A 220,357-nucleotide genomic window follows, 5' to 3' on the forward strand; every position below is an offset into this window, starting at 1 on the left:
ACAGGCCCCTTCTTGGTGCCCTGGATGGGCACAAGCTGCCCACATTCATGTCCCCAGCCTGCCCTGATGCCCTGATGCTTGGCCTCCAGCTCCCCAGCACCTGCTGGACCCCTGTGGTGGCACAAGGCCTGAGGAAGGGCAACGGGGTCGGCGATTTCATTGCTTCCCCTGCAGCGAGCCCTCGGCAGGAGATGTTGACCCTGAAGGGACTAATGGTTGATAGCTGGCCTTTCTGATCCCTCGCTCCCAGACGTCTGGCGGGGCTGCCGGCCGGTATCAGCTCCACGGCCACCTCAGAGGGCAGCAGGACCTGCCAAGGCAGGCAGTGGCTTCGTGCTCCGGGGCTAACTAAGCCTGAGATCCAGCCTGAACCTCCCCTCGGGCAGCTTGGAAGCATTTCCTCTGCTCCTGTGGCTTGGGCAGGTCAGTGGTGCCAAAAGCGCTGCTCCGGGACTGCGCAGCGGACGGGCGCTGGCAGGGAGCTGCCACGCCGAGGGCCACCGGGCAGGGCGGGCACGGCGGAACCAAAGAGCGGCAGAACGGGCGGGCGGAGCTCGCGGAGGCCGCCGGGAGGGCCGGGCGCCGGGCACCGGAATATGGCGCCGCTGAGGGTGCTGGAGCTGTACAGCGGCATCGGGGGAATGCACCAGGCCCTGAAAGGTACCGGCCAGCAGCCGCCGCCGGCGCGTCCCTCGGTGCCCGCTGCCGCCGTGCGCACCCCTCCCTTCCCCCACCTCCGCCCCAGCGGCACCGGCTGCTCGACGGGACCCGGCCCCGGGGTGTGCGGCGGAGGGCACCGCCTCGAGAGGCAGGCGAAGGTCGCCCCTCTCCTCCCGCAGCCTTTCCCCATTGCGGCGTGTTCGCTGCCCTCGCTCTCCTGCACAAGCACCGAGGGGCAGGGAGCTGCGGCAGGCACAGCCTCCCCCCAGCAGGGCGGGAAGGTGGCCTTGTGGCTTGGGGCTGTCCCGCAGCCTGCTGCCGGGGGCTGCGTGGGGCCCCTTGGTACGGGGGGTTGGGCAGTGAGGTGTCTGCATTAGGGACTGTGGTTGGAAACTGAGCAGTGCCTGAAAGCATTCCTGGCCTGCAAGACGGCACCAGGTGCCCAGGAGCAATTGGGAGAGAAGTCCATGTGCCTTCTGACCAGCCAGCTGGCTGCCGCCGGGAGGGCTGTGATACTCCTTTCACTCATACCTGCTCTGCCTTCTGCTCGCCCACCTCTGCTGCAGGTGGGATCGGGATCATGGACATGCACAGGATCATCATCCAAGGCACCAGGGCATCCTGTAGGCATGCACATAGGCTTGGCTTTCACGGGGGGTAGTTAGGTGATGAGTGATACAACATGAGCCTGGCCATATGGGATGGGTAAAACATTTTCTAAGTGTGAAAACTGGGATTTGAATTGGTGTAGAGTTCCTGTTGTGTAAATTTGCATCCTTTGTATGGCTGGACAGGAGCAAATCCTGTATGGACAGAGCACTGAAGAAGCTGCTGTGAGTATCCTGCAGGAAGTGAGTGTTGAGTTTGCTGATAGCCATGCTGATAGCCATGGGCACTTCAGCATAACCATTTCAGCCAGGAGCTGGCAACTTCAAATGGAAATCTTTGCTCTCTGTTTAAGAGGAAACAGGAGCGACAAACATATGACTAATCTTCCCTTTCCCATCAGTGTCCACACACCTGTTAGAGTATTGTTCTGCATGGGGTTTTGCAGTAGGCTGGGAGCTGCTGTGCTCTGCCCTTGTGGCACACTCTGTATTTCATCTGCTCTGCTGCTACTGATGGCTCTTCTGCAGAAGTACAGTTGTGAATATAAACAGATCTATGTTCATTTTGAGGTCTGCTAGAAGCACATGACAAAGTCATTGATTCTGAAGTGGAGAAGGACAGATAAAGTCGTTTCAGAACTTTTATTTCCAAGGTTTGACAATGACACCCTTTGGGTTTGCTCTCCAAATCAGAAGCTCCTGTGTGCTACTACTTCCAAACTGATTCCAGACTATTTCTTTCACTAATTTACTTCCCCTCTCCCCTACCCTTTTTTTTGACTCTTTCTTCTCTCTCTCCACCTTGCCGGGAGAAAAGGAGAGGGGCAGGGGAGAAATCTCAATCTGTTATCATTTGAGCTCCTGAAGTCCAGTCAGAGCTCAGACCACCACACCTCTCTAAGCAATTTCAGTAGCAGCTGAAAACTTTCTGCTGCATGGGTTCTGGTGATTTCAAGAAGGGTGCAAAATAAGGACTTTCCTAGAGGGGTGATTCAGATTTGAGTCCACTGATTTCCTAATAGAATCATAGAATTACAAAATGGTTTGGGGTGGAAGGGACCTCCAGAGGCCATCCAGTCCAATCCCTGTGCACTCAGCAGGGACATCCCCAACTAGATCAGGTTGCCCAGAGCCCTCTCCAGCCTCACCTTGGGTATCTCCAGGGATGGGGCCTCAACCACCTCCCTGGGCAACCTGTTCCAGTGTTCCAGCGTTCCAGCAGCCTCCTGGTGCAGAACTTGTTCCTCACATCCGATCTAAATGTGCTCTGCTCTAGTTTGAAGCCATTGCCCCTGGTCCTGTTACTGCAAGCCTTTGCAAACAGTCTCTCTGCAGCTGCCTTTTAGCCCCTTTCAGGTACTGAAGGCTCTCCTAGCCACCCTTTCAGCCAAGACAGGACTATTACAATCTAGTCTGCCTAAAATAGGTGGTAGCAGCTCCTGTCATAGCTTCCCCATCATTTCTCTGGTGTCCTTTCCAGCTCCAACACCTTTTTGAGGAGAGAGAGGTGTCTGCTCAGGACCTGTGGTGCTGAGCACTATTGCAAAACAAGTGCTCCAGCACAAGTGTTCACAGGGAAATGTGGATTCTTTTTTTCTCTACTCTGCATACACTGAAATGGTTTTCTGTGTAGCTGTAATTCTCTTAAATGACTGTTTTGAAAATTGGGCATATTTATTTGGGGAAAAAATATAAATCTCCAGAGCTGTGTCTGTTACTGTATTGAAATCCAGCCGTGGATTCTGGGGAGCTGATTTAACAGCTCGCTGAGTCAGCAGTTCAGGGGCATTTTCATTTTTCTCAATTGCTGTTGTGGCTTTTGTCAATGAGGGCAATTAAACACAGTTTTGATTATGGTTTGGAGTTTTTTGAGATTCTACTTTCAGTCTTATTTTAGGGTCCATTCCTGCAGTCATCAAATCATAAATGTGATTGCTGTATCCAGAGAGAATAACACAGCGGGACATGGCAGTTCCTGAAATCCCAGGAGCAGAAGTCCTTTGAGAAGGTTTTGGGTTTGCCGTGGTTAAATTTCCACAAGCTTTCTATGTGAGACTGGACGTGTGAGATCTGCCTGCCTGCTCCAGCTCCTTCATTTGTTTCCAGGGTATTTCCACACAAACAACTTAATCAGCTCTTGGAGGGAGGCTGTTCTATCACAGGAACTCCCAAATGAGCCATGGCTTTTGAATGGAAAGGAGGAGAAGCTTTGCAAAAATTATCAGGTCTTTGAATTGGGAAGAGAGGATGTGGGGTGGAATCGTTCAGGAAACATTCTGCTCCTTTTCCATGTGGATTAGCATGAAGGTGGCCTTGCAGGGGGCTCAGTAAATTGCTGTGTGCTGTCTTTCAGTATTTGCATGCCCCTGCAGTCCCTTGACATGCATCCTCAGGGCTCCTGTGTATGCAGGGAGAGGTTGGCTTGGTGTTAGTAAGGAGGATGAGTGAATTGTGAGCTGTGAGGGAAAGCACACTGCTTGTCCTCCCAAGTGTCATTTGAAAGCTCCATGTTAATGTAGGTAACGGTCTGAAGGTCTTGTTTGATTTAGTTTCTTTTGGAGTGCCTGGAACACACAGCAAGGATCAGCTTGTCAGGAGAAGGTGTCTGGAGGACTGGAGGAGTAAATGAGAAGAGCAGTTCCTAACCAGCACTTGAAATTGGTTCCCATGCCTTAGGTGTTACAGCTTTGCTTTGGGAAGGTGAAATTGTTGCTTCTAGAATATGCCTGTAGGCTGGGCCAGGCAAGCTGTGAGGGCAGGCTGCTCTTCACTAGGTGTCAGTGTGTACATACCTGTGCCGTGCCCGCAGGTGCAGCCATTCTCCTCTCCACCAATATTCCTGACTTTACTACTTCCTTACAATCCATGGTCCAAATGTCGACACAGTAACTGCAGATAATGGTTTGTATGTTGACCCTTGATTGCTGGCTGGCTGTAAATCTTTCTCCTCTGCACACCTGTTCTGTTTGCTCTCTGTTGCACCAAGTCAACCCAGGAGAGCCAGGCTGCTCTTTGCTGAGACACCTGCTGTAGTTGTTCCAGCACTGTGGGTTTCTCTTTCATCTCCCCATTTTAATAAGATAGCCTTGAAAACCTGAAAGACAGGAGATGGGTGATAACTACACCACTCCAAATTAGACTCACTGGGGACACCCTAGTTGTTTTTTCACCCTCTTCAACTGTAAATGATTAGCTGGCTAGCAGGAGTTTGTAAGTTCTCATGAAGTCTTTGGTTAATGTGTGGCTTGAGCATGTTGTGAGGCTGCTCAGAGGCATGTGGCTGCTTGCCTTGTTCCTTTTGATTTACAAACAACTCTTCTCAGTCACCTGTGTCGCAGATGCAGCTTTTTTTCTGGGGACTGTGATGTGAGTTTCCTGGTGCTTGAAACTGGCCTCATGTGTCAGGAGCTAGGGGCACTATTTTCTGCCTGCAGTTACAGCAGTGACCACAGCCTGTCCTGGATAAAAAGCCTCAGTGAAGGTGTTGTAGTTAGTAGTGACAATAAATAGGGTAATGTGGTGAGAAGTGGGTTAGATGCTGTGCTTTTGATGTCTTCAGCTTCTGCAGAACCTAGTATCCTGTCACTCTGGAAATTAGCCATTGACTATGGACATTCTTTTTAGTGTCTATTTCTCTCAGGGTTTTAGCTGGCAATGGGTTCGTTACTCTTCTTTTCAGAAACACTTCTATAAGTGTTCAGAAGTGCTTCCTTTGACACCATGAAAAGAGGAGCTGCCAAATACTGTCCTTCAAAGTGTTTGGTAGTTTGGGGACATTGAGCCTCATGGAGGCACCTGTTGGGTTCAAGGCGCAAGGTTTTATTGGGATATAAACACAAACCATAGAATGGCTTGGGTTGGAAGAGACCTTAAAGATCAGCTCGTTCTAACCCTCCTGCCTTGGGCAGAGACAACTCCTAACAGACCAGGTTGGTCAAGATCCCATCTGGCCTGGCCTTGAATGCTGTCAGGATTGGAACTCCACTTCTCTGGGCAACCTGTTCCAGTGCCTCTCCACCCTTATGGAGAAAAATTTCATCTGAATGTCTGATCTAAATTCACTTTATGCCAGTCTGAAGCCATTTCCTCATCCTGTCTCTTCATTCTTCTGTAATAAATTCCTCTCCAGCTCTCATCTGACCACCTTCAAATACTGGAAGGCTGCTCTAAGATCTCTCTGGAGCCTTCTGAGCAACTCCAACTCTCTCAAATGTTTTCAGGAAACTTCTGAAAGCTTTGTTGCAAGAGCAGGCATACCTCAAACAGATTTATTGGTGCCATTTTTTCTCAGTGAGAAGTTGCCCAGAGAGGTGGTTGAGGCCCTGTCCCTGGAGATATTCATGGTCAGGCTCAACAAAGCTCTGGGCAACCTGATCTAGTGGAAGATGTCCTTGCTGAGTGCAGAGGGACTGGACTAGATGACATTTGGAGGTTCCTTCCAACCCAACCAATTCTCTCACAGCCCGTGCAGTCCCTGTAAGCTGTCAGTGGCTGGAGGGACTCAAGCAGTGCCATGGGGGCTCAGCAGGTTGACTCAAGCACTGTTCCCTTAGCTAAGGAACTTCCTAGTTCCTGAGACCAGCTGCCTGCAGGTGAGAACTTCGCAGGGTTGTGGTGTGTTGGGAGTTGGTGTGACTGGATCTCCAGCTGAGGAAGTGTGCAGCTGGCTTCTGTGTTGAGGCAAGTGCTGGTTATTTGTCCCATGAAGTTATAAAGGCAGCAGAGCACAGCTTGTCAGTTCCCTTCCTTTGAAGTGTAGCTGTAGCACAACTGAACAAGAGCAGTAAGGAGAAGCTGCAGCTTTCAGATTCTTTTTTTAATTTTAGAAAGCTGCAGGTGGGCAGAAGTTGTTGCTGCTGTTGATGTCAACACTCTTGCTAATGAGGTCTACAAGCACAACTTCCCTGGCACACCACTGTGGGCAAAGACAATTGAGGTGAGTAATGACCTGTCTTTTTCACTCCAGTCTGGCATGTATAGTAGTGAGTTGTCTTCACTTTCCTTACTAGTAACATGAGAAACGAAAAGACTCCGTTTCTGTGTTATAAATACAGCAGCTGGACAGTAACTTTGGTTTCTTGTGCTACAATTCCTTTTTGAAGTCAGAGGGATACTCGCAGATACAGCCTTTGCCTGCAAGCCTTGACTGCTGCGTCAAGGAAGGTTGCATGAATGTGAAGAAGAATGTTTACCACCCATAAAGGAATGACAAAAATGGTATTTTTAGATTAAAAAAATCTTTTCATGTATTTGAAATAATAGGAATTACTTGGAGGCAAAGCCTTCATTTTGCAGTTAGATTTAGCTCAGAAAAGCACAAGAAAATACCTTGGCTGGGGCAGCCTGGCAGTGTTCTGTGGGTTCAGCATTTCACCCGTTTTAGGAATTCTGTCCCTTTTCCCAGTTATTTGAAGACCTGGGTAAAACTGGGTTCTGTTCTAGCAATGGAAGGGCAGAGCAAGCACGTCATGTTGCCTGCAATTATTTACAAATAACTATAGGCTCTTAATCTTCTTTTACTGTCATGTTGTAAAACTGTAAAAGAGACTGGATTAGTTTGAAGCTGTCAGCCTGAGTAAGGCTGAAGCAGGGGACTGAAGGTTAAGTGCTTATGCAGCACTCAGTAGTGAGCAGCCCCAGGGCAGTGTGCAGTTTTATGTGGACAAGAACAAGCACACTTGCCTGCCTCCTCGCAGCAAAGGAGAACAGGTTGCAGGCAGTCAGATCTGCTTTAAGTATACTGGCAAAGCCCAGCAGCTTTGCTCTGGTTTCTGTGGGTGCTTAGATTGCATTTGCTCTGTAGATATCCCTCAAAATCTGTAAGGCAGTGATTTCTCTGTCCAGCTCATGATCCTTTGCTGTTGGCTCCTTAATATGTTGTCTTTCTAGTGTTGGTTAAAATTTAGTCTAGAGGAACTTCTACTTGTGTCATTAGTTCATGCCACAGACCCAACTCCTTTCTCTCTGAACAGAAATACTTGTGCAGAGTGGAGCTTTCAGCTATAGAATATCTCTGAGAGGGATTTTATTGGGTGGAAACAGGAATGAAGCAAACTTCACAGGACCCTAGAATCCTAGAACGGCTCAGGTTGGAAGGGACCTCAGAGATCATGTACTCCAACCCCCTGCACTGGGCAGGGACACCTCTCAGCTAAACTTTGGTGCTCAAGGCCTTGAACAGCTCCAGAGAGGAGGCATTCACAAACTGCTTGGGCAACCTATTACAGAGTCTTACCACCCTCCTACTGAAGAACTTCCTGAGCTCCAGTCTAAGCCTGCTCTGCTTCAGCTTCAAACTATTCCCCCTTGTCCTGTCTCTGGACATCCATTTATAGTGAGCTCCTAACAGTTATACCCCAGGGTGGGGCCCTGTAAGAATGATCATGCATCACTTCAGCTACTTAGCTGTTCAGATGTTCTGTCTGTTGAGAATAACCAGTAATTTGGCACTTGGTTGGAATACTTAAATGCTGGGTTTGATGTACAAAGGCTTCATATCTGAATAATGATACTGCATTTGGAGGAGAGTTGGGGAGAAATAACTAGTCAGTGTTTTGATGTGAAAGACCCACTCTATACCTCTTCTGAAAGCATGAGCAGACAGAATCACAGAGAACATCTGAATATTTCCTGACATCCAGCCTGAGCCTCCCCTGGGGCAGCTTGGAACCATTTCCTCTGCTCCTGTTGCTTGCCACTAAGGAGCAGAGGCTGCCCTCTGCTCACTGCAACCTCCCTTCAGGGAGCTGTAGAGAGCAATGAGGTCTCCCTCAGCCTCCTCTTCTCCAGCCTCAACACCCCCAGCTTCCTCAGCCCCTCCTCTAGCCCAGGGGCTCCAGGCCCTTCTCCAGCCTCACTGCCCTGCTCTGCACAGGCTCCAGCCCCTCAATGTCCTTCCTGCAGTGAGGGCCCAGAGCTGAACACAGCACTCCAGCTGTGGCCTCCTCAGTGCTGAGCACAGGGGAATGATCACCTCCAGCTGATGGGTAGATGCTGCCATGGTTGGTGGTTTTCATTCTTCTGTAGAGGAATCACTGCATGTCTACACTGTCTGGTTTGCCAAGGCAGAGAGCCTACAATCATTAGGTCCAGTGGGAGGTGGTGTTTTGCTAGGTAGCTGAGCTGGAAGATGACTTGAGGATTTCATGAGGTTTGCAACACTCAATGTTCTTTTATTTATTTATTTATTTTTCCTTATTCAGAGCATAACACTGCAGGAATTTGATAGATTATCTTTTGACATGGTGTTGATGAGTCCTCCCTGTCAGCCATTTACAAGGTAGGTATAGCACATGTTGGGGGAAAGTGCAGACGCCCCAGTGTGGACTGATGAAGGAGAGATGTTTCAAGAGTTTCTCTGGTGCTTCATCTGTGCACCTTTCTCTTCCTAAACACCAATATTGCAGCTCTGTTCATGGTGATGTTTGCTGAAGTGGAAGAAGTGCAGCAGTTTGGATCTCAAGTATTGATCATATTTTGTGTGATATGTGGTTTAATTCAGTTTAATTTTGGTAAGCTGCTTACAGCACTGATTTGCACACTGCTCCTCTAACAGTGACAGTCACAGGTGGTGCTGTTTAGGGGGGCTACCTTTCCCTTTAGGGAAAGGTCTAATCTTTTCCTGGAGCACCTCTAGAAGGAGAGCTGGGATTTCTCACCTCTGCCTAAGAGCATAACCTGGTTTCATTTGGACTTCACACAAGGCACATGCACACCAGGAGTTTGTTCGGAGGAGTAGTTCTAGTTTAACCAAGACTAGGACAGTGATAGCTTTGAAATTGTTTTGTGAATGATCCAGAAAAATCCCTTGCTGATTAGGAGCTGAACTCACTAAGGTGTCATTTGTCAGACTGGTTCCAAGTGCATGGCATGTGACAGCAGTGCCCATGCAGGGAAGATCTTAGGAAGCAGCAGCTTCTTGGAAAAGTCTGTTGATGGTAATGAAATGGCTTTGTGTGATAGAGTATCAGTGAGTGCTCAGAGATTAGAGAGATACACATCCAAAGTGTTGCTGAGCTATGAAAACATATTTGTACAAACCTCTGGTGAATATTGAAATCATCTCTTCAAAAAAGTCTATTCTTTGTAGTAAAACAATGAGAAGAAGCATCTGTGTCTGTGTAATGAGTTCAGAGGCACACTAAAGCTCTTCTAGCAAGGCTTTGTTCTTCCTCTAAGAGCCAGTGCAAGTGTAAGCTAAGGGAACACAGGCCTGCAATCATAATCTTCTGTTACCACTTCTAGAACCTGCAGGAGCTGTCCAGTTTCATGTCACAGAGTTATTCACTCTCAATCTTGCAAAATGGCTTCAATTGCTAGAAATAATTTAATACATGCCCTGTGACATAATGAGGTGTTCCCAGGAACCAGGTGGGGCTTATTCTTTCAGAGCCAAGGGGTACAAGACCAGAATGCCAAACACATTGCAGGTGGGGGAGTGGATTTCATTGCTGAATGCTTCAGGTTAAAACTCACTGCAAGCTGATGGCTTCTAGGGGCAGACTTTAATTCCTTAGAGCATTTCTTAGAATGCTGCCTCATGCCTGTACACAGTGCTCTTGCAGAATCCCTTGTTGAAGCTCAAAGCAGAAGTGTCAGCAGTGAGTAGAACAGTGTAAGGCAAATGTCAGACTGATGGCAGTGATGTGCAGCTGTGTGTTTCTTCTTTCCTAGGACTGGCCTGCAAGGGGATGTCTCTGACCCACGGACAAAGAGCTTTCTCTATATGCTTCATGTTCTCCCAAGGTACAAATGGACCTGGCAGTTACAGACGTGGTTTAGTGTTTACCCTTCAGTGCCAGGTTAAAGGTTGGACTGGATGAACTTGAAGACCTCTTCCAACCAGATGTGTTCTGTGATTCCGAACCAGCCTTCCAGTACCTGAAGGGAGCTACAGAAAAGCAGGGGAGGGACTTTCCTAAGGGCTCGTAGTGCTAGAATGGGGAGCAATTGCTTTGAGCTGGAAGAGGGCAGACTGAGACTGGAGATTAGGAAGAAATTCTGTCCAGTGAGGGTGGGGAGACACTGGAACAGGTTGCCCAGGGAGGTTGTGGCTGCTCCCTCCCTGGAGGTGCTCAAACCCAAGCTGGATGAGGCCTTGAGCAACCTGGGCTGGTGGGAGGTGTCCCTGCCCATGTCAGGGGGTTGGAACTGAATGATCTTTGAGGTCCCTTCCAACTCAAAGCATTCAGTGGTTCTGCTGCAGTTGTTATGCCTGTTGGAACGAAGCAGGATACAAGACATCTGTAATGTTTTACAGGGGCAGTGCTGTGTTGTGTTGTATTACTTGTTTGTTTCACATGATTCTGTGCATGTAACTTACAAATACTTGTACTTTACTAATGCCTTTATCATCTTCTAGTTACTCTCTGTGCTTTTATTGCTTGGTTTTCTTTTTCTTGTGTGTCAGTTTCAACTGTCAGGAATGACAAAAGATGAGGTTCGTTCTTTTCAGTTCAACATCAGGCTTGCACTGACATCCTGCAGGAGCAGGTGATATCATCATGGAACCATGAACGTTTTTTGAAATAGAAGCTTAGTAAGAAAGCTTTGCTTCAGCAGTTAGTCACCATTTGAATAGGTAACCTGTGAAAGTTTGATTAAATGTGCTATTGACTGCACCGCAGGATGCACCTTCTGGCCCCTTCCAGCCTTTCTTCTAGTGTCTGGTTTGTGGTTTTGGTTGTGCTCCAACCTCCTGTTTTGAGTGGTGATTCTAAAGAATTCCACTAGCACTGCATTGTCTGCAGAGCTCTGGTCTGTGCATTGAGCTGCCATTTTTGCCTGTTCAGCCCCAGTTCTTAATAAAATAGCTCTCATTCTTTATATTATTTGTGCCTTAAGTTTTGAGACAGTAAATCCAAACATAGCAAGAGGGTGTTGACCTAAATCGTCCTTACTGACAGCATTAAAAATCAGCTCCAAGTAATGTCTATAGTCCTTGTTGGGGAGAGGTGCATAGCACTGTCAGAACACTTCTGGGGAAGCAGAGCAAGCAGCTGCTCAGGGAGATGGTCCAGCAGAACTGCTTCTGGAGTGAGATGTCCCTTGGGCACCAGCTGGCATGAGTCTTGAGAATTTGCATCAGTTACAGTCCTCTGGACACCATTCCTGGCAGTCCTGCTGCTGCTGGGCACTGGACAGCTGTTTTCTCTGTGTTCCTCCCTTGGTTAATCTTGCTTTTGGAACTGGAGAAGGATGAAGGAAGGTTTGTCTCTTCCCTTCTACAGATAGGGGAACTAGTGCCAGCAGCAGCCTTTCTTTCAAACTGCAGTTAACACTGGGAGAAAAGAGTCTTCATTCTGCTTCTAAAAGCGACCTTTTGGCAACCAGCAGCATATCATGGGACTGTCTCTTTGTCCTTGCCAGCAGCAGACAGGGCACACAGACAGGCTGACTCCTGGCTGAGATCAGCTAAGAAATCTCTGGCAGAGAGCACAAACCAGAACACCATACAGTAAGTTAGACATTAGGTCAAAAGAAAGATGATTATCACTGCCCTGCTCCTACCAGAGACACAAAAATGGGGAAGTACCATGGGTTTGCAAAGGACAAGAAGTGTGACTGACTCAGGCCTCCAGACAGACCTTTCAGAGTGATGAATCAGAAGCCACAGATGGTGTGTATGCTAATTGGTCAGAATGCTAGGGCCTGCCTTATCCCAAAGGGAAACCTGACCTCAGGATTCCTTTCTGTTAAACACAGTCAAGAGGTTGGCTGCTTTTGGGACACTTGTGAATTAACACAGAACTGTTGCTTCCTGCTTGCTGTGGGCTTTAGCTGGATAAAGGGCAGAAGCTTTTCTTTCTCAAAACCAAAGCTCTGGACACTGTGGGATGTATGTTTTTCATCATGACGATGCAAAGGAGCTGGGCTTGGCTGTGGCACTTTATCTCAGCACCCCAGGAGACCCTGCTGCTGGCCCTTATCTCCCTTGGGCAGGTTGTCTGTAATGGGTTCAAGATGGTGGCTTCTGCAGAGTCTCTCAGTTCTAATGGATTTATGTTTTACTGAGATAGTGTTTGTGTAGTTTTTGGATGTCACACATTTGCCAGACTGAGTATGAGTATTTCAGGCCAAAAAAGGGAAATTCTTAATATAGGAATTGTCACTTTGCATTCTAAATTGGTGCGGCATGTGTTCAGTTTATGGAAAGTACAGAATCATTTCTCACTCCTGGCTGTCCATGTTCAGCCTTTTGTAATGAAAGAATAGAATAGAATAGAATAGAATAGAATAGAATAGAATAGAATAGAATAGAATAGAATAGAATAGAATAGAATAGAATAGAATAGAATAGAATAGAATAGAATAGAATAGAATAGAATAGAATAGAATAGAATAGAATAGAATAGAATAGAATCAAGAAGGTTGGAAGAGATCTCAAGGATCATCGAGTCCAACCTGTCACCCTACACCTCATGCCTATCTAAACCATGGCACCAAGTGCCACGTCCAATCCCCTCTTGAACACCTCCAGGGATGGTGACTCCACCACCTCCCTGGGCAGCACATTCCAATGGCCAACCACTCTCTCTGTGAAGAACTTTCTCCTCACCTCCAGCCTAAACCTCCCCTGGCGCAGCTTGAGACTGTGTCCTCTTGTTCTGGTGCTGGTTGTCTGGGAGAAGAGACCAAACCCCTCCTGGCTACAACCTCCCTTCAGGTAGTTGTAGACAGCAATGAGGTCTCCCCTGAGCCTTCTCTTCTCCAGGCTAAACAGTCCCAGCTCCCTCAGCCTCTCCTCATAGGGCTTGTGCTCAAGGCCTCTCACCAGCCTCGTTGCCCTTCTCTGGACATGCTCCAGCAATTCAACATCTTTCCTAAACTGAGGGGCCCAGAACTGGACACAGAAATGAGGCTCAAAGATAGCCTGAAAAGACAAATACTAGAGATATGGAAAGGGCAGTTTCAAGAAGACTGGCAGAGCTACATCAGAGGCCTGTCAGCCCAGCCCTGTGAGGAAGGGCTTAGGGCTGGGTTTTTTCAGCCTTCAGAAGAGAAGGCTCAGGGGAGACCTTATTGCCATGGGCCAGTATATAAAGGGTGGCTGCCAGGAGGATGGAGACTCCCTTTGCACAAGGGGTCCCATGGAACAGACAAGGGCTGATGGTGGCAAGTTACTGCTGGGGAGGTTCCCTTTGGACTGCAGGAGAAAATGTTTCCCCATGAAAACAGTCAGACACTGGATTCATCTCCCCAGGGCAGCAGTGACCCTACATTGGTCAGTTTTAAGACTCAGCTTGCCAGGGTGCTGGGCCAGCTCATTTCAACTGCACCATCACCTGGAAAGGTTGGAGAAGATGAGCTTTGGGGTCTCTTGCAACCTGGTATTCTGTAAGACCTGGAAAATCCTTGGAGCACCCAGCCAGCAAAGTCTGACCCACCTGGTCCTAGCACTGCCTGTGGAGCCCAAGCCATGCCTCGGGAAATGCAGTGCCAGAGCATCACAGTGCTCCTGTGACAGAGGTGTTTGAAAGGTTGATTTCTGCCCAGTGCCCTTTGTCCAGTGATTGCCTGTCCTATGAGCTGCTGTCCTGTGTGAGCCCTTGCACTGCAGGCTGCACTCTGCCTTCAGTACTGTACAAACAAGTTTCATGAGAGAGGATGGTGATGTCGGGTGGGTAAACACGCCAACAGATACAGTCTCCTTTCCTCTGCAGGGGATTGAGTTGTTTGGGGTTTTTTTCATCTCTGTTTTTAGTATTTCGAAATTGGATGTAGCATCTTGTACATTTTCCAGCTTCTTGTGAAATGCTTTAGGTATTTAATTTAGAGATTCACAGAACGGGTTGGGTTGGAAGGGACCTTAAAGTTCATCCAGTTTCAACCCCCTGCCATGGGCAGGGACACCTCCCACCAGCCCAGGTTGCTCAAGGTCTCATCCAGCCTGGCCTTGAACACCACCAGGGAGGGACATCCCCAGCCTCCCTGAGCAACCTGTTCCAGTGTCTCCCCACCCTCACTGGAAAGAATTTCTTTCTCATCCCTAGTCTCAATCTGTCTTCCTCAAGCTTCAGTCCATTGGCCTTTGTACTGTTCTTGTAGCTGAACTCTAATGTAGTTGCATCTTGTTACTCTGATTTGTTGTTTTAACTTTTTTTTCCTTTGTAGGCTCCAGAAGCTTCCAACATACCTACTTCTAGAAAATGTTAAAGGATTTGAATCCTCTTCTGCAAGGTAAACTCTAATTTATGCAGGGTTAATAAAGGACATACTCTACAGAAGGGGAGGGCAGGAGTTTTATTTCCTAGATCTGAAGTTAGGGACAGGGTTAAAAATGGTGTTTAAGAATGGAAATCTTAGGCTGTGAAAGGAACTTGCTAAGTAACTTTTTATTTTTCTAAGCAGATAAAATATGCTCTAGCAGGTTGACTCCACTGATTTAATTTGATGGTCCTGTGGCCTTACAAAGGGTTTAGCACCTGAGAGCTCTTGGAGTTATGTCCATGACAGGAGCTCTTGGTATCTTGTGCTAAGATCACAGAGCAGCAGAGGGGCTTTCTTCACTACCTCTGTTAATAGTAGATCATCACTGCTTCAAATGCTTTGAAGACACCATGTGAAGACTGTGCATTATCTTTGTCTGGGGTCTGGAGGAGGATGGCTGTCCATGAGAGTACCTGGGAGCAGCAGAGACATTCATCTGGTGTGGCAAAGCAGGGGACAGGGGCTTGTGGTCTTCCTTCTCATTGCTTGCTGGAATAGAGCAGGATAGAAACACAGAATGTTTTGGCTTGGGAGGGACCTTAAAGGTCATCCAGTTCCAACCCCCTGCTGTGGCCAGGGACACCTCCTACCAGACCAGGTTGCTCAAGGCCCCATCCAACCTGACTTTTAACACCTCCAGGCTTGAAACTTCCACAACTTCTTTGGGCAACCTGTTCCAGTGGCTCACCACACTCATGGGGATGAGTTTCCTCCTAATGTCTCATCTAAATCCAGCTTCTTCCAGTTTGAAGCTATTGCCTCTGGTCCTGTCACCACAAGTCTTTGTCAAAAGTCTCTCCTCAGCTTGCCTGTACTCCCTGTCAGGTACTGGAAGGCTACTCTAAGGTCACCCAAAGCCTTCTCTTCTCCAGGCTAAACAGCCCCAACTCTTTCAGCCTGTCCCCATAGGGGTGGTTCTCCATCCCTCTGATCATCTTTGTGGCCTTCTCTGGAGCTGCTCTAACACTTTCATGTCCTTCTCGTGTTGGGGGCTCCAGGGCTGGACACAGGACTCCAGGACCTTTCCATTGCATTCCTTAAAGCACCAAGAAAGCCCCATATCATGCCTCTTCCTGCACATGGCCCTGGGAGATGTGCCTAACAGTGTCACTGGAAGTGCAGGCACTGCTGTAGACCCTGTGATTCCCTGGGCTGTGTCTTGCTGCCAGGGCTTGGGAGGAGCTGTAGTTCAGCACACACCCCAGCCAGGGTGCTTGCTTCCTGCTGGGACACTTGGGCTGCAGTGTCCCAGCAGGACAGGTCACAGCTCCTGCTTTGGGTATAGTTCCAACTGTGTGGAGCAGAAAAGCCAAGGCTGTTCAAAACAATTCCCATGTCAGTGACCTTCCAGTGGTATGGGGTACAGCCGTGCCTCCCTGCTGCTGCCAGAGCCACCAACTGTCACCAGCCCTTGTGTCAGCCTTTTGTGAGGCTTAGTTGATGCCATGGCTGTGAACAGAGGGAAGTAGGCAGCTGTTTGTAGTGGTTTAATCTCTTCTTTTATAACTCACAATAAAGAGAATGTCTTACCCCCTGGTTGCTCTCCTCGTTGACATCCTCTTTGCTCTCCTGGAGCTGGATGGGTTTTGCAGGGATGCTTGCAACAAAGCAGGTGTGAGGTGCTGGCAGCGTGCAGTGGCCATTCTGGCTGCCCTGACACTTTAGCTTTGGATCTGCTGTCCCCATGGTCAGACATGGAGGGCTCTGCATCTGTCATTCTCTGTGCAGTCCTTTCTCTGACTGTGCTGAGTGGCAGTATGTCAGGTGCTGCATTTCTTGTGGTTTTATTCAGGGTAAAAAAGGCCTCAGGTCTGTATGAAGGCAGTGATTGCTTCTTTGTCCCTTTCACTGCCAGAAAGGAGCTCTTACAAACACTGGAAACCTGTGAATTTGAATACCAAGAATTTCTCTTGTCTCCAACCTGTGTGAGTATTAAAACTCTTTACCTAACTGCACTGAGCCCAAGTACACTGAAAATCACAGACTGATGGAATGGTTTGGGCTGGAAGAGGCATTAAGGATCATCTCATTATCTCCTGTATCAGATACAATTGTCCCCTACCTTGTTGTAAGACTCAGCTTCCCAGGGTGCTGGGCCAGCTCATTTACTACACCATCAGCTGGAAAGATTGGGCCAGGTGATTCTTGGGGTTCCTTCCAGCCTGGCATTCTGGGATTCTGGGATCCTGTGAAAAGAGTCATGCCCAGAGCTGAAGGTGCTCTGTAGAATGAGAAAGCCTTCTGGCATGGCTTCTGATTGCTCACCAGGAAACTGCTGTTACTGTTCAGAGCCTAGTCCCATATTGTTCTGCCACCCTCTGATGCTTGTTAAGGAGGCAGGGGTTTGCACCCTCGGGGCAGGAGGGTAGTTTTCCCTGCAGGAGCCCCAGTGCTTGAGAAGTGCTGACGCCTGTGGATTTCCCAGCACAGAAAATGTGACTCTGCCGTTTGTGGGGGGAGGGGCCTTGTTTGCAAGTTGCCCTGGCAACTGAAGGGTTGGAGGCATTGCACAAGACTGAATGGAAGGAGTGAAGGGCTGTAGATGACTGAGAGCAGCTGACAGAGGGGAGTTTGCAAACCTCATGTGGTGCATTTCTTTTTTTCTTTGCTAGGTGTCTTAATTCCTTATTCAAAAGGGAAGGAGATGTCGTTTTGCTTTTTTTTCTAATAGAAGACAGGTTTTCCCTATCCCAAGAAGCCATGATGAGTGCCAGTTTTCTTCTTCCCTCCCACAAAAATTTGTTTGCATTGCTGCTCACTGGCAGAGAAAGTGACAGCTGTGAGGTGCAGAGAACAAACTGCCTGCTGGTTTCCTTGGGAGCACCTGGGCATGGATGCATGTGGCTTGGTGCTGTTGCTGTATGTGATGGCAGACAAGCTGTGCCAGGGGCTGTAGGCCACCTTCCCTCCCTGATGACATGCCCTGAGTCTGTGGTCTTACTTACAGCTCGGCATTCCCAACTCCAGGCTGCGGTATTTCCTGCTGGCACGGCGGCACCAGGACCCCTTTCGCTTTTGGGCTCCTGGTCAGGTGAGTCTGGCAGAGAGCACTGGAATCTGCCTTGTTCCACAGAGACTGGGTGCTGCATCTTGAGCTGAGTTGTGTGTGCTGCTGGATGGAGAGAGGTAGAAGTGATACCAGCAGGAAAGCTGAAGGTTTTCAGCCTGGGTAGTGAGCTTTCTAAGCACTGAACTGCATGCCAGTGGCTTAGGCATCCTCAAACACTTGTGGGCCAGAGTGGGCTAGAGAACACTGCATTCTGCTACCTTTCCCACACCCTTGGGAAGGTCCTTTTGCAAAGGCAGTTATTCCTGATACCATTGCTAGGAGGTCAGCAGAACTTGGTGCTAACGTGTTTTGAGATCTCCATGACAATAACTCTGAGTGTTACTTGCTCTACTCTGAGCATCTCTGAAGGAGTTCTCACTGTAGAGTCTGCTGTCGAGGCCCTTATCAAATGGCAGTTCTTTTACTTTTTAATCACATTTTGGTTCTAGATTTTGACAAGATTCCCAGATCAGGATCTAGAAGACTTCCTCAAAGACAAAGCTGCCAGCAAAGAGGGTGAAGTTAGTTCTTCCTTGTCTCCTGAAGAGAAGAGTCTGGGTTCAAACGCTGGTCTGGATGGCAACAGCAAGAGCAGTTTACTGAAAGGGCCTTTTCTTTTTAAGCTTGAAACAGCAGAAGAAATGGAAAGAAAGCAGAGTCAGGACACTGATCCTTCTATTCAAATGCTAGAAGATTTCCTGGAAGAGGAGAATGAAGAGCAAAGTCAGTATTTCTTACCACCAAAGTCCCTACTGCGCTATGCTTCCCTGATGGACATTGTTAAACCCAGCTGCCGGAGATCCACTTGCTTCACCAAAGGGTAAGCTGCAGAGTCGGGCCCTCAAATGTTCAGTGTGCTCTTCCTTGTGTCCTGGGAAAACCAGGAGAGCCATTTCATCAGAAAAGGCACAGGCCCCTGAAAAACATCTGCTGCTATACTGTGCTTCCTGGCCTAGCAGGAGAGGCTGGCTGGCAGCACACTGTGTTCCTGCTTCTGTCCCAGAAGACAGTGCCATTGACTGCTGACCTTCATAGACACTTCATCCCCCCTGCAGAAGCATGGCTGCAGCAGGCACTGTGGCACTGATTCATTAATGAATTGGTTTGTATTGCTCACTGAAGTGACAGGGGCATGCATGACAGATTTGTTGCTCATTACAGCTGTCTCCACTGTACATTTTATTGATCTTGAGTTTTCAGCTGTATAGGTCAGAATAGCTGTGGGTTGGTCATATGTCATCAACCCAGCATGGTGGTTGTGTTTCAAATCATATCTGATGGAGCAGAACATCTCTGCTGTCCTGTCTAGCAGCTTCCTGATTTGTACCTGTTATGGTCGAGGGGAGGAATAGTTATTAATTACCCTCACAACAATAAATAATAAACGATATGGCAAACGGGTATTAGTAAGAATAGTAACCCTTTATTATTTGTTAAAAGGATGGTTGTACGGTTGGAAGATATATTTATAATGGAATTATGCAGTCTTAGGGCAAGTATAAACTATTCTATGCAAATTAGGAGGCAACAACTTGGAAAGAGAAAGTCCCTGAGAGCAGGTAGCACTCAGTTACAGCGAAAGGAGGCTCGGTAAGAACCGTTACACCCAAAGGGCAGTGAATGAGTTTCACCCACACGGGGATGCTGCTGCTGCTGCTGCATGAGCTCTGGGGCGCTCTCGTAAGGCAGGAAAGGTTTACCGCGTGGTCCCAGGCTGGTCTGGCTTCGGCGGCAGGCGGGCAGTTAACGATGCTCTTGGCGACGAGTGCTTGCATGGTTCCTGGGGAAACTGAGGTACGGCACGAGGCTGGTGGCAAGGGGAAGCAGACTAAGGTGGCTCTGGCTTCTAGGCTTCTGGCTTCTCTGGCTTGCATGTGTATGGCTCCTGGCTTTATCCCAGGGTCTGGACTGGGCACTCGAGGCAGGGCAGGGCAACTCGGGGTGGCAAGGCTTGAAGCAAGGCAAGGCTTCAGCAAGCTTGAGCAAGGCAAGGCAAGGCTGACTACCTAGTCACTTGTATATATACAAAATGCCAGAGGTCAGTTGGTCCAACGGGGCACTGAAGCTAACCTGTAGCTGCCCAATGGGAAGGCCTTCTGCCAGGCTATAGCCATAAAAGGCAGAAACAAAGACCTTGTATCTGGGGGAGCAGTGGTCAGCTTATGTGCTCTCACCCAGGTAAACAACTTGTTTACCAGACAGGCAGAGTCCTGTCCCCTTTGTTCCTTTTCCCACGTTGCCCTGTCTTTCTGCAGAAGGAGGGGAGAGAAAGGGAACCTGTCTAGACATCCCAAGGTCTGTCTGGGTTTGTGCTGTGCCATGTCATGGCCCTACCGTAACAGTACCTTGCTATTATCAGTTTGGCTGCTGGAGGTTGTGAAGTGTTCAGACACCACACAGGCAGCCAGAGAGGAGCTTTGCCACTCGGTACCTTTGCTTTGGAAGGCACAAGCTCAGGCCTGGAAGACTGTGTTCAATATCAGTGAGTTATTCAAATTACAGTGGGGGCTTTTTGAATTCTCAGAATGTTTCTGCAAAGGGACACGTAACAAAGGCCTGGAGTGACAGGATGAGGGGCAGTGGCTTCAAACTGGAAGAAGCTGGATTGAGATTAGACATTAGGAGGAATTTTTTCCCCCTGAGTGTGGTGAGACACTGGAACAGGTTGTGGAGAGGTTGTGGAGGCTCCAAGGCTGACAATGTTGACAACCAGGTTGAATGAGGCCTTGAGCAACCTGGGCTAGCAAGTGGTGTCCCTGGACATGACAGGCAGTTGGAACTGGGTGATCTTTAAGGTCCCCTTCCAGCCCTTACTCTTTTGGGTTATGGTGGATTCAGAATCTTTTAGGATCTGTTTCTTAGTGTAGGCAAATAAAAACCTTGGGCCAGAATGATCTCTTGCATTCTTCATGTATGTCTTAAGTGTCACCAAAAATAAACTGGCCACTAGTGTTTGCACTAGAACATGTCTTGGTGGTTTGTGGTTGTTTTGCAACAGCATCCTGGCCTGAAATCAGGAATGGTGTGGCCAGTAGCACCAGGGAAGTGATTGTCTCGCTGTACTCAGCACTGGTGAGACCACACCTTGAGTACTGGGTTCACGTTTGGGCCATTCAGTCAAGGAGGAGATTGAGGGACTGGAGCATGTCCGCAGAAGGGCATCAGAGCTAGGGAAGGGTCTGGAGAACAGGGCTGGGGAGGAGCAGCTGAGGGACCTGGGGGTGTTCAGCCTGGAGAACAGGCTAAAAGGAGGCTGCAGTGAGGTGGGGGTTGGTCTCTCCAGTATTAGGTAATAGAAGGAGAGGAACTGGCCTGAAATTGTACCAGAGGAGGGTTAGGTTGGAGATGAGGAAAAATATCTTTGCTACAAGAGTGGTCAGGGACTGGCACAGGCTGCACAGGGTGATGGTGGAGTCCCCATCCCTGGAAGTATTCAAGAAACCTGTGGCCATGGCACCTGGGGAAGTGGTTTGTTGGCCATGGTGAGGTTGGCTTGCTGGTTGGACTGGATGATCTTAGAGGGCTTTTCCAGCCAGCACAACTCTCTGTTTCTATGCTAATTTACAGCTCCTTGTTAAGAGAAGGATTATAATTGCAGTTTAGGCTTCATCCAGGTCACTTTCTGAGGCCAGGGGAAGATGCTGCTGTCTCTGTTCTAGGAGTTCTGGGTTTGTATTCCTGTGAAGTGTGAGATGTAGGAAGGAGGAGGAGCAGAACAACCTCCCAAGCAGTACAGAGTCCCTCTGCTGAGATGCCAGTCTGGTGCCTGTCTTAGTAGTCATACTGGTTACCAGCTTGGAGACTGCAAGAAGGATTTCCCTCAGCTCTGACTGCTCTTCAGATATTTCCAGCAAGGTTTGAGTGATGAGGCTAATCCAGGTATGTCTTCTCCAGCCCTTGCTAATTCTGGGACCTCTAACACCAGTATTGCAGCAGGGCTCTTTGCCTTTCTGCCTGTCTTCTGAGAGGTTTTGGTGGAGCATAGGGCAAAATGTAATGGCCTGTGATGAGCAGGACACTGAGCAGCTGATCCTGTGTTCCCTCCTGACCTTGGACTCACAGGAAGATGGTTGCTGAGCTCCTTGAGACTGCCAGCAGCATGGTTCCTCTTAGGAGGATGTCTGTAGTGACTGAAGCTGTAAGAAGTTGTACACTGTGAAGAACAGAGCAAGCTCCTGTAGGTGCAGTCATCCTGCTTGTAACCTCCTCAAGCTGTTGAGAAGAGAAGCCAAACCTTCTGAAACTGTAACATGAGCTGCAGAAGCTCTCTCCAGCATTGTGCAAATAACCTTCTTGTTAGTCATAGAACATATGGTACCCAGAAATAATATATTATGTCCAAGACATAAAAAGGTTTTCTTGAAAGCTTACAGAATTAAAGAGGAAGGGTGAGGAACCTTTAGTCAGATAAAAATCGAGGATTTGTGATTTCTTAAGCCACCTTCTTTCATTATAACTGGGAATGAAATGTCACAAAATCAATGGATCATTTTTTTTCCTGTGACAGAAATTACCATCTTTGATTATGTTCTCAGGCAGAAAGGTTCATTTCCCTGTAGTCAGCAGCTGCAATGCTAATTAATAGCAATCCAGCTCACACTGGCCATCTGCCCACAGCTGTCCTAAAGTACCAACACGCTCTCTCCCCAGCCCCCCCAAACCAGCTGGAGGATTTTCTGTGTGAGGAGTACTGTACTCTAGTGGCAGTTACCTAGACTGGGGTATTTTATGCAGCATGGATTCCACCAGCAGATTCTTTCCCCCAGTACAGCTCGCAAACACCATTTTGACATGTCTCCTGGTGTATTTCTTTTGCCACAGTTGTATCCAGCTGCATAGGATCAGCTGCTCTGTGAGATGGGAAGGCTCTCAGTGCTGTATTGCACTGTTGAACTTCTTGCATTCCCAGGATGCAGTTTGCAGCACAGCTCCATTCCACATGCTTTAATCTACCTCTGTTGAGTGCCTTTTGTTCTGATCCTAAAGCAGCCCTCCAAGCCCTTCACGTTCAAGTGAGTCCTGCTCTTGCTGATCCTGGCAGAAAGACTCTGAAGCTGAAGACGCAGCCCTGCAGGCTGAGCTGTGCTGTGTCTGTGCTGGAAGGAGACCATTCCTTCAGTCACTGTAGAAGGCTTGGCATGCAGAGCAGAAGACCTTCATCACTGTCTCTAGAGATGTGCAGGCAGAAGGAGAGGATTGTGTCTGGTGAGGGTTGATGCAGAGCACAGCCCTGCACTGCGGGATTCCTCCAGAGCTTGTCTTCTCTGCAGAAGCCATCTGCTGCTTTGACTCAGACTCTTGCTACCCAGAACATTCAAACACTGCCATGGCTCCACCAGCAGAGCATATTTCTGAGAGCCCATGATGGTATTGAAATGATAACCTGGGAGAGACTGCAGAGCAGCCTCCTTGTGCAGACAGCCACAGAGCATTCCCAAGAGCCAGCACATGGTTTCAGAGTCAAAGATTGCTTACTGCTTAGTTGGGAGTTATTTGTTTTCTTTATTTGGTTCTTCTTCCTCTTCCTTCTACTGCTCTGATGTCAGAAGGGACCTCCAGAGATCATCCAGTCCAACCCCCGTGCCAGAGCAGGATCACCTAGGGCAAGTCACACAGGAACACATCCAAGTGGGTTTTGGAAGTCTCCAGAGAAGGAGACTCCACAACCTCTCTGGGTAGCCTGCTTCAGGTCTCCAGCACCCTCACACCAAAGAACTTTCTCCTCATGCTGAGGTTGAACCTCCTGGGTTCCAGCTTGTCCCTGTTGTTCCTTGTCTTGTCACTGGGCACCACTGAGCAGAGCCTGGCCCCTTCATCTTGACCCCCACCCCTCAGATATTGATAGACATTGATCAGATCCCCTCTCAGCCTTCTCTTCTCCAGACTAAACAGCCCCAGGGCTCTCAGTCTCTTTTGACAGCAGAGATGTTCCTATCCCTTCATCATCCTTGTGGCCTCCTTTAGTCTCTTTCCAGCAGGTTCCTGTCTGTCATGAATATGGGAGCCCAAAACTGGACAGAATATTGCAGGTGTGGTCTCACGAAGGCAGAGTAGAGGGGCAGGAGAACCTCCCTAGACCTGCTAGACATAGTTTTCTTGATGCACCTGGCCATCCCCCATGCCTTGCCTCTGTGGAAAGTCCACCATCACCAAAAGTTAAACCTGACTGAGCCACTTTGTCCTTACCCATTGGTGTGAAGGCTGGAGGCTCACTCTGATGGTCCTCCTTTGAGTATGGAGAGCTAATTCGAGTCTCTGGGACCATCTGGCCTTTATCACACTCTGCCTGAATGTAGGATTGCTTTGTGCAGTGGAGATGGCCTGTTCTGAGGATGCCATGCTTGAACTCCTTGCTCTTGCACGGCTTTCTGGTGGTCTTGGGTAAGGCAGCAGTGTGATAAACCCTCGAGCCTTGGCTGCAGACTCACCACCAGCGAACATCTCCAGAGGCTCCTGCACTCCCGGGGTCAGCACTGTCGTCAACAAGGCCTTTTGCTTTCTCTGTCCAGGAGACTGCTTGTTGAGCAAAAGAACACAAGTCCCCTCCACACTCCTTTGCAGCTGTCAGGGTTGCAGGGTGTGGCACAGTCATTAACTGCAGCTTGCTGTTGTTGTTGCTCAGGTATGGACACTACGTGGAGGGGACAGGCTCAGTGCTGCAGACAGCAGTGGATGTGCAGGTAAGGGTCTGTACAATAACACAGAGGAGTGATTGGTTTTGAAACTTGGGGGTGGGGGGGAACTGTTTTCTGCTTTGTTATTCTGAAATTTACACAAAACACCCTTGTTTTGGTGGCAGTTGAGCTTCCAGTCTATTTACTTTGTGTTCCTAAACAGCAGTTTATTTAAATCAAAACCATCTGTGTGCCTCTCTCTGGGGAGAGTCTGAGCTGCTGCTTCTGCATCATCTGCAGTGTCATGCAGAAGGTTCCCAAGGCTGAGAGAGCAGTCAGAAGGACTCATTCTGTGGGTAACCTACAGTGCAGATTTGTGAAGCAGGGGCAGTTTGCTGTACAGAGCTGATCCACAAATCCTGTCAAATATCTAACATGTTTGAATTCCAAAGCCAGGATTTACCTGGGAAGGGACAGTATTTTGCAAAGCTCTGCTGTGGATACTGAGAGCCCCACAAAGTGGTGTTCTGGTGCTGGGGAAAGTAAAAATGCAGCAATGAAGCATCATTCAGAGGTGATTTACGCAGCTCCTCTTCTGCACTTCTGTGCAGCTCACCAATGTTCTCTGGCATCTCTGAGCATGAGAAAAATGCAGTTTATAATTCCAGGTAATCTCAAAGCAAACAAATTCAACCAAATGCACCCACAGACCTGAATTCCTGTGGATGTGCTGCTGTGGACTTACACTAGGTAACTACCCTGTGACTAATAAGTGCTTATAGTCCTTTAAGTGCCTCATCCATATTGGTATAGCTTGTACCTCAAGGAAGCAAGAATAAGTCTACACCACCTCCTGGAAAGCTTGGACCAGGTGATCCTTGAGTTCCTTCCAACCTGGCATTCTGGGATTCTATGAAAAGGCCTCATGGCAACACTGATTTCTGTCCTGCAGATCTGTTTGTTGAGACACTGGCTGCAAGAGTACAACCTCAGTCATGCTTCCCAGCAGAACAGGCTCTTGGCTTTGATACTGACATAAGCAAAGAAATGTTCTGGTAGGAAGTGTGAAGTTGAAGCTGTGTAGGCTGCACCAGTGATATGTGTTGGTTTGGATATTTTTCATAGCTTGAATCAGTGTTTAAACACATTGAGGAGTTGCCAGAAGAGGAGAAGCTTATGAAGTTGTCAACGCTAAAGCTGAGGTACTTCACCCCAAGAGAAATAGCAAATCTTCATGGATTCCCCCTGGAATTTGGTATGTGCTCCAAAATACTCCTTTCTAATCATTCTTCAGAACTGCCAGTCTGTTCTTTTTACTGGGGACGAAAATCCATGCTTCTTGGTTTGCAGTTCAGTTTGGACCTCTCAGTTCTCATGAGGGATTCTTGTTATTTGTCTGATGCTGAAGTCCCCTGAATTCCCACTAGTTTTTTTCATAAGAGCCAGCTCCTGTGGTTAGGTTATCTCTATGAGCTAAGGAGAAGGCCTTTGCATGAGAAATGTTTCTTTACTGAGTGGTTGTGAAGGGATACTTTTGCTTGAAGTTGAAGCTATTTACTTAGCATGACTCACAGCCATGGTAAGTCAACATCTCCTGCCAGTTTAGGAGGTCTGTTAATGGTCCTTGGTGTTTGAGCTGCTTGCAGTCTCTCTTCCACACATTTGTAGCTGCTGACAGAGATGGGATTTCAGAAGATACAGATGCTTCTTTCTTCAGGAGTGATCAAACTCTTCAGTCCGTGATCCCTTAAGTCATGTCTGTGTTCTAGAAAAGGCAGTGCCAACCCTTGGTCAGGTACTACCTTCTGTGGAGAAGGAGGCAGCCAAGGAACAAGACTCAGCAACACCAGTAGCTGGGACATGGGTCAACCAGAGTTAAGGCTGAAGGCATTCACCAGTTCCCCTTGTGAAGAGAGAGGCAAAAGTGTGGCTGTTACAGAAGTGTGGCCCGCTGAGGAGCTTGGCCTGCTGCCATCACAGCACTTGATTATCCCTCAGTGCACAAGCACCATTGGGCTTGAGTAGTTTGTTACACTGTTCCTGGATGTCCTCAGTGGCTTAGAGTTCTGAGGAGTGCTGATGGCTTTCATATATTCCTTTCTTGTGCAGTTTTCATTGCTTTTCTCATTTACAGTTACATTCAACATTTCTGCATTCACAGAAAGTTACCAAGGTTGAAAAGCCAAACATCAGAGCTGCCAGCACTAAGCTTAGGTGTTTGAGTGCCTGCAGCAGCATTCTGAGCTGCATGCCAACATGCAGGGGTTCTTCATAGGGTCTGGGTTGGAGGGGACCTTAAAGCTCATCCAGTTCCAACCCCCTGCTATAGGCACAGACACCTCCCACCAGCCCAGGTTGCTCAAGACCTGGCCTTGAACACCTCCAGGGAGGGAATATTTTTCTTAGCACAGCTCTGTGTGGTGAATGATGCTTGTGGCCAAGACTACATCCCAGATAGTGCCAAGACATGTCCCTACATGTTCAGCTTGAACCCCCTCTTCCCTCTCCCTTCTGGAGAGGGGGGGAAAGTCTTGGTACCACCTAGTCTGGGTAAACAACCTGCCTGGGCCCGTTGTGGTAAACTTTGTGGTGGCTTTGTTTAAGGGTTATGCTCATACTACATTTGGTAAAACATCATTTCATTGGTTGATGGTTGTGGACAAAAGATGCTCACTGGACCAGTGTTTGTGTGGCAAATGTTAAATCGGGGTTGTTTGGGTAAACAAGTGCTCCGTGCTTGTACCTGTGCCTGCTCCCGTGCATGCCCGTGTTTGCCTTGCGCCCTGCGCTGCCGAAGGATCCACTTTTACCTGGGACTCGAACCGGTGTGTCCAAGTGCATCGCCATGGATCGCCACTGTTGCTGAGCGAGCAAGGGAACTATGGTAACCCGTGTGCACTGCCCATCCTGGACTGCTACAGCCCCGGAGTGGGGACATCGCTTCGGCAGGACCAGCTGCTCCCCAGTTGATCCCCGCAGATCGCGGAAAAGGTCTCCTCATCCTTGCAGAGAAGCCACTTTTGCTGTGACCTGTGACCCCAGAGACAAGGCTTTTCCCTCAGAGCGGGAAGCTCTTCTTACACAGCGCGCTCCATGAACTGAGTTGCAAAAGCCTCCGAGGCTCACTGGAAAATTCCCAGGACCTTTCCATTCTAGGAGAAGCAGCAACCACGCGGCACAGCGCCACATGGTCGGTGCCATTTTCAATTTCTTTATTACGGCACATCCATGCTACAGTTCTGGGAATACAAACGTAGTATCAAGGAAAGATCTTGCAAAGTTCTTTAGTTCGTGAGTCAGCCAAATATTTTCTTCATAGAGTTTCTGTTGTGGTTTGTGCCAAACCGCCTGTTTGTGGGCTTGCAGGTCCCCGACAAGCACTCCCCATCTCTCTCTCTACCTCTTTCTGAATTGGTTTCACTTTCTAAACTTCTAAATCCTCTCCAGCTGTTCAAAGCACCCGTATATATACATTCTGCAGAATTGATTCTTTCCAACTGAATACTAGGACCTGTAAATATCGACTGTAAATAACTTGTAATATAGCATGTAAATAAATACTTATAAAATCTCCATGCATATCTCTGCCGTTCATTTTCACTGCGAATTTACATTTCACATCAGTTATGGCACAGCATAAGGGTTATTCAATAGGTGAACATTTCTGCAGAATGGGATATGTACTGAAAAAATCTAATATAGAATGGGCCACAGAAAATTTGACAAATTTGGACCAAATCATTGAAAAACTGACCGAGTATGTGATCGAGCTATGCATTGAACCAGCAGCAATGGCCGAGGAGAGGGTTCTTGTGATCGGGTCCTGCATAACGCGAGCACAAGACAAATTTTTATAGCATTAGAGGAAAAGATTAAAAAAAACAATTTGGTGGAAAGAGACTTAGTCGGAGGCACAAAACCAGAAACTCCATGATTCATTAACACTGCAAATTAAAGAAAGCAGCACCGCTATTAAAGCATTAGCAGAATCACATACAGACTCTGTTTCAACCTTCCCGGGACTTCCTGACCGTTTAGTTCCGATGATGTTCACATCTGGCATCTGGAGCCAGATCCCCTGTACCTTCTTTTTATGAGCTACCCTCACAGCAACCGCACAAACAGGACTTAAAAGTAGCGAACTCTACTGCAGTGTGAGACCTCGGACTGACAGTCTCCCTGGAGCAGACGAGCCTCCAAATGCGAATGGTGAATTTGAATGCACCCGCTCAGCCCAGCACGTCAGCAGTACCCATGTGAATTGAATCTGCCTGTCAGCAGTGCTCTGAAAGGCAAAGCCCAGAAAAAATCTAAAAGCTCCCAAATGGAGAAAGATCCGACCAACCAGGAGTATACAGATTACAGCTCCGAGGAAGACCTCATACAGGGCAAGCCCGTTCGGTTGCGTCCCGTTCTTAAAGAACACTACATGGATAGCCACCATGGCCGAGGGACAACAACCACCTATACTCACCCGTACAGCGGAACAAAGCTACGTGAGCTGCAAGACACATTTGCACGCACACCGGATGAGATGGTAACAGACTTTTTGTATCACGTTATGGAATTGGGCAGGGATAACAATTATTTTGAATTGCAGTGAAGCAAAAGGTTGCTCATGGGGCCATGCAGTATTTTTGGGTATGGGTCCAGAAGAAAACCACTTGTTAACTTCCTGAATTGCCCACTGGGCTGGAAGTTTAGACTTTATAGACAGAGGCAAACCAAGAGAGATATTTGTGGTTATGAGTTCGGCTGAACTCACTGCTGTGATTAAAAGGTTAGCATGCGTTCAAGCAATATACGATCACAGAGCGCATCCTTCCCCATTGGACGCCCCGGTAGACCCCGTATGACTCAAACTTCTGATCCGTGGGCTACCAGCAGGTTTCAAAAATGTATGTGATGCCAAGAAAGAGGAAATTGAATGAGCGATCAAGATGAACCGTACCTCTACCGGTCCCCAAGTACACCATCCAACTTGGGAGGAGCTTTTAATGACACTATCCCTGAAAGACCGAGATTTGGGCTACTCCAGTCATATGCTAACGCCAAGGCCTTCCAGTGAGAAACAACACACTGGATCTAAAGGCAACCATGCGGTGGCACCGCAGGGGAAGAAGGAGGAAGTGCACCATACCAAGGCCTCTCCGCCTCTCCTGCCACGGCTCCTCCGAGCCCACGCAGCAGCCTGGAGTTAAAGAGTACTCACTCTGGGAGTCCCAGAGGGAGAAATTCCTGCCAACAGAGAGATAAGCTGCGTGTTTTTAAACGCTCCATCTCACCAAGAGAGAAGTGGTACCGAATAGCACTGTCTTTGAATATACCTGAATGTGTCCTAGAGCCAATGCCAACATGGCTAGTGAAGGAAATGGTATTACACATACAGAATAAATCTGGCAGCTGGAAATGGGACAAGTACTGCAAGAGCAGCCACAGCAAAAGGGAAGGTAAAGCCTGTAGCAACAGTCCTAAAACAACTTCTCCCAGCAAGGAAGTTAACTCCTTCACACCGTTAAAGTCCAAATAATTCAAAAAATTAGATACAGCGGTGATTGATCCAGGCCTCACTTATCGCTTCATTAATGCCTGCCAATGGTCTGATGATCCAGAACCTTTCATTTTGATTCCCACTGGACCTACTCAAACTGCTGTGAAATTCCTAATTGACTCAGTGGCACAAATCAGTGTTTTGAATGTGCAACTAGCCAAATGCTTGAGGATCCTACCATCCTGGAAAAGGATAAAAATATAGGGTGTTACAGGAATGCCTCACATTTGCCATCTAGCTAAAACAAGACTGTGGCTTCCTGGTGATAAGTGGAGTACCTTGCCCTGAGTCCTTACCCAGAAAACATCCTAGGATTCGGTGTTTTGGCTGGTAAGCGATGGTATCTCCCTAATGGTACACTGTGGTGTTTTGGCTCTTACGGAATGGGAGCAGGAGGAACCAAAACTGCTCAGACAGGCACCTTACAAGCCGCTCCACCCTTGCCCACATCAAGCATCACATGCGTTGCACAATACCCACTACCAGCAGCAGCCAGACAAGGCATTACTGAAGTGATCGCAGACCTGGAAAAAAGACAAATCATCACCAGAACCCACTCAGCTTTTACAACTCTCCTGTTTGGCCAGTGGCTGACGGATGCTGGAGACTCACCATCAACTATAGGAAGCTCAACAGCAATACACCCCCTCTCACAGCCACAGTCCTGAGCCTGACAGCAATTGTGACAGCGATCCAAGCTGCATCACACACGTGGATGGCTTCATTGGACATCAAGAACATGATTCCTTTGCGTGAGGAGGACAAACCTCAGTTCACTTTCGCATGGCAAGGTTCCCAATTCACTTTTAATCGTCTCCCACAGGGGTACAAACACTCAGGCATTATCGCACACAAATCCTTAGCAGCGTTGCTAAACACTATTGAGATCCCAAAGGATGTAAGTGTCTACCAGTACATAGATGACATCTTTGTCAGGGGAAATGACAAAGATAAGGTGGGCTCGGTAGCTGCAGCCATCTGCGAACTGTTAACCCACAACGGGTTACAAGTTCCACGAGCCAAATGTCAAGGCCCAAGCTGAGAGATCAAATTTCTCAAGTCCTGGTGGGTAGCAGGGGCAATATCGGTACCAGAGGATGCTCTGGAAGTTATTGAGAAGGGCCAAATCCCTAGCAACAAAAGGGCGCTTCAACGGCTCTTGGGTACCTTGGGTTACTGGAGAAAGCACATTCCAGGCTTCTCAGTAGTTGCTCGTCCCCTTTATGACTTGCTTAGAAAGCACAGAATCTAGGACTGGACCCCAAGGCACAGTGAAAGCCTAAATGTCTTGAAAGACGAATTAAAGGCTTATCAGAAACTGGGCCCTCTACACCCACAAGATCCCTTAAGGGCAGAATGGGGCTTTTCTGAACATGCCTCCTATTGTGGGATTTTCCAAAAGGCACCCAAAAGCCCTGGCAGAGCCCTTTTATTCTCTTCAACAGCATTTAAAGATGCTGAAAGGAGGTACTCTGAATGGGAAAAGGGATTGCTGTCCCTGACCCGAGCTGTCAGAGACAGAGAAGCTTCGCATTACACGGGATATGGTAGTGCAAGGCCCCTTCTCTCTGCTCAAAACAATCCTCAAAGGAATGCCTCCACCCGAGGGAATCGCCCAGAAAGCCACCGTGAGAAAGTGGTATGCTTATCTGGAAGGGATTGCACAGCTTATGCCTCTCAGAGAAGGACCCACAAAGCGCAGCTGCATGAGATAGATGCTGCAGCTCCGTGAGATAAATGCCACAGCTCCGTGAGATAGATGCCTCAGCTCCGTGAAATAGATGCTGCAGCACTCCATGAAATAGATGCTGCAGCTATGTGTCTTGGCTTCTGCTGTGGGTCTTGCAGCAACAGCACTGAACAGGATGAAAGCCGCCTTCACCTGCTGCCTGCTTGCAGGAGGCTCCTGTCAGGCTGACTCTGCCATTCTTCCCACATGTATGCCAGCCCAGTGGGAAGCCAGCAGAGTGTGGCAGCACCACAGAACCATCAGTGACACAGCCTCAGTGGCAGGGTGAGAGGCTCTGAACAGCCTACCAAGCTGTTCAGTCTGCCCTTTGATGTTGGCTGCTCTTGAGCTGAGAAGGTAGAAGGTGCAAGATAACATTACAAGGCTTGGGATAAAGGACACGGTAAGCCCTGAAAATAAATTCATGTTTTCAGTTGCCAAGAGGGGGGAGGAATAACTGAACTGTTTAGATGAGCTTTTTGGGCAGTAAGTGCATGTCTCTGTGTGTGCACATTTATCTTTGTGTCCTCTTCAAAATGTGTATTCAGTGATTCCATGTGGAAACTTCAGCTAAGGAGGTGTGGGGGGGAGTGGAAGTGATTGTTCCAAGGAGAGAAGAGTGGTTGCCCAAATGTGAGTGCTGGGAAGCTGAGCAGAGCGGATGGAGCTGGCTCAAGATGTGTTTACCAAAGCAGTCCACATCTGAGGCATTAATATCTGGCAGAGAAAGATGGAACATCTCCTCCCAGGCACCTCCTCCTCAGCTTTCCACCCTTGGCTCAACAACTGTCCAACCATGTTTTGTCCTGAGTGGTCCCTGAAGAGGATTTTTCTGGCATGCCCCTTGGTCTCACTGCCTGCACACACTGTGCTTGTGTGCAGCAGAGCTCAGCTGCCTCTGCTGACCTGGGGCTCTGGTTAGGAATGAGCAACTTTCAGAGGCTTAGCAAATGGGTTTTGGTGGTTGAATCACCACCACTGCTGTTCATCTTTCACTCAGGCTGAATCAGAGCAGCTGGCTGCTGGCAACCTCATGCTCAGAAGCTTGATCACCTTTGTGTGCTCAATGGACAACACAACCCTTTCACATACCTGGAAAGGTATCCCAGCTCTGGAGACCCTAACACAGGAACATGGAGCTGTTAGAGGTCCAGAGGAGGCCACAGAGATGATCAGAGAGCTGGAGAATCTCCAGGTTCTCCAGACTGAGTTGGGGCTGTTCAGCCTGGAGAAGGGAAGGATCTGCAGAGACCTTAGAGCAGCCTTCCAGTACCTGAAGGGAGCTACAGGAGAGCTGGGAAGAGACTTTTGACAAAGACTTGTAGTGACAGGACCCGAGGCACTGGCTTCAAACTGGGTTTAGAGCAGACATTAGGAAGAAATTCCTCATGAGTGTGGTGAGGCACTGAAACAGGTTGCCCAGAGAAGTTATGGAGGCTCCAAGCCTGTTGAAAGCCAGGTTGGATGAGGTCTTGAGCAACCTGGTCTGTTAGGAGGTGTCCCTGGCCATTGTAGAGGGGTTGGAAGTAGATGACCTTGAAGGTCCCTCCCACCCCAAACCATTCTATGATTCTATGACCTGGGCCAGTTTATGTTTTGCTGGACCTCCCCTCTTCCTGCCAGTCTGTGCACTTCCCAGGTGCAGCCATATCAGGTGCTGTACTTGCCTGGATCAGTGTTGGGGGACATGGAGAATGGTGGAGCTGCTGGGTGACTCACTGAGCAAGCCTTGCTCACAGCAAGCCCTGGTAGAAATCTGTGGTACCTGCATATGGTGCCTCTCACTGAAACTCAAAGCAAACCCAGGCTGACCTCCTGCTGTTTTTCTTCCAGGTTTTCCTGAGCAGGTGACAGTAAAGCAGCGCTACCGCCTGCTGGGAAACAGCCTCAACGTGCTTCTGGTGGCCAGACTGATCTCCATTCTCCTTGGATGAACCTGAGGAGTACAGGAATCTTCCACCTTTCAAGAGAAAGCTGATGTCAGATGAACAACACCCACAGCTTCCCAAAGTGCCTGTGCAGGTGTTCTGCTGAGCAGCTCTGCTGTGCTTTTCAGACCTTGCTCTGGTGGTATATTTACACTGTAGAGTTGTTTGATGGACATGGACGTTCCTGGGACTTAATTGCTTCATTTAAATGTCCATCTTAGCTGCCAAAGGACAAGGAGCAGTACTTCCAGATACCTCAGTGAACATGGGCAAGCCTGCTTCCTTTTATCTTAAACCCCAGCTTGTCAGTACAGTACAAAAAGGCTGCAAATGTCAGAGTTGCTTTAATTAAGTTCAGTGACCAAACTCTAGATGTAAAATGTCTCCATCTGTAAAGGTCAATGATCCACTCTTGGAAGAGTTAGAGCACACAGGGACTGCTGGGTTGGGGTGGGGGTTGTAGCTCATCTATTAAATTCAGCATTGCTCTATCATTCTGAGGAGTGCACAGTGTCATCCTGAGCTGGTGGCTTCTCACCCTCGCTGAACACTTGCAGGTTTCCGGAACCCAGCCATCTGTCTGGGATGATTTGTTGAGGTGCAGAGGAATTACAATAATTCAAGGAATTGGCTGATGGAGTTGCCAAGCCACTCTCCATGACACTGGAACAGTCCTGGCAGTCAGGTGCAGTCCCTGGAGACTGGGAAAAGGAAACATCTACCCATTGTTAGAAAGGTGGAAAGGGGACCCCTGGGAACTGCCAAGCTGCCAGCCTCACCTTTGTACCTGGGCAGAGCATGGAACAGATCGTCCTAGGAGCTCTACCAAGATCACAGGGAGGTGATTTGAGACAGCCAGCATGGCGTCACCAAGGGCAAGTCTTGCCTGACCAGCCTCATGACTTCCTATGGTGGTGTGGCTACAGCAGTGGGCAAGGGAAGGGCCATGGATGTCATCTAGCTGGGCTTCTGCAGGGCCTTTGACACAGTCACCCACAACACCCTTCTCTCTAAATTGGAGAGATGGATTTGATGGGTGAACCATCCAGTGAATGAAGAATTGATTGGATGGTTGCATCCAGGGGGTGGATCCAGCTCAATGTCCAGATGAAGATCAGTGTCTCTATTAGGACCAATACTGTCTAATACTTCATCAAAACATAGTGGGATCCAGGCACCCTCCGCAAGTTTGCAGATGACACCCAGGTGAGTGGGTGACACAGCTGAGGGACAGAATGTCATCCAGAGGGACCTGCACAAGATGGAGAAGTGCGCTCAGGTGAAGCTGCTGAGCTTCAACAAGGTCAAGTGCAAAGTCCTGCCCTGGGTCAGAACAACCCCCAGCATCGATCCAGGCTGGGAATGAAGAGCTGGAGAGCAGCCCTGAGTAGAAGCACTTGGGGGTGCTGGGGATACAAAGCTGGACAGGAGCTGGCACCCACGCTGCGAGCCCAGCCTCAGCCTGTCCTGGGCTTATCCCCAGCAGTGTGGGCAGCAGGGGCAGGGAGAGGATTCTGCCCCTCTGGTGTGCTCTGATGAGACCCCCGCCCCTGCAGTGCTGGGGCAGCTCTGGAGTCCTCAGCACAGACAGGGACCTGTTGGAGAGGGGCCAGAGGAGGCTGCAGCAGTGCTGGGAGGGTGTCTCAGTTTAGAGCCAGACAGATGCTCTTTTAGCTCTTCCAGAACCTGCCTTTAAACCAGGCCAGCAAACCCAGGCCTTCACGCTTTCCCCCCATGCCTCTCTGCCCCTCATACCACACCATTGTGGTGCAGTTAAATTCAGCTTGGCAGCTCCAGGCCCCAGTGAGGCTTCTCGAGGCCCAATTGGCAGCATTGCCAAGGCTGACAGCAGGCCTCACTCCCCAGGAAGAGACAACAGCCTGGGCATCCTGCCGGGAGCAGAGAGGGAGGGGAAAGGGTAGAAAACTGCAGCCAGCTTTGTAGGGATGCAGGATTTATGGGAATGAAATACACTTCCCAGTCCGCCTCCTGCACACTCTGAAAGAGAAGTGGAAATGGATTCTCCTGAAAGAGCTCTGGACTAGGCTCTGGAGAAGGATGAGGTTGGCATCTGCCTTTACCTGGTTCTTGTCAAACTGTAAAGTTCAAGACTAATGTGAGACTGTGCCTAGGGTGGAGCTACCAAGGGGAGTTGTGGTTTTGACAGCTGTGAAGCAGAGTTGTCTCTTCCCATAGTGGTTGTTGTGTGCATTTATCATCCAGATCAATAACAGAGAGCTTGGAGCCTTGTTCTGGGGAGAAAGATAGTAACAGGAAGAGCTGTTGCTGTCTAGCATGATCCAAACATGGCTATGAACCAAAGGGGATCAGAGTGGCTTGCTGCCTGCTACACCACGGTCATAGTGCCTCCCTGCCAGCCTCTGGCAGAAGGGCAGCATTCATGGCTGGTTTGCAGCTCCTTGCCCTGTAGAACCTCTGTTCCTGCTGCTGGGGAGCAATACGCATGGGGCAGATGAGCGGCACCTCAAACTGCTGCAGCAATGCAGCCTGCCACATGTTGGCAGGGAGTTGTAAGGCACTGGTTAGGAGGCCTGAACTCTGCTCACTCATCAGAGCTGTTTCTGGAGATCTGCACAAAGAGCTCTCAGAGCTGTAAATGTCCCTTTGCATATTGTGCCCCCTCTCACCCCGTGATAGCAGGCACGGAAGCAGTGAATGCTGCTTACTGCAGCTCTTTGTCATTAATGTTCCCTGAGCTCTGCTCAGCTGCACCTGCCTGACCTCACCCGATGCTCAGCTTGCTTCCTGAGTGCTTGGCAGTGCTGCACTTTACATCTTCAGCTTGAGCATTCTGACAGCCATGGGAAGTGATTACACAAGCAGGTGGAAGGTACATGAGTGGCGTCTGCCAGACAGCTCTGTGAATGGCAGGAGATTCCAGAACCTGATATTGGGGGTTGTAGCTCACTTTGCACCTCTGAAACTCCTTTCATTGTCTGAGTGAGGTGATGTGGATGCATTTCCTGAGACTTGGGAAGCAGCACTGAGGACAAGGATGTCTGTTTGATGGTGTCACATCTGTGCTGTCATAGCCCTGGCTGAGGGCACAGAAGCACTGCCAGAAAGTCTGTTGTTGACACCAAACTGGGAGCCATGGTGACACCCCTCAGGCTCTGCTGGCACCCAGCCAAACCTGGACGTGCTGAGAGTGGGGCAGGAAGAAATTAAATGGAATCCAATAAGGGCAAGAGAAGAGTCCCGCATCTGGGAAAGAACAACCACATGAAGCAGGAGAGGTTGAGGACTGACCTGTTGGACACCAGCACAGAGGGACCTGGGGGTCCTGGTGGATAGAAGGATGCCCTTGAGCCAGCAATGTGGCCTTGTGGCCAAGAAGGCCAACAGCATCCTGGGGTGCATTAGAAGGGCTGTGGGGAGTAGGTCAGAGAGGTTCTCCTGTCCCTCTGCTCTGCCCTGCTAAGGCCACATCTGGAATTTTGTGTCCAGTTCTGGGCCCCTTAGCTCAAGAAGGACCTCAGGGAACTGCTTGAGTGAGTCCAGCACAGAGCCACAAAGCTGCTGCAGGCAGTGGAACATCTCCCTGTGAGGCCAGGCTGAGGGAGCTGGGGCTTGGAGCTTGGAACAGAGGAGCTTGAGGGCTGCCCTCATGGCTTGTGATAAAATGTGCAGGGCTGGAGCCAGGCTCTGCTCAGGGATGTCCAAGGACAGCACAAGAGGCACCGGGGGCAAGCAGGAGCAGAGAAGGTGCCACAGCAATAGAAGGGAAAACTTTTTCCCTGTGAGAGCGCTGGAGCCCTGGAGTAGGCTGCCCAGAGAGGTTGTGGAGTCTCCTTCTCTGGAGACTTTCCAAACCCACCTGGATGTGTTCCTGTGTGACCTGCCCTGGGTGATCCTGCTCTGGCAGGGGGGCTGGACTCAATGATCTCTGAGGTCCCTTCCAACCCCTAACATTCTGTGGTTCTGTGATTTCTGGAGCGTGCTGATTGCCTTACAGAACGTCTTGCTTCCATAATCTTGGCTTTGTCCAAGTTCAGCTAGGGGTTCCCTGTGCTCTTGAAGAAAGTTGTGCAGCACTGAAGCTCCTAAAATACCATTTGTTAATGCAGTGAGTTTGAAGAGGTTTTGAGACATGAAATCAAGGTTTGCCAGCGGAGATGCATCCTCCCCTGCAGTGAGGGCTCCTGCCCACTGGCTTTTTAACCTCAGCTTTTGCTAACCCTCTTAGGATGAGTATAAGGAACATCAGGAATCTAGATATTAGAGGCTGGAAAAACACTGATCTGTGCTAACACATCTTGAATTTAGCCACAGGCAAGCCCACTGAGACACATCTCAATAGGAGTCTGAACAGGCCCAGTCCTTTGCTGACTGCACTGTTCTGGCACAGCAGCTGCTGCAGCTTTCTGAAATAAACAGAAAAGTTAGGAAATACTTCATAGAATCACAAAATCATTTCAGGTGGAGAAGAGCTTTAAGCTCATCCAGTTTAACCATTCTCTAACTCTACCAAGTCTGGTGCTAACCCCTGTCCCTCAGCACTACATCTCTGCCTCTTTGAAACACCTCCAGGGATGGGGATTCAACCACCTCCCTGAGCAGCCTGTGCCAGTGCTTGAGAACCCTTTCAGGGAAGAAGTTTCTTCTAATCTCCAACCCAAACCTCCCCTGGGGTAACTTGAGGCCACTGAGCCCACTTCATAGAGAGGTCTGCTGCCTCCCTGGTGCCCAGGTAAGGGACTTTGTAGGTACAATTCCCAACCTCGTGAGTCCTTCAGACTACTACCTACCTCTGGTCTTTCAGCTGGGTAGTCACGATGCTGCAATGAGAGGCTCACAATCAATTAAAAGAGACTTCAGGACCTTAGGGCAACTGCTAAAGGGATCAGGAGCTCAAGCTCCTCTATCCCTCTAACGTCAGTGATGGACAAGGGAGCATTTAGGAAGAGCTAATTCATGAGGTCAATTCATGGCTCTGGGGCTGGTGTCACCAACAAGGCTTTGGGTTCTACAATCACAGCTCGGTTTATAAGGCACCAGAGCTGCAAACAACTAATGGGATGCACTTGTGCCAGAGGGGGAAAAGGATCCTGGGGCAGGACTTGGCAGGGCTCATTGACAGGGCTTTGAACTGGATTTGAAGGGGGAAGGGGTTAATAGTCTCCTGCTGGCCAGTGACAAACAGAGGGGCAGCTCACCAGAGGCAGAGGGATGGAGAGCTAGTGAGGGCTCTCAAGTTGCTGCCCTGAGGCAAGCCGCAGATGCTGCAGCAGGACACTCTGTGGAAATCAAGGGGAATTGGCACAAGAGGACGGCAGGCCAGCCCAGCTGAAGTGCCTCTGTGCAAATGCACACAGCTTGGGCAACAAACAGGATGAATTAAGGGCCACTGTGCTGCTGGGATGCCATGCCAGAGTGGCTATTACTGACATGACTTGGTGGCATGATTCCCAGGACTGGAATGTAGGGATAGATGGGTACAAGCTCTTCAGGAAGGAGAGGCAGGGAAGGAGAGGAGGAGGTGTTGCCCTCTATGGCAGTGGCCAGCTGGAATCAGTGGAGCTCCACCTGGGGAAGGATGAAGAGCTGGTTGAGAGTGTATGGGTTAAAATGAAAGGCAAGAGAGGGGAAGGAGATGTTACTGTAGGGGTCTGCTACAGGCCACCTGACCAGCAGAGCCAAGCAGATGAGGCCCTCCACAGGCCAATAGAAGTGGCTTCCAGGTCACAAGCCCTGGTCCTCATGGGGGATTTCAACCACCCTGACATCTGCTGGAGGGACAACACAGCAAGGCACCAGCAATCCAGGATGTTCCTGGATTGCAGAGATGACAACTTCCTCCTCCAAATGGTAGAGGAACCAACAAGAAAAGTGCTGTGCTGGACCTTGTTCTCCCCAACAGGGAAGGGCTGGTGACCAATGTGAGGCTCAGAGACAGCCTTGGCTGCAGTGACCATGAAGCAGTTGAATTTAAGATCCTCAGGGCAACCAGAAGGACGTATTCTAAGCTTACGACCCTGGACTTCAGGCGTGCAGACTTTGATGGCTTCAGGGATCTGCTGGCCAAAGGGTCGTGGGACAAAGCCCTAGAGGGAAGAGGGGCCCAGGACAGCTGATAAGTATTCAAGGACCAACTCCTCTGTGTCCAGGAGCAATACCAACAAAGAGGAAAGCAGGGAAGAATGCTAGGAGGCCTGCCTGGATCAGCAAGGAGCTGCTGGACACACTATCACTTAAAAGGAAGCTCTACAAGGAGTGGAGGAAAGGACAGCTGGAATGGGGGCAGGTAAGGAAGCTGCCTGAGCAGCAAGAGACCTGCTTAGGAAAGCCAAAGCACAGCTTGAATTGAATCTAGCCAGGGAGGGCAAAGGGAACACCAAGAATTTCTACAGGTATATGAATGGTAAACAGAAGTCTAGGGAAGGTGTGGGCCCCTCAGAAAGGAAGCAGTGAAATGGTCACAAGGGACCTGGAAAAGGCTGAGGTTCTCAAGGACTTCTTTACCTCAGTCTTCACTGCAAGGGCCTCCAGCCACACTCCTGGAATAGTCATGGAAGCGAATGGCAAGAACCAGAAGGAAGAACTGCCCATCATAAGTGAAGATCAGGTTGGTGATCACCTGAAGAACCTGAAAGTGCTCAAGTCCATGGGACCTGACAGGATACACCCACAGGTACTGAGAGAACTGGCAGAGGAGGTTGCTAAACCTCTCTCTATTATATTCCAAAAGTCCTGGCAGGCTGGGGAAGTCCCCACTGACTGGAAAAGGGCATTACTGAGACAGAGGAATAGTGAAGAGGTGATTGGGTACAGTCAGCATGGCTTCAACAAGGGCAAATCCTGCCTGACAAACCTGGTGGCCTTCTATGACAAAGTCACAACATTAATAGATGAGGGGAGAGCAACTGATGGCATTGACCTGGACCTGAGCAAAGCCTTCCACACTGTCCCACACCACATCCTGGTCTCCAAGCTGGTGACACATGGGTTTGATGGGTGGACCATGAGATGGATAAAGAACTGGCTTGATGGCCACACCCAAAGAGTGGCTGTCAATGGCTCCATGTCCCAGTGGAGGCCAGGGACAAGTGGAGACCCTCAGGGCTCAGTCCTGGGACCAGTCTTGTTCAACATCTTTGTTGGTGCCATGGACAGAGGCACTGAGTGCACCCTCAGCAAGTTTGCTGATGACACCAAGCTGTGTGGTGCAGCAGAGAGGCTGGAGGGAAGGGATCCATCCAGAGGGACCTTGACAGGCTGGAGAGGTGAGACAAGCCAACCTCATGAGGCTCAACGAGACAAGGGCAAGGTCCTGCATCTGGGTTGAGGCAATCCCAAGCACAACTACAGGCTGGGCAGGGACTGGCTGGAGATCAGCCCTGAGGAGAGGGACTTGGGGGTGCTGGTGGAGGAGAAGCTCAACAGGAGCCAGCAGTGAGCACTTGCAGCCCAGAAAGCCAACCAGAGCCTGGGCTGCATCAGGAGAAGTGTGGCCAGCAGGTCAAGGGAGGTGATTCTCCCCCTCTGCTCAGCTCTGCTGAGACCCCACCTGGAGTACTGCGTCCAGTTCTGGAGCCCCTATTACAAGAGGGATATGGACATGCTGGAAGGTGTCCAGAGAAGGGCCACCAGGATGAGCAGAGGGCTGGAGCTGCTCTCCTATGAGAACAGACTGAGAGAGTTGGGGCTGTTCAGTCTGGAGAAGAGAAGGCTCCGAGGTGACCTTCTTGTGGCCTTCCAGTATCTGAAGGGGGCTACAAGAAAGCTGGGGAGGGACTTTTTAGGCTATCAGGTGGTGATAGGACTGGGGGGGATGGAACAAAGCTGGAAGTGGGGAGATTCAGACTGGATGTGAGGAAGAAGTTCTTCCCCATGAGAGTGGTGAGAGCCTGGAATGGGTTGTCCAGAGAGGTGGTTGAGGTCCCATCCCTGGAGGTATTTAAGGCCAGGCTGGATGAGGCTCTGGCCAGCCTGATCCAGTGTGAGGTGTCCCTGCCCATGGCAGGGGGGTTGGAACTGGATGATCCTTGTGGTCCCTTCCAACCCTGACTGATTCTATGATTCTGTGATTTCCTCTCATCCTAACTGTTCCATCTTTCAGGCCAAACCTTTCACTCTCAGCTCGTCTCTTTGACCTCTCTGTCCTAGTTACCTGTTGTTCAGAGTGGAGCCCAACACGCTGTTGACTCATTGTACAAACACTGAAGCACATTTCTTTTCTTTAGCAATTTGATGTATTTTGCTCCAAAGCCACTTTCATGCTGTGTGTACTTTTTTTCTGCATGGTGTTTAAAGGATGTGCCAGAGTAGTAAGAACTTGGAAGAGGCAGTGGAACAGCTGAAGAGTGCTGGGCATATAGAGTGTGCGGAACAGAAATGGGCAAAGAAATGTGTGAGGAAAAATAATGGGAAAGATGGTTGGGAGAGCCCCCAGAGTGAATCCCAGCTTCCTCTTGTCTTGTCTGTTAGTGTGACAGGCTCCTGAGGGGAAGTTTATGGCTGTTTGGTAACAAGACACATAACAGATACCCAAGAGAGCAGGGAAAGCTGAGCACTGAGCAGTGCTGGCATGGCAATTTCAGCGTGGTTGTGTGCAGCATGAGGTCACTTCTGTCTTTATTGGATTACAAGGGTTGGGGAATTGGTGTGGCTGTGGAAGAAAAATGTGTGGCCTTAGATGCCCAGGAAGCCAGCTGACTGAGCTCGCTTTGCCTTTCCCCCACTTGGTGCTTTGGGCAGTGGGAGGAAGCAGAGAGAAGGGATCCTTTGGGAAGAGTTGGAGGGGCTACAACTGAGTGGCAAACACCACTTCTAGTGAGAGAGTTGCTGGGGGGATTCCAGGTGGCCAGCTGGGTACATTGCACTGGGATGCAGAAAACTGCAGCAAAGAAGTCCCCACAGTCTCCTCCCACAGGCAGCCTCTCTGCCTTCAAACACAGGAACACATCCTGGGATCCCAGCTGGCTGTGGGCACTGCTGGGATCTGTGCACAGGGCTGTTGCAAATCAAACCTTAGTACGTTGTCCCCTGGCACTGGGAAGCAAAGCACACTGATGGTGTGAATAGATTTTCTCAGGCCTAGACAGTAACAGAGTTTTGATGATTCCAAACCTTTGCCCTCTATGTATCTTTAAAAAGAAGCTCCTTTCAGCCTTGGAAATGGGATTCTGCTCCATTAGTATTGCCAAGTGGCATTCTGACTGTGTGCTGATTGTACTTACCATGGGGCATTCCTCCTTCACTGTATGTGTTGTAGGGACAAGCATGGGAAAGGGTTCAGAAGACTGGACTAGCTCAAGGAAGAAGAAGCCTTTGAGAGCACTGGATAAATAGATTTGTAACTGCAAATAAATGGAGGCCAAGAGGGACAGTACCTAGGGGAGGTGCTGTGTGTGCTAGCTCCTTGGTGTGCCTTGCCTTTCCTACCTGGCTGCTCTTGGTCACTGTTGCAGACAGGGTACTGGCCTAGCTGCATCTTTTTCTAAACCAGTTATGATCATTCCCTTCTATTTGTCTGGTGACAGAATACCAATATTTGTAATCACAGCATCAATACACAGCAAAGGATTTATGCACTTCCCTCAGATCAAAGCCTCTCGATGAAGCCGACAGTAGGGAGCAGAACAAATCTGAGGGAGGCTGAGCAGTCAGGTCCATCCATGGCTTTAGGGTTATTAGTGGATAAGTGTGACTGTGCAAATAGAAATCCCTAAAAATAACTCCCATGTACATTAAAGTGATTGGAATGTGCGAAGAGGACTGGAATAATCAATGGGAAAGAGCTGAGCCAGTGTGAGGGCTGGAAACTTTTCATGAATTTCATTCCAAATACAGATTAAACAGAAAATAGGAAGTGTCACAGTGGCTGGTGGCTTGTAGGAACAATGTATGTAGGAAGAAAAGAGAGAAGGGGGAACAAAAATGCAAGTGTCATAATGAAGCAAAGAACCTAATCTATGTTATGACTACCTCCATTGAAGTGGGGCAGCAGATCCACTGCATCTGAAGCAGCCAGCTAACCAAAACTCCCCTCTTGTTTATTTGCTGTTAGAAACAGAACCCCTGGCTTTACTGGCCAGTTAGTGCAACTTCAGCAGCAGTTAACTTATTAACTTCTTCAGCTGTGGTGAGGGAGCAAAATCTTCATCAGATGCCAGAGGGCAACATTTTGAGGAGGAAAAGAAACCCTGAAGGAGTGGTGAGGGAAATGGTGCTGCAGCCCCTGGGGAAAGTGCTGTGGCCACAAGACTGTGGACTGTGCAGAGAGCAGAGGAGGAAGGAAGCGATGGTGGGTGGCTGTAGTGAAGGATGGAAAGGGGAACATTGTGTTTCAGGCACTCCAGTTTGATGTAAACCTGGGGGCTGCTGGTCCTGCATGCAGGGCCTGACAGCAGCTCAGGGCTGGGCTGCCTGGGTGCTGCAGGGCCACCAAGTACTGGAGTTGGGCACCTGTGTCACTTTTGAACACTGGGATAGTGGTAGGCAGAGGAAAGATGAAAGAGGACCCAGAGGAGTGAAGCTGGAAGTGCTGGGAGACAGGACCTCAGCTGAGAGAAGGCTCAGGTGAATGTAGATGATGGGAGATGAAACCGGGCACAGGGCTGGATGTGCAGTGATGTGCAAGTATCTGAGCCACGACACTGAAGAGCAGGGGTGGTTTGGCTTCTATAGAATGAATCAGAGGATTACTTGTTAGTCTTCCATGAAAAAGCTGGCTGGGGTGGGATTCACACCGAGAGTTGCCCTCCCCTCTTGGCAAAAGGGTCAGACTCACATGGTGCCTCTGCCTCTGCGCTGACTTCTCAGGTGTGAGCAATGCAGGTGGAAGTTTTCACCATGCCTTGGGGCTTCTCTTGTCTGCTATAGCAGCAGCTCTGCACTGCAGGCACACACTGCTGGAGAGGCAGAGGGTTACCACTGTTCCATTTCACACAGCCACACCAGATGGTGGTAGATTGTCGTCCCTGCTGGTAGGGGTTGAACTTCAGAATTAGCCAGGATGAATGCTCCCTTGCTTCCTGCGAAGTCTGGGCACAACCTTTACTCCTCAGAGGTGTTTCTTCAGCCATGGCAGTGAGGTACTGAAAGATCTGTCCTAGGAGGAGGGGGTTGAGCCAGCTCCCCTTCTTAGGAAGCAGAACCCTCCTTAGGAGGACGAACCCTCCCTATGTCTGGTGCCAGACATTTGCAGGGTTTCCATTCTGTTCTTCCAAAAATGCTGTCTCAGTCCAGTCAAATGAAAAAGTGTGGACTATTTTTTCCCTTAAGATGGTTTCTGAATTCCCCAGCTTACTCAAAGGTGCATGCACTAGGAATAGAGAGTACATGATCTAAAATCTGGCAGGTCTAGTGAAGTGGAAAGGGTGTCTCATGTGCAAGGTTTAGATAGATACAGAGAGCTCACTCCCCATCCTGTCACCAAAGTCATCTGCTCTTCAGCTCTACCATTTCCCAGCTGTGAAGCCTGCACAAAGACAGGGTGAAAAATTACTTCTTCCTCCTCACATTAGCAGCTTTCTCCTCATCCTCTATGCTTGTTGGTTATCTGGTGTATTGGAGGAGTTCATCAGTAGGAAAGGGAAGCTTGAATCAAAGGTGGAGAGGCATCTGAGAGGGGCACTGCATGCTCAGCAGTACAAAACAAGTTAATAAGGGAAGGATTTTGTGGGTCATAGCCAAAGTCCAGACTGAGAGCTGACAGCACATGATGGCCTTTAGGTGAGAAGGTCCCTAAAGCATGCCTACATCTGAGCAGCCTACAGAGCAGTGCAGCTTTGGCTGGCCCATAGATTTTTCACAGAGACCCAACTGACAGTTATAAAAACTCAGAAAACTGTTAAACAAACAAAAAAACAAACCAGAAAGAGCAAAAACCTTCAGAGAGAGCTCAGAGCTGACATGAAGGATGTTAGTGAGCACTGGTTTAATGGACAGTTCCAGGATACCCAGAGGCAGGTGTCCTGTCAGCTGGACAGAGACATTGATCCTTTGTCTGTGCTCCCAGATTTGTGAGCAGAGAACAGAGCAGGACAGGAGGGAGGACAGATGCTCAGAGGGTGTGAAGTGTGGGAACCTGGGACTGAATGGAGCAGTAAGAGTTCCCCAGCACCAAGCATGCAATTCAGCGCTTCCATGTGAACAGGACCCTCTGTGGTGGCCAAGGACCACACATGATTGTTGCTCCTGCTGTTCCCCTGTCCTGGCAGCCACAGTCTGCTGGAGGCCATGGCTGAATATCCAGAGAGCTGAGCTGCTGCTGCTGCACCAGCAGGCATATTGGATGGGCTGTGCCCCGTGGGTTCAGCAGGAGCTCCACCTCTGCCCTTCCAGGCCTCCAGGCAGCAGCAGCTGTGGGGTTACCAGCACCTAAGGCTGTGTGGTCACAAGGAAGGTGGTCAGCAGGCTCAGGCTGTTCTGAGATCAGTCTCCTAACCCTCAGATAATGACATGCAATGACAATCTGGTTTCTGTGCAAAGAAAGAAGGTAGTGATGGATCTCAGTCATTAGAGTTCTTATGGTAAGTATCAGGTCGCTATCTGTGACACCACCACACGCAGCAGCTCTCCTGGCTTCACACTTGTTGTCACAGTCCACCTCTGTCCCTGCTGAGATGACATTCCTGTTGTTTGGTACATCGAATCCAGGGTGCTTTGACCTCGTAATACTTCTGTCATGAAAGCTGCAGAGTTCCTTCAATCTCCAAGCCCAAGGTCGTGTCCTACAGCTTTGTGAGTCATCCATAGGTGATAAGTGCAAACTGAGGCAGGAAGGAAGGCTGGGCAGGGATAGGGAGTGCAGGAGTTGTGTGGCCTCCAGGGAGGTCTGAGGCTTAGAGATGGCTACTGTCACCCTGGAGCAAGAGCAGCTACAGCTGTTGCTAATTCTTATTCTCAGCAAAGTTTGAAAATGTGAGGAACTGAGGAAGTGGTAGACCTGCAGGTTCTGGTAGCTCCTAGCCTGAGGAAGGAAAAGATGCACAAAGCTCCTCTAAGCATGGAGAGGAAAAGACAGGAAGATCTTGAGCAAGGGGAATATGGAAACTCTGACTACAGTAAAGGGGAGGTGGGACATGGACTCTGTCATGGCTTCCAGCAGCCACATGGCTTCCAGCCAGTCTCAGAGACAAGTACCAACAAGACACTTCATTTGAGAAGGCTGCAAGGTACTGCTGGAAGGACCAAGGTTTAACTGTGGCTCCCAGAACATATTTATTTGCCTTTTTAAGCTAATGTTGAGCTTCCATTGAATTTGCCCTTGGTCTTCTGCATTTTGTATTGCTGGCCCTGAACTGTGGAGTCTGGGTGTGTGCAGCGGAGACAGCCTGCACATGCTGCACAAAAGCAATGCCCTTGGTGTGTGACCATCTCCCCAGCATCTGGGGACTGAAATTCTTGAGTCAGAGCAACCATATTTGGTTAAGTTGTGTTTTGCTGTTGTGATCCAGGGGATCCTCTTTGGTGCTGCTCACTGATTTGTGTCAGCTGCCCAAGAAGTCACTGTCTGGAAGCTTCTCTTTCAATACAAATATTCCTTGCCAGCCATTGCAGGTTTTCTGTGTGGAGTTTGGGTTTTGTGGGTCCTTCAGTGCTGCCAAAGAATATTTCCCTCAGCCCTGTGGTGCAGGTTGTGGGGGCAACGATTCCTTCCCACAGCAGCCAGCTGCAGCTCACAAGGTGTGCAGGGTACAGTGGTGCTGCTCAGGTGGGTGAAGGCTAAAGACCTTGATGATGAAATGCAGCAGATTTCAACCAATGACCTTTCAAAGACCCTGAAACTAAAAGACAAAAAGAGGGAAAGGCATTCAGTGTCTAGAGGATTTGTATGCTGTCAATCTTTAGCTAAGAGACCTGAGGTGATCAGGGGCTGGAGCACCTCCCCCATGAGAGAGCTGAGGCTATTCAGCCCTGAGAAGAGAAGGCTCTGGGCAGACCTTAGAGCAGCCTTCCACTGTTTAAAAGGAGTGCAGGAAAGATAGAGAGGAACTTTTTAATCAGGGAGTGTGGTGATAGGATGAGGAGTAGCAGTTTTGAAGTGAAAGAGGGGAGATTTAGATGTTAGGAATAAATTCTTTCTGGTTAGGGCAGGGAGACACTGGAACAGGTTGCTCAGGGAGGTCCTGGTGCCCCTTCCCTGAAAGTGTTCAAAGCCAGGCTGGCTGAGGCCTTGAGCAACCTGGGCTGGTGGGAGGTGTCCCTGCCCATGGCAGGGGGTTGTAACTGTGATCTTCACAGTGCCTTCCAACCTAAACAATCCGTGATGAGATAAAGTTCACTCTTGCAAGACAAGACAGCAGAACGGGCACCTTGTGAATGCAGAGCTGAGTGAGAGCAAAGGGCAGCTGGGCTCACAGCAGCACATCTCAGCACTGCAGGCTTCACAGGACACACAGGACAGCTGCAGGAGAGCAATGCTTTGGGTTGCTCCTGCTCCTGGGCTTTTAGCTGCATTGGTGTTTCTTACTGGATTGAGCTGTGACTCAAACCAAGATGGAGAGAAGAGGCAGAGGAGAAGCATCTCTGAGCAGTGAGTACCATGGCTTGCAAATGCATTTCTTCATGTGGTGGCTTCCAAGTGGCGGTGAGGGGAGCAGGAGGGCTTCACTGCAGCTCTTTTTTGCATACTCCTTGGCAGATACAAATCACTAAATGATCTGTTTGGTTTTCCCATCACACAACAGGCCTCGTCTGTCCTCAGAGCAGGGTAACTTAGTGTTCCACACTGGCTCCAGCAAAAACATTGAATTCAGAACAGGACCACTGGGGAAAATCAAAATTAATGAAGAAGACCTTGCAGAAATTTTTAGTCAGGTGATGGAGTTACTTTTCTTTATAATGTTTTCATTCTCAGCATTGCACATTAATATTGTAATTGTCTTCAGGATTTGGCTTGGCTAATATTTGATGTGTTTTGTATGGTTATTTCATACTACCTCTGTCAGCACTCTAACATGAAAGTAAACTATCACAGACTTGTAATCAAGTGATCAGTGCACAATGGAATGAGAGGTCGCAGTTGTGTGTGACAGCTCTCTACATCTCACTGCACTTCATAATAGAAAGTCAGGCAAGGACAAAGCTTTCCTAAGCTGTTGAAAAGGCAAAGCTTGTCTGCATTTGTAAACTTCTGACACAGCCAGGCTCAGTTCCCATCACCTCTGCTCTTTAAATTCAGGTGAGAGAGAATGGTGCAGAGATCCAAGAACTTCAAAAAGCCAGCGGTGTCTCTCAGAATGTGTCCCAGCAGCTTGCTCTGCTGCTCTCCAAGGTGAGCCATACCCTCCTGCTGCTCTCTATTCCCAGTTTTCTGTTCCTCAGATGAATATTGGTACCTGGTTCATGTCAGTGTTTCTGGAGCCCACGGAACTGGGGCAGAGTCCATCTCTCACCCCAGCTCATGGTGTGTGTTTAACACTGAGGTGTGCAGTAACCCTGGAGGCAATGGGAGTCCTCCTGTCAATCTCACAATATCCAGTTGACAGAATGCTGATTTTGTTCACTGTCAAATCTCTAGGGACTGTATCCTCTGACATCCATGGGAGTGCAATCCCACTGAACCCAGGAAATGGGCCACGACTATTCTTGCAGTTGTTACACAGACAGCCCATTCCGTAGGTGAACTGGGAAAAGAGGCCTGTGCAGTACCTTTGTCTCTTGCCTGCTACTGAAGATTTTTCTCCAGCAGAACCTTTTGGAAGCTTTGTCTAACTCAACTGAAGTCTCTGTTGTTGTGGTGTTGCCACGAGGTCCTTATAGGAAAATACTTCCTGGCCCAGGAGATCCCCTGTTAGGAAAATGGCTGACACAAACCCATCATGTTCCTTGATTCCCCTTCAGCTTCCTGTCTGCTTAGATCCTACTGAGATGTGGTGAACCTTGTCCTGGCTCTTGGTGCACTGTCCCAGACCTCCAGCCTTTGAACATTCAGATGCTCAGTGGGGAGCACCTGAATACATCTTCACAAGACTGAGCCTTGCTTCTTGGAGCCAAACTGGGACATATTTAAGCTGTCACTTTCTGAGCAGCTTAAAACACCAAAATCCCAATGAACTGGGGCCAGCTGTGAACCTGATTGTCACCTGGAGTCACATTGTAGTCTTACCTTTGCTCAGAAGAAAGCATTAGCCTTCCAGCATCCAGCTGGTAGCTCTGGGGTCACTCATACCCAGCACCATATCATTTCCATTTCTCTTGCAGGTCACCAGTCTTGATAACAAACTTCAAAGCTTAGATCAGGTGAGTAAGTGGGGAGCAAATTAGAGATCAAAAAATAACCCCCAAGCCCCAGGTAAGTAAAGTGAGGTTAAGTGATTAAATAGCTAAGTGATTTCTTTCCTCTCATGCACTACTCAGGAAAACCTTTTTTTGGTAGCAGGAGTTAAAAAAGTACCAAGAATTTTGGGGGGGTACAAAATGCTTCCCTAAAGCCATGACCTGTGCAGGAGTGTGCTCCCGAAAGGAAAAGCAGCTGTAGCCTCAACAACAATGAGGTACCAGGGGGAAGTAAACTCTCCCTGCACTGATCTGTCTGGAGGGTTCAAGCTGGATTTTATCCTGTGCTGGAAATGGCTGCTTTCCAACCTGCTTCTCCCCTGAGCTTTTGACAAGCCACAGCTGCAGCTGCCAGTGAAAGCAGTTGTCAGACACATCATCCTTGGAATCAAGGCGACCTCACAGCCTGCTGCTGAGGAACAGCCTCTGTCAGTGCTCCTCACAGGGCTGTTCTGGTCCCAGTGCCTGCAGCCATCCTGTCTGAGGCCAGCCATACAGGCACTGCTTTGGACAGGGCCAGGACTGAGTGATGCAGCTCAGAACCTTTACCTTGCTTGGGTAAAGAAAAAAAAAAAAAAAAGGGGATGGGGAGTGGGGTGTGGGGAAGGGGGATGGGAAGAACCCAATAAATAAATAAATAAATAAATAAATAAAAACTCCTCTTGAAAACAGCTGAACAGCAGACACGCAGGAACCTCATTTTCTGCTCTCTGCCTGGTTTTCAGGTGGTCCAGGGGAAAGCCTGCAGCAGCAGCCCCTGTAGGAACTCAGGCACCTGTGTGAACTTGCTGGATGGTTTCTTCTGCCTCTGTCCCAGCAACTGGCAGGTGAGTCTGCATCCTCCTTCAGCATGGGGCAGGCATCTGAGCTGTAAGCACACACTTCCTGCAGCTTCCTGCCGCACTGCTGAAAGGTAGCCAGTTCAGAGTGCTCAGGACAGTGAGCCATGCTGAGCAGCAGAGCTGCAGGACCTCATTGGTGTCTGGTTGACGGGCAGCACCTCTGCTTCCCAACAGCAACATACCAAGGAGAAACTGAAGTCCAAAGCACTGGGCCAGGCCAGGCACTGCTGCAGGTGGGTGATGGCCATGCAGCCAGTGGTGCCTGGCAGCTCCCACAGCAGTCCCCACAGCAGTCTCTGGATTTTGCTGAACAGTGAACTGGCTGCTGGCCTCATGCAAGGGTGGAGAGAGAGTGGAGGAAGGGAAGGATGTCTATTCAAACCCAAACAGATGAAACAAAGTGAAGTGTAAGCATTCTGAGGTTTTCTAACCCAAAGACTTTTCTGGCAAAGGCTTTAATAGTGCTGTGACATGCACTAGAGATGGAAACGTTTTGTCTTCTTCTCAAAGGCCAATTTAAAAGTTGTCCAGGCCAGACCTGGGTCCAAATGGCTGTGCTTTCAGCCTGTGTAACACAGAAATGGTTTGAAATCAGCTTCTATGAGTCTTCTGCTAGCAAGGTGGGAAGTGAGGAGAGTGATAGCACAGTGCTGTCCATGTGCCTTCTACAAATGTCTGAAGTATTGTACTCCCTGTCTGATATTCAGGGTCACTGAAACACAGCTGAAGGAGAGAGCTTTGTTATTCTGGTTGATAAGGGAAGCAGTACTGATAGCAGCCCATTGTTTGTGTGTCTTTGGAAGCTGCATTAACCACTGGCTGTGTGCTCTGCTTCATGTCTCAGTTATTTGGAAAATAAGCTGGTGTTCCATTTCATGTCAGGGCCTCCTGTGCTCAGAGGACGTTAATGAATGCCAGATTTATGCTGGAACAGCCTTGGGCTGCCAGAATGGAGCCACTTGTGTGAACACCCCAGGCAGATACAGGTAACGTTTCAAACCCAGCCCCCAGGATGCTGTGTGAAGCACCCTGCTGCTGCCGTTCCCTGCAGCACACCTCCTGGGAGTGAGCCTCTCCAGTATCCATCAGTTACGGTCCCTTTTAGTCTGAGACAACATCAGATCCTCCACACACTGTTCATGGAGCCCACTGCAGGCACAGAAGGCCCTCTGAAGCCATTCCTGCTTTGGCAGGAGAAGAGCAGTGGGAGCCATGCTGAGGAAGGAGGCTGCCAGCTGGGGGCTGGCTGCAGGGACCCAGCCCTCCATTGTGGGTGCTTTAAGGGCAACATGCTGCACCCTGGGCCACAGCAGTGAGCTGTGGCACGCTGCTCCCAAACCAGCACTGCCCAGTGTGCCCACTGGCACAGCCACCTTATCCTCCCTCCAGTATCCCCTACCCCTTGAGACTGAAAGCAGCAGGGTGATGAAGGAGGTGAACAGCACTGGCCCAGCAAGACCCTGAGCTGCTGGAACCCTCCCGAGTGTATGGGCACCTTTGCCTGCTGGTGTTCCCAGCACAGTGTGAGACTGGGAGCAATGCCCTCACCCCTGCAGCAGTGCAGGCAGAGCCGGGGCTGCAGCAGAGCAGGCACTGCATGGTGCTGCCAGGCAGGCAGGACAGGCAGTGTCCCCTGCAGCTGCAGGGCCAGGAGGGTGCCTGCGTGCACCCTGTGGACATGAGATCTCTGGAGCATGTCCTGCCCTGGCACTTCCCTGTTCCTCTTGGTTACAGGCTCTGCCAGGCTGAACCTGTGTCTGCTGCTCCACAGTGCCACATAGTCTGGTGAATAAACACCTTCAGACCCCAGGGCAAGCCAGGACTGTGCCAGGGATCCAGCAGGCTGTGGAGCATGCCATGGCCTTCTGCAAAGCATTTGGTCTCCTGCTTCAGCAGGAGCATCTTAGCCCCCACAAGTACTTTCTTGGCCTAAGACTGCCATGTAGTGCTTTGTCAGCTCCTGGGGGAATTCTTCTGCTGTGCTCCTCACACTTCAGCCTCAACCCTTCCCCTGCAGGGGTCATGGGTAGGTGATGCTTCCTGTCAGCTTTGCTTTGATTTTGAAGGCTGTTTCTAGCTTGCCTGCAGCTGACCCCAACACAGACATTTGCCAGGGACCTGGTACCCAAAGCAGGCTTCCTTTGCTTGTTGTGTCTGACTGTCTTCAGAGACGTTACACAGCTGTGTGCCTGAATTGCAGTTTGAGAGGACAAGCCCTCTGCCTTTCCTGCAAGTGCTGTCATTGTGTGAGGACAGTTGGAATTCCTCTAAGTTTCTTCCCCAATGTCATTTTTTCCCTCCTTGGTGCTTGCTGAATCAGTGCTAACTGCAATGGAGACCTCTTCTTAAATCATCCAAATATGAAGGATGAGTGTCAGGACAGAGCCAGGCTCTGCTCAGGGATGTCCAAGGACAGGCCAAGGGGCACTGGGGGCAAGCTGGAGCAGAGGAGGTGCCACAGAAACAGAAAGGAAAACTTTGTCCCTGTGAGGGTGCTGGAGCCCTGGAGCAGGCTGCCCAGAGAGGTTGTGGAGTCTCCTTCTCTGGAAACTTTCCAAACCCATCTGGATGTGTTCCTGTGTGACCTGCCCTGGGTGATCCTGCTCTGACAGGGGGTTGGACTGGCTGATCTCTGAGGTCCCTTCCAACCCAAAATGTTCTGTGATCCTGTGAAATGTTAATATTGCTGCTTTTGCATAATGTCCTCAGGATGATTCAGTGCTTTCCCCAAACCCATTGTCCTCTCTTCACAGCCTCCCATCTCACTTCCATGTGCTTCCCCCCGATGCCAACTCCATTCCCAGGCAGTGCCTACTTGAATCCTGCCCTGGAGCAATTGCATCTTCTAGCAGGGACTGTGTCAAGAGGTGACACCAGGTGAAGGGCAGTGTTGGATTAGCTTTGCGCCACAGAGCACTGTGCAGGCTTTCCTCCCTGTTCAGGGTCTTTACCTGCCTGCTTCAAGCTGTAATTCAGGAAAGCACTAAAGCATGAGGGAAAAGAGCAGGTAGCCAGGCTGTGCCTTATGGAATCAGAACTGTAATGGGACCTTGAGTCCCTTGGGTGAAAGGCTTTGTAAGAGTCCCCAGGCCTATCAGACTTCTGCCAGCACCAAAGCAGGGCTCATCACAACATGCTGTCAGAGGCAGGAGAGAACCAGAGCAGTGCCAAGCAGCAGGGTATCACAACTTGGCTGAAGCTCCTTGCACTATGACCTACTCCTTGAAGCGGTTCTCTGAGCAACCGCAGAAGTGTAGCAGATTAATCTTTGCCAGGCTAGGCAGAAGACAGTGTCATTGTCCCCCTCCTTTGGAGCCAGTCACATTGCCCTGCTGTGTCCTTCGGAGCTGAGCATGAGGCCATTAGCTGTACTTTGAACAGACAGAGGTGATCAGGTTCCCTCTCCTGCTGCCTCTGTGCTTGCCCAGCTGGAGCTGTTGCAGTGGTCAGAAGGTGTTGGTGTGCCTGCCCTCTCTCACAGTAGTGACCACGCTGGCTGGCAGTGCTGCAGAAAGCAGCTGTGGGGTTCTCAAGCCCAGGTTCACCCAGGTTGCTCGCCGTGGGTACAGTGATTAGGTACTTGGCTTATCAGACTCCTGCTCCACTGAGCATGTGACAGGGACAGCAGCAATAAACTGCTCCAAGGGTCATTGGACGTGGTTTATCTTGATCTCAGGAGAGCATTTGGCACCATTTGCTGCAGCATCTTCGCAGCTGAACTGAGCAAGTGTGGGCTGGATGATCAGGGAGTGAGGTGGATGGGAACTGGATGAAGGACAGAAGTCGGAGCTGTGCTCTATGGAATAGAGTCTAGCTTGAGGACTGTGTCTAGTGGAGACCCTCAGGGATCAGTACTGGGACCAGGACTATTCAATATATTCATCAATGACCAGGCTGAGGGTACAGAGACACTGCCAGCAAGTTTGCTGGTGACACCAAATTGGGAGCAGTGGTGACACCCCTTAGGCTGTGCTGGTATCCAGCCGGACCTGAACAGGCTGGAGAAATGGTTGGGAAGAAATGGAATGAAATCCAACAAGGGCAAGGGTAGAGTCCTGAATCTGGGAAAGAACAACCTCATGGAGCAGTAGAGGCTGGGGATTGATCTGTTGGAGAGCAGCACAGAGAGGGACCTGGAGCAGAGGAGGTTCCATGGGAACAAAAGGGAAAACTTTGTCACTGTGAGGGTGCTGGAGGCCTGGAGCAGGCTGTCCAGAGAGGTTGTGGAGTCTCCTTCTCTGGAGACTTTCCAAACCCACCTGGATGTGTTCCTGTCTGACCTGCCCTGGGTGATGCTGTTCTGGCAGGGGGATCGGACTGGATGATCTCTAGAGGAGCCTTCCAGCCCCTGATGTTCTGTGGTTCTGTGATCAGATTCAGAACATGCAGGTAATGCTTTTAGAGTAATTTTCATTTGCCACCTGAAAAATATTTCACAGGGGGATAGACCTGTTCCTGTGAGCAGCAGGTACCAGCAGACATCACAGCAGACAGCCTGCATCCAGATGAGTGTCTCTGTGTGAGTGAAAAGCCAGGGAAGTGGCAGGAGGCTTTCTGTAGGGTGAGGTCCCTCTGAGTGGTATTTCAGAGTCTCAGGCTTGGCCCACGTGGCAATAAAGGGTCAGAGAAAAGAGAAGGATTACCCAATAGCTTAGAAGTTCCCCATTTCAGTTCCACCAAGCCTGCAGGGTGCTGTTATCAAGATGTGCCCTGTAAATAACAGCACAATGCAGCTGGCAGCCTGCAGGCCAGATCCTCTCTGCACAATGCCAGCCTTCAGCCCTCTGCTTTGCTCTTCCCACCCTATAACCCCCAGAGGCACATGGCAGCTGGACTGCTGTGTTGGTTTGGAGGTACCTGCTCCCTGAGCTGGGCCAGGCAGGGCATTTCTGTGTGTCACCAGAGGCAGGGCTTGGGTATCTGACACCCTGTGAGGGTCATCAACTGAAAGGCAAGGCTTGGGTGCTCTCTGGCCCAGGTGGGGGGTTCCAGACTCTGTTCAAGTCTCACGTCAGATGTTTCTCTTTTTTCTGGGTTTACACTTGTGTGTAAAGCAGAAAGCTATGGATTCTTCCACAGGGGCAGCCAGTCATGGATATGCACAAGTCCCACAGGGTTCCTGAGGCTCTGCTGAGGAGGAGCCTTGCTTCTGTGTGGGGCTGTTAATGAGCCTGTCAGCAGAGCTGAACGGACAGGTGTCAGAAGGCACTCTGCACACAAGTGGGGAGGGATCTCTTGCTCTGGCAGTGTGTGATTTTATCAGCTCTACACAGACAACACTGATTTTGCTGTCTGCTTCCCCCATTAGCTGCTCCTGCACTCCAGAGACCTATGGGCCCCACTGTGCCTCCAAGTTTGATGACTGCCACGCAGGGCATGTGGCAGCCTGTGAGCATGGCATCTGCATAGATGGAGACAGGGAGCAGCACAACCAGGTGAGGAGCAGTGTCTGAGTCTCATCATACAGCACAGCACCAAGGAGCAGCGAATGCTGCTGAGCACCACGGAACTGTGGCACACACTCTGCTGCCAGCCAGCAGGAAATGCTTCTGCACAACACAACCTGAGCTCTCTGCTGTCCCAAGGAGAGCAGAGGGGACTGACAAAGCCTTGTGTCTTGTTAAAGGACTTTGGCACAGTGTTAGATTTACTACTACATCCACGGGGAGCTTGGAAATACACTTCTTATAAGTCAAAGTCTTACTTGAAGGGTAATATTCTTACTGCCCATCATTTGGGGAGTTCTGAGTTGCTGAAGTACTTTATTACTTACATGGTTACAAGCATCATTCATCTTGTTTGTCTTGAATGAGGCCTTGAGCAACCTGGTTTAGTTGGAGGTCTCCCTGCCCATAGCAGGGGGTTGGAACTGGATGATCTTCAAGGCTCCTTCCAACCCAAACCATTCCATGAATCTCTGGAAGAAGGCACAGCTGTGGATCATTGTTGTCAGTGGCCTGGGAGCTGCCAGGGCTGGGTGGTGGCTGGGTGGCTGCTACTCATCTTTAGTGCTGCTCACTGTCAGCTGGACTTGATCTCTGACTCCAGGCCCAGGCTCTCCAAGCCTCTGCACAGGATGGGTGCTAGCATAGACCAGAACAGGCTGCTGGAGCAGGCAGCTCCTTCTTTCTGGGGGAGAATCTGAGTGCAGGGCTTTCAGTACAAAGGGACGTATGGAGCACGCCAACTTTGGTTGTTTCTGCTCATAGCAGCCCTTCACAACTGCCCTGCCAAGCCTGTGCTCCTCAGCCTGCTGTACTCCCCTGCACCGTTCCAGGCACACCACACATTCTTGGTGCTATGCTGAAAAACACTTTCTGTGCTCAGTTTGTAGAAGTTTTCGCAACTCATCACTTGTTCTTGTTCTCTGCCTGTGTTTTTTTTTTCTGTTGGGCTGCCCAGGGAGGTGGTGGAGTCACTGTTCCTGGAGGTGCTTAAAAAAAGACTGAATGTTGCACTTAGTGTCATGGCTTAGATGATTAGGTGATGTTAGGTAGTAGGTTGGACTTGATGATCTTAAACAGGTTGGAAACAACCTGTTTAATTCTGTGATTCTGTTTGTTTGTTTGTTTTTTATGGAGAAAGCTTTTCAAAAGGGTTCACTGCTGGCTTAACAGTGTCTGCTCCTGTGACAGCCAACAGTAAATCTCCCACGAGCTTTACCTGCACCAAAGCCAGATAAATGCTGAAATTTGGCCATTAATAAAGTTTACTGGAGAGAAAAAGCATCCTTGCAATTCCATGTCAGTGCTGCACACTGCACAGATTACTGAGCAGTGTGCTCCAAAGCCAGCCAAGCTGATTTCAGGTTGCTCCCATTGATATGTTTGCCCTGCTTACAGGGCAAGTTGATGACTTTTAACTATGTTTATGTTCAGCTCATAACTGCTCTTCATTTTCTCTGGCAGTTTTGGGGTGAAGGACAGATTTCATTTATGAATACAATGAAGAAGCCTGTGGTTGTTTCCATAATCTAAAGAGGTAGATTCAGAGGTAGAAACAGATGGAGAAAGCTACTGAAGTAATTTGCAGACCAGAATGTGCAACTCATGGAATGCTCTTGCTAGGGCTTGGAAGACTCTTGATAAGCTGAATTCCTCCTGCCCTTTTTCTTGACTCTTCTGTCTTCAGTATGTGATGTTTTCTGTGGCAGCCCAAGTACCACTGTGTCTGTGACCCTGGCTGGATGTCCCCTTCTGACAGCCCTGCCTGCAGTGCTGATATTGATGAGTGCAGCCTCCCTAACCCTCCGTGTTCACAGAACCCACTCGTGGAGTGCCACAACACACCAGGCTCCTACTCTTGTGGTTCCTGCCCCACAGGTATCAGCTCCTTCCATGCTCTCAAGTGGGAGGGGGTGGCAGCAGGTATGTCATAAGCACAGAGGATCCAGATTTGTGAAATGCTTTGTTCTGCACTAGAGAATAAATGGCCACAGGTTATCTGTGTAAGGCAGGCAGTGCAGTCTAACTCATGGTTTATCCCACCCTGCACTGAGCATCTGAACAGGTTTGATGTACTCCCACGTCCTCCATGGCCATCGTGTAATAGGTCTTAGGTACTTTCATATCCTTAGGCTCCCTGCCCTCAAGCCACAGAACCTGTGATTCCCCTTCCTGAGCTGGGTAGGCAAGCAGGAATATGTGAACTATTGAACCAGAGCTGTGGTAAAGCTTTGCTGCAAATTGTGCATGTGTGCAGTATGCTAGAACTGCCTCCTCTTCAGGTTAAAGCGTGCTTAATTCTGGAATACCCAGAACACAGCTCAGATGAAACATTCCTGCAGGCACATCTGCACCCTGTTGTGTTTGCAGCCTGTGCTGCAGACCAGCTCTCTTGTGTTAATGAGGTGAGATCTGTGTGTTTCTGTGCTATGAAAAGGTCTACTCAGAGAAGAAGATGAAAATGCCAGGCTTTTCCTAGCTTAATGTCTTTCCTGTGCTTCTTCCCAGGCTGGCAAGGAAATGGCCACAGCTGCCAAGACATTGATGAATGTAGCAGTAACAATGGAGGCTGCTCACCCCTGGTTCAGTGCATCAACACAATGGGATCCTTCCACTGTGGGCTCTGCCCACCAGGTAAAATGCATTTTCTTGTTAATAAAAACATGAAAATGCTTAAAAGGTGAAGATTCAACACATCTGAGCAACCAGGCTGGGGAAGGGCCTGGAGCACCTGGGCTAGAGGAGGGGTTGAGGGAGCTGGGTTAGGGTTAGGGTTGTAAGCTACTGTTCAGGTTGGAGAAGGGGAGGCTGAGGGAGACCTCATTGCTCTCTACAGCTCCCTAAAGGGAGGTTGCAGTGAGCAGGGGGCAGCCTCTGCTCCTTGCTGCCAAGCCACAGGAGCAGACGAAATGGTTCCAAGATGCACTAGGGTGGGTCAGCCTGGGTGTTAGGAAGTATTTCTTCCCTGGAAGGGTTGTCAGCCATTGGAATGGTCTGCTGGAGTCACCATCCCTGGAGGTGTTTCAGCAGTGTGTGGAGCTGGTGCTTAGGAACACAATTTAGTGTTGAGCCTTCAGTGCTGGGTGGAGGGTTGGTCTGGATGAGCTTGGAAGTGTTTTCCAACTGGATGTATTCTGTGTGTCTGTGTTCTGTGGTAGAAGAAGCAGTAGGTGCAGTATAGAATAGCCCAAGTAGAGTCACCTGCTTCAGCTGTCAAAGAACATTTAGTAAATGTTGTCTCTAAAGATGCTCTAGAATGCTCCTGTTGTACCAAGAAGCCCTTTCTGTGTCAGAGCCATGGTTTTGTAAAGTACTTCCTTTGTATGGTCATTACAAGAAAGACCTGGAGATGCTGGAAGGTATCCAGAGAAGGGCCATGAGGATGAGCAGAGGGCTGGAGCTGCTCTGCTCTGGAGACAGATTGAGAGAGTTGGGGTTGTGCAGTCTGGAGAGGAGAAGGTTCTCTCTTATTGAAGCCTTCCAGTATCTGAAGGGACCTACAAGAAAGCTGGGGAGGAACTTTTTAGGGTGTCAGGTAATGATAGGGCTGGTGCGGGGAATGGAGCAAAACTATGTGTGGGTAGATTCAGATTGGATGTTAGGAAGAAGTTCTTCCCCATGAGGGTGGTGAGACACTGGAAGAGGTTGCCCAGGGAGGTGGTGGAAGTCTCATCCCTGGAGGTTTTTGCAGCTAGGATGGATGTGTCTCTGAGCAACCTGATGCAGTGTGAGGTGTCCCTGCCCATGGCAAGGGGGTTGGAACTGAATGATCCTTGAGGTCCCTTCCAACCCTAACAATTCTATGATTCTGTGATTAACAGGAAACAAGGTCTGTGTAATTACACTAATAACTTCATCATCTGTATTAATTGAGAGAGTACCCTCTGTGCCATAAATCAGCTGTATTGTTTGGCTTAAAAAGAGCCTCAATACTTGTCAGGCTCTGCATGCTCTCTCAGAAGGCAGTGTCCATGCACAGGTCAAGCAGTGCATGTTGTGACTCCACACCTTCATGGTTCGTGGTTTATGGTTTAAGACACTCTGTGAAATGCATGCAGGAAAAAGTGTTTCAGACTGGTCTTCAGCTGCTGCTTCAATGGCAACAGAGTGCAGGTAGTGAAGGCTTTCAGTTGTTGAGTGCTGGAAGCATGGCCTCAAATGGGTTTTGGTGTGGTGCAGCAGCCCGCAGCTCTGGCTGTGCAGTTATGCTGCAGTGCTCTGGTCCTGCTGAGCCTCCCAAGAGGTGCTGGATGTTGTGCTTGAGAGCCAAGGGTGGCTCTGGAGTGGGAAGGCTGGAGGTGGTTGGGACTGGCTGGGTGTGGATGCTTAGGGAGGGCAGAGCATGGTGGCTGAGAGAGCTGAGCTTCAATGGGCTCCCTGACCTCACTGCACATGGCTAGCACCAGCACACCTTTTATATAAACTCATGGTAGCGTTTAATGGCAACCAGAATCCATCCCTGCAAAGTAGGAGCCACAGTAAGTGTGCTGGGGTTTACTTCAGCAGCTATCTCAGCCTTGTATTTTTAGTTGCAGAAAGTGATGATCTTACACCATTGATGGGTGCTTTTCTCACCAGATTACTGTTTTGCTGTCTGCTCTCAGAACATAATTACTCGCAGCCTAACTGACATTTACCTTTGAACAGGTTATGAGGGAGATGGACAGACGTGCACCCAGGTTGATATCTGCTCAATAAATAATGGAGGGTGCCATCCCCTGGCTAATTGTACCTCAGCTCCAGGTAGGATGCTCTCTTGAGGACTGTAAGTAACACCAGGAGGGTTTGGTTTGGCTGAATCCATTTTGCAGCAGCATGTTTCGATTGCTGCCCCTTCTGCACAGCCAGGTTTGCCTCACTCGAAGGAGTTCATGGGCAAGTTAGCTAGAGCCAGCAGGTTTTCCCACAAACACTGCCAGAAACAGCTTGAGACTTCACCAGAGAGCAGATCTCACCATAAAAATGTGGAGATCGTCACCATTTCTCTTTGATGCCATTTTCCAGTTTCAGCTGTTTTCACTATTCCTCTCCTTTCCATAAATGCTCTTTAAATACACCCTCACAAAGATGGGCAGGGACCCTCAGATAGCCATAGCAAAGAAACACTTGGCACCTTTCCATGGGCAGGCTGGACACTGCCAGGGAGAGTGCCCGCAGGTCAGACAAGTTAGGACCACGTAGAGGCCCTTTGCTGTCATTGGTGTTTGGCTCACTGTCTGCTTTGCCTCATCTCCCAAGGGCCAGTGCCGTTCTGCTCCTGCCCATCTGGGCACACTGGGAGCGGCTACGGGCCACAGGGCTGCTCTCCTCTCAGTGACATCTGCCAGCTGCAAAACCCCTGTGCCAATGGACAGTGCTTGGTAAGTGCTGGCTGCTCTGCAGCAGGTAACAACAGGCAGACTGGTGACACTGGCAGCTGAGTGCAGCCCTCTAGGGGGCAAGGCCAGGGGAAAGTGGGAGGTCAGCCTGGGGAAACAAATTGAGTTTGGGGGCACACAAGCCATTTCTGGGTCTTGAAAGTAGGTAGGGGCAGCCAACTTGGCATGAATAACCTGAGAGGTTGTAGCTGGTATCCCAGATGAACACTGGAATGCTGGTGCTGGTGGAGGAGAACTGATGAGGGGAAGAGGGAGGTAACCTGCCACCTTGGATCATGGATGAATTACTCATGATATCAAACCCAGTACTTCTGCTGGCCTTCCACTGCTGCTGTCCAGGCCAGATAGTTATGTGTTTCCAGACTGATCTTGTGAGAGCCCTTCTGAAGTCTCAGGCTGTCCATGTGGCTATGGTACTCCATGGGCACTGGTTGTACTCCTGCTGATAGCCAAGGGGGTTGTACCTTTACTGATTGGTGAATGAATTCATTTCCATGCACAACAACAATTTAGTTTCTCCACATGGATCCTGCAAAGCCTGTGAGGTGTGGTGTGCTCAGCAAAGTCTGTGCTGCAGCCCTGGGGATAGTGCTGATTCTGGTTGGAGTGTATTTATGGTGATGAGTTTGCGGAAATGTTCACAAATGACATATTTATCCTTCCATTAGAATCTGATCCCACTTGTCCACATTGGTCTGTGGATATCCTCCTCCTCCTGATGATCCTGGGTGGCAGCGAGGAAAAGGGATGTGTGATATGGACTTGGTAGTGTTATGTTAACAGCTGGATTCAGGGATCTTAAGGCTCTGTCATGAAGGGAGCACACAAAGCAGAGGTCTATAGAGCCACTGATTTATTACAACTGAATCTGCTCTCCTTCCAACACAATCACATTCCAGGTTTCAGTGTCAGTTGGGAAAACACTGTTGCACAACTGATTAAACTATTAAACCATTTGACTGTTCAGAGAGATGACCCAAAACCTGCACGTAACTTACTCCACAAAGGAAAATCTCCCATGGATACCCAGGATACCTACCTACCTATTTATCTTGTCTGTCTGTCACAGAATCAGCCAGGTTGGAAAAGACCTCAGAGATCATCAAGTCCAACCTGTTACCTAACACCTCCTGACAACTAAACCATGGCTCCAAGTGCCACATCCAGGCTTTTTTTTAAATACTTCCAGAGACAGTGACTCCACCACCTCCCTGGGCAGCACATCCCAATGGCAAATTACTCTTTCTGTGAAGAACTTTCTCCTCACCTTGAGCCTAAACTTCCCCTGGCACAGCTTGAGACTGTGTCCTCTTGTTCTGTCACTGCTTGCTGGGAGAAGAGACCAACCCCCACCTGGCTACAACCTCCTTTCAGGTAGTTTTAGAGAGCAATGAGGTCTCCCCTGAGCTTTGCATTCTGACTACTTAGAAACTCTTTTAGTCAGTCTAATAAAAGGTATGACATCTTCCCCAAAATGTATCCTGACATACTGCAGGCAATCGTGGCTGCACACTGCTCCATAAAGAGAATAATGCAGTCAGATACTGCAGGAATGGGACTGCAGAAGCATCTCATAAAATAGGGTGAGACCAGAGCTGTATTTGGCCAGCATAATGACAGTGATGAAACATCAGGAAATGCAGATCAGAAAACACCATTTCACCTTCTAAAGCAGCATCCAGAGCCCTAAATACACATCAAAATCCTCTTCCATCCTACTGAAAATCTCTGTTCAGGACACAGAGGATATGGATGGAGAATGCAGAAGGTAACAGTACAGCATATTGTGTATCATCAAAGTTGGGCAGCATGTACAGCCTGCCTTGCCTGTGAAAATCGTCTCTGTAAACAAAGAGGACATGGGAAATCAGAATGGTGGAGATGTGGAAAGACTCTCTTGTAAGAAGTAGTAAAGGCTGGCACAAAAGACATGGAAAAGAGACATACAGAGTAAGGAAAGATGCAGAGAACGTAATGAAATTGTTGGCATTTGACATCCGTCAGGATGGTAGTTAACAGCTCCCACGACTGCAGTGCAGACTTCCCAGGAAGCAGACAAGAGGAAGGATTTCTGAACTTCTGTTCTCTTGACTTGCTGTTTATAAGGATTAGAGAACATAATGGATTTGTTTCTGGGATGATCAATGCCAAACAAACAGCTTTCTGAGTGGCTGTGACTCTCAAAATGACTTTTAGAGAGTCATTTGAAAGAGCCCTACAAAGAAATAACTGAATAGAAAAAGCAAGGAGCTAGGTAATCTGACTAGGTTTAGGTTTGTTCCGGTATTCACCAGTGACCATCAAGGCCTTTACATCCCAGAGGCTGTTTCCTGACTCTGCTATCTCCACATAAAATGAATGTAATGTCAGTCTCTGCCAGCTGCTTTGACTCCTGGGGTGACCCATGCTCATGAAGCTTGCTCTCTGTGCTTGCATCCCTAGGCAGTGATCTCTGGGTATTTCTGCCTGTGCCAGGCGGGGTGGACAGGCTCTAACTGTACTGAGAACATCGATGAGTGTGTCAGCAACCCGTGCCAGAACGGAGGCACCTGCACTGATGGGGTCAACAGCTACTCCTGTGAGTGCACCAGCGCCTGGACAGGACCACAGTGCCAGACTGCCCAGCAAGGTATGGCCAGGACCTTCTCCCCAAGAGAAACAGCAAGTAGATGCTTGGTGTATATGATTAAGATGTGAATGAGAACCAAGTTATGATGGAGAAAAGCAGCCTTCTCAGTGGGCTACAGAAGTCATCTTGAAGTCAGAGTTTTCCATGAGTTTAGCTTACTGCCGCTTTGTTTAGCATAGGAGCATAACAGTGAGGTTGATCTGCAGGCCCTGACTGGAGGCCAGACATCCTAAAATCAGGCCTTTGTTCCTGAGAACATGGTTTGGTAATCTAGCTGGAAAAAAAGGATCTGATATAATGAGAACAGATTTAGAGGAGACTATATATCTATTAATGGTCCTCTTTTCATAGAATCATAGAACTGGTGAGTTAGGAAGAGACCTTTGAGATCCTCAAGTCCAACTTGCCCAGAGCTCACAATCCCATCACTGCTACTAAGCCACTGCCACAAAACCATGTCCCTCAGCACCACATCCATGCAGCTTGTAACCACCTCCAGGGATGGTAGCTCCACCACCTCCCTGGGCAGCCAGTTCCATGGCAAAATTGTTCCTGATGTCCCCCCTGAAGAGTGTGGAAATTATTTCCTTTGTTGTGAAGCTGAGGGGTCAAGATGAAAAGCCAGGAAAAGTTTTCAAACAGAGCTATAACAAAAGAAATATTATCCATAAAAACAGGGGACGCTGCAAGGTCCTGCCTTTAACTTTTTTTCTCCATATCAAGCTTTCTGCTTGTTTGGGATATTTCCCCATCAATTTTAATTAACAAAGGATATCATTGCAGCAAGTGTCCCTGTGGCAGCTGTCTCTCAGATGCCTCGTACTCATCGAATACAGAATGTAAACCTTTCACTGAGTCCCTGGGAAATCTGCTATGTTTTAGGGCTGCTTCAGGCTCTTTCCTATTTTCCTTACGTAGCTAACCAGTAGTATTTTATTATTGAGCACCTGGGGAAAACCCCTTGGGTTTTAACCATTCATACTAGAAGGGAGAGAAACCTCATTTTTATCCAGTGAGAAATTCTAATGTATCAACTTTTGTTTCATGTGCTGTTCATCGAATGGCTCAGAAGAGACCACAATATGCCATGAGAGGTATTTTCAAGCCCAGAAATACAACTAAAGAGAAAAAAATGGGTCAAGAAAACATCTGAGAAAGACAATTTTATATAATGCAAACTTCCAAATAAAATGTAATTCTGGGTAAACATTTTAAAGATGCTTTCTGGAAACAAGTCAATTCATAGACATTTTCCTGAGACAGAACCAACAGCTTCTGGCAGTACCCACATATTCCAGCTGAAAAGCTTTGCTTTTTTTTTCAGGAACTACTTTTCTCTCAGGGAATAATCTTGCTCATTTTCTGTGATGTCAGCCCACATTAGAGGAACTCCCCAAAAGTCCTTTATAGAAGTATCTCACTCTTGGTTTAGATGTTTAGGAAGCCAAAGCTAGGGAAGGAAGTCAGGTTTGTTGAAGTCTGCACAGGGAGTGGCAGCACCAATGAATCAGTTTCATTTTCTCTCTGCAGTTTGTGGAGGATATCTCTCAGGCCCCAGGGGGACATTCAGTTACCCTAACAACCGAAACAGCCAGCAGTACAACAGTGGGGTCAGCTGTGCTTGGGTTATTCAGACTGATCCCACCAAGGTAAGAGAGAGTTCAGGTAACAGAAACCCTCACTCTGCAGGACCCCTCAACTCATCAGAGCAAATGTGACATCTTCATGCTGCATATTGCAATATCAGGATCCAATCCAATCAGAATAAACAGTTTTTCAAAAAGAGTAAATTTCAGATCACAGATCATAGAGTGGTCTGGGTTGGAAGAAACCTCCAAGGGTCATCCAGTCCAACCCCCTCTGCACTCAGCAAGGACATCCTCAACTAGATCAGGTTGCCCAGAGCCCTCTCCAGCCTCACCTTGAAGATCTTCAGGGATGGAGCTCCAACCATCTCCCTTGTTCCTCAAATCCAATCTAAATCTGCTCTGCTCTAGTTTGAAGCCATTGCCCCTGGTCCTGTCCCTGCAGGCCTTTGCAAACAGTCCCTCTGCAGCCTTCTTGTACCCCCTTCAGGTACTGGAAAGTCATTATTAGGTGTCCCTGGAATCTTCTCTTCTCCAGGCTGCACACCCCCAGCTCCCTCAACCTGTCCTTATAACCCTTGAGCCTCCTTACCCAAAGGATTTGCCTGGGTTATGTTTTCAAGGTTTTTCCTGTGCAGCTGGAGGTTAGAATTTGTTCACCTCCCACCCGCTAGACAAGGGACCTGTTTTACATTGCTTTAGGATGTGCTCTGTGAAGAGCTGCATGAGAAAAGCTCTGCCCTGATGGGCTTCAGATGTGGTTCATGTGTTAATTGACTCCAGAACAATTGCCTGTTTCTGGTTTCTGAGTGCCAGAACTGTGGAATGCTGAACTGATCTTGTCAGCGGGTTTGCATAATAATCATATTTTTTAAAAAAGGATTAATTTAAAAATGTTTCAATCAAAGGTATGTTTCTCAGAATCTTCAACTAACAATTCCACTTGTGTGAGAAGTAACTGTAAAATACGTCACTTTACACTTCAGCATGGGAATTCTTACTTGGGACTGGAACATTTAGTCTGGTTTTGGCATTTCATGAAATTAAATCATAGCTCTATAAAGTGCTTGCCAGGGGTTTAGTCACATTCTATAAATGCATCTGACATATCCTCAGCTCTAAGTCTGAGATCCACTTCTGTCTTCAGCAGAGCTAAACCAAAGCCCATCAGTGAGGAAACTGAACACAGATAAAGCTGTGTGTGTCACTAACTAGCTGGAGTGGGCCATGAGATGCTGATTTTACATGTGCAAAAAATAGATATTTCACTCCCATGACAAGCCCTTAAACTACAGCAAGGATGACAAATGTTCAGTATCTCATGAGAAAACTGCCATGGAAAGCCTGGGACAAAGTATTTTATGCTCTATTTCAGGCCTCTCACATAGCTTGAAATACTTCCGTAGGTATGCTTCCTGGATATAACAGACACAGGCAAATATCTCAGTTACTAGTTTTCAGAAACAGGGTTCTTTCCTCTCCAGATTCTTTCCTATCTACCTTTTCTCTTTTCTTTTGACCCTTAAGATTCTGTATTATCTTCTTCTGTCCTGGACCCTTTCAGGAAATGGTGTAATGGTTCCAAAGAGATTCTCACAGCTGCATGAATAAAACCATCTGCTTTCTGTAGGGTTACTGCATGAGCAGTGTCTCAGCAGACGGAAACAAAGGAATTTCTTATTTTACTGCTTCCTGCTAGATCCTGCGTGTTATTTTCCCACTCTTCCAACTGGAGACAAGCAGTGACTGTAACTCTGGCTTCCTGCAAGTCCACGATGGGCCTTCAGCCTCCATGCATATGCTGGGAAAGTACTGTGGTTCCTCAGCTCCTGCAGAGCTTTTCAGCTCCCACAACTCCCTGTACTTTTGGTTCTACTCAAGCCAGACCATTTCAGCTGGAGCGTTTACTGTTCAGTGGGAATCTCAGGAGCCTGGTAAGTTTGGTGTAGTTCAGCATCTTCCTGTCTATGGAACAAAAGCATTTCCCTGGATTAGGAACCATTGGGAGTGGTAGCATAGCATTTTGGCACAGAGGGAGGCTGCAATCTAGACATAGCAGTCATTTTAGAACATTTAATTTAGGCCTTTGCATGAATAAGCTTCTGCTGGTTGGTGATGCTGGTGAGGAATGCCCCAACGAGCATGTTCCTGGAGATGTTGTTCTGCTTAGTTCTCTTTTCTCACAGGAGTATCTGGTACTTTGAGCAGGCAAGCTGCCCCTTTTTGCCAGTAGCAATTTACAAGAGGATAAAGAGGTTGAACTGTGCTTTCCAAACATGAGAGATTATTGGCATTTCAGTTACCTGTGAGCTTTTTGATATCATTTGCTATACATCTCTTCCTGCAGTCTTGGGAATGCCACTTGTGTGATTCTTCCAGGAGGCCTGGCAGTGCACTTAGAATCATAGAATCATAGAATTGTCAGGGTTGGAAGGGACCTCAAGGATCATCCAGTTCCAACCCCCTTGCCATGGGCAGGGACACCTCACACTACAGCAGGTTGCTCACAGCCACATCCAGCCTGCCCTTAAAAACCTCCACGAATGAGGCTTCTGCCACCTCCCTGGGCAACCTCTTCCAGGCTCTCATTACCCTCATGGGGAAGAACTTCTTCCTAACATCTAATCTGAATCTACCCACACATAGTTTTGCTCCCCTATCCTATCATTCCCTGACACCCTAAAAAGTCCCTCCCCAGCTTTCTTGTAGCCCCTTTCAGATCCTGGAAGGCCACAATGAGGTCTCCTGGGAGCCTTCTCCTCTCCAGATTGCACAACCCCAACTCTCTCAGTCTGTCTCCAGAGCGGAGCAGCTCCAGCCCTCTGATCATCCTCGTGGCCCTTCTCTGGACACCTTCCAGCACCTCCAGAGCCTTCCTGTAACAGAAGCTCCAGAACTGGACACAGAGCTCCAGGTGTGGTCTCAGCAGAGTGGAGCAGAGGGGGAGAATCCCCTCCCTGGCCCTGCTGGCCACACTTCTCTTGCTGCAGCCCAGGCTCTGCTTGGCTCTCTGGGCTGCAAGTGCTCACTGCTGGCTCCTGTTGAGCTTCTCCACCACCAGCACCCCCAAGGCCTTTTCCTCAGGGCTGCTCTCAAGTCAGTCCCTCCCCAGCCTATATCAGTGCCTGGGATTGCCCTGACCCAGCTGCAGGACCTTGCACTTGGTCTTGTTGAACCTCATGAGGTTGTCATGGTTTCAGTTCTGCAGCCTGTCCAGGTCCCTCTGGATGGTATCCCTTCTGAAGCTATCATCTTGTGAGATGTCAAACTCACTTCAGTGTTCTTGGTATTGTCTAGAAACAAAGTGAGGCACTAGATTGGGTCTTGAAAGGGCCATAGAGTATAAAAAGTATGGAAAATTCAGGTCTTGGAAGAACCACAGAGTATAAAAAGTGTAGAAAATTCAGGGAGAAATTATTTCTTTATTTCCAGAAATATTTATTGAAAGGCTTTTGATATGAATTTTGGTGGTTTTTTTTCTTTTGATTGACAATATTAGATAATTGCTAATTGATGAATGTGGATACTGGGAAGTGAAAACAGATGGATTTTTTTGGGGAAAAAAAAACCCCAACCAGCCAACCAACCAAAAAAAGCGAAGAGGGAGGGAGGTAGAGAAGTGACTAAAGCAGCTTACCCTTACCACTCCTAGCTGTTAGGATGAGAGGGATGGGCTTTTCCCTTACAGGCACATGAAATAGTCTTTCCTGTAAGAAACCTTTTCTTCTTCATGTAAATGAAAACAGTCACATGCATGGAGACTGTTTACACAGAACACAAACTCAGACTGATTTTGCAAATCCAATCCAAAACACAGGGCTCTTGATCATTCTCCTACATGTACTTCCATCACCACTGAGAAAGAGTCTTTGGCTGTGCAAATCAGGACATAGCTGAAGGTCTGCTTTTGTCATTGAACTGCAGGATTAATTGTAACAAGAAGGAACTTATTGGTCTGCTTAGCTTGCTCTTTGTTTTTGAGTTCCTTCTGGATCCCATAAGTGGTACCTAGCTCTGACACCTGCAGGAGAATCCATCTTCTGACCTGACAGGTAGTCTGCATGTGACTTGTTCTTTCATGTTTCTTGTCTGCTAGAGTGTGGTGGTGAGCTGACAGGAACTTATGGCTCGATAAGCTCTCCAGGATACCCTGGTAATTATCCTGTAAACAGAGACTGTCTCTGGACCATATCAACCAGTCCTGGCCTCCTTATCACATTTGCTTTTGGCACACTAAGCCTAGAACACCATGAAAATTGCAGTTATGACCATTTAGAGGTAAGGTTTAATTGTGGATTATGACAACATTTTATGGCTTTCTTATTACAAACCAAGATATTTCCAAATAGATTGTTTGAAACTGAAATCCTGGATTGAACACTCAGACACAGTAGGCAGTAGAATGATATTCCACTCCCCTGAAGTCAGTGGAAGTCTTGCAAATAAAGAGGGTGGGATTCAGGCCAAATACCTGGTGAGAAGCCTTTTCTTGCAACATTCAGTCTCCAAACTCTGTCAGATGTTAACCCACAGAGAATTAATCAACCTAAAGAAAGCTATTGGGGAAAATAATCTAAGATTAATAGATTCACATTACATTACAGTCCATGACTTCATGCTTAGGGTTTTTTCTCAAGTGCAAAGCAATGGTTACAGAGCTCACCCAGCCATGGAAATACAGATTGGAGCAGCATGTTCTCCACCACTGTGCAATACAGACATGACATCAGGAAAACAGTTCAATAGGAGAGCTCCTGGTGCTAGCTTTCCCTTTCACAAAACCCTTGATGACTCTCCTAGGAGCTATACTGGTGGGTCTGTTTCATGGTTCCTACATGTTTGGAGCAAATTCCTATGAGCTATCCCTCCACTCACCATCTAACATGTCTCCTGGGGTCCCCAAGGCAATTTTAAGAGTGTTGATACTTTTAACAGTTGGTGCACATCCAATAATCCTAACTGTTGATATATCCTTTGGCTAGATTCGAGATGGTCTTCTTCCACAAGATCCTGTCCTTGCTAAGTACTGTAGCACTGGATCTCCACCCCCGCTCCAAACCACTGGTCCGTATGCATGGATTAAATTTCACTCTGATGATTTAGTTACTGATAAAGGCTTCCACATCCTCTATACAACATCTCCTGGTAAGTAAAATTCAGCATTAAAGGTTGGTCTGTTACATTCCCAAGTTATAGCTGACAGCATGAAAATACATGTAATTAACATTTGCTGTTTAATATACAGAAAGCCCCTTTGATTTGCAGCCATTGTACAGAAGCAGCCTAAGCTGAAATAGTTTCCTTATGTGTGTATCTCAACTAATCTATTTTTCCCTTTTATAGCAGATCGAAGTTGTGGAGGCAATTACACAGGCAGTGAAGGGGTTATCACATCCCCTTTCTGGCCTAACCCTTACATCAACAACCGACAGTGCATCTACATCATCAGGCAGCCAGAGGATGAAAAAATACACCTCAACTTCACCCACATGGAGCTGGAGAGCCACAGTGGCTGTTCATCAAGTTATATCGAGGTGACTTGTCTTATGCAGTTGATCTGGAAGTCTGATTACATGCATCTACCAAACCATGCTGCATGGTTTCTGTCCCACGGGCCACTGCAGGAATCAAAGGACTAAATATCCCAATTTATAGGGGTCCAAAAGCCAGAGCAGCTAGAAGAGCAAATGAAGCAAAGATAAGATAACAAGAAAGTATATTTAGCTTAAAACTTAATTGGCTGTATGTGATTAAGGTGGAGTTTGGACCTTTGGTAAATGCATGACAAAAGGAACAAACCCAGAAATCATTCCTCAGCCACTCTCAGCATTTTCTGGAGGCGTGCTGAAAGCCTTGTTCTGGGGTGAAGATGAAGCATGCCATGTATATATATATATATATATATACATGTATATATATGTATAATATACATGTATATTATATATACATACATCTGGACAGATATCCAGTTTGTTGGTGGTGCAACCACATGCATATTGTTAGTTACACATGGAAGATATAATAATAATATTACTACAATAATAATGTTGATGCTATGTAGAATCCACTTAAGGTTAGTTTCGTTTGCTAAAGTGCTGTTGCACTTAGTTCTTTCTTAACTGGTCTGGAACGTCATGTTACATCCAAATGACTCCTCTCCTGTGCTATGCCTTTTTGTGTATGCTAGGTACCATTTCTTAATTTAGGGATAACAAAGGTTATGTCGGTTTTGTCCAGGTCTGCATTTCTTTAAGTGACTTTGGGTGAGATGTGGAATGGTGCCATGGAGGCCCTGGGGCTCCCCAGAGGGTCTGAGCAGGGCCCTGCACTCAGGGCTGGTCCCACTGCCCCTGGCATCAGCGCCTGGCGATGTGCCAAGGTCAGGCTGGGTGGGCCTGCGGTGGGCCTGGCTCTGGAGGGCCCATGGCCAGCAGGGTAGAGCTGTGGGGAGCTGGAGACCAGCCCTGCCTCTATGTCACTGGGGCAGGGACCAATGGCCCCGGATGGGGGTGGCCTGGGGTCCTGGGCAGTGGGCAGGCTGTGGGGGCTCCAGAGGAGGCCGGGTGCTGCCCTCGGGACCTGACGAGCTCTTTGTGTTGCTGGCCTGCGCCCCTTCTCCTGTCACCCAGGCCTTGCGCTCTGCTCCGTGCCCCAGGCTGCCGTGTCCCAAGGCATCTCCTGTCGTACCTGGCTTGCTGTTTCTCCATAACATAAATGCCTCATCTTGCACAGAATGGCTGCTGGGTGCTGCTGTGTGTACAAAAGTGTGTTTGTAGCAGGCAGAGGTGACCAGCAATGAGAGAAATGGGGTCCAGACCCCCTGAGCTAGCAAAGGAGCTGCCCCAGTGGGAGCAGTTAGGAGAGAGCCCCATGGCCCAGGCACAGAGCTGGGTCCTGCGCTGCCAGCCATGCCCTTGGGTGGCAGAGGGCTTGGCTGGCTTTGTGCTTACTCTCTTCTTGACCAAGAGAGGATCAGGCCCCTGTGAGCTCCATGCAGTTAATCTGTTTTTAAAAGATGTTATTGTGCTGACATCGTTCCCTTCTCTCCTCCTCCAATTCAGAGTGTTTGGCTGGAACGAAATGTAATTAATTTCTGAACTGTGAGGGGAAGTGTGTTTAATGAAAGCAGACAGCTTTTGTTTGTTTGGCCTGCTGCTCCTCTTGCCTAATTGCTGGCAGAACAGCAGCGAAATTCACAGCAGACAGAGAAACAAAACCATTTCTGTTGAATACAATCAGTTTGTATTAGTTCAGCAAGGCATTTACCTCACTGTTTGCTGATCTCTCGTAAGCCATTCATTTCCCTGTGGTTCTGTCCTCCTTCCTGCCCAGAACAGAGCAACAGCCCTGCCATGTTCTGCCCAGTACAGTAAGTACCAGTAAAGTACTGAGCTCTTTCAGCAAGGCCTGATTTTCCACAGCTTTTCTACAACACTGTCTCACTGTGTTTTGAAATGAAGCTCAGTTAGAATCATAGCTTCTGCATGCTTAAGTTAGTTTAAAAGTTGCCCTCTGGCACTTGGTTTGTTGCTTTGAAAAGGCAGAGATTGTTCCCATCCTTGGTGACGCTGGGAAACCTTCAGAGTTCACCCAGGGTCCTGACACAGCTCACAGGCACTTGCTCAGGGAGGGATGTTTAGTCTTTTACTAAGCAAGGAGTAACCTGGGACCAGGGATTTGCAGTAAGAAACTAGAAATAATTAAACTTCTTATTTAAGAAAGACTGTGACATGGTGCTGCAGAGGTAAGGTGTTAACCAAAGCAGCTCCTTCTCCTTGCCGTCCTTTTAACTGGCAATAGGAGATACTAGTCACATGCTCTAGAGAACCTGTTATTTTTATCACTACTCACTGGGTTTGATAAGCCAAAAATGTAAGGAGAATCAGCTCAAGAAAGAATGCAGACTCCGGTAAATGATGCTTCTGGAAACTTACGCTGTTGCCCAAAGATTTTTTAAGTATTCCAGCACAAATTTGGCTCTCAGCTGCTCTGCTGTAAACCCAGAATAGCTCTGATAGTTCTGCTGCTTTAAACTCAACCATTAGTCAGAAAGCCATCTCAGGAGCTGGAGACTGCCAAAGCTGGGCAAACAGGCCAGCCACTGCCTGCTTGTCAGGCCACTGGCAAGAGTTCCCTGCCTTCTTTCCCAGCTCATGGTGGAATGAGCTGGGAGAAGAGCTGATGAGAAGAAAGAAGAGGTGATAAGAGGGGACCTGAAGGCTGGCTGTCCCTGGCTTTGCCAGTGATTTTCACTGGGAAGATTTTTGGGGGTTGACAGCATATAGGTGCATTTTAAAAGCAGCTCCTGTGATACAAGCTGCCGCTCCACTTTGTGATATAAGCTGCTACTCCACTTTTACAGCAGAAAAGAGCTGATTTGTTTTCTTGAGACTCTTTGGGAGAAAGAAATGCTTGGGCAAATAGCAGAGGACAAGGGTATTTTTACCTCAGCTTGGAATGAGATGGGCACCTCACAGGGTGTTCAGAGCTTCTTGGCTATAGCAAAGCTCTGCCTGGTCCTCTGGATGCACCTATGCTTACTCATGGACTTCATGGGTTCAAGGCCTGAGGTTCAGAGGTGCAAATACCTCTTTCCCTTCTAGTCTTCTTGATAATCAGGATTTATAATCAACTTCTGGGAGAACATGTTATCAAATTAAATGAGGGCAGGAGAGTGGCACTGCAGAAGGTAAAAGCTGGAAGTGGTTCCCTAGTACAACTTCATTATCAGACATTGGACCTTCAGACAAAGGTCAGGGTGTTGTGTCTGCTGCTGGTCAGCTAATGTAAGGGTGATGCTTGTTCTGGAAAAGTGCCACTAGAAAAATCACTAGAATCTTCATGACCACAGCAAGAAAATCACAGACACCCCTTTTCATCCCCAGCCCCAGCTGGCAAAATGCCACAACTATCAGTGGTGAGCACCTTATCTACCTCTTTTCTAGTAAAGGTGTCACTTTCAGAAACATAGGCCCATGGAGAAGATCTATGCCCCCCTAATGTCCTGTGGCACTGCCATATGTGTGTCTCCTGCGCTGATCATCTGACCTTTCCTTTGAGCTCGTGTGCTTGTGCCAGTTACTGTAATGACTCTTTGCCCCTCCCATAAATAAATGAAATAGTTAATCTTTTGTTATTTAGCAGCTCTTGTGAAATTGCTGTTTTCTCTGGATAGCAGATCCAAACACTTTCATCAGCTGATGACTTTGTTTTTCTTTTCCATGCCTAGGTTCGAGATGGTGACAGTGAGATGTCTTCTCTTATTAGCAAATTCTGTCACAGTACACTCAAGGCTCCAATCACTTCCACCAGCAACAGTGTCTGGATCAAGTTCAAGTCTGGTGCCTCTGTGCAAAGGGCCAGCTTCAGAGCCATTTATCAAGTTGGTAAGAGGAACTGGTGACTTTCACAGGGAACTGATCTGTGATTTGGACACTTTCAGTCATTTCCCTACTATATTATCCATATAATGGGTGTGAGGCAAAGTTCAAAAGAAAGTAAAGAAAAAAGTAGAGTCAGTTTACTTATTTATTGCTACTTTTAGAAATGCTAAGGTGACACCTGCAGTAGGTCTGTCAGAGGCATTCTTAGCATGCTTGGAAATGCTTCTGTTAATGATATATCACTTCCTGCTAAGATACCAAAGACAATAGAGCTTTAATTCTGCCTAAATATTTTGACTTTCATTCTTCCTGTCGTTTAGTTCTTAAGCACCAACAAATGTACCTGTGTCTGTGAAGCAAGTGAGTCAAATCCATTAGTTTTCATGGGCACAGTTACATTGATCTGCTGCATAAACATATTGCTTTACTTACAGAAATATGATCCTTTGAATCCACTCTCAATGCTACTTGGATTATCTGTAGTAGATACTGTAAGAAGTGGGGGTTTGGGGCTGTTTTTCTTCTAATTTCATAGTAATATTTGATAGACATCACTTTCCTTTGAACCATTTATCACAAGTACTGATTCCTGGTGTCTCTTGGCAGCCTGTGGAGGCTCCTTGTCTGGGGCAGGCACTATCCATTCACCTTATTATCCCAGAATGTCCCCCCACCCAAAGACCTGTGAGTGGATCATCTCCCAGCCAGCTGGCAAAGTGGTGATTCTTAACTTTATCAACTTTGACGTCCGAAATGCAACCACCTGTGACTCAGACTACATTGAGGTAAAGAACACTGCACCTGTGCTGTGAATAGTAGGCAGATCCTTATCTGTACGTTCCTTCTCTTACCCATCTCCACCAAACCAGAACTGCTTGGCAGGTAAGCACGTCTTACAGCAGTTCCTAATGGGACCCCAACTCTTTTCTTGACCCTTCAAAGATGGTATGACCATTCTGATAAGCAGACCTGCGTTTGGAGTTTTATGTGTCACAGTTGAGGGTGTAAGATCTCAGCTCTCCTCCATCTGCCAGGCTCTGAATGGGAGATTGCTTCTCTGGCAGTCACTGTATTGCATACCTTACGTTGTATATGCCTGCAGTAAAAACCATGCTGAAGGCTTTGACTTACCAAGGATCTCTTTTGTATGGTTCTTATGATTTCATTTGTGCTCAAACCTTTAACAACATAGACACTTGTATGGGATATCTGAATATGCTGTTCTTCAGGTCAGAGATGGCTCCAGCACAGACTCTCCTCTTCTGGAGAAATACTGTGGTACAGCTGTACCATCTAGAGTGCAATCTACATGGAACAGTCTCTATATAAAATTCAGAGCTTCCTCTCTTACCAACCTTGGCTTCAGAGCTGAGTACTGGCCATCAGATACAGGTAAGGATTTTTGTGTTGTTTTCTGTGTAGGGGGTGTGGACTTAAACTTTTCTGTACCCTGAAAACAGCTGGCCATTGAGTTTTAAGAAGGTGTGTGCAGGGAGATAAATTCTGAATCAGTTACTGTGTGGTATGCATCAAAGGAAATCTGACTGCAACCCTTGAGAAAGAAAAGTGACCAGTTTTAAAAGTACCCTTTTCACAAATCCATCGTTTCAGCTGATGTTTTATATCTCTGCAGTCTGTGGAGAGACTCTTACTGGACTGGAAGGAACTATTACAAGTCCTGTTCATCCAGATACCTACTCACATGGGATTAACTGCACTTGGGTTATCAACATTCACCCTGGCCACCTCATCCGCCTGACATTCACTTCATTTAACCTGCCCTTTGACTACAGCTGCAGAGAGGATTATCTTGAAATATATGACAACAGCACTCTGCAGCAGCTGGGAAGGTGAGGATGGCCACGAGCCTGCAGAGTGAGCACTGTGCTGTAGATCTCAGTGTGCAGTTTGCCTGCTCAGGTTTTGTCTATAAGTTGATTTGTCTGTATTACAGAAATAACAGCAGCTCATCCTCTGCCTGGGATAGCAAAGGCATCTTGCTTTCTGTGCCCATGAGAAGCACATTTAATAAAGATGATACTGGCAGAAACTAACTTGTGACAAGAGGACAGTTCTGGCATTGTCTAGCTCCATTAATATGTCAACTTATGGGAAATAAGTTCAAAAGTATTCATACTCAACTTGATTTGAAACACTTGCAGAAGTGAAAGAAAGATCACTTAAAAGATTATGCCTCTGAATCTCAGCAAAAGCAAACCCAAAAGCTGTATTTTATAGGATTTTGTATCCACTTTTTCCTTTACATCTGATTTTCTCTTAGGAAAGAATATTTTCTTTTTCCCCCCCTTATCCTGTTTGGTTTTTTTGCCACCCTAGAATTCAAGACTATCTAATATTATTCAAGAACATCTAAAGTACTAAGGGACAGTATGCAGCTCTAGCTCCAGGCTGTAAAGCAGTTGGCTGGCATGGCAGCATTTTGGAAAATAAGGAGCAAATGACTCTCATAATGGAGAGCGTTTTGCAACCTTAGTCTTTGGCCAGCCACTCTGACTCCTCCAAAAGAGCAGAGTATGCTGTAGGTACAGCATGGAATCACTTCACTAAGAATCTGACAACTTGATGAACATTTTCTTCTCTGGTCTTGCCACACCATTTAGATTTGTACCCTTTTACCTGTAGTGTGCAATTGAGTCTGATAATGCAGCCTGCAGGGCTCTGAACTGTGTAATCCAAAGGAGAGATCCTATTCAAACTGCTCTGAAAAAAAAGGCTGAATCTGCTTCCAGTAATACAGAGGCTTCTTAAAGTACTGCCATTCAGTTTGGGGCATCTTTTTGCTGCAGGTACTGTGGAAGATCAATTCCACCCTCTCTCACTAGTGGTGGCAACGTGATGACTTTGTACTTCGTGACTGATCACAGCCTGGCCTCTGTGGGCTTCTCAGCTAATTATATCTCCCTGATTGCATCAAAAGGTAACTTTGTCAGGCTGTCCATTATGTAAATGAAATGTTTTCAGATGTCTGCAAGAAATAGAAACATTTCCTCTGTTAACAGAAGACTGCCCGGTGCCTCTTCTCTGCTTTCTTATTTATGCTGTTTTATGCAATGCAGAAAGCATTTTCTGTAAGCAGCACTGCTGTTTGCTTTTGAAATCCAGTAAGAGCTGACAGGGCAGAACAGCATTAATTATTTAAGGAAAAGTGTCTTCTGAATTTTCTTTGTCCATTCTGTGCTGAGTGTGTGTGATCTAGGAAGATGAGCAGTCACGGACAACTCAATTCTATGGAGACTCAGATGCCGTAAAAATAATGTAGCCTCTATTTAGGTGCATACAATATTGGTAATGGACAGAGGAAGGTCATACAGGATGAAATAAAGCAGCAAAATGAGCTAAAAGCAGAAGCTGCTCATTTCATTATAACAGAGTGTAATGTTTCTCTCTCCAGATGAGTTCAATGACACTGTTATGGCTTAAATCTGGTCTTCAAGTATCTCCTTTTAAGGGTCCTATCCCCATCTGTGGGGCAGGGTAGAGACTGTTGAGGAGAAGAAAGGACCTTTCATTCTTTCAGTTCTCTAAAACCAGAGAAATCACTCCAAATTCCAACTGATTGGAAGATTTTCCATGTGTAGCTGGGTTATTTCTGTATTCATTGGTCACCTTTTGATCTTGCTCCTATCTATATCACTCAAAGGCTTTTTGCAAGAGAGATTTCATCTAAGCAATTGTTATTCTGAAACAAAAGGGCTAATGGCAGCTGTGTTAGAGAGCAGACAAGTCCTGTATTTTCTGTCCATTGCATTTAACATATGCTCTATATCAAACTTGGAGGCATTTTTCGTGGCCCTTAATAAACGATGCTCAAAGATACTCAGTGTATCATTTCCAGGATATGAAGGGTCAGCACTGAGGTTTGTGTCTCTTCGCTGCCTCTCAATAGAACAGTTCAACAAGTGGCATAAAACAGAAGAGATCTTTGTGGCTTTTTCTTATTCCTTGAAGCTCTGCTTCTGGATTTGATACACTCTAAGAGAGTATTCTAAGCATTGCTTTCCCAAACCGGTTTTTTATTTGCTGGCTGAAGAAGAGTGTCAAGGCATTGGACACAGTTTAAAAGCTGTGAGTGCAGGCTAGGAGGGGTATATTAGATGAATACCAGAAGTTCGTCGTACTCCTCTCTGCAGCTATAAACTAACAGAGCCTGCTTGTTGTTTGTTCTTAGTTTTTATTTTTCCTGCTTCCTGAGTTTCTCCAATCTGTTTAAAATCAGCAAATTTTCCAGTCTCTTCCTTGTGAAAAATACAATCACAAAACTTCTGAGGTTGGAAGAAAAGTCATCAAAGAAAAATCATCAAGTCCAACCATTCAGAGCTCACAATCCCACCATTACTGCTAAGGGCCCATGTCCCTCTGCATCACATTCATATGTCTTTGAAACAGCTACAGGGGTGGTGACTCCAGCACCTCCCTGGGCAGCCTCTTCCAGTGCCCAAGAACCCGTTCTGGGGAGAAATTTCTCCTATTGTCCAAGCTGAACCTCCACTGGCAGAACTCGAGGGCTTCTTTGTGACATCTGGGAAAATTCTTTCAGGTCTCAAGCACATATGTAGGTGACACTGGTACAGATTTTGTCATTGTGTTTGTATTCACTCCCAGATGACTTATAAATCCAAAGAATCCGTTTCCTCAGCTGCCTGCTCTGGAGTTATCAGGCATGGAAACAAAAAAGCCAGTAAAAACAATTAGGATTTAATGAAAACTACTCCAGGGAGGAAATTTCTTTTGGTCAGAAAATAACAAGCCAAGCCTTAGTTCTAGTTTAAAAAAAAAACTTTCCAAAAAAGGCTCCTTAGTTTGCAGAGTTCTTAGTAGTGAGAAACTGAACTGATCAGCCATATAAAGACTTTAACGAGCCAGTTTGTGGAGCTGCAAACTGTAACTTCTCTAAATATGATTGTTGCTCATTCAGCTAATCACAGGGTCACAGGTAATATTGTTTGGTTTACTTTATCTCAGATTACTGTTTTGTGGGTGCCTCTGATTCCTTCCTAACTGTAATTACAGCAGACTTTCTTGCAGTTCATCAAGATCAAAATATTCTTTACCCAACGCTGATCTGTTTCCTGGTTTTGTTAGTTATCTCAGTGCTGTCCAGCTTCACTGCTCTGTCTCCTCTCTTCCATCTTCCCCTCCTTTACCACCACCATGGTGATTGGATTTTCTCTGCCATGTGCATTCATGTGAGGCTCAAACTGCATCAACACTGTTCCTGGAACTGTTTCAAACTGTGCTTTTTAAAATGTAAGTTTGCTTTCTTTTCAGTGCTATTAGCACATAAAGGCTGTATAAAATGTTTGTATGAAATTAGAACCACATAATATCCTCACTTCATATCCCTAAACTTCAGGTATGATTTTCTTTTCCCATACCTCTTTTCAGCTAGACTGGGCTAACACTCAATTTATTCTCCCTCAGACCTAGAACATTCTCTGGAATAAATGCTTTTTAATTTTGGCCACTGCAGCCTGTGCAAGTACAGCAAAGTAGCAGAAAACTACTAAGAATGAGAGTTACAAATTTACAGAGCAGTTGCAAGTGATCTGTTTTCTTCACAGAGATTTGTTTCTTTTGGTCCCAGCACACGCATAGCAGAGTTACTATGAACACTGGACTGCTAACATTCATCTTTTATTGAATAAAGTGCTCTGAAACTTCGGTGGCCTGAGGGACGGCAAACAAACATGTGGTTATGGGCTTTGCTCTGAGAAGCAGCTCCCCACTTGCCTGTAATCCTACCCAGTTCAATTTTCCCATTGTGAGATAGTTAGGCCTGATACCATCTTATGTATCTCCAGTTACACTGAGGATGTGCATAACTGCTGAGAGATCTGCCAAAGCTAGGGTGGCTTTTTTCCTTTACATCTGCTCCCTGTTTTCATTTTTCTGCTAAGGAAAATGTGGTTTTAATAATGTTCCTTGTGCAGTAATAGTCTCTCATATTTTTGAGTTCTGTTTTCTTAGCCAGCCAGAGTGTAACCAATATCAGAACTGGTCCACGCTGTTCTGGTTCATATTAGACATTTCAATAGGCATTGGCCTGGAGGTGTTTGACAGAGAATGAGCTATTGAAAAGATGGACAAAATTATTCCAAAATAAAAGCATAAACCAGAGTTACAAAAAAAAAAAAAAAAAGGGCTGCGTAGGAATGAAAAAGATATTTTTATGTAAAACAAATCTAATTTTCTTCCCCATGCATCTTAGCAAAAAATGGGTTTTAGCATGGTTTGTCTGGGATATATTAGTGAGTTGAAAAGAAGCATAGAATTTATATTTCATGTCAAGCAATTTGAATGCCGTGAGATACAGCCATGGCCATGGCTCATAAAATGCAAACAATTGTTTGGGGCTCTGCAGCTGGGAGCTGTGAATAGCTCATGTGTCAACAATACAATTGGGAGTCCTTCAGTCAAACCTGCCTGTGTGACGCTCAGGTGCTTAAAAGGTATAGTGCCCAATTCAACTCTGCACCTTGGCTGCTCAGTTCTTGGCCATCTCTCCACTTTACAAGGGCCAAGTCACATGGAAATCCAGGCAGTATTTCGATTTATTTCCCAGAGTCCAGGTCCCAAACACCAGGCAGGCCTAGCGTCCCAGCAGCCAGGCAAGTGTTAGGATAGACTTGAGGGTTTTCTTTTGCCATCTTGGCTGACAACACCACAAGGAACCCATTTAAATCTCTGAAAGAGCTTGGAAAGGGCTCAGTTTTTCCTGTAGGTGTTTATCAGGGCCTTGACAGCTGCTGGTTACAGGTTTCCAGCAGGGATAGCAGCACAGTCAGGGTAGATATTTTGTTGTCCTCAATTTTTTTCACAGGTAAGTGGGATTTTATTTGTTTTACTTTGATCTGGGAGGAGGGGACAGGGGGGAGATATATTTTTTTTCCTTTTGATTTGCTTGTTTCATTAAAAAGTCTTCATTTCATCCTTTCTGTCGAGAAAAGTTAGCCCTAAGAGGGGTTTTAGCAGATTGCCTTTCTGATGGAATTGTTATTCCTGGTCTTTCTCTGGCTTTGGTGAAAGGCAATCTTTTTCCTCCTTGTCATCCTGAATTGTGAATGCCATTATTTATCAGCAGATGTAACCTGGTTTTAAAGAGCTTCTCTGTTAGCTGACAATGACTGAGCAGAGAAGGCAGAGCTTGAGAGGGATGACGGAAGAAAAAAAATTATGACCCCATGGACCTGAAAGCAACCTATAGATTTGTGTGTCTTCTTTATTGATAGCTGAGTACAAGTTGAGATCTCAGTTCCCATCTTGCTGACTGAAGCCAGTAATTATTAGGAGGATGTTGCCTGGCTTTTCTCTTCAGCTGAACAAGCAAAGACAAGGATGGAAAGAAATATCTGACAAATATGGATGTGCAGAGATATAGATCATGGCTGGACAAGGCTGACCTAAGACAGAAAAAAAAAAAACCTGAAGTCCTCCATGCATTTTGGACATCTGCTCAGCTCACACTGGGTCACATGAAATAGGCTCAGTCATCTGGCAACTGACCACTTGTTAAGGCCACTGTAACTTGGTGAGGCTAGATCAGAGCATCAGTCTGCCTATACACACCTAGATAGTGTGTTCAGCTCTGGAGGGGCTGGCTTTGTGTGTACAGCAACAAGAGAGACTGCAGAGCCTTCCTGAGCAGCTGACCCATGTTTCTAAGGAGTAGGTGTCTGAAATGCTACAAAGGACCTTTGCGTGCCTGCCTGGTAAAAATCAAGGCTGTCAGCATCTGCCAGCAGCAGTTAAGAGAAGGCCATGAAGTGCAGATGTGCTTTCTCAGTGCCTGTGGAGAGGCATTTGCTTCATGTGGTAAAATCTTCCTTTTTTTTTTTTTTTTTTTTTCTAAACATAGAGTATTGCACAAAGATCTGTTTGTTAGGGGTCTCTATTTTCTGCTGGAAAAGTGAGATTGAAAGAAAACTCCCATTTTACATAGGACACTAGAGTTTAATTGTGTATTGATTAGAATTGTGGCTACTCTTTAGGAGCAAACCCGTGGGTATAGTTTTGTGCAGTATGCATGATGAGAGGAGTGAGGGGCACCAAGGCTGGCCTGTTTCTCCAACATTGGCTGTTGCAGTGGGTTACTGCCACTTAGGGCATTTTCTTCAGAGGAGCAAACACATTCAGTACCAACATCAGAAAGCAGATGGAATAGCTTTCAGACCCTGACATGCTGGCAAAGCAAGATGTGCACTCCAGGAAGAGTGTGGCAAGAAAGAGGATTCTGCCCCTTTGCTCTGCTGAGACCCCACCATGAATACTGCATCCAGTTCTGGTGTCCCCAGCAGAAGAAGGACACAGAGCTGCTAGAGTGAGTCCAGAGAAGGCCATAAAGATGATCCAAGGGCTGGAGCATCTCTACTATGAGGACAGGCTGAGGGAGCTGGGGGTGTTCAGTCTGAAGAAGAGAAGACTCCTGCCAGTACCTGAGGGGATCCTACAGAAAGGCTTCAGAGGGACTTTTCCTGAGTGTGTCTAGAGACAGGACAAGGGGGAATGGTTTGAAGCTGAGGGAGAGCAGGGTTAGACTGGATCTTAGGAAGAAGCTCTTCAGTAGGAGGGTGGTGAGACTCTGGAACAGGTTGCTCAGGGAGGCTGTGGATGCCTCCTCCCTGAAGGTGTTGAAGGCCAGGTTGGATGAGGCCTTGAGCAGCTGAGTCTAGTTGAGAGGTGTCCCTGCCCATGGCAGGGGGTTGGAGTAGATGATCTCTGAGGTCCCTTCCAAGCTGTGATTCTAGGACTTAGCCTCCACAATTATCTCCTTCTATTTTTCATAAGCTGTAATGACTGCCTTCAAACTGAATTCATGTTTTTTCCAGGCATATAATAATCACATTATGGTGTCAGACTGCATGCTGAGCTTTGGCCAAGGAGTCCCAGCACTATTCTTCTGCTATCTTTGCTAACAGCTTTCACTGAAGGATCTCTTCCTGCACAAGCACCTCCATAAATGCTCCTTGTTAGTGATGTGAGTGCAAAAGGGGAATGTCAGCACTCCTGCTGAAAGGAGAGCACAAGCAAGGACTCCAGAGGAGAGCTGGCTGTCAAAAAGCATGGCTTCATTTCTGCTTTTCCTAACACTCCTAGCACTGTATGCCCAGCCTACACTGACAGCCAGAAGTGTGACATTTCTAAGGCAGTCATTGCTTCACCTCCTATGCTCATCTCCCTTACCTCATAAAGAAAATCGGTATGTGAAGTGGGGAGCAGCATACAACAGCCAGTGTACAATAGCACCCTTGGGATATCAGTTTCTAGATGGATTACTCCCAAGAAAGCAGACTTTGGTGAGGGAGGGAACCTGGACACTTCAGTGGAAATTGTTCTTAAAGGGCTGATAAAACCATTTGGGCTTCCATGCTGCTAATTTTACCCCAAGGACCCTTTTCAGGCACATCAATTGTAATTTTTCCAGGCTGGCATCCATGGCTTCAGCCTCTGGGTGAATGAGGGATGGCAGCATTGCAGCAGCATTCCACCTGCATCAGTCAGGCACCTGCCCTTCCAAAATCAGGAGAAATCATTAATTAAAAAGAAGTCACCTATTCAGTATACAGCCATTTTCATTTTAGTTCTTTAGTGCTGCTTGTGCAATGAGCTGGTAGGACAAACCTGGGTGCCATTTCTAAGTCAGATTTCTAACCCTGCAGGCAGGGTTCTCAAGGAATCACGTGACTTCAGCATCTGGGGGTTGTTGATAAGCTCTACACATCATTAACCACCCCAGGAGCTGGCAGCACAGCAGGACCATTCTAGGGCTTACAGCTGCACAGGGAAACCAGGACTAACCTGAGAGATATGTGCACACATTAGAGCACATCCGTGACTGAAATGAGGTAAAGACTAATAGATCACAGCTCTAGATAAACCAGTGCAGGAAGAGCAGCCAGGCTGCTGAGGGCTTGGAGGGTGTTGTAGGAAGAGTGGCTGAGGAAGCTGGGGTTGTTCAGTCTGGAGAAGAGAAGGCTGAGGGGAGACCTTATTGCTCTCTACAGCTACCTGAAAGGCAGCTGGAGTGAGGTTGGTGTTGATTTCTTCACCAAAGTAATCAGCAGTAGAACAAGAGGAAATGAGTTTAACTTGTGCCAGGGGAGAGTTAGGATGGAAATTAGGAAAAATTGCTTTGCTGCAAGAGTGGTGAGGTGCCTAGGGAGGAGTGACAATCCTTGAAGGTGTTCAAGAAGCTGTAGATGTGGGGCTTCAGGATGTAGTTTACTAGTCCTTGTAGTTGGGTTATAGGTGGACTTGAGGATCTTAAGGGTCTTTTCCAACTTTAATGATTCTGTGACTCTGTGAAACCTTTTTGACTTGTGATTGCCAAAGTGCAACACAAAGGCAGAAAGTTCTTGGGCTATTTCTGTGTCATATTTTTGTGTTCTTGTGATGAATTAGGAACATGAGTTGGGTAGCAAACTCTGAGGGTATTTATCTTACAGAAAACACTTACAAGTGTTTCCAGGTGACCAAGAATGTAAACAAGCATCGTTTAAAAAAGCACTCTGAAAATAAAAGTGTTTTAGGAGTTAAAATGAAAACAAAACATAGAGGGAAATGACCAACCTTAGCCATGGAGGGTCTGAGCTGTAATTGCATCACAAGTACTACATGGAATGACAGGATGAGGGACAATGGCTTCAAACATGAAGAAGCTGGATTTAGATTAGACATGAGGAGGGAATTCTTCCCCATGAGGGTGGTGAGGCACTGGAACAGGCTGCCTAGGGAGGTTGTGGAGGCTCCAAGGCTGGCAGTGTAAAGTCAGGTTGGACGAGGCCTTGAGCAACGTGGGCTAGTAGGAGGTGTCCCTGCCCGTGGCTGGGGGGTTGGAACTTTAAGGTCCTCCCAACCTAAGCCATTCTAGGATTCTAGGATTTTGCTGTCTCTTTCAGTTTTACTTTAGAATTAATCTAACCCTCCCTATGTTACAGAAAGTATTTTAGAAACCTACTTTCAATTTCTCTGCTTACCTGAGTTTTAGGTCAAAGCCAACTTAGGCAGCTGGAACTACTCTTGTATCGCCTATTTATTGCAGATTGTAGTCTTAGTTTATAGTGATGACACTCAACAGGAAGATGTGTCCAGGAAGAGTGATGCTGCACAGGATGATAGCTGGAAACAGAAACATCCTGTTCATTTAGCAGACACACTCAGGCCATTCATCCTTGTTCCTTCTCTCTTTAAAGCGTGCTCACACAGCTACACTGCTGACACTGGTGTGCTGACGTCTCCAGACTACCCCAACCCCTACCCTGAGGAGCTGGAGTGCATCTACACCATCACCGTGGGGATCAACAGACAGATTGTGCTGCGCTTCACCAACTTCAGCTTGGAGGGGAACAGACGCTGCACGGAGGATTATGTAGAAATCAGGCAAGCCTTCTGCTGTCCTCCTGATAACCCTCCAAGTGTCCAAATCCACTTAGCCATGTTCAGGAGCTATAGTTTTAACTACACACCTGTATTTACCAGAGAAACTTAGAGGCTGCATTTTCCTCTTCCCAGCCTGCTACACTGCCAGCGTTCCCAGTAAATTCCAGTTCTCAGAGCAAGTGGGCTGTGGGCCCTGTCCCAGGCACAGCACTCTGTTCTTAATGCACAGAGTCTTGCTAGCTGTTTTGTAGTGGCTTAGCAGTAGTGGTGGGATTGTGAACTCTAGGTGTATGGTTGGCTTTGGGGATCTCAGGGGTCTTGTCCAACCTCGACAGTTCTATGATTCTATGATTCTGCCTCTCTACTCTGCTCTGGTGAGACCCCCTCTAGAGTTCTGTGTTCAGCTCTGGACTTCTCAGCACAGGAAAAATATCAAGCTGTTGGAACAGGTCCAGAGGAGGCCACAAAATTATCCAAAGGCTGGAACATCTCTCTTATGAAGAAAGGGTGAGAGAGTTGGGATTGTTCAGCCTGGAGAAGGCTCAGGGGAGACATTACTGCAGCCTTTCAGTATTTAAAGGGGCCTATAAGAAAGACAAGGACCAACTCTTAGCAGGGCCTGTTGAAACAGGACAAGGGACAGTGGTATCCTGGGATGCATCAAGAAAGGTGTGCCCAGCAGGTCTAGGGAAGCTCTTTTACGTCTCTGCTCTGCCCTGCTGAGACCACAGCTGCAATATTGTGTCCAGTTTTGGGCTCCCCAGTTCAAGAGAGACAGAGAATTGCTGGAGAGAATCCAACAGAGAGACACAAGGATGCTTAGGGGACTTGAGTATCTCCCTTGTGAAGAGAGACTGAGAGCCCTGGGGCTGTTTAGTCTGGAGAAGAGAAGACTGAGAGGGATCTGATCAATGCCTCTCAATATCTGAGGGGTGGGTGCCAAGTGGAGGGGCCCAGGCTCTTTTTGGTGGTTCACAGTAATAAGCCAAGGAACAATGGGTTCAAACTTGAACACAGAAGATTTCACCTCAACAGGAGGAGAAACTTCTTTACAGTGAGGGTGACAGAGCACTGGAACAGGCTGCCCAGGGGGGTTGTGGAGTCTCCTTCTCTGGAGAATTTCCAAACCTACCTGGATGCATTCCTGTGCAGACTGCCCTAAATGATGCTGCTCTGGCAGGGGGGTGGATCTGATGATCTCCTGATGTCCCTTCCAACCTCTGATATACTGTGATACTGTGAGACTATGATGATGGGTTTAAACTGATTTTTTTCACACTGAGATTGATGAAATGCTGGCCCAGGTTGCCAGGAGAGGTGGTGAGTGCCCCATCCCAGGTCACACTGGTCAGGGCTCTGAAGAAACTGCTCTGTTTGAAGATGTTCTTGTTCAGCAGGGGGTTTGGACTAGATGGGCTTTGAAGGTGGCTTTCAGCCCAAACTGTTCCATGATTCTCTATTGCATTTTCTGTTTATCATCTTTAGGCAGCAGCTGTGCTGTGCTGCAGCACTAAGAACATACTCTGGGATACTACTGTGTCCTGGCACCCTCACTAAGCTGTTGGCTATTGGCATGCTGGGTTCTGGTAACTTTTGCAGGACAGAACCAGGCAGAAGAAAGCAGTGTTTGTAGGAGGGTTAGCTGCATGCTTACAGTCCAGCTGTGCCCAGTGCACATCCTTCCTGCTGTGCTGCTGTTTGGGATTTGCATATTGCTACATCAGTGCCTCCACTGCTGTCTCCATGAGCCAGCTCTCCAGATGAATCACAGAATTAACCAGGTTGAAAAAGACCTTCAATATCATCAAGTCCAACCTATCACCCAGCACCATCTACTCAACTAAATCATGGCACTAAGTTTCTCATCCAGTCTTATTTTAAACACTTCCAGGGATGGTGACTCCACCACCTCCCTGGGCAGCACATCCCAATGGCAAATTACTCTTTCTGTGAAGAATTTCTTCTTCATATGCAGCCCAAACTTCCCCTGGTGCAGCTTCCCCTGGTCCACTCCTTGTGTCACTGCTTGCCTGGGAGAAGAGACCAACCCCCACCTGCCTACAACCTCCCTTCAGGTAGTTGTAGAGAGCAATGAGGTCTGCCTTGAGCCTCCTCTTCTCCAGGCTAAACACATCACAGGGTTGTGCCCCAGACCCCTCCCCAGCCTCGTTGCCCTTCTCTGGACACATTCCAGCATCTCAACATCTTTCTTGAACTGAGGAGCCCAGAACTGGACACAGGACTCAAGGTGTGGCCTAACCAGTGCTGTGTACAGGGCAGGATGACTTCCCTGCTTCTGCTGGCCACACAATTCCTGATCCAGGCCAGGATGCCATTGGCCTTCTTGGCCACCTGGGCACACTGCTGGCTCATGTTCAGCTGCTGTCAGTCAGTACCCCCAGGTCCCTCTCTGCCTGGCTGCTCTCCAGACACTCTGCCCCAGCCTGCAGCACTGCCTGGGGTTGTTGTGGCCAATGTGCAGAACCCAGCGCTTAGATGTGTTCAATCTCATGCCTTTGGACTCTGCCCATCTGTCCAGCCTGGCAAGGTCCCTCTGCAGAGCCTCCTACCCTCTAACAGATAACTCCTGCCCCCAGCTTGGTGTCATCTGCAAACTTACTGATGATGGACTCAGTCCCCTCACCCAGATCATCAATAAAGATATTGAACAGGATGGGGCCCAGCACTGATCCCTGGGGGACGATGAACCACATCTGCAGGACACTAAGGTGTTTGTTCACTCTGACCATGCCCTGAGTATCCAGGACCTCAGTGGATACTGTGATAAAACTTGCTCTGACCATTTGTCCAGATTCTGTGTAGTGTTTATTTCTTGGTCATGCTTCTTAGAACCAAACCAAAAGCTGCTGGCTGAAGCTGTAGTGTTGTGATTCTGAATTCCTTCTGAATTACCTGCTTGCTTGCAGCTGCAAGTACACACTGGAGAAAGTTATGAAAAACTGCAAGGCTTTGTCAATATTTTCTAAGTGTTCATGGTTTTAATTTTAAAACAATGATCTGAGATTGAATTTAATCTAATTTGAGGCAGATCTGAATCAAAACACTGGGATTTTTTCAGTTTTTCTTCTTGAGTACTGAAAACATTAATTTATTACACAAATCTTAACTCTGCTGTCACTGCAAAGGGCTCAGCAGCATTAAACATGTTTGAAGATCTCACCAGAACATTGCTAAGTGCAGCTGAGGACATTGCTTTTGCCATAGCTGGATTTCCAGCTGATGAGTGCCTCATTAGACCAGACACCCTTCTCTGGGGTAGCCTGAGAAGTCTTGGGTGAGGTGCCACCCTGGCTTCTTGTCCTGAAGTGTCTTCTGAGAAATTGCATTCAGTCAGATAAGAAAATTGTTCACCTGACCACAGCTGCGGAGGTCAAGATGCTAGGGAGAGGAGGTTCTGGATGGTTCTTCTCCCAGTAACTTAAGAGGATAGCAAGCAAATTAAGCTAGGAAGATGGCATAGTAGCAAGGTCTAAGTAGGAATTTGTCTCAGAAGAAAGTATAAACCTGTGGAAATGTGATTGCTGTTCACTTCAAATGCATCCTCTCAAGGTCACATACATGCAGAGATATAATGTATTTGTTATTGTCCTACTGCCCTGCAGGGTATTTGTAGTCTGAAAGCACTTAGAGCTAAGGTTAGAAAACAGTTGAGAAGCAGGTTGTCACTGTCCTGTGTATTCCCATGAGACAGCTACAGGCAGCAAACCAGGAGATCAGATGTGCATCCTGATGGCAGTGCTAGAAACTGTGACTGGAAATATTAAATGAAAATACCTGCTTGAAGAAAAATTCTGAAGGCTAAGAAAATATTTCCAAGCATGCATCATATCAGCTCTGGAACATGGGCTCCCATCTCATCTGGTGCTGTGCCAGGCCACAGTGAGCAAGCTGTTATTTCTTCAAACTAAAAGATTATAGAATCATAGAATTGTCAGGGTTGGAAGGGACCTCAAGGATCATCCAGTTCCAACCCCCTTGCCATGGGCAGGGACATCTCATACTAGATCAGGTTGCTCAGAGACACATACAGCCTGGCCTCATCCAGGGACGAGGCTTCCACCACCTCCCTGTGCCAGTGTCTCACTGCCCTCATGGGGAAGAACTTCTTCCTAACATCCAATCTGAATCTACCCATTTCTAGTTTTTTTCCATCCCCCCAGTCCTATCATTCCCTGACACCCTAAAAAGTCCCTCCCCAGCTTTCTTGTAGCCCCCTTCAGATCCTGGAAGGCCACAAGAAGGTCTCCTTGGAGCCTTCTCCTCTCCAGACTGCACAGACTGCCTTTCCCTTCCCTTCCCTTCCCTTCCCTTCCCTTCCCTTCCAACCTTCCCTTCCCTTCCCTTCCCTTCCCTTCCCTTCCCTTCCCTTCCCTTCCCTTCCCAAACCTTCCCTTCCCAAACCTTCCCTTCCCAAACCTTCCCTTCCCTTCCCAAACCTTCCCTTCCCTTCCCAAACCTTCCCAAACCTTCCCTTCCCTTCCCTTCCCTTCCCTTCCCAAACCTTCCCTTCCCTTCCCTTCCCTTCCCTTCCCAAACCTTCCCAAACCTTCCCTTCCCTTCCCCTTCTTTCCTATGCTATTAATTCTATTCATCTCTATTCTAGAGATGGAGGCTATGAAACTTCCCCTCCTCTTGGAAAATACTGTGGTACAGACCTGCCTCCTGTAATAATCTCTCATGGCAACAAGCTGTGGATCAAGTTTGTAAGTGACATATTTGGGACAAGAACAGGATTTTCAGCAGAGTGGGATGGTACCTCAGCAGGTGAGATGACCACACCGAGCATAAAACCATTTGACACATTTTAACTTTCAGGTTTCATTTGTATTTAATTTCTTACCCTTTCCTGCACATATTTTCTGCTTCCCATCTTCTGAAATCTGTTTGCTAATATATAGCAACATGAATTCATGTTGTTAAGATCAAGGATAAACCTTTCCTGCTCCTTGGGCTTTCTTTTCCTCCAGAAGGAGGGATATTCCCTAGATCTGATGCAGCATCAGTTTTGTCACATGTTTAGGAAGCAAGAACCAAAAATACAATGGAGAGAGATTAAGGAGCACTCCCCAAGTCTGAGAGCTATATTGCTAGGTGCTGTGGGCTCTCTTCTGCTTACAACACTGTTGGTTAAATGCAGATTTTTGGGGCATCACTGAAGATTTTCAGAGTTGTGGAGAAGGTCAGCAGTGTGTGTATCACACATTTAATTCTGTGCTCTCCTAGGTGTTAAGTGTTCATTTCAGTTCTTTCCCATTTTCAGGTTGTGGTGGGACTTTGACAACAGCTTCTGGTATCTTCATGTCTCCCAACTACCCTATGCCTTATTACCACAATTCAGAGTGCTACTGGTTGCTCAGAGGAAGCCAAGGAACCCCATTTGAAATCCAGTTTGAACAGTTCCATCTAGAGTACCATCCAAACTGCAACTTGGACTACCTTGCCGTATGTACCCTGTGGCCCTTGGCTCCACAGCAGGCAGCTGAGTATGATGAGCATGTAGGCAAGGAGACACATGGCCCTGGTCTTCAAATGTTTCCATGAGAACAGACCCCCAGTGGGAAAGCTCTGTGCTGACTCACTGCCTTCCTAGCTCAGAACAGGGGGAGATGAGGAAGTCTGTGGCAGCTGCTGGTAGGACAAACATTCATGCCTAGATAGAAAGGCCACTGAAACCAGCAGCTGGCTGCACCTTTTACATGTGGATACAGGTTAGTGGTCATGCTAGCTGGGTTATGGTTGGACTTGATGATCCTAAAGGTCTTTTCCAGCGTTAATGACTCTATGATTCAGTGATTTGCTGTGCTTTGGGGTCCTGATTTGCTCCTTTATGAAATGGCTGTTGGGTTTCCTCTGAGCTGAAATAGAATTTAACTTCTTCAAAGCCAGTAACAATTCTCTAAGCAGACATTTGTCAGGGGGGAACTGGATGTGTAATGCCACCAGCTTTATTTTGTTTTTTCTGGTTTTGGTGAAGGTCTATGATGGCAACAGCAGTAATGCCAAACAGCTGGGGAGGTTCTGTGGGGAGCAGGTGCCACAGCTGATCCGTTCCAGCAGAGACAGAGTGTATGTGAAACTAAGGACAGATCACAGCCAGCAAGGCGGAGGCTTTCTAGCCAAATACAAACAAGGTAAGTCAGCATCTGCCCTTCTACCTCTGATGGAGATTATATCCTCTGCAGAATAAAGCTGGTGAGGTGGCTGTACTTGAATTACCTGCACCAGTGGCACTTAGCACTCCAGATCTACTCAGAACTAGTCCTGGAGGTCCATAACAGGGTATCTTGGCCTGTTCTTGCTCTTTTGCCCACCTAGCCTCCCGACTTTAGCAGAGGAGGCAGACAGAACAAGCTTCTCTTTTATTCTAGCTCCTTGTGAGGCAGGAGGCAAAGGCTGTGAGTTAACCTCAGCCACCCTGGATGGCTGTGTGTAGGATTATTTAACCTTTTTACATCTTGTGGTAAGGGTCCCATTTTTCTTGCAAACACTTTTTTGTTAAACAGTTCTGCCCCAGGAGGATCAGAAGGACAACATTTGTAGAAAATCCCAAGGTCATAACCTGGAACATCGTCCTGGGTTTGCTTTTTTCTACCATACATGCTTAAATGCACACTGGAAGCTGTGGAGTTTCAGCATGCACAAAATGGTTTGCAAGCATCGTGGCATGCCCTAGATGTGACATGCCAAAGTGACAGGGACTGCTGTAGGTTCATAGATACAAAATTGCCCTAGAATCGAAGTGATAAATGGGGCAAACAAACAAAGCTGTTCACCCACATATGGTGTATGCAGTAATTGGAGCAATGAGGAAGCTTTGGTTCCCTAATTCCTTAAAGATATCACAGGTTCACTTACCATGGGCTCTTCAGACTGCAAAGTCAAAACTGAGTGTTAGAAAAGGGTCCCCCCCTTTCACTAAATAAACTGAGAGCACACTTTCAAAGCACTCTTCTGGGAGGTACTGGGATCTACATTTTACATTCATGTTTAATTCCTGAAGATGCATCAGAAAAACCTTCACAGGTGTGCCAAAAGCTACAATGATGTAGGAAGCAGTGATCTAAAATACAGATGCTCAGAGGCCAGACACATTAATGTGCACATGAAAGTAATGCAATGATGAACTGGAAACACTGCAAAGGAAAACCTGGTATCAAGTTAAGGTTCAAAGGCACCTTTGTGTCTGTTTCTGATCAATTCCTAATGGCAGGGGGTAGCTGCTTTTGCGCATCTTGCATTCTTCAGAATTCATCTTGCGCTCTCCATCCTGCCCTTTCAGACAGTTGTATCCCTCAGTATAGCTGTGCAGACAAGTTCTGCTCACCCTGACCCCAGTCTTCAGCTGTATCCTGAGCATGCTGAAGCCCTAAAACCACACACCTTGCTGTTCTGCAAATCATCTGGAAAGAATAAAGAAAAATGTGCAGGAGGCAGGTGTGTCGCTAGGAACAGACAACAGAAGAGGTTCAGCTATTTCTGCTGCTCTGCAGCTTTGCTGTGGAGAGCAAACAGCCTGCTCCTGTCTCCTGCTCCCTTCTCCATGCTCCAGACACACACTGCCTGCTGTCTGCAGACAGGGGCTTGCCTTCATTGATATCTTCTGTCTTTATTGAAAGCTGGACACAGGCAAATGAGACACACTGACCTAATGCCCTAATTGTCATTTCACTCTCAAGCTAATTTAGTCTTTTGTCCCTGCACTTGGAGGAAAGCTCCCATTATTTCACACAGGTGTCAAGTTCTTATGCTAGGATGCTACTGAACGCCTCACAAGGAAAATCATGGCTCCTTTTTAAGGAATTTCATGACCATTTCCAGTTCCTGGAGCTAGAAAATCCAACCCCAGCAGTGTACTTTGCAGTTGTTTGAGCTGGGGATTATAATTTTTTTCCAATTCCGATGAAGCACCTCTGCTGTGAGGCCAGGCTGAGGGAGCTGGGGGTGTTCAGTCTGAAGAAGAGAAGACTCCAAGGGGACCTTAGAGCTGCCTTCCAATAGCTGAAGGGATCCTACAGGAAGGCTGCAGAGGGACTTTTCATGAGGATGTCTAGAGACAGAACAAGAAGGAATGGTTTGAAGCTGAGGCAGAGCAGGGTTAGACTGGAGCTGAGGAAGAAGTTCTTCAGTAGGAGGGTGGTGAGACTCTGCAACACGTTGCCCAGGAAGGATGGCCCCTCCATGGAGATGTTCAAGACCAGGCTGGATGAGGCCTTGGCCAGCCAAGTCTAGTTGAGAGGTGTCCCTGCCCATGGTGGGAGGGGTTGGAGTAGATGACCTCTGAGATCCCTTCCAACATGAGCCATTTTGTGATTATCAGTTTTTGCTGAGTACCCTCCCTGTGTTGTTTCAAAATATGTTTCTATTATTAGGGTGTTTGGGTTTGTGTTAGTTTTATTTAGAAAAAATAGAAAATAAAAAAGATGAAGAGCCATATTAGAGGAAAGCCCATGGATTTAGACTGGAAGGAAAGTACCAAGAGGTACACAGCCCACATACACTGATGTGTCAGAAAATCAGGACATGGCAGAGCTGAAGTATTCAAGCGTGGAAAGCCCAGGGTTTGTTTCACTCCATGTAATATGTTCTTTAACTGGCAAAGTTCTCTCACTGCATGACTTCCCTACCTGTGCATAAAAGTATCTCCCACCTTGTGGTGCTATCAGTGACTCCAGTCAGCCATGTTTGGAGATCCTGGGTGAGGAAGCACTGCACAATTATCATCTGGGATAACTCTGTTTTGCAGTTTGCCAGGAAGTCCTGACTGTGAACCGCAGCCATGGCACCTTGGAAAGTTTGAATTATCCAAGCAATTACCCCCTGAACAAGCACTGCAGCTGGACTCTCCAGGCTACAAAGGGCAACACTCTCAACTACAGCTTCACAGCCTTTGATGTTGAAGCTGGACCTGACTGTGACCGTGACTTCTTGAAGGTATGTACCCAGCTTCTAGGAACAAGAAAAGTCAGGTCTTCACCTGCAGAGAAAAGCAGGAACCATACAAGGGGAACTGTATTGTGTCATGGTGGTGAATGGAGTTAAATGTCCCCCAGGGCTCAGCACTGGGGCCTGTCTTCTTTAATGTCTTTATCAATGATCTGGGTGAGGGCATTGAGGCACCCTCATAAGTTGACAGATGGCACCAAGCTGGGTGGCTGTGTCCATCTGCTAGAGGATAGGGAAGCTTTAGAGGCGGATCTGGACAGGTGAGACCCATGGGCCAGGGCTCATTGGATGAAGTTCAACAAGTGCCAGGTCCTGCACCTGGGTCACAGAAACCCCATGATGACCTACAGACTTGGGACTGTGTGGTTGGAAAGCTGCAGCTTGGAGAGGGACCTGGGGGTGTTGGCTGGCAGTCACTGACCATGAGCCAGCAGTGCCCAGGGGACCAAGAAAGCCAAAGGCATCCTGGCTTGGGTTAGAAGCAGGGTAGGCAGCAGGGCCTACCTGTGCTCAGGACTGGGGAGGCCACAGCTGGAGTGCTGTGTTCAGCTCTGGGCCCTCACTGCAGGAAGGACATTGAGGGGCTGGAGCCTGTGCAGAGCAGGGGCAGTGAGGCTGGAGAAGGGCCTGGAGCCCCTGGGCTAGAGGAGGGGCTGAGGGAGCTGGGGGTGTTGAGGCTGGAGAAGAAGAGGCTGAGGGAGACCTCATTGCTCTCTGCAGCTCCCTGAAGGGAGGTTGCAGTGAGCAGGGAGCAGCCTCTGATCCCTGGTGGCAAGCCACAGGAGCAGAGGAAATGGTTCCAGGCTGCCCCAGGGGAGGTTCAGGTTGGATCTCAGGAAATCTTTCTTCCCTGCAAGGGTTCTCAGCCATTGGAATGTTCTGCCCAGGGCAGCGCTGGAGTCAGCATCCCTGGAGGTGTTTCAGCAGTGTGTGGAGCTGGTGCTTAGGGACATGGTTTGGTGTTGAGCCTGCAGTGCTGGGTGGAGGGTTGGACTGGATGAGCCTGGAGATCTCTTCCAACCAGCTGTGTTCTGTGAGGCTGTGTCTGAAGTTAGCCATTAAAACTCAAGTGTTCCGTCCAAATGGTTTGTCCCTTCTCCCTCTGTGAGGAGAAGTGTTACAGAAGTATTACACAGCGTTTAGGGGTGAAGTGAGGTGCCACGATTCCAGCTTCATGTAAAGGAGAAGAAATCCTGAGAACAGTGAATTGCTGGCCAAAAGGCAATGAGGCAATTATTTCCCCTTGGTTCTGCCTGTGAAGGGAATGAACTTTAAAATGGGTTGGTTTTGCATTTTGAAAGCGAGGGTTGCTGTGCCTCCTGGTTGTGTTTTCTTTTTCCTAGTGAATCTGCTTCTTCAAAGGGACTGAAAGAAACTGAATTTACCCACAGCCAGAATGAGACATTTTTAGCCCAAGAAAACCATCCAGTCAATCTAAAGACAAGTGCCCTTTCTTTTCATTTCTTCCAAAATTTTAGCTCTGTGGCAACTGAGAAGATCTTTTCTCTCAGTTTTGTACTCCATACTGTAGGACATGGAGTGCCCACAACTGCACTGCTTTGCTGAGCTAATCCATCCTTCAGACCTCACCCTTGTACAGGATGCCAGCACAGAGCCCCTGGCTCTGCTTCGGTTTTGCACAAGAGGGACTGACATTTAAAGCAGCACCAGGAGCAGTGCCCACATTTCTGGGGTCTTGTAGAAGATCTAGCAAGAGGTCTGGTGATAGGCTAATCTAATCCCTCTAGACATCCTCTCTCACTCCCTCTGCTTCCTTGCTGTGCCAGCTTTCACAGCTCAGAATTGGCAATAAGCTGGCAAAAGTGGGATTCTTCCAGCTTTCTTCTCTTGCTGGCCAGGAAGGGAAACAAAGAATGGACATATGGAGAAAATAAACAAGGGAGCAGTGTACTGAGAACTGACTATTAAACCCTTGTGCAGCTTTGTGATGAGGCTGAAAAGGAAATACTGGAGCCAAGTGAAGAGGCCAGTGCTAGACTCAAGATGCCTAACCCTTGATCTGTGAAAAGCAGGAGCCCTGCACACAGTAGCCAGCCAGTGAGGAGCAGAGACTTGCCAGGAGACACTATTCTAGGTATAAATCAAGGCTGGTGGGATAGTGCCAGCAGCAAGGACCCCATCCAAATCACTTAAAAGAACAGAAATAAAATATATTGGAAGGAGTGAGGAGACAGGGAGCAGAAAAGTCCTTGCACACAGACTGAAAGAGGTGCAAAGAGGGAAATGCAAGGGAAAAACAGTTGTGGAAGTGTACTAAAGAGGCTGCAATTTGCAATACATGTGACAGTACCTACAAATCTTCCCCCAATGCCATTAGGAAATGCCTTTTGGAACAGATGTTTCATCTGGTTGTTGCATGCTGCACAGATATGGGCCATGGAGCAAAAAAAGAGACCAAGGTTGAACTGGGGAACAAGGAAGTGAGTGCTGTTTGCTTGCACCCTACCTCTTGCACAAGGGAGCATGTTGGCAAGGCTGAGTGCCCTCTGGTGTAGGGCAAAGGGGGAACCATCCTCAACAAGTGTGCAGCTCACTGAGCAGACTGCAGAGATCTGGGACTTCTCTGTCTGATATGCATATGGAGTCTGACACAACTGCCAATGGGAAAAAAGGTTAATTAAAACCAGAAGGCTCACAGCTTCCAGCTAAGGTAAATTGTTCCTCTGCCACCTGCTAGTGGTGATTCTGGTTGTGGTGGTAGTAGGAGTAAAGGGAAGCGACATGTGATGGAGAAAGCCAAGGTAAGGTGTTGCAGAGGTGTGGTGTCAGGGAGCTGACATGCCTGAGCAGAGTAAATCAGGCAAGGGAGTTGCAAAAAATAAAAATAAAAAGTTGAGCAGAGCTGCTTTTCAAAGGCAGCAGGAGGAGCAGCTTTAATGCATGTGGATAGACCTTTCTGCCACTGCAAATGGCTCACACTACAGCTCTGGTTCTTATTAAAGATCCTTTGAATTCTGAAGGAGAAAATCATGGTGGGGTGGGGACAGCTGGCCTGGGCAAGATGTGTACCCCAGTACAGCTGGGCCTGGCCTGCTGGACACTCCCAGTATCCATCCTGGGCAAAGGCCTACTCTTCAGCTTCATGGGTAAGGCTGACTTACAGCCCTGCCCCCAAAGCACAGGAAGCATTTTGCCTCCAGCAGTCTGATGGACACAGAATACCTCAACTTGCTGTTTACTATGGATTATTTTGCTATATCCCTGGATTATGAGTCAGAAATGTTGCATGTACCTGTACATGCAGGTATTGCTGGTGGGTGTCAGTCACTGAAGGTATCATCACCACTCAGCCCAGGTCAGTGTTTCAAATACAGGAGGACAAAGTCAGATGTCCAAGGAGCACAGGAGCACATGGCTGCCCCAGGCTGGGGTGCAGCCCCAGCTGCACAAGCAGTCAGCTGTGCATTGTGTACCCATTTCCTTTTCCCCTTTGATCAAGGGATGTTCCTGGTGAGCCAGGCCCCTGCCAGCAGCAGCTGGTTGGTGTTACTCATAGTAAGCATCGTTCCCTCTCCATGGGCAGCCTTGAGTGACTCTGCCTGGGGCTGGCCTGGGCAGGGCCTGCACCTCTGCTGCTTCAGCTTCTACAGCTATGGATCCCTGTGTCAAGGAGGAAGGAAAACGCTCAGCTCTTTTGACTTGATGACAATCTTCTGCCCCTGTACATGGCTGCCAGAGACTGGGAAGGGGCAGTGTGGGAGGGACACACAACTGCCATTTTAAACCATGTCAGTACCTAGCACAAGTCCTGTGTGAGCACTTCCTCCACAGTCTAGCCCCATGGCCTCTCCAAGGGGCTGGCTCGTCACTAACAACCTTCACAGGGGCCCTGACTCTGTGGAAGGAATCTCACAGTGCATGTGCAAGAGTGTGAGATGAATTGCTTCAGATAAAGTGCAGAAGTGGCGCTGATGTGATGCAAGGCATGCCAGAGGGCAGACTGTTTCCCAGTGATGCTGCATAGCTGTATTTGGATTGGATGGGCTTTGCACTGTACTGCCTGCTGTGGCTTGCCTTAGTAACCAACATTAGCCCTTCCTGAGGAGTCATCAGGCTGCAGGCACTGAGATACTGCAGACAGGGGCATAGAAACGTCCTTCCTGCTACATTCACCCGGCTATCAGCTGAACAAGCTTATCTTTAACTCTTCCCCTTTAATGATGAACTACCTTCTTTAGCATGACAGAACATAAGGTGAGGAGAAAGTTCTTCACAGAGAGAGTGGTTGGCCATTGGAATGGGCTGCCCAGGGAGTCACCATCCCTGGAGGTGTTCAAGAGGGGATTGGACGTGGCACTTGGTGCCATGGTTTAGATAGTCATGAGGTGTAGGGTGACAGGTTGGACTTGACGACCCTTGAGATCTCTTCCAACCTTCTTGATTCTATTCTATGATAATCTCCACAGAGGCAAAGCCATTGGGTAAGTAAGGAGAATGACAAGTTATTGCCCTGAAGAGCAGAGGCTTGCAGGAGGACTGAAATTTACTCCCTTCTTATACAAGAAAACATACCTTTTGCAAACCACTAATGTTTATGACCTTCAGTGACAGCCTCCCTCTATGTTCTTCTGCTCCAAAAGTGCAAGCATCCAGTCTGTCTGCTATCTGCCTTCAATAAGAGAGGTGCCCAGCCTCTTGCAGAATGCAGACAGCAAAGTGTCCCCATGAAGCAAGAGAAGTTTCAGAGCTCTCCGTTTGCGTCTAGGCTGCACATTAGTTTGGCAGGATGGGTTAAGGCAGAGCAGCATCTTGCAGGGGCAAATAACTGACTGATAGCAGCAGCAGCCTTCCTGCTGCAGGGCAGCACAGAGCTCCTCTTTGGAATAGAGAACTCCCTTGCTTGCTTAGTGCCATGCACTTAGGCAGCCCAGTCTCTACCTGCTCCAAGTGGTTCAGACACTGTTGCCCCTGTGTAGGTGAAGTATTATAAGGTTACCACAGTAATTAATAAGGCATCTGCCCCTGAGAGCAGTTTCCTTCTGCTAGTAACAGGATATCTCTTTTTTCCCCCCTTTTTTAAACTACAGTAGCATTCCAGGGATGTGCCATAATATCCTTCTTCTTCATCTGGGAATACTGCATTAGACTGCTGCTTGTTCCCAGCTGGTTTATCCTCTCTTTTTGTTAGCTTGTAATAGCAAAAAAAAAAGCTTACCCTGTTTCTAGATTTGCTTCCTTTTACAATTTTAATTAACAAATCTGCTAAACCACATCAGGAGATGAAGGTTCTTGTTAGGAGTGTATCCTTTAAAGTGCTGCAGGCATTCCCCAAGCACAGGGAGGTGCTTTGCTTATGGCCATGCATTGCCTTACAGGATGTCAGGGGCAGTGCCTCAGCCCAGGGAGCAGATAATAGCTGAACTATTCCCACCCAGGCTCTGCAGGCAGACATCGAATTACAGCCTGCTGGCCAGGCTGCAGTGGTCACCGTTAACACACTCACATGGAGCTGGCACCATGCCAGCCCATTCCTGAACGCCTTCAGACTGTGGCAGGCCTCACCGCTGGAACCCCAGGGAGTCCTAGTTCTTGTGCTGATTTGCAGTCAGAGCTGTGGATCCCCAGGAGAGTGTCAGGCCAAAAGCTGCCCACCCTAGACAAGGCTGGCACTCAGATTTTGGGTTTCCTGCTTTGTCAGGATGGAAGCACAACTTTTTGGCTTTTCTGGTTGAAAGTTAGAAGGAGACTTACAAATGCACACCAAAGTCCTCACCCCTCAAGACAGCCACATTTGTCAGTGATGAAAGGGTTGCCTGGTGCCTGCAGACACCTCAGATGGCAAGAAGCATGAGTGATGTGGGACAGACTCTACCCTTGGACTCACAAAGTGAGTCAGAGCTTCATGCACTCATGTGTTTTCCACATTCTGCCAGCTCACAGCAATGTGACTTCAGGAAGGAGCACAGTGAAGTGCCTGTGAAATGCAGCCATGGGTGGGTGGTTTGCATGCCCCTTGCTGGGGAAGAGGAACTTGGGACTTGTTTGCTTGCAGCTTGATTCTTCTTTTTTCTTCTTTGCATTCTAAATGTTGCTGGAAAGCCTGGCCAGGGCAGTTGCTCAGCACAGGCATCACAGCACAGAGTCACATGTGGCTGGAGAAACCCCATCTGAACTGGTCAAAGCTTCCCTTCATCAGAGAGAAGCCCCCAAATGACTCAGAGAAACCACACTGGACTTTGAGGAGGGTCCTGTCCCTCCCCTTCCCACTGTCCCAGGAGCAAGAAGTTTGCTTTCCTGACAGCCTAAGAGGCAGGGATGCTTCCCTTTTCCCCCTCCTTTGGCTACTGAGACCAAGCTCTCCTCAGTTGCTGTAGTTCTGTGTGATGCAAATCGTCTCAGCTGAGGAGAAAGCCAGAGCAGATCTTGCCCTCTCTGGCCTGTGATGGTGTCAGTGTGGTGTGGCCTGCACTGGCAGTTCAGCTCTGACTGGCAAAGCAGGTGAGGATCTGCACTCAGCCCTACACCCAGGCAGCAGTGCTGCAAACTGCTCAGACTCTTGCACACCTTCTCCTTCCCCCCAGCTGCTGTGTCCTAAGGCACAGCCCTTTGTAAGGACTCTTCCCACAGCAGCAGCTTTCTGCTGAAGAATAGCCTTGGGAAGCTCAGGAGCAGTCCTGCTTCCTCCACAGTGGCTGGATTCTCACCGCAGGGGAACCGCCTCAGCTTCTGAGGCACTGAGGAAAGGAGGCACTGGCAAAACAGCCACAGCCTTGTGGCCAGCCATGTGTGGTCCCACTGTCACAAGGGCAGCCCCTTGGTCAGCAAAAGCTGCAGAAACACTGCAGGGAACCCTTTGGATGCTGACCATGCCAGCAAGCCTTGGCCTGCACCTCAGGGAGAAGCACAGAATCAGGAACAGGACAGTGAGGGAGCCTGGGCTTGGGTGATGGAGCCCTGAGGAGGGGCCAGAGCACCCAGAGTGCCCAGCAGAGCAGCAGGCCTTGCCTTGGAGCACCCAGAGTGCCCAGCAGAGCAGCAGGCTTTGCCTTGGAGCACCCAGAGTGCCCAGCAGAGCAGCAGGCTTTGCCAGCACACTCCTGCACCGGGCTGCCTTGCTGTCAGCTCAGGCTGCTCCGCTAGGTGTGCCTCAGTGAGCCTCCAGCCCCACTGCTGCTGGCTGAGGCCTTCTCCATCCAGGCAGCATGGTGATTAGGGGGAGCTGCTCTCTCATCATAGGCTTGGAGATTTAAAACATGCTAAACAAATAAGGTTTTGATTGCAGGTCTTGGGGTTGACTGACTAGGTGGATGTCTTCCAGGCATTCCTTTCTCAAACTGCAGTTGTTTCCTGGTTCTGGATCATTTTATCCAGAAGACACAGCCTGCCTTGCTGACATTCTTACAATCAACCCAGAGCCTTGCTGAAGACAGTGTCTGGGTTTATAACACTTGGAGAAACAACCCTTTCCTAGAAAGACAGGAATGGGCAGGAGTTGTGTTTTCTTTGAGGAAATAGCAAGTGGTAATGTAAGAGATGGACACTCTTGTGCCTGCAGTCCAGTGTGGAATTCCACGTTGCTTGAGACCTTCAAAGGCCTCTGAGTATTTTAGGCTCAGGCTAAGAGACAAAACATAGACTCAGATACAACCCTTACTAGTAAGAACCTCACCATTCCTACATTTCCATGTGTTGGATGCATCCCAGCATGATTAACCAGTGTGCCTAGATGCCTAGTGATGCACAGTGTCCCACTCCCCTGCACTAGGGAATAAAGTGGTTAAGAAGTGAAGGTGAATCACTGTGTGGAGACCAGAAGGTTGTCTGCAGTGATCAGTGAGGAGACATCTAGGGCAGAAACAGATTTAAATCGGCATCTGGAAATATTACTTAGAACGAGTTCTTAAGGAGGACTTTTTTTCCAATGGTGAACATAACCCTGGTTTGCTCTCCTGCTAGTGCAGAAACAACAAGGCTCCAGCAGCCACTCTGAGTCTTCAGCTGCCCTGGTTTCTGTGACCACTGTTGCTGCAGTGCTCAGCTGGCGCAACATGCCACATCTTACAGCTTTAGTTTGGTTGCTCCTGTGGCTGACACAGGAACCTGAAGGTTCTTAAGCTTGCACTCCTGTTGTTCTAGAAGGAAATGTGTTGCTTGGTAATGTTTATTTGTGTTGATTCTTGCTTTAACAACCAGGAGATCCCTGTTGGGAGTGCATCCTGATGGGATGATGAATGCAATGTCTGGGCTTTGGTAACGTAATTGTTGCGGTGCCATTAGAATCCCCTGTCCAAACCACGACCTGTTGAGTAAGAGCTGTCTAAGCAGCTAGACCAATCCTGTGTCCCCACTTGCAAGAGGAAAGGGAGGCTCCTGTGTGTCAGGGTCACTCTGCAAGGGTGTCCCAGGGCTGTGGCAGTGGTGGGGCACTCACAGCTGTGCTGCTTTGATCCAAGGCACAATCTCCTCTCCTGACTGATGCAAAGACAGCACAGGGCTCTTGCTGCTCCCTGTCCAAAGGCTTTCAGGGTACAAACAATTTGTTTCAAGACTCAAACTGGGGCAATTATTAATATAATTGCTCATAATTATAGAATGGATGAATGAATGACATCTGGTAACAGCATTATTTCCAGTACAGTAACATGAGAAGTGTCAGTATTCATGGACTCTATTTTTCCCCTCATATGAAACTGGAAGTCTGCCTTTGAAGACTCCATTATCTCTGGATTGAGTCTATGTTTTATGTCCAATTAATGTGTTTAAGAAGCTTTTTTTTCCAGGGCAGGTTAGGTTTGGAGTTTCCTTTTATAACGATTTCCCTGATTAAAAAAAAAAAAAAAGGGGGGGGGGAGGGGCAAAAAAGTATTTTCACAAAAATAAAGTTCTGCAAGAGAAAATGAAAAGTTTGCCCTGAAAAACCCCAAACCACCAGGTTTCTGCCAGGAAAGCTAAACAGATGGGGTCCCACTACCTGTCTGGAAGGCTCCTGCCAGTCCCTCTTTTCAAGAAGGAATAAACACGATAAGGTATTGGCTAAAAAAATGTCCCTGCCCCAAATATGCCCCAGATGGAAGCCGTTCAGACTTTCCTTCCTCTCATTTGTTTGAGGTCTTTACCTCTTTCCCTGCAGCAGAAACTCCATTTGGTGGTCAGCTTAGCACATTCTGAGCTTCTCAGTGACACAGATCATGACACTTAGCTTTGCTCCTCCAAAGAGAGGTGAGCAGCTGTGGCACCCAGGCCATCAGTACTGGTGTCAGATACTTATTTCCAGGCTGAAGAGTCAGAAAAGCCAAAATGCAACACTGGTGACCACAGTATCTCCTCTGGGAGAGGAGCAGAGCCACTCCTGCAGCCTTGGCCAGCCCTGCTGCCTCAGCCCCACACCAAATGGACAGCAGATGGGTTTCAGCTGCCACTTTGCTGCAGGGCAGTCCCACAGCTCAGTTCCTTGTACCTCCCCTTCTTACTTGTGTGTCAGCCTAGAGGCTTGCTCCAAGGCAGCCTGGTAAGCAATTTCTCATGCAGTTATTGAGCCCATGCCCAATAACTCATCTGAATGCAAAACCAGCCCCTCCTGGGCCCAGCGCTGGGCTGCAGGCTGGTGAAATGGAGCACTCTGGATGCTGCTGGGGGCCTGGACAGCTGCTGCAGCTGTCTGCAGTTTGGCTGTTGGGTTGTCTGCCAAAACCAGTAGGAAGCCCCTGGATTGCCTGGTGGAGGCTGAACAATAAATAAATGACGAAAGAAGCATCTGCACAAAGGAGAGCAAGCACTGGGAGGGAGACCATCCCCAGATCCTAGACTCTGTATGGTACCAGAGTGCCTAATAAACTGGCCTGAAAATTCAGTTGTCCTGCACTCTCCAAGGGACAGATGCAATGCTGCTTCAGTTTCACTTGCCCGTATCTGCGTTGAGAGCAGAATGTGGTCGGAAACTCCAACGCGCCCTGTGCGAGCACACAGCTGCTCCCTTCAGTCGGAGGTGACAGACAGCTGAAGTTCCAGCAGCGACGGCGGCTTTGCCTCTCTCCAGCAGCTACAGCTGGCCAGGCTCTGCAGCTCCCTGCCGAGCTGTTCGACCCGGACCGCGGGGCAGTGCCGCACCGCGGGGCTGCCATGGAAACCACTCTATGTGTCTCCAGAAACTGACAGGCTGCTTTCAGGGGAGATTACACAGAACTGGGACATTTGCTGGTTTAGACACAAATAACAGTCGATGACTCACAGCTACAGGAGACTCCTGAAGGTCGAGGGGTTTGTGGGATTGGGAAGTTTCCAGAGTGATTTAGTCCACAGTTGGGGGTTTGTTGTTTTCCCTTTGCAATAACTAAAGCCAGCAGCTGACCGTTGGATATGTAACTTAACCTAGGGGTTTGCTCAGATGCCTGGTCTCCACGTTGATTCATTCTTTCTCATTCATATTTTTCTAGTGTAAGATTTCCATGGCTTGAAGCCACAGAAATATGAGCAGTGTATAGCACAGAATGGCTGAAGTAGTGCTATGAAAAAATCTGTCTGGATCTGAGACTGTTTCATTTTGCTGAACTCAATCTGGAGAAGAAGGTATAAAGGCTTCAGCCTGGCATGGAGGAGGGTCGTGGCAGGGAGGACGATCATGGCAGTAATGCTGGGAATGGGACAGCTCAGCTGTCTGTCAGCTGGTGCTGTGCATTTGGAAGGAATGCAGATGGATGTTCAGCTTCTTCACATCTCATCTTCACAACGATTTCAGATATGTTACTGACCACGTCTGATCAAGGCTTTGCAAAATCTACCAGCAATGGAACTCCAAGTAGGAACTTTCCTGATCTGACTTGAGGAAATCACACCAAATTGAATGATTCCTCTCAAGTTCCAATACACTTCTCATGCTCCGAGCCTTTCATTGCAATGCAAGATTGAAACCAAAAGGAATTTATGGCCAGCAGCCATAAAATAGACTATAGAATATCACCACAGAATTAGTCCTGCAGTTTGCCTCTAACTTCTGGCTGAACTGCATCCAACTATTTTTCATTTTAAAAGTCATTCAAACCAGACTGTCTGCATGAGCATTTGAAACCATCTGAGGAGATTTATTGACCCCAACTATGTCTTCAATCAACAATAAGAAGGTTCTGCAAGACTAACCTGTTGAACAGAAAAGCTGAAGGTTTAATTACTCATTCCCATGTGTGTCTGCCAGAAAATGTGTGCAAAAATGAGTAGCCAGAGTGGTTAATCAGCCTACAGTGTAATGCCAGACAGTGATGAGTGCAGGAGAATCCTTAGTGGAATAAGAGATATTCAGAACAGAGATTTGACTGGAGAGCAAAAATAACTAAATGTTGGCTGTTTCTCTAGAAAGCACAGGTTTGAGTCTTTGCATGGAGAGAACTTTGTAGTGCTGGCCTCAGAACGGAGAAGAGTTCCTGCTGAAATTCTGAAAGGAAGCATGCCAGAAAATTCACAATGGGAAAGTTCAATCATGGGTTCTCTGCCAGCTATCTGCTGGGTTGTTAGGAGGATGTGGTCTGTGAGGCAGCTGATCAGATGAACCGTGCAGGGTGGTAGGAAAGCCCAGGGACTGCTGTATTCCTAAACATTAAGAATCATAACAACAGAAGTAGAAATCATAAAGCAACTCCTAACTTGACCCCAGCTGTCAACTGATATCATAAAGCAAAGGCAATTTTACAGTTCTTATCTCAAAACATCTTACCCCAAAAGGACACAGCAGTGGGGTATTTGGTGAGGAGCAGAGCTGGATAATCAGCATGATTTGCTGCAAGAGCCTTTGAACCTATCTGGAGACAACTAACAGAAATGGCCTTAAAAGCTTTAAGCACTCACTGCCCACCCCACCGAACACTGACTGTTTGCAGTTAAATGTCACCATCTGAGCAACTTCACATGTCCAGACTGAAACACACAAATATTTCCTTAGCATTTTATTTGGGATTCTGCCTGAGTTGTTGTTTGTTGTTTTATTTAGAGTGGTGATGTTTTAAGAGTGAAATGGAGGATTTCTGTCTCTCTTTGGCTATGTCTGCCAAGTGTCAAATACCATCATGCAGAGTATGTGATTAGGAGATCAAACACAAAATGTTTCTGAGAACAAAAGTTCAGCAAGGATGGCTCACTCTACCTCTCCTCCAAAGCAGCACGTGTTCATAAGCTGATGAAACACTAAACACAGATGTGTGAGCTTCGAGGATCTGCTTTTGGTTTTCAATTCATTCCTGCTGCTCCAGGAGGCCCTGGTGGTGCTGACTGCTCAGTTTTCTCCATCATGAGTTCAGACAGTCCTGAAATCACCTGAGTGCAGTCTTATAGACAGAGTTGTCACCAAGGGGATTGGAGGCACTGAGTGTTTTAGATGAGCTGTCAAATCAGACTTGTCACATCCCCTTTAACTTTCTATTTCAGATCATTGTCATTTGCCTTTTATCTTCTTCCCCAGCAACCCCCAATACACACCAAAACAGAAGCAGCAAGATCTTCCTGCTGTGTAGAATGTGCAGCCATTTCTGAAGGCATATTGCTCATTTGCTCATCATTTCATCCAGCACTTTCCACACTCCCAGGGCTCAAACTGCTGTGCAAAGGTGGCCAGTGTAGGAATTCTCACTGCTTTTGCATTGCCATCCTGTACAAAACATAAAGGAATAAGAAGCTGCTTTTTTACTCACTGAGATGGTTTTTGTTTCTTTTCAGCTCTATGATGGGCCTGATGTACAGTCCAACCTGATAGGCACTTTCTGTGGACAGTCCCTTCCACTGGCAGGGGGTACCACAGGGACCAGCCTGCACGTGGTGTTTTATTCTGATGGACTGAACGCTAGGAGTGGGTTCCAGATGCTGTGGCACATCAATGGTAAGTTCAGCAGGTGGAAAGGTGTGTTTCCTTCTTCCCTCCAGATGTAATGGAGTCCTAGCTGGTGCCACCTTGTGTCAGCTAGGTAGAAATAACCCAGCAGAATGCTAAATTCCTCCAGTGCTTTCCCGGTGGATATTTCTGCACACATACACCTCAAAGATGAACTCGTGAGAGGCTGAGAGCTGTTAGTGAGATACCCTTTCATTTGCAGGAGCAGGCACAGGCGTGAGGGACAGCTACAGATGTGTGCTGTTGCAGGGCAGTCGTGGGTGACTTAGGCTTTCTGCTGGGGAACACAGCCCTCAGCCTGCCCCATTCCTTGTGCTTACTGTGCAGGCTCCTCTCTAGGTTGCTTTGGTGGTGCTTGTTCCTTAGATCGTGTGTTTGCTTCCACCCTCCTTCTCTGCGTGAAATAACCTTGGCCATGATGTGCTCTGGGTGCTCCTTCTCTTGTTCTTGCACATCATGAAGACTGTCACAGGCTTCATTAAGCAGGCAAGCATGCACACCAATTAAAAAACAACCCGTAATGACTGCACAACTGCAAATGAGGTTTACAGCTTCTTCATGAGTGAGGCCACAGGCACAACCTTTTCACTCTGCTTATTTAACAGCCAGAATAAACTGTGTGCCACTGTGCAGCCCATCAGAAAGGATCCAGTCTTGGGGATAATGAACTGGCCACAGTTGCCCTGCCTGCATGATCAGCTCAGGCCCCTCAGCTCTGGCAGCATGGCACAGCAGCCGACGTGGGCTGCTGAGGCCCTGCTGCAGGCTGCTGAGCTGCAGGGCATGCTGCAGGATGTATGAGTGGGAGCTCCCCTGTGCTACAACAGCCTCATGGCCTTTGCAGGCCCCCACGGGGCTCCTACTGACTAGACAGTGGCAGCTTGTATTCAGCAGAGGTCAAGAAGCATTCCTGGGCAAAGGAGGGACACATGTGGGAGGAGTGAGCAGGAGCCAGGAGGGAAAGTACAAAGGTACCTCCTTGTGCTTTGAGGTGATGTCACTGTGGGACTGCACAAAAGAAGAAGTGGAGGCTTTTACGTGCAGCCAGATGACATCAGCTCCATACAGTAGCCATGGTGCTGGGCTAACTCACTTTTCTAAAGCTCTCAAAGCTCTCCAGAGCCTTCTGTGTAGTAAACACTCTTGTGCTTTCCCTCCACGTCCCCCTCCCAGCATTTCCCGGACACTCAGCTCTCTCCCACCCCCCTGCACTCCTTTTGTGCACTGATGCATTCACTGCTGCCCCTCTCTTCATCCCTGTGCACTGAACTGCAGCCTGGCACTGCACAGGGTCCAGACTGCTAATGTGGGGCAGTGTCTTAAGCAGCAGAGCAAGATCTGTGGATTCAGATGAGGCTGCTTCCTAGGGAATATCATTGCTGGCTGCAGACATCAGAGCTGTGACTCGTGGCTGCCTGCAATGTGAGTGCAGATTCCTCCAGAGCTGATGGCAGTTGTCATCTCTTTGTTTCTTGCAGGCACTTCCTTTATCTGTTCAGGTGGTGTCATGCACTAACAGGGGTGTTCCTCTTATCCTTGCTGGCAGCTTGCTCCAGACAGTCCCTGGGATTTGCCTCTCCCATCTGAATTTTTTCAAATGCACAAAAAAAGACCAGTGGAGAGTTTCTTCCTCTAGGGGAACTCAACAGATATAGAGCCTTTGAGTTGGGTATTTCAGAGTGAGGCATCCAGTTCCCCTCTTCCCTGAGGCCAAATCCCTAGGAGAATCTAAACCTGGATCTGATGTCACCTGACAAGAAAATAAGAAGGCTAAATGTACTGCTGAGAGAGAGCTTTTGCTGCTGGTGGTGACAAATGTGTGCCCTAGAGTTCAGGCTGTTGTGAGCTCTTCCTCAGGCTGTCTGCGTGCTCCTTAACTGGCATCTGTGAAGCATCTCTGAGATGTGCATCAAGGCCATTCACATGCTCTGGTGATACAAGAGCAGCTCTTCTGTTTGCCACCCTGTGCCTGCTACACTTCAGATCAGACACTTTCTGCCAGCTTTGCTTGCAGCTGAGAGGTGATCACAAAACCCAGCAGCCTACCTTGTTGATAAGTGATGGGAGGAGCACCTCCTGCCACACAACACAAGTTTCAAATTTTTGATTTAAACCTTCGCATCCGATTTTTCCACCTGCTAAGCCACTGCTCTGGGTTGCTGAGGAAAATTCAGTCTCCAGTCTTTCTCAAGTCACAATTACTAACTGCTCTTAGCATAAGGCTGTTATTTATGCTTAAAAGCAGCCTGTATAATTTTAACTTGGATGGAAAGCTGTAGTGCAAAGAACTCAGTTTAAAAGTGGTTGTAGTTCTGAGCTCACACTGTTCATCTCGGGGGCTTTTACTGATGTGTCTGCATTTAGAACTGATTTGGCTAAACCACTGATGTTTGCCTCTACAGCCAAGGCCTCCAGAGGGTTATTCACCTCAGGAAAGCTTGGGCCCCACAGTGCTCATTACACTTCTCCTCTTTATTAGAAATCTTAATATAGGCAAATATATTTGGGGGCATGTATTGGCCCTTTGTGAAAGAGCAAACTCTAAGCAACAGTCTGGATGTTGCAAAGATGGGGTGCTAATTGAATTGCTTTCCTTAGGAAAAGTAAGTCAGGAGGCCAAAAGGGCAGAGGTCTCCCAGTGCAAGATGACACCAGTGACAACTGTCACTATCTGAGCAGACATATTCCATGGGGCTGTCACTTACCTTATTAAGCAATGTGCATGTGGGATCTGGCTGCTTTATATATACATCTGCACTTCATTGCAAGCTGCTTGATTCCCAGCAGAGCTTATACATTCAATTGCTCTCCTGAGCACAGTCACAATGCACACCCACGGCTCTGTTCTCTGTGACACATTAATTCCCCCTTGTCAAAAGGAGCAAAGCACACCACTGGGGAGAGGATTGTGTAGCCCCAAAGGATTGTATCGATTTCTTTCCTTCACCATCATCATCCTTCTGTTGCATTTCCGTGTGAAACGATTGATGGACAGTGTGTGGAGAAAGGCACTTGCTTCATAAGAAGTTTTTGTTATGCTGGGTCTGTATTTTCAGGAGCTGACAGTGCCTAACAGGCACACAATAAGTAAGGACTGGGGGGCTCAGTCTGTGTGTCAGGTGAAATGTGAAGTAGTTTGTTAGTTCTTCAGAGAAGCACCACAGAAACAGAGGTTAGGCTAGGATGCAGAAGGCATTCACTGCAAGCATTTGCCAGGCATCCCTTAGGATTACTGGAATGACTGCACTGCAGGTCAGTGAGAGGGCTGGGGCCCAGATTCCCTAAGCCTGAATCACAGCTCCACTGTGGTTTTCTTGTGCAAGCCTTTGACAAATGGCCACTTGCTCAGCGTTCAAAAATGACTGTTCCTTTTCAGAGCCTTTCTGTCACAGTCAGTCTGAGGGTGCACAGGGACTCTTCTGGAGGACTCTGTTGAAGCCCTGAGCAGTTGTTTGGAGCCGTGGGGGGTACCATGTCAGCACTGGCTTTTGGTATTGCAGTCTGCTACTAAAAACTACACTGGTTCTCTGTGGGAGCTCAGGGTGAATTAATTTCTGTTTCTTCAGCATGCCAGACCTTCCCATACCCCCAAACTAGGATATAGGAATAAGGGCCAACATCTTCCTAAAATGCTTGTTGCTGACCTGCTCAATCAATATCTGAGAGCTAGAAAATCAGCTTTTTTTAAACAATGGCAGCTGCCATGGGAACTATGGCCATACCTTGGAAGATTCAGCTCCTGTTTAAATGCCTATATTTGCCTATGTGACTCTGGGTCCTAACAGTCTATCCATATTTATTATCCACCTTACTGATTTCAAATTGGAACAGGTTGAGGAAAATACCAGAACTCAGGAGACTGATAAAAATAGTCAAAGCTATAGCAGTGACTTAACAAGTCAGAAAGAAAAACAAAACAAACCATTTTGTTACTTGAACTTTTACTCTCTTGCACAACCCCCCATCACACAAATGATCCCACTCTCCCCACTGGATAATATTCAAGACCTACTCAAGACAGCAAACTATTTAAGAACAAAATCCAAATGATACCTCATGCAAATATTGGTGTAGTGCAGGCAAATGTTCATACTGCATGGTCCTTGCAGCTAGAGTCAGTTAACCTTCACACTGCATTATTTCACCATGAGCACAAGAAATGGATCAGTTCTGAGTCCTTTCACTTCCCTAACACTAATTTCACAGGAACAGTGCCAGTTTAAACTTTATGGAAGTGTTTTTTCTAGTGTGTAGTAAAACGTAGCCATAAATAAACCTGAAAACCTTGCAGATAATAGAGGTTTCCACAGCTTACTACCTCTCCATTCAGCTGTAATTATTTATGAGAAGAGGGATTCTTCTCTGGTTAGTGAAGGCCATCTGCTAACCAGACAGGCAGTAATATGGAAAGATTACACATCAGCCCTTGCACAACCTTCAATGAGTACTTACATTTTAGCCAGAGCCCTGCAAAGACACAAAATAATATGTTTCCTGAGCTTTCTATTTGTTTTGTGATTTCCTAGCAACTAACATCAGGTTGGGTAGTTGGTTTAAGCATTTTTCAAGGGAACTCCAGGACCTTTGCACTACTAAAAGAGTATCTCCTCTCCCTTTTCTTCCACTTAGTTTTACTGCGGGGCTGAACTTTCCAAAATGACTGCAAGGAGGTCTGTGCAAGGAACTCTGGAGCAAAAGTCTTCCCTGCAGAGCAGCTAACTCTGAGCATGTCCATGCACAGCCAGGCTGTGTATCTGTGCTATGTGTGTCCATGCACAGCCAGGCTGTGTATCTGTGCTGTGTGTCCATGCACAGCCAGGCTGCGTATCTGTGCTGTGTGTCCATGCACAGCCAGGCTGTGTATCTGTGCTGTGTGTCCATGCACAGCCAGGCTGTGTATCTGTACTATGTGTGTCCATGCACAGCCAGGCTGTGTATCTGTGCTATGTGTGTCCATGCACAGCCAGGCTGTGTATCTGTGCTGTGTGTCCATGCACAGCCAGGCTGCGTATCTGTGCTGTGTGTCCATGCACAGCCAGGCTGTTTATCTCTGTGCTGAGAGAAATGTGTAAAGACGTTTCATTGGGAACTGAATGCTTTCAGATTTTTCACTGTTTTTTCTGTGGTTGCTGCAGTCATGCAGCCATTTATAGGTTTTTCTTTCCTCAATTTTATTTGCCCCTAATTACCAAATATTTTTTACTTTGTTGCCATAAGCAGCTCAAATCCTACTTATTTTAGCTGAAGCAAACTGTAATCTCATGTTTGCAGATGAACTGTAAGCATTGGGAGAAGATTTGTACTCATTAAATCATGATGCCAGAGATGCAGGAATTTTAATTAGCTGTGTTGATTACATCATCCTCTAAACTACTCCTGTTTCAATGTCTTCATGAAGTAAGCAGGCTGCTTGTGTATTGAAATTACATTGCAGGTTAAATAAAAAGGTATTTCTTGGCTAGTCCAAAAAGTAGGAAAAGGACACAGTACATACATGTGCATGCTGAAAAATTAGGACTAACAGCTTTCCTGCACTTTTCCTTCTAAATGCCAAATCCATCCGTATATTCACATACATCTGTTTGTGTATGAAAATAAATCTGCATCAGCATCTACATCTTAGGCCCGAAACCATTCATATGAATGAAATTTATTGGAGAACCCTTTTGATGAAATATCTAACAAAGCCCAGTGTAAGCACTTTAAGGCAAGGACTCTCTTCATAGCTATGGCACAAATAATATGAAAAATACTTACAGTTTAGTTTTCTTTGAGGGCTTGTATCTGTGACCCCCTTAAAGAAGGGGATAATGCTACAGGAAAAGTGGAGAAGATACTGAATAAATCAGGGTCCAAATGATAAATTCACTTTTAAAAAAAATATTGAGGACAAAAGTTTTGTGAATAGTAAGGATCCGTCATTTTCCAGGAGCCAAAATATAAGCTGCAAAGCTGACAAATCAAAATTTGCTTCTCATATCAAAACAGTATTTCTAGGCAAGTGTCATTTAGTTAATTAATTAATTAGAATTGTAAGGCTAGGCATATGTAGTGCTCCATTGATGTAGGAAGTTTAAAGGCAGGAAGGGAAGAGTTGTTTCCATCGCTTAAGTATTTCTGCAAATATTTTGTTAAAAATCATCTGGCATCTATATTTAAATAAAACCACAACAGAGCTGATTCTTACCTCACCCATATAAGAGCAGAAACATAATACATGGGACTTCTGCCAGCTGGCCAGAGTCCAGAGGTGATGTCTCTGCTCTGATACAGAGGTTTCTGCTTGCACATGCAGGGCAGCCAAAACAGCTGAGGTGTGAAGTTCACCTGTTTACAAAGGTCAGTCTGTCTCCTTTCCCCAGCTACTGGTCAGTGACTATTTAGGCATAAATTCAAGCATCTGTTTGCAAACAATCAATAGATGATTGGTAACATGAGTTCAGCATATTCATTGTAAAAGATGAACTGCAGAGATCTAAACTTTTCCTCCATTTCACTGGAGCGCTTCAGAAGACTCATTTGCTTTCAACAAAAAGCCTTTTCTGGGAACATTTGTAGCTGGAAGAAAAGAAATGGCACATTAACAACAGCCTGAGGTTCTTATTCATGTGCTTCACATACCTCAGCCAGAGAACATCGATTGAGCTCAGGCAAAATGCAAACCACCCTGGAGGGGGAACGTGAGTAAGGGGAGTGCTGCTGAGGGACTGCAGGGGCCGGGGCTCTGCCTCACAGCGCAGCACAGCACAGCACAGCCTCCCCCTCCTCCCAGCCCCTTTGGCTCTCAATAAAAAACATTTCTTTGTGGCTGGCAGGAACCTCTTAGCAGGAGCAGCTGAGTCATAGCTGCCTGTTTAGTTTTAAAATGTTCCCAGCTTTCTCCAGGCTGAGATAAATAGCCCTTGGCTTTGTTCTGGCCTGCTGAGACTCCCCTGCCTCTGCGTTCCCACCCCCTCAGGACCGAGCCATCGAGTCTGGTTGTGAAGACCTTTCTGTTCCCTAAGCTGGCTGCCGCCTCCCGGAGAGCAAGTGTCCCCTGAGTTATTCAGTGTCTCCTCAGGGGCCCTGCTGTGCCGGGGCTGAGGGTAATCACGGAGTCGCTCTCTCTGCAATCTCAGCCCTGGGGCTCCGGCCCTGCCCACACCTCTTTTTCTCGGCTTGTTTAAACCTCAGAGCTGGATTCTTTTGGGGAAATCAGGACCTCTTCTGATGACTGTGGGGAAACAGAGGGGGTGGTGAGTTACACTGAAGCTTCTTTCCAGGCTCTCTGCTGAAACGCTGGCACGTATCAAAGGTCCAGAGCTTTGATACTTGCCTGCCGTACTGGCAGGCCTCAGGGAAGTAAGTGCCCTTCCTTCTGTTTGCAGGGTACTGAGGGGCGGGGTTGGTTTCAAACACACTGTACTGGTTTTGGGGCCAGACAGATCCTCTCTTGCCCCGAAAGGGACAAAAGAATGACACACAAACGGATTGGACAGTGATGGAGAGTTTAAATGGAAAAACAATTGGTGAAACTACAGAAAACTACAAAGCATGGTGGCAAAGAATATTCCAAAGCATACATAATCCCTTACATAATTGCCAGAGGCTTCCAATCCTTCCCTTCTCCCACCTGAGGGTCTACCCAAACCCCCAGGGCTCTTTCTTCCGCCTCCCACTGCCAGGCTGGTCTCAGGCTGGCCAGGTCTGAGACTGCCCCCCCCCTTCTCCTGGCATTAGGCCTAGACAGACCTAAGAGGCCTTGAGATACTCCCCCACCGTTACCCGATAAGAGAGCATCTCCCACGGGAGCAGAGAGGGAAGAAAGAGGAAGAATATGACTCTGCAGATGGATTTATAGGGCGCAGGATTTATGGGTAGAAATACGCCGAGTCCTGTGTCCACCCCTATTGGGCGGGCACCCAGGACACCAGAGGTGTATCTCATGTAGCAGTGGCAGGGGGCACCCAGCCTAAACTGCCACACACACATAAAAGCCTCTTTTACTCCTCGTCTGAGACATCAGAGAGCCTGGCAGTGCAGCTTTGTGGCTGCAGGGCAAAGCACCGGAGCCATGGAGCATCCTGTGCAGCAAGGTCAGGAGCCAAGGAGAACCAATTCACTTGGGAGGCCAGGCTCAGCTGGGTAAAGGCTTTGCTGCAGCAGAGCTGAGTACTGGCCACTTGGTGCGATTCTTGTGTTTAAAAGGTGGTTTTCCTGTGATGGGCTGGCAGATGTGTGCTGCATTGCTGCTGCGGCTGGAGGCTTCCACACATCTGCATGTAGGTGACTCTTTTTTAGCTTAAAATAGCTTCTTACAGGTTTCTCCCTTTATGACCTGGTGCTCTTTCCTCTCACAGATTTGTATTTTGCAGTCCTCTAGGTCGAGCCAAGTGTGGCAAACACAAACACAAGATTTCAGTGAAGAGCAGAAAGATGTGGTAAAGATGATGGCAAATGCTTCTGGGGCTAACAGCCACCCTTTAATAACTCCAAGTCTGTCACAGGAGGTGTTGTGGGAAGCATTTGTACTGAACTGGAAGTCTTGATTTATAGTTTCCTCAAAGTGTTAAGTAGAGCAATGGCCAGAGATAGCCTTGTGTGAGCTGCAAATTAGTTGAGCAGATCAGAGACATACTTTATTTGTTTTGTGTTATAAAATATCTCCTGTAACTAAAAGCTCTTACCCAGATGCTATTCATCACTTCTGGTATACTGCATTATTTGTCTCTGGGAATACAGAGCTCATGGTTTGTTGGATGGCTTTATTAGCTATTTTGGGGCTTTTTTGCTGTGTGCCTTCCCTCTGGAGATGAAGCCAGAGATTGATGGAGTGTGGGCTTTACTTGCAAAGCTCAAGTGACCCCATAAAAGCTATGCAGGTAAAGATTATTAGCTAGTGCTAAATGAAGCACCTGAAGGTTGTAAAGTAGCAGAGGAAACACTGCTGCAAGGCAGAATGACACACATGTACCATCAGATCCAGCACACCGTGCATGTGGTACACACACAGCCACCCTACTGCCTTGTCTAGAGGTGAGGCTTCACCATGAATGTAGCTGATCTCTTTCTGCCTTGAGGCTGGGAAGGGCTGTGGTGCCTTCCCACCCTGCTGACACCTGCAGCTGGGGACCAGATCAGGGAGAGAGCCTTCAACAAAAGGAGGCAAGGCCAGCAGTTGCCACATAAAGCAATGATAAAGCTGCAGTCTCAATGTTCAGCTGTTTTCTGCTGTCAAACCAAGGCCTGCATTTGATTCAGTGTTTTGCTGAAAAAAAAAATCTAGCCCATAATATGCAAGAACTTAACCACCCAAGGGGCTGGAGATTAGGCCGGTGCATAACTTCTCAATGGTGGCATGTTTTACAGTGGCACTGAAACGGAGCATGAAACCCTCCAAGCATCAGAAGCCACTGGGAGCTGGCAGCTTGCAGTCAGCTCAGCTGGCTGAGGGAAATGCCATTGTGCTGAATTTTATGATTGCTAAAGCAGTGGGAAATGCCATTTGTACAACAATAGGAAGTCTTCCCCATGATAACTTAGTCTATGTATTAGTTGAGGTCAGTAACAGCCTAGGGTGGATCTGATTTGCTTTTCTAGAACTGATCAAAGTTTGAGGCCAATATAAAAAAGTCAATTTTTTTGTTCTGTGTCTCAGTATCTTCAGCTGTCCAGGCAGATGCTGAGGTATGGTGAGAAACACGCCAAAGGAGGAGGTAAAGTGCTCTCTGCATGGGCAGAGCTAGCAGGTCCAGGCTGCCATTCCTGAGCTTCTGTTTCCTGCTGGGCCCTGGTTCCCTGTGAGGGAGCAGACCCTCACAGCAGCACGCATGCCTCTGGATGAGTGCTGATAGCTGTCCTCATTGCAGAGCTGTTGGTGAACTTTCCCAGAGCCCCTCACTGATGAGCTGCTTCGCTGTCTTCTCAGGGTGTGGAGGAGAGTTGTCTGGCCCTTCTGGTTCCTTTCACAGCCCTGGCTACCCCAACAGTTACCCAAGAAATAGGGAATGCATCTGGTACATTCACACAGCACCTGGCAGCAGCATTCAACTCACCATCCAGGATTTTGACATCCAGTATCACCCAAACTGCAACTATGATGTTTTGGAGGTAAGAGCATCAGATTTACTCCCCAAAGACATCCAAGTTGCATGCTTTTCTTTCTGGAACAGATAATCCTGCCACAGAAGAACAACCAGTTCTACTGCAGTTTCCCACTTCTGCTGTGCTTACAGTTATGTTCCACAGGGGCTGTCACAGAAGCCACAGCTCTCCTGTTCTTCTCAGCTCTTAGGCCTTTGGTGCTTGTATGGGCGGTTCAGTAATGGTGCTAGGCACTGTGCTTCCTAAGGAGAGACAAACTGCTCTGCAAAACTCAGTCTTAAAAAGTCCCCTTTTACAAAGGTTGTAGGGTGTTGTACCATGGGGGTAAAAATTCCTGATGAAAAGGGAGATAATGGATTGCTGGAGCAATAACTAAGGCGAGACCTTGTGTAGGACCTTCCAAGGATGTGGGGATCTTTACAATCCTGAGACCTTTGAGATCACCAAGTCCAACTTGCAATCCCATTGCTACTGCTAAGCTACTGCCACTAAGCCACATCCTCAGCACCACATCCATGCATCTTTTAAGCACTTCCAGGGATAGTGATTCCACCCCCTCCCTGGGCAGCCTGTTCCTGTGCCTGTTGGACGAGGTTCCTAATGTCCAATCTGAACCTTCCCTGGCACAACTTGAGGCTGTTGCCTCTTCTCCTGTCACTTGTTCCATGTGGGAAGAGACCAAGCCCTAACCTCCATTCAGGGAGCTGTTAAAGGTGAGGAGGTCTCCCCTCAGCCTCTTCTTCTCCAGACTAAACAACCCCAGCTCCCTCAGCCATTCCTCAGCTTTGCTCAAAGCCCTTTCTCAGCTTTGTTGCCCTTCTCTGGACACCCTCCAGCACCTCAAGGTCTTTCTTGGAATGAGTGACCCAAACTGAACCCAGTACTCAAGGTGTGGCTTCACCAGTGCTGAGCTGAGGGGTGGAAATCACGTCCTTAGACCTGCTGGTTACACCATTCCTGATCCAGGCCAGGATGTGTCCTTCTTGGCCACCTAGGCACATGGTTGTTCATCTACATCCAGCCACCAATCAACCCTGCTGGGTCCTTCTCTCCTCCTTTTTCTCATATTTATTCTCTTGATTTCACTTTTTCTTCATCTCTGAATGAGTTCTATGATTCCTGTTTTCTTTCAAGACCAGTAACTTCCCAGTTGCAATAGGAATTCAGAGTACTAAAGCACCTCTGCACCTTGCTGTCCCTCTTTGTCCTGCTGACCACTGTCTGAAATAAGAAGCTGTCTTTAGAAAGATGCAATAAATTGTGTTCTTTTCTGCTACTTTTCCAAACTCTGTTACCTTGCAATAAAGTTTTCCCAGTAATCACAAAACTTGCTCACCTGGGTGTATTTAGCTTTTCCTTAGAAATGCCCTCACCTCTTCATCTTGGCAGAGAACTGTAGGAAAAGGCTAAGAAATCATTCCCCTAGCAGCACCTTTGCTGCTAACTTCATTTTTATAGCAGAGTTTATTGAATATTTCTCTCTTGCATGTTTTTCTGAAGCAGTGCTGCCACATTTCACCAAGACTGCTATAAAAGTAATGTGAAAATGTTGTCTGTGAGAACCTCAAGTTCTCCCTGTAGTTTCTGCATTCTCCTTTAAGCCTCCTCCTTGTTTCTTTTATGATACTGTTCAGGAGGGCTTGTAGTGATAGGATGAGAGACAATGGTTTGAAACTGGAGCAGGACTGATTTAGGTTGGATATCAGGAAGAAGTTCTGCACAGTGAGGGTGGTGAAATACTGGAACAGGTTGTACAGGGATGTGGCTGAGATCCCATATCCCTGGAGACATTCAAGATCAGACTTGATGTGGCCCTGGGCAGCCTGGTCCAGTTGGAGGTGTCCCTGCTGACTTCAGGGGAGTTGGAGAAGATGCCCTTAGATGGTCCCTGCCAATCCGATGCAATCTCTGAATCTGTGATACTGTTGCACTCTGTCTTTCTCTCTTCCCTATCAGCTCTCATTCAGTCTTCTTACCAGCCTCCAGCAGCAATTTTTTTTTGTCCCTCCTAAAGATGTTCTCTGGAAATGTTTCACGGAAATTGAAGCCATCGTTCTGAGCTTCAACAAGGCCAAGTGCACCTGGGCCACAGCAACGCCATGGTGAACTGCAGGCTTGGGGAAGAATGGCTGGAGAGCTGAGTGGAGGAAAAGGACCTGAGGGTGCTGATTGACAGGAGGATGAACGTGAGCCAGCAGTGTGCCCAGGTGGCCAGGAAGGACAAAGGTATCCTGGCCTCTATCAGAAACAGTATGGCCAGCAGGAGCAGGGAGGGCATCGTCCTCTGCACTCAGCGTTGGTGAGGCTGCCCCTTGAGTGCTGTGTTCAGCACAGGAAGGACATCAAAGCACAGAGGCACTGAGCTGGTGTGTCGGTGTGAGCTGAAATTCCCCCCCCACTGACAATAACCAGGCTAGCCCAGTCTGGAAGCAAATGAAGGCTGTATTTACAAGCAGAGTCTAAAATCTACAATGAAATGCAATGAATGTGTACAAATATACAAAATTCACAACATTCACAAATATATACAATCAACAGAAAAGCACAACCGATCTCCCTTTGCTTCCCCCCAAGGGGACCCTCCCAAAGGGGCCTCTCTCTCTCCCAGGAGCTTCCCCCCAGACCCCCCTGGACAGAGAAGCAGAGTTAGTTAAGCAGAAAGTTGTTAACTTAGCTGCCAAGGTCAGTGTGTGTTATCTTCAGCCAGAAGAGAAGAAGAAACAACAGCCAGACAGCCCAGCAACTGCCCCCACTGCCGAACGCAGAATGTGCAGAATGCCTACTTTGTTTTGGGTAGTAGTTCTTAAACATTTCTATCTATCCAATGGAAGTGTTTAGAACAATCAGTATTCTGCTTTCTTACACCCAATAGTGACTTATTTACATTCTTTCACTTTCTCTGTTCTGAACTTTGAAAGGAAAAATTAAAAAGACAGTTTCAAACCATCACAGCTGGTGAAAGCCTGGAGAACAAGGCCTGTGAGCAGTGGCTGAGGGACCTGGGGCTGTTTGCTCTACAAAGGAGTCTGAGGGGAGAGCTCATTGCTCTCTACAGCTCCCTGAAAGGAGGCTGCAGAGAGGTAGGCATTGGTTTCTTCTCACAAGTAACTCATGATAGAACAAGAGGCCTCAAGCTGCACCAGGGGAGGCTTAGGCTGGACATTAGGAAGCATTTTTTCAGGGTAAGAGTTGTGAGGCACTGGAAGAGCTGCCCAGGGAGGTGGCTGAGTCACCATCCCTGGATGTATTTAAAAGCCATCTGGATCTGGTGCTTGAGGACATGGAGGTGACATGCTTGGTGGAGTGGGCAAAATGCCTGGACCTGGTGATCTTGGAGGTCCTTTCTGGCCTGGATGATTCTATGATTTTGGACAGAAGAAAAGGGATAAAAATATTTGTATATGGCTTCTGCTGAAAAACATAGATAGAGAAAAATGACTGTTCCTGCTTTGTTACACTAGGACGTGGACCAGATTTTTGTAACTGTGAATGTGTTCTGCCACATGCAGCTCTGAGCTGAAAAGGAAGGAGCCCTGCCAATTTCTTGCACTACCAAGTCCTTATTAGATGCTCTGGTCTTCATTTAAATACAAAGAAGCAGCAAGTGTTACCACAACTCTTCACTCCTTGTCAAAGCCAGGCTCTCTGTGCTAACAGCAATATCTGGGCAGGGATCAGATTTATTCCCAGAAAATCTGTGTCACGAGGGTGACCAACCACATCAAAACAACTCTCTGTTGCTCATAACTCTGGAATGCTGACTTTTAGCAATAAATGGAGCTAACAGGGCAGAAGCAAATGATAAGAGCAGATTAAATCATGGCTTTAGGACAGTGCCCTGCAGCCCTGCTGTGCCATCCAGCAGCAGTTTATCTCTGGATCAGGTGCTATGCTCAGACTAAATGTTATGATTATTTTTATCTGTTTGCAGCTCAGACATCCTGTGACTCTTTGTACCACACCCTGAAATTCATTCTTTCCATCCATCCATTCTCTTTTCCCTCTTTTTTCTCATGTGGTAACTATTGGTTTTCCAATTTGTAGCCTAAAGTAACATTTTATTGTTTTTTGTCGTGGAAACACTCTCACTTGTTTTTGTTCCAGCCCTTGTGAAAGCATCTGATTAATTGAATTGGCATCAAGGAGAAAAAGTGCACTTCTAACTGTGAGGAGTATGCCTCTGGCTGTGCTTTGCACTTTGAAACTGCAGAAGGCCATTGCCAGTTAATGTAAAGGAGACTCACAAACCTCAGAATTCCACCAGCATACCTTCCCACCCTTTAATCCTGTTCCAACAGGCCAGCTATAAGGGTTCAGCTTGGGCCAAATTAATTTCTGAGGTAATACTCCAGAAATCAACAGAGTTTGTGTCAGAGCTGGGTTTGGTGTCCTTGCCCATGGCGTGCAGATGGTCCCAGGGAGCAGCAGAGATAGTGTGAGGCACCGATCCATGGTGCTTATTAGATGTGTATTAGAAACTCCTGCTGTTTCCTCTGCCACATAGCTCCTCTGGGCTGGTTTAGATGATGGAGAGCTTGTGCTCCTGCTAGGTCTCATGCTGTGGGTTTGACTCAGGGAGTATAGCAGAAGCAGATTTTCAGATTCACGTTTTGAACAGGCTTCTGACGCAGGCAGCTGTCATTTAGAGCAGGCAAGCAGTAAGACTCTGCTGGAGAACTAAGCTGCCAGCAGACAGATGTGCTTCTTCCCCAGCCTGGGGCTGCTTCATTATAGTTCTTACTCTGAGCTGTGATTTCAGCCATTCTGACCTCCTTTGAATGCCTGGAGTGGCTCCATTGGGTGGAGGAGCCATTGCCCAGTCAAGTCATGCAGCCTCCTTGCAGAAAGTGCTGGCTCAGTCAAACCCAGGTGTCTGAGCTACTAAGCCTCTGTAATCAGCTATTCAGTCTTCTGAACATCTAACAGACTATGATGCCAATACAAAAATGAATTCCTTGTTTCTTCTGCTGATGCAAACTCCATCTGAAGTGTCCCAGTGCAGCTGCTGGCACTAACTCAGTTGTGTGGAACACTTGCTCAGATGCTTAGCTTGGACACAACCCAAACTTCTTATGAGGTTAAAATTATCTGGTAGAGCTAATTACAATACTGAGTTTCCCCTCATCTCAAAGAGTCAGAGGCTAAAGGTGAAGGTTGGGGCTGACAGTACTGCTGATTTCTGAGAGAGGTTCATCAATTGCTTTTTTTGACCTTTATGATGCTTACCAGACTAATAAAATATTGGAGAAGATTTGAGATGTTACTGGTGAGAAATCCTGATGGGATTTTTTGCTTTATCTTCCTACTCTCTAATTTAGCTTCAGGATTTATACATAATAGACGCTGACACAATGAGAATCTCCCTATTGCTAGTTCAGTTGCTGAAGGACAATAGCCCACTCCTTTTTGGTGTGACTCCAACAGTTTTCACTTGGAGGTTTCTGCCAAGTTGAGCTGTCTTACCAGGGACATACCAATGGGAGGTGGGAGATCCTTAATGCCAGGTGGCATTTCATTAGCATGCAAGAGTCTAAGAGAATTCAGTTGTTGAGGGCATTAGGCAGCAAACTCACATCTGTTTTTGACAATTGCAGAGAGCACATGTTTTCCTGAGAGGGAAGCCTCAGGAAAGTGAGCCACTTCCACCAGTTAGAGGTGAGCTCAAACTGAAAGCCCACATCCCCTTTGGAAAACAAGAAACAGGATTAGCAAGCCTTCAGCACTGCCATCTAACTAACTAGAACTGTTTTAAAAATGCATGATAAATGCAGAATACCTCTGCTGAAGTTCAAGAGAGTAGTGGTTTTCTCATTTGTAGCTGCCTGAGGTACACTAATTACTTAAAAGTTAAAGCCTGTCTTCTGTGGCAAAAATATATGTTATACATCCTTGTTTCTGCAGAGCATTTTAAAATGCAGTTTACTTGACCAAAAATCCCATAGTCTGGATGTTGATTCTGCCATCAAAGTCAATAAAATTGCAATGTATTGTGTTTTTTTATCCCCAATTTAAAAAACAGTCTTAAGTGTGCCTTTAAGCATAAAGGTGCAGAAGGTCAGCACAAGTTCTTACAAAGAGTTATAGTTTGTTTGCACTGGGACACACAAAAACTCTGGGTTTATATTTCCACAGAAAAAAGGTATTAACTCTGGAGGGGGTGGGGGAAAGAGAATGTGGCAAAGCCCCCAAAGCACACATTGCTGATTTCATGCAGAGCTGTTGTGAAATCTAGAATCTCATGCTTGCAGCAGGTGGTTCAGATCCCAAGCAAACCTGTAGAGAAGACAACTTTGTTAGCCACTGTGCATTTCAAAACGTGCAATGCTTTTCAGTACTTACCAAAATTTTTTCCTCCTCCAGTTCTTCTGTATTCTTTCACAGTGTTTCTTCCATTTCTAGGTCTATGGGGGTCCTGATTTCCTCTCTCCCAGACTAGCCCAGCTCTGTGTTTCAAGATCAGCACAGAACCCACTGCGAGTCTCTACTACTGGCAATTCGGCTGTTGTCCGTTTCAAGACAGATGCAGTAGGGGCAGGGAAAGGTTTCAATGCCTCCTGGCAGGGAAATCCAGGTGGTGAGTATGATGGTTAATGCCAGGACACATTCAGGAAGCCTGAGAATCACAGATCAGATGTGTAAGCATTTAAAGGAGTCACATGGCACAGCACTGAAAACTGAAGAAGCATTTGAGTGTTACTGGGTTTGGTAACAGAGAAGACAAAAATTGTCTAACTAGCTACAATCTGGCCTTATTTTTGTACTTTATAACAGTCTGGCTTGTTGGCTTTCTTCTCTGCAGAATTAATCAAGATATTTCTGTAATCAGAAAAGAACTTTCACCCAGAGTCCTTTGTGAGCTGAATGATGCTTTTGGCTTCAAACTGTAGAGTATCTGGGAATGTGGCATGGAGAACTCGGCAGACTGCAAAAATATTTGGATTAGTAATACTTTAACTCTCTGAGGTTCATCCACTCCCCATGTGATTATTTGTTCAAAGCCTCCCTGGTAATCAGTGAAAGAGGAGACCAGCCATGGGTCTCTGCGTGGGAGTTCCACTGAACAGGCCAATTATCAGCAGGTCATTGCAATGAGAAGTGAGCAGAGGCAGACTTCAGTGCTTGCAAGTGTTGCTTGGTTAAGCACAGCCATTCATCAGTTTGTCAAGGTTTATACCTCTCCATTCTCACAAGTTTTGGGAGAAAGGCACAGGATTTTCTATTTGTTATAATAAAAGAAGTCTCCAACAGCCCTTAGAATGAATCCCTTTCCAAGATCTAGTGGCTTATTTTGTCTCCTTAGGCCCCCTGAAGCTTTCTGATCCTTTCCAGAATCTTGCCTGTTGTCCTCCATGATTGCCCCTCTATGATTGCCTCTCATCAGCACTCAATGACAGTGAAGTTTTTATTCTTCTAGCAGGCTGCCTCCATCATCCTGTTTTCTCACACCCCATGCTCAGCTAGGCCCAGTCATTGCTTTCTCCCTACCCTGGATTTATGGTGTTCATCTCCATCGTATTTTTGATTGTTTTTACAACCACTAGGCTAGAGGAGTATCAGCAGTGATGCTCCAGCCTTTACAACAGCTAGTACCAGCCTGGGGCTAGAAAGACACACAGCTGCCAAGGGTTGTTGCTGCATGTTCACCAATAATGACAATATTGATACTTTCCTGGTAGCCCTTTCCATTGACTTTGGTTGTGAACCACACTTGAACAGCTGGAGCACTCATCTGACACAAGTTCAGTGTATATTTCTTCCCTGAGTTTAGAAATCTGAGTGTAATCTCACTACACGTGAAAGACCTTGTGATTAAAGCTGATTGTGTCTTTTCCAGGCTGTGGTGGTATTTTCCAAGCTACCAGAGGAGAAATCCATTCTCCAAACTATCCTCGACCTTATAACAGCAACACAGACTGCTCTTGGGTTATCCAAGTTGACTACAGCCACAGGGTCCTCTTGAACTTCACGGATTTTGACATTCAGAATCACCCTTCCTGTGACTCTGACAGCGTTGCAGTAAGTGACAAGAGACATTTCCAAAGCTCCCTTAATGAGTCTCCTGAAATGCTTGCAAAAGGGGAAGCTTACTGTGCAGCCTAGGTTGTAGTTGGCTTCAAGCTGGAAGCTGCACAGTCACATTTATTTACTGATGAGCTAGTTCCCTTTGCTTCACCCTTTCTGTACTCTCCCAGCTTCCCATGTCTATCTGGAAGGATCTTTTCCTGAAAGCAGCATGGTTTTCCTTTTGGTGTGTGCAGTTAGTACTGCAGGAATAACCTCATACCTAGCTGGGTTCTGACACTTCACTTGTGGTGCAGCCAGCCAGAGCTTGTCCCAGGCCATAGGATACACTGCCCACATAGGTAACAGGTCACCCACAAACTGATACCAGCTTGGCAGAGAGTGAGGTCCCCATCCAGAGGGAATTTGTGGCTGGCTGGTTTCTTTGTCTATTCAGGTGCTCCTCAGCTGACTCTTTAATTGCTTCATTAGAGCCACTGCTGTATGAAAAGCTTCCCATTGCTGTTGGTTGGTGAGCTTCTGTTGATGTCACAGAAATTCAAGCTGCTGCTCTGTCAATGCACAGTAACAAAGAAATCTCCACGTCTCTGCTTGGCCTTTTGGGAGCAGACGGATGAAATCCTGACCTTTGATGTCACATTGCACTTCACTCAGTACAAAGGCATGTATGAGCAGCACCAGCTGGATAAAGCACAGTGGCTGTGGCCCAAAATCCAGCTTGATAAATTCTCATTCACGAAGAACTCAATTTGGCACAAAGAGAGACTCTTTTGAAAGCAGCGTCAGTTTAGGCAGCACTGCCTTGTAAAGCTTCCCTGGGCTGAGCCAGAGCAAGGAAAGCATGGCCCCATTCTGCTGAGCAGAACTGAGGACTTCCTTGGGCCACAGATCATCTTTGTACACTGGCTGCCATTTTTGTTCTGGTTCTGAAGCACAGGGAAATAAGACTATGTCTTTTTATTTAAATTAAGTACATCAGGGGGATCACTGAAGTGAAAATGGATTGGAAAGATGTTCAAATCTTCTGTGATATGAGGCAGGAATAGAAAAACAGATTGCCTGACAGAAACATCAGCCATCTGAAATGTTGTTACTGGCTAAAATGTCCCCCAGAACTCCTCAGATGAAAGGCTCAGCTCTGAGTAGCTCTGATAAAAGCTTCTTGCTAAAGCTTGTTGCCAGTGAATGCAATTCCTTGCCCGAACATTGTATGCGGTCTCCATGAGCTCCTTGCCATTGCAGGCACATCTCCATTACCTTTATGGGCACAATTCCATTGCCTTTGTGGGTTTTAGTCACCGAAAGGCATCAGTCCTTCAGCTAGCAAAGGAGGTGGCTGTGGCAGAGTTCTTGGCATGACCGCTGCACTGTAGGGACACCCTTTTCCTCTGTTGTTTGCTTCTGCTTTTTGTGGTTTTGGGAGGTGGTGAAGGAGGAGAAAGTTGCCTGTTGGCCCCAGCTGTGCAAACACAACTGAAGCAGCAATGTGAGCAGGGAGGGGGGATTTAAATCTAATGCAGACATCAATCCCTGCCCACCAAGTGGTCAGTGGCTTGGAAATAGATTGGTTTGAAGCCAAGAGATAATGAAGGGGCCTGAGGCTCTGGTGTATGAGGTAAAGCAGAGCTCTTCAGTGATAATGCAGGTGGACCAGAAGGGAAGACAGGAGTGGATGGGGTTTGTTTCTTTATTTGGTGTGAAAATAGGCAGACAATCCCTTGCTGCCAACATCTGGGTGTGATTTGTGTCCATCTCATTCCAAGGCTTGCTATATGCCTCATGCAGTAATAAGAGAACAGAGTGAAGGGACAGAGAGTGCATGGCAATGTGTAAGTGGCTATCTGAGTGTGAATGGTTTGGGAACTGCATTCCAAAATCTGTGTAAATGGAAACTCTGGGCAGCTGAGGAAGCTGAAGGGCTGTTTTTCTCTCTCCAGTATAGGAACAACTGCTGGCTATGACTCACGCAGCAGGTCTGCCCCTTTCCCGTTCTTACGGTTGTACTTCTCTTTAGGGATTTGCTCTGGGAGTTCTCTTGGGACTCCCCTCCACCCTGGAATGTACCATTGGCCTTTTCCTTCATCCTTCCCCTTCTAGGCCCAGTCATTTTTCCCTGGATTATGACTCGAGATTAATTTTTTAAAAAATATTTCCACTGTAAGTTCCTTTCTATGGAGAACACTGGAAAATGTTGGGGTTTGGGGTTGGTTTGTTTTTTCTTGTGATGTTTTCCATTGCATGTTCACTATGTTTGCCAAATGGAGAGGGAAAAGGCTGTTGTCTGCTGCTGCTTGACTATGCTACACCTCCAGAAAGCCCAGAGAGTTTTCCACTCGTGCTCAGTGATTTGATTCGTGAGTCTGAGTGGAGGTCTAGCTTCAGCCAAACGAACTGAGCCACGGTGTGACTGCTCTGAGCTCCCTCTAGAGTCAGCGGATGCAGCGCACAGGGCGTAGTCCACACCACCAAGCGCACATCCTTCATTCACTGAGCTGCTGAAACGCAGCTAAGCCCTCAGTGTCTGTGCCGTTTAGTCTGCTGCCAGCACAGAAGAACATCTGTTCACCTGCTAAGTGAGGTGTACAGCCTTTGCTTTCTCTCACCTCACCTAACCTATAACTCGGTTCTATTTGTAGAAAGCACAATATCTTTCTTTGAGAGATTTTTTGATGTCACTGACACCATACATGAGGAGTAAAAGTTTAGCTTCTCCTACGTACCAGCCCATTTCCGTCAGGAGAGTGTGCCTTACAACAAACAAATGTGTTGCTCTGGAGGCAGACAGAGGGAAAGAAATAGTGACTGTGCTAATGGCTGTGGGTTTTGCTCCTGTGTGTGGGCAGCATGGTGTCTGGTGCTACACCAGGAGTTTGGAGGAACTGGAGACTGGAGGAGAGTATGCCTCAGAAGGCACTGAAAGGCACTGAAAAGGGGAAGGGGAAAGAGTTTGTTCCTTTCAGTGGCTTTGATGAAGTAAATGTTATTTCTCTTCCCCGTTGCACCACAACAAGTAGTACCCAGGAATTTAGAAATGCATGCCTCTAGGAGCTGGAGGGACAGGATTTCATTTATTCCAGATGCTGGCAGGGAAAATCTTCCACGACAGAACAGCTAGAACTATGTGGAGTTTTTATGGCTCAGGAGACATGAATTGTTTCTTCTTGTCATGTTAATTTGCAAAATGCAGGACACATTTGAACAAGAAAGCCTTGAGTCACTTAGTTCTGTTCACTGCGGAGAGGGAAGAGAAGAGCAAACTGCTGCTGTGCTCAGTGCAAATGAAAACTTGGCTCCAAAGTCAGCAGATGCTTCATTTTCCTTTGCTCCTGCAGCCACAGAAGTGCATTTCTCAGATGTTTTCAGTAAGAAGCTGCAGAGAGACACAACTCTTTCCTGCACTAGTGTGTAAATACTGGGGAACATTTGGGTTTCTGAGCTATAGTCAAGGCTGAAATCCTCCCCATATGATAGTTTAAGCTAATACATAGCAGGTGAGCAAAAATGATGCAGCCATAAAAATATCTGTGTGTCGCTGTCCTGCTTAACCTGCAGCTGCCGTAACTCCTGGGTTGCTGACGTATCTCACTCATGCTGATGATGAACTGTTGCAGGTGTAGAGGCTAGGAGTGATTTCTGCCTTTCTGAAGGAGCAGACAGTGCTTTTCTTCAAGCAAGCATCCCAGGAACAGCAAATACACTTGGTTTAGAAAATGTTCCTCTAACTTCATGCTCTTCTCCCAGTATTACCACAGAAAAACTTCTTTGTTCCAGAAAGCCCTTGGAGTGAAATGCCCACTTAGTCCCTTATGTTACTCACCCCGAGTGTATTCCCAAGTGAGGAAGCTCCACTGCCAGAATCTCACAGCAGTCTGTGTCAACAGCCAAACCCTTAGCTGAGCAGAGCATCACAGATCCACCAACATCAGCAGTACAGGGACTGTAGGCAAGCCCTCTCTCTACTCTCTCTCATTGCAGTGCTTATTCTCAGTTCTAGGAGTGAGATAAAACTCTCTCAGTACTGTCTGGGGAAGGGCAGATCCTGAATCCCTAAGGTTTATTCTGTTAGTCATTACTTTGTTCACATTCTATGGTTTGTTCTTTTGGACTCACGCAGTTGGATTTCTATGCAGAGCACATCTGCAGAGGAAGAATAAACACTGTACACTGTCTGCTAAAGGCTAATTGTAGCAGGATGCCAAGAGGGAAGGAAAGGGTGACTGGGTGGATATCTTGGGTCTCTCTACCATTTTGACAGACACTGCAGTACACTGCCTGCTCTGGGATGAGGTCCCACACAGCTGGCTACTGTCAGAAGCTTGATGCTGTGCCCATGAACACAGCTATGTTGGAGAATTAAGCAGGAGATTTGTCCTTTGTTTCTTATCTCTGAGGTTTGCTTGAGGCAGATAATCTATCAGCTTTTATAGATAGTTTTTCACTAATGTGAATGCCAAAGGCAGAAACATTGCATTGCGTTGTGCAGTCTGGCCAGAAAGGTTTAGTTCCTCTGTGCTGCATTGCACAGACTTCTTGGAATTTGAGGCACTTTGAAATAAAAAGAAACTTTCTCAGTAAGAAGGACTTTTCTTCAAATCCAAAGGCAGCATTTTGCTCAGAGTGAGCTTTTATATAGCTTCTAGCATCCTAGCACCTGAGTATCTTCCAGTGCTCCTATCCATACTATTCTCCCTTCCATTATAAGAAGCTGGGTCTCAGGTTCTATTTGATGACCTCCCTATGGTAATGCAGGGTAATGAATGTTCACTAATGATGAAAGAGGAACTGAATCCAGCAATCCAGCTCTTGTTGCTGGCCAGTAGCTCTTCCTCTGCATGTCATCCAACTGCTGATGGCCCCAGTGCCCACCACTTCTGAAACCAAGCACAAAGACTCTGGGACTGGCCCGTGGCTCTGAGAACAGCAGCAGCAAATCACATCTGCTGGAGTGCTAGGAAAGCTGGGTGGGATATTCTGAGGCAGTCGCCATGCTTCCAGCTCTGTAGTTTCCCTTCTTATAATTCTGACATTTCTTAAGCTAGAAACCCCTTGGTTTTAACATCACTGTCCTTCTCTTCCTGATGATGAAACAGAGGAAGGAAACAAAAATATCAGATGTAAAAGAAAAAAAAATAAAAACCACAAAAAGAGAAGGAAGGCATTCATGGTAAAATTGCAAGTGAAAATTTGTAAAACCAGCTTTGCTTTCTTCTTCCCTTTGTCTACTTTTCTTTATTCATAAATAACAATGAGCATGTGTGCAATTCAGCACCCTAAAGCTATTATAAAGCATAAATATATGGGCTCTGGTCCTTGGCATTGGCTACATGCATCTGAAAACCGTAAGTGTGCTGTCTTTTCTTTTTATACATGGTCATGGCTCCCACTATGGCACTGGTTTCATGTTAGGCCCAGTGTAGAAGACTTTACTGAGGCAAGATGTGGGTTCGAAGGGAATAAAAGCTACCTAGGAACTCATGTTAGCCATGAGCAGACAGCAATACAGGTGTAGGTATGCCTGTGTTGTCAAAGGATGGTTGCTTCTGTGCTGCATACACATAGAGGAAGATGATTCCTTGTTGCATCTTTGCTCTGAAGGCTGCAGTAGCCTCAGCCTGAAATCCACACAGAATCCAGAAAGGCAATGCACAGTTAGTCTGTACTGCCCAAGCCAGGGCTGCACTGGGTTCAGAATCCATGAAACATAAGAGAGGGAATGGAATCAAAGTCTTCTCCATACTCCTATTGAAACTAAATACTTCATTTCCTCTTTTCACACCAGGTATTTGATGGTCCTAGCAGTGAAGCACCTCTTCTGAGGAAGCTGTGTGGAACACAGCAGCCTCCTGCCATAACCTCCACCAAGAACCTGCTGTACATCCACCTGCGCTCCAGCATAGCCACACGGCACCGCGGCTTCAGCGCGCGCTTCGCTGAGGGTGAGCTGCTTGTGTGCAGCAAGGCATTCCCCTAAGCAAGGCATTTCCCTAAGCAAGGCATTCCCCTACGCAAGGCACTTCCCTAAGCAAGGCCTGCTTGTGTGCAGCAAGGCATTCCTCTAAGCAAGGCCTGCTTGTGTGCAGCAAGGCATTTCCCTAAGCAAGGCATGTACCTAAGCAAGCCCTGCTTGTCTGCTGGGCACAGCCTGCTAGCACAGCACAGTCTTCTCTCTATGCCTGCAGCATAGCAGCAGGGATCTTTGACAGGACTGAATTTTTCCAAATGAGAAGGAATTTAAAATTTCAGTATCATCTTAGGGTCTCTGATTGGATAACAAATAAGCACTTTTTATGGCAAGGCTTCTAGCACACATCAGCAGCCTCTGACTCTTCCTCCCTTAAGAGTTAGCTACTCCTAAATGTCCTAAGAAAAATGGAGAGCTGGCAGTTTGCAGAGACCCCGTGACAAAATCACATTTTCTGTGTCCATCCATGTGCATGACTCTACAGAGCTATGAAAGAATCCTGTGTGCTGCTGTTGATGGGGTCCATGGGTTTGGGCCTGCAAGCCCTGCCAAACAGCAACTATCCAATTTGTGGAGGACTAATTGTTTTTTTACAGGGCTTCCTTTTTGTTGAAAGACGGCACCGAGTGTGCAGGATTTTTCCTGCCATGACACACTATTTGATTATTTGTGATTTCTCATAATAACCTTGGAAGCATTTTCTCCCCAAGATACAGTCACAAATCCCTTTCATTTGCTCTTAGGATTCTTTTCACTATACATTTGTGTTTTTCCCAGCAAACTGTTTTTCTTTGGAAATACTGTGAAACAACATGAAGAAAAGGATGGATTTGCACCAGCAAAACTGTGAGGAACCCCAGTTAGATAGATGGCTGCTAGTTAGGGACCTAATCAGGCACTTCTGAATAACAGCTGTGACAGCCCAATCTGTTAAACCTGCTCCAAGCACATTGACTGGCTTAGGCTTTGCACAAGACATGCCTGGTGAGCAAGCACTCCCTACCTGGGATACAGGCAACCCAACTTCCCTCTTCCTGAGAAGACTATGAATCCCACCTCTTGCTGGGTGTTTTAGGCAGCACGGCACAAGGAATGAGTCTCGGTCATTGGTTCCTAACTCCCCACCCTGCTGTTGACAGCAGCTTTGTGTTAAACTCATGTGTGGAGGGGTTTCTGAGGAGCCAGAATGCTTGAAAAAGAGACATGACAGCAGTCAGGACTGTGAGCCAAAGTGAGGCAGCCAACCAAGCTCCTGCACTCGTTCAGCATTCAATGCAGTTGCAGTTTTATTGCTGCAGCTCACAGGAGGATCATCCCAATGCAATCTGATGCTGTCCTTGGCCATTGCAAGCATCTGGAGGGTTTCTCAGGATTTTTTTGTCCTAGTTACCAACACAGGCAAATGATCAGAGAAATGGGTATATGGTTGCACTGTCTTAACAACAAGGGGGTTTGGCACCAGGATTGCTCTTGTAGTCCATAAGGAGGTGATAAAGGTGAGATCAGTTCCCAAGACACTCTTGTTTCTCGCAGGTGGTCAGCTAGGTGCAGCATGGCCTGTGGATCCAAGTGCACTGAGCGCTGGGAGCTATAGCTTAAATCTCTCCTCCTGACAAATCACTGTTGTGAATTTGATCTCATTTCATGTTGATGCAGTGTGCTGTGTTTTATGCCTTCATTTTTCACTGCATAATCTGAGCTCTGTGTTTTGTATTTGTAAACATCTCTGTGTGTTTCGTTCTAAAGCATGTGGAAGTTTCATAGAGTCAGATTCAGTTGGGGCAGCAATTTCCTCTCCTCTGTATCCTGCCAAATACCCAAACAATCAGAACTGCAGCTGGATTATTCAAGCTCAGGAGCCATGTAAGTAAAAACATCTTTTATAGCTAACTGGGATGACTAACATCCTCATCTCCTTTTCTGTAGCAACAATAGAAAATTCCTCCTTTATTTCTTTAGGAAGTTCTGCATCCTGGTAGTTTGAGAATGTGGCTTTCCTAATCTGCCCCAAATCATGTTTCACTGTCAAAGATTTAGTGCATAGTGAGGAAAACAGTTCGCAGCTTTGTCACCTGAGCTGATTTACTGTGATACAAGTGCTGCAGTTACAAATGAGGTGTCAATTGCCATGTGCAGTGGATTAGTCGGTGAGAAACCCCAAGGCTTTCTGTATAATTAAAGCACTTAGTGTTAAGGTGACCTTATTCTGGTCTGGATTTTTCAAGCTATGCTGATAACATTAAAACAAGCATTAAAAACAAACAAACTAATGAATAAAGACATTTTAATTAATTAATGAGAAAAGGCACAGAGGAATTTCAATTCCAAATTCAAACAGAACAAGAAATAATCTGACCTTATCTGCATGTAGGCACTCTTCAGATGTGCCTGTCTATTTTCACACAGATTTATGGCTGGTCATAAACCACCAAATCTTTTCCATCAGACACTGGTATTACCTTTAATACCCAGCATTACCTTTCTGTTGCAAAAGATTCCCCCCAAACATTTACAATTGGGTAACAGTATCCTGGTAACCTCCTTCTAAATGAATGCTTATTTTTGATAGCAACTCCTGGATTTCAGTTCTTCATCCAATATTTATGTTGTAAAAATCACAGAATGCTTCTACCACATTTATAGGTTTATTTTGCTAACTTTTAAAATTAAAATTGATTGGCCAAAGCAAGCACCAGCACAAAGATCAAGGGGAAAGCAATGCATAGACTCTTGTACAAACACCTGAAAAAGGAGATCATGGCAGCTGGTCCTGACCTACACAGCATAAGGACAGCCTTCTCCTGGATCCTTTGTGAAAGCCCACACATGGCTCTCGTTTCCTGCATTACAGCAGCATGAGAGAATAGAAAATGCTGTGTAGGAAGTGTGTGTAGTGACTTCCCCCAGCCAGCAGGAGGACCACCACAGGCCCCATGCTGCAGGGATGGCAGCCACACAGCAGCATGGCAGGGCACAGCCAGAGCCAGTGGAAGTGTCCAGTGGCAAACCACAGCAGAGCTCCTGCTCTGCTTTTGCTAAGAGGTCTCCTGCTCTTGCCACCTGCTGTGGTTTGCCCTTTTGCTTTATGTCCTGGGGACCTGCATCGATGCTGTGATTGATTGCCTGGGCAGGACACAAGCTGCTGAGCATACAGATGGTACAGCTGAGTGCCAGTCACTGGCACCCTGCTGAAGTGCCTGGGTCCATCCCTGTCATTTCAGTTTAGTCTAGCTAATTAATTGTAGCCCAGTGAAAAACACAACATCTGTGTTAAATTCAGGCTTGACCAATGTGGGAGAAAACTTAGTTACCATCTGAATTGTCAGACTCTTCTAACCTGCTCTAGCTGCATGGGAGCTCTAAGGCCAGGGCTTAACTACTGTCACACACTGGTGTTGAGGACACCCTGTCTTCCAGTTGTGACTTCACCTCTGTTCCAGCACCTGAAGGGGGCTACAGGAAGGCTGCAGAGGGACTAGTTATAAGGTCCTGTGGTGACAGGACAAAGGGCAATGGTTTGAAACTAGAGCAGGCTAGAATTAAATTGGACATTAGGAAGAAGTCCTTTACTATGAGGGTGGTGAGACAGAACACAGAGAAGTTGTGGATCCTTGGAAGTGTTTAAGCCCAGGAGGCCTTGAGCAACCTGATGTAGTGAGAGGTGTCCCTGCCCATGGCAGGGGGGTGGAACTGGATGAGCTTTAAGGTCCCTTCCGACCCAATCCATTCTGTGATTTTGTATCACGCAAGCAAGAGTCACAAACACCCTGAGTCAGAAAGCCTTTTTCAGGATGTGGCCTGCAGTTCAAGGGTGTGGAAAATCCAATTCTGTACAAACATAGCTGAGGGTAGTTAATGATCCTTTAACCAGTCCAACTGATGTATGTGGAGTGTTCTAAAATGATGAAGGAAGCAGCTGGAGCAGGGCAGCATCCATTGACATTTTGTCTGGATCTATGGTATGGATTGCAAAGGGACAAGGGGTCAAGCCTGGGCAGAAAGAAGAGTTGTTGCTGAATGTGTGTGCATTCCCCATGCTGCATTTATTGACACCTTCAGGATGGAGTGAAACTGCTTAGGCAGTAGGAAATGGAGATTCCTGTGTCCATGTTAAGCCCTACCCTTCTAATGTCAGTTCTGCTGGAAGGCACCAAACTTTGCAGGTTGATGCACTCCCATCAAACTCACTCTGTGTATCAGGGAATAAACTGCTCAGAAGGGAAGATGGTGCCTTTGTTTACATGGGATGATTTCTGTGTGCAATGCCAAACTCCTTTTAAGGTTTTTCCTCTTGCTTTTGCCAGTCAACCACATCACACTCTCCTTCACTGACTTTGAGATCGACAGCAGCAGACAAAACTGCACTGGGGATTTCCTGGAGATCCTGGATGGCAATAACTACCAGGCCCCTCTTCGAGGTACTGCACCTTCCCCTTGTTGGTTTCCTACACAAAAGGTAGTCAGGAGGAGGTTTTCTGTGAGCATCCTCCTGCTTTATAGATTTTGACTGAGAGAGGAAGCTCCTTGGCCACTCTGGCCAGAGGAAACCAAGAATACATCTTCTGTGTGAATGGCAGAGTCCTCCCAGGCTTGGACAGGATCCCACTGACCTGCAGCTTGGTGTTGTCTCCAGCTGCCTTTTCCTTCCTCCTCTGCTGATGCTGTTGGGAACCAAGCAATCCAGGTTTAACTGAGCTCCCAGTCAGCTGTACAAAGGTTATTGTAACCCACACTCATAGGCACAGTCCACACTAAATACAAGTGAAGAAAGCTACAGGTTCCTGAGAGAAGGAAAGAGGTTTCCCTCAAGCCCTGCAAAACCTGGTGTTCTGCTGAAGTTTGTACAGCTTTCTCCTGACATCTCTGTCCTCAAGTGGCAGGAGCAGTCTGGGGCAGCCAGTGTCAGTGTTTATACTGCCAGGCAACCATGAGAGTGCTCACCACAGCAGGGGCCTGGCTCCCCTCAAATTCCTATCTGGGAAATCTGGAATATCTGCGTTTAATTATGCTCTCCCTGCTCTCCTTTTGTACATGCTCCTTTGTTCGGAGTGGGAGAGCACTCCAATAGTTTGTAGCTAGAAGCAGAATTCATGGTTTGGTCTCCTTCCCTTGGCAAGAGAACCAGTGTATTAGCTGCTATCCTTCCTTCTGCTGTCAGCTGCATCTCTGATTCATATTGCTAACCCCCATGTTACAATCCATGACAGGAGAACTATCCTGTTGTTGTCACTTGGGGTTTTCCATCAGAAACCAACTGAGTGAAATGGAAACTACTGTCTGAGAGATAATTGATGGAAAGTTTTGGGTTGTTTTCTCATTTAAGCTGTGGTTTCTGGCTAGAGTGAACAGAAGGGAGCTCAGTGACAGAATGGCCAGGGACCAGGTTGTCTGGAGGGCAGGAGGTCCTTCCTCTGTTAAAATAAATTGCCAGCAGAGTTGAGTTGTGTTGTGTGCAAGTGAAATGGAGTATTTCAGCTGAGTGTAGGCTGACCTGACAACAGCAGGATTTAAGCAGCAGCTGTTGCTGCTGGCTGCTGTCAGACAGTACCCCCCCCCCCCCCCCCCCCCAATGTCACATTAACAATAGTCACTGCATGCTGAACTCTCCTTTTTTTCTCTCCCTGCCTTGGTCTCTTTCAGGTCGTTATTGTGGCACTGCTATCCCAGATCCTGTCACTTCTTTTGGTAATGCCTTGGTGGTGAACTTCATCTCCAACAGCATCGTTACTGCCAGGGGCTTCCATGCCACTTATGCTACATCATCTTCATGTGAGTCTATGTGACAGACACTGCTACCTCGTGCCTCTGACTGAAGGAAAAGAACAGATCCTGTCTCTGACGTTCCCTCTGTTCTAATCCCGCCTTGGCCTTCCCCTCTTTGGCCGAGGTCTCAGCAAGTACATCAACAAGCTAAAGAGCAAGGAGATAAGGAGAAATTCTCTCTTGACTAGTAAAGGCTCCAGCTCTGTCAAGGTTTGTGGTCTTTATGTCATCCTTCTCAAGGCTCTGCTGTCTCCCTCTTCTTGCAGCCTGTGGGGGATCTTTTCACATGGAGAGAGGAGCTTTCAGCAGCCCTGGCTACCCTGAGCCCTACCCGCTCAACACCGAGTGTGTCTGGACGATCCTCAGCTCCCCTGGCAACCGGCTCCAGCTGTCCTTCATGTAAGGCATGGCCAGGGGGGGTTGTTCAGCCCTTTGACAGGCCTGCAGGAAGGCTGCTCTGTCTTTATGAGGAAATGTAATTACCTGATGACAAAGCTGAAACATCCTTTTAGAGTAACTTGGAAAGAGAGCACAGCAGTGGGTAGCTGCAGCTTGCAATCAGTGTTCTCTCTTAGTCACTGCTACAGCATTGTATAAATAGGTGAGTTATTGTTTGAGCAAGAGGGGGTGCTGAAGAAGCCAGATCTCACTTCTACAGAAGAGGAAATGTAGCATTGCCTTTTCTTTACAAAGGAAACTCTTACTGTTTCCTTTCTGCCAGGTTCATTGTAGTATTTATTGCATAGCTGAGTAATAGAAAGGGCCCAGATCCTCCAAAGATTGTAGAGTTAAAACTGGTAGGAAACTCTTCAACATTTCTCCAACAATTACAGCAGTGGAGGTACAAGAGGGGCCAGGACAGTACCTGAAGGAGTTTTGTTTTTCTTTCAGCAAAGTAACTTTCCTTTGAAGACTTCTGACAGGAAAGTCATGTGTGATCCACCAAACAATGTGGAGTCCTTCAGCAGGGTTGTTCTATACCCATGATCTCTGAGCCTGAGTTTCCTGGCATCACACAGTGGCTGCTGCCAAGGAAGAAAGCACTGACCCTTTGCAAAGCTTATCAGGAATGAGCAGGAAAAGAAAAGCAGCTCTGAAGCCTGCATTTTCAGTTATTTTCAGTTCAGAGGACAAAAGGAGAATGTGCCCTGCAACACGCTGACTGCATAAGGTGCACATTGTTTGGCTACTGCCATAAAAAGCCTGTTCTATTCCTTCTTTACTTGCTGAAGCAGAGAAAAAGTGCTGCAGCCTGAAAAGATTTTCCAGGGCAAACTCGTTAATAACAGCTCCTCAGATCTGAACCACAAATCTCCTGTGAAGCCGAAACTCTTCAGCCATGCAACTCAACACTGGGGACATGCAAACTCTTTCTCCTCAGTGGCACGTAGCTGAGAGGCAAGCTGACACTCCTGGAAAGCATAGCATGATTGTATTAGAAAGCAGCACTGAGTGCATTTGATTTAATAGCAGAGGTTTACAAAGTTTTGCTGGCGTAAGGCATTATTTTCCTTCCGCTCAGTCTAAGCAGAAATGCCTGTCTTGCGCTTTGAGGACTGGCTTTCAGTTAGTCTGTAGGATATCCAGATGAGTGGTTGGAACCATTGCCCAGCATGTGTGCAGTGAACACATGAGGCTGTACTCAGGACTGAAGGGGAGGAGTTGTTACCAGAAAACACAGATATTTGGGGCATTGGCTGTAAGAGGCACCCTGGAGTCTTTATTATATGTTCATAGCTTGCTTCTGAAGAGTATTTTGTATTGAATCAAAGCACTTCACTTAGAACAGCAGATAATGATTTTTGGAATAGGTTTAGCATTCATCCTGGTGCAGTAATTAAGAATTAATAATTTGATTACTAAATATTGTTCCTTTTCTAAGGTAAACATTGGTTTAGAAGAGCTCATAGCAATCCTTAGGAACTTTTTGTACACCCAGCCATGCAGAACTCAGCAAGGCCAGGAAAAACAGCAACCTTCAGAATTCTGGAGGAACTGATGAGGAATTTCTGTGCTCTGAGGTGGTTAACTACCAATGAACCTAGGCCTCTGGCTGGAAGGAAATGATACATATATGAAGGGACTGCAGACTGATCTGTGACTCTGAGAGTCTTCTCTGCACCCAGTGAACAGTCTGACCTGGTTTGTATACCAGGGGCTTTCTGTGTTTCCTGGTTGTTGTAGGAGAACCAAGAAATATAGAGATTTGAGAAATCTGTACAAGTTAGAGGTTTGCAAACTGCAACACAGCTGTAAAGGAAGAGCCTAGAAAAGAGAGAAGCCTGTTGGCAGCAGCCCTCCCAGATGATGAGTGGTGTCCTCCCAGATGATGAGTGATGTCCTCTGGCTTCTGGAGGGTTGTGCTGTTGTGCTCTCCTTAACTGCTACCTTAGGATACCAGGGGGGTTAACTCTGAAGTGTGTGCTAGTGCTGTGCCTCCTAATGGCCTTCTACTGCCCTTGCAACAGAGAGTTTCAGATGGAGGAGAGCAGCAGCTGCACCAAAGACTACCTGGAGATCCGTGAGGGGAGCGAAAGCGGCCAGCTGGCAGCGCGGCTCTGTGGGCACACCCTGCCTTCCAACTACACATCCACTCTTGCACATGTCCTGTGGGTCAAGTTTGTCTCAGACAGCTCAGGCACTGATGCTGGCTTCAAGGCCACATTCTCTCACTGTAAGTAGATGTTATTTAATTGACAACTGTTGTTTTTTCAGGACATTTCCAAAGTGATTCCAAAAAGTGGTTGTTTGTTGATGTCAGCAAGACTGTAAATTATTTTGTGCTCTATCTGCTGAATATAAGATAGAGTTCAAAACTCTGTCAGAACTCATTTACAGTGAGTACACCATCATCAGATGGATTAGATGTGACAATGTCTTTTTAACTTACCATAAGAGGCAATGTTCCTTCAGACTGAGTGGAGTATTCCATGGATTACAGAAAATAAAATCTCCCCTGTTTCACTGACTCTTTTCTAGCAGTTTATCTCATGGGTTTCAGATTCCTCCATTAGCAGTACTGGCCTGTGAAGATATAAATAAGAGCTATATGCTAAAAACTTCTATGGCAGCCCTGTCTTACCAGTAGCCCCTTAGAGTTACAAATAACTGGCCGTAAGTCTTTGCTGCCTGACAGTGAGCAGCAGCGTTTGTGTTGCTGTTTATTAGGCAGTTGATTAGTTAAGAAAAAAAAATATTTCCCAGCTCTTCCCTTTTGCTTTCTGAGTACAACAGTGTCCACCTTCCAGTGTGGGTCTGTGTGACCTCAGCCAAGGGCAGAACTGGAAGTAAAGGAAAGGATGCTAGTGTGTAGATGCAAAATGTCAAGAAGCCAGAATCAGGACTTTCTGCAGGAGCAGGCTGCTGAAGCTGAATATCCACAGCCATGCTAATTGTGCAAGCTAAAATCACAATCACTTTCCTTACTTTGAGACTTTTACTACACCTTTTCAAAGGGAATTCCCAGTTCAGAGCTCAAGCAAATCAGAACCATCTTTGGCCAGAGCACACTGCCCGCACAGGAGGGTGAGGAAGAGAATTGTAAGAGTGAGAACAGCCGCGGGTTGAGCTGAAGACAGTTCAACAGGTAGAGCAAGAGCTGTGAGCAGTGCAAACCAAGGGCCTCATTCCCCATGTCCCTGGCTCTCCAGGAGAGCAGGGCTGCCTCACACAGCCATTGCTGAGGAAGACAAACACCAGTGCTCCCAACGTGCTCTCCTCCTTCCTCTGTCCCCAGCTCTGAGCTGAGTGTGACAACCCTTTGGGCAGCTGGGCTCAGCTGCCCCAGCTGTGTCCCCGCACAGCTTCTTCTGCACCCCCAGCTTACTCACTGCTGGAGTGGGATGAGAAGCAGAAAAGGCCTTGCCTCTGTGTAAGCTTTACTCAGCAGTAAGGCAAACATCCCACATTAATCAAGGCTGACTCCAAGACAAACCCAACACACAGTCCCATACTGACTATGATGAAGAAAATGAACTCTGTCACAGCCAAAACCTGCACAGTATTTATAAAACATAATTTTTGTTATTTAATGCTTCTTGGGGAGAATAAATTAGGCAGTCAGGGGGGAATTTAGATGTGTCACCATCCCTGTGCAGCTCAAAAGGGTCATTTTCTTTGGGTAAAGGCACACTGCATCCCTCACACCAAGAAAATACTGAGATGTGCATCCTGGCACTGTCTGAGACACAAGTCTGTGCCTCACAGCACTGTCTAGTACCAAGTAAATTAAGTCAGATGGGCTGAAATGAAAGCTGTATTCCAGGCTGGACCCTAAGTCTTCTTTTAATCTGTGTGGATGAGAAGCATTAGTTGTCTCTGTCTTCTCTTAACAGTGTATGGAAATGACATCGTGGGGAGCAAAGGACAAATAGCTTCCCCACAGTGGCCCAGAAGTTACCCTCCCAATTCCAACTACCAGTGGCGAATAAGCGTCAATGCTTTCCAGGTTATCCATGGCCACATCCTCCAGATGGATATGGAAAGGCACTTCAGATGCTACTACGACAAGCTAAAGGTGATTCCCTGGCAGGAGTTATTTTATTTCAGTTCACTTTGATAAAAATTGATGAATAGAGATACCTTCAAAAGGGATGGGAAGAACTTCCCAGGCTCTGGTGTAGCTCACTGGGTTTGCCATATTGTCCTTTCAGTGATTCTTAGCTCTAGGAAGGGTGACATACTCTGGCTCCCTAACAGCCATTTCCAGTCTGTAAGTTTGAAATGCATTAAAAATCCCTAATTTTAAACCCCAAAAATTTCAGGTCAGATACCAGGTTGAACTTTGCTCTGTGCTGTCCCAGTTTATGATAACACCTGAGTGCCTCTAAAAACAAGATTATTATAAAATCCTGTTAAAGAATAACCTTCTTTGCTCTCTGGATCAGTAAGCTGCTTCTGGCAGCAGGAAGGGCCACGAGGAGCGTCCTCATTCTCCTTGTCCTTGCAGGTGTACGACGGGCCCAACGTTCATGCTCGCTCTGTGGCCACCTACTGTGGTGCAGACCTTGCTTCTTTTGCATCTTCTGGCAGCTCCATGACAATCCAGTTCCAGTCAGATTCATCTGTGACTGGAAAAGGCTTTCTTTTGGAGTGGACTGCAGTGGATGCTCCTGCTGTTACACCAGCCCTTGCTAGAGGTGGGTTTCCAAGGGCTTGCCCTGTTACTGAGTTTTCCTTCAAGCCCTCCAGCACAAGAGAAAGCCATAGCTGTTAACAGAGAGCAGCAGGCTTTCACTGGCACTTGGAGTGGTTGGATAGGCTTTGAAAACAACTCCTGGGAGCCTCAGGAGGTTCAACAAGAGCAAGTACAGGGTTCTGCACCTGGGCTGGAACAATCCTCACTATCAATACAGACTGGGGGAGCAGGTGAGAGGAAGCAGCCCTGAGGAAAAGGACTTGGTGATGGCGATGGATGAGAAGCTGGAACAGGAGCAGGCAGTGTGAGCTTGCAGCACAGAAAGCCAGTGGCAGCCTGGGCTGCATTCAAAGCAGTGCTGCCAGCAGATCCAGAAAGGTGATTCTGCCACTTTACTCTGGTGAGACCTCACCTGGAGTACTGTGTACAGATCTGGAGCCCTCAACACAGGAAGGACATGGACCTGATGGAACAGGTCCAGGGGAGGCCATGAAAATGATCAGGGGTTGGAGCAGCTCTGCTATGAGGACAGGCTGAGGGAGCTGGGGGTGTGCAGCCTGGAGAAGTTTCCAGGGAAATCTCAGAGCAGCCTGCCAGTACCTGAAGGGGCTACAAGAGGGCTGCAGAGGGACTGTTTGCAAAGGCCTGCAGGGACAGGACCAGGGGCAATGGCTTCAAACTAGACCAGGGTAGATTTAGATTGGATGTGAGGAACAAGTTCTGCACCATGAGGGCAGTGGAACACTGGAACAGGTTGCCCAGGGAGGTGGTTGAGGCCCCGTGCCTGGAGACATTGAAGGTGAGGCTGGAGAGGGCTCTGGGCAACCTGATCTAGTGGAGGATGTCCCTGCTGAGTGCAGAGGGATTGGACTGGGTGAGCTTTGGAAGTCCCTTCCAGCCCAGCCCATTCTATGATTCTGTGACTCTCAGGTAGACTGTTCTACAGTGGCTCACAAATGAGCATGTTGCTAGAGGGTGTGGCTTTCTTTATACAAGTACTTCATGAGAGCTAAGCTTTTTATGTGCTTTCATTACTCCTCCATCCCTCTTGCAATGCTATTCTCCAGGGCTGGGGGCCTCAACTGCCTCCTTGGAGGTTAACCATTCTTAAATCACTGGCCACTCTGATATGAAATGTCTCACCACAATCAATCTCATACCCATAAATCAAGAGAATATGCTCAGTGTGATCAGGTACCTCTGACAAATAGCTCCTGCAGGGGTAAGGAATATGCTACTTCTGCCACTGGTTGTCACTAAGCAAGTTCAATGAGAGAAAGTTTAGACTAACTAGGACATAGTGCTTTATCTTCCTTCTAAACCTGGGGACAGAGGGACTGAGGATCCCTGGGCTCTGAAGGAGAGTATCATAATGTGATGGGTTGAAGGGGAGACCTCATGACTCTCTACAGCTCTCTGAAAGGACCTTGTTAAGAGGTTGGTGCTGGTCTCTTCTCACGGGTTATTAGTGAGAGAACAAGAGGGAATGGCCTCAAGCTGCAGCAGGGCAGATTTAGACTGGACAGTAGGGAACATTTGTTCCCAGCAAGAGTGGTCAGACATTGGCACAGGCTGCCCAGGGAGGTGGTGGAGTCACCAATCCTGTATTATAAATACGCACACCTAGGTGTTTTTAAAGGTCATTTGGATGTGGTGCTTGAGGATATGGTTTAGGGGTGACCCTTCTAGAGTAGGGTCAGTGGTTGGACTTGATGATCCTGAGGATCTTTTCCAGCCTGAATGGTTCTGTGATTCTGTGAGGTGCCCTGCTGCAGAGTGGCAGGAACCAGTGGATGTATGTGCTGGCCACTGAGCCACTGTATACCCCAGCAAGGACTGCAACTTGACCTGAACCTGTAGCCCCAAGGTATTAAAAGTGGAAGAAGAAAAGCAGTTCAGTTTCAAGAGGGTCTAAACTGTTTCTGTATACACCATCCCTTTCTGACATGCATCCTGTGTTACTCTGTGCTGGATGCTCCTAGGTATTTCGCCAGGTATTCCTCCTGGTGAAACAGGTCACAGCACCGCTGCACCTGGCAGCAGAGTAACATCCTTACAGCTCAGGGTGTTGAGGTTTTGTACTCCCAGTTCAAACTGAAGAAAAGCATTCCTGTGGCTACAGACATGCTCACTGTACCCACCCTGCTGCATTTTGGGATTGTCATCTGAATGGCATGAAGGGAGTGCTCAGTTTCAAACGAGGATGCTTTTGTCTTCTTGTGTGTGACAGGTGCCTGCGGAGGGGCTGTGACGGCTGCAGAAACACCTTCACCCCTCTTCTCCCCAGGCTGGCCCAGCAACTACAGAAATTTTGATGACTGCATGTGGATTATCAGAGCTCCTGGATCCACAGTGGAGTTGAATATCCTGGCTCTAGACATAGAATCTCACAGCTCATGCGACTACGACAGCCTTGTTATCCGAGACGGTGAGAAGCTAGTCTTGAGCCAGTCTTGCCTTACCTCATCAGCATGCAATAGATACCCCAGCACCCAGAACTGTTCACTGAGCTTAAGCCACCTAGATAGCAATGGGAGCATGCTATTCTGCTGCATAAAATACAGCTAGCAATGTCTAGCAAAATATTTAGTGGTGTCTATAAATATTTCTTATTCTGTAAAGGGTTAAAGATCTTGAGAAGCACCTGCCTGAAACTGAGCCACAGCAGCCACCAGGCAGATGGGAGCTGGTTTAGTTAACACTGATGTGTCTTCTTTTGCTCTCAGGAGACACTAGTCTTTCTCCAGTGCTGGCCACTCTGTGTGGACGAGAACCTCCTGAGCCAATAAGATCAACTGGAGAGGTGATGTTCATCCACTTCATGGCCGATGCCAGTGTCACTGGAGCTGGGTTTAATGCCTCTTATCACAAAAGTAAGATTTTCCCCACAAAAATGCCTCCCTTGATGCTAACAATGGGACAAGAAAAGACAAGGCTCTGGCATTGTAACCATCTGTCTGCACTCTAATTAATCCCACAGACCAATTATTCCCATCTCATGAATGTGCATTAATAAAGGTCTGACTCTGTCAAGCTAAAATTCTTCCAGCCATGTAACACAGCAAGGTTTGATTGAGCCAGGCCAGTCACTTGTTGGGAGTAAGAAAAGTGCCTAAGTTTCTAAAAGCTCAGCTGAAGGGTGGGAGAATGCTCAACTGAGAGAGGGAAATGAATGGCACAAAGCACAGACACAAACCAGAGACAGAAGCAGGAAGCTGTGTAAGTTCCAGCAGGAACGTCAGCAGTTTCCAGTGGCACTCCTCCCACATGCAGGCAAGGATGATAACAGATTCCTGGATGGATTGAGGCACAAAGAAGGTGTCAAGACAGCAATGGGCAACCAGGGGAAGGTCTACCTGGCAGCTGGAGCTCTGTGGCTAGAAGCAATACTCTCAGCGTATGCTGATGCTATGAGAGTTCTTTGGCATAGCTGCCTGCTCACTCAGCTTTTAGCCTGAGAACTGACTCTCTCTGGCAAGATGTTTGGTGTGTGCCACCTTGCAATCTGCCAGCTTGTGCTGGGAGATCATTTACTGTGTGCACTGCTCCATGCCCCTCAACTCTTCATAAACCTGCTTCAACGTTGGCTTTCCCCTCTCACCTCTTGCTCTCAGGGGACAGGGTTTTACTCTAGATCACTATGTGAATAGTTGCTGCAAATATTTTTTTCTGTGCTTCATCTCCTTTTTCTCAGGTTGTGGAGGCTACTTGCACACAAGCAGGGGTGTGATAACATCCCCCAACTACCCTCAAGACTATGCTCCCAATATGAATTGTTCCTGGCGTGTGGTGGTAGCCTCTGGCTTCATCATTTCTGTCCATTTTGAACAGCCTTTCCAGGTTGAGAGTGAGGATCCTTCCTGCAGCCTTGGGGATTATGTAGAGGTGAGGTTATTGCCTAGGTCACCAAATCCTCAAAGCTACTGAATCTTCCAGATGTCAGTGTCAGTAAAGCAGCCCAGGTTACCAGGGAATGGAATTGGCAAAGAGAAAGACAAAAGATTATTTCTCTCTCTCTCTCTCTCTCTCTCTCTCTGTCTCTCATTTATTGCTGTGCATTAATTAACCACTAGGTTATAGTTTCCCCCTCTCAGCTGGAAGCTGGATGGTGTGTACTCAGAGTTTACATTCCATGGCTGTCCCCTTGAGTGACAATAGCAATTTATCTTCCTCTAGCTGAAAAATGGGTTAGATAATGCTGCCCCACCTTTGGTGTCTGGAGGAGGGAATGGACGATTCTGTGGAGGCAGCCCCATTACCACTGTGCACACCACAGACAATCAGCTCTTTGTCCACTTCAGTTCTGACAGCAGGAACGAGGGGCAAGGATTCAAACTGACATATGAGGCCAAGAGTCTAGGTAAGTCTATGAAATAAAACTAAGTTCTACAGCAATGTCCCATTTCCTTCTTCAGTACACAGTCTGATCCTACTCTCAGATTTCTCCTTTATAAAGAGAGCCAGCTCCAGGCCATAGTGCTGAAGACATTAAAGTGGAAAACAAAACAAAACAAAACACCAAAACGAACAAACAATATTCAAAATTCATACAGGAAAGGGATTATCCCCTGGAAACAAGAACACTACTTTGAACCAATGCTGAATGATGTCAGCAATGATCTAGGCTGCTGTGTCTAGCAAGGTGGTAACATTTCTCACAAGCTTTGCTCTCAGATGAGAAAAAAACCCCATTCCTTGTCAGAGCTGACAGCTCTTGACAGGGAGAAAAACATAGAGACTCAGGTAAATCAGGTACTTGGCATTTGTAGTTACTCCACTGCACTCATGACATGAGCTGCTTGGAACACACCCTGTTAAACACTGTGACTTGACAGAGCTAAGGCAACCTGTCCACCTACTCCAATGTTTAAGTGCTTGTTTCCTGCCTACTTTACCCTGCTGCCATGTAGTTAGGGGACCTGGGGGTTCTAATTGACAAGAAGCTGAATATGAGCCAGCAGTGTGCCCAGGTGGCACTGTTTTTCAGTGCTACTGCTAATACTCTACTAAGTTGCTACACCATGTAGTATCTGGTGAAGCTAAGCCTTCGATGGCATCTTGGCTGGGATTAGAAATGCTGTGTCCAGCTGGAGCAGGGAGGTGATTGTCCCCCTGTGCTCAGCTCTGGTGAAGCCACACCTTGAATATTGTGTCCAGCTTGGGGCACCTCAATACAAGAGTGATGTGGAGGTGCTGGAGCCAGTGCAGGGGAGGGCAAGGAAGCTGGGAAGGGCCTGGAGAATAAATCTGATGAAGAGTAACTGAAGGAGCTGGGGATGGGTAGTTTGGAGAAGAGGAGACTGAGGGGAGGCCTCATTGCTCTCTACAGCTACCTGAAAGGAGGTTGTGGAGAGGTTGCTGCTGGTCTCTCCTCACAGGTAATTAGTGACAGAGCAAGAGGGAATGGCCTCAAGCTGCAGCAGGGCAGGACATTAGGAAGAACTTTTTCCCACCAAGAGTGGTCATACATTGGAATGTGCTGCCCAGGGAGGTGGTAGAATCACCAACTGTGAATGTGTTTAAAGGTCGTTCAGATGTGGTGCTTGGGGATATGGTTTAGGGGTGACCCTTGTAGAGTAATGTTAGTGGTTGGACTTGGTGATCCCAGGGGGGCTTTTCCAACCTGAATGATTCTGTGATTCAACACTGTAGGAGGTTCATGAAGGGAGTGGGAGAAGCTGTACAACAGTGTTGCCACCACTTCAGCTTGTAAAATGTGTCTAAGGCCCTGTGTTAAAGCAGCACTGCTGCAGTATAGGAGCTTCTGACAGAAAGGTTCTGATAAAAGTAAAAGTATTTTTGCAGAGCAGATCCTCGTGTCTGCTTCACCTGGCATTCCTCACACATCCATTGCTGTCTGAGACATTTCAGGATTTAGAAAGCAGAAGTGGGAATGATTCACAGTCTGACTTGTAGGCTTTCTAGTTCTTGGGAATTAGGAAAGCAACAAGTAAGAAATGTTTCCTGCTTTGTTTAGAAGCAACTGAGGAAGAGCTAATGGCAGCTTAATTCAGGGCCATGAACATTTGGAAATGCAGAGGGCTAGGTGAGCAGGAGCATAGGAACATAGTATTCTACTGTATTTAAGGTAGTCTCACAGTAAGCAGCAAAATCACAGAATCACAGAACACATCTGGCTGGAAGAGTCCTCCAGGCTCATCCAGTCCAATCCTCTACCCAGCACTGCAGGCTCAACACCAAACTATGTCCCTAAGCACCAGCTCCACACACTGCTGAAACACCTCCGGGGATGGGGACTCCAGCACTGCCCTGGGCAGAACCTTCCAATGGCTGAGAACCCTTGCAGGGAAGAAAGATTTCCTGAGATCCAGCCTGAACCTCCCCTGGCACACCTTGGAACCGTTTCCTCTGCTCCTGTCCATTGCCACCAAGGAGCAGAGGCTGCCCCCTGCTCACTGCAACCTCCCTTCAGGGAGCTGCAGAGAGCAATGAGGTCTCCCTCAGCCTCCTCTTCTCCAGCCTCAACACCCCCAGCTCCCTCAGCCCCTCCTCTAGCCCAGGGGTCCCTTGATTTAGACTAGAGTAATAACTGATATTTTGGGTGCCTCACCCATTTCGTGAACATGTTGAGGTTTATTGGCTGTTTTTTTCTTTCCCAGCTTGTGGAGGGAACATTTATATCACTGATTCCAGTCCCAATGGATATCTGTCTTCCCCCAACTATCCCAGCAATTATCCCCTGCATGCTGATTGTGTCTGGACCATAACTGCTCCGAGTGGACGTGCTGTAGAGCTGCAGTTTGAAGATCAGTTCTACATTGAACCTTCACCAAAGTACATACCCATGTTACCTACCCTGTGTTTCCTCAGACACTCCACTCTCACTCTTCTTTCCCTCTCATTTTATCTAATTCCCCCCAGAGTGCACTTCCAGATTTGCAACCAGAAGTACTTAGGAAGTTTTTTAGAGAGATCACTGAAGCTATCAGGCCACTGGTGAACATTCCTAGGACTTTTCAGTGGATAAGAGAAATTAATTTAAAGGCAAGAGAGAAAGCAGCCATGGCAGAAAGTTACTTTCTGTACAATCTGTGCCTTCCAGGCCTTTCATGTTCACATTTTCAGTCAGGTGCTTTTAAATCCAGTGAGCTACCACCACAACAGTTTGTCTCCCTTCTCTATTGCCTGTCTGCTCATTTGCAATGGGTCTACCTGTGTTGCACCCCATGCCTGAAGCATAAAAGAAGGACTCATTTTCAGATGCTGTAAGTTCATTGATTTGGGGCTGGACCCCTGTAGAGCGCAGGTGAGCCTCACCTGTGAGATCACGTCCAGAAAACATGCTGCAGGGTGGAGAATCTCAAAGGAGCTCTTTCTCTCTGGCTTCCCAGGACACTGCACCATTCTGAAGGCACAGCTGTTAGTTAAGACACTCTGGGTTTTTCTGTGCCCACCTAAAGAAGCCCTGAGATTTGAATTATTCCCTTCAACTATCTTATAGTTGCTCCTTAATTCAGTAGTCATCAGCCATCAATGAGGCTTGACAGGGAGTATCTGCTGAATCTGAATCCTGCCAGAAAAACCTTAGAGACAGTCACAGCTCCTTTAGCAGTGCTGTGTCAGCCCTCCCCCAGGAGCTGCTTCTGGCAGGTCTGATCTGATCATCAGCTGGGCTTGGGATGAACCTTTCTTAATGCTTCTGGCACCTCTTTTGATTCAAATATTACATAGCTGTGATGATTGATTATGAATTTGTTGATTCTGCCCTGATCAAACTGCATGGAAACTGATCTAATTCACTACAGCTTCAAGGCTTTGTGCCATGAAATTACTTCAAACTATTGCTGCTGTAAACTGAACAGAAAATTCTTTTCTCTTAGCTGCACTTCCAGTTACCTGGAGCTGCACAACGGTGCCGACTCCACTGCCCCTGTCATGGCCAAGCTCTGTGGAGGTTTGATGCCAGGCTCAGAGAGATCCTCAGGAGCTGTCATGTACCTGAGGTTCAGGTCTGACAGCAGTGCCACCCACGTGGGGTTCAAGGCCAAATACTCCATAGGTAATGTTTGCATTTAGCAATTTCCCTGGGTTTAGGCAGTGGTTTGGTCTCCAGTGTCGGGCTTTTGTAACTGGGCTTAGATGATGCCTAAGAGGTGGACTGGCAGATATGTGTCTCAGTTAGCTAAGGCATCAGAATCATCAGAGGGGTTATCTTCAGCATGTTCTGCTCCTAGCAAGAGGTGAAAATCATGGTAAGGGGAATGGAAAAGGGCTCATGGATCTGCAGCAGTGGGAATAAAGCCTGGATAACCTCTTGCAAAGGCAGTTGTCAAAGGGGCAGTCAGAAAAAGGCCAATGTGGATAGTCATGTAATGCAGGCAAAATTAGTGTCACTTTCCTGAGCTGGAGCCTAAAGGGCAATGCAGAGATCAGCTGAGAGCTGGCAGGAGAAGAACTAAAGTAGGAGCTGCTCTATGAAAATGTAAATCAAGCTGTAATAATAATGCTGCCACTGGACACTGGACTGAAAAAGGAACACACAGTGAGGATCAGTATTTGTTAGCTGGGAAAAGACTTACAAATTATTTGCTCTGAGGCTGCAAAAACGGGTGGAAAGCACTGGTGAAGTTTTACAAGCAAATTGAAAATTTGCTTGTAAGATTCAGATTCAGAACTATGCTGCTGCTTTGAGTTTTATCATGTTATTAACCTCTGAAGAACAACAGCTGTGGAGCTGGTACCACCCCTGCAGGAAGGTCAAGCACTGCTCATTTCTCAGAGGCTCTATTGCTTTACACAGTGTTGCTGATGTGTTAAGTCTCAAACACTCAACCGTTTGCTGTTGCATTTCTGAGGGTGAAAACTGAAGAAATTTGCAAGAAAACATCGTTAGTACATGAAGCCACAATTTTTGCTTGCCCATAACAGATTCACAGTACCTCAGCTGTATGCCAGACATCATGGAATCGCTCAGAACAGAGATGATGAACAGATCTGTTATTGCCACACAAAGATTGTAGCCAGGAGACAGGCAGAATATGCTGCCATGCCCTGTAAATTCCACCTGGGAATATTATTTGCTGTGAGCCTTAGTGTTCTGAACTGACACTTGCAGGTACCACAGAGAAATGAGCCTTCAGAGAGAGAAAATGAAAAATAAAGGACTGTTTCCCAGAGTGGGCAGTGGTCCCTTTCCAAGCCATCATAAGGAGTGGAATGTGAAGAGGAAGGGGGTGCAGGAAAGCGGAGTCTGAGCCATAGCTGTGGACACAAAGCAGTGGTCAGCTTTTGTCAGTCATAAACAACTGAGATCCACATTTAGCAGATTTCTTTATAGCTAGAGGATACAGCTTTCCAGGATTGATCTGATAAATGTGGACATGGGTAGAGGTTAGACATAGACCTTGAAATCTGTGAGTTTATTCAAGTTAAGAACAGATAGGAAAGACAGGAAGGGATGCTTGCAATGGAAGGGGGGCTGTGGGAAACAAACAAAACAGAACACAAGAAACCTGGTTGAATTAGGAGGAGAACGTGGAAGATTATCTGCTGGCAGGCAATTCCTGCTTTATTAACACGGGTAGAGAACAAGTCAGTTGTGCATTAGCTTCAAGGCTAAGGTCCCCTCCCTGAGGTCCTTCAGTCAACCAAGCAATGTTCTTCCTTTTGCAGCTCCCTGTGGCGGGACAGTGGTAGGACAGACTGGCATCATCGAGAGCGTGGGGTACCCTGAGCAGCAGTATCCAGACAACCTGCTGTGTGAATGGCTTCTACAGGGTTCCAGGGGCCACTATCTTACCATCAGACTGGAAGGCCTGGATATCCAAAACTCCTCTGAGTGCACAAATGACTTTGTGGAGATCCGAGAATACAACGCTTCTGGTCTGAGAGCTCTTTCAGTGCTTGTCTCCCCTTCCCCTGTGCTATGAAACCTCACCAGAGGTTCCTGAAGGCATTTCCCTTTGGGTACAGAATGAACCTCTCCCACATACAATGTTTTGTCTGCCTTGCTGAAGCAAAGACACACAAACCCTGCTGTTTCAGCAGTAACTTGATGTTATTGGTTTACTCCTGTCTGTCGTTAAAATGGAGAGTGATCCTTCAGTGTAACTATCAATCATACACTGACATTATCTTTCTGTCCTTGATTTTGGCAGGAAATGTGTTGGGCAGGTATTGTGGCAATACTCTCCCTGATGCTGTGGACACCTCTGACAGCTTTGCTTATGTCAAGTTTGTCACTGATGGATCAGTCAGAGCTGGAGGATTCAGACTGCGCTTTGACTCCAGTACTGAAGGTTGGATTTGCAAGGTTCAAGTTACTTTCAGGGAATCTACAGCACAGACTAGCAGCATGTGTTGTGGATCTCTGCTTCTTGGAGGGCTCTGTATTTGCTCCTCAATTTGAACTGTAGGCCAAGTATGAATAGAGCACTGTGATCACTACTTAGCCAGGTTGAAGCTTTGAGGGGTAAACTATAATGGATGCTGCCGTTAGTGGCAGGTCACACACTCTTCCACACCTTTTATTCCCAGCAACCAGGCCAGGGACATTGTAATATACCCTCCCCCCATCCCTCTTGATGAGGAGGAAGGTAAAGAAATGCTGTGATTTTCCTTTATGTTATTATTCCGTCCCTCTGGGGTGAGTGCTATTCTTAAAACTCCCTAAGCCAGAGAGTTTTTTAACCAGCAAGTTTGAAGCAGAATCACAGGACTGCAGAACCAGTGAGACTGGAGATGATGCTCAGGCAGGGTTGGGCAGAGGAAGTTTCCTAAGACGGTGGCCAGTCAGGAAATGACACCCCAAAATATCTCTGGATAGCCTATTCAAGGTTGTATTCAACAGTCCTGAGAGTGAAAGATGTTTTCATGTGCTCAGGTGGAATTTCTTGGGTTCCGGTTTGTGCCCATTGCCTCTCCTCCTGAGCACAGTGACTTCCAAGAGCTGCTCTGATTAGGACCGAGGACACAGACCTGCTGCTGTTTCACTTTTCTCTTTCTTGCTCTTCAGTGCCTATGCAGTGCCTGTCCTGCCAAAATATGGATACCTGAAAAGAAATTCTTCATGCTAATGGCCTTGAAAATACTACTGACAACTCTTCTTAACTTCTTCCATCTTATTTAAAAGCTCAGCTGAAAGCTTTCTTATTCTTTGTGTTTGCTTCTGTACTAAAATAACAGAGAAGGGAAGCAAACTCCCAAAGAGCTTTATTCCACATCCAGGACCCTTTTAGGCAAAGAGAGAAGAGAAACTGTGTTAGCAAAACTGTAATGCAGGTGGATACATAGCTTGGGCTGTTATGCAGAGGTCTGTGAGGGTGAGGAAAGGAACCAAACCTTTCACTGCAGGGTGTTAAACTCTGTCTGTTAAGAGGCAAGCAAGCATAAGCTGGGAGATGTACACCACCAGCCTCAGCAAGCAAATTCATTCCATGCCCAGAACACAATTAGGAAGGCCACAAAATAACTGTACAGGAAAAGAGGTGCTTAAGATCCCTGGCAGAGTTTTGCCTGGCACAGTTGACCAGCAGAGGAACCCCCACCCTTTCCTCAGTGCCCACTGCAGGACCCTGTTCACTGTGTGCAGCTCTGCTCACTCATCTGAGAGGCAGAATGTGAGGGCTGGTGTCACTGGTTATCAAACCTGGGGGTCACTCAGCCTGCTGACGCCTGGCATGAGCCCTTCAGGGAAGGGAGTGCTAATGCTCAGGCTGTGTGTCGGTGTGAGCTGAAATTCCCCCCCCACCGACAATAACCAGGCTAGCCCAGTCTGGAAGCAAATGAAAAGCTGTATTTACAAGCAGATGAAATACAATGAATATGTACAAATATACAAAATTCACAACATTTACAAATATATACAATCAACAGAAAAACACAACCAATCTCCCTTTGCTTCCCCCCAAGGGGACCCTCCCAAAGGGGGCCTCCCTCTCCCAGGAGCTTCCCCCCCCGACCCCCCTGGACAGAGAAGCAGAGTTTAGTTAGAGCAGAAAGTTGTTAACTTAGCTGCCAAGGTCAGTACGTGTTATCTTCAGCCAGAAGAGAAGAAGAAACAGCAGCCAGACAGCCCAGCAACTGCCCCCACTGCCGAACACAGAATGTGCAGAATGCCTGCTTTGTTTTGGGAAATAGTTCTTAAACATTTCTATCTATCCAATGGAAGTGTTTAGAACAATCGTTATTTTGCTTTCTTACACCCAATAGTGACTTATTTACATTCTTTCACTTTCTCTGTTTTGAACTTTGCAAGGAAAAATTAAAAAGACAGTTTCAAACCACCACAGGCTGGAAGGAGCTGCTGTGGTCAATGATAATGCAGCTGCACTGAGGACTGAGTGGTGCAGTCTGGCAGGAGCTGAGCCATTTGACAAACATCTGGGTGGACAGGCACATCAAACCAATCTCTCCAGAGCTCTTCCACATGCTTTATGAAAGTTTGCTTTTGCTGTAACTCTCTAAGCAATGCTTTAAGAAGTGTCCCACTGTTTGGGTGTTTCAGAATGTGGTGGGGATCTTACTGGCCCTGTTGGAACATTCACCTCTCCCAACTACCCCAACCACTACCCACACAACCGCGTGTGTGAGTGGCGGATCGCAGTGGGCGAAGGCCGGCGAGTGACTCTGACCTTTAATGACCTGCAGACTGAAGAACACTGGAGGTGCTCAGCAGATTACGTGGCTGTGAGTAGGCTGTGAAGGCAGGAAGCACTTTTCCTGATCTCTTTGAGGAGCATTAATGGACATCAGGCAGTGATGGCATTTATAGGTCTACGTCTGATTTCAAGATAAATCATAATTTCATCTGGGGAGAATGGTTAAGTGAAAGTTCTCTCTGTAGGGTGTCTGAACTCATCTGCTGGTCAAACCTGGAGGCCAAGAGAGCGGGTTCTGCCCCTTTGCTTTGCTCTTGTGAGACCCCATCTCAAATACTGCATCCAGTTCTGGTGTCCCCAGCAGAGGAAGGACACAGAGATGTTGACGTGAGTCCAGAGGAGGCCACAAAGATGATCCAAGGGCTGGAGCAGCTCTGCTGTGAGGATAGGCTGAGGGAGCTGGGGGTGTTCAGCCTGGAGAGGAGAAGACGCTGGGGAGACCTTCTAGCTGCCTTCTAGTACCTGAAGGGATCCTCCAGGAAGGCGGCAGAGGAACTTTGGTGAGGGTGTCTAGAGACAGGACAAGGGGGAATGGTTTGAAGCTGAGGGAGAGCAGGGTTAGACTGGAGCTGAGGAAGAAGTTCTTCAATAGGAAGGTGGTGAGACTGTGAAACAGGCTGCCCAGGGAGGCTGTGGGTGTCTCCTCTTTGGGGGTGTTCAAGGCCAGGTTGGATGAGGCCTTGAGCAACTGAGTCTAGTTGAGAGGTGTCCCTGCCCTTGGCAGAGGGGTTGAAGTAGATGAGCTCTGAGGTCCCTTCCACCTGAGCCATTCTATGATCTGCTTGGTTTCGAGCATGGAAATTTTTGAGTTGTGGTCCAAATAGAGGGGAGGACTTGAGGAAATAATTGGAATTGGTTCTTTAGTGATTATGAGGAAAAGCTCTGGTGTTTTGGAAAGCTTTCCGTGTCTCTCTTCTGTGGATATAATATCTCTGTCTCTTTTGACTTTTGAACTTGTTACTGCTCTTGTTATTTATAATTGTCAATGAAAAAAGGGAAAGCAAAAGACAAAGGAAACCAAAAAGAGAGAAAAAAGAAAAGAAAGGAAAAGGAAAAGGAAAAGGAAAAGGAAAAGGAAAAGGAAAAGGAAAAGGAAAAGGAAAAGGAAAAGGAAAAGGAAAAGGAAAAGGAAAAGGAAAAGGAAAAGGAAAAGGAAAAGGAAAAGGAAAAGGAAAAGGAAAAGGAAGATAGAGATTGCAACCAGCTGCTGCTACTGTGTTTAACCTTGCATATTCTGAAGGAAAGGGAGACCCCAGGAAGTTCTGCCTCTTTGTCAGCCCCATGGGTATTTTTACCATGGTTATTTCAGATTTTTGGTTATTTAATGCCAACCAACCAACCGAAAAACTGGCAGACAGAACTGATCCTGGTCAGATGTACAAACGCCTCCAGAAACTGCAGGAATGGAAGATGCAGTTTAGCTTCCCTTCATTGAGTGTAGCAGTGCAGGGAGCAGCCAGTGGCAGCATGGTCAGAAACATGTAGGGGTGAGGGAGCTCTCCCTTGGGATTTGTAGATGATCTTCCCTTTCTTTTCCTTCACAGATAAAGATAGATTATGGGGAGCTGGCTTTTTATTGATTAATGAAGCAGTGATCTCTTAAAGGAAGATCTGTGCTGCCAGTTTTTGTGCCTTCAGCACTCTAATGTAGTCCAAATCTCAGTGGGAAACATGGTTCAGGCCTCGCTTGCACTGCTGAGATAGCAGCAGAAAGGAGCAAATTAACTCCTAGGCTAAAGACTTGTGGAAGAAACGACAAAATACATCTGGATCATCACAAAGTGAAACGTGTGAACTCATCAAAAATCCCCACCAGCAAAAAAGAGTTTGAAGGAGATTTTTGATGAGGCTGCTGCTGGCTTTAGCAGGGCTGTGGAGATGATCATTTGGAATAGAATGAATAGGATCAGTGGCTGGCATTAGGAAGTGACTGAAGATATCAATATTGAGCAAATCCACAGGCATTGTCCCAGACAAAATGTTTCAATCCCTGGGATTTTTTGGTTTTATTTTTGTTTGGTTGGGGTTTGTGATTTTTTGTTTGTTTTGTAAAAATAATAAGAAGGAAATAAAAAGAGAGTGGCAAATCTTTGTTGTTGTTTTTTTCTGCCAATTGCCAGGCAATTTTTTATATTTTCCTTCAAAGCCTCCTCTGCTCAAGGCAATGGAAGCCTGTTCCAAAGTTTTCAGTAGATTTGGGAATTAACCTGCTGGGAGGGACATCAATGAATCCTGTATTAAAGATGTGAAGCACTGTTAAATGATACAGGAGGTGCCTCTAGGACTGTATTTTCATCTCATGAGAGTTTATTGTGCCCCAACAGGTTTACAATGGCCTCAGACAGAACTCTCCCCGCCTGGCCAAGCTGTGTGGTGAGGTAAACACAGGTACCCAGGTGAAATCCTCTGGAAATGCAATGAAAGTAATTTTGGTGACAGACATGTCCCACGCCACCAGAGGCTTCAGTGCCTCATACACGTCTGGTGAAGAAGCAGGTATGGTGTGGGGTTGAGTTGCGTGACTTGGGTGAGGCTTTTCATAGCTGGAAGTACTGCCATGTGGCAAAGCGTGACCTGGATAAGCAACCAGCCTCTGGTGCCTTTGTTTGTCTCCTACCTCTCTTTGGTGGGAGTAGCTCACATCTTTAATGAGCTGAAAGGATGTGGAGAAGTGGAGGATCTCTGGGAGTTACAGACTTTATGTGCCTGTTGTGTCAAAATTCAAATGAGAAGAACAACCTCTGGTATGGATCACTACTGATTTATGGGTTTGCACTTTCTATTGAGAAAGAGATGGTCTGAAGTGGCCTCATTCCCTGAGAAGACTCAAAACCCACAGTGCCATAGAAAACCTGAATAATTCAAGCACCTCCTTATTACTCAGGGGAGTAATGAATTTGGTGGCGCTTGTGAAAGAGAGCAGCTAACCTACTTTTGCAAGCACAGCCTCCAGAGAGCAGGCAGCTGGCAGATCCTTAATGCTACAGCCTTGAGTCTTCCACATTTGATTTTCCAGCTCCCCCATCCCAAGCATCCTCCTGTAGGAACAGTGCACTGCTCTTGAGGGTATGTTCCAGAAAAGTCTCAAGTCTAGAATGAGGCAATCAGTAGGGCTGAGCCACAGTGAACTGGAGCTGCAGTAGGATTCTATCCAGATGTTAAACCATGCTGGTTGTATTGGTGGTGCTGCTGGAATATTCAATACCATGGAGAACTCTTTCTTTGCTTTCCATGGATGGTTTTAGGCTTGCCAATCAATGCTGAAGGATTCTCTTGTATAGAGCAGTAAAGATGAAAAAGGAAAAGGTTTTGATCTAAGCAGCACCTGTGCTGCTGACATCAACAGAGCAGAATAAACAGGGCAAGAATTCTTCCTGCAAGAATTCTTCCCTTTTTTAAAAAAAATAAATGCTGCTTTTTTTTTTTTCCCCTGCAGTTTGTGGTGGAACCCTAATGGGATATGCAGGAGGGAATTTCTCCTCCCCTGGTCATGATGGTGTGAGCAATTACACAAGTAACTTGAACTGTGAATGGAGCATTGCCAACCCTTCACGCTACAATTCCTCCATCTATATCTCTTTTGAGGATTTCCACCTGGAACATCACCAGGCCTGCCAGTATGACCACCTGGAGCTGCGAATAGGTTTGTGTGCTCAGCAGAATCATGTTCTGCAGCTCTCTTTGTGCCAGATCCTCTTCAGATGTGTTTGCAGAGTGCTTGCTGTGATCCCTTCTCAGTCTTCTCCAGGCTAAAGAGCCTAGGTCTCCCAGCCTCTCCTCATAAGAGAGATGCTGCAGTCCCCTCAGCATCTTTGTGGCCCTCCACTGGACTCTCTCCATTAGTTCCCTGTCCCTCTTGAACTTGGGGGCCCAGAACTGGACGCAAAGCTCTGGGCACACCCTCATCAGGGCAGAGTAGAGGGGGTGGAGAACCTCCCTTGACCAGTTGGGCACATTCTTCGTGATGCACCCAAACACCATTGGCCTTCTTGGCCACAAGGACACACTGCTGGCTCATGGTGAATTTGCTGTCCACCAGGACTCCCAAGTCCTTTTCCATGGATCTGCTTTCCAGCAGCTCAACCCCTGACCCGTACTGGTTTAGAGCTCTACACTTCCCTTGTTGAACTTCATGAGGCTCCCTCTGCCTAGCTCTCCAGCCTGGCCAGGTCTCACTGGATGGCATCACAGCCTCTGGGTGTCAGCCACGCCTCCCAGTTTGGTATCATCAGCAAACCAGCTGAAGTACACTCTGTGCCTCCATCCAGGTCATTGATGAAGGTGTTGAACAGGACTGAACCCAGTACTGCCCTCTAGAGAACACCACTAGCTGCAGGCCTCCAACTACATTTTGCATTGCTGCTCATGACCCTCTGGGCTCTGTTCAGCCAGGTCTCAACCCACCTCACTGCCCACTCTTCTAATCCACACTTGCCTATGAGGATGTTACGGGAGACAGCATCCAAAGCCCTGCTGAAATCAAGGCAGACAACATCCACTGTCCTCCACTCATCTACCCAGATGGTCACACCATCCTAGAAGGCTCTCAGATTGGTCAAGCATGATTTCCCCTTTCTTTCCCTGCTCCTGAAGTGTCTCCAGGGACAGGAGCAGAGTAAAGAATGCTTCAGTTATTCACAGCCTCTGGGTTGCATACCCATGCCTCATTTCTGTACTCCCTAAGACAATTCCCTGTAAACAAATCCATATTTCCTGTGAGACTGCACCACACAATACTGACTGAAGCACTGACAAGGAGAACAGCCCCAGGATTAATGCACCAGTGGCATCTCCATATCTGAGCATCAGGAACTGTCTGTAAGAACCAGCAACTGGAAATGTCATCGAAAGCCACTTGGCTAATCCCGGTGTGGCGTGAAGGCCCCAGCTGGCCTCTTCACTGAGGGGCTGCGTCTGTCAGCCCTGGAGAGCGGGCTGTCATTTAGCAGAAAATTGGTTCTGAAAGGTCAGAGGCAGGGCTGAGAGCAAGAATCTGCTAGATCCTTGTTTGTATTCCCTAGGATGAGAGCTCTTGGTTGTACAGCACAGACCTTTCTGTGCAGAGCCAAAGCATGCAGAGCTGCTCAGCCTCAGAAATGCTCCCATGTGTGCACTGGGGCTGGGCAATACCAGAGCTCAGGGAGAGAAATGACAGAGCATATCTGGTCTGGTGCTCACCAGTGCCCTCTGCTCTCACTTTAGTGTGAACCTCAGGCCTCCAGACAAAATGAAGAGGTAAAAATGTAGACTTGCTTTGCTCTACACAGCCTGTCATCTAAACTGCAGTGTTCATTTTGGTCTTCAGCTCCATGACCAGTCTGATACCCCAGGTCAGCAGTTTGTCCAGACAAATAAGCACTGAGATGCAGACAGTGCAGAACAGCACTGAACTCTGTGCTGTCTGAGCCCCAGCACAGCCAGCGTGGGACTAGGCAAAGGCCAATACAACAGTGAGACATTCGAGGGGCCCCCAGTGAGGCTGAGATGTGTGCAGTTCTTTTGAGTTACCCACACAATACAATGGCACTGAGTGGGAGAAGGGAGCACTTTGTGTGTTTACTGAGAAATACTGAGTCTAAAAGGAGAAAACATTTCAAATTGCTTAGGGTAAGATGTTGCATTACCTTATTAAATGATCAGGCACCCACATGCTCCAGGGGAGGTATGAGTTGGACATTAAGAAAAAGCTTCTCCCCTGAAAGAGTTCTCAAGCACTGGCACAGGCTGCTCAGGGAGGTGGTTGAATCCCCATCCCTGGAGGTGTTTCAAAGAGGCAGAGCTGTGGTGCTGAGGGCCATGGTTTAGCCCCAGCCTTGGCAGTGTTAAAGCATGGTTGGACTGGGTGATCTGAAAGGGCTTTTCCAGCTGCAATAATTCTATGGTTCTGTGCTGGTGGTGTGGTGGCAGAGCCAAGCTTGGGCATTTTTTTTGCCATATAAAGCCAGGATGTTGAGCTCCCTGGGAAAGAGATGCCCACTACTAATGTATCAGTGACAGCTTGCTGATGGATGAAGCACATTCCTACAAGGCAGAAAACTTAAAATTCCCCCTGGCTTTAATGGGAATGTCACAAACAGGCTCAATGAGCTTCCATGCCAGCAGGTCCTTGTCCTATCTCTTCCCACTCTACTGCAGATGTTTGAGGGCATGTTCAGAATTTTTGGATCTCATGGGTGCAGGAAAATGTGCAGGAGAAGGAGCCCAAGCTAGTAAAAGGGTGGATAACACAGCTTTAGAGAAAGCTTCCTTTTGGTGGAGGGTTAGATCCCAGGGATGAGCTGCAGCACTCTATCTATACTCTTCACACATAACCAGTTCTTAAGTCTGACCTGGACTTCTCTGTGTTTTCCAGTGAAAAACAAAGGAAGTGCACGTTTGCTCTGCATGCCTTTACACTGCTGGAGTCCTTGGAGGATTTAAAACACTGTGGGGTTTTCTTTCTTTACTCAGGGGATGCTGATGGACAGCTGATAGCCAAACTTTGTGGTCGGGCTGCACCCCCTGTGCCACTAGTCATAGCTGCCCCCCAGGTCTGGGTGCACTTTGTGAGTGATGAAAGCACAGAAGATAAAGGATTCCTGGCCCATTACGCCTTTGAAGGTAAACGGCTTGCTAGACTGTGGCCCTTGATGACTGGGGAATGCTGCCATTCGTTTGGCAATACTGAGAATGCACACGATGGGATCAGCTCTCAAAGAGGTCCTCCAAAGAGCCTCCAAAGAGCCTGCCACTATTTATATCCATCTGAGACTAGCATAGGACATTTCAGATTGATTTCTGCCTCGCTGTTTCCATTCCTCAGGCTGCATGTGGGGATTTTGCAATGCAGTGCAACACTCAGAGCAGCTGCTTGCTCTTGGGAATGGGGATGTGACAGGTAACAGCAAGCCAAGCTTCACTGGCCTCAGACAGCCCCCAGAGTGCCAGCATGGCTGAACTGCATTCTGCTGCTTGAACTTTTGCTCTCATTTTGAAATCCTCTTCAAGCCATATCAGTGAGAATGATGCCACTTTGCCATCTCTGTGCCTGTCTTCCTGCCACTGCTGAATGTAGCCTTGTTGCTATCCATACACATCCGTTAGACTTGGGCTTGTGTTGGTCCAAGAATGGGGCTAGCTTGCTTAGGAGTCTGAGATAAACAAATAGAAGATAAGGTGGAGGAGGGAGGTGTAAGTGTCAGGTGGCAAAGGTTTTGCAGAGCTATATTAGGTATCAAGAGTAAATCAAGAGTAAATGCAAACTTTCAAGGTCATTGCATCTCTTTACTCACTGCTGAAAGATGTTAGGCCTCACCTTTCCCCAGGGAAGTTGTTCCTGTGTCAGTCTAACTTATAGTCTAGGACTATTACAAGCTGAATAATCTTCCCCCCTCTTGATAGTGCTCAGTGCTGAAAATGTTGCTTCTTTTCTCCAGCCTGTGGTGGTATACAGTCAGGAGAAGGTGGAGCCATCTCAAGTCCTAACTACCCAGAGCCGTACAACAATCTGAATCACTGCTCCTGGTTGTTGGAAGCCCCCGAAGGTGAAACCATCACTGTGAGTAACACAGTGCTATGATTGTGTGCACAGCAGGCACTACCAGAAGCACCTTCTGACTCTTGAGGAGCAAGTTTGAGACAATTTGGAAAATCAGAAATAGGGAGTGAAATATCCTTCATGAGCCTTCCCTAAGGAAGAGAGGGAAATGAAGGTTACACCGCCAAACTGATGGTGCTCTTTGAAAAGCAGAAGGATTTCTGTCTGACTTGACCTCAGAACATAGCACTAACTTCTCCTGAAAACAATGACTCTCTGTGTTTAGGGAACTATGATACCTCACGTTATTATCATCAACCAGTCTCCAGCTGATACTGTTATGTCCTCTCTGCACCCAAAACAAGCCTCAATCCTCCTGGGGTTGGTTTTCTAAGGCAGCTTTTATGATCTCTGTTGTGACATTAGGAAGAAATTCTTGACAGTGAGGGTGGGGAGACACTCAACAGGTTGTCCAGGGAGGTTGTGGATGCTCTGGGGGGTGTTCAAAGCCAGGCTGCATGAGGCCTTGAGCAACCTGGGCTGGTGGGAGGTGTCCTTGCCCATGTCAGGGGGTTGGAACTGGATGATCTCCAAGGTCCCTTCCAACCCAACCCATTCTATGATTCTATGATTAGATGTGCATGGATATTCTCACCACCATGAGAAAAAAGGTGAGGGTGAAGATTTTTTATCTCTGCAGAACAGTTACAAGCCACTAGAAAGTTACTTTGGTGTCTGGAACATAATATGAGGGCTGATACAAACGACATCAATGAGATGCCACTCTTGCTTCCCAATAGCTGGCAAGGATGCCCTAGGTGCTACTTATATGAGCCAAGCCGCTGAGACACCAATTTAAGCATCTTTACAACCAAGCAGTGCTGAGCTTCAGTCTCTGAGTTACTTGGCTGATTGCAGAATCATAGAATCATAGAACAGCTTAGGCTGGAATAGACCTTAGAGCTCATCTACTCCAACCTTCCTGCCATGGGCAGGGACACCTCTCAACCAGCCCAGGTTACTCAAGGCCCCATCCAACCTGGCCTTGAACATCTCCAGGGAGGGGACATCCACAACCTCTCTGGACAACCCCTTCCAGAGTCTTGCCACCCTTGTAGTGATGAATTTCTTCCTAAGATCCAATTTAAACCTATTCTACTTCAATTTCAATCCATTTCCCCTTGTCCTATGGGTGGACACTCTTGTAAAAAGTCCCTCTACTCTTGTAAAAAATCCCTGTAGGGGATTTTTTCAGCTATTGGAAGGCAGCTTCTGGAGCCTTCTCTTCTCCAGGCTGAACACACCCAGCTCTCTCAGCCTTTCCTCACAGCAGAGGCATTCCAGCCCCTGGATCATCTTTGTGATCCAGCAGGTCTGATCTGAGGTCCAGGCCAGAAAAACATCTGCAAAGCAATTTTACAAAAGCACATTGCAGATTTCAATGGAATGTCTGTCCCTGATTTCCCTATCGTGTTCTCCTGACTAACAGCTGCAAAGGTGGTTCTGAGAAATGCAGAGACACAGCCCTAATTATCCTGCTGCATGATGTTGTGACCATTGCAGGAAGCACAGGAATAGTTTGGTAGGACACAACATTTGCATTAAGTAGAACTAATTTTAATCAGAATGAAGTCAATTCCTATTTTAAAAGTACAAAGCAGTACCCTCCTCAGTGAAAGCAGACTAACTTTTTCCAGCACAAGCTGCCAGCTTCAGTTGCTGTTAAAGTTCCAAACTCAAATCATTTGAGTTAAATTTGCATTTAGTCTTTGCCTCAGAGAGAGTTCATTGGAAATGAATAGGCACAGAAGTTAGAGGGAGAAGTCATATGGTTTGGGTGGGGGTTGGGGGTTTATTTGTTTGGTTGGAGGGGGGTTGGTGGTGGGGTTTTGGTTTTTTGGGGGGTTTGTTTTGGTTTGCACTTTTTTGTTTGTTTGTTTGATTGATTTTGGAGTTTTTTTGTTTGTTTGTTTGTTTGTTTTGGCTGGTTTGATTTGTTGGGTTTTGCTAAACTTTTCTCCAAAGATCCCAATCCTGGAACTAGCTAAAAGTCCACCTAATGGAAGAGGGCCAGGCACTCATTAGTGTACATTAATATTTCAACATTGACTACTCCAGGAGTCCATGGATCAGCAGTCTAACTCTTTCAACTGGAAATCCACATCTCTCTAAGGACAAATGGCATCGGTGTGGGAGGGAGAGAGGGGCAGGAGCTGCCGGCTCAGCCCAGGCTATTTACAGGATGCACCCAGGCCCACAGGAAGCAGTCATGCAGCTGTTTAGTGACAAACAGGGTTGCTTTAGCAGCTATTAAGTGTTCTGATTTGAAATGATGATGAACAAAAGAAGCAAGGCTTCCTGCTTACCTAGCTGCTTATGCTTCTTTGGATGTCAGATTTCATGACAAGAAGCCTTGAGAGGAGGGAAATGCTTCAACATAGCTCCAGGCTGGTTTGAAGCAGGTATTTGGGTTCCTATGTGTGTTTAAGTCCCAGTAATGCCAGTTTTCAACCTGTGCATTCCTCTTCATGCTAAGTGATTGTTGTTCCTCACAGTGGCAAGGCTCCTAGCAATACTTTCAGGAAAACACCAAGGTGAAGAGGGGGTTGCAAGGATGCATACAGGACAGGGATAAAATGGTTCCAACTCCTTCGCGGGGGTGGCTGTTGCTAGCTCCTGACTGCCACTTTTGTGTGTTGCAGCTTACCTTTACAGCCTTCCAGGTTGAAAATCACTCTCTTTGCAAGTGGGACTCTGTTACTATCCTGAATGGTGGCTCTCCTGGCTCTCCTGTCATAGGAAAGTACTGTGGAAACACATCCCCTGGCATTATTCGCTCTGGTTCCAGCAAGCTGCTCATCATCTTTAACTCTGATCACTCAGTTCAAGGAGGTGGTTTTTATGCCACATGGACAGCAGAATCTCTAGGTAAGAGACAAAAGACCACTTTTGGCAGGCCTAACACAGCAGTCTGTCATGCCTGTACAGGACTTTTCAACTACAAAATGAAACAGAATTCCTCCTCGTTAATTAAGTTTGCATTGCAGAACAAAAGAAACACACAGCAAACAACTTCAGCAGATCTGAGATAATCCAGCACTAAGAAAGTCAAGTATTAAACCATTGCTCTCTGATCTTACACAATGAAATCAAATTTGAGCTGCTTTTTTAAAAGCCTCTCACTAGCATTTTCCTGATGTCTGTTAATCGATACCATGCCCACTGCCCTCCCAGATGTGGTATCTATTGTCAGTGACTAGGGGATATTTCTTTCCTTGCATAACAATTGCTTCACAGTTTGATTTGGTTTAAACTCTTAAAACCAGAAATAGGCCAGTTTCAAACCAGAGAGGCAGGCAGAACTCAAAGAGCAGGACAACAGCTTCAAGCTCTTCCACTGCAGTGGAGCTGTTGGTACGCCTCTAAAGATGGTACATGGAGGGTGGGATTGGGATACCTTTAAAATCTGCTTTTCCTCTGTTGAAATGATCATCTCTGTGGATTAAAAACACAACAACAACCAAAGGTCACTCCCCACTTGCACACTGCTCTTCAGGAGGTGACTAAAAGCAAATGTGGATGTGCTGGCCAGTGGCAGGGCAGAGTTCAGTGCCTCAGCAGGGAGCTGATGGTGCATTCCCCAGTGGCACCTCCAGCTATACTCCTCTGCCTGAGGCTGATCACCTGCCCATCAGTTAACGGTCTAGCAGGACTCACAGTCAGCTGCAGGAGTGTCTTAAACGTGCCAACAGCCTGTGCTTGCATGGTCAACCCTGGCACTCCAGCAGGGTTTCATCACTGTTCTCTGCTGTTGCTGGGCTCTGGTGTGCAAGGCAGAGCACTTTTCAGTGATGTTAGCTTGAACATGCATTGGACATGGTCAGCATTCTTTCTGTGATCTCCTTTGTTATATACCTGGTTTCCTTTCCTCAGCTTTCTTCTCATTTGTCCACCAAGTATCTCTGGGGTTTACACCTGAGCAAAGTCTGGCACTGTATCCTTCTAAGCACAGTTGCCATTTCTAACAGAATTATGAAAACCAGAATCTTCCTTTTCAGTGTAATGTCTCTCTTTTAATGAAGAGGAGAACAGTAGAATGTTATAAAGCTTTTTCCCCCCCTGCTCTTTATTCATCCTTTTATTGTGTCATCTCTGAAATAACAATGGGTTGCTAGCAATGTACCCACAACCCCAGTAAATTACTCTTGGCATGTTTCAGATTAACTGAATTGATGATGTATAAGAACATGAGCTGCCACAGAGCCAGGACCAGCTACTCCCCCATGGGAATTAATCCATTAGCAAGTTTTAATGAGGTTTATTAGCCCTCTCCATAATCCCACCAAGGTCCATAGAGCTGCCTGGGCTGGGGGAGAAGTCACCATTTTGCCCTGGGCAAATGGATGCAGCTTGATTAGATTCCTGTGTGGAACTGCACAATTCACATGCTGCAGAGTGACAAAAAAAGAGGATTCAGCAGCAGATGGAGTCTTTTCTATAGGGTGCCTTTCTGAGTGGCTGTCAATCATGCTAAGCATGCTGTGGGTATGGTAAGGACCCTGTAGGGTCTCAGGAGAAGCTCCTCATTAATGTATTTCTGACCTTGGAGAAGAGGAGTCTGAGGGGAGACCTCATAGCTCTCTACAACTCCCTGAAAGGGGGTTGCAGTGAGGGGTAGTTGGTCTCTTCTGTTGAAGTTCGGGTGATAGAACCAGAAGAAATGGCCTCAAATTGCACCAGGGAAGGTTTAGGTTGGACAGGAGGAACGATTTCTTCACTGGAAGAGTGGTGAGGCACTGGCACAGGCTGCCCAGGGGGTGGTGGAGTCCCCATCCCTGCAGGTGTTCCAGAAACATGTGGCCACAGCATCTGGGGACTTGGCTTAGTGGCCATGGTGGTCTTAGGTCAGTGGTTGGACTGGATGATCACAGAGGGCTTTCCAATCAAAATGATTCCATGATTTTGACTTCAGTCATCAGGAGTGGATAGATGGGCCAGAGCAAACAGGATGAACTGGCAAGGAGGAGTTTGTGAGGAAGAGGAGGGGAAGTACAATGAGGGACCTCTTCTAGAGTGTAACTACCTCCCTGCTGCTGGAATGGGAGAAGGACACTTGATTAAGAGGGTACATGAAGTTTGAATGGGTGCCAGGGCTTTCCTCTCTCCTGCAGCCACAGAAGCAAGCAGCCATTCAAAGCTGGCACCAACAGGAACTGTGTGAAGATTTCTCCCCCTTGTTGCTGTTTTTCCCAGGATGTGGTGGAATCCTTCACTCAGATAACGGTGTGATCAAGTCTCCTCACTGGCCTCAAAACTTTCCCATCAACACCAGATGCACCTGGACCATCATTACACACGAAAGCAAACACTTGGAGATGAACTTCCACAGCAACTTCCAGATTCCAGACAGCAATGGAAGCTGCCAGAGCAGCTATGTGAAGGTAAAATGATTGTTTAGATTAGATCAGCAGTGCTTTAAGAAGTCATGATTCCAGAATCCTGTTTTAGAGTTGCCATGGCTGGGACTGGCAAGGCTCAACATTCAGGGATACAAATTGGAGTCCCTGTATCAACAGTCAGTTCCCTGCATGCCTTGGGAACTGGCTTGTGTATACTTTCCAATTCTATCAGCTCTTGAGAACTGCCATCTTCAAGTACTGCAGTGAGTGAAAGTCCAGGAGTGTGACCCTGTAAAGCCTCTTTATGAGTGCAGGGACTCTCTGAGTTGCACTACTCCTTCTCTTTTAGCCTCCCCAAACAAAGAGAACATTCTTATCCCTCAAAGATTGTCAACAGCCACTTGTTTGCACAGCAAGAGGACATGCTTTGAATTTTTCTGTGTCTTTTTTTTTCCAAGCATTTGGCATTTGTTCAGTGGTTTTGTGCTCATTTTCTCCACAGTAGTACAACTCCCACTAGAAATAAAGGGCAAACATAATCTGACAGCATGTAGGAAAGCTTGAGCAGCTGTACGTCTGATCTCCACTTACCAACTTACACATTACAGCTGCACTCCTTGTTGAGGCTGTGGAAAATAGTGCTATGAGGTTTGTAGCTTCAGAGCCTCCTCCACTGATTAATTATCATAGAATCACAGAATTGTTTTGGTTGGAAAAGACCTCTAAGATCATCAAGTCTGTGGTAGTTTTAGACTATGCCTTTAAAATTTTTCACAGATCTTGAGCAGAAAGCAGTAAAATGTCTAAAACTACCACAAAGTCCAACCATCAGCTGGTGGTGTTCAGCCTGGAGAAGACAAGGCTCCAGGGAGACCCTCTATCTGCCTTCCAGTATCTGAAGGGATCCTACAGGAATGCTCCAGGGACACCAATAGCAACCTTCCAGTACCTGAAGGGGGCTACCAGAGGGCTGCAGTGGGACTGTTTGCAAAGGCCTGCAGGGACAGGACCAGGGGCAATGGCTTCAAACTAGAGCAGAGCAGATTGAGATTGGATATGAGGAACAAGTTCTGCACCAGGAGGGTGGTGAAACACTGGAACAGGTTGCCCAGGGAGGTGGTTGATGCCCCATCCCTGCAGGTGAGGATGGAGAGGGCTGTGGGCAACCTGATCTAGTGGAGGATGTCCCTGCTGAGTGCAGAGGGGTTGGACTGGATGAGCTTTGGAGGTCCCTTCCAATCCAGATCATTCTGTGATTCTATGATCAACTTAACACTACTGTGGCCACATAGAACTACAGAATTGTAATTGATGTACTGTGGTACAATAAATTGTACTCATTTGAAAGTCTTGATGTCAAAATTGCTTTAATTTCAAATCACAGAATCACACAGAATCACAGAATTAACCAGGCTGGAAAGGACCTTCAAGATCATCTAGTCCAACTATCACCCAACACCATCTAATCAACTAAACCAGGTCACCAAGTGCCTCATCCAGTCTTATTTTAAATACTTCCACGGACAGTTTATAAACTGTCTTGAAGGACATGGTCAAAACTCTGCAGAATGGAGATTTTTCTCCTAGAGAAAAATCTGAAATTTTTGGTGTTGCTCACTTCCATTTCTGAATGTCCAGTCTGAGAGCTATGAAGCTGTCTGGGTATGTAAAAGTGTGGAACAGGTGTAAGATTCTTCCATTCATTCCAAGCTGAGCAGCCAAAAAAACAGAATCCAAGATCAATAATGACTTTGCAGAATCTTGGCCAGGCCATAAACTCTTTCTATTAATCCTCTGAGCATCCCTTGCCTCACACCTGGTCAGATGAATGAGGTGATTCATATGGCTGCACTTACAGCCCAACCCTCAGCTAACCCTTTCCAGAATGGCTGCTGAGAGCAGTAACAATTGCTTGCGATGGTTGTAGCTCCACTAAGGCTTCTTGCAAAGAGAGCATTTTAAGAACCAAATAGTATTTAACATACTCAGTTAAAAAGCTGTTCAAACGCATCAATGAAGTAATACATTCATTATTAGAGTAAATGTTTTTTCTTAGAGCAGATGTTTCACATTCCTGGTGATAAACACTCTGATTCAGGAGATTATTTTAATAATCTCAGATTTAACTCAGAAGCAGAAAAAAATTATGTCCATCTTTTATTTTATCACTTAAATTCAGTGCTTGAGCTATGAGCCATGTTTGGGACATAGTTTCATGGCCATGGTGGTGTTAGGTGTCGCAAAGGGGAATTATTAATTACCCTTACAACAGTAATAAACAATATGGCAAATGGGTATTAATGAAAATATTAGTACCCCTTTATTAATGAAATAGGATGGGTGTATGGTTGGGGTGTCTATTTCCAATGGGAATATGCAGTCTTAGGGCAAATACAAACTGTTCTATGCAAACCAGGAGGCAATAACTTGGAAAGAGATGGTCCCCGAGAGCAGAGAGCCCTCAGTTACAGCAGGGGGAGGCTCGATAAGAACCTTTAAACCCAAAAGACAATGAATTGATTACTCACAGCTGGTTTCACCCCCATGGGGGATGCTGCTGCTGCTGCTGTGTTAGCTCTGGGGTGCTCTCGTAGGGCACTGGCACGGCAGATTGACGGCAAGGAGAGGTCACTGCCTGGGCCCAGGCTGGGCTGGCTGCAGGGGACAGCGGGCAGGGAACGACGCTCTGCACGACGGGCGCTGGCTTGGCTCCTGGGGAAACTGAGGCACGGCACCAGGCTGGTGGCAAGGGGAAGCAGGCCAGGGGGATCTGGCTTCTAGGCTCCTGGCTTCTCCGGCTTGCTGGGTATGGCTCATGGCATTATCCCAGGCTCAGGACCAGGCACTCGAGGCAGGGCAGGGCAACTCGAGGCAGTTTCTACAAGACAGGTCCAAGTAGGCTTGAAAGCAAGGCTTAAAGCAGGGCAAAGCAAGGCCTAAAGCAGGGCAAAGCAAGGCTTAAAGCAAGGCAAAGCAAGGCTTAAAGCAAGACAAAGCAAAGTTTGAGCAAGGCCTGAAGCAAGGCAAAGGTGACTACCCAATCAACCTCTATATACATCTGGCCAGAGGTCAGTTGGTCCAACGGGGCACTGAAGCTAACCTGTAGCTGCCCAATGGGAAGGCCTTCTGCCAGGCTATAGCCATAAAAGGCAGAAACAAAGACCTTGTATCTGGGGGAGCAGTGGTCAGCTTATGTGCTCTCACCCAGGTAAACAACTTGTTTACCAGACAGGCAGAGTCCTGTCCCCTTTGTTCCTTTTCCCACATTGCCCTGTCTAGACATCCCAAGGCCTGTCTGGGTTTGTGCTGTGCCATGTCATGGCCCTACCATGACATTAGGTTGAAGGTTAAACTTGATGATCTTGAAGGTCTCTTCCAACCAAAACAATTCTGTCATTCTGTGATACTGTGTTTAAGTAATTGCCTGAAGAGGATTTCACTTAAATACCTCCCTAAACCTGCTTCCTGGATGCATGGTTTGATTGAGCTCAAATTGGCTATTGCTGCAGCTGAAGTAATTAATTTATTTTTAAAGTGTGTTTTTCTTTGTTATTCTTTATTGTATTTATTATTCTTTATGATATTTTCTGTGCATTATGTGATTTTGTTAACTCTCTGCATTACTTGATACTTGTCACCAAACAAGTGAATGCAACAAAAAAATGAGAACAGCTTTTTTGTTAGCAAGGCTAGGTATTAAGGATCCAGATCTTCCATGTGACCTCAGCAGTACAGCTTTGGGGGCTTTTCAAGTTATTGATAACCTGAAAGTTGCCTTTAATAATTCATTGTGTACACAGACATCCATTTTCATGCACTGCATGGAGATAAGTTAGCAGAGACAAAATGGAGGGAGGTAATGATGTGCATAAAATGTTCTTCTTTCCTGGACCTGATCTATATTGGCTCTGCTACCAGCAGAGGTCTGAGCAAATCATATCCAAATGCTCGTCAGAGGCCCCTGGCAGCCTAAGTTATTCACTGTGCTTCACTCCTAGTAGAAGCCTTTTTGTCTCCGCTGACTGTAGAGTGAACAGAGAGTGATTCAGATCTCTAAGGTTCAGTATGAGATCAGTGCTACCCTAGGTCTGTGGAAGGAACAATTGCATATGCAATTCCTGCTGGATTCCCACAAACTACATAGGCTTTGAAGGCACTAAACTGTTTTCATTCTGGGCTTGTCAGGTATGGAGAGGAAACGATGAAGTAGCAGCAGCTTTGCTGACCACAGGATGTGGAAATTCAGCTCCTGGCCCTGTTGTTGCTCCAAGCAATGTGATAACTACAGTATTTCAGTCTCAGGATGCTCCTGGGACAGGCTTCTCAGCATCCTTCATCAGCAGTAAGTAGCATTAAAGCCAGATGGCTGTTCCTTTTGGATTAGTTGGATCTGTGTGGAGCTCACTCCAACAAGGTATTGGAGTCTGCCCAGCCTGACTCCAAGAGGTTCCTTACTGAATGCAATGAAGCTGCTGCCTGCTCCACCTTTGCACTTGCCAGGGGAACTGAACAGACTTTATCTCTTAAGAGTTTGTTCCTCTGTAGTTAAACTGCTTGTAAGCTAAAGCTATCATCTTCTTAAAAAGGAAAAGAATCTGCTCCTCCTCTGGGATTTTTGTCTGTGTTCTGTTCAAGGCAGATGCTGAACTGGTGATTTCCATTGTATAAGTGTGGCCCATGCCATTCACCTGTACTGCTCCCAAAAGTGACTCCTCACTGCTCTGCTTTGTTGTTTGTGCATTTCATGTAGCTCGAGTAGCATTTCTTGGGTGGGCCTCTCCATTCCTTTAACCATGGCATGTGCTCTGTGATGGTCACACCTTTCAGCCATCAGCTTTGTATTTTTCTAGGAGGATGCTGCCGAAGGAAATTGCTTTTCCTTCCCTGGAATCAGATTAAAACAGTGAGAAAATAGGTGCTTAGAGGAAGACACTGGTGAAGATGCAGAATTCTGAACCAAAACTGCTTTTGTTTTTATCATGTCTGCACTAATCTTGTCAGTAACAACTGGCAGCCTCTTCGTGGAGACAATCACAGGCTTCATATTCCTGTTCCTAATCTGATACCAGCATTTCTCTGGACTTTTTAAGACTGTATCTTAAAATAAAGAGAAACCCTAAAGCCATGCAAGCCATTAGGATCAGAAGGAGCTTCATGCAAATGAACAGTTCTGGGTGCTAAACCTTAACTGCCCCTGTGTATAGCCAGGCAGCCCAGGGATGGCCCTCCAGCAGGTGGCCTTCTCCTGCTGTCAGGCATGAACAGTGCCCTTTGGGCTAACCTGGCCATTTTCAAACCAGGCTAAGCTACTGATGTGCTCCAATAACTCCCATCCAGCTCAGCTTCATTTGTCTGTACAAAGGCATTCTGAAATGCTCATGTTCCAAACACATAGAAAGAGCAGAGCTGTGGGTTGAGGGACTATGGCCTGGTCTTGTCCAAGACACTATGTGAGGCTGCAGGCAGCCCTGTGTTTCCCAAACCCACTGCTCTGTCTACGTGTAAGCCCTGCTTTTCCCATCAGGACAGCTAGAATCATAGAGTGGGTTGGGTTGGAAGGAACCTCCAAAGCTCATCCAGTCCAACCCCTCTGCACTCAGCAGGGACATCCTCCACTAGATCAGGTTGCCCACAGCCTTGTTGAGCCTCACTTCCAGGGATGGAGCCTCAACCACCTCCCTGGGCAACCTGTTCCAGTGTTCCAGCACCCTCCTGGTGCAGAACTTGTTCCTCACATCCAATCTCCATCTGCTCTGCTCTAGTTTGAAGCCATTGCCCCTGGTCCTGTCCCTGCAGGTCTTTGCAAACAGTCCCTCTGCAGCCTTCTTGTAGGCCCCTTCAGGTACTGGCAGGCTGCTCTGAGATCTCCCTGGATACTTCTGCAGGCTGCACACCCCCAGCTCCCTCAGCCTGTCCTCATAGCAGAGCTGTGCCAACCCCCTGATCATTTTCATGGTCTCCTCTGGACCTGCTCCATCAGGTCCATGTCCTTCCTGTGTTGAGGGCTCCACAGCTGGATGCAGTACTCCAGGTGAGGTCTCAGCAGAGCAGAGGGGCAGGATCCCCTCTCTTGAGCTGCTTTGGATGCTGCTTTGAATGCAGCCCAGGATGTGACTGGCCTGAAGGTGAGATGGTGAGGTCCCTGTGTACAGGACTGGTCTCTCTCTGCAGAATGGGAATGCTGTCATCAGCTGGATTGCAGCCATCCCTTACTGGTTTATGTTTGCAGGATGTGGAGTGAATGCCAGCAGCCCTGCAGGCCGAATTATGTCTCCTAACTACCCCAGCCAGTATGACAACAACCTGAACTGCAGCTATATCATAGACCAGGGGCCACAGTCACTGGTGATCCTGGAATTTGAGACTTTCCATTTGGAAGGTAACTGATTATTCATCATTTCAGTATGTACTCTGAAGTGTAACTTCTCACTTGAAAACAGACCATGGAAAATAGCTGATGGCTTAATTTGCTGCTCCACTCTGAAAATCATTTGCAGACAAACATTTACAGAGGTTGTTTCCAGGAATCAGGTTTCCATCACTAAAGGCTTCCAAAGAGTGAAGGTAGACCTTCCTTGTTGCATCACTGAAGTTGGGAATTTGCCAGGTGATTGGAACATAAGAGTGACTGTGACTTAACCTAGCTCTTGTTCTCAATAACATGAGCAAATAGGCTTCATTTCTTTTGAAGTTTTCAAACTGGTTTGCGTTCAGAAGTATTCTGGTCCAAACTCAATTTAAGTCCAAGAAAAAGATTTTATTTGACTATGGTTTTGTCTGAAACATGTTTTTAATCCCCTAATGCAAACTGCTACTTTTCTTAAAGATGAAAAGTGAGCCACAAAACTGACATAATTTCTTCATGTGGGAGACATTGCTATTCTGCACACACTAAACATCAAACAATGCCAGTTGTGACACCTCTAGGAGTTCCTTGCTGATCTTCCTGCTCTCTGTGCATTCAGTTAGTTTATAAATGGATTCAAGCTGTTATTGTCAAGAAGGTTAAACCCAAGAGGTAAGTCCTACAGAGATAATAATAAACATAGACCTGAATAAATCATAGAAAGATTCTACTTCTTGCAGGGCAATTTGCTCCTTTACTGTTATAGGCTTCTTTAGGCCTCAGCAATTAGCAGTCGCAGGCTCACAGGATGTTAGGGGTTGGAAGGGACCTCCAGAGATCTTACAGTCCAACCCCCCTGCCAGAGCAGGACCACAGAATCCAGCACAGGGCACACAGGAACACATCCAGATGGGTCTTGCAAGACTCCACAACCTCCCTGGGCAGCCTATTCCAGTGCTCTGTGACCCTCACAGTGAAGAAGTTCCTCCTCAAGTTGAGGTGGAACCTCCTGTACTGTAGTTACATTAAGTTCTTAGTTAAATGAAAGAAAAGAACTGTAGATATGAGTAAAAGGACATCTGGTTATAAACCAGGAAGTCTGACACTCTCCAGTAGTGGATTATTAACATTTTTGACAAAATCTGAAAATACAACCCTGTACCAAAGAGAACCTGTCTGTCTTTAAACTGGAAAGAAGACTGAAATCACCATCTTGCAAACTACCATGCAGAGGTGAGAGCTTACTCAACAGTTCCACTGAATGTGCTTAGCATGTGTGCCTAAGGGTTAGTTCTCCTGCACAGGCAGGGCAGTGGTTGGTAGCATCTGTTATAAACATTTGTAGCTATTCTCTGTGCAAGGAAGCATTGCACCTGCTGAAATCATTGCTGAGTGTGGCCTTAAAAGCTGCACTCATACCAGCAGGGATGTTCTGAGCTGGGTTTTCCAAGTTCAGTTACATGTCTGATTAGCATAATTTACTATTGGGGCTCTCAGAGAAATCCAATTGTTCTTTTCATGGCTGTTTAATAAGGAAATGAAGTAGTTAAGACAATGCCTGTGAGGCATGCAGATCTCAGCGACTTTAACTGGCTGAGGTATGTTTTCCAGAAAATTAGAAGGCGGGAGGTAATTGTGGCTAGTGTCCATGACACACTACTACAAAACTGAATGACTGCATGGGTTAGTCACCAGCCCTCTGCTGAGGAGGAGGTTTGTTTTCAGTTAGGAGGAGATGCTTGCTCTGATCATAGAGGATGACTCCAATGGAGGCAGCTAACCCACAGCAGTGATGCCACATCAGTATCTGGAACCAAATGAACATGACATGCATCCTCTGCATGTGAAACATGCATCAAGCACTAAACATAGCAAGTACCAGAGCAAGAGACAAGTGGAGGAAGCTGCATCTGTTGAGTTTGTGATCAAAATTTAATCTAAATGAGCTGCTTCCCAGTAAGTGGAAAATTAGTTTTTGACTGACTTCGACAATAGACATCTAATTTAGATTAGCATCTATATTTATCCCATCCCATAGGGAAGTATAAAAGTGCTTTAAACTCAGCCCCAAACATGTCCCACAGGTGGAGTGAATTCCCTGCTGAAGGCCTCGCTCTCCTTCCCCTGTAGCTATCACAGGAAGCCATAGACAATTCCTTATGCCAGATTTAGGTAAGAAAACACAGAGTAACTCTGCAAATGGACTTTGGTTAGGCTCTGTGATTTCCTTGCAGCATGAAGAATGTCCTTCCTGTGCCAAACTGAGTATGGTTACAGACCCTCTCTTTTGATTGCCTCTTTCATGAAGCTGCCTAAGTTGCCACTTGCTTCTTGTAGCAGCAGCTCACTGCTGTTTGGTTATTCTATAAAGAGGGTGGCTTTGTTTCCTTGCCCCACACCTGGGACAGTGAGAACTATTATCTTCCTCCTGTCCTGTCTCCTCGGATCAAAGGGCTACACAAATCCAACATATCAGATTAGAAAAGAAGCCTCTTCTATCTATCTTTGCAGGATTACTCTCTAAGAAGCAATTCATCACATCCATCATAAGCTTTATTCTGATGAAAGCCATCTAGGGTACTGTCACATGGCTGTAACACTCTTCAGGTGTGAGTACAGCATCCAGTAAAGGCTGGAAGATGAAGGGAAAGGGATGTGGGCCTCCTAGCAGTATTTATGCTCTATCCATACAAACCAACTGCATTGTATTGATCCCATGGTGACCTGAAAAATGTTTTAATAACTTGCTTATTTCTCCTTTTTCTTCCCTTTTTTTTTAAACATGAAGCTGTAACTTTGCAATCTGGAATAGGGTCATAGCTTCCTTTTGGAGTCTGCTTTCCCACTTGTCATTAGGCAGTTCAGAAAACAGACACATTTTTATAGAATCATAGAGTCACAGAATGGTCTGGGTTGGACGGGGCCTCCAAAGGGCATCCAGTCCAACCCCCTCTGCAGTAAGTAGGGGCATCCTCCACTAGATCAGGTTGCCATCCGTTTTGCAATGGATTACTTTGAAAGAGGAGAGATATAGAGATAGATATAGATTAGATACAGAGATAGATGCAGACATAGATGTAGATGATGTAGATGGTATGGATGATACAGATATAGATGAAAGACTTGTAGTTCCTTGCTTTGAAAATAGTGCCTTAAGCTGTGGAGCTGCTAAGTACATTGCACAGGAGCACACATCTGTGTAACACTTCTCCTCCATCAGTCATTGCTAATTCTCTTACCATTTCTACCAAAAGCTGTGCTTGTGAACCAAAACCTCATTATTTTTGACAAACTTCAAACAACAAGGCAGGTGCTGCCCCAGTACAAAATGAGAGACTCTGTGACTATAGACAGGGATGGAAAGAGGACGCTGGCATTACTGATCAGATAGAGGCCCAAATTCAGCCAAGTCTTTTCTGCAAGCATCATAGCAAATAAATTTACCACAGAACTAAGTCAGCCTGGGAGTGAGGTAGAGCTCACAGGTCCTGAGAGCCATGTTACTGTGCCTCAGCCTCTGAAGTGAGAGGGAAAGTTACAGATTTCTGAGCATGAATAGGCATAGGCACAAAGTGCTGTCTGGTATCCACAGTTTGGGAAGCATCCACATTTTTCTACTCAGTATAGATTATCAGGGACTGGATGCCTGCCCTGGCTGAGTATCAGACCAATAGTGTAGAAACTTAGCTGTGTATTTATTTAGTCAAAGTGCCTCAGAAGAGTTTTCTTGGTTCACTTTAAGCATTTTGGACCTGATCCAAGCACCTCTGCTACAAAGACAGGCTGAGGGAGCTGGGGGGTGTTCATCCTGGAGAAGAGAAGGCTCAGAGGAGACCTAATAGGAACCTTCCAGTACCTGAAGGGGGCTACAGGAAGGCTACAGAGGGACTGTTTACAAAGGTCTGCAGGGTTAGGATGAGTGGCAAGGGTTTGAAATTGGAGAAGAGGAGATTTAGATTGGATGTTAAGAATAAGTTCTGCACCATGAGGATGGTGGACATTGGAACGGGTCCCTTCCAACCCAACCCATTCTATGATTCCATGATTCTGAGATAGATGAGTTTATGGAGAATAATGAGCCTGGACAGGAATTTCTGCTAAATGGAAAGGAGACCACACAAAGGTGCATTTTAAAATGCAGTGTAAGGACAAACAGAGTTCTAATCATGTGAACTTCAGAGGCAATGTATCAATGCTGGGTGGCACCCAGAGATGACAAATGGAGTGCAGAGAGATAGCAAAAGGCCTTGAAAGCAAATAGATGCAGCAATTCAAAGAAAGAGAGGTATGTTCATCATTCAGGGCAAACAAATGAACATTTGGAAGAAATGTTTGAAGGCTGTAGGAACACATGGTGCAGAACCCACATTGGGAAAATTGCTGTTCAGGTGAGAGTCATAGCTACATGGAAGGATGGGGAAGAGCTTATCCTAGAGATAATAACTGAAACACTTCACAACATTTTAGTCTATCCTGGATGTGAAGACCTAGAGAGATTCAAATCACAGACATGTCCCTATTGAGGGCAGGCAGAATGGGAGGGCTGTAAAAGAAACAGCAAGGGAAGACCCTGAGAGTGGAAAAAAGCTCTCCTGCTGAATGGCTTTGTTAAGAGACTGAAATAACATTTTAGTCTGAACAGAAAGAGGCCTGGGGGAAGGAGGCAGATTTATGAGGTCGTCAGCACAGAGATAGTTACATCTCTCCTTGCAAATGAGATTATACAAAGCTAATGTGGATAAAAAGAAAGACAGGAGAGGAGGTGTTTCACCGGATCCTCATGGGTGACCTGCAAGAGTTATACCCAGAAGGATGAGCCAAAAGCTCTCACCAGACAAGGTTCATTGCAGAAAGCCAGTGCTAGCTCTGTGGAAAGAGCCTGTCAGCTCCAAGAGGATGTGGGTCTCACATCTGGCTAAGAAAAGGTCTCTGGAGACTCATGAAAGCAGATCAAGGGGCAGAAATTGGTCTAGGAAAGATCTAAGCTGATAGAGGAAGTAAACCACAGAGCTGACATGCTGCTGATGTGCTGAGTATGCGTGGAGGACATGACAGAACAGGGGATCTGAGGCTGGGGATTATTACAGAAAAAGCATTCAGTGTGATGAGAAATTAAGGAAAGGTGTAAACAAGAGAATGGATTACAGGACAGAGCTCAAACAATCAGCAGCCCTGCCAGGATTCATGGCTCATGTTTGATATTGGCCCAAGCAATAGGGGTTCAAAGCTAGAAATTAAACCTTCTGTTTACAATCCTGTGCCAACCATCTCACCCCCAGTGCAGCAGTCTGAAACAACTTGTGACAGGTATTGTGGACCTCTGCTTTGCTGAGGAATCCACTTCACTCCAGAGTCTTTTCAGAGAAGGACTTGAGCTGCTTACTTAAATCTTTTTCATTCCCAAATTGCACTTGTCCCCATTTCACATTGTTCTCATTTATTTGCATTTTTAAATTGATTATAGTTTCCATTGAACATTGGAGCAGGCTGCCCAGGGGGGTTGTGGAGTCTCCCTCTCTGGAGATATTTGAGACCTGCCTGGATGTGTTCTTGTGTGGCCTGCTATAGGTGCTCCTGCTCTGGCAGGGGGGCTGGACTGGATGAGCTTTTGAGGTCCTTTCCAGCCCCTGACATTCTGTGAGTCTGTGATTCTGTGATCCCATTCTAAAGCACTCTCTTAACAGGGTAGGGCATGAAGAATATTTGCACTTAGGTATTTTATAAACAGCGTCATCAGCTCTCTGCTGTGGCTGGTTGCTTTCAGCTTGGTTCCTCTGACCCACTGCATTTCCCTCCTGGCATAATTGTGAGGCTATTAGAATATGCTGAGAGGTTTGAAATTAAAACTCCAGAGATTTGGCTTCTGGGATTACTCTGTTGTTCTCATGAAGCAGAATGATGAGTCCATTCCTGTTTGGTGTCCTTTTCCACACAAGCCATCCTGTTTGCTGCAGCACTGGAAAGCAGCTGGTTTGGGCTGGACAATCCCTCACTGCCACAGCAGGCTCAGCCTCTGCCCTCTTGAGTTTGGGTAACTCCCTGTAAATTCTCTGCAGCTTAAGCAACTGCCCCATTGTTGCTAGCAGGTTGCCAAGCATGGCAGCTTAATCTCAGAGTGACACCCCAGCTTTCATTATGGTGGGAAATAATGAAGACAAAGGGAACACCAAGTTGTGCAAGCACAGGAGTGGCTGGAACTGGCTTTCCAGTTGCTGTGTGTTGTGTTTTTCTCTGGCAGCATTAATCCAGCCCTTTTGCATAACCCCTGTGGGTTCTTGCTTCCACATGATGCCAAACCTCTCTAGCTCCCACCATGCATCCCTCCCACCACCTTCTCCCTGTGTTTTTGGCTCCCAGCTGTGCAGGGAGGTTCTGCTGTGGCCCTGAGCTCCCAGAGTGCTGGTGCTCAGCAGGTTTCTGCTCACTGTCCCTTACACTGAGGGCACATCTTGTCCTGTTTTGGGGACATTCCTCTGCACTCCACCTCAGCTGCTGGCCTTCATGAAACTTGTATGAACCTAATACACTTGAGACTTCTTGTCTCAGTCCTGTCTGCTTGCAAATGGTGATGTGGCTGGAAAGCTGGGGCAGAGTCGAAGAGGATGGCACATTCCTCCAGAGATCTACCTGCCTATGGGGCATTAAAAACAGGGGAAAAAAACATAAGAATGATAAAATCTTACAGCAGCCTTCCAGTACCTGAAGGGGCTACAGGAGAGCAGGGGAGGGACATTTACCAGGGCTTGTAGTGACAGGACAAGTGGCAATGGCTTTGAGCTGGAAGAGGGCAGATTCACACTGGAGATTGGGCAGAAATTCTTTCCAGTGAGGGTGGAACAGGTTGCCCAGGGAGGTTGTGGATGCCCCCTCCCTGGAGGTGTTCAAGGCCAGGCTGGATGAGGCCTTGATCAACCTGGGCTGGTGGGAGGTGCCCCTGCCCATGGCAGGGGATTGGAACTGGATGATCTTCAAGGTGCCTTCCAACCCAACCCGTTCTGTGAATCTGTTTTCTCATTTCTGTCTCTCAGTGCTTCTGAGCAGGCAGATTTTCACTCCCCCAACATGTGCACTGATTTGCCCCCTAAAGCAGATTGCTCTGGAAAACTTTTGGGTGTTTTCCTGTTGCTCAGGTCATCTCCAAATCTCCACAGTTACAGAATTTCACTGGCAAATTGCAAGATTAAATTTGCAGTTTGTGTCTTCTGAATCAAGCTCAGGAATCTGGGTTTAGGTACTCCAGAGCTGGATAAAGGAGTCAGCTCTGAAGCATGTTAGTGTGTGGACTATTGTTTCATCTTTGCCAGTGTTCATTCTGAATGATTTAAAATTTCCTGCACTGAGTGCTGACTTCTGCATCAAAGAACGAAATCCTAGAATCATATATTCACAGAATGGTTTGGGTTGGAAAGGACCTTTAATCTCATCCGATTCCAACCTCCCTGCCATGGGCAGGGATGCCTCCCACCAGCCCAGGTTCTCATAGAACACATCCAATCCAGCCTTGAACACCTTCAGGGAAGGGACATCCACAACCTCCCTGGGCAACCTGTTCCAGTGTCTCACCACCCTCACTAGAAATAATTTCTTCCTCATCTCCAGTCTCAATCTCCTGGCATTCCCAGTCCTTGTCAAAAGTCCCTCCACAGCTCTCCTGTAGCTCCCTTCAGGTACTGGGAGGCTGCTTTAAGGTCTCCTGTGTCGGTGTGAGCTGAAATTCCCCCCCCCACCAACAATAACCAGGCTAGCCCAGTCTGGAAGCAAATGAAAAGCTGTATTTACAAGCAAAGTCTAAAAAATACAATGAAATGCAATGAATATGTACAAATATACAAAATTCACAACATTCACAAATATATACAATCAACAGAAAAAGCACAATCGATCTCCCTTTGCTTCCCCCCAAGGGGACCCTCCCAAAGGGGCCTCCCTCTCCCAGGAGCTTCCCCCCCAGACCCCCCTGGACAGAGAAGCAGAGTTAGTTAAGCAGAAAGCTGTTAACTTAGCTGCCAAGGTCAGTGTGTTATCTTCAGCCAGAAGAGAAGAAGAAACAGCAGCCAGACAGCCCAGCAACTGCCCCCACTGCCGAATGCAGAATGTGCAGAATGCCTACTTTGTTTTGGGTAATAGTTCTTAAACATTTCTATCTATCCAATGGAAGTGTTTAGAACAATCATTATTTTGCTTTCTTACACCCAATAGTGACTTATTTACATTCTTTCACTTTCTCTGTTCTGAACTTTGCAAGGAAAAATTAAAAAGACAGTTTCAAACCATCACAGTCCACCCCTTCTAAACAATTCCATTGGCTGCTACTATCATTTATCTAATCTAAAATAATATCTACAACAATAGGTGAATAAAGACCATAGTCCATTCCGGCTATCTCAGATGTAGATGATTCAAAAGAGTCAAATCACAGGAAAAACAGCAAACAGCTTGTTTCCTCGCAGATGGAGCGAAGAAAGGAACAGGGACTCTCAGGTGACTCAGGGCTCTCAGGGTTCATGCACCGTGGATCTCATGAACTCTCCTCTTGGGCGCGATGCTGTGTCTGCGCAACACTCTGAATTTAACCTCTCTCAGCCAAAGTTAGATTTCTTTGTGGAATGCACTGAAATTCACCATTTTCTTGCATCACCCAATAGGTGTGACCAGGACCTTCAGCAGAAACCACCCCTCGGACAGGTTTGGCCTCTCCTGAAGGAGAAAATACCCAAACAGTTTTGCCTAACAGATTCTTTTCTCTGATAACAGGAACTCTATCACCTTCCTCCTCTCGCAACAAATCTGATTGGGCAGGTCCAGCTCGATTCACTGAACCTCTACTATTCACCAACCAGGTTGCTTGTGCTAAATGTTTCTCCCAGTTTTTCAAAGATCCACCCCCCATGGCTTTGAGAGTGGTTTTCAGCAAACCATTGTAGCGTTCGATCTTCCCTGCAGCTGGTGCATAGTAGGGAATGTGGAATATCCACTCGATGCCGTGCTCTTTGGCCCAGTTTTTTACAAGATTGTTCTTGAAATGAGTTCCATTGTCCGACTCAATCCTCTCTGGAGTTCCGTGTCTCCACAGGATTTGTCTCTCCAGGCCAAGAATGGTGTTACGTGCAGTTGCATGAGGAACTGGATAAGTTTCCAGCCATCCAGTGCTCGCCTCTACCATAGTCAGCACATACTGCTTACCAGATGGAGAACGAGGTAGAGTGATGTAGTCAATCTGCCAGGCTTCACCATACTTGTACTTGGACCATCGGTCACCGTACCACAAGGGCTTGATCCGCTTTGCCTGCTTAATAGCAGCACAAATGTCACAGTCATGGATGACTTGTGTGATAGCATCCATGGAAATGTCAATGGATCTGTCACGAGCCCATCGGTAGGTTGCATCTCTGCCTTGATGTCCTGACGAGTCATGGGCCCACCGAGCTAAGAACAGCTCACCTCGGTGTTTCCAGTCAAGATCAGGATCAGGATCAGAGTTTGTGTCCACCTGGGAAACTCTTGCAGCTAGATCTGCCTGATGGTTGTGGTGTTGTTCCTCAGTAGCTTTGCTCTTAGGAATGTGAGCATCGATGTGTCTCACTTTCACTGGGATTCTCTCAATGCGAGCAGCAATGTCTTGCCACAGATCTGCAGCCCAAATTGGCTTTCCTTTCCTCTGCCAGCCATTCTTCTTCCAGTCTTTCAGCCAACCCCACAAGGCATTGGCTACCATCCACGAGTCAGTGTAGAGATAAAGCTTTGGCCATCTCTCACGTTCAGCTATGTTAAGAGCTAGCTGGACAGCTTTTACCTCTGCGAATTGACTGGATTCTCCTTCTCCATCTCTCGCTTCTGCAACTCTGCGCGTTGGACTCCACACTGCAGATTTCCATCTCCGCTTGTTCCCAACAAGACGACAGGAACCGTCTGTGAACAAAGCATATCTCTTTTCATCATCAGACAGATCACTGTAAGGAGGAGCTTCCTCAGCACGAGCTACTCTCTCCTCTGGAGGTTTAGCACAGCTTGTGCCTTCTGGCCAGTTTGTGATCACCTCCACCAAACCAGGCCTTTCGAGATTTCCCATTCGAGCTCGCTGTGTTATCAGAGCCATCCACTTAGACCAGGTAGCATCTGTTGCATGATGTGGTGAAGAACCTTTGCCTTTGAACATCCAATTCAGAACTGGCAATCTAGGAGCTAGAAGAAGTTGTGACTCAGTTCCAATGACTTCAGAAGCAGCTTTCACTCCTTCATAAGCAGCTAAAATCTCTTTCTCTGTTGGAGTGTAGTTTGCCTCTGAGCCTCTGTAGCCACGACCCCAGAAACCAAGAGGACGTCCTCGTGTCTCCCCTGGAGCTCTTTGCCATAAGCACCAGGTTGGACCATTGTCACTCGCGGCCGTGTACAGAATGTTCTTAATGTCTGGACCAGTTCGGACAGGTCCCAGACCCATCGCTTGGACTACCTCTCGCTTGATCTGGTCAAAGGCTGCTTGTTGCTCAGGACCCCATTGGAAACTGTTTCTCTTTCGAGTCACATCATAGAGAGGTTTCACAATCTGACTGTATCCAGGAATGTGCAGTCTCCAAAATCCCACTATGCCTAAGAAACGCAGAGTTTCTTTCTTGTTGATGGGATTTGCCATGGTGGAGACTCTGTTTATCACATCCATTGGGATGTGACGGCGACCATCTTGCCACCGCACTCCCAGAAACTGGATTTCTCTGGCAGGTCCTTTCACCTTGTCTCGCTTGATAGCGAAACCGGCTTGCAAGAGAATGTCAAGGATTTTGTTACCTTTCTCGAAGACTTCTTCAGCAGTCTCACCCCAGACAATGATGTCATCGATGAACTGAATGTGTTCTGGAGCTCCACCTTTCTCCAAAGCATCATGGATCACTGCATGGCAGATGGTTGAACTGTGAATCCACCCCTGGGGCAAACGATTGAATGTGTACTGAATGCCTCTCCAGGTGAAAGCAAACTGAGGCCTGCATTCCTCTGCTATGGGAATAGAGAAGAAAGCATTAGCAATGTCTATGGTAGCATACCATTTGGCCTGCTTGGATTCCAGCTCATATTGGAGTTCCATCATGTCTGGTACAGCTGCACTCATGGGTGGAGTTACTTCATTCAAGGCACGGAAATCAACTGTCAGACGCCACTCTCCATTCTGCTTTCTCACAGGCCAGATTGGACTGTTGAAAGGTGAATGAGTTTTGCTGATGACCTTCTGACTCTCCAGCTGACGAATCAAGTTTTGAATGGGCACCAAAGAGTCACGGTTGGTTCTGTATTGTCTGTGATGCACAGTTTGAGAAGCAACCGGCAGCTTTACATCCTCTATCTCATGTTGTCCCACAACTGCAGATTCATCTGAAAGCTCAGGTCTGATGGACAACTTCAATTTTCCTCCATCAATTTCTACAGTTGCTATTCCAAAAGCCCATTTGTAACCCTTAGGGTCTTTAAAACGCCCTTCTCTCAGAAAGTCAATTCCCAAAATACAAGGTGCATTAGGACCTGTTACAATAGTGTGTTTCTTCCACTGCTTCCCAGTTAAACTTATGTCAACCTCTATCTTAAACAACTCTTGAGATCCACCAGTGACTCCCTGAATAGTTATAGATTCTCCCCCTTGATAATTTGATGGTATTATGGTGCACTGAGCTCCTGTGTCAACCAAGGCCCTGTACTTCTGAAATTTTGAAGTGCCAGGCCACTGGATGTACACATCCCAATAGATTCTGTTATCTCCATTATCCCTTACCTCCCCCTGGCGGAAGGCAGGGCACCCCTAATGGTGGGGATTACATCCACATGTACAGCTGGCACAACGTCCAGCACCAGAATTAGGATCACTGTTGGAGCTATCAGAGTTGTTCTGGGAAACTGAGGAAGCGACAGCTACCCTCCTGGTATTGCTACCTCGGGATCTGCCCCTCTGCAGCTCCCGTAACCTCTTGAAAAGATCAGAAGTTGGTTGACCATCCCATCTGTTCATGTTCTCACCAAACTGATCACGTAGAGTTATCCAGATACTGCCACGTGATTGCCTCTGCTGTCTGTTTTGGTTTGACCTATTCTGGAATGGCCTCCTTGGAGCACGTCTGTTCCTAACAGCTGAAACTTGTATCCATCTGGAAGAAGAGGAATTAGAATCATCCCCCTTCATCAAGTTGGATATGGAGGTTTTAAGTTCCTCCTGCAGCTCTTTCATGCAATTCTTCATTTCTCCAGACAAAGTTTCAATGGCTGAAACCAAAGAAGTACGTGCAAGACTATCCTCCAATTGCCTCATTTGGTCAGTGAAATGGCCAACAGTGGGAGGTGCTCCACCATAATTTCTTGCCACAATCCTGCTAGCCAGAATAGTAGCATAATTAGGAGGAGCAAGCTTAATGAGCTTTTTGGCAAGGCCTGTTCCAACAGGAATTTCATCAGGATTCAGAGTCTTATGATCTCCATACATTACTTCTCTCACAGCAAACTCTCTCAGACGCTTGATTCCCTCAGCTATTGTGGTCCAAGGCTTAGGGTTCCATGGTAAATCATCTCTGCTGGGGTACCTCAGCGAGACTGCCAGTAGGAGGCGTGCCCACAGAGAAACTTTACCAATGCACTTGCCTAGGTGCCTGTCTATGCCTGTATCCTTTGAGAGCATCCCCAACTGAGAGGCCGACTTGTCACCTACCACCAATGCTGGGGCTCCCATATCAAAACACCTGGCTAGCCAAGACAGGACTGGCTCATTATCTCCTCTGATGTAATCCTTCCTCACATGTCTAATTTCCTGTCTGGGTGCATTAGCTGACTGTATGTCATCCTCATCATCATCATCATCATCATCATCCTGAGGTCGCTGTCCCCATAATCCTATTTTAATCCTCCGTTGAATTTCTTTGAGTTCAGAGGCACTGCCAGCAGTTGCTAATCTACTAGGGTCTACATCCTGACCTACATCTCCATCATCCATGTGGGGTCTCAAGAGGTCTACCAGAGTTTTAAGGCTAACCCTCTCTTCCTCATCAGAAGGATCTTTCTTAAGAGAGGGACCCTGAGTAGAAGGACCCTCATCTCCATCTGCACCATCTCCTGCAGCATCTGCATCTCCTTTACGCTTTCTGGTTACAGTGGCCACCAAATTTACTGGCTTGGTTTTCACATTCACAGCAGAGTTGGAAGAGCAAGTAGCCTTATGTCTTTCTTGATACAGTGCTATCAGTAGCCATATGATTATTCCAAGAAGCAACAAATTTAAGATTAAGACTAGTACAAGATATCTAAGGTACCACTGGTTCCAAAGACCCTCTGTAGTTGTAAGAGGAGTAACAAACTCATATGTGTCTGCTAGCAGATCCATAGTTGAGTTACCATAGCTTCTTAGCCCAATAAGACCATAACAGAATTCACCAACATTCAGTAACTTGTTCTTAACCCAAAGAAACGACTTATATGCCACATATCTCACAATCTTGTCTATCATGCAGGAAACAGCCCATCTGTAGACAATCACACCGATAATAGATGAAATAAAATTACTCAAAATCCAAAACAGCTTCATTTTGCTTCCTAATCTGAGCAGAAATAAATCAAACAAGCAATCGAGCCCTGAGTTGGAGCGCCAAAAATAAAAAGTGTGTCGGTGTGAGCTGAAATTCCCCCCCCCACCAACAATAACCAGGCTAGCCCAGTCTGGAAGCAAATGAAAAGCTGTATTTACAAGCAAAGTCTAAAATCTACAATGAAATGCAATGAATATGTACAAATATACAAAATTCACAACATTCACAAATATATACAATCAACAGAAAAAGCACAATCGATCTCCCTTTGCTTCCCCCCAAGGGGACCCTCCCAAAGGGGCCTCCCTCTCCCAGGAGCTTCCCCCCCAGACCCCCCTGGACAGAGAAGCAGAGTTAGTTAAGCAGAAAGCTGTTAACTTAGCTGCCAAGGTCAGTGTGTTATCTTCAGCCAGAAGAGAAGAAGAAACAGCAGCCAGACAGCCCAGCAACTGCCCCCACTGCCGAATGCAGAATGTGCAGAATGCCTACTTTGTTTTGGGTAATAGTTCTTAAACATTTCTATCTATCCAATGGAAGTGTTTAGAACAATCATTATTTTGCTTTCTTACACCCAATAGTGACTTATTTACATTCTTTCACTTTCTCTGTTCTGAACTTTGCAAGGAAAAATTAAAAAGACAGTTTCAAACCATCACAGTCTCCTTAGAACCTTCTGTTCCCCAGGCTGAACAGCCCAAACTCTCTCAGCCTCTGATCATCTTCATGACCCTCTGCAGCAGCTCCATGTCCCTCTTATGGCAGGGGCACCAAGAACTGGATGCAGTGCTGCAGACTGGATCTCACGAGAGTCAGCCTCTTGTTTTTCTCTCTGTGGTATTAGGTTGCCTTTCAAAGGGTGCATTGCTTTGGTTTGCAGAGGAGATCCATGCTTGTGTCTGGTTCTCTCATCTCCCCAGCTATGAACTCTCATGAACTCAAGGCACTTTGACCCTTTTCCAGGTGCTGGGAGGTGTTGAAGGAGACTGTATAATGTCTTATACACAAGGCCTCTGCCCCTTTCTGCATAGTAAAAATGGACATTTGCTTCCTCAGCAGGCAGATGAGATCCTGAGATCCTGGAATGGAAAGTCATGTAAAATCTAATTCTTGTCCTGTGTGGGCTCTGGATATTCTTGCAGCTCAGCAGTCAAACATGCTGTTAACACTTCTGCATTTGATGTCCTTGCAGCCCCAGCACCCTTGAGCAGGGTTTGTCTTTATGATGGACTAAGCATCTTCAGTGGCACCAGTGTTACCTCACAGCCTCTCATCACACTCTGTGGCAATGATCTCCCTGCTCCAGTCAGTGTCTTTGGACCTATGCTGCTCAACTTCTACACTGATTCCCACATTGTAGGCTTTGGATTCCAGGCACGATACAGAGCAGTTGGTGAGTAGCCACTTTTCTGTGCTTTACATGGTGGAAATACTCTGACTCAGTGTGGGAGCCATTGTACCTCATCTGGGGAATACCTTAGATAAGTGTAGATTTTTCCTGTTCCTTCTGCACTTGCCCCTGCTCAGGAGCAGATCATGGGGCAGTTTGGTGACTGCTGTCACTGCCTGAGGTGTTTTTTCATAGCTCTCATGTCAACACACTATATGGGACCAAGTCAAGAACTTAAAACACTTTTGCTTTCCTGTAGAAAAGAAATGCAATCCACTTGGGCAAGTTTGTTCTGTTTGGTTTAGGTTTGGCTGTTGGCTTTGGTTGGTTCCTTTTTTGGTTTGGGTTTTTATGATGTTTGAGGAGAAACAGCAGCAGTTTGTTTAACTGAGTGAACGTAAAAGATTTAATCCCATGCAGGAGTATGGTCTGAGTCCCACTGACACTAAAACTACATTACACAGCATGGGAACCAGAGCAGGGGTTGTAAAACGCTCCAGCCACATGCCTCCATTTGATGATCCTCTTGCAGTTGCAGGTGTTGATGTAAGTAAAACCTGAGATCTAGATAGATTTCTATTTAAAAATAAGTATTTTCACCAAAACCTTTGGTCATTCACTAAGATCTCTTTTGGTTTGGAAAAGAAATATGGATTAGAAAAAGAAGTTCCCAGCTGAGTTTATGGTTTCCATCTGCACAAATACAAATACCCCAAAAGATGAGCTTCATTTTCAAATCCAGCTTTGATATCTCCTAGGTTTAGCTTGTAAAGACAGTACTTTGATTTTGGGGAGCATCACTTTCTCATCACAGAGAAAAGTCTGAGTTCTTCACTTTGGTACTTCCCTTGATGCACTCCTCACGTTCAAAGCCACAGCAAAGACCACAAGGCCAAATTCTTTCTGTAAAATGAATGGCCCAATACAGACAGGGCAGAGGGAGTGGCACTGAGAAATGGCAGCCAGCAGTTACTCATGGAAAAGGCCTTCACAACTCACTCAAGGCAGTTGTTGCTATCTGCCTTGTGACCTCTGACATTTGCGAAAGATTCCTGCAGCCCTGTGAGCTGCTTGTTGTCTCTACAGAGCAGATTCTGGCCATGAACATTCCTCTTCCCTCTGGGTGTATTGTTTGCTGAAAACAAGACAAAAAAGCCTTCTCCCTCCTAGTGCAGAATAATGCAGATTCCTTTTCCTGCTGGCTCCTGCCCTCTATCTGCCAGGGCTCCAGGCTGCCAGCCCAGGAGCTGGGGCTCTGTACCCAACAGCACCCTGTCTGGGACTGCCTTTGTTGAGGTGGTGGCCTGGGCAGTGGCAAGTCCTTTAAAACATGGAAAGTTGTGTGTGGCTTCAAGCTATTTATCAACAGGATGCAGGGAGCATTGTTTTGCCAAGTTAAGATTATAAAACGAAGGCAGAGGCCAACAACAGAGATTAGAGTTGGTTTTATAAGAGCTTTGCTTTTCTTTCCCTTGAGCACTGAGGCTGGCAACAAACATCAGCCACATCCTGGCCTCCTCAGCACCCATGGTGTGACAGCCTGGGAAGCCAAGCAAGGCCTGCAAAGTCCAGCTGGCTCTGTGCAGTCCTCCATCTCAGCCACCCTCTGCTGCTGCTGGGTGCCTGCACGAGGCTCAGTCCCCAGGATCAGTGGTGCCTGGGGAGACTCTGTGCAGACTCTTTGCTGACTCTGTGCAAGCTCTGTGCCTTTCTGCACACAGCTGATGCCATAGTCATGGCCCAGCCCTGCAGGAGGTGGAGAGAGGCAGAGGCTCTGCCTGCAGCTACATGAGAAAAGTCAAGGGCAGGGCAAGTTATCCAGCTGAGGCTGCTTCTGTGCCACTGCCCACTACCTGCTCCTCATCTGTCAGGAGCTTTTCTCCCCTTGCAGCTAGAAGAGGACTAGCACAAGCCTCTGCCAGAAGTGTGAGAGGTAAGATCAAGCTGGTACCCAGGAGCCATCTCTGGTGTCTCTGTTCCCCTGCAGCCTGCGGCGGTGTGTTTGGCGGCTCCGTGGGGATCATCAGCAGCCCGGCCCATGCCCTGCTGGACTACCACCACAACATGAACTGCTCATACCACATCACAGTTGGAAGCAGCAGAGTGGTGGCCCTCAAGTATGTAAGCCCAGCTCAGTTTGCCATCAAATGGACAGGGAGGTCTCTGATGCCAGTTAAAGACAGCAATTACTGACAATTTTCTCTCTGCTTTTCCTTTCCTGAAGGGGAAGCTGAACTAAAAGGAGAAATGGCTGCTGCAGCAAGCTTTCAAAGGCCCCTCAGCTTTCTCTGGAATTTATGGGAAAAACATCACCACAGTTGTAACCCCCCACTTTTATTAGCAAGAGGAATAAGGAATTGTAGACATACAGCTCATGTTCTCAACTAAATTCTGCCAGCCTTTGAGAAACATGAATTCTGGAGAAGGCTGGCACTCACTTACTGCCCAAGGAATATCAGCCACCCAGGAAGAGCAAGCTTCTGAGACAGGGCTGCCACAACCCTCACCTCAGAGACACTGAAGGGCAGATACACTGTGCTGCTGCACTGACTGGGAGTGAAGAGAACCCTGCCCAGCTAAATGGAAGACCTCTGAGCTTGCAGCCCTCACGTGCCCAAGAGCGTTTGAGGCTAAGGGATTTGCCAAAGTGGGATTTGCAGAGCAGGGACCTGCAGCTCCACAGAAAGCCCAGGAGTGCTGACAGCTTGCACTGAAGGGCCCAGTGTGTGGGGGACATTAATTCTGTGAGGTTGGCAGGCTGCAGTGGTTTGCAATGCAGTTCTCCTTTGGCTTGCTTGCTCCTAAAGAGAAATGCTCTGTACTATCTGCCTGCATGGCTGTGGGTATTGCTGTCACCTGCGCCCTTCCTCAAGCACTGAAAACACACAACACGGAAACAGAAACGAAAATCTGATGCCTGCTGCCCCAAATCTATTTTACAGATTCAACAGCTTCCAGCTTGAAATCTCTCCCTCCTGCTACAAAGACTCTGTGGCTGTGTATGATGGCTCAGACACCCATGCTCCTCTGCTTGGCAAATTCTGTGGCTCAGAGCTGCCTCCGAACATGAAGAGCTCCAGCAATAACTTGTTCCTGCTGTTCAGCACTGACTTCTTCGGAACAGACAGGGGATGGAAAGCATCTTTCAGGGAGACCTTAGGTAAGAGTATTGCCAGTCTCCTAATCCCCAGAATCTGCTCCTTCGAGGAGGAGCAGCTATGGCCTCACTCACTAGGGGTGCTGGAAGTGGAACAATGTTGCTGATTTTGTCAAGATTGAGTTAAATAATTTTGGCTTATGGCATCTTTGCATTCCAATTCTGCTTCTGAATGGACTCTTTGCTAACCTTTTCCTGCCTTTCTGCAGGCACAGGCATTTCTTGGGTGACTGAAGGCTTAGCTGCACCCAAGGGCCTCTCTTTTGGAGGAAATCTGGCAGTACCTGAGAACTCTTTTCTTTGTAGTTAAAGACTGGTGGTGCCCTAAGATGCCCCCTTTCCATCCATCCTCCATTCCCTTGCAGTTCACCTCCCACTTTTATAAAAAATAAAGTGTTGAGATCAGGTAAGGTTGGGGTTCCCCTCAGGCACCGCTCCGCTTATCTCTGGTGATTTTGTGGATCAGTCTGGTTAGCTGGCCACAGGGTAAATGGGATCATAGTGAGAAGGCACTGGAAGGTGAATGTTTTGCTGGACACAAGAGTCAGGGGCAGAGCTTGGTTATTATCTTTTAAAAAGGTTTAAGCCTAGTAGCCTATTTTTAAGATCAATGTATTAAAGGTGTTTGGTTTTTTTTTTTTACCTTCTCATAGCATGGTTTTTAGAGGTGGTAAGCCACAAATTACTATTAGATGTAAATTGATTGCATGTCATGGCTACTAGTTTCCTGTGTAATTAACTAGGAGATCTAGATCTGGAAAGAAGTAATTGTCTGGTTCACAAAGCTGGCACTCAGACAGTTCAGAATGAAAGGCCTTTGTGGCAGAACAAACATAGTCTTCTGCTGAGTCATTGAATCCCCTCTCAACCCCCAACCAGTGACTTTCTCATTTGACACAGTCTGAGAAAGTATTTACAGATAAGGAAAAAACTGCTTCTGCAGGCTTTGCCAAGAAAAATATTCCCACGCAGCCTCCTGGGCATTCTGCTGTTAACTCTTCCTTTGCCTCACTCTGAGTAACTGCTGCAAGAGTCTCTCACAGCACTCCCGAGGATCCTCCTTTCCAGGAATCTTATGTTGTTTCCCATAGTGCTGCCTTCAAGCCCTCAGGTATCAGCTGTCAGATCCCCTGCAGCCTGCCTTTGTGTTTCCAGGGTGAGATCATCAGGAACTCCCCAGGCTGCTCTTCCTGTTGGCATGGAGTCAATTTTTTCAGCCACTGACTTTAGATTTATTTGTGCAGCTTGCCAGAGGTTCTGCTTAAGCACACAACAGAAGAGAAGCCAAACTCCTCAAGTCAGTTCCATGTCTGATCATTTCCTAGAGCAAGGAGAAGCCTTCTGTGAATAAACTTTGCCATCTATTAGCTTTGAAGAGACATTTCTGCAGGCTCCCAGAGACAGGGAGGTTGTCATGGAGCAGGAAGTTACTCAGGAGCCGTAAGCTGGGAAAGCTGGCCATGTGGAGATGTGTGCTGTGTGAGGAGGAGCCCGTGGTGGTGAGATGTTTTGCACTAGGTCTTCTTTGTCTGCTGTGGGAAGCAAGCCAGCAGGACTAAATCACAGAGCAGCTAGGGAGGAGCCCAGCAGCCCCTTGCTAGTACAGAGGGGCCAGAAAGCAGAAAATTGGTATAAAAGGAAAAGATGAGTCACAGTCCTATAAAGGTTTCTATTCTGACTTTTCTGAAAAACAGAGACAGGAAAATCTGTGACACATCTTTGTAGTATGAGATTGTGCTTCAAATGAAAGAGAATAAACCCACAGAGACCTAGAAGCCTGTTCCTCTGAATGGTGCTTTGGAGAAGCTCCCTCATGCCTGTCAAAAGATAAAGCCGTGTGGTTTTTGAAGAGTACAAATGCAATCAGATGACAATTAATAATGATAAATCTCTTGATTTATCAAGATGGGGGCTGTGGGGAAACAGAACATTTTCTGTTGGAGGACAAGAAGCACATTATTCTGTAGCTACCCTGGGGAACCACAACTGCATAACATAATTATTGCTCTCTGCTTAGTCGGGAGTGTCCCTGGCTGTGCATTGCAAAGAAGAGAGCAGAAACACAGCAGAGTGAACTATTCCCTTTCTTCACAAGCTCTTCCACTTCCTTTCCTCTCTCAGGGATACTGCCAAAGTCCAGGCTTATCCATTCTCTCTCGTGAATTTTCTTAGTAGGGAGTCCCTCTGGTTGCCATTGTGGTGGGAGGCAAGAGAGGAGATGAAGGCTGCTCACAGGAGCCTGGCAAGACTGAGGGTCACCAGGCATCCAAAGAGTTAAGCTCTGAGATGTCTGTAGCAAAACATGTGCTGCTTTCATTAAAACGATTTGCTTGCATCACTGATCCTGCACCCACTGGAGTGCTGAGGGTGCCACCACTACTCAGGAAGGGGGGCACAGTGCAGCAGCCTCTCACCTCTTTGTCAGATGTCCTTTCTTCCACACACTGCTCCCTGCACTGCCATCAGCAGCACTGTCAGAACCCCCTGGGACAGGGTACATGCCAGGGGGAGCAAACAGCCTTTCAGGCTGTCCCTGCTGCTAAGTTTGGACAGGTTGGCCTCCTTTTTGGAAGCACTGGACATTTCTCTCAGGCTGAGGCTGTGGCCTGGGCTGCCTGGAGGATAGCAGGCTGCTCCAAGTGTTAGATTTGTGAGAAGAAAGACTCACCTTAGCTACCACTGACATTTCTTCTGCCTTTGTTGTCAGTCTGTAGAAGGAGAATTGTGCCTCCTCCCCACAACGAGCATGTGCTCCTCTAGGCAGTCAATAAAAGGACAAGAAGAGATAAATCAATATCAGCTTAAGGCATTTGCTTTCATGAGCTGTCTCTGTGAAGGAAGAAAAGTGGAGATCTCTCCCCAAAGAATGAGGGCTGCATGTCCTGAGCTTGTGACTCAGCCAAAGATCTCCTGATTGCCTCTCAGCTCCAAGGGGAGACTTCAGCTTTTCAACTCACTCTGGCTGGCAGGGACAGAGCCTGCAAATACCTCTTCCATCCCTGCTGTGACATCAGGGACTTTGTACTTGGGTGATAAATGGAGCTTTGGCAGGGGGGTGACCCTCTCACCTCAATTTGTGATGCCTCTGAGGCTTAGAATACAAAGGCTGAAAAAAACATATAAGGGTTTGGGCTTTTTCCTTGCCTTTAAAGAGTCAGCTCTGCCTTTCAGGAGATGTGACCTTGTAACAGCACATCAGCTCTCCCTATGCTCATGTGCTCCATTGTCTCAGTGATGAAAACCATATCAGATTCAAAACCCTCAGAGAGGGACCGAGGGCTTTTCTGCAAGGCAGGGCTGCTGCTGGGGGCTGGCTGAGGAAGCCACCCAAAGTCACAAAGAGCAGCATGCTACAGGCTCCGAGACTGATGGCTTCAGGCAGTACCCAAGCAAAACTGAAATGGGGTTGGGACACTGTGGAAGGGGGGATGCAGGAGGGCAGGAAGGTTGCCTGCTTTTCCTCTGCTTGGCCTGAAGCCACAGCCAGCTCTTTCCCCTCCCCTTTCTCCTCCCGTCTCCTGCGAAAATGCAGGAGAAGTTCACATTTGTTGTTTGTGACAGGACAGGATGGTTGCTGCATTCATACCACCCGCAGCCCTCTTTGCATTGCCTTGGGGACTGCAAGCCCATGGGCTACAATCACACTGCACAGGCAGAGGGAAGGGACAAGCTGCTGCACAAAGGGGTTTGGATTTACACACAAGATAAGGGAAACCAGATGGATATAGACAGGCAAGAAGAACAGGGTAGCAACAAGGATGAGACTACTGTTGGAGTCTGTAAGTCAGGAGAAAGGCCTCTGGCAGATGTTAAGCTGCTGGAATGTGAAGCCCTTACACACCCTGCCATCTTCATTGTTCTCAGTGTGCACAGTTTGCCCCTCTGTCCTTTGTATTCATCTGAATATTTCTAGTGAATGAATAGAAATCAATTTACATATGGAAAAAATCATAAGCAAGTAGATTTTAGAAGAAAAATAGGTGGAAAAAGGAATCTGCTCTGATCTGCCAGGAGGATGCATTAACAGGTAATGTGCATAGCTAATCTGGTAGGCACACAATAGAAACAGGTGATAAACTCTGAACTTTTCTTGCTGACACAGAGATTTGTAATTTAGCTGATAAATCACCCGGGGCTAGCTGTCCGCCCTGATGCTATTAGCTGTGTATTGAGGGCCTGTTTCCTGCTTGCAGCATATGGAGAGTCCATCACTAATGGGCTTCCTGCTATGCTCTCCCCTAATGAAATTAAAGCCTACTTGTAAAGTATAGATCCAGCAGAATTCTCACAGTATTTTTATGCTATTCGTTTTTATCAATAGAAAGATTTACTCAATATAGTTCTAGGTGCAGCTCTGACCTGCAGATTGGAAGCTTGGCTGCCTCTGCACTCAGTTTCTAGATGCAGACCTTCAGCAGCGCTCAGCCTTCATGGCTGCTGTGGAGCTCTCCTCCCTTCGGAACTGCTGAAACCCCAGTGCTGAGTGGGCAGCTCAGGTGTAAACCAGTGGTGAGGTTATTCTGTTGCACAGAACAGGGTTAGGTGTGCTTCTGTCAGTAGCTCCTATGTTGTTTAAAGGTCATTCAGATATGGTCCTTTGGGATATGGTTTAGGGGTGAACCTTGTAGAGCAGGGTCAATGGTTGGGCTTGATGATCCCAGGGGGCTTTTCCAACCTGAATGATTCTGTGATTCATTGCCTCCATCAGCAGAAGTAATTCATTGCACTGATTGAATGCAAATAAAGCCAGCACCTGCTGTAGGTGGCACCTGGTGCCGTACTGATGGCAGCAGGCAAGGCCTGTTGGATGCAAAAGGACTCTGGAGGGAAGGGATCCATCCAGAGGGACCTGGACAGGCTGGAGAGGTGGGCACAAGCCAACCTCATGAGGTTCAACAAGACCAAGTGCAGGGTTCTGCATCTGGGTCGAGGCAATCCCAAGCACAACTACAGGCTGGGCAGGGACTGGCTGGAGATCAGCCCTGAGGAGAGGGACTTGGGGGTGCTGGTGGAGGAGAAGCTCAACAGGAGCCAGCAGTGAGCACTTGCAGCCAAGCAAGAGAAAGCAACAGAAAGCCAAGCAGAGCCTGGGCTGCATCAGGAGAAGCGTGGCCAGCAGGTCAAGGGAGGTGATTCTCCCCCTCTACTGAGCTCTGGTGAGACCCCACCTGGAGTACTGCATCCAGTTCTGGAGCCTCTATTACAAGAGGGATATGGACATGCTGGAAGGTGTCCAGAGAAGGGCCACCAGGATGAGCAGAGGGCTGGAGCTGCTCTCCTATGAGAACAGACTGAGAGAGTTGGGGCTGTTCAGTCTGGAGAAGAGAAGGCTCCGAGGCGACCTTCTTGTGGCCTTCCAGTATCTGAAGGGGGCTACAAGAAAGCTGGGGAGGGACTTTTTAGGCTATCAGGTAGTGATAGGACTGGGGGGTTGATGGAACAAAGTTGGAAGTGGAGAGATTCAGACTGGATGTGAGGAAGAAGTTCTTCCCCATGAGAGTGGTGAGAGCCTGGAATGGGTTGTCCAGGGAGGTGGTTGAGGTCCCATCCCTGGAGGTGTTTAAGGCCAGGCTGGATGAGGCTCTGGCCAGCCTGCTGTAGTGTGAGGTGGCCCTGCCCATGGCAGGGGGGTTGGAACTGGGTGATCCTTGTGGTCCCTTCCAACCCTGACTGATTCTATGATTCTGTGATTCTGACTTCATTAACAGCTGTGGCAGTTTTAGACTGAAGCCTAGGAAATTTTCCACAGATCTTGAGTAGAAGTTGGTAGAATGTAACTAAATTTCCCTTGGATGTAAAGGGAAAGTAATGATGAGGTCTAACTAACCCCATTGGTCTGATAACTAACATAAAGTTAGTTGCACAAACTATTCTTTCTCTTGCTTTGCTCTGGCTCTAGCTGATACCAGCTGGTGGCTTTTGCTTGGCTGTTGCAGACCTTGGCTGTGTTCTTCTTGTGGCTAAGTAACTAACAGCTACTCTCTGCTCTTCTTTTTCCTCTTTTCCCTTGTACAGGGGGAAGGCAGAAGAAAGGGGGAAGCTGTTGGCAACCCCTGGATTTGTCCTTGGTCCTTGTGTTGTTTATAAATTGTAAATAGATGTAAATACTGTAGATTTTGTACATATTCATTGCATTTTCTATTTCTAGATTTTAGTTTGCTTGTAAAGACAGCTTCATTCTCTTCCATCCCAATCTGGGCTGGGCTGGCAATTGTATTTTGGGGAGTAGTTCTCCAAATTACTTAGGGGGGATAATTTCAACCCACCACAATAGCCCACAACATTCAACTTGAATCTAGCAACTCCTGACTTTCTCACCTTGTAACAACTTTGTTTTGTTCATTCTTAGCCATAGGAAAAGCTCAAATCTCACATCCTTAGGGTTGTGGTGTTAAGCAAACTTCTTTGCAGGGTGGGGTTTCCTGGTCAGTGGAGCAGGATGACATTTAGCCTGAGTCACTCTGGGTTAACCACTGCAGCTTTGCAAGACAGAGCTCCTTCCAGCCTGGGGTTACTGGTGCAATCCTGATACTTGGATGCTGGTTCCTCACCAGAATGATCTTTGTAATACTGCAGCTCAAGCAGGGCAGAGTTTTCTGAGGCTGGAAGCACATCAGTGTGTCAAGGTCAAGTCGCTGTGTGGCAGCCAAACAGGCACGTTTTGCACAGGCAGATGAAATTCTGAACCTCTGCTCATGTTGCTCAGCCACAGCTGTAGCTCCCCTAAAAGGGTTTGCTGTGGGAGACAGCAGGCTGCTTGTAGCCACCACTTTGCTCTCTGCAGCTTACAAACTCTCTGACTCAAAAGCAAAAGCATGAGCCATGCTTTATCTGAATTCCCAGCTAAGTAAGTGGCCAGGAGACCCCACAGAGACTGGGGAATGAGGCATAAAGTAAATCAATTGATCAGAATTGCTAGCTCAGTCCAGCCTCTGGAAATCAAATGAAAAAGAAAAAAAAAATCTCCTTTCCTATAGTATGTGATCCTTGCTTCTTTGTAAATCCAGCAGGGTTCTGATCTTCCAGCCACCACGTCTCTACAAAAGTAATTTCTTTGGCTGTGACTGAAAACAGAGCAGGGTTCAAAATTTCACAGTGAGAAGGCATGGGAAGGGCCTTAGCCCTGCCTGTGGGACCCAGATGCAAAGCAGCCTGGTTTTCAGAGGGGCTGCAAGCTCCCACCATGCAGAACACTTCCAGAAGTAATTCCCTTTAGCCAGATTGCTGAAGATGAGTCAGGGTCCCCAGGCTAGGCTGCCAAACTCACCCCCCTTGCACAATCTCCTGTGGCCAGAAGCAGCAATTCCATTTGTAGCCAGTTTTCCAGACAGCAGCCCAGTGCCCTCTGCTGCCCAAATCCTCCTGCCAGCAGCTGAGGGTGGCAGCAGGACACTGGCCTACCTCATCTCTGTCCGCTGTCTTCTCACAGCTGCTTCTGAACAATCTCTTGCTGCATTTCCCAGATGGGTGCTGAATTTCTGTTCAACAGCAGCCAGGAGCTTTCCTTAATTTACTCTCCCAAAGCTAACTGTGATTGGTGTCTGCCCCACGCTGCTTAGTGCTGACAGCCACTAATCACTCAGGTTGGCCTTGTGAGGCAGCCAGCCACATGCTGTAGCAGAATAAAAAGCTGCTGGCTTGGCATTAAAGACCTGGAGATTAAGTTAATGCCAGGAACTGTTCTCACCAACTTCTTCAACAGGACCTCAGGATGGCTGCGGTGGTTACCTGACAGATTCAGCCGGTAGCTTTGGCTCTCCAGTCTCCAATGTGACCAGAAGATATGTGAAAAATGTAGACTGTGTGTGGATCATAAGTGCACCTGTGAACAGGCTGATCAACCTCACCTTCACTTCATTTGTGCTGGAAGCAGCATCTGCTGGAACTTGCAGATTTGATTATATCAAAGTAAGGTAGCTGCATGTGCCAACGAGAAAATGCCAGGCAGACACAGTCCAGCAGCCTCTCCAGGAGCCTCAAACTGAATTAATACAAACAAGAAATTGCTTGATACCATTAATATTTGTTGGTTGGGTTGGGTGGCTGCTCCAGATGACATCCTGCCTCTTGGGAAACCAACAAGAGTTTAAACACTGTTCTGATGTGCTTTTACCTATCTACATGAGAATTTCTTTGCCAGAATAGACACAAACCAAACCTCAAGCACAGCGAAAGCAGCCATGCAGGTTCATTGGCACAGAGAAGTGCTTCCAAGGACTCTCATTTATAACATGTAGAATAAATAAGTCTTGGCTGCTCAGTGCTCACCTTTCTAGGAGATGAGCAGCCAAAGGATAGAGCAGCAGAATGCTGCTAAACATGTCCACCAAGGAGTGTTACAGAGCCTGCTGAGCATTAGAGATGCTCAACAAAACTAGGAATGAATTCTGCACTTTGGTGGCTAAAATCAGTCTTTCCCGTTGAAAAGCACACTGAGATTGCACATAAACAGAAATCAGAATGCCAAATGAAAACTGAATGAATTTTGGGTAGATTTGCTGAGATGGGACCAAAATATCCCCTAATGACATCTGCAGTGTCCAACAGAATTAGTTCACGTGGCAGTGGGCACCCTGCTAAAGCAACAGGGTTCAAGTAAAAGTGGTTGTGATGTGAGGAGAGCTCAGAGAAGTTTATTTCTATGTGTTTGTGGTGCCTAAACTCTTAGTGACTTAAATGCTTTTCTTCTTTCAGCTTTATGATGGAGGAGATGAAAATGCCAACTTAGTTGGCACGTTCTGTGGCTCTGCAGTGCCAGCTCCTTTTCTGTCCACCCATAACTCCCTGACTGTGAAATTTAGCACAGACAGCTCTGTGGAAAGGGAGGGTTTCAATGCCACCTACAGCACAGTGCCTCGTGAGTATGCAGGTCACAAAATCAGACAATGGGGTGGGTTGGATGGGACCTTGAAGAGCATCCAGTTCCAACCCCCTCCCACCAGCAACACCTCCCACCAACCCAGGTTGCTCAAGGCCTCATCCAGCCTGGCCTCGAACTCCTCTGGGTAGGGGACATCCACAGCCCCTCTGGATAACCCATTCCAGTGTCTCACCATCCTCACAGTGAAGAATTTCTCCCTTACATCTAATCTAAATCTATCCTCTTTCAGTTTAAAACTCTAACCCTTCATTCTGTCACTACACTCCAGCTCTCCTGGAGTCCCTCTGTAAGTACAGGAAGGCTGCTCCAAGGGCTCCCTGCAGCCTCCTCTTCTCATCCCAGTTCTCCCAGCCTCTCCTCAAAGGAGTGGTTCTCCAGCTCCTTGATCATCTTTGTGGCCTCCCTGGACCCACTCATGTAGATCGGTGTCTGTCTTACTCTGGGAGCCCAAGAGCTGAATGCAGTGCTCCAGTTGGGTTCTCAGCAGAGCAGAGCAAGGGGGCAGAATGCCCTCCCTCCACCTGCTGCCCACATTACTGGGGATGCAGCTCAGGACATGGCTAGGTCTGGGCTCTGAGTGCAATTTGCCTGCTTCTCCTCATCCAGCACCTCCCAGTCCTTCTCCTCTGTGCTCCCCAACCTGAATTTGTGCTTGGGATTGCCCCAGCCCAGGTGCAGGACCTTGCACTTGGCCTTGTTGAACCTCATGAGATTTGCACAGCCTCTCCAGGTCCCTCTGGATGGATGCCCTCCCTCCAGTGTGCCGAGATCACCACACAGCTTGATGCTGTTGGCAGGCTTGCTGAGGATGCCTCAGTCTCACTGGCTAGTGCCAGTGCCATTGCCAAGCACTGAGGCACACCACTGGTCACTGCTGTGCACTCTAGCTGTGTGCATGTGTGCTGTTGTGTATTTAAAGAACAAACCATCAGCATTTGTCCCAGGGCTGAGCAGGGGCAGGCAGCCCTCAGTACTGCACCTCTAGGCAAGATTAGAAGCAGCACTGCTAGAGCACAGAGCAGTTGTCTGTGGCCCTGGCTGGCTGACAGTCAGGAGTGCAGAGCAGGGACACTTGGGGGCTGTGCACAAACCTGCTGATGGTTCAGGGAGCAGTTACCTGTTCCATGACATGCAGGGACACAGCACTAGCATGTGTTTCACTTAACTCTTGGGTTTCCTGTAGAGCCCTCGTGTAAACACGAAAGAATGTTGCCCACAGGAGTTTTTCCCAGCTAGAAAGTTTCTCTGATGCCTCTGTTGCTGCCTTCCACAGGACCCTGTGGAGGAATATACAATGCAACTTCTGCATCCCTGACTGCGACATCTCCCAACTTCCCAAATGAGTATCCTCCATTTACTCTCTGCACATGGGTCATCGATGCCCCTCCACAACAGCAGGTCAGGGTGGTGGTAGAAGCCTTCCACCTCCATCCCAGCCAGGACTGCTCTCAGAACTACCTAGAGTTCCAGGATTCACCAACAGTAAGAAATTTAATGCTGATACCATTCACACTCAGTTCCCTTGACCCTTTGTAAAGAGAGGAGAAATCCACCAGTTGGTAAGAGATTAGTTGGAGGTAGTGCCAGAGGGGCACATCCAACATGTTACACACCATGATCCAGAGGTGTGTTACCTGTGCTACTTCACACCCAGGAAATATTGCCCAACAGCAAGTTTGTGTCCACTCAGTGTCCTGCCTCCCCCAAGAACCACAGTACAAATTAATAGCCATGCCAAGAAGAGTGCTTATGCAAAGCTATCAGAAAATGAGCTTGTCTGTGTTCCTTGTGTTGCGTTGTTCTAAACCTTCTTTCATTGGCTCTTTTGGTGTAAAATACCTGTTATATCCATTTGGTTCTCAAATTTATTGAACAGGAAATGTTGGGTGAGCTCCGTGGGAGCTTCAAAGTGTGATTGCTGAACTGGTATAGAAAGTGTTGAGACATTTGTTCACCTCAGGCTCAGTAAGTAGAAAACCACCATTAATAACTTGTGGCTTGTATTGAGTTCCAGCACAGCCAAGGACCAGCCCACAGGTTCTGTGGCTCTGAGGCTTTCCCAGTCCCTGAGTTTTACTCTCAGGACCGCACTGCCATCGTGACTTTCAGGTCAGATGAATACATGATTAACAATGGGGTCAGGTTCACCTATCAGGCCACAGGTAAGCTTGAAAAATGGCTACAAAAGCTACCTCCCCTCCCCTTTGTCCTTGCCTTGCAGTGAAAAGCAGCACAGAGCTCTGCAGTGCTGACATGCTTCTGCTTTCTGTCCCAAGGCTGCAGCAGAGAGTACCATCAGCCCTTTGGTTACCTGAAGAGCCCTGGCTGGCCTGGCCCTCACCCCAATAACATGGACTGTGCCATTGTCCTGCGGGCTCCCCTCAACCACAGCATTTCCCTCTTCTTCCATGCTTTCAGCCTGGAGGACAGCAGCCAGTGCTCACGGGATTTCCTGGAGGTACCAAGCAAGCAAACACACCTCGTGGGCTTGTGCCCAAACCTGTCCAGTTCAGAGGGATTCTAAGCTGAGCTGACAGCAGGGACTGAGTCATTGCTACAGTTTTGTGGTGAAAGCTGCTCAGGTGTTGTAGTGAGAGCTTGAACAACACACACCACAGTCAGTCCAGACTCAAGGAGTGAGCAGTGTCATTGTCAGCTACCTCATCTGTACCTTTGTTGCTGTCACCCAGAGCAAGCCTGCAGAGTTGGCATCTGATATCAGCATCTGTGCAGGAACAGCAAGCCATAGATCTGAGTGCTTCCAGTCCAGCAGTAGATTCTATCTGCTTGATATTTTTCTTTAAAAGATATTTTTTCCCTAACAAAGGCATTTTTTCTTGGAAAAAAAAAAAAAAAGTGGTAAGGAGTGTAGGATACATGTAAAGGTACTTTGTGTCAATATCCTCCTACACAGTTCTCCTTCCATCCTTTCATGCTGGGGAAAGTTTCCCTATTGACAGACCAGAAGACAAAAATCAGATGCATGTGGCAAAGTCATTATTTACTTCTCCCTTCATATCCTCTTTACAGTCTCAAGCAGCAGAACAAAATCAGATTAAATCTGAGCTGTGTAATATGCTTTCCTTAATGTGATCAGGGCACAGAGTGGTCTGTAAGGTAAATGACTGCTCTTTTCATCTGCTTATGAAGAGCAGAACATGGCCTTGCATTACAAAAGCACATTTTAGCTACAGTGAAGTAATTTATTCAGTCAGGAGATGTCCCCCACCATACAGCCTAGCTCCCTGTTTCTGATGATGCTTGTTCTGTGCCATTACTTAGCAAGCTCAGACAGACTGGTTAGAGGTCTCCTTTTCCCTCTGTGTAAGAATACATAGCAGGGAGAACTGCAGTGACAGTGAAGGAATGTGTGGAATGACTACAGAGTTTGTGTCTCTGCAGCTGCACAGCTGTGTAGGTGGCACAGAGGTGCAATGCTGGTGGTGTTTTTGTGCCCTGAAGGTCAGGAACGGGAGTGATGCGCAGTCACCGCTGCTGGGAAGGTTCTGTGGAAGCACTGTGCCCAGTCCCATCTTCCCCCGCAGTCCTGTGCTCTACCTGCGTTTCAAGAGTGACTTTGCAGGGGCTCGGGATGGCTACGAAATTACCTGGACTTCATCTGCCAGTGGTAAGGCCACTCAGCCATGGCACACAGGGAAAATACAGAGAGGTGGAATTCAGCCTGCTCACTTCAGGCCCTGCCTCATCAGCACTTCGGAGCTTCCCAAGCACCCACAGTCATAGAATCATGGGATTGTTTTGATTGGAAAAGCCCTATGAGATCATTGAGCCCAAACATCAACCTACAACCAGCATGGCCATTAAACCTTGTCCTGCAGTGCCATGCTCACAAGTTTCTTGAACACCCTGTTTAGTCACTCAAGAGAGGTAGTTTTTCCCTCAAGACCAGTGGGGTGGAGCCCATTTTCACAGAACTAAGTCACAGAATGTTAGGGGCTAGAAGGGACCTCCAGAAATCATCCAGTCCAATCCCCTGCCAGAGCAGGGGTGCACAGGGCAGATCACACAGGAACACATCCAAGCAGGTTTTTAATATCTGCAGAGAGGGAGACTCCCCAACCCCCCTGGGCAGCCTGTTCCAGGGCTCTCTCACCCTCACAGGGAAAAAATTCTTCCGTTTCCACGGAACTTCCTATGCCTCAGCTCCACCCCTGCCCCTTGTGCTGGCATTATGTATCAGTGTGAGAGCTAAAATCCCCTCCACTGACAATAACCAGGATAGCTCAGTCTGGAAGCAAATGCAAGCTGTATTTACAAGCAGATCTACAATCTCTGATGAAATGCAATGAATATGTTCAAATAGACACAATTCACAACATTTACAAATATATACAATCAACAGAAAAGCACAACCAAGCTCCCATTGCTTCCCCCCAAAGGGGACCTTTCCCAAGGGGCCTCTCTCCCAGGGCCCTCCCTCCCAGACCCTCCTGGCAGAAAGCAGAGAAGTTAAGAAGCAGAGAGGCTGTTAACTTAGCTTGCCAAGGTCAGTGTGTTATCTTCAGCCAGAAAAGAAGAAGCAGCAGCAGCCAGACAGCCCAGCAAGGAAGCCAAGAGCTCAGACCCTGACTGCCCAACTTTGTTTTGAGTAGTGGTTCTTGATCGTTTCTCTCTCTCCAATGGAAGTGTTTAGAACAATCATTATTTTGCTTTCTCACACCCAATAGTGACTTATTTACATTCTTTAGCTTTCTCTGCTTGAACTTTGCAAAGAAAAATTAAAAAGACAGTTTCAAACCATCACACATTGGGCATCACCCAGCAGAGCCTGGCTCCAGCCTCTGGGCACTCACCCTGCACATCTTTATCAGCAGCAATGAGGCCACCCTCAGGCTCCTCCTCTCCAAGTTACAGAGCCCTCAGCTCCCTCAGGCTCTCCTCATAAAGAAGATGTTCCACTGCCTGCAGCATCTTTGTGACTCTGTGCTGGACTCTCTCAAGCAGTTCCCTGATGCCCTTCTTGACCTGAGGGGCGCAGAACTGGACACAATATTCCAGATGTGGCCTCAGCAGAGCAGAGCAGAGGGACAGGAGAACCTTTCTGAGGTGGAAGTCATTCTCTCTCTCTACCATTGACTTTGGCTACCTCAGAGGTTGTAGTCCACTTAGGATGAAGATCTGCCTCTCACTGAGAGGTCATTAACAGTCAGAAATATCTACCTTGGAATGCACTGAGTGGTGGTGGTGTTGACTCAGCCTATTCCATTCATAGTCCAGTTGTGATATGCCCTTGGTTCTAGGCACTGCTAAGCCTGAAGAGGACTGAAATTTGCCCAGGAAAGTAACTTGACTGTCATGCTGTGTGGTGGATGTGTCTTCTGTAAATGGTTATGGCAGTAGCTGGGGAATGATTTGTTCATGACATTAAGTTCTTGGAGGTAGGAACGCTCATGGCCAGCTGAAAAAGCATTGCAGAACAACCTTTCAGGAGTTAGTGGTCTGGTGATGAAAAGGCAGATGAAGTTCAGTGCAGGAAAGTGTTGGTGGAGCACAGGGACAGAGGAAGACAATCCTAACCTGACTTACAAAAATGTGGGCTCTGAGTTGGCTTTTAGTGCTCAGAAACAAAATGTTGAAGGTAAAATAGTTTAATGAAAACAAAAGCTCAGTGCTTAGTCAAATAGGCCAGCAGAGTGCTGGGAGCTGCGGAGAAGGAGGAGTCCAATCAGTCACTGCATGGATCCACTGTTCACACACAGGCTGTGTGGTGTGCACAGGGCTGCTTTCCTCCTCGTGTAGCCAAGGGCTCAGCAGAAAAGCCAGCTTCTGGATGAGGCGTGCTGAGGCTTTTTAACCACTGATGGCTATAAAACGGAGCATACTGGATGATAAATGATGGACAACTTTCATTGCCTTCTCCCACAGAAGAGCTAGAGGCTGTCAGATAAACTCAGACCCTGGAAGGTTCAAGCAAACGAAACAGTTGTTCACAGTAGCAGTTAAACTGTGGAGTTTCTTTCAGGGCTTGACAAGTGCATTTGAGGGCTACGTGAACAAGCACTGGAAGGTATCTGACCGAGGCTATTAAATACAAAGATGCCATCTCTGGGAGCTGTGAGATGAAAATTCTTGGAGACTGTGATAGGAACCTGGGGCATAATCTGCACATGCTTACTCTTGCCATTTCTCCCAGGGCATTTTTCTGACCACTGCTGGAGATTGAATGTTGGTGTAAATGGCCTTTAGTTCACGTAATATGACTATATCCTCTGAGCTGCTCTCTGTTTGTCCATCACATGAGGATTCACTTCTTTGTATTCCAAAGAATAGCCAAAGAGAGAATTTGTCTCCAGTTGAATAGTTAGGAACTGAACTGACCGAAGGAGTTTTGAGGGGTCTGATCTTTAATATCCAGTGATATTCCAATGCCCACTACATATTCCGATGCCCACTGCATATTCCAATACCCATTGAATATTCCAATACCCACCTCATATTCCAATACCCACTGCATATTCCAATACCCACTGTATATTCCAATGCCCACTCTATGTTCTCCTCAGACTGCTGAAGCTAGAGCCTCAGTTTGTCTCTTACTGCAGTGACATCCAGGCTCATTGTTCCAGCTCCCACTAGCTCTGCTTTTCAGTGCTACTACTAATACTCTACTAAGTTGCTACACCATGTAGTATCTGGTGAAGCTAAGCCTTCGATGGCATCCTGGCTGGGATTAGAAATGCTGTGTCCAGCAGGAACAAGGAGGTGATTGTCTCCCTGTGCTCAGCTCTGGTGAAGCCACACCTTGAATATTGTGTCCAGTTTGGGGCACCTCAATACAAGAGAGATGTGGAGGTGCTGGAGCCAGTGCAGGGGGGGGGCAAGGAAGCTGGGAAGGGCCTGGAGAATAAATCTGATGAAGAGTAACTGAAGGAGCTGGGGATGGGTAGTTTGGAGAAGAGGAGGCTGAGGGGAGGCCTCATTGCTCTCTACAGCTACCTGAAAGGAGGTTGCGGAGAGGTTGCTGCTGGTCTCTCCTCACAGGTAATTAGTGAGAGAACAAGAGGGAATGGCCCCAAGCTGCAGCAGGTCAGGGTTAGACTGGAGAGGAGAAAAGATTTGTTCCCAGCAAGAGTGGTCAGACATTGGCCCAGGGAGGTGGTGGAGTCCCCAAGCCTGGAGGTGTTTAAAGGTGGTTTGGATGTGGTGCTTGGGCATGTTGTTTAGGGGTGAGCCTTGTAGAGTAGGGTCAGTGGTTGGACTTGGTGACCCCAGGGGTCCTGTCCATCCTGAATGTTTCTGTGGTTCTAAGCTCATGCAGAGTCTGTTTGCAGAGTGTGGAGGGAGGCTGTACGGCAGCAGGGGCTCCTTCACCAGCCCTAGGTACCCAGCCACGTACCACAACCACACCGACTGCCAGTGGGACATCACCGTGCCCCAGGGCCAGACCCTGACACTCCGCTTTGATTTCATCAGCATTGACGACCCAGGGGACTGCAGCAGCAACTACCTGATGCTGTACGACGGGCCCGACAGCAGCAGCCCGCCTGCAGGGCCCTTCTGTGGCACGGTAGGTGTGGTGCTGCCACCCTCCCGCCCGCAGGCACTCGGCACCGCTTCGCACTCCAGGCTGCCTTCCCGTCCTGGCACAAAGTACACAGAGCTGAGGGAAACAACAGAGAGCAGGCTGTGAGCTTGAAGAGCTTCCAATGCAGACCCGACAGAGACATCGAGTGGGAGGCAGACCTGACAGTGACATCTAGCGGCGAGCAGACCTGACAGTGACATTGAGCAGAATGGAGACCTGACAGTGACATCTAGCGGAGAACAGACCTGACAGTGACATCGAGCAGAATGCAGACCTGACAGTGACATCTAGCGGCGAGCAGACCTGACAGTGACATTGAGCAGAATGGAGACCTGACAGTGACGTCTAGCAGAGAACAGACCTGACAGTGACATCGAGCAGAATGCAGACCTGACAGTGACATCTAGCGGAGAACAGACCTGACAGTGACATCTAGCGGCGAGCAGACCTGACAGTGACATTGAGCAGAATGGAGAGCAGACCTGACAGTGACATCTAGCGGAGAACAGACCTGACAGTGACATCGAGCAGAACGCAGACCTGACAGTGACATCTAGTGGAGAGCAGACCTGACAGTGACATCTAGCAGAGAGCAGACCTGACAGTGACATTGAGCGGAATGGAGACCTGACAGTGACATCGAGCAGAACGCAGACCTGACAGAGACATCTAGCGGAGAACAGACCGGACAGTGACATTGAGCGGAATGGAGACCTGACAGTGACATCGAGCAGAATGCAGACCTGACAGTGACATCGAGCGGCGAGCAGACCTGACAGTGACATCGAGTGGGAGGCTCCGAGCTCTTGAGCTCAGTCCTCAGTGTGACTGCAGGCTGAGTGATAACCTGCGGGAGAACCACGACTGCAGTGTCTGGTACAGATCTGAGGTCCTTCCCACCTTCCCCAGTCTGTGCCTCAGCTTTAGCTTGCTCTCTGGCTTTGCCAAAGGACCTGGGTCTGCTGTACAGCTTTGCATCTCTCTTGCCTTCCCTTTCAGGACACAGACATCGCTCCCTTTACCGCCACAGCTCACCAGGTCCACATCAAGTTCCACGCCGAGTATGCAACTCTGCCCTCTGGATTCAGGCTGAGCTGGGCCAGCTAGAAGACTGTGTGAGAATACCGTGGTGCTCCTTGCTATATTGAGAGACTGTAGAGCATACATCAGGTTTGAGCTGTGGTTGGAACTGCAGCCGAAGTACAGCTTTGTAAAAATGCCTGCAAGGGTGGCTGTTCAAAATGGTCATCTTCCACTGGACTGAAATAAACCATCTCCCACCCACCTGGGCAGGGAGTTCTTGATACCTGTGCACACATTTTTATGTTCTTCTACAGAATTCTCCAGTACCTGAAGTGGCTACAGGAGAGCTGGGAAGGGGAAGGGGCTTCTGACAAGGGCTGAGAGTGACAGGATGAGGGACAATGGCTTTGAGCTGGAAGAGGGGAGATGGAGACTGGAGATTAGGAGGAAATTCTTCAGCGAAAGGGTGGGGAGACACTGGTACAGGTTGCCCAGGGAGGTTGTGGATGCCTCCTCCCTGGAGGTGTTGAAGGTCAGGCTGGATAAGGCCTTGAGCAACCTGAGCTGGTGGGAGGTGTCCCTGCCTATGACTGGGGGCTTGAAACGGGAGGATTTTTAAGGTGCTTTCTAACCCAACTGTGTCGGTGAGAGCTGAAATTCCCTCCCCACCAACAATAACCAGGCTAGCCCAGTCTGGAAAGCAAATGAAAAGCTGTATTTACAAGCAGAGTCTAAAATCTACAATGAAATGCAATGAATATGTACCAATATACAAAATTCACAACATTCACAAATATATACAATCAACAGAAAAGCACAACCGATCTCCCTTTGCTTCCCCCCAAGGGGACCCTCCCAAAGGGGCCTCCCTCTCCCAGGAGCTTCCCCCCCAGACCCCCCTGGACAGAGAAGCAGAGTTAGTTAAGCAGAAAGTTGTTAACTTAGCTGCCAAGGTCAGTACGTGTTATCTTCAGCCAGAAGAGAAGAAGAAAACAGCAGCCAGACAGCCCAGCAACTGCCCCCACTGCAGAACGCAGAATGTGCAGAGTGCCTACTTTGTTTTGGGTAATAGTTCTTAAACATTTCTATCTATCCAATGGAAGTGTTTAGAACAATCGTTATTTTGCTTTCTTACACCCAATAGTGACTTATTTACAATCTTTCACTTTCTCTGTTCTGAACTTTGAAAGGAAAAATTAAAAAGACAGTTTCAAACCATCACACCCAACCCATTCCATGAATCTGTGAATCTATCATAATTTCATTTTATCCTGTCAGAAGTGAATTAGCCATGGTAATACTTAAATATAAACTATTCCACAGAAAGTTGCTAAGAGGACCTGAGGGATAAAGTTGTCCTTAATTAGTTCTCTAGACTTTTTTTTCCCAACAGTCTTTGAAAAGGTTAGCTAAAGTTTTATTCTAATTAAAATAAAATCAGTAATTGCTAAAGAGTGGCCCCTGTGCTACAGCCACACAGATCACTGCTGAAGGACTTCCAGCACTGCTGTGCCCTGGGTGTCAGAACCTGGCTAAGAACTGAAGCATGGCCCAAGGCTGAGTGCAGTGGGACATGCTGTGGTACCACGCTTGAGCCTCACCAGGGAGCCAAGTCAGGACCAGAGCCCTGTGTTCAGTGTACACCTGTGTACATACTTCTGATTGTAGTTACTGGCTTATAGCTTCAACCTTCAAAATCTATTACAACTGAATATAAGAAACTTGTGAGACTTTCAGTAACTCTCTTACCTTCCGAGGCAACTTGTAGGCAACTTGCTAGACATCTGTAAACCAGATACAACCTTCAGAGTAGGGCAGACATAGAAATACCCATTGACCTTTGACTGGAATTGGTTTTCCCCTTCCCCAGGCTAACACTTCAGACATGAAGGCGTTTGTGACAGGGTATTCAAAGGACACTCATTCTTACCAGGAGAAGTTTTCTGGCACAGCACAGAATCAATGACCAATTCATTATCTGGATGCCACCTGTGATGGACAGGTGAGAGGACTTCACATCTGAGAGAAGGAGCATGTGCCTCAGAGTCACTTCGTTACTATCACAGAGAGCCACTCACAGTGAAGTGACAGTGTCACTGGCAGGACCAGGGGAGTGACTGTCCCCTGGACTGGGCACTGGTGAGGCCACACCTTGAGTACTGAGTTCAGTTTTGGGGCCCTCACTACACAGGAAGGACATTGAGGTGCTGGAATGTGTCCAGAGATGGGCAACAAAGCTGGGGAAGGCTCTGGAGAACAGGGCTGGGAAGGAGCAGCTGAGGGAACTGGGGGTGTTCAGCCTGGAGAAGAGGAGGCTGAGGGAGACCTCATTGCTCTCTACAGCTCCCTAAGAGGAGGCTGGAGCCAGGTGGGGGTTGGGCTCTTCTCCCTAGCAACAAAGGACAGGATGAGAAGAAACGGCCTCAGGTTGCACCAGGAGAGGTCTATGTTGCATATTAGGAACAATTTCTTCCCTGAAAGGCTTCGCGACCACTAGAACAGGCTGCTCAGGGGCGTGACTGCATCCCCATCCCTGGAGGCGTTTCAAAGAGGCAGAGATGTGGTGCTGAGGGACATGGGTACTCTTGGTAGAGGTAGGGAATGACTGGACTGAATGATCTGAAAGGACTTTTCCAGCTGGAATGGTTCTGTGATCATGAATGCAATTGTCACAATAATTAAAAGCTTTAAAGAGTTATTGGCAGTTCTAACAAAATCTAGGAACTCTTCAAAGGTTTCCCAGTGGATGTGGCACAACCATCATTCCACAACCTTCATGGCAGCTGAGAAGCCATCCTGTTTAAAACAAAGTGTAGAAAACAAAATGTAGGCCAATGGCAGCCTGGGCTGCATCCAAAGTAGTGTAGCCAGAGATGGAGAGAGCAGATCCTGCCCCTCTGCTCTGCTGAGACCTCACCTGCAGTGCTCTGGCCAGCTCTGGAGCCCTCAATACAGGAAGGACATGGACCTGATGGAGAGGGTCCAGAGGAGGCCACAAAAATGATCAGGGGGTTGGAGCAGCTCTGCTATAAAGACAGGCTGAGGGAGCTGGGGGTGTGCAGCCTGGAGAAGAGAAGGCATCAAGAGTAGCTGCACCAAGACTTCTCTGATGCAGCATTAACAACTCTGCACTTCATGCACTTCTGCTCCCTGACAGATAAGCCTCAGATGCTTGATTAGAATCATAGAATGGGTTGGGTAGGAAGGGACCTGTAAGATCATCTAGTTTCAACCCCCTGCCATGGGAAGGGGTAGGAAGAACACCTCCTACTAGAACAGGTTGCTCAAGGCCCCAATCAAGGCTTTCAACACTTAAGAGGCTTCACAACTTCTCTGGGCAACCTGTTCCAGTGCTTCACCACCCGCACAGGGAAGAATTTCCTCCTGATATCTAAATCCAGCTTCTTCCAGTTTAAAGCCACTGCCCCTCATCCTGACACTACAAGCCAATCACACCCTGGGCTGCATCAAAAGATGCGTTGCCAGCAGATGCAGAGAGGTGATTCTGCCACTTTGCTCTGCTGGGCTGTGTCTAGCTGATGAAACACATCCAGAGGAGGCCATGAAAACGATCAGGGGGTTGGAGCAGCTCTGCTATGAGGACAGGCTGAGGGAGCTGGGGGTGTGCAGCCTGGAGAAGAGAAGGCTCCAGGGAGACCTAAGAGCAACCTGCCAGTACCTGAAGGGGGCTACAAGAAGGCTGCAGAGGGACTGTTTGCAAAGACCTGCAGGGACAGGACCAGGGGCAATGGCTTCAAACTAGAGCAGAGCAGATTGAGATTGGATGTGAGGAACAAGTTCTGCACCAGGAGGGTGGTGGAACACTGGAACAGGTTGCCCAGGGAGGTGGTTGAGGCCCCATGCTTGGAGATATTCAAGGTGAGGCTGGACAGGGCTCTGGGCAACCTGATCTAGTGGAGGATGTCCCTGCTGAGTGCAGAGGGGTTGGACTAGATGAGCTTTGGAGGTCTCTTCCAACCCAGACTACTCTCTGAATCTGTGAAAACATAAAAAAGACAAAAAGGGCAAACAGGTAGATGGGAAGTTGTAAAATACCAACACAAAATCACCTGGTAGTTAAGTTAGAGAGACACCTGTGAAGTCCCCCTGGCCAGCAGAATGAGATGTAAGCCAACACTTCAGAACTGTCCTAGGAGCAGGGAAAATGGAGCCTAGGCAGAGGTGATACTCTGCTAACAAAGCAGCATGTGGAAAAAGGAGCAATACCCACACTTGGATCAAACTAGGAAACATCTCTGTCCTGCTGAATGAATAGTACTGGGCAGAGCAGAAAGTTCCTCTAACAAAGGAAGCCATGAAAGGCCACACAGTCCAGTGGAACTTTTTCAGATCAGAGCCCAGAAATGAGAATGAGAACCCACAGCAAAATGATTTCATGTTTGCACCCAAGGGATGATGCAATCTTTGCCCGTAAGTGTGGTCAATTGAAAATTCCCCCTCAACTTTACCAGACTAGCTCAGGTGGAAGCAAAATGGAAGCTGTATTTACAGGCAAAACTCCAATCTACAAGAGAATGCAATGAATAGGTACAAACATACAAGACTGACAGGATTCACAGAGATTTACAATTAACAAACAGCACTAGGAGCCCTCTAGCCAAAGACCAGGGGAGCTGCAACAGCTTCTCCCTCCCTGCCTCCCCCTTACCCCCCCATACAAAAGGGACAAGAGACAGAAGCAGAGATATTAGACTTAGCCAAAACACTGCAGCCAAGGTCAGCAGAGCCAGTTAATATTTCCCAGAGCAGAAAAGTGAGGAGAGAGAGAGATTGTTTTGGGAACCAAGCCTTATGGGAAATATCTCTCCAATGGGATTGGTTAGAATAATCATTATTTTCCTTTTTACACCCAGTAGTGATTGATTTACATTTTACTACTTTCTACTCAAGATCTGTGAAAAAATTTAAAGGCATAGTCTAAAACTACCACAATAAGATACAAACCCCAGGAAAGGGATAGCATGCAGTAAAAAAATCTGAAGTGCCTGGGGATAAAGCTACAGAGTGAGCTCTAACTGTGTAAGACACTGCAGGGACTATCAAGCATGGCTTTGGCTGCAGAGGAGGACTCAATTCTATGATTCCTTCTTTGTGGATAGCTTCAGGGGGCCTTGTGAATGTCTGCTGTGGTCTTGCCCTTCCTGTGAAATCCTCTGGATTTGCTGCAGCAGCTGCAGGGCTAAGAATCCCCTGCAGATCAGGCTGCTGCCTCTAGCTGATGATGGCTGATGATGGACACATCAGATTTTGGGTGAGAATCAGCTTGGAAGGAATGCTGCCACTTTCTGCATCTCACCTGCCTGGAGCACAGCTCAGCTGGAGCTGCAGGGACAGGGATGGTGTTACCCCCGGGCACCACGTGCCACTGCAGGCACTGCATTTCTGGTGTCAAACCCAGGCCTTGCCAGGAGAATGGCAGAGCACAGACAGACAGGGCCCTGTAGGTGGCTGTGAGCCGTAAGGTCGCCAGTGGCTTTGTGAGGCTGGGATCAGCCATAGGTGGTGGGCACAGCTGAGCTCCCAAGGGCACCACTGCCCCTGCCCTGCTGAGGCTGTCCTGCAGCGGGTGAGCAGACTGCAGGTCTGTCTGTGTGTCTCTGTGTCCGTGTATCTGCATGGCTGTGTGTCTGTGTGTATCTGTGTGTGTCTGTGTGAGTCTGTGTCTGAGTGTGTCTCTGTGTGTCTGAGTCTGTGTCTGTGTGTCTGTGTGAGTCTGTGTCTGTGTCTGAGTGTGTCTGTGTGAGTCTGTGTTTGAGTGTGTCTGTGAGTCTCTTTGTGTGTCTGAGTGTGTCTGTCTGTGTGTGTGTGTGAGTCTGTGTCTGTGTGTGTCTGTGTGTCTGTGTGTGTCTGCGTGTGTCTGTGTCTGTGTGTGTGTCTGTGTGTGTCTGCGTGTGTCTGTGTCTGCATGTGTCTGCGTGTGTCTGTGTGTGTCTGTGTGTGAGTCTGTGTCTGTGTGTGTCTGCGTGTGTCTGTGTCTGTGTCTGTGTGTGTCTGCGTGTGTCTGTGTCTGCATGTGTCTGCGTGTGTCTGTGTGTGTGTCTGTGTGTGTCTGTGTGTGAGTCTGTGTCTGTGTGTGTCTGCGTGTGTCTGTGTGTGTGTCTGTGTCTGCGTGTGTCTGTATCTCCATGTCTGGGTGTCTGCGTGTGTCTTTGTGTCTGCGTGTGTCTGTGTGTGTGTCTGTGTCTGCGTGTGTCTGTATCTCCGTGTCTGGGTGTCTGCGTGTGTCTTTGTGTCTGCGTGTGTCTGTGTCTGCGTGTGTCTGTGTCTCCGTGTCTGGGTGTCTGCGTGTGTCCTTGTGTCTGCGTGTGTCTGTGTGTGTCTGTGTCTGCGTGTGTCTGTATCTCCGTGTCTGGGTGTCTGCGTGTGTCTTTGTGTCTGCGTGTGTCTGTGTGTGTGTCTGTGTCTGCGTGTGTCTGTATCTGCGTGTCTGGGTGTCTGGGTGTGTCTGCCTGTGTCTGTGGAACTGTTGAGCTTTTCCAGAAGAGAAGCCCACAGAGCAGTGTCAGTGGGAGGGAAGCATTTGTATGGTTCTGTTTTTTGAACTCTAACAGTAACCACTGCCTGGAGCACCTATAACGTGACAGATGCTCCCTGCCTGTGCACAGTTGTATTTACAGACCAGGCAAATGCAGGAGGATCTCTAGAAAAAAAAAGCAAGTCCTGCAGAGGATTCCTGCTCATGGAGCCTGTTGAATGAAGCTGCAGGTACAAGGTTCAATTGATCTGGCCCAGCTGACTCTTGTCAGAAATAGCCAAGGTCTAAAATTAGAGTAAATTATCAAACCCACTTAAAAAACCCAAAACAAACCAGGAACAAAGTAATCCTCTGCTGTCTTCCAACGCTCTTCATGAGGAACCACAACAGAAATACAACTGCAAAAGTATGACAGTGGAGGTCCCTAGAGGAGAAAGCTGGTGCTGAGCCATGTGTCTGCCCAGGAAGGTAAGGAGCTCTTTAAAACACTTGATGTGAAAGGAGTGCACTGCCAGGACAAACAGAAGCAGCTACACAGCATGTAGGAGGTGCTCTGCCAAGCTGCTGTGTGCCTTCTTGCAGTGTGCCTTCTTGCAGTGTGCAGTGAGGGTTATGGCAACAGCTTGGTCTGTGCCCACTGTTGTCTGCCTGGCAGATAATGCCAGGGCTGTGCCCGCTGCGGGCCACAGGCAGCCACACCGCACGGGGAAGGAGCCTGCATGGCCACCTCCTGGGGCCTGCATGGTTGTGACTTAGGTGTGAATCTTCTGCACGGAGCTATACATAGCTCTTGTGATAAAAAGGTGCATTTGCTGGGACAGCTTCTGTGAAAGGTGAGCACTGAGAGGTGTGTGCAGGGGACAGAACTCCTACAGGGCAGGGCTGCTCTCTATAAACAAGTGAAAGGGGATACCACAGTGAGATTGGGGGGCTGGGGTTTCCTGAAGGAAAGGAGTGAGAAGACACACAGCTACAATGTCAGGTGGTGCTGGTCACATAGAAATTAGCTGATTTTAGTTACACTTACACAGCAATTTCGACTGAAACCCAGAGTTTGCTCTGCCCATAAAGAAGGAGCTGTCTTCCCACAGCAGCTCCAGCCGAGTGTACAAGGCACCATTCACCTATTTACTGTCACCATTTTACTCAACTGCCAAACCAAACCCACAGAACTGTTCTGCAGTACTGATTAAAATGAAATGCAGCCAAAATTCCTAGCATTGGCTGATGTTCATAACAACAACAGCAACAATATAGGATTGCTGGCAAAGAAATGTTTAAAACATTGGTTAGCTGGTAACAAAACCAGGGGCCACATTCTAGAGGTTTGCTTTTCTAAGGCAAAGATCAGCGAAACAAACTCTGTGGCAGCTGTCACACAGAACTGATGCTGATGGGGACATGGCAGCAGCAGGGCCCAGCAGTGCAGGAGGGTTTCCGCAGGGGCATCTGTTGTGGTACCTCCTTTAGATTAGACACGGACCCTGTGTTGATGCTGACTACCTGGGCTCTTCTTGGGGGAGGGAAGGGATGAAAATAGAATAACACTGGAACCCCTCATTTCCTTGGTCAGAAGAGCTCTGTGGGACAATCAGAGAAAGGGCTGCATCAGAGGGGGCAGTGGGAGGCATGTCCTCTGCTCACTGCCTGGCCAGAGCAGGCTGGAGGGAACCAGTGGCAGGAGCAATGTGTCCCACCCCTTCCCAGCACAGGGCACCCTGGCCATGCACTGACCCCAGTGCCCTCCTTCAGGCTGCTGTCCTAAGGGCAGAGGGCACATGCCAGCCTCTCCATATAGCTCAGATCCAGCACATTAGGCCAAAAGGCAACAGCAGAACCAATCTGGCAGATACCAGGGTGTTTCACAGCTGGTCCCTAGGCAAGCAGTCAACAGCTGGATAGCTCGGCAGGACCCGCACTGGGGACATCTGCGCTGTGGGCTCAGCTCTTGCACACATGGGCAAGGCTCCACCAGTCAGCTCCCAGGCACTGGCTCAGGGTACAGAGGGAGCTGAGGATGTTTGGGTTCAAAGGGGCTACAGAAGAACCGGGTGCACTGGGAAGAGGTGGTAGAGGAGAGGAGAGGGAGTCCCCATGAGTATGAGAACTTCTGATGGAACAACCTGAAAAATAAGTTTTCAAGACCTGACCTTGGGACAGTGTGGGACAAGTACTTTCCCATGCCTCATCCACCTGGCATTTAGTGCTTCACAAGGAGCTGAGAGGCTTTAAAAGAAAGGCTTGAGAGCAAGTCCTTTTTGTTTGTCAAGTTTGTCAAGCCCAATGCAGACCTGAGTGGGGTATTGCCCAGTGCATGTCCTCAGATGAAAGGTTTGCTAAAGCCAGAGCCAAAGGAGATCACACAGAAGGTGTGAGTCATAGCTGACCTGTTTACACCACAGCAGGATAGGAAAATCAAGTGGATGGTGAGAACACAACAAAGCCCACAACAGGGAGCAAGAGCAGCAACGCAACACTTCTCTACACCAGAGGCAGCAGATGGCTGTGCAGGCCATGTTATGATTTGCTCACCCTGTATATGGCAGCTCGGGCACCTTCTCAGCCACCACCTGGGCTGCTGTGGACATTATTTGTAGCCTAGGTAGCATCCTGCAGTGCACAGGGAGACCATTGCCAAAATGTGTCTCTCAGCAGGTGGCCTGGCCTTGAGGCATTTCATACATGTCCTAACCCTGATGGGGACAGGGCTTAGGGGTGGACTTTGTACAGTAGGGTCGATGGTTAGACTTAATGCTCCCGGGGGTCTTTTCCAACCTGAATGATTCTGTGATTCATGAAGTGCTCTCAGCTTCCACACCTATGGCGTGACAGTAAGAGGAGTTTCTAACTCCTGTGGGTGATGTTACACACGTGTGCCGGGTGAAAGGCTGAACCCGCAACACCATGGTGACAATCTGCTCAAAAGGTGCTCAAAGCCCGGGTTGGAAAACCCACAGACACCAGAAAAACAGAAACCGCAGTAGCGGGGGGTAGGGGGGGGGTAAGGTGGGGCAAAGAGGAAGCAAGCCCGCTCAGGGCAGCCAAAGCGTCTTCCGCTGCGCATGCCACGGTGGCGCGAACGGCAGCCAGCGCCTCGGGACGCGAAACCCCACCTCGCCGATGCTTATTGGCCAGCGACTCTTCCTCCGGCGCCGCCAGCCAATGGCCGCTAGAGGCGTGCTGATTGGCTCGGCGGCCTTAGCTGGCACGGCAGTGCCCCCGCTTCCTGGGAAAAGGCGGTGCGCGCGCCTGCGCGCGGAGGAGGGTGGGGGCGGGGCTTGGCGGGGCGTGTCGAGGGCGTGTAGCCGCTGGGGGTCGCCCGCGGGGCTGGGGCCTGCCTGAGGCAGTAACTGAGTCAGGGACGGACCGACAGCCGGATTGACCGAGCGCCGCCGGGCCGCCGCGGCATCCTACGGTG

At 47.5% G+C, this 220,357-nt stretch overlaps 2 protein-coding genes across 3 annotated transcripts; both read left to right on the top strand.

Moving 5' to 3' along the window:
* Positions 1-596: 596 nt before the first annotated feature.
* On the top strand, positions 597-33,785 carry TRDMT1 (tRNA aspartic acid methyltransferase 1). Of its 2 annotated transcripts, XM_054389967.1 has the most exons (11): positions 597-660; positions 6,095-6,204; positions 8,471-8,547; positions 9,942-10,013; positions 14,382-14,447; positions 16,333-16,402; positions 17,425-17,508; positions 17,976-18,346; positions 24,149-24,206; positions 25,266-25,395; positions 33,254-33,785. In XM_054389967.1, the coding sequence occupies exons 1-11, from the start codon at positions 597-599 to the stop codon at positions 33,352-33,354; spliced, it is 1,203 nt and encodes a 400-aa protein (XP_054245942.1). In that variant the 3' UTR covers positions 33,355-33,785. The 2 variants fall into 2 exon arrangements, with proteins under 2 accessions (XP_054245942.1, XP_054245944.1); XM_054389969.1 differs by lacking the exons at positions 9,942-10,013; positions 14,382-14,447.
* Positions 33,786-47,735: 13,950 nt separating this feature from the next.
* Positions 47,736-210,527, top strand: CUBN (cubilin). The gene is made up of 67 exons (XM_054390004.1): positions 47,736-47,851; positions 48,006-48,135; positions 48,500-48,592; positions 49,522-49,560; positions 50,322-50,423; positions 51,321-51,424; positions 55,747-55,873; positions 57,592-57,760; positions 58,391-58,516; positions 60,530-60,625; positions 61,121-61,242; positions 63,703-63,889; positions 65,420-65,538; positions 67,175-67,409; positions 69,572-69,753; positions 70,458-70,620; positions 70,819-71,009; positions 74,705-74,861; positions 75,465-75,643; positions 76,088-76,250; positions 76,492-76,708; positions 77,666-77,796; positions 86,069-86,255; positions 90,880-91,040; positions 91,537-91,718; positions 92,251-92,407; positions 95,020-95,207; positions 107,880-108,039; positions 117,959-118,140; positions 124,534-124,708; positions 125,969-126,150; positions 131,936-132,092; positions 133,865-133,981; positions 136,423-136,536; positions 137,759-137,887; positions 138,148-138,280; positions 140,350-140,555; positions 142,216-142,397; positions 142,830-143,019; positions 145,249-145,446; positions 145,745-145,891; positions 146,713-146,903; positions 147,195-147,378; positions 149,639-149,813; positions 150,860-151,038; positions 152,652-152,861; positions 153,137-153,277; positions 155,485-155,666; positions 157,963-158,134; positions 159,075-159,281; positions 162,089-162,238; positions 163,054-163,175; positions 165,857-166,082; positions 168,408-168,595; positions 172,739-172,895; positions 174,783-174,932; positions 189,639-189,839; positions 191,824-191,953; positions 192,779-192,996; positions 200,696-200,901; positions 201,688-201,850; positions 203,148-203,356; positions 203,889-204,036; positions 204,151-204,332; positions 205,337-205,502; positions 209,167-209,402; positions 210,420-210,527. Exons 1-67 carry the CDS (start codon positions 47,736-47,738, stop codon positions 210,525-210,527), a joined length of 10,896 nt encoding a protein of 3,631 aa, XP_054245979.1.
* Positions 210,528-220,357: the final 9,830 nt, after the last annotated feature.

The sequence above is a fragment of the Indicator indicator genome, chromosome 20, assembly GCF_027791375.1.
Source record: "Indicator indicator isolate 239-I01 chromosome 20, UM_Iind_1.1, whole genome shotgun sequence".
Lineage (NCBI taxonomy): Eukaryota > Metazoa > Chordata > Aves > Piciformes > Indicatoridae > Indicator > Indicator indicator.

What these genes read in the sequence shown, in the direction of transcription:
- CUBN (XM_054390004.1), top strand. Translation starts at nt 47,736, where the DNA reads ATGCTTTGGGTTGCTCCTGCTCCTGGGCTTTTAGCTGCATTGGTGTTT. An exon ending in GATGCTGTGGCACATCAATG is followed by an intron (nt 108,040 to 117,958) that starts GTAAGTTCAGCA and finishes CTGTCTTCTCAG; the next exon opens with GGTGTGGAGGAGAGTTGTCT. An exon ending in CTGGACTTCATCTGCCAGTG is followed by an intron (nt 205,503 to 209,166) that starts GTAAGGCCACTC and finishes GTCTGTTTGCAG; the next exon opens with AGTGTGGAGGGAGGCTGTAC.
- TRDMT1 (XM_054389967.1), top strand. Translation starts at nt 597, where the DNA reads ATGGCGCCGCTGAGGGTGCTGGAGCTGTACAGCGGCATCGGGGGAATG. An exon ending in TGTGGGCAAAGACAATTGAG is followed by an intron (nt 6,205 to 8,470) that starts GTGAGTAATGAC and finishes TTCCTTATTCAG; the next exon opens with AGCATAACACTGCAGGAATT. An exon ending in AGACAGCAGTGGATGTGCAG is followed by an intron (nt 24,207 to 25,265) that starts GTAAGGGTCTGT and finishes TATTTTTCATAG; the next exon opens with CTTGAATCAGTGTTTAAACA.